Below are 288,358 nucleotides of genomic sequence, written 5' to 3'. Positions count from 1 at the left end.
GACTTTTAAAAATCACAGGAATTTTTAAAAAAGAAAAAAACTGAGATTAGAGATACAACAGCTAAATTCCAGGTTAAAAGAATTCATCTAGGTTTGGACATTGACATTTGTGAGGAAGACGATTGTCCTTCGATTAATTGTATTTTTTTTAAACCAATGACTTCTTTGCCTACTTTAAATTTTACTGGCAAACCTTTCCTTTTGTTGGCCCTCTCTGATATGTGCCATTGCGCTGGGCCTTGTGGTGTCTTAGGAGCCTTCCATATGACTAATACTTTAATACTAAAAACAAAAAACAGAAATAAGCTAACGTGTAGTGAGAGCTCATGGTCCGCCAGGCCCTGTGCTATGTTGGGCTCAAGTGGCAACTTTCTATCACTCTTTAGGTGGATTTAAAAAATCCTCACCCTGGGGCACCTGGGTGGCTCAGTGGGTTAAAGCCTCTGCCTTCGGTTCAGGTCATGATCCCAGGGTCCTGGGACGGAGCCAGGGAGCCTGCTTCCTCCTCTCTCTCTGCCTGCTTCTCTATGATCTCCGTCTGTGAAATAAATAAATAAAATCTTTAAAGAAAAAAAAAAAAACCTCACCCTTTGTTGACCCAGGGACACAAAATGGCCACGTTGGACACCAAAATAAGACCTTCCATATCTAGCCATATGAGGGATGGCCAAACTTTCCCTAAAAGCAAATGGCAAGTCCTTTGCTAGTAAAGTAATGGCAGTTAGTAACACTGAGCTGGAGCACGAGGAACAGTCTCTGCATACATCTGAGTTCTTTGAGAGCAGGAATGTTATATATTTTCATATCCCTTGCACCTCACTGGGAGTCTGGCATATTTTTTTTTTTTAAAGATTTTATTTATTTATTTGACAGAGAGAGATCACAAGTAGACAGAGAGGCAGGCAGAGAGAGAGAGAGAGGGAAGCAGGCTCCCTGCCGAGCAGAGAGCCCGATGCGGGACTCGATCCCAGGACCCTGAGATCATGACCTGAGCCGAAGGCAGCGGCCTAACCCACTGAGCCACCCAGGCGCCCCAAGTCTGGCATATTTTAAGGCCTCGATCAGTATCCACTGTGTGGAAACTATGAAGACATATCTCATTGAACAATGGTACTTGAATCTAAGCCATGTTTCCAGCAGAAGAAAAGAATGGGAGAGCAGATCATGGGAGCCATCATTCAGCAGACTTATAAGAATGGGCCCAGCACCAAATGAGTTAGATAGCATCATCTAGAACTAGTGACACCCTTGATTATCTTCCCCATCTTAGGAACTCCTATCCTCCCCCGTTACACTTACTCATCTCATACAGCTTTTACACCTTTAGTGCATATTAAATGCAACTTTCCTGAGCTCACAGAGCCCATCTGAGTCCTTCTCATCCCTACGGGAAAAGTTCTATACCATGGTTAATCTCCCTAACTACAATACTAGGAATATTGTATCCTAAAAACAATAATCTTAAGTATTGATGGTCCTTAGCATGAGGCTTAATTCCCATTCCCTTTTAATTCTCTGTGCTTTCCTGAAGCGATCTCATCTCCACCCGTCATTTCTATACCAGTAACTCCGGGTCTTTAGCTATAATTTAGATTTGCCTCCTGAATTCCAAGTCCATGCATACAACCATTTGCTTATTATACAGCTCTACCTAGATGTTCTATAGCTACTAAACATATCCTATCATAGGTCAAATTCAGAAGCTTCGGGTTGAAATGGCAGATGGAACATATCCACTTACCTTTTTCCTAAAAACCACACTAAAACCATAGTAAAGAAGTAGAAAGGTGTGGACATTCCCCAACTCAGCCCAACAGAGTGAGTAAGACGGAAGCCATGAGAGGAAAAGAGATTCCAATGAAGTTCTGCAAGTAAGGAGGTGGGGGAAGAGAGGTGACTGGTGATCAGAGCAAAATAACGTCCAGCCTAGAACACCCGAGGTTGAGACTATGGCCAATGAAGGAGTCACCCTGTCTGGAATAAAGCCAGAAATGAGTCAAGACTCCAGAGACTCACCAAGTAGAGACTCCAGAGTCTGCAGAAGGCAAGAGTGAGAAATGAGCAGAAGACAAAAGTACTTCAGTACCTTCAGAAATACAGAGCATGACATTGCATCCATAAAACAAAAGTGGGATGAAAGACATGGGTGCTCAAACTTCATGTTTTACCACCAACGTGCTTCTGTTTCAGTACCTCTTATCTCGGGAAACACCGCCATTATCCACCCAGTTTCCCAAGTCGGAAAGTTGGAAGTGATCCTTTACTCTTCCCTCTCCTTATGTCTCATTCAGTAGACTAAGGGTTGATTCTCTCTCCTAAATCTCTGTTTCCCCCAAGCCACTGTCTTTCATAGACTTTTACTGTGCCCGTCCTGGATTCTCTCACAGCTTGATTTCTGTTCTTTCTGACTTTAGCTTGAAGCCTTCCTAAACCATTCTCCAAGATCCTGTAATTCCTACTGAGGCCAGCATCTAGCACAGAGTAATCCCCCCTTCCCTGGGGCTTCCCTTTCTGCATTTCAGTTATCCATGGAGGGTCATCTGTGGTACAGAAGCAGAGGATCCCCCTACAGATGAAATTCCTCAGGAGGTCAATAGCAGCCTAACGCTACATATCATTGCCTACGTCATTCACCTCACTTCATCTCATCACGTAGGCATTTTATCATCTGACATCATCACAAGAAGTAGGATGAGTACAGTATGATAAGCTTTGACAGACAGAGACCATATTCACGTAACCTTTATTACAGTGTATTGTTTAATTATTTTATTCTTGGTTATTATTAAACTCTTACTATGCCTCATTTACAAGTTACACTTTATCATAGGTATATATATAGGTTTAGGCAAAAACGTAGCATATGCTATAGTTTCCGGCATCCACAGGGGTTTTAGGATATAACCCCTGTGGGTAAGGGGTGGGGACACTGGGTGCCCTTCAACCAGGGAGGGCTCAGTAACTGCTTTGGTTAGTGGTGTGTCTGTGTGTGCAGTCCCGGATTTTCACTAGCTTCATGCTTTGTTCTTTATATCCCAGTAATATGAATTTAATTTCTGTTCTTCCTCAAATGCATCTCCTTTTAAAACCATGTGCTTTGACACCTGGGTGGCTCAGATGGTTAAGCTTATGGACTCTTGGTTTCAGCTCAGGTCATGATCTCAGGGTCATGGGATCAAGTCCCACAATGGGCTCTGAGCTTAGCACCAGGTCTGCTTGAGATTCTCTCCTCCCCACTCCTCCCCCTGCCTGGGCTTGCTCTCCACCCCTTCAAATATATACATAAAAGCATTCAAAAACTAAACCAAACCAAAAAACCCATGTCCTCTTATCTCTGCCTGGAATCCCTCTTCTCTTTGTTGGCATGGAAACCCCTTTTAGGCTCAACTCAAGCGTTACTTCCTCTAAGGAAGTCCCCTAACTTCCCTGGACTGACGTGGGATCTTAGTCCTCATAGCCCTCTGTATATCTCATCTGCATCCCATGATAGCACTTTTGTGTCAAATTGTAATTGTATGATCCCTGTTTCCCCAAACCAGACAGTAGGCTTTTTGAAGACAGGAAAACTAAAATCCTTTTAGCCTTGTATCCCTTGTACACATGTCCCATGAACGAGAGATCATACCATAGCAGAAGGAAACTCAAGAAATCATCCACAGATCCCTGTCCTTGGGCCAATGAAGTATTATCATTCCCGTTGTTTTTTTGTTTTTTTGTTTTTTGTTTTTTTTTTAGTTGAGACAACTGAAACACAGAGATTAAGTGATTTTTTTCTAAGGATGCGGAGCTGGAACATACAAGTTTGTATGCACAGCGGGGCAGAGGCCAGGACAGGAGAAAGTGGTGTTCATAACTCATATCTTGGTTTCCTACCTTCTTATAGAGTGACACTTTCACTACATGATGACCTCTTACTGATTTGCTCTCATTCCCTAGAGAAACTCAGTTGGAAAAAAGAAAGTGTAAACAAAATAAATTATGACCCAAACTGACAAGAGGATTGTTTTCTTTAAATAGCATCAGTGATTACATGATATTTTTCAGCCTAGCCCTGTTCTGAGCCAGGAGGGCGATCATTCTTTGAAATCACTCGTTTATTCATTAGGCAGTATGTCCCTTATGTAATTTTCAGTTAAAATGAGCTGACAAGCAAATGCTTTCATGGGTTATCACATTCAGTTCTTCCCCTCATTCTCTCATGGAGACTTCTGGTGCATACGCCAAAGGTGGCAAATGGGCCAGATATTATCAGTGTGCTGGCCAGCCGTAGCCATTTTTGTCCCTACCTCATTTTCACATTCTCAAATAGTCTATTGTTATTTTACCACATTCCCAAGAGTTTGCAACTTTTCTTTATTTCAGGGAAGGATCTGTATCTTCTTTTTTTTTTTTTTAAGATTTTATTTATTTGCTTGAGAGAGAGAGCATAAGAGGAGAGAGGGTCAGAGGGAGAAGCAGACTCCCTACTAAGAAGGGAGCCTGATGTGGAACTTGATCCCAGGACTCCAGGATCGTGACCTGAGCTGAAGGCAGTTGCTTAACCAACTGAGCCAACCAGGCACCCAAGATCCGAATCTCCTGTTTCTTTCTTTCTTTCTCTCTTTCTTTTTTTTTTTTTAAGATTTTATTTATTTATTTGAGAGACAGGGTGAGCAAGAGAGAGAGAGAGAGGGAGAAGGAGCAAGAGGAGAGGCAGAGGGAGACACAGACTCCCCACGGAGAAGGGAGCCCGACCAACATAGGACTTGATCCTGGGACTCCAGGATCGTGACCTGAGCTGAAAGCAGATGCCTAATGGACTGAGCCACCCAGGCGCCCTATGCCTTCTGTCTCTTTTCTATCTCACTTTGTGCCCTGACAAAGAGCACTAACCATAATAGGAATTCCAGAGATAACTTGTCCACTTCATAAAGAAGATAAAATGGAACCTGCAAATAACTCTGGGTTTTTTTTTAATACTTTCTTACCTATTTCCCTCCCTTGAAGAGTTATTTGATATCTCATTCCCAGTCTGCTTTGCCATGTTTTTTTTTTTTTAAGATTTACTTATTTATTTTAGAGAGAGACAGAAAGAGAGTGCATGAGTGGGAAGAGGGGCAGAAGGAGAGGGAGAGAATCCTCAAGGAGACTCCACACTGAACATGGAACCTGATGAGGGGCTTGATGCCAGGGCCCTGACATCATGAACTGAGCTGAAACCAAGAGTTGGATGCTTAACCAACTGAGCCACACAGGTGCTCCTCTACTTTGTCATTTTATCCCCTTAGGTCCACAATTAAAACGATGTAAATTTCCCAGATTCTGCCCTCCAACCTCCTCTCTGAGTACTTTCTCTGAACAATCTTATCCCTTTAACTTCATTGTAACCTATGTGCTAATGACTTCCAATTTCTCCTAAAAACTAAGTATCACAATTTCTTTTTTAAAAAGATTTTATTATTTATTTGGCAGTAAAAGAGAAAGAGAGAGAGAGAGCACAAGTTGGGAGAATAGCAGGCAGAGAGAGAGAAAGAAGCAGACTCCCCACAGAGCAGGGAGTCCGATGCGGAGCTCTCAATCCCAGGACCCCAGGATCATGACCTGAGCTAAGGCAGATGCTTAACCGACTGAGCCACCCAGGCACCCCTAAATAACCCAATTTCTAAGGGCCTCCCACACAATGCCACATGGATGGCCTGATATACTTTAAAAATAAGATACTTTTTTTAAAAATGGGCTACTTTACTCAACCCCATTTCTTTATCTCTTGCAGATATCATCTTCTCAAACATGATCCCAGAACCCCTGTCACAATTTGTATCCCTCTGTCCTAATTTGTATCCCTCTGTCCTTTGTGCTATGTCCCCACTGAGGTAGCTGAGATGTCTCCACACTCAAAAAATTCCCCTCTGTTATGCCTCCAGTAGCTTCTCATAGCCCCAGCTGTGATTTTCTAGTGGGGGCTGCCAAAACCAGCACCTTGGATGTCCGATCCAGTGACTGGTCCAAGAGATGGATACATGACCCAAGCCCTTCTATCAGTGTCCATCCTTAGAAAAGCCCAAACTGGCCCAGGAGAAGATGCCGTCTTTTTACAGGTGCTCGGCTGGAAGAACCAGCTGTGGTGGTGATCCACAGGCATGGAGAGAGCTTCTCTGTAGTAGAGAAGAATAAAGGCTACATTCAAAGAGAGGATATGGAGGAAGAATGATCTGAGACCTTGACTCAATTGTCTGTGCCTGACTCTATTTCTGTCCTTCCCGTTAAATTAACAAAAATCCAACTGAGTAAATTTAAAGATATAATTGGTTTTATTCAGTTATTCAGGGGTTGGGCAGCATCCCATCTAGCAATAGAAAAGAACCTCCTCTCCCCCAAACTGTAGAAAAGGGAAGGTTTTTAAAGGAGGAAAGGGGGCAAAAAGGGATATTATGAGCAAAGAATACATTGTTTCAGGCAAGGTTGCCTTTATTTATTTATTTATTTATTTATTTATTTATTTATTTATTTATTTATTTATTTATTTATTTATTTATTTATTTATTTATTTGACAGATAGAGATCACAAGTAGGCAGAGAGACAGGCAGAGAGAGAGGAAGGGAAGCAGGCTTCCGGCTGAGCAGAGAGCCCAACTCAGGGCTCTATCCCAGGACCCCGCGATCATGACCTGAGCCGAAGGCAGAGGCTTTAATCCACTGAGCCACCCAGGCGCCCCGCAAGGTTGCCTTCTTAAGACAAATGGTATTAAGTCAAGGTTCGTTGATATAGGCTTTAGCACAAGTGATTCCATTTGGGATCTGCTGTCTCCTTTTTAACATTCCCAAAGTTAGGTTACTAACCTAATTTTGCAAATAAATTCTCCTTTTTAACTTCTTGGGTGAATCAAGTTGGGCTTCTGTCATTTATAAAATCCTAACTTAAGACTTTTCCTCTTACCACATGTTTCCCTTTCTCCTAAGCATGTAGTTAAGCATTTAAGCAGTTGCCAAATCATGTGGATTCAACCTCCAAACATACTTCATATATATCTCATTTTCTTCACCTTGTCCAGGTCCTAGGTTATATAATGGTTTCCTTACTATATTCCCAGACTCCAGTTTCACCTCCTCTGATCATTCTCCACCTGATATCAAAGAATTTTCTAGAACTTACTCTCACTATGTTAACCTTCTTTTCAATAACATTCAGAGGTTCCTTAGGACTTACAGAATAAAAATGAAACACCTCAAACTGCCTCAAATACCCTATGACTTGGTACTTGCTTTCTCCTCCAATTCATTTCTCCTAACATACCCTTCAACCAAACATGACTATTCACCTATCGCAAAACACTTCTTGAAATTTCCTGTCCCTGTGGTTGCCATTTTTCTCCCCACTTCTCAGAGATGAAAATTCTACCTGCTCTTAAGGTGTCACCTTCTTTACAAAACCTAAAATCTCTTAAATAACAGCAAATTCTACATTTCTTTTTTAGCATCTACAGCACTTTTTACATCTATCAAAGCACTTTTGCTTTGTGCTATAGTTATTTTCATACATCTTATTTTCCTTTTAGGCTATGAAGTTCCTTGAGGACAGGAACTCTTCTGTGTTAACCATTAATACTGCCATGTACCAGAATACACTATGCCAGAATATGCCTATTTGGCACCTAGATAATTATGATCTAAAGGCAGTTGAGAACCAGCAGATGCAGAAAATCTACTCCGAAAGACAACTCTTATCACCTGAGATACTCTTATCTGCATAAGAAGATAAACCTGTTTACCATGTATTTCCTCCCCTCAACAGCCCACAACTTTCTTCCTCCTCCCAGAAGTTCAAAATTCCTTTTCCTCTTTTTCACCTAAGATGATGTATAAACATTAATCATCTGACCACCTCCTTGCACTTTCATTTCTTTGTGAACTCCCATATACATACGTCTGTGTGTTTTCCTATTGTTAATCTTTTTCTTGTCAGTTAGGTTTGGGAGGGTGGGCAGCCAGAAGATTAGAATAGAAGAGTAGAGGAAGAGTAGAGGACTCTTCTACCTAGAAGAGTAGAGGAAAAAAATTTTTTTCTTCTCTACAGTACTCAACATATTTTGTACCTAGTAACTTCTTACAAACACTAGATCTAGATATGACACGCAGATTTGAGCAGAGGGACTTTTTTCTCCTCTAATCACTTCAAATTTTAATTCAGTATTGGAATTCATGGTTCCTATAAAACCTGAGAGACATTTATTATGAGAGTCTAAGTAATTACACCATTTTCCCCTACCATTTTCATAGATGTCCTCTATAAAACAAAGTTCCAGATTAAAATAAATTCTCTAAGGAAATAATATGAGTCTATTCCATTAAGAAAAAAAATTAATCTTCCTATCTTCTTCCTTTCTTATCTTCCTTCCTTCCTTCCTTCATTCTTTCCTTCTTTCCTTCCTTTCTCTCTCTTTCTTTCTTCTTTCTTTCTTTCGAGACAATCAAAATGCAAGCTATGGCTTGGGTGTAATTATAGGTGCCAAACCGAAGTCAGCTTTTATTTACAACCCCTTTGCCAACTCAGCAGTCCTTCTCCTCCTCTCTGATGTGTGCAGACTGCACCCAAACCGGTTTGAGTCATGTTTCTCATATGCCATTAAAATGGGGCATTTGATAGCATCTACTCCCTTGCTCTGGTTCAAATCATGAATGGGGTTCCTCTCCCTTCCCTTAGTCACCAGCTTTTGAATATTTACAATCTGTGATAGTATAAAGGAATGGATTTTGAACTCTAAGCAGTCTGTAGTTGAAGTGAGAGAAGCCAAAAGGGAAGAAAAAAACGAAGTGAGCCCTTAATAATTATGAATTTTCTGTGAATGGGAGTGGGCTATGGAAGATGGGGGAGAAAAAGAAAGAGGATAGATAGATGAGTGAGGGAAATGAATGTTTACAAAGAAAGCTAAATACTTGTTTATGGATGAACAGGAAAACAAGAGATAGCATTGTGCCTTTTAAATAGTAGGTCCTCAACAGCCATTTATACAAAGATTTGGACACTGCTTAAAACACAGGACTTTCTCAGAATTGAGAAGAAATGAGAAAAACTATTCCTTGAAGGGAACATGGTAACTTAAAGGCCACGGGAGGATATATTTAAACAATTTGACCAGAACATGGTTAAGTCCCTATCTTCATACAATTCTAGATAAACTGAGATTTATAGTTTTTGGTTCCAGGTTTTTACAGCCTGAATCTTTATCGATATTTTTGCAGATGGGCCGTATTGGAAACGTGTTTTCTGACTACCTAATCCTGGTTTTTCAACAAGGCAGAGCCATTCAACCAGCCCCGCTTTTGCTAGGTTAGCAAGGTTATTAAGAACTGAAGCAAACCTGATCAACTGGATTTTGAGTCCTGAGCCTAGTTGGCCAGAGAGAGCAGAGAGATGTTCCTGATAGAGTGGAAGAATATGTAGGCAAGTGATCCCATACAGATTCAAAGTGTTGGGATATTGGAATGTAAATTGCCTCAGATTTGTGGTCAGGATAACACAAGTTGAATCTTGGTTCTCTTGCGTGGACCTGGAGCAAATCTCTCAATTTCCTTACAACAGCTTTTCCTGTGACTTCTGAATAAAACACCTTATTTCTCTCAGATTAGGCTTCCTGTGAAAAACTGGAATATAAAGTTATTGTGAAAATTAAATGAAACAATGTGTGTGAAGGTATTTTATAATCAGCCGAAGTGTTAGGTATGAATTTTAGGTTATGGTCTTGTTGACATTATGATTAAGAAATGGTTTCTATTAGTTTCTGAAAACAGAGGGGTCATGTATAGTATATGTCAGGAGCATGAGCTGTTCCCTCACTCAACACTAATTCACATGCTTATTGATGGCCTACTATGTGCCAGGTGTGTTTTAAGTGCTGGAGATAAAAATTCCTGTCTTTATGGACAGGATACAGACAGCAAGCAAACTGTAAAACCAAAGGAGCGCTGTAAAGACTCACTGGTGTATAACTTGGGGTCATGTTATCGTGAAGTTAATGTAGAATGATTTTTTTTTAAGATTTCATTTATTTATTTGACAGAGAGAGACAGTGAGAGAGGGGACACAAGCAGGGGGAGTGGGAGAGGGAGAAGCAGGCCTCCAGAGGAGCAGGGAGCCCTATGCGGGGCTCGATCCCAGGACTCCAGAATCATGATCTGAGCCGAAGGCAGATGCTTAACAACTGAGCCACCCAGGTGCTCCGATATTTTTTAGTTGATAGAATGTAGGTAATAAAACTATACATGCGATTGATAGAAACTGAACTGAGGGGCGCCTGGGTGGCTCAGTGGGTTAAGCCGCTGCCTTCGGCTCAGGTCATGATCCTAGGGTCCTGGGATCGAGTCCCACAGCGGGCTCTCTGCTCAGCAAGAAGCCTGCTTCCCTCTCTCTCTCTCTCTGCCTTCCTCTCCATCTACTTGTGATCTCTCTCTGTCAAATAAATAAATTAAAAAAAAAAATCTTTAAAAAAAAAAAAAGAAACTGAACTGAGAAAACCCCAAATTATCTCAAAATATCAGGAGGGAGTCACTTGGAAAATCCCTGCTACCTCCACTCTGCTCCTGCTCACAGGAAATTTAGCTGGTTGGTAAGTTAAGAACAGAGGACGGGCAGAGGATGGGAGCTGGGTGCCTTTCATCTGGGGTTAATATACATAATACGGTAGGATGGTCCTGGAGAAAAGTAACATAGGGAAGGAAAGAGGGTGGGTCATTGTTGGTGAGGATGGAGGATGGTCAGGAAGACCTCACTGAGCAGGTAGAGTCTGAGCAAAGGCAGGAGGGAGGTGAAAGAATCATCCACCGAGGGATCTAGGGTGATCACCCGTCCATCCAAAGGAAGAGTGAGTGAAAGGTCCTAGGTTGGGGACATTCCTGGTGTCTACCACAGCAAGGGTGGTAATGAGGCTGCAGTGGATGAATGGGGTCTAGTCGAAGGTAGGATCAGAGGAAATTGGGCCAGATGTTAGGAGGGGTTAAAGACACTTGATTTTACTTTGGGTGAGATGGGTAAACCACTGAAAGGTGTTAATCAGAAGAATAACATGATCTGAATGTTCTGACAGGATCCCCCAGGCCACTGCCTTTGTCCACAGATTTCAGGGAGCAAGGGCAGAAGCAGAGAGACCAGTGAAAAACTATTGAAATTATCCAGAGGAAGGATACAGTGACTTGGATCAGGCTGGGAGCTGCGGTAGTGAGAAGTGGTTGAACTTGGGATATAATTTGAAGGTACAAGTCAAGATTTACGGAGAAATTGAATGTGGGCTGTAAGAGAAAGGAAAGTATGTAGAAACACTCCAAGGTTTTTAGCCTGAACAACCAGAAGGATCCATTGACTTTTTTTTTTTTTAAAGATTTTATTTATTTATTTGACAGAGAGATCACAAGTAGACAGAGAGGCAGGCAGAGAGAGAGAGAGGGAAGCAGGATCTCTGCCGAGCAGAGAACCTGATGCGGGACTCGATCCCAGGACCCTGAGATCATGACCTGAGCCGAAGGCAGCGGCTTAACCCACTGAGCCACCCAGGCGCCCGGATCCATTGACTTTTACTGAAACGAGGGTGAGTAGGGATAAACAGGATTGTCTTGAGAAGTCAAGGGGTTTTTTTCTGTTGCTGAGGGCGTTCAGTGAGGGAGTTAAGACTGAATGAAGAAAGGTGGAGAAAGAATACAGCCAACTGGAATGAAAATGGCGTCTTAGGGCTCCTGGGTGGCTCAGTGGGTTAAAGCCTCTGCCTTCAGCTCAGGTCATGATCCCAGGGTTCTGGGATTGAGCCCCACATCAGCAGGAAGCCTGCTTCCCTCTCTCTCTCTCTCTGCCTGCCTCTCTGCCTACTTGTGATCTTTGCCTGTCAAATAAATAAATAAAATCTTAAAAAAAAAAGAAAGAAAGAAAATGGCGTCTTAGGAGTAGGTGAGGCTGTGGGTGTCTGAGTTGAGGTGAATGAGTTGAAGACTTGGGAAGAGAGGTCAGGAATTCCAGAGAGCACAACATGAAGACTCTCTACCGTAAGACTCCATCTCAGGGGCCACAGGGGTCACAAGTAAAAATCAGCAGTAGACAATACTGTTTTGGTGGCAGTCATTGGAGGAGTGAGTGAAGAACAGGCAAGATTTTCAGCAAAGACAATCCCAGGGAAAAAAGAACATTAAATCCTTCATATAAGGATGGAGGGGAATTGACTTCATATCTTGAGAGAAAGGGCCGGCTTCACACCATATCCTCCATGTGGCAGGAAGAGCCATATATTTTTTAGGTTGTTCTTCTTTTTGCTCACTTTTGCATCTGGTCTATTTTTAGAGTTCTGCAGGTTCTACTTCTGACATATTTCTTGGATCGGTCCACTTCTATTGCTACCACTCAATTCTACATGATTAAAATCTAAAATATCTCTTCTCCTTACTATTGCAATGGCCTCACAGGTATCTCTCCACATGTTTTCTTGTCTCCCTCTAATCTATTTCCCACATGGGCACAAGGGAGAACTTATTAAAATGTCAATCAGGTCACAATAGTCTCCTTAGAATTCTTCAGTGGCTCAGCAGTGCACTGGGAATAAATCATAATAAAATTAGCACATGTGTGACACATCCTGGGTATCAGGCACTTTACTAAGAGCATTACATAGATTGATTTGCTTACTGTTCAGCCCCATAAGGGGCTTTTGTTTTAACTTACATTTATCGAATGATAAACTGAGGCACTGAGAGGTCATTTGTTCAAGAGGCCTGTCTTAACTTGGCTTTCCCTGAAGCAGAGCCTGCAGGAAAACCATATGCCTCCCTATAGAATGAGTCAGTACAATCTCAGGACAGCATGAGGGAGTCAGTTAAGGAGGGACAGCCAATACAAAGTGACATATTCTCCCAGTGCCAGCCGCTGCATGGTATCAAGTACAACTGATTGCTTGATCTCGCCTGACCATCTCTGAGAAGCTGTATGTATAAATGTATCTCGGGACACTGTGTCTGGATAGAAGGAGGGAAGAGTTTTTTCAAGGACAGCTCTATCTCTTTGGTCAGAGGTTTACCCTACAGGGCATTAGCTACCTTGTGTCTGTGCACACAAGCAAGTCTTTTTTTTTTTTTTTTTTTTATTTGAGAGAGAGAGAGTACGTGCAAGCATTGGGGGCAGGGACAGAGGGAAAGGGTAAGAAGGGTTCAAGCAGACTCCCTGCTGAGTGCAGAGCCCAGTGTGGGGCTTGATCTCATGATCCTAATATCAGGACCTGAGCCGAAACCAAAAGTCAGAGACTTAACTCATTGAGCAATCCAAGCACCCCAACACACAAGGAAGTCTTTTTTTTTTTTTCCTAATGGAATCGGATTTCAAAGGAAGGATGAAAGCTATCTTTGTTTGTTTGTTTGCTTGTTTATTAGACAGGGAGGAGGGGAGAGCAGAGGAAGAAAGAGAATCTTAAACAGGCTCCATGCCCGGTGCAGAGCCCTACCCCCACCTGGGGCTTGATCTCACAACCCTGAGATCAAGACCTGAGCTGAAATCCAGAGTCGATGCTTAACAGACTGAGCCACCCAGGTGCCCCAACACACAAGCAAGTCTTACGACCCATGAGAATACCCCCAGCCACAATTGGCAGGTACACAGTGTGAACACAAGGCAAGATACTGCTGGGTTGGTCCACATGAAGTCTATCAGAACCTAGCAGAGCTGCCTGTCACATTGGTGGCTAGAGCAGAATAAGAAGCTGGGGGGTACCAGAATATGTTCCCCCAACCTACACTTCTTTGGCACATGGATTATTTTGAGCTAAAGGCATTGATAAGTGGCAGAGGCAGGAAAAGTTTCATACTTCCCCTAACTGCCTAACTTATAAAGGAAATTTACATTTATAAAGGAAATGTATTGTTTTTAAAGATTTATTTATTTATTTGAGAAGAGAGAGAGAAAATAGGGAGGAGCAGAGGGAAATGGAGAGAGAAATTTAGCAGACTCCTTGCTGAGCTTGGAGCCTGATGTGGGACTCAATTTCACAACCCTGAGTCCATAACCCTGAGATCATGACCTGAGCTGAAAGCACTTAGCTGACCGCACCACCCAGGGGCTCCTATAAAGGAAATTTCTATTTGTAAAAGTGTCACATTCTAGGGACAGAGATATTTACAGAGAAAATTCTTACCCACATAACAAGACAACCCTCATTTAGGAGACATCTGTTCCCCTCACCTTCCTGTAAATTGTCCTTCCTGGCCAGCAGGCCAAAACCCCTTTTCTTTGGCTTAGCCTAGGAGGGTATATAAGTTTCAATTATAGGCTGTCTCCTTGAGTTTTCATTTCTTAAAGAACAATTGCACATACTTACATATTTAAATTATTTTTCCTCTTGCAAATCCGTTTCTTATCAGTTTGATTTGGGGATCCAGCCAGTGAACCTAGAAGGAGAAAAGGGAAAAAAATTTTCCTCTTCTAAGATTTTGGCAACCATGGAGGGGATGCCTGGGAAACCCTAGTGCTCCAGAGGCTGCAGACGGGATCCACCTCTGACAGAGTTAGCAAAAGGTAAAAATCAGAGTTCGTTCTTTGGATTATGACTCTTGTCAGTTTAATTTTGAGTGCCCTTTGCTTATTAATACTTAGCCTCCTCTGTCTTTGTCGGAAGAGGAAAATTATAAGAGGGTCTTCTTCCATTTTGTTCTGTGTCTTGAGAGCTTGAGGTACTCACCTTGGTCTCTGACAGCTTGTGGGGTGGGGGTGTTGTGCTGGTTGTCAGATCTGCAGCTGGTAACTAGGAAACCCAGTATATAAAGTGAACAGGTAACATTGCCTGTCCAACCATTCCAGCTTTCCAGGGAGTTTGTCTTTTTTTTTTTTTTTTTTTTAAGATTTTATTTATTTATTTGACAAGAGAGATAGAGAGCACAAATAGTCAGAGAGGCAGGCAGAGAGAGCGGGGGAAGCAGGCTCCCCACTGAGCAGAGAGCCCGATGTGGGGCTCAATCCCAGGACCCTGAGATCATGACCTGAGCCGAAGGCAGAAGCTTAACCAGGCTTAACTCACTGAGCCACCTAGGCGCCCCACAGGGGAATTTGTCTTAACAAGAGGTCCCAGTCCATGTGAGGACTCTGTCATTTTTCCTTTCATTTGCTTGTTTGTTCAGGAAAAAAATCCCACCCCATAACCTATTTAGTGTGACAGACTAGCAGGCCTGTGATTAAAAGCATCTCAACTTTATTGGGGCACCGGGGTGGCTCCATTGGTTCATTATCGACTCTTGGTTTCGGTCAGGTCGTGATCTCAGGGTTGTGAGATTGAGGCCCTCAGCGGTCTCTGTGCTGAACGTGGAACTTGCTTAGGATTTTCCCTCTCCTTCTCCTTCTGCCTTTTCCCCTCCTGCTTGCACGTGCTCTCTCTCTAATAAAAAAATTTAAAAAAATAAATAAATAAAGGCATCTCAACTTTGTGGAAGACCAGAGTTTCCTTACTACTTGTGATAATGAAGGTCTTTGATTCAAAAGTTACCTTTGGGGGTCTCCTGGCTGGCTCAGTCATTTAAACATTGGACTCTTGATTTTGGCTGAGGTCATCATCTCAGGGTTGTGAGATCGAGCCTCCCCCATGGCTCCTTTCTGGGCATGAAGCCTGCTTAAGATTCTCTCTCTTACTCTGCCCCTCCCCTGCTAAAAAATTTTTTTAAAAAGCCAAAAAACAAAAAATAAACAAAAAGACAAACAAACAAAACCAAAAGCTATGTTTGGGAATAACTCTGGGTCCTGGAGGTGGCGGGGGGGTGCTCAGGGTAATGGGAGGTATGTTCCATCTTTTGCACTCTTTGGGGACGCCTTTTGTGTCCATGATTAAAGACATAAAAGACTTACTAGTTTAGGGTCACATTGCAATAGGTATACCTTGGCCATTTGGACTTTGTATCTAAAAGAATTTTTTTGGCATTTAATTTTCTAATTGAGATCTAATTGACATATGACATATTAGTTTTAGATATACAACATAATGATTTGGTATATGTATATATTGTGAAGTAATTACCACAATGAGCTTAGTTAACATCCATTGCCAAACATAGTTACAAATTGCTTTTTCTTATGAAAAGAAATTTCAAGACTTATTCTATTAGTATGTTTCAAATATACAATATAGTATTGTTAACTATAGTTGCCATGCTTTACACTACATCTCCAGAACTTATTTATCTTATAACTGGAAATTTATATCTTTTGACCACTTTCATTCATTTTGTCTACCTACCCCCACCCCTGGCAACCACCGGTCTATCATTTTCTGTTGTTGTTGTTTTAAATTCTACATTTAAGTAGGATCATGAATTGTCTTTTCTTTGTTCAACTTATTTGACTTAGCATAATGTCCTGATGTCCCATCCATGTTGTTGCAAATAGAATTTCCTTCTTTTTAATGGTGAAATAACATTCCATTGCATATACATATATATATATATATACACATACACACACACACACACACACACACATATATATATATATAATTACATGTTATCTTTGTCTCTTCATCCATTGTTGGACACTTAAGCTGTTTCCATGTCTTGGCTATCTTAAATAACACTGCAGTGAGCATAGGGATGAGTATATCTCTTCAAGACAGTGATTTTGTTTCCTTTGGATAAATACCCAGGAACGGGATTGCTGGATCATATGGTAGTTTTATTTTCAAGTTTTTGAGGAATCTACATTTTTTTCTCTTACCCTCACCAACACTTATTTTTTTGATAATAGCCATTCTAACAGATGTGAGGTGATACCTCAATGAAGTTTGATTTGCATTTATGTGATAATTAGTGATGTTGAGAGCCTTTTCATGAACCTGTTGGCCATTTATATATCTTTGGAAAATGTGTCAGCTCTTCTGCCATTTTTAATTAGATTGTTTTTCTTGCTATTGAGTTGTATGAATTCCTTTATAATTTGGATATTAACCCCTTAACGGATTTATCCTTTGCAAATATTTTCTCCCATTCAGTGGGTTGCCTTTTCATTTTATTCATGGTTTCCTTTGCTTTGCAGAAGCTTTTTAGCTTGGTAGAGTCCCATTTGTTTATTTTTGCTCTTGTTGTTTTTGCTTTTTGCATCAATCCAAATAATTATTGCCAAAGGCAAGGTCAAGGAGTTTACCACCTCTGTTTTTTTCTAGGAGTTTTATAGTTTTATGGCTTACATTCAAGTCTGTAATCCATCTTGAGCTAATTTTTATGCATGGTGTAAGACAGTGGTCCAGTTTCATTCTTTTGCAAGTCGCTGTCCAATTTTCCCCGTAGCATTCATTGAAGAGACTGTTTTCCCCCCATTGTATATTCTTGGCTTCTTTGTCGTAAATGAGTTGACCATATATGCATGAGTTCAGTTCTGGGCTCTTTATTCTGTTCCAGTGATCTATGTGTCTGTTTTTATACCAATACCATACTGTTTTGACTGCTATAGCTTTGTAATATAGTTTGAAATCAGAAGTTATATGTCTCTGGCTTTGTTCTTCTTCCTCAAGATTGCATTGGTTATTCAGAGGTTTTTATGGTTCTGTATTTTAGCACTGTTTATTCTATCCCTATTAAAAATGTCATTGGAATTTTGATAGAGATTACATTGAATCTGCATTTTGTTTTGAGTGGTACGGACATTTTAACAATATTGATTCTTCTAATCCATGAGCACAGAATATCTTTTCAGTTATTTGTGTCTTCAATTTCAACAATGTCTTAATACTTTTCAGTTAACAAGTCTTTCACCTCTTTTTTAAAAAAGATTTTATTAATTTATTTGACAAAGAGAGAGATCACAAGTAGGCAGAGAGGCAGTTGGTGGGGAGGGGGGTGAAGCAGGCTCTCTGCTGAGCAGAGATCCTCATGTGAGGCTTGATCCCAGGACCTTGAGATCATGACCTGAACTTAAGGCAGACACTTAACGGACTGAGCCACCCAGGCGTCCAGTCTTTCATCTCTTTGGTTAAGGTAGTCCTAGGATTTTATTCTTTTTTTTTTTTCTTGTTTCATTCCTTTTGATGCAGTTGTAATTGGGTTTTTTTTTTTTAATTTTTCTTTCTGATAGTTTATTATTAGTGTAATGAAACCCAATTGATTTTGGTTTGCTGATTTTGTATCCTGCAATGTTAGTGAATTTAAGTATTAGCTCTAACAGTTTTTTGCTGCACTCTTTAGGATTTTCTATGTATAATACCACGTCATCCACAAAGAGAGGCATTGTTACTTCTTTTCCAATCTCTATGCTTTTTATTTCTTTTTCTTGCTTAATTGCATTTTTGGGGACTTCCAGTACTATGCTGAATGGAAGTTGCCAGAGTAAGCAACTCTACTTGTTGAATTCCTGATCCTTGTTGAGTCCTACTTGCTGAGTAAGCAATTCTACTTTATCTTGTTCCTGATCCTAGAGGAAAACCTTTTAGTTTTTCATCATTTAGTACAGTGTTAGCTATGGGTTTGTCACATATGGCCTTTAGGATTTTTTTTCTTAAGATTTTATTTATTTGCTTGGGAGAGAGAGAGAGAGAGAGAGAGAGAGAGAGAGAGAGCACAAAGACCAGGAGGAGCAAAGGGGGAGGGAGAGAGAGAGAATCTGTCAGGAGACTCGAACTCAGTGCAGAGCCTGATACAGACTCCATGCAGGGCTCAGTCTTGTTCCCTGAAGTCGCAACCCTGAGATCATGACCTGAAATGATGACCTCAGCCGAAACCAAGAATCAAACACTCCACTGACTGGGCCCCCCAGGTTCCCCTGCCTTTAGGACTTTCTTTTTTTTTTTTAATTTTTTATTTTATTTATTTATTTTTTTTAAAGATTTTATTTATCAGAGAAAGAGAGAGAGAGAGCACGCGCACAGGAGAACACAAGCAGGCAGAGGCAGAGAGAGAAGCAGGCTCCCCACTGAGCAAGGAGCCCGATGCGGGACTCGATCCCAGGACCCTGGGATCATGACCCGAGCTGAAGGCAGCGGCTTAACCCACTGAGCCACCCAGGCGTCCCCCTTTAGGACTTTCTTAAAGAGAGTTTTCTCACCCTGAAACAAATACCCAATTTGTATCTTTGGAAAGAACAGATTAAAAGGAAAAAGTGTCCCTTAGTTGGCCTATAGAAAAATAAACAAACTCCCTTTACAAGATTAGAAGATGGAGATTAGACTTAAAACATAAATTAAGAACTGCAAAATATACTTTTTGTGAGGCCTGTGTAAATACTGATAGTTGAGAAATAGCTTGAACAAAAGCCCCAAGAACACACAGCAAGGCCATTTTACTGTTCCTTTCTCTGCAATCAGATGACATCAGCTCCAGGCCTTCCCATTCAATGCCCTACATGAGTGTATTTTAGACTTCCACCACAAATAATTCATCGGACTGTCCTATACTTAAAATAAAATTTTAAAACTTAAATAGTAAATGCCCTGGATTTCAGCAAATATGCCATTAAAATCCTTCTGAGAGAAAACTTATATCCTTTCTCTGTCCCTTAGAGATGGAAATCTTATAATGTACTTAAAATGTAAATATCCAAGAAGGTAACTTTCAGCTAAAGCAACCACCTACAACTGCCTAGACTTGAAAAATAAAATAAAACAAAGAAGAGGCCTTTTCTAGACAAGCTGCTACTTGATCTTTATAAAGGGTCCCTTTCCCATAATTTAGTATGCAACTTTTGTAAAATTATTTATTAAGGGCAAATGAAAATTTCGAAAGTCTTCTTCACAATTATTGGTAAAAAGTTTTAGCCATGACTGAGCAGGTGACTGAAACTTGACCCAACTACCAGAAACATAATTTGGAGCCAACTCTTATATAAATTAGTGAGTTTTATATTAGTTTTGTGACTCATGGGTAAAATTTTTAAATGAATGCTCTAAGATCCTTATTTGTGCCTGTCTGAATGTTTATGTATGTCTACTTGTGTATGTTTTGTGTATGTGGTATTTTTCTACCTCTGGATTGTATTAACCAGAACTCATAAAAGAGCTCTGCTTTAAGTGATTTAGAAAGAAATAAGCACTTACATAAATTAAGTATTCCCAAAACTGCCAGAAAAATAGGAACTAACCCAAATATGTGGTTATTTTTTCTTGGGAATTTCTTTGATAAAGTAGGCTACTTTAATATCATTGATAAAATAAAAATTGTTATGTCGTAAGAGTTGTCACTGTTAAATACAATGTAGACATACAATTTTATTCTACCTCGAGATTAAATATCTTTACTTGTTGTTTAAGATTATAAAATTATAAATCCATTCTAAGGCATATGCTTAACTCTTAGTTTCTTTACTTCTTTGAGTTTTAATATTTGCCTAACATCCATATGTTACAAAATTTCTTAACAAAAAATAACTTTAGATGATGGCTGACTTGTTTAACATCTCATGAAACTTTCATGAACAGTCCAAGCATAATTGTTAAGAACACGTGAGTTAAACTGGAGTGGAATAAAATTTATAAATGAACCCTTCTGCTTAAAAATAGTTTTCCATATCTTGTTAGTAATTTAAACCTTCAATGTAATACTAACTTAAATTAAATGATGTATATTCATTGACTATCTAGATCATTTTGAAATAAGATAAAATACTGGAACATTAATTCCTAAATATCAGTTTATCTATTTTTGGCCTCTTATTACAGACAGACTACAGATATTTGGGTTTGTTAGTAAACATGTTCTTTTATCACTTTGAAAAATTGTACTACGAGGAAACATAGCTTCTAAAAAGTATACTATTTGTGTATTCATAAGTTTGCTAATTTACTACAGAATGCTGATGTATATGTAACACACAATTCATAATTGCTTCCTTGTTTTCACTGGAAATTAAGGTTACCAAGGATTAAGAATTCTAATCAATATATGTAAATAAACTAGTAGGAATAATAAGGATGGAGGAAAAAATTCTGCATGCAAATTGTGCAAAGAAAATAAGGTGTTTTTGGTTAGGCAAGGGATGAAAGATGAAAGATGCCTTTTTGTAAGAAAAAGGAGAGTAATTTCATCCTAACGTAGTTTAAGGTTATTTAAAGTTTGCTTCAGATGAAGCAGAGGGAAATAAAGGACAAAAACCTATAAAGGAAGTTATAAAAGGAAAGAGAAAAATCTTGTCTCATGTGTTTAAGCTATCTAAAATTAAATGTATTTATCATAAGGTTTTAAAATGAATTTTAATATCCATAGTGTGCTGATACAAAACTTACAAAACTGGAGTTCACTTTACTGGTTTGTTCTTTTTTTTTTCTTTTAAGATTTTATTTAATTATTTAACAGATAGAGAGATCACAAGTAGGCAGAGAGGCAGACAGAAGGCGAGGGAGAAGCAGGCTCGCTGCTGAGCAGAGAGCCCAATGCGGGGCTCAATCCCAGGATCCTGAGAGCATGACCTGAGCCGAAGGCAGAGGCTTAACCCACTGAGCCACCTAGACACCCCTGGTTTGTTCTTAATAAAATACTGTAAAAGGTTTTTCTTTACTGTTGAGTAATCTGCCTAAAGAACAGCTTCTGCATCTTATCATAATAATTTCCTGTGCTTTGTGTTGTCTTTGTCATGTCTTTGATAACTTGGGAAAACTGAGACTTAATATTGAAAGCACTAAGATTTTTTTACAGGGTGTGACGTTCCATATTTGCTTTGAAATCTCTTATTGGCACTTTGTTTAAATAGATAACTAAGCAATGTTTCATAGTGACCTGTGATTGTGTTTAATCAGGTGTTCAAATCTTTTGACATTTTTGACAAAATTTCCCCAAATTCTAAATGGAGTGTGGTTTGTTGTTGTTGTTGTTTAAACTGAAGATAATTTTGAGACTCCCCAGAGGGCTTTTGGAAAATCTTAAAGGACTTGTTCTCTTACTTGTAAAAGAAAGATGTTAAACCAATTGGGTTTTTTGTTTTTGTTTTTGTTTTAAATTTTATTTATTTGAGAGAGAGTGCACACAAGAGAACACAAATGGTGGAGACGGGGAAGCAGGCTGCCCATCAACCAGGGAGTCCAGTGCAGGTCTCGATTTCAGGACCTTGGGATCATGACCTAAGCCAAAGGCAGCTGCTTAACTGACTGAGATACACAGGTGCCCCTAAACCAATTAGGTTTATTTGGTATGTTAAATTACATAAGAAACATTGTCAAATAAGAAGTGATTCTTGAGGTGCCTGGGCGACTCGGTTGGGTGTCTGCCTTTAGCTCAAGTCATGATCTCAGGGTCCTGTGATGGAGCCTCTCAGCAGGCTCTCTGCTCAGTGGGGAGTCTGCTTCTCCTTCTCCCTCTGCCTCTCCCCTTCCATCTACCCGCCCCCCCCGCCCCCGCATTCATATTGCTGTGTACTCTCTCTCTCAAATAAATAAAATCTTTTAAAAAAGGAAGTGATTCTTACCCTTCTTTAGTTATATTTGTGTGGATATATACTATTAATATAAATTGTTCAGAAATGGTATGAAGTTTCTAGAAATTTTTCAGTATCTTTACTATCCATGATATGTCCTTGTATAATGATATCAGTCATAATTCCAGTTATTATAGAATGTATGCCACAGAAATAACCAAATTTACTTGTCACTTGCGCCATAATGAACTTCCGTCGGATCTTTAACCACGGCCATTTTACGTTCTTTTGTCATTCACATACAATTAATGTTGTACTCTTCGTCTTTCTGAAAGCATGTGCAATCAAATAAAAGTGAAAATGCTCCTCTTCAAGGAGATTCATGGGAAAAACTCTGGCAAGTAGTCTGAAGTACAAGATTCTGATAATTTTAATAACATGCCACTGGACTGGGTAAGGATTCACAAAACTCCAATGGAGAAAGTGATGAATTCATAAAATTGCTAATCCCAAATCAAACAAAACAAGAATGACTTTCATGGAACTGAATGAACTGATAAGCATGATTATAATTTTTATGGCCTTTTTGTTTGAAATATCTCTGGTTCTTTAATGTTTCATTTTCCAGATTTAAAGAATCCCTCTTCTCTTAAGCTACCAATAACTTACAGCAACATGTTAAAGTATACCTTTGTGAAATATTTACTTTTTTCTTCCTACTGGATTCCTCCAGAATTTGGAAACTCTCTTCGAATAGCCTTATTTTCATGGTAACATAATTATTGGCATAAGTTTAATAAGAATCTGTTCTCCTTGTAAACATGACACAATTTGAAACTTGGGTTACTATTACCAAGGCTTTGACTGGAATGTCATGTTTGAGAATGGTGCACATAAAATCAGATATGACCAGACAGTTTTAAGGAACTAAGTTTGACTATAGGGAGCCAATGCTTATGAGGTCCTCTTGGAATATCCACCTGGCTTTTGGGTTTCTGGCCTTGTAATTAAGGAAGAAGATAGCTTCGAACAGGCCCAGGAAACTTCATATATATTGGAAACCTCAAGAAAGAAGGAACTGACCCAAACCTATAGAGATTGCAGATGAAGACTGATGACAAGATCTTGACTTGGCTTCTTACCCTCAAGAGGCTTTTAAAAGTCTAATCTACATTCACTTATTTAAAGTTCCAGCAAAGCAGACTTAAAAAAGCATAAATGATCAATTACTATTTTTGCTGTGCTTATGCAAATAATTAGGCCAAGTTTAATGAGACTAGATTTATTTTGCAAATTAGTCTTACTTTGATTATCTTTGATAGAAATTAGAGCGATTGTAGAGAGAAATTCTATGTTCCAATAAAAAAAATATAGCACATCCTTGTGGGTTGTTGAATTCTATCTATATTTGCTCCCATTGAGCTTTTTCACCTCCTTGTAAATTGGCTCCTGCTGTTTTGTACATTTTGTCAGTAATTAACATTTCCAATTTTTCTCTCACCCTTCTGACTTGGCGCCACTGAGAACTAAAATCCGACTTCCCAGATCCTTATGAAGAACATCTAAAAGGGCTCCACAAGCAAATGATAGATGTTTCCATGCTCTTCCCTGAAATATAACCATGTCTTTGACACTAATGTACATGTCACTGCTAAAGACGTTCACACTACAAACCGCAAACCAGAAAAAATGGAAGCTGGAACATCACAGCCATCCTTACCCTACCATCTAAAGATACTCTGAGCTCAACCTCTAGAAATCTTTTTGACCGACTTCACCTGGTCCCCAAAATTGGGTTTATAATGTTCTTCATTTATTTACATTTGTTTTCCTTTTTGTTTCCACAGAAATGTCCCTTCCCGGAAAAAAAAAAAAAAAAAGTTTCAATGGGCAGAAGGAAAGGTATCAGAATATCCCACCCCCAAATTATGCCTCTTTGTCACATGGATTATTTTGAGTTAAAGGCAATTGTGAGGAAAGCTATATGAGGAAAGCTCTTTACCTCCTCCTAACTACCTAAAAATAGAGTACAAATTTTCCCTTTTGTAAAGGAAATTTACATTTAAAAAGGAAATTTCCATTTGTAAAGCTGTCTCTTACCAGGGACAGAGCTATACCCAGAGACAACTCTCCTGAGAGACATAACAAGACAACCCTTACTTACTATATATTTTCTTCCTTCTCTTTTCTATAACTTGCCTCCCCTACCCAGAAGTTCAAACCTCTTTTCATTTGTTTAGGCTAAGATAGTATATAAAGCCTCAATCATCTAGCTACCTCCTTGAGTTTTCATTTTGTTGTGAGTCTCCATGCATATGTACGCAACCAGATCTCTTTTCCTCTGTGTCTTGCTATTGTTTCTTACCAGTTTAAGTGAAGGGCTTGGTCAGTGAACCTACAAAGGTAGAGGGGAAACGGTTTTCCTTCTCTTCACAAAGACCCTGGAGATGAGTGAAGCTAGGGAATCTGAAGGAGCACACAAGTGGTGGCTGATGTGTACAAACAGTAATAAAGTGAGACTCAAGCTCTGACAACCTCGCCTCAAAGTCCACACATTTCATTGAATTGGAGGTGATTTTATCAACGTCTTTGATAACATTTTTCTTTCTTTCTTTCTTTCTTTTTTTGTCAATCTCTCCAGTAGAATGTAAGCCTCTTGAGAAAATGGCATTTGTTCATCTTATTTGTCATTATATCTTCAACATGGAACCCAGTGACTGACTCAAGAAGTTGCTCATACTGGGGCTCCTGGGTGGCTCAGTTTGCTTAAGCAACTACCTTAGGCTCAGGTCACGATCCTGGAGTGCCGGGATGGAATCCCACATCGGGCTCCCTGCTTGGCAGGGAGTCTGTTTCTTCTGACCTGCCCCTTCTCATGCTCTCTCTCTCTTTCTCTCTCCCTCTCTCACTCAAATAAATAAATCTTCTAAAAAAAAAAAAAAAAGAAGATACTCAATACACATTTGTAGAATGAATGAATAAAGTGTTCCTAGATGGGAAGTGGATTTTAAGGGGGTATTGTTCCTGTCACTGTTCAAAAAATCACTATTGAGTTACTACATGGACAAATGAGATGGGCTGATGAGTGAAGACAATAGATTGAGAGAAAATGAGACAGATGGTCTAGCTTGCTCACATGTCCAGTCAGCCTTAGCAGTCCTAGAACTCTGAAGGATATCCTTAAGGAAACAGGAAGGAAGCAAAATCAGAAATTCCTTAGGAAGTTCAAAAAAGGAAATATAGAGAATTGTATGACATATAGGAAGTTATTTAAAGCAGGTTTTTGAAACTGTAAATCTATAAGTGGGTTATAAAAATCCAGGAACTTCATATAACTTAACACAAAAATATGTCTCTTTATCTTCATGTGCAAATTTCTAGGGCAATAGTTTCTCTCATATTTGGAAATAAATCTATAACTTCCACACGATTAGGAAATACTAAGTGATTACAGCAACTCATGGATAATCTAGACTCACTTTCGAATGAAGAAACCAAGGCCCAAAGATGTTATGGGACCTGCTAAAATTCAAACAATAAATTGGATGACAAGAAGGAGCAGGACCCAGGTCTCTTGATTCCTAATTCAGCGTTCTTTACTGTGCCTCTATACCTCCCTGAAACTAAGTCACAGAATACTGTGTGAAGAAAAAAGAAGACTTTAATTTCTTAGAAAAAAAGAGGAGAAAATCTAGACAAATTCATTAGAAAGTTTAAAGCCGTAGAATCCTAAGGCTAGAAGAACCTGATGTTTCCCTGAATTAAGGTAAAAAATGCCTCTAAACCTTCTGAAATGTTTATTTTTCAAGGTGGTTATGGAATATGGGAGAGAAGACCTAAATAATTATTCAGCCATTCAGCTGAGAAACAATAAGAGCTAGATTATCTTTATTTGATATATACATATGAATATATATCAAAATCATCCACAAAAAAAGAATTTTAAAAAAGGATAATGAAGGCATCAAACCTATCAAAGTCTAGTGCTCATCTAGAATACAAAGTGAAAAAAACTCCCCAAAATCAAAAATTTAAAAAAAAAAAAAAACAAACCCATGGTGTTTCCTCATAAATACTAAGATAACAACACATTGTGAATTTTTAATTTTCTTTCACAATGTGGTCTCAAGGGTAAATTAAGTAAGTGAAATCCTCAATGTCCTGTCCTCATGTGAGGCGGTTCATCAACTTTTGTTCAGAGAACAGCAGACTGTCTGGGAGACCTAAGTTCAAATCTTGCAGTAGCCACTAAATCATGGACATGAACGAGTCAGCTTCTCTGTTTCTCAATTTTTCAATCTTCAGAGTGGGGGGAAAATTGATCTCAGTCTTTTTCTAACTTTTTTTTAACTGTTTTTTATTTTTAAAATTTTAATTTTTATTACGACCCACAGTAAGACACATATTTTATATTATCTGCATGAATAAACATTATGTTTATGACAAATAAAAGTTTCATGTAACAATATCGACCCTTAGTATATTCAGGGCACTCTGATATTTTCTATTCTATCAGGTTATGTCCTGTTTCTTTCTTTTTTTAAAATGCATGTTATGACCCATTAAACTGATTTCATGACCTACCTATGGGTCATAACCTAAGTTTGAAAGACATTATGAAAAACATTAAGGCCACTTGTAGCTTTTATATTCTACTGATAAACTCACTACAAGGACCACAAGTCAATAGTAAAATCAATTTACTTGAATTTCTGTTCCCCCCCGCATTTTGGTGGTAATAATGGACAGTGATAAAGAATTTCAGGTGGCAGAAGGGAAAGCAGGAGCTTTAAGCATCCATGAAAGGTAATTCAGCCAATAAGTAATTTAACATTAACCATAAAGGGAAAAAGACAAGGCATTCACAACTAAATTAGGAAGTTTTTACTGACATTTTAAAAAGACTGTGAACCTGTTTAAGTTTTAAGAGCTTAAGAGAATGTTAAAGACAGGGAGGAGACTGTGGGGATAGGAAGAAGAGAAGAGAAGGAGAAAAAGAGGAAAACGTTCAAGTGTTGGTGGGTGGTGCTGGTCCCTCTGACCTTCCCTGGTGGTAGGCTTAGCTCCCGTGAGAAACGTCCTCTCTCCCTGTGAAAACTGACCCCATGAGCCCTGCTGGCATGCCCCACTGTGAGAGCACTCCTTCAGATCCCAAATCTGATCGTTAACATGTCTGCTTAAAATTCCTCAGGAATTCTCGGCAACTCCAGGACAATGTGCAAACCCTTCAGCATGGCACACATACCATTTCTCATTGGATTGCATGTTCTCCCATATCCCCCGAACCCCTCACACCCCAGGGGTGCAGACGCCATCACCAGATAATCAAATTTGGGGACATCCCCTAAACATCCCTTGTCATGCCTCTGTAACCTTTTTTCAGTTCTTTTCTCTGTCTAAAATACCCTCCTCCCTACTTACATTTTCTCTTCCTTCAAGTCTTAGCACACATGTCCTTTCTCTGTCATTCCCCACCTCCTCTAACACTGTGCTTGCCCTTGTCACTTATGCTAACACCATACGTTGCAACACATCTGTTCTTCTTTCCCAGGAGCCCATGAGTTCCTTGAGAGCAGGCGTCATGTCCATCCTCTTCATAGGTGAACAGTACCCAGCACATAAAGTTCCATAAATATCTGTTCACAGAATGAATCCTGAAGGACTTTCTTATATTCCACTTGTTCCCACTGCTGAGAAGAGCTGAAAGTTCTGAAATTCAGTTAGGATGATTTCCAGTCAAGTGTAATCAGATTAAGTAGGTAATCCTTCAGTCTCCCAGAAAAACTTTAGCTAAATGTTCGCATAACAAGTAAATTGTGAGTTCTGGTTTAAAAAGATGATAATGATTAAGCAGACTGGGAACACCAGGGCCTGGCAACCAATTAAGAGAATGTTGTCTTCCTAAAAGGACCCCCTCCAAAAAAGTTTGGAATTAAGAGTGGAAAGAACTCAGAAAAACCACAATGGAGAATCAACTAGATTTTAGAAAATTTAGCATTTCGACTGTATCCCCTTTATCCAAGGAAAACAGAGAGAAGTAAGGCTAATGGTAAAAATTATATGTGTGAAAGAAAGCAAAGCACTCATAGCTTATAGCTCTATTCCTACTTTGATTATTTAAAAGAGTAGAGTTTCACTAAAAAAATAAATCCTTGGTGTGAATAGCAGGTAACAAGGGATCAGGATAATTCATTTTAAAAATATGACAAATAAAATGAGTCAATTAAATCCAACAAGGGAAAATGATCAGAGGAACAAAGGTAATAAACGTTAGACCCAAGGGAAAATAGAATGAATTATCTGATCTTGGAAAATGAACAGAAGTAAGAGAAAGGAGAGCCCAAAACAAGGAGGGGATGAAAAAGATCTTGATTCTAGAGTGACCAAGAAGATGCTTTTGGAATTGAAGTCATTTTAGATTTCGTGTCTTAACAGAAAACACAAGAGGACAACTAGGAAGAAAAAATTTGCTTCTAGGGACACCTAGGTAGCTCAGTCAGTTAAGCATCTGCCTTTGGCTCAAGTCATGATTCTGGGGTCCTGGGACCCAGCCCCACATCAGGCTCCCTGCTCAGTGGGGAGCCTGCTTCTGCCCTCTCCCTCTGTGTGCTCTCTTTCTCTCACAAATACATAAATAAATAAATCTAAAAAAAATAATTAAAAAATTTTTGCTTCCATTAAATTGATGTTAAGAAACAGGTGAGAGAACACAAAGAATTAAGGACATGGTTAAAATCGCCTGTCTCTATGACATGCAAAGTATCTTTATTATATAACGATTTCTTTTCATTTCCTAAAGAACAAAGGAACTGAATAAAGCAAGTACATTTATTGGTTATTAGAAAGAATAGGGAAATCTGATTTCAAAAGTATTTCCCACTGAATCAAATTCTAGTCCTCAGTGAACTCTAGGGGAAAATATCTATGAGTACAGACATATATGAATATACAGGAATAGAACCAGTAAAATTGCAGGAATTTTTGAGGACAATTCAAGATACCAATGTAATCATATTTTCATCATCGTTGGAATTTTGTCCTAAAAATTAATGATGGTTGTTTGTTAGTGGGAAAACTGATTTTATTTTTTAGACTTTTTTCTTTTCTTTAGATATATTATCAAAGGCTTGACAATGAGTATACATTTATGTTAATATGTTATATTGTTGTTATGTTTATAATTTATATTGTTAATAATGTAAATTATAATATATTATATTATGTTAATATTATGTTAATAATTTATGTTAATATTACTATTATCCTGAAGAAAAATTCCCTTTCAACCCCTTTTCCCTACCCCAAAAATTCTGAATAGGATAATATTTAAAAATTTGATTTATTGGGGCGCCTGGGTGGCTCAGTGGGTTAAAGCCTCTGCCTTCAGCTCAGGTCATGATCCCGGGGTCCTGGGATCGAGCCCCACATCGGGCTCTCTGCTCTGCAGGGAGCCTGCTTCCTCCTCTCTCTCTCTCTGCCTGCCTCTCTGCCTGCTTGTGATCTCTGTCTGTCAAATAAATAAATAAAATCTTTAAAAAAAAATTTTTGATTTATTTGATCTCTTGTGGTAGAAAAATGAAAAATTCGACCCTATCAGTTCCAATCACTCCTAAGATCATTGTAGAAAATTAGACTATTCAAAAGAGCATCACATCCAGTCTCTTAAAACTGGAACTTAGAAGACAGCAGCCGCAGCTACTTCTGTAACTCCTTCCCTCTGGGCAGAGGTGAACCTTTATTGGGTTACTTGACAATAAGTAAACAAACATGGTTAAGAGATTTCCTCGATGGAAGGGTCAGAAACTAACTCAGCTAGCTCAGATTTTTAAAAGGCAGTTCTATCTTTAAGGACAGAGAGCCCTTCGAAAACACTGTTGAATCCAGCTTTCTAGGAGCAAAGGCCAGGAACAGGGGTGGAGCTGGGGGGAGCTGTCAGGCCAGGGGTAGAGCTCCTTGTGTGCTGGAGCCACACGGCCTCTGTTCTTTGGTATTTTCGGAATATCTGCTCCATTCTTATCTCTACAGACCAGATCCTTTCACGTCTTCAAAATATCTGTTCTCTGATCTTGGCCTGCGCATAGCTTTTCCCAGGCCATAAAGCTGCCTCCAGGCACGATGCTATGGAGGAATCAGCTTCTGGCAGCTAACACAAACTCCCAGAGAGCCGATTTCACGTCGGTTCTAAGAGAAGCTGCAGGTGGGCTCAGCGCGGCTGAGGTGGACAGGTCTGTTGCGGTCAGCCACAGTAGAGGAGCTGGAAGCCCTCATCATCGTGGCCATCTAGGCTCGCCTCTTCCACAGAGCCTTTTCTGGGGTCCTTTGCAGAGAAGGGACGTGGTGCTAATGACTATCCAAAATATATTCATTACATTTTTCTAAGCAACTTTGGATGAATCATTGCATTTGGTAATGAGATGAAATGTTACTGTGTAGTTCATCCTTGCCTCTTCCGCACCGCTCACCAGTATCCCGTTGTTCCATTTTTATGGCTGCTAAGGGCCCCAATCCCAGGCCTTCCTTTCCAAGGAATAACCCAGCTCCAAAAGCATCTATACCCTTTCTCCCCCTCCAGTCTCTTTCCTATAGCAGCTGGCTTTTTTCCTGGGTAAAATAGATCCACTAACCCATACTAAAGTACTTACGACTGGCAAAGTGATTTCATGGCAAGCCATTTGGCCTCTCAAGGACTTAGTTTACTTATCTCTAAAGTGACAAAACCTGGACTGATTGACCCTCACGATATTTTCTAGTATGATGTTCTAAGTTCCGAAGACAAAAGTTGAGGATCACCAGCCCAAGGCTACTTTTAAAGACCATTTAACAGACGAATGGATAAAGAAGATGTGGTCCATAGACACAATGAAATATTACTCAGCCATCAGAAACAATGAATACCCAACTTTTGCATCATCATGGATGGGACTGGAGGAGATTATGTTGAGTGAAATAAGTCAAGCAGAGAAAGTCAATTATTATATGGTTTCACTTTCTTGTGGAGCATAAAGAATAACATGGAGGACATTAGAAGCAAGAAGGGAAAAATGAAGGGGAGGGAATCAAGGGGAGAGGAACCATGAGAAGCTATGGACTCCAGGGTTTTACAAGGGGAGGGAAATGGGGGGATGGGTGAGCCTGGTGGTGGGTATTAAGGAGGACACAGATTGCATGCAGCACTGGGTGTTATATGCAAACAATGAATCACAGAACGATACATCAAAACTAACGATGAGAAAAAACTAATGATGTACTATATGTGACTAACATAACACAATATAAATTAATAAATAAATAAAATAGTTTAAAGGGGAAAAAAGGCCATTCTAAATCATAAGAAGAGCTAACATACACTTCATGCTTATTATATTGGATCTCCTCTAAGAGTTTTACATATAATACTTCCTTTGATCCTTAGAAACAACCCAGATAAGAGTGTGTGTTAATTAGGATCGTATTCATTGTGGTAACAAATACATGCTGGCAATATGTACCATAAATAAAATCAAAGTTTATTTCTTGTTGACATCACAGGCTAGGATGGGTGTTCCTGCTCCTTGGAGGCTTTCTTTCCATTTGGTGATTGAGAAAGCAGGCCTGTGTGTGTGTGTGTGTGTGTGTGTGTGTGTATACCTCTGCCACCTCCTAGATCTCTCTGTCCTCTGCTCTAGCTACAGAAGGAAAAAGAGGGTACAGAGAAGATCATGAACTTGCCAGGAACTGAAGGGGTCCATGTCATACGAACGTCACAAACTGGCAACCTGGGCCAAATCGGGCTCAAAGACAAGATGGGTTTTGTTTGGTTCATTATGTGAATCAGTGGTCCACACTAAAAAAAGGAGAGCTCACAGTTTTTAAAAAATCTAGTCATTCTTGAAACATGAGAAGACCTGGCAACTCTGCCTGGCCAGCATTTCACCCCCCCCTCCCCATACCCCCCTGCCCCGACAGCAGGAATGCCGTTTGGCCATTGCACGGATCTCCCAGCTCCCCCAACCCTGCTTCAGTCTGTTTACACAATTTCAATTCATTGGCAGCACAGGAATTGGCAACCTGGCTCGATGGACCTGTCTGGGTGTCACAGCTAGGGAAGCGAGACATGGAGAAGCCAAGTGACTCACCCGTCCACACCAAGTTTTCTGACATAACAGGGCTAATAGAGCTGATCTGAGGGTGTTCTGTCCATCCATATCTTCCTTTTTCCTGCTCATACTTTCTCCCAAAGAGATTTGGAAAGGAAGCACACAATCTGCGAAAATTAGGTTTCAAGCAGGAAGAGAGACAAGGATGATGTCAACCAGCGGATAAGCTAGAGAAGCCCAGTGACTGAAAGTCAAGAGACGTGGGTAAGAAATTATTAAAAGGAGGAAGTGGAAGGAAGAGAGAGATTCCATGCATAATAAGGGCACAGGAGAGAGGCTCCCATGGAGAGCTAGAGTGAGGCGAGGAGACAGAGCAAGGAAGGCACCCAGGGGCTTTGCTTCTCTAGAGATGAGAGCCTGACAGGAAAGCAGCAGCGAACAGAATAAAGGAGGCCACCAAATAGAGACTAAAATCAAAACTGATCAGAAAAAATACTTACACATTGTAAGAGATTTCTTCTTCAGCTTTATTTCTTTTGAACAACAGCAACAGAAGCTGTGTGAAGGAAGGCCGAGATTTCTCAAGGTTGCCTGAGAACTTATTAACAGGAGATTGAAGCAATTATCTGAAACAATTAGATTCAGCGAGAAGAAAGAAAGAAAGGAAGAAGGAAAGAAAGAAAGAAAGAAAGAAAGAAAGAAGAAAGAAGAAAGAAAGAAAGAAAGAAAGAAAGACAAGACAGAAAAGAAAAGAAAAGAAAAGAAAAGAAAAGAAAAGAAAGAAAAGAAAAGAAAAGAAAAGAAAAAGGAAAAGGAGGGAGGAAGGGAGAGAGGGAGAGAGAAAAGAATCTTCCCGAAATCAAAATGCAACCTGGGGAATTTTAACAAGAATTTGCTGTTTAAGCATTCAGCAGAAGTTTTTCTCCAAAGGAAAATGAACCAAGACTGACACATGGGACTTTCTCTTGGCGGGAGGTGGGGGTGACACGACTGGTTCTGGGCAAGTCCATAGAATTCACTCAGAATGCTGTTGTGTGCCTTCACTATAAAGATTAGTAGAGAGAAGTGGCAAAATGATCTTTGAGATCCTGACTGGTGCCAAAACAGTAAGGAAGGAGTAATGTAGTCAGTTGATAACATTAAAAAAAATATATGTGTAATTAGCACATGAAAGTCAGAAGGCCAGGATGCTGCCACTAATAGGCTGGTTCGCTGTGAGCCAATTGCTTCAATTCTCTAAGACTCAGTTTCCTCAGCATGAAGTGAGGTGTTTGGGGTGATTTTCAAGGCGTTATTCCCAGATCAGCAGCAGCAGCTCAGGAGAACTTGTTAGAAATGCAAATACTCAGGTCTCATCCCAGACCTAACTGATGCCCTGGACTCTGTTGTACCCAGTCCTCTGAGTGAGAACCTAGGAAGTGTGAGAACCCCAGAACAAAGGATGTTCTCCATCTATTGCCATAATTACGCAAATTCCAATGAGAGAGGAAAGAGAGCTACGTTCCTAGCAGCTGGCATTAAAGAGTTTGTAAAAGATATTCAGTGTGACAAGGCATGATTATTTGTTTCAAATGATGAAAGTGTTCAGTTACCTTCTCCCTCTGCTGTTCTCTGTCAAATAAATAAAATCTTTAAAATAATAAAATAAAATAATAATAATTAAATAAATAAATATAATTCTAAGAAAGAACATTTAAAAAAAGGGAGAAAGTGTTCAGTTAACCATTTGATTTTATGAAATGTAAGAACAGTCGTGAAATGGCTTCCACTGTTCCAACAGTGAGTGAAACGAAGTGCACTGAAGCTAAGTTAAAAACCACAGATGACAGGATGGGGACAAGCACTTAGGCATCGGCAGTGATCTCCCTGTGAGGGTACGTACAAATTGGGAGAGGTTCAGTGTGCTGAGAGTAAAGAGAAGAAGGATCCATCCCTTTCAGTGTCTAAGTTCTGTAGTTTAAAAGCATAGACTGATGCTCACTAAATGAACTGCCTTATAATTAGCTACCTTATTTTAATAATACTTGTGTTTATAAAAAAAAATCTTCAAGGCTCATTGGAAGTTTTCGTGGAGTCATAGAACTCAAAGGTTGAGTTCTAATACCAATGGCAAGAAAGAACACAAGCCAAGAAGCAAAATAAATGAGACAAATCAATTTTATAATCAACTTCTCTCTGTTCGTCTCCATTGAAGATAAATATGACTGCAAAACTGAGGGATTTTAGTTTGCTTTCCATAGTACCCGCTTCTTGGTCTTCCCACTCTGCTTTAAGAGACCTGCTTTTTTATTTCTTTTCCATGTCAGTCATTTATGCTTGTTAATTCATTGACTCTTAACACTTGAGTATGAATAAACTTTACAATGTGCTATGTCAACCATGCCTTTTCATGTTGTTTTTCATAATGAATTCTAGAATGAAAGGTCCTATCATCTGTGAAAGGAGCTCCAGATATCATCTAATAGGTAGAGAAATTTTTGAATGGAGCAGAAAAGCCTCCAAGGTCAGTAAGGAGAATTCTGAAAGTCCATTGACTTAGTGATCTTCTTAGCAACCTTCTTAGGGCAATTGGGAGCAGTGGTGGTAGAAGAAGTAGAATAGCAGGGCAAGTATAGTAGCAGTGGAGGTGGAGTAGCAGGGAGGTGGAGTAGCAGGGGAGGTGGAGTAGCAGGGGTGGTGGAGTAGCAGGGCTGGTGGAGTAGCAGGTGGGTGGAGCTGGGAGCAATCCTGAAACCCACGGTAAAATGAGTAGAGACTATACTTGCCTTTCTGCTAAAAGAATTTTCTCCCACAAGTAAAACAATCTGCAGGTTGGCTAGGCAAGACAGTCTTATTAGTTGTCACAAAAACTCTCCTAGGACTGAAGTCTTCCTACCTTCTAGGTCAGCTCTCTCCCATCCTTCCTACTTCTCTGCCCCATCTTTTTCATGCATGCGTACAGATCAGTCCATCTCCCTTTCCCCAGCTGTAATGCATCTTCTGTCCCAGGAGCCAGGGCTGTTGGTTATGTAGGTCGTACCCTACACAAAAGGCTCACCCAAGTGTCACCATGCAGAGGGGGTGAATGGAGGCTGAGATTTAGCCTATACTTCCCTCATTAAACCCTGCGTTGGGGGAGTGCCTTTTTCTAACTCACGCAAAGGTACCGTAGAGCTAGCCACGATCATGCCAGTAACCCCTGCATTGTATTTTTGGGCACATTTGACATTACAGTAGCTTTCTTAAAGAAACACCTCTTTACATGCTCTCTAGACTAGCCCATGCTTCTCATTCCTTCCATAAAACATGTGGACACGTTTAGTGCCCAGAGCACACCACATGCCCATAGCACAGCCATACCAGCCATTGGCAGACACTCTCTAGTGTGCTCTGGGCACGTCTTCTCCCTCCAGTTAGGTTCTATGTATATCAAGCACTCCTATTTGTTCCCTGACTGGTTTCTACCCATTGTACTTATTGTTTTAATGATCTAAATTAATTAAATATTGAACAAAATGATGACACTGTGTAAAAAGAGAAAGAGTTGTGGTTTCTGTGAATACTAAGTTTGGGATATGCAAAGCCTAGAAAGGGGTTGAGTACTTGAAATAGCTGTTGATTTGGTTGTGGGGAGGCAAATATAAAAGGTTGAAAAAGAAAAATGCAAAGTCTAGGATTCTGCACTGAATTACTTTGTATGTGATCTGAAGTCTTTGATTCACTTTAAAGAAACTCAAGCAAGAAATCATAGACCAGGAATTATGGGTGTAGTTTACGAAAGAAAGATGTACCAGTGTAATCCACAGGCCCATGTTTAAAAACAAAAGATAATGAAAGTTTTCAAAATTTAAAACTTTGGCCCTATAGCAAAACACAGGTACAGTATTTACATCTTCTAAGGTAAAATACAGGCTTCTGAAATGTGTGTACTATTTTGAGCAGTTTTTGCAATTAATCAATTGTCAACCAATACCCAATCCAGATCAGGTCATATAACAAGGCTTCTTTAGAATTTTATTTGGTGTTTAGTGAGATTTGTATATAGAAGCTCTTGCCCTTTGTGATATATTCTGTGCAACTTTAAGTATCTTACAGTATATCTGCCTTTTCTAGCAGGATTTTTGTTTTTAAAGCTTTTTTTTTTTTAAGATTTTATTTATTTATTTGAAAGATAGAGATCACAGGTAGACAGAGAGGCAGGCAGAGAGAGAGGAGGAAGCAGGCTCCCTGCTGAGCAGAGAGCCCGACGCGGGGCTCGATCCCAGGACCCTGGGATCATGACCTGAACCGAAGGCAGAGGCTTTAACCCACTGAGCCACCCAGGCGCCCCAAAGCTTTTTTATTTTTAAATTGCCAACAGTATTTTTGACAACAAAGCAATAATGTATCACATGAGAAAAGAGTCAACCTCAATAAAGCCACGCTGTCATGTCTATACCAACTCAAAATAAAAAAAAAAATGTTCTTTGGAATCCAATTTGGCTTTATGAAACATACTTCACTACAGATTAGAACAGGACACACATTCTATCTGGCAACCACAAATCAATATTTGGCATCTCCACTGGAAATTCTGTAAAAATTGCCTTTTAAGAAGTTCACACTGACTAAAAGACAGCTGGGTATAACAAACTCAGAACTTTTCTTAGGAAGGATGATTTAATGTGAGGTTAATGATTCATTAGGGGAGGAAGAGAGAACTGGAAAAGAAGTTTTGTTTCATCATTTCCCAACCTTTTAGAATCAAAGATTGAAGCAGTTTTGGAAGTGGGAACAATCTCGGAGGTCAGCATGCCTCTCTCACAGCAGAAAGTTCTTCAGGTCACATGGTCTGCTACTCTGCTAAATGTCTGCTAAAATGAGTTGTTGTCCACACTGGAAAGGAGTATGCTTCATTACTGAAAAACTTAAGTCAGAAAATTCTCTCTTTCTTTCTTTTTTTTTTTTTAAGATCTTATTTATTTGAGAATGAGAGCATGAGTATTGGGGGAGAGAGGCAGAGGGAGAAGGAGAAGCAGACACCCCTCCCCCACCCCGCCACCTGCGTTGAGCGCCCTCTTGATGCAGGACGGGATCTCAGGACCTGGGATCAGGACCCAAGCTGAAAGCAGATGCTTAAACGACTGAGCCACTCAGGCGCCCCTCAGAAAATTCTTTCTTACTGTGAGTTTTACACTATCATTTTGTCCCCTCCATTTCTGGATTTCAGTTGTGAAACTTGCAATTTGAACATTTCTGTTCTTTCAAGGTTTGAGGGAACTGGGTATAGTTATCCTGGAGAAAACAAAGTGTGTTTGTGTGTGTGTGTGTGTGTGTGTGTGTGTGTCCTGGATGGGTTGTGGGTAAGAGGAAGAAACTTCTCAGTATAAGGGAAAGCTACCTATTAGTTTAGCAATTAAATAATGTGGAGGCATGCCTTAAAAAGTAGAAGACAGAAGTTGTTCCAGAAGACAGCGGTGGTTAACTACTGGGGTGACTTCAGGACGGGATTCTTTATTGGGCAGAATGTCAGGATAAGAGGCTTCTAGTTCTGTTGAATATTCTAAAAGTTCTTAATATACCTGATAGTCTCCATGATTTTCTACCCCGTAATGTACTTAGTTTCTTCAAGTATTCTTCATACACTGTGGCTTCCAGATCTTTTCACTATATCCTCTGGTCTGGTATGAAAGCATGATGATATAATAAATACCCTTAAAATTTTGTATCTAAAATTTAAATTTAAAATCAGTAAAAATTATGCTGAAATGGGGTCACCAGGAAATGGCTTCCATGTGGTGATTTCGATATTGCTAGTAAAAGACAATAAAATGGGGAGCCTGGGTGGTACAGTCAGTTAAGGGTCCAACTCTTGATTTTGGCTCAGGTCGTGATCTCAGTGTCATGAGATCAAGCCCGGTGTCAAGCTCTGTGCTCATTGTGGAGTCTGCTTAGGTTTCCCTCTCCCTCTCCCTCTCTCTGCCCCTCCCCACCCTCTAAAATAAATAAATAAATCTTAAAAAAAAAAAAAGACAATATGAAATGCACTGTGGCTCATGAGCCTTGAAAAACACTAATGTCAAGAAAGGGGCCAGAATGGATTCTCAGAACTAGAATATCACCAATAAACCAGTAAGTTAGTTAATTACTTCGTAGCTTATTTAAAGAGACACAGGTCAAGATTCCCTTATTCATAATCCAGAAAACTTGGAAAACAAATTTTTACGTAACCCATTTGGTGGCAGAAACTGATGTGCAGCACTGGAGGCTGTTCGATTATCTGTAGTTACCCGATTCTCAGAATACTCATATGTTTGGCAGCTGATTTATTTAAATATTTAATTCAGAGGTGCACTCTATTACTTTTCTAGATCCAAAGTATTTGAATTCAGAAACACATCTGGCCAACAACAGCAGTTTTGCTAAACCCGGTGTGTGTTCCTGGAGACGGGTGCTGGGCACCTGTGTTTTTGCAAGAAAAAGGAGAAGTGATTCTCCTTGCAGCAGCATGAGCTCTAGACACTCTGAAGGATCTGGCTGTACAAATAAAACAACAGGACCGGAAGAAAACATACTTTCAGCGCTATGCTAGGCTCCCAAACAGTAATGGAAATCTACGCATACAACACTCCCCACCCAATACATACACACTAAACACAAAATAAATAAAAACAGACCAAATACAAACCAAGGGGAGAGGGGAATGAAAAAGGAAAAAAAAAAAAATGACTCAATCATTCCAACGATTTTAAGATAACATATTGGTTACAATGGGCTATTTTATGCTATGATGATCAATAAACTTCACCATCTCACAGACGTTAACACAAACCAAGCTTCCCTCTCACTCTCGCTGCACACCAATGCAGACAGCTGGGGGAATCTGCTCTGCACAGTCACTGAAGAAGTTGACTGACACTGACAAAGGTTTTGCCCTCCAGCATGTCGTAAGCTGTTGCAACTGGATAAAAGAACATGTGGAGAACCCAAACCCACCCTTCCCAGCTTCGGACCAGAAATGGCATATGCCCCTTTTGTTTCTATGGCCCTGGATTGTTCATGTTGCCTCCCCTAAACGCAAGTGTTTAGATAGGACAGTATATGGAATATTTACTGATCGTTACTGTGTCTGCTGTAAAAAGAAAAAAAAAAGAAACAGAAAAAGTGGGACAGGTAGACATTTAAATGACATGGTATAAACAAATTCAGATAAATCTGTAATCCCAATGTACAAATCAAGTATGCTTCTAAGTAAAAAAAAGTAGGTAATGCCAGAAAGAATTTTTTTAACCTAATTATTCAATGTTTAAGAGAATCACCAAAAATATGAAAACAAGTAAAGCTTGAAAATAAAAAGACAAAGAAGGATGTAACAGGCAACCATGAACCAAAAGAAAGCTGATGTGGCTCTATTTTTATCAGAAGTAATAGGTGTTAAGACTAAAAATTATTAACTATAAAGGGAGAGATTCATAATAGTTTTTTAAAAGCTCAATTCAAGAAGAAAATATAAAAATTCTAAACTTATGTGTAGCTAATAAAATAGCAAATTATATAAAGTAAAAATTGAAAAGGTTGAGAAAAAATACAGCTCACAAAGTTTAAGATATCTACAATCTGGCCTTTTATAGAATAAGTTTGTAGATCTCTATACATGGACGCAAAGACATCTCAAGAAATTTCAAAATATTGGTTTCAAATGACAGTAATCTTTGAAGCACGATGCAACTAAGTAAGCTGTCAATTAGAAATAAGTTAAAATTAGTAAAAAATTGGGGCGCCTGGGTGGCTCAGTGGGTTAAGGCCTCTGCCTTCGGCTCAGGTCATGATCCCAGGGTTCTGGGATCGAGCCCTGCATCAGGCTCTCTGCTCGGCAAGGATTCTGCTTCCCTTCCTCTCTCTGCCTACCTCTCTGTCTACTTGTGATCTCTCTGTGTCAAATAAATAAATTTAAAAAAAATTAGTAAAAAATTTTGCATTCTTGAATATTTAAAAAGAAATCATACATTTATATATTTATCTATCTACCTATTTTTTTTATTTAAAATATGGAATGCTTCATGAATTTGCATGTCACCCTTGCACAAGGGCCATGCTAATCTTCCCTGTATCGTTCCAATTTTTGTATATGTGCTGCTGAAGCAAGCACGGAAACCATACTTTTAAATAATGCATAGGTCAAAGGAGAAATAGTATCGGGAGTTTTAGAATACTTTGTAGTAAATGATAAAATATGATATATCAGAACTCGATAGATGGCCGAAGATGGACAATTTGAACATCACTAAGTTCACTGATTGCAATGCATAAAAACAGACCAAATATGTTCAAATCCATGAATTTAGATACTTGGGGGAAAAGCTAAGAGGTCACTTTGGGAAGATAACAGAGAATCATTCATTGGTAAATAAAAAGAAAAAAAATCACACATTTATCATGTCCTTCCTGCATGGACCATACCGTCAATAGTCAATGTACTATAAACAATGGCGTAGGTGGACAAGTTGAAACTTTTGGGGAAACCTAAGAGGCCAATCCTGTTCAGATGCCCAAGTGAGGCCACTCAAAGGGAACTCTTCAAGAGGTCTATGGAAAGTTGTGGTCTCTGTGCACTGATCATGGAATTTCAGGACAGTGAGGACAAGCTTGGATCCAGTACGGAATTACGCATCTATCCATCACCATATCTGACTGCAACAAACTTCTGAAAGCAGTGTTTACTACTTCACTTCTACCGCCCAGGTTTCATGTAGCCAACGCTAACTCAGAGCCATGACAGAAAGAGAATTCTGGAAAACAGTGCAATTTAGAATAGCTATACATCTTCTTTTAACTGCTTCCAAATGAAGAAATTAGCAAAATCATGCTTCCACTTAAAGAAGATATAACTACCCCTCACAGAGCTGACAAGGCACTGATCTTTCCCAAAGAATACACAAAAATGAGACCCATCTTTGGATGATGTCCATTTGTCTTATAGCTGGATTGCACTCCTTCTTTGGTATCTTGTGACTTACATAGTAATGTACAAAGTCAATATGTTGTGTTATATAGTAGAAGAATGGGAGAGAAGAAAAAAGTGGTGTGTATGCATACCTACAGACATGTGTGACTATATTCATATCGATGAAAAAATATACCCATAATACTGCAATCCTCATATCTGCAGTTGCTCACATGGTCATGGCTGCTATTTTCAACCTCCTTTGTACCCAGTTAGTATTTTCTGCTCTCAGCGAGCAGTCAGCTTTCTTTGAGGGTGACCCAAACCTTCACTCCCGAAGGATGTGTATCATTTGCAGTCCTGCTGTATTGGGCTGTTGTGGCTTTCTGTCGACTCTTTTCATAGCACACAGGAGTATGAAGAGGAGTCCCTGGAGTTGTCCCCTTCTGCCCCCATCATGTAGTAGCAATACAATTTCCCCCTGAGGAGCAGGATCAACCAAGTAACTAATATAGTAAGCCACTTTTTTTTTCAATGGTTGGTTCAGTGGCATGAGAAGGCCCGAATGGCCACATTACAGTTTCAGTTTCGAGTTTGCTGGAATCATTTTTGTATCCCTCCTGAAAGCACCCTTCCTTTGGGACTAAAACCTCTAAACCAACAGTGCACAAAGTTGAAGGAATGAGAAGCACAATTTTTGTTAGTGGACCATTAGAGTTATTAATAAGAAGAACAATCCCATTTCCATCCCTTAATTCTTGGAACTGTGATAAAAAGCACCATATGGTGGTTACTTACTCAGTGCGTATATTGCATCCTGTAAAACATTATTCTTGCCCTGAAAAGTGTTGTCATCCATCTGGCACCACAACTGAGTCTTCAAAAGGCCATTCCCCAAACCTATCAGGCCAACTGCTTCAAAATGATGGAGAACATGATAAGCCCAGTGAATTCTATGAGCTTGAGCCCATTGCTATCATTCATCTGGTATAAAATCACTTTTCTGTTCAGAAAGGAATGCCATGAGGATGAATGAGACATTTTGTGGTTCACAGAAGATGATTTTGCCAGAAGCATTGCAGGCAGAAAAGACAAATCTATACCCACTTCAGACACCAGGGAGGATTTTCCATAACCAAGGTCATTAGGACCTCTCTTGATCCGGTGGTGGTGCAACAGGTGTCCACTTTTGGGTGTTGCTAGTGTATCCTGAAAACCCATCTGTAACCAGGCCTGAATTTTGTCTTCCTCAGGATAGTGGGACCCAGAGAAATTCCCAGGAGGCCAGAGGTGTGGATGGAGACAGAGGAGACAGTTAATAGGGACAAGAACCACGGGAATCTGAGCCGGTTACTCATGCAACTTACCTGTACCTTCAGGACCTGCTTGAGCCTGGTCTTACATACATTACTTCCACTCATGCCACAGTGCTGCTGCACGTGCCCAGTGTAATGGTTTAGTGGGTCAAACAATGCCTCTTTCAAAATGAGCCGTCGGGGTTCCATGACGACTTGATAGTCCAAAGTCAAGTATTCAGTCTCTCCCAGGGTCCAGTAGCAAACCAGAAGCTGTTTCTTTAAAGGACAACAGTCATCTTCAGAAGATGGCATAGTGTTGCTTCAAATCCTACAGGTCTGTGCTGTAATTCACCAACAATCCTGCCAGGGCCCCATACAATACCTCTGTCACAGACGTTTCAAATATCAGTGGTCTTCTGGATCGGAGGGCTCAAGTGCCAGAGGGGTTGGTGCACAGCTTGGACCTCTCACAGAGCCTTCTCTCACTGGGCACTATCGAAACCTGGAAACCCACTAAATGTCTTTTTGTCTTTGGAGTAGGAAGGGCTAAGTATGGCAATTTATTCTTTACCTTGGAAGAGATATCCGGACCATGCCCCAGAACAGAGGAGGCAATCACTAAGGTGGAAGGTCCCCAGACTTCCATGAAATTTATTTCTTACTCATCAGATACTGGCTACTTCCTGCTCGTCAGGTCCAATCAATGTGCTATCATTGGTATAAGGGACCAAGATGATATTTTATGGAATGGAGAGCCAATAAAGGTATTTTCAGCCTGGGTGATGATAAAGGGCTGTAGAGTTGATGAAAGCCTGAGATAGGACAGTGAAGTGCATTGCTAGCCCCACCAGTGGAAGCAAACTGCTTTTTGTAGTCTTTATTAGGAGAGATAAGAGAAAAAGTATAGTCAGATCAAGAGTGGTATACTAAGTACCAAGAATTGTATTGGTTTGCTCCAATATGGAAAATCCATTTGGAAAAGCAGATGTGATTGGAATTATGACCTGATTAAGTGTACTGTAATCTCTCATCATTCCCCTAAATCTAGCTTTTCTTCATAGGCCAAACAGATGAAATAAATGGGAATGTAGAAGAAACCACCACAAGTCCATTCTTGAAAGCCTTTGTGGTGGCACGGTTCTGAGAATGCTGTATTGCCTTTGGTTTACTATTTGGGCAAGTAAAAGTAGTTTTAGGGACTTCCTCCTGGCCTTTTCTATCAGAAAGCCCTCAGTCCATAATTTAGGGTTCGAACAATGTGGGGATTCTGTCATTTGCCGAATCTGTTAAATTGCAACTCTGGGGGCGCCTGGGTGGCTCAGTGGGTTAGGCCGCTGCCTTCGGCTCAGGTCATGATCTCAGGGTCCTGGGATCGAGCCCCGCATCGGGCTCTCTGCTCAGCGGGGAGCCTGCTTCCTCCTCTCTCTCTACCTGCCTCTCTGCCTGCTTGTGATCTCTCTCTGTTAAATGAATAAATAAAATCTTTAAAAAAAAAAATTGCAACTCTGTATTTCAGAACTGGGAAAATACTCATGGTTTGGGGGTGGGTTTTACCAGGTCCTCTAGGAGTTGGGCTTAAGCCCAAATTCCACTTACTCCCTGACTTCTTAGGCCCTTCACGGACTCTCACACCACAGTGATATTTTGGGTTCCAGGAATCAGAGATAATTCAGAGCCAGTAAGCAGTAATACCCCAAATTCTAGTTATTTACTCTCCCCTCACATACGATAATACTAGTAAGTTGCCACAAGTGTCTTTGGGGAAAGGTGGGTGGGAGGTTTACAGTGTAACAGGATTCCTCCTCAAGGAGACTCGCCTCATCTTAATTTAAGGGGCTCTGCATCTACTTGATCCAGACTGAATCAAGCCTGGGAATCAGATCCAGGGCTATCTGTTCAGGGATTCAAACCAGATTTCTTTCCCCCAGACTTGAGTTTTTTGGTATATACAAATCAAGTAAGACACTATAGGGTGTTTATATATTCGAATCCTAGGAAGATCACAACAAATTAGCCAACGCCAAAGATCAAACTATTCTGATGACCCCTTTAGCTCTGTCCATTATTGCAACCATGCTTCCCTTATCTCTGGTAATTAAGATCGTTAGGTCATGGCACTTGGCACCCGTCACTCCAGTATCCCACCACCCCCAGTGAATTCAGGGAGCCTGGTTTAATGATAGCATTAATGGCTTGTAGAGAATGGCAATACAAAACTGTACAAGGATGACGGTGTTTGCTTCATCAATGCATTTCTTAAAGCTTGATGAAGGGAGTGTCTTCTGAACCCTCCTGGGTCATAATTAGGGGATGGCTGAATAGTTCTCATGTAATACATGCACTCCAGCATTCCAACTCCTTACCTTTCAGATACCTTTTGCTTATATAGTGTGACATTGATTTATGAAAGAAGTGAATTTCAGGTACTACTTGACAGAAAACAAATAGTTTCACAGTTTACATGTGTGGATAGAAATGTGAGTAATACAGGACAAGACATAAAGATAGAAATGGGAATACAGTAGCCCCCCCCGCCATCCATGGTTTTGCTTTTAACGGTTGTAGTCACCCTCTGTCAACTGCGGTCCGGAAGCAGATGATCCGCTTTCTGACATTTCATCAGAAGGTCAGTGGTAGCCTCATGCTAATTCACAATGCCTATGTCACTCACTTCATCTCATCTCATCATGTTGGCATTTTATCATCTCACATCATGACAAGAAGAAGAAGGATGAGGATAGGACAGTAAGATATTTTGAGAAAGACTGTGTTTACTTAACTTTTATTACAGTATGTTACTATAATTGTTCTAGTTTATTATTAGTTATTGTTGTTAACCTCTTACTGTGCCTAGTGTATACATTAAACTTCATCATAGGTATGTATGTATATATAAGAAAAAAAACATAGCATAGTAGGGGTCAATGCTATCTGCGGTTTTACGCATCCACTGGGTATCTTGGAATGTATCCCCTGCAGATAAGGGGAAACAACTGTAATGGAGGAAGAGATTTGAGCAGACATAAAAAAATTCAGGGGATTATTGATGAACCGTAGAAGTTTGATGGTGGGAAAAGAGAAGTGGCAATAATCCAAACTGAAGAGTCGCTTCTTCTGGGAAGAGGACTGGAAAGATAGAGGAGACTCTGTAATGAAACAGAGAGACTTGGCAATATGCAATTACATGACATAAAAGAGAGCAACACGTCGAAAATTATTTTGAGGTTCGTTAAGTTAGAGCTTGATAATATTATGGTATTAATAGGAAAGATCAGAAAACCACAGAGGGAAGGCATACGGAAGAGAATAGTTTGAAGGTGAAATGGGAAAAGATGTGACAGCGTACTGAAAAATTCCAGAATATAACTGTCAGAGGGGGCTCCCGGAAAGCTGTTATAGGCAGTGACACTGTAACATGAGCACTTGGCTAGGTTTATCTACATCCCCAGAATTCACTTCTCTGTCTGTTTTCATTAGGGTGGTCTGCGAGAGAGTGTGACTTGGAGGGTGCAAATGAAGCAGGAGACATTTTGAGGCTCCCACATGTTTTCATTTATCTGTTGCCTCACCTCATTGGTGGGGGGCAGCAACTGAGCCTGTGACTGATCAACCTTTGCCAAGGTCCTCCTTAATTTTTGGCAACTCCTAGGCCAGGTGTGCATGTGTGTGTGTGTGTGTGCATGTGTGTGTGTGTGTGTTTAGTTCCATGACAAAGGACCCCAGCTCGTTTGGACACCCAGGCCATCAAGGTCAGAGGCAATGACATGGGTATCAGTCCATCCTCCATGGGATCATGTTTTTGAATTCTAGCTTGTTCTTAATTTCACCCACTTTACATCCATCTGCTCTTCCCAACTGCCTGCCATATATATATTTCCTTTACTATATTAGTCAGCATGTAAGGAGCAGGATCACTATATATATATATATATATATATATATATATATATATATATATATAAAATACAGTGCACACACACACATATCCACATGATTCTGCTTCTCTGATTGCACCCTGACTGATATAATAAAGGAAATAGTAGTTCAGGGAAGTGATTCTCAAGATTTCAAAATCTATGTCTTATTTGCATAAGTATAAACATTTCTCTTCTTCTTTCCCACCCCACCAGTTGTAACAAATGCCTCTTAAAGAAGTATGTCCATTAGGTCAAGGAATTCTAGTTTTTAGAGACAGATGGATGATATTTCTTATTGTAGTTTGTATTCTTTAAAATGTCATTTTTGGGGGGCCTGGGTGGCTCAGTGGGTTAAGCCTCTGCCTTTGGCTCAGGTCATGATCTCAGGGTCCTGGGATCGAGCCCCACATTGGGCTCTCTGTGCAGCGGGGAGCCTGCTTCCTTCTCTCTCTCTCTCTCTCTCTCTCACTCTCTGCCTACTTGTGATCTCTCTCTGTCAAATAAATAAATAAAATCCTTAAAAAAATAAATGTCATTTTCAGTTTTGTTTAAAAAATCATATTAGGATAATGGCTTTGTTTTCTAAATTAAACACATCCACTTCCATATATTCTTAATGTTCTTCCCTGGTCTTGACCCTCCCCATCATTCTTCTGGAGAATAAAGATTAGACATTTGGGCTTCTCTTCAAGTTTGTACATAGAAAGTCACAAGAGACCATAATTTACTCCCTATACCCAATACAGACCAAATAATCTACATAATTCTAGTTTTTTTTTTTAAATTGGAGAAATGAGAGGATAAATAAACCTAAGTGAACTCAATTTTAGAAGATGACAATCCATCAGATGAGAGAAAAGAGATGCAGTGTTCTCACCCCTGACTGAAGTGGAGAGAAGAGTAACTCACTGTCTATGACGGTAAGGAGAAATCAGCCTAACTTTTAGCAAATTTTGATGGCAGTGCATGGACAGTGCATAGGTTAGAACCCAGAGGAGCCATAGGCACAGAAGAAACTATACTACCTCACAGTTCTTTCTGTGATAGTCACAAACAGGTGGGACCATAACAAACAAGGGCCATGCAGAAACCTGGGAGAAATTATCAGAGATACACTGGGTTTTCAACTAAGAAAGTCTTATAGAGGGGTGAAAGGGCTGAGAGAAGACCCCTGGCCCTCCAGGCAATCAGCTAAGAAAGACTGAGAGTGGGGACAGGGGAGAACTGAGATCGCCCTTCAAGGCTTAAAGCTAAGGAAGACATCAAGCAGAGCAGAAAAGCTGAGAATAAGAGCTCTAAAACAATATTTGCACATAATAATATCAAGGCACATAAAAAACCAGAAAATGTAACCCATGGTCAAGAAAGGAAAACATCAGGGTGACTTGAAGGCTCAGTCAACTGTGATCCAGGGTCCTGGGATGGAGCCCCACATAGGGCTCCCTGCTTAGTGGGGAGTCTTCTCTCTCTCCCTCTGTGCTCCACCCACCACCCACCGCTTGAGCTCTCTCTCTCAAATAAATAAATAAAAATCTTAAAATAAAAGAAAGGAAAACATCAATAGAAGTTAACCAAGAAATAGTCCAGATTTTAGAATTATCACAGTATGACAAAAATGCTACAGGACCTAAAGGAAGAAGCCATGTATGAAGATATGGGCAACTTCAGAAAAGTAATGGAGAGTATAAAAAATGGAAATCCTAAAAATAAAAAATGCAATATCACAAAGAACTAGTTAGATGGGCTGGCTTAAGAGGTAGACAATACAGAGGAAAGAAATTTAAAAAGAGATAAATAGAAGGAAGGTATCCAAATTGAAAGATAAAGAGGAAAAAAGTAAAACAAAACAGAGTATTTTAGATCTATGGAGCAACGTCATGTGGTCTAATATTTGTACCACTGGAGTAATAAAAGGAGAGGAGAGAGAAAACGGGCAGAAACAATATTCAGAGAGGTAACAGAAGAGACTTTTCCCAAGCTAGAATTGCAACCAACAGCAAGAAGAATAAATGCAAAGGAAACCACACTTAGGCACATCACAGTTAGAATCTTGAAAGCCAAATTTAGAGAGACCTTAAAAGCAGCTGGAGAAAAAAAGATACTGTATACAGGGAGTTAAAATATGAACTACAAATGACTTTTAATAAAAAAATAATGGAGACAGAGATAGAATCATGTATTTAAAGTGCCAAACGAAAAAAGAATCTGTCAAACTAAAATTTTATATACACTGAAAATTATCCTTCAAAAGTGAATGTGAAATAAAGACATCCTCACATAGACAAAAGCTGAGAGACTGCATCACCAACAGACAGTATTGCAGGAAATAACGAAAGTTCTCGAGGCCAGAGAAAAATGAAGCCATAGCTGCAGGAAGAAATAAAAAGTATCAGAAAGGACAAATATCTGGACAAATAAAAGACATATTTTAGTACCTTCATTATATTCATATATACATGATTTTTAAAATATCAACCCCCCTACCAACAATGTATGGTGGGTTTAATAAAACACAGAAGTAAAATATATGCCAATATCATAAATATGGGAGAGGGATAAATGGAATTAAGCTGTTGTAAGTTTATTATATATTCTTGAACTAGAATAGTATTATTTAAAGATAGGTTGTTATAACTAAAGAGGCAAACTGTAATTTCTAGAGGACCGCTATATGTAACATACAGGAGAAAAGCTACAAAGACAATGTAGGAATTTTAATGGAATATGAAAAAAATATCCAATTTACCAAAGGTTCAGGAAAAGGAATAGAAAAACAATTGACAAGTGGGAATGAATAAGTGAAAACTTTCCCCAACCATGATTACTGAACACTGAATGTCTTTGGAAATTAGCTTTGGCTACAGACTCGATGTTTTTCATTAATTCAACCTAAAACCACAAGGTAAAACAGAGCTATGTGTAAAGTATATACTGCAGTTAGATCATTTGGACATGACTAACACTGTTGCAATCACAAATAATCTCGAGCTGCTTTGTAAACTTCCCATGCCATCAAAAGTTAAAACAAGAAGCAAGATCTCTATTCCAACACAAATTTTCAGCAGTTACATTTTCCCGAAGTAGTGGTTTGTGGATTATGATGCAAGTGAAAAGGAAATTTCCATACTTAAAATCCACTTAATTGTGCAACTGAGGCATTTCCACTTAATTTTCCATTGAAAGTGATTAACCTGCAATGTAATTGCATGTGAAGGGGAAATATCAAGAGAACTTAATAGAATTTTAATAGAATTGTATAAATGCCTTCTATGCAACGAATACACTTAAGTAAAACCATATGTTCATGGGATATTTGTCAGCACCTATGGGGTGAAAAAATATTTTCAAAAATGAAATATGCAAAATTTCATTACAGATCAGCATTAACAGAAAAATGGATAAAGATATAAACAATTAGTTTTGATGATAGAGAACCCTTACTCTGAACTGGTTTCAACTAAGTAAAATATTATTCCCCATCCCAAAGGAATTCCATTTCTTTCATTATTAGAATTGGTTACCATTATTACTATACCTTTTGTCAATAATGAGGATATTTAATTTCTGTCTTGTTATAGAAGTATCTGCATAATGTCTTCAGTTTTGCCTCTTTGCACACAAACTTTAAAATATTTTGTATCTGGCCCTTTACAGAAAGAGATTGCCAGCCTCTGGTCTAAATGCACAGTTTTCCACAACTGTTGTTTTGCTTTGGAATCACATACTTTCTAATTCAAATTACTACTTCTATGAGTCACTTGGAGAAGGTAAAGAGGAGATAGAAATAGAAGCTGAGAGTTAACTTAGTCTTGAGGTTAAGTAATTGTAGCTAACATTGAGCACGTATTATATGTAGCAAGTACTCAGGTAAATAAGCACTTTGTATATATTTGCTCATTTAATACAAGAATCTTATGAGATAGGTACCATTCCCCACCTTTTACAGAAGCTGAGCTGCCGAGGATCTTATTGATAAGTAAGGGATACAGAGGTTTATAGGATTTAATCCAGCAATAGGACATCAGAATCAATGTCTGCAACGTTAGTAGAGGGATCAAAGGCAGATAGATAATTGCTGGGGGGGGTGTGGGGGGTGAAGGATAGAAGTGGGTGGCAGGTGGTCGAAGGCAGAGGAGTCCGTGTAGACATGCAGTCTCTTGGGGAAGATAGGACTACGGGTGACAAAAACTGTTAAGATCCCTGGAAGCTCACAAAACCCCGTAATTCCCATCTTTCCAGCAATAGGACTCTTTTTCACTCTAACCCCTTTTAATCAGTTCTGGTTCAGAATTTCCTGATGAGTGCGTGAAGAGATCTGAACACATTCTATAATGTGGAGAGTTGAAGATAAATGAGTAGGAAAAAATCTGTAGGGTGGGGATCTGGGAAATCCGTCCTGTTTTCCATGTAGATATACACACATTAGGTACATCTTTGTACCTATGTATTTGTATATTTGTGATATAACACACATCCACACACTAAACCCCTCTGTGTGTATCAGAAGGGTTTAGAATTTAAAAAATAATTATGTTCTCAGTATTTCGCAGCGGCCACTTCAGAGCATTTTAAGAGACTGTGAATGACAATAAAAATAACAGTGATCAGACCACATGTGCTCAAGGCTAGAACCCTCAGCCCCGCCGGCCTTTACTTCCCTTCGGTTGTTTTTCCAGCCAAATATTCCCCCCCTGGCAGCATCCCAGGGTCATCCAACCGGCCAATGACGGTTTCAGAGACGCGGTCCCTGGGAGGGGGTATTATGTTCAGGAACACGTCCTGTCAACTTTGCAATTGAGTCACCTTTTTCGGTTGGTGGCGGCCGCTATTTCTTTAAATGGACAGCGGATTTCGAAACGGCAGGAAGGGGGGGGGTTGTCAGGAAAAGGAACTCAACCGCCTTTGCTAGAACTGCCCCGCAGCCTTCCCTTCCCCAGCACGCGTGCTCGGCTGGGGCAGCGCCCGCGGCGGCCGTATCCCCCCGCGGGCACGCGCGGCGCCTGCTCTTCCCGGGGCGCCCACCGGCGCGGGGAATCCCCCCACGCCGGCCGTCCCCCGCGTCTGCGGCGCGGCCGCCCGGCTTTGTCTCCGGCGGCGTCGCGCTCGGGCGCTCGCTCTCTCCCACATTTCCCCGTGTGCAGCCTGTAACCCGATCTCCCATTTCCTGGTGGATTCTCTTAAAGAGGCAGCGGTCGAGAAGCAGAACAAAGGCTATTGTTTTATTTCCTCCTCGGGGTTCCGCGTCCTAACCGGAATGCCCCTTCCTAGATGCTGATTCTCCTCGCCTCTGCGCTCCGGCAGGGGGGCGGGGGGGAGAGCCCTGGTGCATTTCGGTGTCTCTAAGAGACGGAGCCGGGGAAGGTGGGAGGTGTTTCACGAAAACCTGTCTGGTGGTTTCTGGGGCCCCAGCGTAACGTTTTTTTCCAACGTGTCTCCCTAGAGCGGGCGATCGCTCGGCGGCGCCCGGGCAGCCCGACTCCCCGGCCGGCGGAGGGGCTCGCGGCGGGCGCGCGTGGGCCGCGCCGCTGGTGGCGGGGCGGTGGGGGGGGAAGGCTGCGCCGCGCGTTCCGCCGGCGGCCGCGGCCTCGCGCGGCCCCGCTCCCCCGGCTTCCCTCCGCCGCCGCCGCCCCTCCCCCCCGCCCGGCTTTTATTTCCCCGATGCCGGGCTGTAACCCGAGCTTTTATTTCCTGGTGGCTCCTTTAAGAGGCAGAGCTCAGTGCTGGGAATTCACGTCAGTTTCTGCACTGAAACTCTCAAGATCAATGAGCAAAGAGCTTTCTCAGTTCTGCCTTTCAGTTTCTCTCTTCCAGGAAGGAAAACATTCGAGAGAGCGAGGGAGAGCGGCGGGAGGGCGGGGGGCGGGGGCGCCGGCCGCGGGTGGGAGGAGAGAGCGGGAGGCCGGCCGGGCTGCGCCCCGGGTCGCCGCGCCGCGCCGCGACCTGCAGACCCCGCCGCCGCGCTCCGGGCCCGGCTCCCACGCCCCCGCCGCCCCGCGCACCCAACTCCGCCGGCCGCCCCGCCCCGCCCCGCGCGCTCGCAGACCCCCGGGGCGGCTGCCGGGAGAGATGCTGCAAGAAACTTCTTAAATGACCGCGTCCGGCTGGCCGTGGAGCGCTTCTGGGTTGGGGAGAGGAAAGGAAAGTGGAAAAAAACTGAGAACTTCCTGATCTCTCTCGCTGTGAGACATGTCTGAGACTCCTGCTCAGTGTAGCATTAAGGTAAAGATCTTCTCCCCCTCCCTCTCTGTGCTCGAAAACCTTGAGCTGCACCGGCCTGGGCACTCGGGTTGGGCTCCTCCGAGGGGGCTGTGGCAGTTGCTCCGGTCGCGGGGAATTATTTGGGGGGCGCCGGGGAAGGAGATGCAGCTTGCGGCGGCGGCTGTACCCTTTGGTGTAACCTTGCTGCTCCCCCCGCCGAGCCCCCTCTCGGCTCCTCGCCCCCCTCCCCACCCCCTTTTTTTTTGACAAGTGCCCGTCACAATTGGCCAGGAGGAACTCGAGTGGTCTTTGGAACTGTAAAACACCCCCATAATTAGTGCGCTTTTGTAAAAAAAAAAAAAAAAAAAAAAAAAAGAAAGAAAGAAAAGAAAAGAAAGAAAGAAAGAAAACCCTGCTCCTACTCCTACTCCCGACATGTGACTGAAATGTAACTTTTGTTCCCGAGGGGTGGTCTCCTTAGGAAAAAAAAAAAGTTCTTCAATCCCTGTTGGGGATGCAATCCACCCCCCCCCCCCCAAAGGACTGCCTGGGTCAGATCAGACTGGATTTTTTTCCCCTCCTCTGATTGTACTTGCAACCACTGTCGGAGAGACAGTCCTGGTGTCAGCTTTTCCTGGGCATTTGCACAATGAATTTCTCTCTTTCTTTTTTAAACCGAGGTAAATAAGTTGTCGAATGGTTATTTTACTCCCATCCGTGTGAAAGTTGAATAATCCCAAAGTAGAAAACTCCTGTGATGCAGAGAGGGAGAGAGAGAATTATCTAAGTGACCAGACAAAGTGACCTTCCCTGTTTGACAGTGCAGAGGATATCGAAGAGTAGAAACCTCCCGGCTTTCTGGCAGTGTTTTGCAGTATTGTAAATGCAGGATGGTGGATGTTTGCAAACACCATACTTGGCTTCCAAGTAGTCGTGTGTATATGTCTATATGTCTGTGTCTATAGAGCTGGTGGTGCTGTGGTTTGTTGCTTCTAAAAAGTTGTAAAGTTTGCCACCGTGAGGAGGCAGGGTGATTTGTCCACTTCCCCCAATTATTTTTCCCATGGCTGCATTTATTGTGCACTTTGTTCATTTCACTGTTCCATCAGTCCCCAGGTGGAAAAGCCTTCTGCTTCTGTGAGAGGCTGAAGCCGCTGAAGTTTGTTTGTTTTCGGCTTGGCCCATTTAATATGTGCTCATTGCATGGACGCTGCAGAAACAATGAACAAATAACCTATTTTCCTCATCTCAGGGGAATTAGAGGAACCTTTCCTGTTTCAACACTGCTTTTCCAATAGGATCTGTTGAAGGGAAATAGTATTTCATTAGATTTGCTTACTCATTTTCATAATTAGCCTCAGGTTTTGGTGTTTCTCATCAGGTGAGATTTTTGTGGATTTTCATGTAAAGATAATGTGAACTAAGAAAGTGAGTTGGGTTTCTTTGTTTTTGCCTCACAAAAATGCCCAGTGGCACTTTCCGGCTTCTGTGTTTGTAGATACCCGGGAGGCAGCAGAATGTCTGTGGCTGTGGTGGGGGTGGAGGGTCACAGTAGATAATTTAAGGTAGTTGGATACTTCAAAACTAGTTTCTTTTGCTGTATAAATTAGATTCTACAATGAGCACGGTAAGGATAATCTAATTTGACACTTCATAACACAAACAGAGGTAACTAAATAATAGGGTATTAAATCAGTAAATTGTATTTGGTTTGATAGCAATAAATTCCTCATCAGGAAGACGTGGACCAACTACGGGGCCGTAATTTTTGGCTGAAAACAAACAAAAAAGCAGTTCTCTCTGACTTTTCTCGATACTTCTCTTAAAGAGAAGGCAGGTCCCCACTGTTCTGATGGGCTTATTTCTGTCTGCTGGCAGAAGTGCTACTAAGTGGCTCATTTCATCCTACTCTAGTGGGAAGAGTTCAGCAGCCCCTTTTCTTACACAGACATATGAAACCACTCTCCAAACCCAGACAGAACACTGTCCTAAATGTGACATAAAAATTGCAGCCACAGTTTGCTTATCATTTTTTGCCTTATTGCTTATCCTTTCAGTTTTTTTTTTTTTTTTAGGTGCCTCTTTTCATGACTGTGTATTTCTATGTAATTAAAATAGATTGAATACTCTTCACGAGTAACAAAAGTATCACTTTTATTTGAATGGCTCTTCGTGGAGCCAGTATGTGACGGTTGGCTTAGACTGTGTGTATGTTCAGGGGCACACATGTGACGTGTGTTTTTTCCAAAGAGTTTGTTGAATTCACGGTGTTCCGATAATAAGTGCTGCAGATCAAGGACCTGGGATTATTCCGGGTCATCTGAAAATGTTCTGGTGATGTGTGCAGTGTTTCATTTAGTCCTTGGGATGTGGTACAGTGACTGCATAATAAAAAATGTTTGCTGGTAACCCACAAGCAAGAACGGGGATTGCTTCTAGAGTCCAGTAAACAATAACTTTTCTGTGGAGCAGAGAAGGAATGTCAGAAGTTTTCAAGGATGAGCTGATGAGTCTGATGTATCGAAGACATGTGATACGGAAGGCTCCCCCTGTGTGGAGAGATTTCCCTCACTCCTGTGCTCCACTCCTGAAACCGTCCCCACTTGCTCCCATTCCTTACAAGCAGCTGGTGTGATGGAGCACGGAGGAGCCTGACCAGAGGCAGCCACAGAGGGAAGCAGTTGGTTGCCTTCTGAGCAGTGTCCATTCTTCTAGAAAAGCCTAGTGTACAATTTAGGTGCAGCTTCCAAGGTGAAAGTTTTTGAATCAGTCAATCTATGGCGCCTTTGTGTGTATCGCTCCCCTGGTGATGGTTGACATCGAATGCCTGATAAGCACTTTTCATATTTCTTTTGCGCTTCGTAGGCATCTTTTCATCACCCAAGAGAAGCGAATATCAGACACACATTGTACACAGAAGACAGGTTGACTAGCCCAAGGTTACCCAAACTGGCAGGGAGCCCCACTGTTTCTGTACTGGGCTGCCCTGTATGTGTACCGACATCTCTCATCCGAGAGTTTAAATGCTTCCTTTTGCTGACCAGTGAGGTGGGTCAAATGTAAGGACAGGGACAACCGATTGTATAAAAAAAAAAAAAAAAACTAAATAATTTTTTTCAGAGGACTGAGAGGCTGACTGTGCTGGTCATGGGAGAAAGGAAGAGGCTGTCCTTTCCATTATCGGCCTTCACCTTCAAGTCACCTGTTTGGTTTTAAGTTTAGCCGACTTGCTGCGGAAAGTGGTGATGGCCCAGCCAAAACAGTCCTTCACTTCTTGGTGTGGTGCTTTAGTAAGGGTCGTCCAGGTTACCAGACCTGGTGGCCTACCTGTCCCTTCCCCCTTTCCCTGCCCTCCCTGTTTGCCTTTACTCTCCAGGATGGTTGGCTTTCTCAGCAGAAAGAAATCTCTTTTTATTTTGCTACTAACTGGGACACTCCAGGTCTTCCCTACTGGACTCTGAGCTCCTTGGGTTTAGCGATGGTTATCTGTGTGTCCCAGTACCTAGCTTGGCACCTGGCACAGAACTGTTTCTCAGTAATGTTTGCTGATTTGAAGCAAGGCATGGGAGGAGATCAGCACCCTTTCCTCTGTCTGTCCCTGTGTACCAGAAGGTGACTTAACACTTTTCATCTGTTAACTTACGTGAAGTCTTGAGTAGGGCCATGCTGCTGTCTCAGGGAGGCCTAGATCACTCTCTGGATGTCTGTCCAAAAATGGTTATAAGTAGGATTTTGGTATGATGATACTATTTTTATTATTTTGATAAAACTTTTTTAAAAAAGCTTGTATATCGAAATAGATAAGGCAATTGAGTAAAAGATGACAAAGGGCCTTAAGAATCACTTGGGAAGACTCAGATTAGCGGGCTTGCTGGTTTTCCCCAGTTTCTTGGACAACTAAACTGGGGAACTTTTAGGCTTTCAGAACAGAAGACCTCAGAGATCACCTGGGCCAGCTTGCATTTTTATAGAGAGAAGGTCCAGAGAACGGAATGGCTTGCTTCAGCTCACTGGTGACCCAGCCAGCTTTAGAGCAACACAGGCCTCGTTCTCAGCCCCCTGCACTGCCTTTCCTGGGTCCCTGGTGCATCCCTATAAAAGGCCAAGGAAATTCGATACAATAGGCTGCACTCTCTCTGGCACTTCCTAGCTTGGTCCATTTTAATCCCAAGCCAGCTGGTATGAGGGCACGGAGGTATGTGCCAAGGAAGATGTGTGTGGGGGGAACACTGGACCCAGTGGGTTTATTGTTGGATGTGAGAAGAGGAAGTAGTAGGAGTAGGGGATCAGGGAAGAAGGGTTTGACGGACTTGGATTTGTACCACTCTTTGCAACAATACTCTTTTTTATTGTAAAAAACACACAACATGAAATTTGCTATCCTAACCGTTTTGAAGCCTGCAGTTCTGTGGTGATAAGTATATTCACACTGTTGTGCAACAGATCTCTAGAACTTTTTCATCCTGCAGCTTGGAAACTCTGTACCCACTGCACACTAACTTCCCCTCTCCCCTCCTGCCGGCCTCGGTAGCCCCCTCTCTATTTTCTGTTTCTATGGTTTTGACTACTTAGGATACTTTATGTAAGTGGAATCCTATATTCTTGTTCCTTTGGTAATTGTAACATCCTGGAGGTTCCTCCGTGTCGTGGAATGGGATAGGATTTCTGTCTTGCTTTAAGGCTTCATAATACTCTGTTTTACATGTATGCCACATTTTTTTTTAATCCATTCATCTGTTGGAGATTTCATTGCTTCCATCTCATGGCTGTTGTGAATAAAGCTGTGGTGGGCGTAGATGTGCAATGATCTCTTCAAGATCCTGCTGTGAGCCCTTTGTACGGCCAAAGACAGGGTGGGTGGGATGCAGCAACTCTTTTTTATAGTCTGTGAGCAGTCTAGTACCTCTGCTTTGAGCCGAGGGTACTGGGCCTGTTATCGGGGTCCTTTTCCGAGGAAATCTTGAGTGGGCCGTAGGCTCTTTTCTCCAGGGGCGGCCGAACGTATACCCTAATTTGTGTGTAGTAAGCTTCCTGTCCCAAACAGCATCAGCTAAAAACGTGACATCTGCTCCTAGAGAAGTAGCTGATTTCCTTCACATGGGTCAGCCAAGGGAAGAAGTAGCCCAAGTGTGGGTACCAGAGGAAGGCAGAGGTGAAAGTAAGTCTGTACATCTCAGTTAAGCTGTGTTTGCCCACACTGGGGAAGGTAAAGGGCGACGAGGCACAGGGTTGTTGGGAGTAACTGGGTGGAATAGCAGTTTCGTTTTATTACCCATTTTTAAAAAGTTGCCCTTTGTGTGGTTCTCCCAGCTGAGTGGCTCAGTATTAAATGAAGCCCCCTAGGGTTCGAGGTATACAAACGGCATATTTTCCCTGTGAATGCTACTTTAGAGAAAACACGAGTTTGTTTTCAGGCAGAGTCCGGCACTGCTGTATTTGTTGTTAGACGTGTGTAAGACACCAATCTCTGTGTGTATTTGTTGAATAGAATGAGTGTGAGTGTACTCAGGGGTCCCACACCAGGAGAGGCCCCACTTAAAGACCATTCCCTGCCAAACCTAGTATTTGGGGGCAAGAAAGACTAGACAGGGCGAGAAGTTAGAATTATAGCCTATTAAACAACCAACACATTTTGATTTATTTCTGAACATACAGGAACCAGACTGATTAAGTGTGGCTTGCCGGGGCATCTCAGGATGAGCCCCAATGAAGAGGCAGAAATGACTTGTGTCCCACATCATCTGCCGGTTAGAAATGAGTGCTACCACTTGCCCAAAAAACTGTTCCCTCAGTGTCAAAATATTACCACAAATATATTATTTGCTGTGTTAATTTGCTTGATAAAACTTTCTTCTCAGATAGTGAAAATGTGCAGTTCAGTGTGGTCTTTGTCTAAATGATCTGGAATTTTCAGACTGTGGGGAAACGGTGGGAGGGGCTGAATAAGGAAGGAATTAGCCCAAGTTTGTGACGTGAGGACTCCCAGAGGAGCAGAGCTGCCTCTCAGTCCTGTGGACTATGTTTTTGGAAAACTGTGTAACACTTGCATTTAGAGCTTTCCTGATTCTGGGTAACTAAAGGGGTTCGTCAGCTGTTCTAGTGGTCATTGCTCCTACATTTTCTCCCCTTCTTCTGCTTCCTTCTCCTCTCCCACCTCCTCCATCATACCACCACCACCACCACCATCACATGTGGAATACGACTGGCTGCTGGTGTGTGTGTGGTGTTTGATCTACGTTATCTTCCTTACTCTTCACAGCTTTCTCAGAGATGCTGTTTTTCTCCCTATTTTACAAATGAGGATTCTGAAGCCCAGAGTGTTTGAGTGACATTGGCCTAAGATCTCAGATGCCATACGTGGCAAAGCTAAGGCCTACCATTCCAGAGCGTTCTCCATGACAATTTTCTTTGGTACGGCCATCTTTGTGAAGAAAATTAGGAAACTGATGTGACGTGAGATGGTAGAGCCTCCCATGAGCCAGGGTGAGAGGCACAAATAGGGCAGCAGAAACATTTCCTTCCTGTTCTGGGTCCCCCTGAAGGTGGATTGTTCCTTGTTGTTCCTCTCACGGAGTGAGATGGCCACACCACACAACCCAGTGTCCAGATCTTCCATTTTTCTTCCAATCTCTGGTATTCTCTAGTGATCTTCTATCTTTTGATAGGTCTCATTCAAAAGGCCCTCCATGTTCTCGGAAACCTTTCCTTTCCCTCTCTGCCTTTTTCTTCTTTCCCTGGCACATAATTATGCCTTCATTCCATGGGTGACAGGTTGCACTGTGTCCTCTCATCCTGCCCAGTCTCAGCCTCTGGGTTAGTCACCTCTGTCTGCATCACTCCCTGCTCAGTCTCTTTTTTGTCCACAGCTTCCCCCCCACCCAAAACTTTTTACACAAACCATCAACATCAAGTTTTTCTTTCTTTCTTTTTTTTTTTCAAAGATTTTATTTATTTATCTGACAGAGAGAGAGAGATCACAAGTAGGCAGAGAGGCAGGCAGAGAAGGGATGGAAGCAGGCTCCCTGCTGAGCAGAGAGCCTGACACGGGGCTCGATCCCAGGACCCTGAGATCATGACCTGAGCTGAAGGCAGAGGCTTAACCCACTGAGCCACCCAGGTGCCCCAACATCAAGTTTTTCTTAAACCATCTCTCATGTACATCTCAATCCTGTATGATTTCTATTCCCTGATTGTCCCACACCACCAGAGGAAGAATCTTTTCTTTCCCCTCTTTCCTGGTAGCCTGACCACAGTGGCCTTGTTCTATCTTACTTGAGCGAAGAGAGAATTCTGAGTTCATGAAATCTGGCTTTTGAACAACCTTAATGAAGCCTTTCTTCAGAGCAGATATGGAGAAGGAAGCAGAGAGGGAGATGTGAGGAGGTAATAAGAGGGAATCTGAGAGAGCACAACCCAAATTTCTCATGAAACAGATGAGGAGACAAGGTCCTTTGGCGTTTAAATAGCACGCCAGAGATCACATTGTGATAGCCAAGCCAGAGTCAGAATCCGATATTCTGCCCTAGGAACCTCTAACATTGTGGTGGGTGTGGGGGAGATGCGGAGAGTGGTAAAAAGCAGACAGGATTTCGCAACGCGTGGCTCCTTTGCAAGGACTCCTATAGAGTTAAACCCATTTGTATGGCACCACACAATGACTGATGCTATTAATGATCATAATTATGACTTCCAAGTTAAAGACAAGCTTTAAGTTATGAGATTTAGGAAGTGAGAAAATGTAATGCATTTTGGAAAGCTCTCCAACAAAAATGTTTGGCATAAAAATAATGTGAAGTTTTAAGAGGCTACGCTTCAGTTATCTGGATGAATGACTTATGAAAAATATGTTACTCCCCAGTGAAGACAGGAAGGAGCTATCCAATAAATCTGTACGCTCACCAGACCTGTGTACTCCTTGTGGGTATTTTCCCTTTGTGTGTGGGAGTCAGACATACGGAAAACGATCTCATTTCCTGAACGACCTGAAAAGAACGCATTGCCCTGCTGTCCCGAGCAGGGTGGGTGAGTGCATTCAGTGATGTCAGTGTCGCCACAACACAGTTCCAATCCCCTTTGCTTCGCATTTTACTCTGTCTGATGTTCTTTGGTTCTTACCTGTCAAGGCGATTTCCCTCAAGATGATTGTAAGTTCTGGGAAGAGGGGACCAGTCATTGCCATACTGTAGAGCCCTTCTGGGGGAAGAACATAGACACTGGAGGGACAGGCCTGAGTGTGGGTCCTGGTTCTTGAACTTGAATTTATCTATCCTCATCTACAACCTGGTAACTCATCTAAAGTGGTAATAAAAATACCTCTCTTTCATAACACGGTGACTTTCTTTGTTAAAAAAACAGCTAACTCTTCTCCCCCTTTATGTATCCTCCCTAATAATCTAGATCTAAGGGAGCTAGAGGTTTGCTGGTCCCGGGCCTATATGACCCAGTTGGTATGGCGACCAGAGATGTGGATGGTTTCCTCCAACTCCTGTGGCTGGTCAGTAGCGCCTCCTGAAACCCCAGTCTGGGCTTCCTAAGTGGGCTGACTCCCAGCGAACGTGCTTGCTGCTCTCCCACTGGGTGTCTCGCAGGGTTGGGGTCGCTCAGTGGTGTTGAGCACAGCTCTCGGTTTCACTTGAACTGAATGCCAGCCTCAGCCATAGAAGTGATGAGCCAGCTGCAGTTACAGGGTAATAACAAGGCCTTTTGCATCTCACAGTGACGTTTTGAAGGAATAGCTGGGATGGTTCTAATAAGTTTCAAAGGTAAAAGAAAAGGAAAAACAAAACAAAACAAAAACAAACCTAAGCCTGGAAGTACTGTCCAGTGACTCTAACTAGCATTATTACTCAGCCCTCAAGTATTCAGACCTATTCAGGGATCCGCTCGTTCACACAGTTGCTTATTATCTGCGGCTGGGGCGCGACTCGAGCGAGGGCATCGTTTCTTAAGTCTGCTTTTGTTGAACAGGCATTTCCACGTCTGTCTGACCACAGAGCAGACACTGTTTGCCGTTGGGGGGCAGGGGGTGGACTTTCCAGTTTCAAGAGCGGGAGTCGATTGCTCTCGGTGGAAGTTTATACAGAAGGGTTGGAGAAAGCCAAATGTGTGACTTTGGGGGCATGAGGGAACCTTTGTTTTTAGATATTGAGGGACTGAAGTGTCTGTTTTCAGCAGCTCTGTTCTCTTAGCCGTGGACTTGAAATGCATTCCCAAGTTTTCCTTCGTGTATCCGTGTTAGATGAGAAGATGACACAGAGGCTGGAAAATGACCCTTTGTGAGGCCAAATGGAGGGAACATTGGCTGCCTCTTCTGCTGACCCCCTGGCAGCAGTTCTGGGCACTTTGGGTCTGTTAGAGAAAGAACATAGGTGTGGGGAGAAGCCATTCCTCTGCCCTCCTTCTTGGAAAGCACAAGTGAAAGTTTGTGATTTTCTACGCAGCTGCTGTGTCCCCTCCCCCGTGGCTTTCAAGGGGCCACATAACTGTATCTTTCTGAAGACTTATCTCTGTAACAGGCATTAACCCCTCCTCACTCACATCCCCTATATGTGAGGAAATAGTAACCAAAGATGAGATGCTGACTCTGAACTATTTCCTGAAAGAAATGAGCTGCAGGTAGAAATCAGCCTGATCATTAAAAAATAAAAATAAATAAAAAAATCCAGCCCCACAGAACAGTCTGCTTGTCTCTGAGGTTCCCCGTTTCCCTAACACTTCCCCTGTTCCCTAGTGAAAGTGTGGGTCTGGGTGTGGCACTGGTGGCAGAGCTAGGTAACTGGGAGACTGGGAGATGGGAAAGCAAGGGGAGGGCTCCACTCTGCCGGTCTGGCTGCGGGTGTGGCCCGAGCAGCTCTGGGCTCCCTGATGAAGAATCCAGGTCAGGAAACAGTTTCAAGCTTGTATGGTCCAGAGACTACTAATTCATACTCAGATCAATACAGCTGCACTGGTGTGGGCAAGGGGAACTAGAACAGAGGCTTGACAGGGGAGCAGGAGTTTGCTAAGCTTTCTTCTGGACTGTTCTGAAGGGCTCAGCCAACGGAAGGAGACTTTTCTCCACCTTAGTTCCTTTATTATTCATTGTTGCTTCTAGACTGGTTGCCTTTCCCACACTGCCCTGGACCGTCAAATCAGAGTCCTGCTGGAGGAGACCACATAACCTCCTGACTCACCGTAAGGTCCGACTGCGACTTTGCATGGACAGATGCGTGATCCTGGGCGGGGCCTCTGGAGGGACAGAAAGGAGTTCTCTTTTCTCCGGGCCTGTTAAGTGCTTGTGCCGAGCTTCCTGCCACAGAGTTGGCCCACCTGGTTTTGGGACAAGAGAAATCTGAGGGATTGGATCCTTGGTGCATTTTGCAGTCGCTGTGTCCTTTTGACCTGACATCTGGGAGATTTTAAAAATCCATGTCATGAGGTCACTGGACAGGAGCTTTGCACAGCCGAGACCTATGGGTCTCCTCACTCCCGGGTCCTGACAGTCATGGCCAGCGATGGGGTGGGGCTAGCAGGTCTTACTTGGTGCCTTTTGAGGTGGTCTGTATTTGAAGTGAGGTCAACTGGGTGGGAGAGCTTCGTTTGGGACTGAAATAGGAGTAATGGAGATCTTCGGTCTGGGAGTGTCCTCTTCCCTGTGACTGGGAGGCGTGAGTGACCCCAGGTGGCTGACTGCACCCCAGATTCCCTGGAAGGTGGCCAGCTCCTTATTTGACTTTGTGCCATTTAGCCTTTCCGTTTAGCCTGCTGACTTGAATACTTTAGGATGGGGTGGAAGGAGGAACCATAGGAGTTGGAAAGGTAAGCGTCTTTACCCCCAGAAAGCTAGGGAAACAGAGATTGGCTTTCTGAATTTTGCATTACACCTTTTTTGTGTCTCCGCAGCTCTGTGCTTTTGGCTGTGGGTTGGGAATTGAGGGTCCGCTTCTCTGCAGGCAGAAGTCACCTGTAGGTCAGAGGCAGCTTTTTTTTTTTTTTTTTAACATTTATTTGTTTTGGTGGGGGAGCAGAGGGAGAGGGAGAAGCAGACTCCCCGCTGAGGAAGAAGTCTGATGCGGGGCTCGATTCCAGGACCCCGAGATCATGACCTGAGCCGAAATCAAGAGTCAGGTGCTTCACTGACTGAGCCACCGAGGCGCCCTTCCGAGGCAGCTTTGGAACATGGTGGAATCCAGGGGGGGCTGTTGAAACAGGAAGGCCAGAGTGGTGACCCTGTAATCCTTTTCAGCATGCTAGAAGGGGATCTTTAACCTTCACCCACATAGGTAGGGAGATGGGCAAAAGGACCTCAGCATTCGGTTGCATCTTAAGTAGGGCACCTATTAGAATATGTCTTACTTATTCCCACCCTTCCTGGCACTTTGGTTTTTCTGTGCTCATTACCTTAGAGAATGAACCAGGAGGCCCTGGTATCAATGGCAGGATATTTATTGCTCATCTCTTGGAAGCACAGTGAACTAGGTGGATAGGTCCTCAGAAGGAGAAGACCCTTGAAAATGCATGAAGGCAACAAGGCAGGGAGCCATGCAGACCCCTGAAAGGCCCTGTAGTTCCTGCAGAGAGGAAAGAGATGGGCCCAAGGGCGTAAGTCAGTGTTAACGTTAGCTGGCTCTTCTGAGAATTTATCTTGTCCTGCACGCTTCAGTAAAATGGCCAAGTGGAGCTTCTCTAAACTAGGAGGAGGAAGGCCTGTGTGTGCTTTTGTGGTTAGCTCTCGTGTTGAGCAGTCTGATTTAAGGGAAAGATGGTTCTGTATACATTTCCATTTCGGTTGTGGTATTTTAAGGTTTACCATGGAGGAGGTGTGCAGGAATGAGAAGATGGTCCTGTTGCCTCTCGAGTCAGTCAGATCTAGGTTACAGGTCAAAGTAAGTTTGCAATACATCCATTTTCTTATGTGGGTCCATTTTAGGACAGCCTGCAGAGCCTAGGGCACATCTAGTTAATTCTACCTTGGTGGACATGCTTGTGGCCTTCCAGGCTACATGCCAAGGGGGTTATCAGAAAGAATTCACCTCACAGATATGCCCCCACATTGGTGTGTGTGATTCTTCTTGGGGTCCTGTACTGGGGTTCTCTTAATCCCTTTGGGACTCCCAAGTGGGGCCCATGCTGACAAGATTATGCTTCTTTGGGGAAGTTTTGGCTGCACACTTCCCCCAAGCAGGGTGAACCAAGTGTCAGTCCAGCTGGCTGCCTTTTGGGCAGTTGGCCATGCTTGGCACTTCTGAGTTTCTGGTATACCAGTTGCCAGAAAGGCAGTCTTTCAGCTGGTCCTAGTGTCCCCAGGGCACAGATGTTAGGCTTTGGAGGAAAATTTGCGATTTTATATTCACTCTTTATTTTCATTTATGTGCATTTATGACTGTATAGTTGAAATTTGTTGAAAGAATGCTCCGTACACCAAAGTCCTAGAAAGTAGCTTCTGTGGGTGAGGGAGAGGTTCCTACGGAAAGTTATTGAAGGCCCGTGCTTAGGGACACGCCCTGGAGATTAGAATGAGCACTATCTCGGGAGAACAGAGAGAACGTGGCTGACACTATGCATTTAGATGCTGTTTTTAGTTCTGGTCAGGACCATACAGTATGGCTTGCGCTTCCTTGGGCATCTTTCTACTTTTATTCCGAGGGTTTGTTTTTGTGACCCTGTGTATAGGCATGTGTGGGCATGCTCACATGATCGTAAGTCACAGAAAGGATGGGATAATCTGTTTTCTAGCTTATGGAGTAAAAGATTACACAAAACCCAGCCTTGTGGCAAGAAAACCTTACATCTAGATGTAAAATATATCTCCTTGGAGGGTTGGCTTTCTGATAGGCTATAAACGGATTGTTAAACAGCAATGTGAGGGGCTGTTAACAAGCTGTTCCTAGGAGCATCTCCCTGGTCTGGTCTGAAAAGGTAATGTATACGTATTAGAGCTACAAAGCAGTTTGCTTGTGGTGTTTATATGTTGGTAGATTTTGTGTGTGTGTGTGTGTGTGTGTGTGTGTGTATCTTCAGTGGTGAATGAAGTGAACAGATAATTTTACATGTTGTTTATTTCCTCCTATGTTAGTGTCTATATTCTACGGTGAGCTGTGTTCTGATTTGTCTTTGACACTGGCTGAAATGAAGAGGTGTTTGGTCAGGCAAACTTCTAAAAGCTTCAGTGTGTTTATGAAAAGATCCTATGTATGTTCATAGCTGCTTTATACCTCGAGAACCCTTTGATGGGTGGGTGCGTCACCTCCCCAGAAGGGAAGTAGCTTTCGGGTCTCCAAGTTCAGCAAGGCAGGGCTCCTATTAGGTATCTGATCTTACTTGAACTTCTTTTCCTATTCAGGTGTTAAAGCCGAACACTGGTCCATGCCAGTTTCTGCTGCTCTTGGATTTTCATGAGAACCCTTTCTTGTTACTAGCATGCCATGCTTCTGCTGTGTTCACAGCTGCTGTGTTAAAAACAGGTGTCTCTTATAATCCTCTGACTGGATCAGTTTGTGAGCCTGGCAAAGCCTTATTATTATTGTTTTTATTTATTTATCTGTGTCCTGCATAGGTCAGAGACTGCCAGGAGCAGTTGATGAGCAGGATTAATGTGAGAGAAGATAGTAGCTTCTCTTAGTAGAGGTTTCTGTGAAAGAATCCATCCGAGATCTTGTACCATAAAGACAGAACTAACTAGAACTGTTCAGGATATGGATCACAGGGGACAACAGCCAAAAGAGAAATAGAAAATGAGTAGTTTTGCCAAGTCACCTCTCTGTCATTCATCAAAGGCCATCTTAAAGCCAGTGCTGCCACAAACGCCAACCAGGACTAAGTGGTGTGAGTGAGGGCCCTTCTCTGGTCCGGGGCCCATGAATTGATTCATCCACTGTTGCTTCTCAAGGCTGCTGGATCCCAGGCTTCCGGAAGGCAGATGTTCTATCTTCTGCGGGCTTCAAGGCAAGCTGATGTCCCACTGCACACCTCGTCCCTCTCACGCTGTTCCTTCTCCGTCCTCACTGGCACTGTCTTCCTTCTGGCCCCAGACTTCTCACTTGTCTGCCATCTCAACTTCCTATTGCCACTCCCTGCACTTTCCAGTCCAACCCAGAATGATTCTTTGTGGGTCAGAATTCAATCATATCAGTCCCTTTTTGACCCTGCAGTTCAGGATGGAGCCTAATCCTTCATCAAGGAAGGCCCGGGGCAGTCTGCCTTTCTAGAATCATTCTCCAACCTCCCCTTCCATGTTATCTTCCAACAGAGACCTGCTCTTCTCCCAAAACACATAATGCACCTAATGCCTCGAATCTTCTCCTCATTCCTTTCCTGCCTGGTAGCCAGTGTGTCATCTGAAGCCCATTTCTGAAGGCTTCCCTGTTGCTGACAGGCACCACGTCCTACAAGCCATTGAACATGCTGGCTGTTGGCTGTGACCCTGTTGGTGTTTGCTTGTCATCCTCTAACTACAGGGAAAGCCCATGGGGGAGCAGGAGTCCGATGGATTTTTTTTTTTTTTTTTAGTATCTCTGAGTGTCTGGCTAAGTGCTTGGTGTGCGGAAGGTCTGTTGTATGTTAGCTGAACAGATTTTTAAAAATTAGCAGGTATTTACTAAGCTGCTGTTATGGGCTCAGTGGACACTAGGATCTGTATATATATGTATACATACATGTATATACATATACATATACATACATATATGTAAGTGTGAGATGAACACCTTGCCTGGTCGAAATCCTGAGCAAATAGCCCTTGAAGGTAGAGGAAGGAAGGACGGGACCTCACCTTGGTTGCAGGGATAGGACGACTCGGCTGGGCTAACCACAGTACCACTCCCCATACCTAAGGTGCTCCCGAGAGATGCACTAACTGGGCAGACACACATGCAGGACCCACTCACTCTTTCCCTCTTGCCTGCCCACCTTCCAGAGAGGAACACAGAGAAGAGGCTGGAGAACCTGTAGGCCTGATGCGAAGGGAGACGCAGGGACAGCCCCAGACAAGTAAACTTGCTCACCCGTGGGCCCTTTTTCTTCGCTTGCTCAGGGCGCTCCTGGGCCCAGGAGAGAGGTGATGGCCGTGCGTTGCAGCCATGTGCAGTCTTGACATTGTTGGCTGTGGTTCTCTGGGAACCAGGGGCAGATCACTGCTGCGTGGGGCTGCCCATTGGCCCCTCACTTCATTCCTCTGCTAGCTGGTTGGCAGAGATAGCCAGAAAGCACAGCTCGGCTTTGTGAGCCTTCTATGAAGTCTGTGACTGCCTTGCCAAGGACAGGAGGAATCTGACCCTCTACTTGGGTCAGCTCTTTTAAGCCTTCTCCTCCTGATCCTGTGTTCTCTTCTCAACTTATCTGAGAAGCTCATCTTCTTGGAGCTCTTAGTTTATTCCTTCCATGTTGCCTGGGGGACCTAAACCGAGAGAACAACTGAGTGTACCATGGGACTAGAAAAACAACTCGGAGCTATTTCTTACAGAGGGTGGGATAGCCTCACCATTTCTGTTGACAGTGGACAACTCTGTGCTCCTTACTTGAAAAGGAAGCTCTTAGGAGATCAGTGTTAGGGTTATGAACAATCTGGTACTCTGGTATGTGTGAAATGGACCAATCGGGAGAAGTCAGGTATTTTCAGATACAAGCAGACACACCTAGACCTTCCCCACAAGCCCAGATGGCTCATTTCCACTTTCTTCCTGTTGCCATTAATATGCAGCTGGCATTGGGGGCATCAGGATATGTGAAAAGTCTCCACATTCTGAACCCACCCAGAGCCAAGCTAGGGTTCTTTCATGGCTCCCCAAACTGACACCTGCCTGGTTTTCCTGGCTGCCTGCCAGGGGCGCTCTTTTCCGGATCCACACTGCAGCTGCTGGCCAGACCTCCTGGCCTTGATCTCATCTCTGCTGCAGGGGATGTCTCCATGCTGCTCTCCTTCTAGGCCTTTCTGTCCCCACTGGCAGCCTGAGGATTCTCTTGCCTCTCCCAGATTGGGCTCCAAGGGGGCTTGTGTACAAGGTGGAAATTGTTACAGCCACAATGAGTCCCAGCAAGGGTCCCAGTGCAAACATATTTATGAAGCTGCTGGGGTGGGGGTGGCCACCAAGGGTTTACCCTCAGGAGCACCCTGCTCATGCCCCTTGTGCTGTCTAGGCTGGAGAGGTGCTGTCAGGTTCTTCCCACCACTGCTGTCCTCACCCAGTGTCTCCACGGCCAAGGCTGTCGATTTGGAGGCCGTTTCCTTCCTGTCCATTTCCTCTCCTTTGCTTCCAGCCTCACCAGACCCAGTGCCAGGCTTACTGTTCAGGGCGCACAGGAACTCGGGGCTTGGTGCACATGAGCCCCGCAGTTCCTGATAATGAATGCGCTGTAGTCTAATCTAGGGCCTGTCCCCCATGTAGGTCTATGAGGAATTACAGCCCTTGTTCTAGCAACCTGCTCAAGAACAAAGTTTTGAACCCCCACATCTGTATTAGGGCCATCAGTCTTTGTTTTCACTTGAAGTTGCTTGAACATTGACCTGCCTGCCTCAGGGCACTTTTCTGAATGAGCTGTTGAAATAGAACAGGAAAGCAATTAGAAGTGCCCATGCAATTGTGGTGGGGGGGCCCAGTGTGGGAGGGGCTCCCCTCTCCCCCCACCCAAGAAGTTACAATATTTTCCAAACCCTACATGGTGAGATGTGATCTGATAAGGGACTTCTCACTATTTCTCATTTACGTGGCAAGCTTTACAAAAAGGTACGCCGTTCTATTCTAACAGATCACTTTTACTGAAAATAAAATCATGTGCGTTCAGGGGTGTTGAGAAACAGCCTGCCTGGCAAAGTTGACCCTTCCGGTGACCAGAGACCCCACACCCTAGGGGTCTTCTGAATTTGCTCCATTTCAACAACCCCTGGCTGGGATTGGGAAGGACTAGTCAGTCTGTCTTTCTTTCTTCTGGATAAAAGTTGCGAGGACACTTAAGCTTTATGCTTCAGGGCAGAATCTGATCACAGCAGAGATGTGGAAGAAATTTTCCCCTGGGATCAGATTGCACAATCGCCCAGGCAGGTGTGCTCCCTCTGTTAAACAAACACCTCGCCAGTGCACGCCTCCTCCCCGGCCATCTTCAGGCCTGCCTGCTGGACCTCGTGGACCAGCGGTGTCATTCCTTCCGCAGGTGCTGTGCTCGAAGATGGATGGCAGCCGCCCCATGTGCTCCTGCACTCGGCCTGCCTCTGGCTTCCTAGACTGGCCTCGGGGCTGTGTCTTTGGGCCCTGAGAACCCTCTGCAACTTTGTGGGAAGTTGGAAGTTGGGTCTTGGTGTCTACACATCCATGCCTGCGCACGCTTACCCTTAAAGAGTTACCGGTAAACTTGCTGCCCCTTTCCTGGGTGTGACTTTAGTGCCTGCCCCTTGTCTAATCCACATGCATTCCCAGAACATCCGAATACCGTTCACAAAGTAGAATTCTTTAACATCAGGCCCACAGTTGACCATCTCAGGCCTGCATTGTGGGTAGGTTTGAAGTCTGATCCCAAAGAAGTGTGTGTGAGTATTGTTGGCGGGAGGTGTGCAGGGGTGGGGAGATGGACTTTTCCTTTTCTTCCTCTTTCCTTTTTAAGGCCTCGTCTGTGCTGCCTCTTGTGCAGTCGGGTAATTACCAGTGATTCCCAGGCTCGCCCGCCCGCTCTCCTTCCTCTGCATCTCTATCTCCTGCCGTGCACTACTTCCTTCTGTCTCTATTATTAGCCTGCTTAGCTTTACCATTCACTTCCCCACCTCTCCCTGGTTCCCTCCTCATCTTCCTCTGTCTTTGTTTTCACCTCAGCAAAGACATTTTGGGGAGCACTTTCCTTGTTCTATTCCGATGTGAATCCTCTCTTTCTTTGTTACCATCAGATTAACTTGTTTCTCCTTGGTTTCATCAAGCATTCCTTCATATTCCCCAAAATATGTGGGAAGCGTCACCCTCCCACATATAATGTCTGGCTTGTGAACCTTTAAAACAGGAGGTGCTGAGGTGTTGTGACCTCCCCCCAAAACTGGTTTGCTCATCCACCCGCCCCCAGGACTGTGGGCTCTGAGGTTCCGATGGCCACTCCCTCTTGTGCTCTCCTTTCTGCTTTTTCATGATTCAAACCCAATCACATTCCTTGCCCAAATTTCCTGTTTTAGTACTTAATGGTTCACCTTGGTTTGCTCATTTTGTAGTTTGTTTCCTTTTTCCCTGTAATTTTTTCTTGTTCTTTGGGGAACACTGATGTTCCTGTTAATTAGAAATTATACCAGTTTTCGTCTGTGAAATTTGCTAAATGAACATAACAGTGAGCCTTTGAAACTTATATTTCAAGCATGCCCTTTGGAACTGGGGAAGAAAAGTAGATTTGGGGCAGCTCTTGGTATAACAATAATTCCAGCTTTATGGAGAGAAGTAGTTCATGAGGTTCTAATGGAGTAAAAGCTTAAAAGTTATTCTCTTCTTGGTAACTTATGTAGGTCTCCCTTAGGTTGAGAAACAGTTTAAATTTAAAAGTTTTTTAAATAGTGGATTTAGAAATTATTATAATTTTTGCTTTAATTTCAACAACTAATTAATTTCTGTATGTTACGAGTTTTAGTGCTGGTGATCTATTACTTTGCAGTTTTAGCCTATTGGGAATTATAATTTTCTGGTTTTATGGCACAGTTTATAATGCGTGCCATGCTGTATTTAAGTAGCGAACTGCATTTCTTTAAATAGGCTTTCCTATTCAGACTTTTACTGAGGTAGCCATATCCTCTGACGCTTTATCACTACCCATTTGTAAGATTTCTTGCTATAAGGATAGTTTCATCCTGTTTGCAACATACCCTGTTCTGGGAATAGATGGAAGGAATTGAGGGAATTCTGTTTGAGTCATCCTCCATCAAAGAGCAACATCATTTTAGGAATGAAAGCAGAGAAGTTCTCACTTTTCTAAAAATAATGGGGAGAAGATTTAGGGAGGTGGCTTATAGGATCAGTTTTAAGACCAGGTTAGACATCCATGCTAATTCCCTCTTTGTAAGTGAGAAGTGGCCTCTAATAGCTTTATTATGGTTAGGTGAGTAGGTGAAATTTTATTCCACCTAAAGCATGATGCTTCCATAAGTCTTGCGCTTTGAAACTTGCCTTGTTGGGTTTTAAAAATCTTCTCTTCATGGGATGCCCGCTAGCTCAGTCTGTAGAGTGTGTGACTCTCGATCTCAGGGTTGTGAGTTCGAGTCCCATATTGGGTGTAGAGATTACTTAAAAATAACATCTTTAGGGGCACCTGGGAGGCTCAGTTGTTAAGTGTCTGCCTTTGGCTCAGGTCGTGATCCCAGGGTCCTGGGATCGAGCCCCACATCGGGCTCCCTGCTCAGTGGGAGGCCTGCTTCTCCCTCTCCCACTCTCCCTACTTGTAGTCCCTCTCTTGCTGTCTCTCTGTCTTTCTCTGTGTCAAATAAATAAATAAAATCTTTGAAAAAATGCTTGTTTAAATTTAAAAAAAAATCTTTAAACAAAAAAACCAAAATGTCCTCTTCGGGATTTTAATCATGTATAATAAAAGAAAGAGCCACTTGCATTTTCTTAAAATCATGCTTTTTAAAGAGGGTAGGTGAGGGAGCAGAGATTGTGGGTTTTTCCTGCTCTTCCTGCTGGGCTTTGCTTCTAAGACGTGATGGGAATAACCCAAATCGTAAAGGTTATTGTGGATTTCTGCTTCCCAGGACAGGAACCATACCCTCTTTACCTCTTTACCATACCCAGCGCTCCCTTGCCGCTTGTATTGCCGTGGTCCTGAAAAGGAGGAGAAAGCTGTTGATTTTTTTTGGAACTCAGTTTTAGACCCTGCAGCAATTCCAAAACTATGAGGACTTACCAGCTCAGACTTGGGAGCCAGTGGGGGTTAGTGGTGGGGGTAGGAATTGGGGATTCTTGCTCTAGGCTGCTGCTATAGTCAGAGTTGTTTAAGAAGGCTCCAGTTGTTGGGACGCCTGGGTGGCTCAGTTGGTTGGACGACTGCCTTCGGCTCAGTCTCGGGATCCTGGAGTCTCGGGATCGAGTCCCGCATCGGGCTCCCAGCTCCGCGGGGAGTCTGCTTTTCTCTCTGACCTTCTCCTAGCTCATGCTCTCTCTCACTGTCTCTCTCTCAAATAAATAATAAATAAAATCTTTAAAAAAAAAAAAAAAAAAAAAGAAGGCTCCAGTTGGAAGCCTTGTTTCTTTGACTCTTTCATTCAACCTAGATTTGCTGTGCGGTGCTTTGGGTCCGCTGTCACAATTAAAGGATGGGAACAAGCAGCATCGTGATGTCTATCCAACCGTTCTGACTGCGGAGCACTTGTAATTCAGAGGAGAGTCGTTAGAATAACAGAATGTAGACATTTAGAGCTATAGTTTTTAGGAATTTAGGCTCCAACTGGAACCCTGGTCTTCTGACTCCCAGCCAGCTTACTGATTTTTAATTCAGTCGTTGGTTTTATTTTAGACTTTATTTTCAAAATAACAGATTCAAGTCACATCACTGTAATTAGTGGGAAGTTTTTCTGTTTTGCTTTTGTTTTTGTATCAACCAGGTGAACTAAGTGAGCATATCTACTTTACATTTGCGTGTTTTTGGTCAGAAAAAGAAAATCACAAACTCAGAAGCTCTTGAATGCTTCATGTTTGGATTTTTTTTTTTTTTTAAATCCAGAGTGAATTATGGACAGCGGAGCAGGAAATAGACTGTATACGTGATACATCATCCACTCCTCTGTTTCACCACCTACACTCCCATTGGGTGTTTCGGGGCTCATCTTAAGGTGAGAGGTTCATGAGCGCCCCTTGACCACCCTGTTTCCTTTTGCCAAAAAATATGATCACAGGGTTTTTATTTCATAGCGCACTTTGACTATGGGAAGAACCGACTCCCACCCCAAACCGAATTGCCTTCAACATCCTATTAAACAGCGAATCCCCTGAACACCAGTATATGAAAATGCTTTTCTAGGATGAGCTCAAAGCATTTCATCCTCCAAATAAAATCTATCTGCTCGCACTTAGATTGTTCAAAGGCAGATGGTAGGCAATTGAAACAGAGAGGCAAGCTGGCAAAAGAAAAAATAAAACCACAAATATCTGAACATGAAGGTGATCTACACTCTTGCCAAACCCCCTCCTAACTTCGTTAACACAGCAGTGTAGCAATTAAGTAACATGGGAACTCAGGCTCATATGGCTAATACAATTGTCCTCCGTTAATGGGGTGAAACAAAGCTTGCATGTAATATACAGTATTGTTCACCAAAATGCAGAGCTAAAGGAGAGTTTAAGAGGGAATCAGCAGCAGAGCCCAGCTCATAAACCATGCTACCCGTAGCAAACAACTACCTTATTGAAATCTCACTGTCTCTTACCATATACTCACGGTGTGGTCACTGGTAGGAAAGGTTCGCTATTACAGAGTTACCGTGTCTTAAGGAAAGGGGCCACTCAGCAGTATTGAGCTTGAGAGTGGCAGTAAGATGTCCTTGAGGTGAGGGAAGAACGGGATGAGTGGCGTGGCTCAGAACACTGGGAGAGCCCACACTAGGTGTGTGGTGGGGAAGTCTGACTTAGCCAGGGACAGACGTTCCTGGCATCCTGTTGCTGTGGGATAAGACAGCCCTCTTGGTTCCCTTAGCCTCATAATGACCAGAGGACTTTGCAGATGCCCAAATCTGGCACTTCTCACTAACCTTGAACCTGAACAGTCAGCAGTAGAAGGGGACGGGAATGTGTTTCAGCTGCTGAGGCCGGGTGTCCACATGGCTGCCGTCTCGGCAGGCCGTGTGTGACTGCCGGCCCTCCGGGATGTGTGTGTTAGGGGGTGCTGGTCCCCACTGCGGAAGGGACAGCCTTCCGAGCAGGTGGGGTGGGCGCGTGCGAGGGGATAGGGGGGCAGGGTGTGAGAGGAGTACACTCTGCCGAGCGAGAGTGTGGGGACACGTGTGAGGAAAGCAGCTACTGACAGTGGGCTGGTGTGGGAGACAAGGCTCCGATCGCTGCCCAGAATAAAAGGAAGGATGCCTTGGTATCAAAAGGAAGCTGCTGCTTGCACAGTAAACCTCGTGCTGCCTCAGGAATGGAGGGGAGACTTGGAAGAGTCAGCGCTATGTGTGAAAAGGCAGTAAGATCAGCTCTTGAACTTTGTAGCCATACAAAGTTCAAATAGCGAGGTGTGTGACGGGCAGTGATGAGCAGCACGTTATGGCGTATCAAAGAGTGAACGCGTTCCTTCACAGATCAGCGCTTCTCCTCCCAGCCCTCCACACGGTGTAGTTGTATTGCCCCAGATACATGGGTTTGTCTCTTACATAAGAGAGCTTGTTGCATTTCATTGCTGTATTCCATTTTCCATTGTTTTCTTCCTTAATGGTCCTGGGTCTGATCCTGGCCAGTTGTTGCCGGTGACTATTGTTAGAATGATCCTTTTTTCTTTCCCTGCCTGGTCAGACGATGGCCCATGGTCTCTAAACTGGGATTTGGCAGTGATTTCACAACTATTGTGAGTACAGTTCAGGAAGAAAATTCAGGAATGGAACAGCCATATTATGGAATTTGGTTGAAGCAGGTGCTGTTTTTCTGCTTCTGCCAATGCAAATCCATCCCAGACAATTTGTCTTTACTTACAAAAAATGGCCTCTGTACCACCTTGCTCTAAAAGGTACAAGGTCACAGTGATGCACATTTGATGTGTTCGTGGGCTTGCACCACGGGGGCTGGCAGACCACCCCAGCAAGTACAATGCATGGAATCCAGTAACCAGTAAAGACCATTTGCTCCCGTGGCCAAACCGTCAGCTCCCTTCCTGTCTTGCCTTGTGTTTTGGGAACTCCTTGCTTGCTAGTTCCATAGGCCATGGGACATAGCTATACAGAATGCTATAGGCGGCTCAAAGGGGTGTGTGGAGGAAGAGGGAAAGCAGGAATTCTGGGCCAGAGAGCAGATGGCCAGCTGGTGACCTAGGAAGGGAAGCTCAGGTTTCTAAAGTGAAAAAATAGTGTGGTGTTTTTGGTTTTTTTTTTTTTTTTTTTTTTTTTTTTTGCTTGTTTGTTTTTAATAAAGGATTTTTGTCAAGTAATGTCATATCTCCAAGTTGAAGAATTACAAAGTGGTCTTCTGGAGTGCCTGCCTCGAGGGTTTACAATACAGGGAGGAGACAGTCTTTTTCATGTAATGAAGGTAGGCAGAAGGAAGCCAGAGAAAACGGAAACACCCTTTGTCCAGCACCTTCTTTGGCCCTGCTAAACTGTGCACCGTGGCTCTGAGCCTGGGGGATTTTTTTAGGTTTGTTTTTGGTGTTTTCCCCATGATGACCCGGTTGTGCAACCCTGCGTTTGGAACCAGCTGCTTCCTGCTGCTCTTTTCCAGGAGCGCATGAATGTCCATCTCGCAGAGTGATGATGGAGCTCGGGATGGTGGGAGGGACACAGCTCAGCCTCCCCTCTCTCCCTTCTCCCATGTTCTCCAGCAGCCAGGAGCTGGTCAGGGGGCCTGGGAATGTGTCCCTGCCAGGCTCCGAGTGGTAAGGAACCTGGTGGTAATCTGATGAGGGTCATAGCCCTCCTAATGTCGGAGGGAGGCTGTGCCTTTTCCCGAAGGCCTCAGATGTAGGATGGGCTGTGTAGGTACAGCTCGGCCTCCGTCAGCTCCCTGGCAGGACTTGCCTCTCTGCACGCACACATTTATTTATAGTTAAGAGACCTAGCAGTAGCCACAGCGGTAAGCCTAGTCTTCTAACCTGTAGAAGTTTATTAGCACAGGAAGCAAGAACAGTGGGATCTTTTCCTAAGGTATTCGGGTGCCCCAAAGTACCTGCAGCTCCCAGGTGTTTTTACGTTGATCCCAGAACCACCCAGAAGGCATTCAGAGAGGACCTTGTAGAAGACCGCTCTCTGTACTTGTGCTACAAAGGGCAAAAATAAAGCAAGCAAACAAATGAAACAAAAAGCCCTTGGAAGTCCTTTAGTTGTAGTGATAAAGATTTGAAAAGTATTATGTATCACTGAGCAGGGACATCTGTACGTTTCAGTCCTTTGAAAAACACTCTTCCAAACATCACGCAGCCCTCTAAAGTTAGTTAGCACACATTGTACATTCAAGGGAAATGTTAATTTGAAGCTTAGACATGGGGCTTTTTTTTTTTTTTTCCTAGAAAAATGTTAAGGAGCTAGGTGTACCTAGAAACGGTTAAATGAAATAAGGCTGTTAAGAAAAGGTTCTCAAAGGCAAGCATTAGGTTCCTGCCTCACTCCTTGTGCTGCTGTGTTTCTCACCACAGTGTCTGGCTGGTTGGTGCTTGTTCGTGTCACTTTTCTTGTTAGTTTGGAGTGGGCCTGGCTGGGCGATGGCTTGGAGGGGACCGTGGGCTGTCACTAGTTCGGGCGATGTGAGCAGCATACAGATGCCATGCTCTTCTCCGTTATTCTCAGCCTGGCATGCAGGAGCTGTGGAGACATTGCTCAGTCTGCTGTCCCTGCCCTCGGTCCCCAGTCATCATGCTTTCCCAGATGGCTCCTGTAGCTTCTTGTTCCCCTCAGGTGAAAGCCCAGTTAACCCCAATGAGGACTGTTGCCGTGTGTGATCAGTCCCTCATCTTGTTCCCTGGGACTCTCTTTACCCACCTCCAGGAATTTACCGTCCTCTCCTCTCCCGGTCTTTGCTCAGGCCACTTCCTCCCCCTGAGAAACTTCTCTGCCTTTCTTCTCCCAACTGACTGTTCATCCTCAGGTCTCACTCCGCAGCAGTCTTTTCCTGGACTCCCTGGGTCTGGATGAGCTGCCCCTCTCCTGTACGCTCAGAACACCTCTTTTGAAACTTTCATCCCATTATCTTGTGATTGCCTCTTGGTATCTAGCACTTGACAATAAGCCCATTAACTCAGGGCCTCATCTTGATGTTGCCTGTGACCACAGGGCTGGGTATAGAGTTGGTGTTCCATAATAAATCATTGTTGAATGAGGGAACGTATGAGAAACAGAATATGGTCTTTGACTAATTCCATGTTTGGCTCTGTGTCTGATGCTTCCCAGATCCCTCTCATCAGTTCCTAAGACTCTGCAGGACTCTGAGGGTGATGGGTCTCTGCGGTATTGTCAGATGTAGTCCGGTCGTTAGAAGTGTGCTTATGCCTGGAACAACATGGAGTTTTTTATTTTTAGTTGTGAATTCAGAATCTTAAGTTATACATGAGTTGTAGTGGTTTGGTTTTTAAATTGAGTTTTTGCTTAAACTGAAATCCAAAACAAAATGAACTAAAAGGAGGTCTCCCTTATCATATGCTCCTCCCTACAAAGACTCTGTGGCTCTCTGGATGTTTCCAAGACAGGAAAAGCTATCGCAGGTCAATTCCAGTTGCTGCCTTTGAAAGAAGATAGATGAGTCTGGCTTTGTGAGGAACCTTCCCTTTCCTTCCTCCCCTCTCCTCTCTCTCTCTCTGCCAGTAATTGCGAAGCGAAGCTGAACCACTACTGAACATCTAAGTTCTCTCCTGGCTCTGAGTAAGGTAGCATACACATCCCTACTCTCTGGAAACATACATACTTACATACGTGAACACACACGTATCTTCCGCTTTTGGCCTGAAATGATGGCCCTACATGAAGACCTGTTTCTTGTTTCTTAAGCAGGTGGACAGCTAGTCTATGTTTATCTGAATCTTTCTTGGCTAATTTGTTGGGATGTAGCGAAAATAACATGGAATCTGGAGTCCGGTGACTCAGATTAATTGAACAAATACTTACTGAGCACCTATGGTATTCTAGATCTGTTGGAATTACCATGGTGAAGAAGACAAGGCCTCTGATTCAAGAGGCTTGCTGTGTTCCCAGGGTCAGCCTAGTGCCGTTTAGTTTGTAACGTCACGGGGCAAATCATTTAACCTCTTTTAACTTCCTATTTCTTTACTGTAAAACAAGGATAGTAAGCGCCTACCCAGAGTTGCCGTGAGGATAGCAACGCCTGCCTTATAGAGCTGTGGGTGTTGGTAGGTGTTAACGTCTGTCCGATTCCACCCGACAAACACCTGTTCTTCCTTCGTGTTTCACAGCATGGTCACCCCGGACCTTTCTGACCTCCTCCAGCAGGGTTGCCATGCCTCAGCACCCCACAGTCCCTCGGGCAGTCTGCTGTGGCATCCTACTCCTCACCGTAAGCATCATTGCTTTGGTGCCTGCACTCGTGCGGGACTCTGAGCGCATCTCTGGAACCCCAGTGCCTGGCATGGTGTCTTGCATACAGGGCTTGATGTGTGCTTCTGCTAAATAAATTAAAGGACAAGGTTCATGAATGACCAGATACTGCACATGTTATTATTGTGGGAACTTTGGGCAAGAAAAGAGAACAAAAAGACAGAGTGCTTTGAGGCTCTGGAGGTTGAAGGAGAACCTGGCATGTCCGACTCTTAAGGTTATGAATGTGTGCCACTCTACCATGATTGTGATAAACACCCAAGTCTGTTCTATCAGACATCAACCCAAAGCAACCTCTTATGGTCAGGGAGGAAGTCCACCATATGTTTGCTCTAGATGGGTTCATTACATGGATTCATTAGCAAAGAAAACTAGTAGGTCTCGGTGGTTGACAATGAGAGGCTCCCTTTGGCTGTTTCTGCTGTGTTCACTGCAACGAACATGGCAGCACCTGCTTCTCACCCATTTTGTCTCCTCTTGCTGAAAGGAGTGTGTTTCTCCTCATCTTGAAATGGCCTCTTTTCCTACTCTGACTGTATCTTTTTTTGTTGTCATTGTCCATACAGACCAGAGTATTAATATGAGTTAGTGATAACATTTGAGTTGAAAAGAGAACGTTCTTGTCCATTGTGACCTGTGTGTGTGTGTGTGTGTGTGTGTGTGTGTGTAATCTTCAACACAGTCTCAATGTGTGGGAGATAAGGGCTGAGCACTTTTGGGAAAGTGCCTCGAAGGATTAGTTTTTTCCCTTTACTCACCTCTTTGGCTATCAGCATCGAAATAAAAGGTCACATGGTTGCTTGAGAAGAAACAGCACTCTCAGTAATTGTGTGGTGTTCTAGGTAGGGTTAGTTCTTAGTCCTGGATGGATAGATGGATGGATGCAGGCATTTTTGAGAAAGGACAAAACAAAACAACATTCCTTCCCGAGTAAAGCTTGGTACTCCTTTGTGCTGTGTCTCCTTTCATCGCTTCCCTGTTTTCTGTAGACTGAGGCCTCCCCTCCTTGTGGTCTTACCACAGAATTTACCTGGAGCATGTTAAATTGTCTTGATGTCTTCTAGTCTATAAATCTATATTTAAGTGGGGCTGTCATGGGATTTGGCTGACTTTATTTTGTCACTCTCTCATTTTTCTTCCGGGGAAATGGCGTATTTATGAAGAATTTCCCTCATTGGTAACATTTGATAACTTGTGTGTCTTTCAGAGACCATGTCTCTCTCCTGGTGTCAGAATTAGGGAAATGGACAGTTCCTTACTTTGAAACATGCTTGTTCTAGGGTCTGTGAATGGTCTAAGACATTGGCCACCCTCCCATGGGCATCGATCACTTTGACGTTGCCTGTGTTTTACACATCTCTTTTCATTGATTTCATTTGAGTTTGGCATCATGATGTAGTGGGACTAGCACTCAGCTTGGAATTAGGACTAGCTGTGCCCTTGGATAAGATACTCAGCCTTCCTGGTTTGTATTTTTGCCTCTGTAAAAGTTGAGACATCAATGGGGCGCCTGGGTGGCTCAGTGGGTTAAAGCCTCTGCCTTCGGCTCAGGTCATGGTCCCAGGGTCCTGGGATCGAGCCCCGCATCGGGCTCTCTGCTCGGTAGGGAGCCTGCTTCTACCTCTCTCTCTATCTGCCTGCCTCTCTGCCTACTTGTGATCTCTGCCTGTCAGATAAATGAATAAAATCTTAAAAAAAAAAAAAAAAAGTTGAGACATCCAATTTGATATTTCTCTGGCTCTAAGGGCATTTTGACCTCTGAATGCCAAAAGGATGCAGGTGGGATTTCAATCTTTCCCATAGCTTATGCTTTCTGGGAGCATTTTGGTCAGCTGAATGATGATTCAAAAAAAATCCCCTGTTCTTATGAGAAGCAAATGGAAATACGCTGGTCCCGCAGATGGTAGCTGCTAGAGAAATAACTCTATAGTTGTTGGGGGCAGTCGATTTATTTCAGGTCCATCGATAAGCTAGAAACCAAATTTCAGAGTTGCCCTATGCATCGTATCGTTAAGGTATACATTTTTCTTATCTCAAAACTACTTTTAACGGTAGAATATTTGACTTCCTTTGTTTTTGACTGTGAACCCCTTTGCCTGTTAGTGATGGTGTTCTAGCTGACCTTATCCAAAAAGATGCATATTCCATGTCCGGCTAGGATAGGGACTCTGTATCACGGTGAGCATCTCTCATATAATTTGACTCAGGCTGAACACATTGATTTTTTTGCAACTAGGGATTAACTCCCTCCATAGAAGACTCATGCGAGGGGAAGAACAGGTAGCAAAGTGTTTGCTAAGGTGATAGACTTTGCTGTCCTTCTGGCAGCAAAGTGATCTGCTTGGAAAGTAATTAGAGCCTTTCCCCAACAGTGTTGGTGATCTTCTCCTCCTCCTGGCTATAATTTGAACACTCCTGTGGTCTCCTAGATGGTTGTGCCATGTGTCAGGACCTCAACGAAAGGTAGCCGCCCCCATCTCCATCTTTCTAGCCTGTGTCCCTCACCTGCAAGGATGTGGAGAGTGGCTCATTCCTACAAGTGAGTTCGGACCTTTTATTTCAGGACTGTTATTTGTAAAGCTGATGCTCTTCCATGCTACTGTTCTTGCTGTTCTGCTTTACAAAGTCTTGAAAACTCTTCCTAGGTAATTAGGAGACTCAAGGGTCCTCCAGGTCTGGTCCATGCTTTTTGGTGGCACAGGGATGAAGCTGACTTCTTCTCTGGAAGCTTGCATGCCAGCCTCTCTTCTCTGCGTTCCACTTAGTCTAGTAGACTTAACTTCTTTCCGGTATGGCAGTGTCCTTGCCCCATGGCTGGAGGATAAGGATGATCCTCGTCAGGCCTTGGCAGCTGTAAGCCGTGTGGATCTGCTTTCGACAGTGGCTGGAGTACCATCAAGTCCTCTGGGTTCCGTTGTTTTTCATGATAATTTTTGTTCAGCTCGTATACTGAGTGGCAGACACAGCCCCGCCTTTTGTTTTCTATATAGTGTGCTAAAAATTTGGTTTCTGTGGCCTTAGTCATTTACATAGCTAAAGTTAGCTATTCATACTTCTTAGGAGATTTAATGCCCCTTTCTGGTGGGCTTTGCCTATTTTTTATTTTTATATATCATAAACTACAAAGTCCCGTGATGTAGAAAACCACGAGGTAAGACTGAAGTTAGGAATGAAAGGTCCTGCCTGGGATATCATGCTCATTCCCACCCCTGGCTAAAGGCTTCAGACCATCAATTGGTGAGTAAATCTATATGGTATATTTTGTTTACACCTTGATCGTCAAGGCTTATTGTTTTAATTTTAGAATTATGCCTCAATTAGATTCAGTAATGCCTTGTAGACAAAAGTTCATGAAATTTGTTTGAATTTCTACCAGACTGTTTTAATTTCACGGATAACACCGACTTAGCCACACTTTTCATACTGATGCCTCCCTTATAGATAAGATATTTAAATCACAATGCAACTAAGGTAAAATAAAACTGTAAAAAGAACTCTTAAGAAATGAATCTTTTCTGGGGCACCTGGGTGGCTCAGTGGGTTAAGCCACTGCCTTCGGCTCAGGTCATGATCTCAGGGTCCTGGGATCGAGCCCCACATCGGGCTCTCTGCTCAGCGGGGAGCCTGTTTCCCTCTCTCTCTCTCTCTGCCTGCCTCTCCATCTACTTGTGATCTCTCTTTGTCAAATAAATAAATAAAATCTTTAAAAAAAAAATGAATCTACTCATTTCTTCTCGAGAAATGTATTTATTCGTTTATTGCTCCATTTTTGGCCATAATTTATATACCAGTAGACTCTGTTACTCTAGTACTCTAATTTATATATAGGTTCAGAAAAGTAGGACTGGGAAGAGGAAAGGGGGCATCAGCTTTCCTTTAAAACCACTTTTTAAGTCTATTAGTTTCTGTAACTCTCATGTCTGAAGAAACTGAGGGCAAACTGTGAGCCTGCATTTCAAGCTGGTTTTTCTAGAAGTGTCACCAGGATGGAAACTCAGAAGCAGACCGCCCAAAGAAAATTCCCTAAAGAACTGTTGTTCCTTTTTTTTTTTTATTGTGTTACAGATGTTCTTGCGGGAATCCGTAGAATAGTATATATTTTGTAGAGTTACCTCCCAGACTTCCTTGCTGAGCTCAGCTTATGGAAGAGGCTTCTCTTTAATTACTCTGTGAACGTGTGTGTAAAGATGAAAGCCTGACCTTCCCAAACACTGTGTTCTAAAATTAATTGATAATTAATTCCACAGGTGCATACTGATACATGGGTAGAAGACAAAGGTGGTCGTTTGTCACAGACTTTGAATCAGAGTGACTTAAGGGAATTGGGCCTGCAGGTACAGAGTTCTAGGAGCACCGTGACCAAATAATTTTACTTACTTTCCTTTTAATATTCGCACAAGAGGAATGTGAGCATCATGCATACACCCAAAAGTTCTTGTAATAAGTACAAATTAATTACAGATGATAAAACTTCTTTTCCTTTATGGCAGATAGGCCAGTACGTCAGATGGATTTTCATCCGTGGCTTGCTTTGAATCATGGCTAACTTAAAAAACTAAACTAAATGAACATCTCATTTTATTCTGCTTTAAAAATAATTCTTTGTGGGTTTTTTCCCCTTTGAGATTTTACTTAGAAAGGCTTTCTCTATCTTAAGATCAAATAAATATTCAACTGAATATATGAACTATTAACCTGTTCCATTTTTCCATTTAGGTTTAAGATTTTATTAGACATCTCCACACATATTCCAAATTAGAAAACAGTATTATGAGCTACATATTCTTACCACTCAATTTCAACAGTTCTTAATACATGACTAACCTTGCTCTATCTATATCCTCTCGCACTCCTCACTCCTTTTCCATCCTGGTATTTTGAAGTATAAATTCCTCACATAATATCATCTATAAATACTTAAGTATGTGTCTTTAACAGACAAAAAAAAAAAAAAAAGAAATAGAATGTCACTATTATATCTAACAAAGCTAACAGTAATTCCTTCATGTCATTTCATTAATATATAGCATTCAAATATGATACCTAGTGTTTTAGGCCTTGAGACCTGTAAGGTTTTAATACCAGGGGGCCAAAATTCTAGTGTGAGGAGACAGAGAAAAGTAAGTAAGATAAAAAGAAGGTCATTATGTTGAGCGCTCTGAAGCAAACACAGTGGGCAATCAGGAAGAATTACCCAGGCCCAAGGGTGGGTGGGGCTGTTCCAGGCAGGGTGGGGCTGTTCCAGGCAGGGTGATGAGGGCCCTTCGAGGTGGGGTCAGCGGAGTTGAGAGACCCGATGAAGAGAAGGACCTGGGACCAGCCTCCTGAGGGGGTGGGAGGAAGGAGATTTGTGGGATTTTGGTGGGCTTTCGGGGTGTGCCATCTCTCCAAGCAAACTCTTTTCATTGTTAAGGCTGGCTTGAGTTGCAGTGGTTTGTAACGTTTAACGTTTTGGTGTCCAACTTTTCAGCAGGGTAAATAGAACCATCCAAAATACATTGATAGTGAACTTGGTGATAATTTTTGGCTGATTTGTTTATCAGTTATGCTTAATTGCCCCTTGAACGTGCCCGAAAAAAATAAAACTGAAAATTTAGGCTGCTTAAAAGACCCCTTGAAGTATATAAACCCCTAAGGGCTCAGACCCTTATCTTTCTGTAATAATAACTCTAATTTCTGCAGGGTAGGTTCCCTCTCGAGATCTTGGACACTTCCTGATTCTTTCTGGGTAAAATAAAAGTGGCAACTTCTTTTTTTTTTTTTTTTCCTTGTGACTTTTTAATACTTCTTCTTCTCTGGGTTAAACCCAGGAAGTAGAAAATCAATGTATAGAAACCAGCAGTGCACACACACACATGTATTTTCATGTACGTATGAATATATATACGGGAAATAGGAGGGAAAGAATGCGTAGGGAAGATGGTCTCTATTAAATTTGATTTAAAGGTAATAGCTAACTAGAGTACATTCTTGTCTTAATCTTTTCCGTAACAAGATGAAGTGAGGTTTTATGTTTGGATGATGGAACAAAAGTAGGTGATTCCAGCATTTTTCTTCTCAGCCGTTAAAAGCAGGCTTTGAAAGAAACAGTCTTTCTGTATACATACGAAGTGTTTGTCAGTCTTCCTTCAGACACCGCCAGCCACAGTCAGACTAAACATCGGTAGACATTTCACTGAGTCCGCAGGGGTGATATCTGTTGATTCACATATTTCCTTTCTACCAGAAAGTCCTCAAGCATTTACTGTGTTCCTGCATTTAAGACACCTCCTGGCACCACAGGGAAAGAAGGGCCTGCAGGGACTGTAGGCTTTACCTTTAAGGAACTTGTGGCCTCATTGAGATAAGACCGGCATAGTAGAAGATAAGAAATATCTGAACACAGTACTAATCAGTGCCAAATGCAGAGGTGTGCTCAGGGTTTAGAAGAGGGAGAAAGTTCATTGTAAGCTTGAATAAAGATCCTTATGGCAGCAGCTGACATGGAGACCGTGTACTGTGGACTGGGTACCGTTGGAGTATTTTACAGGTATTTGGTCAATTAATCTTCATACCCGTCATGTGACCTAGGCTCCCAGGGTCACATGACAAGGAAATGGTAGGGACCCCCTTAGATTCTGGGCTGTGAGACTCCAGGGCCACAGTCTTAACCATATCAGGGTGGGCTAGGGAAGCCTGCATCAAGGGGGGACGCTTTGGGCAAAGAAAGCAACCCACCTCACAGAAGCTGCTGGTATATATAGGGAAAGAGTGACAGGTAAGGTTCCAGGGACAATTGCTGAAAAGCCCTTCAGTGTAGGTTAAAGGCCTTTGAACTTGCTGAGGAAAGCAGTTGGAGAACCAATACATGAACTTACCAAGAAAATAACGTGATCACTCCACACCCTGGGAGGATGGGTCTCCCAGGGGAATGATGGCCACGTTGCTGGGCAACCATGAAGATTCAAGTTTGGGCTCCCTGATCATTCCTGCTAAAGTCTTATGGCTGTCCAGTGACTTGTTTGGTTTTCTGTTAGCCCTTTCTCTCTTGGCCTTGAGGGATCCATTTTTACAGAGTCTCAGTCACCGGGCAGGATGAGTGCCCCGTCTCGCTAGTCTTCCCAGCAGCTCCCACAAGGCCCATGTGCCTTCTTAGACAGCAGAAGGTAAAACCAGGTGGCATCACCCCTTTTACTCCTATCTGGATCTGGGGCCAAAGAATGCAAAACATTTCAGGGCAACTTGGAACTTGAGGAGGGAGTGGTGGCACGCAGAGGCCCTTCCAGAATAACTACAGCCCCAGTTGCCCCCTTCCCCCCTGGCCTGCCTCTGTATCCCTAGGGGCTAATTAGAAGAATCCTTTGTGATCACCAGGTCAAGACTGCGTATATTTAAACAGCAAGGTCAGGGGGCATAACCACAATTTTCTACTCCATGCTCATTGATCTAGGGTTTAAATATAGGCTGCAAAATAAAGCGTAAGTGGTGGTAGCTCAAAGAAGCAAACCAAGCTTCACATTAAATGACCTGGGGCTCCTGAAAGTGTGGGAAGGCCTGGGAACAAAGGTTACTTACCACATCTATAACTCTTTTTAGACAAAGAAAATATGTGATTAAGAAATGTTTTCTGGCAAGATCTCACCAAGATTATTTACTGGGAAGGAGACTCGGGACTCAGCCAGGCAGGAAAATGTGGGGTGTTTGCTGGAGTTGTGGAAGGACATTCTAAAGTATGGAAGTAGGAACGCCTGTGTTTCGAGGGGGAGGGAGGACCATAATACGGGTTTCTGCCATTCAAGGATCTCTGCAAAAGCCAAAATAAGTAGAGGAAGCCCCTCCTTCCCTTGAAATTTAGGGACCCCGTTGTGCGGGGTGGGGAAGGGGGGGACTCAGAGCATTTACTCTGCTCATTAGGCGGGTTTTGAATATTTAAAGACCCGGTGCAGTACTTTTAACTTTGTTTTACTTTAAACCATGGCTAGCTCTTCTTTAGTCTTCTCTAGTCTTCTCCAAGAAGAAGACTTGATTGTTTGCAGTCATCCTGGCATAGAAATGCCCACAGTTATGCTAACAGCCGGGCTTAGGTAAGCAAAGAAAATTTGCCCTTCTGATTCCAACGTTTCACTGCCTAGCTTTTTATAAAACAAAAAAATAAACTGCCATCAACTGAAGTTTCAGGTTAGGGGCTTGGTCTGAGGGTGTTTGGAGATTTGGGCATCCTTTGCCATATTTTTTGTAGACATTGGATGTGTTTCAGTGTCCTGGCTGACCACGTTTCCCTCCAGGGGCGCATTTCTCTCCGGAGTCATTTGTCTCCCACTGGGAGACTTTTCCCTCTCCGCCCTTTGTCTATTTCTCAGACATCTGCTACACGCTTTCTCCGGGGCTTGCAGCCCAAACCATTCGGAGAGAGCTTTGTCTGCTTAGTATAACTCGTGGAGGAAGATAGACCTGATTGATTTTCACGTGCAAATATAGCAATGTTCTCGCCAGAAGCTCCATGTACTCAGTGTCACACGCGTGAATTTATGATGCACTTGGGAGAGGGTCAGAATATTCAAAGATGAAATTAATGCCAGTCCACCCGTGCTCTGTAGTGCTGAGGTAAATGAAGGGTGTCTGGTGTCCCCTGGAGCACGAGTTTCTCCAGCAAATGCCAAGAGGAAAAAGAGGGCTCTGCAAATTGACGCTGGAATGTGTGGATGCTTATGTCTTGCCTCCTTTCAATTGGTAACCTAGACACAGGGCGGCTGGGGGAAATCAGTTAGTGGGGAGGTGTGGCAGAAGCCGTCCTCTCTCTGCCCTCCTCACTCCTTTATGGGACACATGTACATTCTGCATACATTCAGGCACCATCTTCTAATATTTCTGTACTTTTGTTCTTTTGTTTTGATATTGGTCTTCATATGCAAGGAGCTAGGTTAATCACAATCCTTACTTTGTGACACGTCATCTTCATATTTTGATCTGTTTCAAGTGATCTAATGAGCAGCTCATCCCCATCCCCTGAAACCAAAGGTAGGACCTTGAAAATACCCTCCATTGGACCCCATGATGGTCCTCCTCAGGTCCAATCCTCCCTCCTTCCTCCTTCTTCCTCGCATCTGATCTTCCCCAAGGTAACCATCAGCTGAACCCTGTGTGCACCTTTCCTTCCCTGCTGTCCTTTCTGTATGCCTGCTTTCACCTGTGTGTGCTCCTAAAATGGACCACGTTAAGGCATAAACTGTATATATGTGAAAAGAGCATCAGACTGTGTGTAATCTTTTTTACTTAATATTGTCACTGCTATCATCCGTCTATATTCCTGCATGCCACAGTAGTTCATTTGCCTTGTCTGCTATATAATGTTCCACGGGGATTTTGCTCCGTTGACTCATTCACTCTCCCATTGATGGGCCTTCAGATTGGTGCTAGAATCTCGGCTACGGTGAACGTGTCTGCTATAAATATTCTTGCACGTATCATCAGTTGTCCACATACGAGAGATGACTCTATGTATATGACTTCATTTTTTAGAAACTAGCAGGAGTATTATGAACTGAAGGAACATTTGTGGGAAGCACAATAAAGATAACCCTCAGTGCTTTTTATTTTAGTTGGTGTGAAGACGTAGCAGGTCAGCTTTATATGAACAAAGACGCCATCATATCTTTACTTTGTTTCTTCCACCATCATACCCGTCCCACCCAGGACTTGAAACAATTCTGGGCACACAGTGAGTACTTTCTTTATACGTAGGCTTGGTGCAGTTGGTGCTTGTTGATTTTATCTGATATTAAACTCTTTGAAGGTAAAGCTATGTTCTCATGAGCCCAGTCTTCTTTGTGTCTGATTGGGTCAGTTTTTTGCCCCTAAAGAACTTCCCATCTGGTGGGGAGAATTAAAATGCATCGTGATATGTGGTATATAACACTTAGGTCATAGGGAAAGGGTGTTTACCATTCCCTGGGAGAGAAGACTTCTGGGAATGATGGGGGGAATGTGTTGGATCTGATCATCAGAACATGAGTAAGAAGAGTTCACAAGGTAGATTAGGAAGGTGGATAGTGTGAACTATTTCAGGGAACTTAGAAGCATGGGAAAAGATGGCACACTCAGGCCCTGGAAAGTGGTTGGTTTTTGATGAGAACATGCATTGTATGCAGTTTAAGTGTAGGCAGATGGAAAGTCAGATGTGCTTGTGTTTTTGTGAGTCTCTTCATCTTTGAGGACTGTAGATAGACCAAAATCATTTTTAACTTAGTCCCACTACTAGGCATCTGGGTCTCTGGTACTTAGTGATGTCCCTAACCATTCCTCTTCATGGCACATCCATTTGGCTAAGAGGGACCCAGAGGTGAGAAGACACTACTTACCTCTGGTCCTTGTTAGCCTGGTGTTTGGATGGTAGAGTTCACCTAAGTTAGGCTTCAGGAATAGTCTGTGGTCATGGAATCCTGCTTATCCCTCCAGGGACTAGACTTAGATAACTCCCTCCTAGGGGTGGCAAAAGTACACACTGGGGAAAGCTTGCCTTCTCCTTCTGGTGGCTGTTAGTCCCAGTGCTCTTCCTCTGTCTTATCTCTTTCCCTAGTTGCTTTCCTCTATTTGCTTTCTAGCGATGGAGCTCGGGGGAAGCCACAGGGATGACGGCCTCACTTGCACCCATCCCTGACCATCTGTTCTCAGAGACTCGGCGGCTAGCAGAGGGAGTGAGGATTTCAGGGAAGAGGACCAGAGGGGGCTGGTGGACAGCAGGCGTCTCTCTCCTCAGAGAAAACAGCTAGTCCTCTGTGACCACTTCTCCTTCTAACAAGAGGGATCGTGCAGCCACTGCCCACACCAGCATATGCCCTTGGGAAGACCAGATGGATTTGTACCAAATAAAATCTTCATTGGAGTGGATGGTGGTAGAAGAACGCATTTTATTGTGCCACGGGATAATACAGAACACTATTTCGGATGACTTTTGGGAAGTCTTTATTTTAGGTTCATCTCTGGAGATGTGATTTCTTTGTATTCTTTTACCTACCTAGCAGGATGGTTAAGAACTCAGTAGCCTTTAAAGTGGGCTAGATCTGCCCGTGTTCGAGCTCAGCTTCTGTCCCTTTTTTGCTGTCTGACTTTGGGCATGTTATTTAACCTTGGAGGCTCAGTTTCCTCAGCTGAGAAATGGGCCACTGATTGTTGGCTCTCACACTGGGTTTTCATGAGGGTTATGTACGCAGTAATGCATTTAAACTAGCTTTCAATGGAGTTATTTGAATGATGGGCTCGTGTTGCTTTTATAAAAAGGATTCGGTTCATCCTTTAAACTGTGTCAGTCATTGTGAAACCAAAAGGGCTGTCTTCTGTGAGGCTTAATAGATTTTTAATATCATTCAGTGCAGAGGTTAAATAGGAGGATGATCACGTTCATAGTGGGGCACCTCTGCTTAAATGTGGCTCTCTCTTACTTTCAAATCAGGGCTTTAAAAACCTCCTTCTCTAGAAACATTCCCAGTGAAACCTGCGCCCCCCATTGTTGTCTTGTTGTCTCTGTTTGCTACAGCCTTCTCTCTGCTTTCATGTTTTAGCTCTGCAAAGTCATAATCATTTATCCACATGGACTTTTATGTGTGTTCGTCCCGTCTCCCCCCTTAGACGATGTATCCCTGCAGGTACCTGGAATGAGATGTCCTTTCCTTCCCCGTGGAAATACCGTGTTCCCTTTCCTTAAGGAGCTGAGAGAGAATTCAGCTCGATGTTCATTATGGCTCCATGTATCACTGTGCTTCTCTTCCCTTCGTTCACCATGTGGTTAAAAAACAAAATGGGGAAATGGTCATGCAGAGATGGTGGATGTCCCTTAGTGTATGTCATCTATAACTTCTGTGTACTGAATTTCGCTGAAATCTGTCAAAAGATACTGAAGACAGGCCTCTGTGAAACACTGAATTTTCTGGCATTTTCAAACTTGAATTGCATATATTAGACTGATTGTCGTGAACTGGAAGTACATCGTCCTTCCTTTTCATGATGATCAAATTGAGCTCGGGTTCAGAGGACTCTTAGAAAAATTAGTGTGCTAGGAGGTGTGCCTGGGTGGCTTGGTTGGTTGAATGTTGGACTTTTGGTTTTGGCTCAGGTTATGATCTCAGGGTCATGGGATCCAGCCCCATGTAGGGCTGGGCTCAGCAGGGAGTCTGCTTGAGAATTCTCTCCCTCCCTCTTCCTCTGCCCCCTGCACACGCTCTCACTCTCTCTCTCACTAAAATAGATAAATCTTCAAAAAATTATTGTGGTATGAGCAGATTCTAGTGGATTGAATTAGAGATTTCTCCAGCCTATGTTAATTAGCACTCTGAGAGTTAAATAGTGAAGTGGCGGATACGGCCAGGGATCAAACAGTATGGAGAAAGTTGGGGAGAGGAGTGACAAGAAGATGAATGGGAACCATCCCCACAAAGGCCATTGCTCTGAAGCAGTTGGAATTCTTTCATTTGACTTTGGGACCCTTCCTGCGAGGCAGGGAGTTTGTCCTGGGCGCTCTCTGCTTTCCCTGGATTCAGGGTTCCCCAGCGGAAGGGAGCTCTATTATGGTCCTGTCCAGTTTTGCTCTTCCAGGGCACGAGGTGGAGAGAATGCTGACGGTATGAGCTAGGAGGAGAAGGGCTTGTGTTGTCAGCAACACTCGTCCTTTCTCAATATAACTAGGTTTCATCTGACAGTTCCCCTGAGATGTGGAATCAGAGCCCCAGGAGTTTCCCAGGGCACACACTTGTAACTGTCCTCATCTGGTAGCCAGGTAGAGTGCCTTGAGGTCCTAGCGGCCCCCTCCTACCCTTCATTCTCCCTCCTGTGCTGGCTGACCCGGGGGCATCCCTCAGGGCTGCAGGAACCTCAGCCACTCCTCTTGCCCCCTTACCTGGCTGTGGGTTCAGCTCTGGGGACTCGTGTGTTTGGCAGCCCTTAGTGTGCTAAGTTGGCTTTCCCCACGTTCCCGGTGACTTCTGTTCTTAATCATCCACTTGTGGAATGTTCACAAGGGTCTTGCGGTCCTGTTGCCTAATTGACCTCCTTCATTTTAGAGGTAAGGACCCTGAGGCCTGGGGAGGGGACATAATAGGCCTGCAAAGGTAGGTTTTGGTTAAAGGCAAAGCCAGGACCAGAACCTGAATTTCTGGAATCCTTGTCCAGGGCCTTTTCCATTTCTCTCTTCCACTTGGTGTTGTCAGACTTCCAGAACCCCTCTGTTTTTGGCCAATGAACCTCCAGCATCTGGGAGAATAGAAGTTTCTATGAAAACCCAATTTTAAACCTATTTTTTTCCCAGTGAGAATACATTACTTTGATACTCAAAAGAGAAAATAAAGCTTAGTTAAGGAGGTTGCTAGAAGCAAAGGCAAGGCTGCAGCCTCTTTTGCATGGCGTATGGAGGAGAGACGTTGGTGGAGGAGAGGCTGGAGGAGAGGCGGTGAGCAAAGCAGTTAGGCCCTGGGCTCTGCCTCCAGCCGCCTGCCTGAAGGGCCTCCCTCTAGTGCTTGCACACACCTCCCATCCCTGCTCAGAGAGGCCTTCCAAGGCCACCCTTTTGAAACAGCAATGACCCAACTACCTCTAAACAATCCTTTCTGTCCCCTTCACCACTCTGTTTTTCTGTAGGGCCCTTGTCACTCTCTGACATCGATTCTAGTTGGTTTTTACTTCAAATATCTCCCCTTCCACTCGTATGGAAGCCCCACGGGAATGAGGACTTTGGTCCCCTTTGTTCACTGCTGTATCACCAGCGCCCAGAGCAGTGCCTGGAACACAGTAAGCAAATATTTCTTGAAATGGTGAATGGAACTTTGGGCAAGGAACCCAATCTTTCTGTGCCTTACTTTTCTTGAGAGTAAAAATAGGGATTAAAAATAGAGCCTCGCTAGAGGCTTCCAGCTATGGAGTGGGTAAGTCATGGGGATGAAAGGGAACACAGTCGGTGGTATTGTCATAGTGCTCTATGGTGACAGATGGCGGCTACATTTACGATGAGCAGAGCATAAGGTGTAGAGACGTTGAATCACTCTGTTGCACACCCAAAACTCATGTAACTTCGAGTGTCAGCTGTATTTCAATATCAAAAAAATTGAGCCTACCTCACAGAGTTGCAGTGACAACTAGAGGAGTTAGTTGTCTTGTCCAAAGCCCTGGGAACCAGCCTGGCACTTAGTAGATGCTCAGTAAAAGGTTCTCTGTTATTATAATCATCGTTAAATATTTGACTTCCTTACTAAACTGTAAATTCCCTGAGGATAGAGGCTGTTTCTCTTACATCATCTTTTTATTCCCAATAGCGAAGTGATTAACACGGGTGATATTTAGTATTTGTTAAGTCGATAAACAAATTACGGAGAAATTGTAGGTGATACCTCTGTAAATATTTTTTAAATTTAAGTACATCATTCTCCTTCTTGTCTTTTTCTTCAAGCTGCAGTTGGTGAATCTTCTTGAATAACATGAGTATATCGTGCCTTAGCTCATCCCTGAAGCAGTGGGGCCAATCATTTTGTTGTTGTTGTTGTTGCCATGACTCAGCTGAATTTGTTGGGGATTGATAGTGGCAGAAGCTTTGTGAATGATGGAGGTCATGTCAGCCTCTAAGACACAGGGTGGTTACTTGGGGTCTCGTCCATTCATAGTTGGTACTTCACTGAAATGCTTTCCTGGGAAAGGGGGTACTTACCAAGGCTGCAGGCGTTAGAGCAGACAGATGCAGGAAAAGATGAAAGAGCAGGTTTTGAGGGAAATGTACTCCTCCTCTCTGTTCACAAGAAATAGTTTAAAGGTTGTAAAAAGATTCTGCTTCTAAACTAGAACCAGTCATTTGAATTCTGTGGGCCTCACAGTTTTTCTGGTAAAATGAGAGAATGGGACTAGGAAATCTCAAAGGAACCTTTTTACTTTTGAAATTCCCTGATTCTCTGGAAAATGTTGAAGAAGGCCCTAGACCAATGAAGAATTTAAGGGCAAAGTTTTGAGTGGAGACCCTGATAAAATGGAAGAGGGGTGTTGTCGCAGGAGGGAGCATTGGACGGGGGGCTAAGTGGCGTAGAGTGTGCATCTGTGAGAGGGACTGGAAAATTAGAGCGTTTAAATAGAAAATGAACTCAGAACCCACATCTTAACAAAAGGCTTTTCTGATCTCCTGGCCTGGGTCAGTTTATTTAATGTGAACTAAGTTGCATGTTAGCTGTCCAATCTGGGTGTCTCATTTGTGAAACTTTCCCATAACTAAGTCCCGGGAGGTTTCCAATCATGTCCATAAGGTAATGCAATTTGGCAAGAGGATTTGGACCTTGACAAAAATCTCTTGCCCAATTTGGTTTCCAGAAAGGCTGACTTACCTAATTTGAAAATAAATTGAAAACAAAACCTTTGGTTGTTACTTGTTTGATGAAATGCCACAGAAAGCTATGTTGCTTTTTTTCTCATACCCCATTACTGTGGAGAAGATTGTTACAGTATCTGTCCTTAGTTTTTTTTTTTTTTAAAGATTTTATTTATTTATTTGACAGACAGAAATCACAAGTAGGCAGAGAGGCATGCAGAGAGAGAGAGGGAGAAGCAGGCTTCCCGCTGAGCAGAGAGCCTGATGCGGGGCTCGATCCCAGGACGCTGGGATCATGACCTGAGCCGAAGGCAGAGGCTTTAATCCACTGAGCCACCCAGGCGCCCCTCTGTCCTTAGTTTTACTATTCTTTCCTGCCATAGTGCTCCCATAAGCCTAAATCACTACAGCAATGATGTTTAATCCTAGGAATCCTTGTGTGTGTGTGTGTGTGTATGTGTGTGTGTGTGTGTGTGTGTGTGTATTTTGTACCATGTGTATCTCCCTGCATTCCCTATCTCCATATTAATATTGGCGTTCTATGTCTATGTAACAAATCACCACAGACTTAGTGGTTTAAAATGACACATGTTTACTTTCGTATAGTTTCTGGGGGTCAGGACACAGTTTATTTGGGTCATTCACTTCGGGTATCACAAGGCTGCAGTTAATGTATTAGTCACGACTGTGGTCTCATCTGAGGCTTGACTGGGGCAGAATCTACTTTTATTGGCAAATTATTAAAAGTGCTAAAGTACTTAGCACTTGTGGATAGAGGATTTCAGTTACTTGTTAGCTCTTGGCCAGAAGTGGCCATCAGCTCTTTACCGTGTGCCTCCCAACCTGGGCATCTCACACAAGGCAGCTTACTCCTTCCAAACTACCAAGGGAGTTGAATGTTTTCCTGTAGCTCAACTTTCATTATAGGTCTTATCCCAGTTTTTCCCTATTATCCTTATAAGGTAAGATAGAAGTAGGGAGAACCAAGAGGCTTCAAATAAACTAAATGAAAAATTAAAAATAGAAATACCCTATGATCCAGTAATTCCACTACTGGATATTTACCCAAAGAAAGCAACACCCCCCCCCCCCACTAAGTGAAAAAGGTACATGCACCCCTGCGTTCATGCAGCATTATTTAGAATAGCCAAGATATGAAAGCAGTATAAGTGTCCATGGATAGATGAATGGATAAAAAAGATGTCATGTATGTAGGCAATTAAATATTTCTCAGCCATAAAAAAGAATGAGATCTTGTCATTTGTGACAATGTGGATGGACCTAGAGGGTACTATGCTAAGTGCAGTAAGTCAGACAGAGAAAGACAAATGCCATGTGACTTCACCTATATGTAGAATCTAAAACAAAACAAAACAAAACCCCAAATAAACAATACAAACAAACTAAAAAAAATACAGAGAACAAACTCTAGTGGGTTGCCAGAGGGGAGGGAGGGAGGGGGATGGGCGAAATAGCTGCAGGTTATAAACTTCCGGTTATAATATAAATAAGTTACCGGGATGAAAAAGTATAAATGCCCCCTCCCATCTCCAAAGGCTAAGTGAAGTATCTAAGGTTGCAAGTGGCCAGTGGTTGCATTGGAATTAGAATACAAGTTGGGGTGCCTGGGTGGCTCAGTGGGTTAAAGCCTCTGCCTTCGGCTCAGGTCATGATCCCAGGCTTCTGGGATCGAGCCCCGCATCGGGCTCTCTGCTCAGTGGGGAGCCTGCTTCCCGTCCCCTCTCTCTGCCTGCTTCTCTGCCTACTTGTGATCTGTCAAATAAATAAAATCTTAAAAAAAAAAAAGAATACAAGTTGATTAATAAAAGAAAAATTGGCATTTTCTAAATATTTACTACATTCCAGATCCTGCGCAAAGAGCTTTATGTTGCTACGTGCTCATTCAGCTCTCTATGCAATGCTCTGAGCTAGGTATCGGTATTGCTGAAATACTTAATGGGTGGGGAAATCGAGGGCTGGAGAGGTTATATAACCTGCCTAAGGTTTGCAGACAGAAAATGCCCAGGTTTGGAACACCCTCAGGCAGATTCCAGAAGCCACTACCATCCTGCTCTGAAAATCTTTCCATTTGCACATAATGCTAACCCGTATTGAGAATTCTTCCTTTCTTTTGTCAGGTGCTTAATCCGCTGCGGTATTGCAAAGAGATGGTTGTAATAGATTGCTCCTTTGAAAGTGTATCAATAAAATGGAGGGACATTGTTCTTTCTTTTCTGCTTGAGCCAGGCTTTCTCATTTTTTTCTCAAGACATATGGGACAAATTGAAGGAAACCAGGATTTGGTGGGATTTGCATGTATTAATAACACTTTCGCTGCATACACACCCAAAAAATGAAACTTACAGAGTCCTCAGAGTTGATAAAATACAGCTTGTTCATTTTAATTCATTTAAAATGTTGATTTTCAGTTAAGCACTATGCATTGCGTTATTTCATAAACACCAATGACCTGGAAAGACAGAAAAGGTCTATTTTCCATTCTCTAAAACTATTTATGTGGATGAATCTTGTTGAGACATGTGTAAAATTTGATTTGAGCATTAGAAACATATTTTAGAGTAAAATAACCTAGTTGTGTGTGTTTCTTCTATATTTCTGGAAACCTAGAGAGTTATCCTGCAAGATAAGTTAAAATGTATAAGTATAGAGAAAAAAAATAAAATACAGAGGTTTGTTGATTATTGAACTTTTTCTTGAGTAGCAACAGATGGTGGTCAAGAGAATGGAAAAATATTGTACTGGGTGAGATCCAGTCAAACACCCAAATGTGTTGTGGCTGTCCTCCATGTTATATAACATGTAGAATGGCAGAGTCCTCCAGCTGGGAGGACGTTAGACCATACTGAGGATCCCACATCATTGGCTGGAACGGGTGCAAAGGTGAAAGTAGGTCAAGGTCATGTATCCAACTTCTTTCATTAAATGCTTATGAATTTGCCTTCCCTGAACTCATGTTGGAAACCTTTCTTGAACTTATTGTCCTTTCTCCTATACTACATTTGAATTTCTTTTTATAAACCTCAATTCAAATCAGCATAGCGCATAGTTATTTGAATGTATGTCTCATTCTCCGTAGGCTTCCTTAGACTATTTATAATTAACTTTAATCTCCTTCCAGTACCTAGCATGAGGCGGGGGACATTGGAGGTTCTCAGTTTGTACTGTGGACAGCAGGGCTTACCACCGTTAGTGCTAAAACTTCCATGTTAAGTTTTTGAGGGGGATCCCCTCATTCTAGGAATCTGAGAGTTGGTAAACAAAATCAAGTCCACGGTACCCCTGTCTTTTTTTTTGTTGTTGTTCTGTTTGTCCCTATTTTTTTTCCTCAGCCCCTGTCTTTTCCACTTAAAAATTATAGCAAAATAACATAAAATTTACTATTTTAACCATTTTTATGTGTACAATTTAGCATCACTAAGTACAGTCACACTGCTGCATGACTGTCTTCCACCATCCACATTTAGAACTTTTTCATCTTCCCTAGCTAAAACTCCATACCCATTAAACAATAACCCCACTCCCCCCTGCCTCCCCCCACCGCCCAGTCTTGTAGCCCCCATTCTCCTTTCAACTTTGACTCTCCTAGGTGCCTCTCATAAATGGAGTTCTACAGTATTTGCCTGGGGTGGCTGGCCTCACTCACTTGGCCTGTGTTTTGTGGTTCGTCCATGTTGTAGCCTATGTCAGAATTTCCTTCTTTTTGGTGCCCTCCATTGTCTGTGAAGACTCAAGAGTCTCAGTGCTTTTAGTTTCTGTAGCCAGAGGTCCATTTTTCTTCCAGGCCTCTCCTTGGCCTCTTGGTGAGAGGACATTTCCAAAGGCATGTCCTGACTCCCTGAGTGGTGTTCTTTGGCGGAGCTGAGCAGTGAAGTTTAGGCAGTTCATGTCGGTGTAACATGGCAGCACCTGGTGCATGTCAGGGGCTCTGCCTATAGTCTCTTGGTAGCAGCAGAACTCAAACAAGACTTTCATAAACAGTATAAACTTATATTTTGAAGAACAAAGCTGAGTTGGCCTTAGAAACTGTCCTCGGCATGACCATCAGAGCCTATGTAAATGGTCCATAAAGAACTTGTTTCTTCATGAAGCTCACCAGGAAAAAGACACAGTCTCTGCCTGTATGCAGTTTAGATTCTAAGGTGTAAAATGTCAGAAATGACTCTGGAGAATTTGAAAAAATGAATTTAGTTAGTAGTCTTAAAAAGTGATCATGTAAGGAGGGCCCTGAACTTTCAGAGACAGAAAGGGAAAACATTACTTGGTACAAGTATTGAAAGAAAATACCCAGGAGTCCTTAGTTGACTAAAAGCTGATTGGGAAAAAGTGCTGAAATATACTAAAAATAATACAAGTTTCAAGGAAAATAACCCTTTTGCTAACCTTTGCATTAGTCAGTTCCTTATTATTTTTTCCTGTTTTAGTCACTCTTTAGAAGAGTGTGTATAAATATAGAAGTTGAAGAGAAGTGTGATAAAAATAATTGAAGATGTAGAACATGGGTTTTAAAAGAAAAGGTTAGAGAAATTTGGGGAATAGAATGGCTGACTTTGTTATCTTAATATAAAAAAAAATCATAAGACTATTTATGGGTGAGCCAATGTGAATGAGACCAAGAAGTTTAAAACACACTCTCTCCCTCTGTGGGACTTAATCTACTGTCCAGGTTTTCGTTGAGTAGGTCAGGTTTTTTTTCTTTCCTTCCCCCCCACCTCCCAATTTCCCAAGAATACTGAGTTGAAGGAAATGCTTGTGAAGTTGTGGGAGATATTTCAAACGATCCACAGAGCCTAGCGGAGTGCCTTGTAACTACCCATTGGGAGATGAGTTTCCTTCCTGGCAGGCAAGAGGGCTGAGCAGGAGATCTTCCTGAAGGAATCTGGACTGAATGATGTCAGTTATGTAATTCCTTTATATTTTAAGATTAAAAGGAAACTTTAGAAAGGGCTAGTTAATTGCCCTGTGAGTCTAAGAGTCCACACTTAAAATATGTGTATTTCTAAGGTTTTGAAAATAAAGAAGAAAGGCCCTCTTGGTCACTCCAGAGTATTTTTGGGTCCTCCTCCTGTTGTTTTTAATCTGACTCTTGTTTGTCCCTTCCTTAGCAGTTATTACAACTTGCAGATATTTTGTTTGTCTGTTTATTCTTTGTTTTGTCTGTCTCACCATCACAAGGTAGGCATCTGAGAACAGGGACTGGGGACTGTTTAGTCCTGGGGACTCTTTATTGTATTTCTTGCGTCAAGCAGAGCATTGACACACAGTAGGTGCTCAAGACAAACTGATTTCACGAAGGAACCGTTTAAGAGTGGGGAAGAGGGAGGAAGGGACAAGCGCTAGGAAATCAGTTAGTAGACTTTAAAGGCCTTGAAGGGACAGTAGCCTGGGGGTTAAATAGGGAAGGAAGAGAGGCAGGGAGCAAGAGAAGGGGAAGGGGAGTGAATCACAGGCCATTTTTCCTGTTGTTGTGGATATGTTAGCTAAGAATGTGCTAAAAATGGTAGCCATAGAGTGTGATATAAAACATGGGACACAGCATGGGCTGGAGCCCAGACACACCAGCTCCGGGAAACAGTTCATGAGGATTCACCACTGAGTGAAGTTGGTTCATGTTTTCTAAAACAGCCAAAGACTCTCTGAAAAGCAAGTTTTCCTGGTGTGTAAATCAGTTGGAGATTTTAGTGGTGGCGGTGGTGGTATGTGTGCGTGTGTGTGTTTCAAGCATCTGACTCCTTTATTTATATTTTCTGCCCTGGCCTTCAGATATTTTTTGAGTGGTTTTAGATTAGATAATCTACATTGGGATAATGGAGCAATTTTGCAATGAACTGGCTCCTGGCTTCGTGCTTTGGACTAGTAGATTCTTCTTGGCCTGACTAGCCCCCCCCCCCCCCCCCCCGCCAAATCTTGATTTAGTCTGGTCTGGTCTATTGTAGTGTGATTTAAGGACATGAAGTCCCAGACCTTAGAATGATTAACCTAAAACACAAGCCTATTAACGAAAGGGTAAAACAAAGTTTCAAAAGAAAATCACCTCTTCCCAAACAAGCAGTCCTCTCCAAATCCAAATAATTTCACCTTCCAAACTGTTCCATGGGGATGGAACTTGTGAGGGAAATTTGTTTGAACCATAGGGTTCCCTCATACCTTGAATATTCTCAGGGGAAGCCTGGAGTGTAGCAAAGACCAACCTTTGTCAGCCCACCAAGCTCTCTTGCCACCTCCGTACGTCTCACCAAGAGAAGGCAGGCTGGGAGTCCGTCCAGCTGCTACTGCTGAAGTCCTTTTAATAGGGGTAAATGAAAGTGAGAGCCTTGAACCTGTCGTCTTTTCCAGAATAGTTTTTAGGGATGTACTGTCGCGGTGGGAGTCCCACCCCCTCTGCTTCCATGGTTTTATAATCTTTGGAGGACCTCTTTGGGACAGGGATGATAAGAAGCAAATGTTCCTTCTGCCCATGTCCCTTTGTCTGAGCTCTTGATGTCCTCAGACGCCACGTTCACGTTGGTGAAAGGAATGAAAATAACAGGGCCTTTCATTTATAAAGCAGCTTTTAAAATATTTGCTTTTGTTATCTTGTTCCATCCTGATAATAGCCGTGTGAGAAAAGCAGGGTGCGTTCTTACTGTCCTTGTGTACATGCAGAAAAACTGATGCACAAAGTATTTAGTGAAAGGGCAGAGCAGGGACCGAACGCTGCGCTGCGTCTTTTTGCTGCGAAAGCAAGTACAAGTGCATAATCGTCTCTCTGCAAAGAGTCCTGAAGAAAAATATCAAAGAGGAGGGAGTCCAATGGGGTGTATTTCAGCTTTTTAAATTTTTTTCTTTGGTGAAAGAGTGAATCAACATCCTCAGAGCCTCTGGAGTGGAGAACCCTCCTTACCCTTGAGGCCTCATTGAGAGTCACTGAGTGTCCTGGGGCCCCAAGTTCAAGTGCTAAAGAGATAGTAGGGCCCACCAGACTTTGGAGAGCAGGACAGATCCGAGACCAAGTCTTTTTTTCTTTTTTCTTTTTAAGATTTTATTTATTTATTTGACAGAGATCACAAGTCGGCAGAGGGGGCAGGCAGGTTGTGGGGGAAGCAGGCCCCCCGCCAAGCAAGGAGCCCGATGCAGGACTTGATCCCAGGATCTTGGGATCATGACCTGAGCCGAAGGCAGAGGCTTTAACCCAGGCATCCCCCGAGACCAAGTCTTAAGTATTAATTGAGCACTAAGGAATTCTGAAATGGGCAGGTGGAGAGAATCCCCATACAGCTTGCTTCTCTGGTAGGCAGTTGCTTCTTCCAGGCCCAGTTCCAGAACGATGGCTTCCATAGGTGTATCTGTATGCTTTCTGATGGGACATACAGTTTACCTTTCGAGTTCTATAAATGGAATTAGGGGTGAAGCCTTGACTTTGTTGGACAGAGGACCTGCAAGTTGGTTTCTCAAGTTGGTTTTTCTCCTCCACAGTGAACACTTTGTACAGTCAGGTAGACCTTTCCGCCAGAGGACCAACTCTTGGGTGTTTGGAAAGGAAGACAAACCTGTATTTTGTAGAAAGGGCCTATTGTTCCTGGGGAGTGGCTGTAGCCAACTTCTTGGGCTCCTTGGCTGACTGTGAAGAAGGAATTGAAGTCAGAATGCTAATCACTGACTTGCACAGACATCAACAATCAGACCTCAGGGAACTCATACGGAAGTAAACAGAAGTGCTACATTTCAGATTCTAGAAGAGGAGCAGTCGTGTCAAAGAGGCTCAAGACGAAAAAAATGTGTTGATGAGGAGACAAAAAAATCTCATTCCCCGCTTCTCAAACGGGTAGTCTTAAAACTAAAATCCTGAGGTGTGGGCTCACTTGCCATTCCCAGGATTGATGTGGCCGGCAGGCTTCTTCTTGGAGAGGAGATCTCCTGAGCCCAGAGCCAGTGCAGACTGGTGAGGACCTCACCCTGACTGGATTGCAGGGTTTCTCTGTGTGAGCTGGACACAGACTTTCGCATTCTCGTCGTGCACTGCATTTCCATTGATCCATTTCCTATTCTCGTTTGTTCCCTCTCATGCCAAACAACAGGCTGCTGTTGAGAATTCTGTTCTCAGAATTCTGATACGTGAGGAATTTTGGAATTGTTGGAACCAGCGTGTCGCTGTGAGTGGTGGGTCCACGGAAGTGTTCTCAGTTTGGTTTAGCCCCTGATGATTTTTCCTTCTCTTGATGTAAGGAGATGATCATTCTCTCCACCCCCCCACCCACTCCCAAACTACTGCTCTCCAACATCCTTCATGTAGATTTATGTATTCTAATCTGGGCCTGTCTTTGATTTAGTGCCAACTTATACAAATTCCAAGTCACGGATGTGGCAGGTGGGTAAAATGATCTCTCCTAGAATGCATGGTGGAAACAGCAGTGGCCATGGCACGGGGAGACCTGGTTCTACTTCTGCCAGTGACCTGCCTGTGACCTGAAGTGTCACTGAGCTGGTCGTGTCACCTTACACGGCCATATTCACCTGTTATTGACAAGGCTGGGCTAGAACATGGTTACAGTAATTCTCATCTCAGTCTTCCCTCCTTCTAGATTAGACCTTAGAATGTGACTCTAACAGGAGCCGTTTATAAGCCATTTGAAGTCTATCCAGTAGTTGTGTTTATGATTCTCCCAGCCTTATTCTGTGAACTTTGGCAAGTAGAGAAGTTATCCCATCTGTTACTTTCTCATCCTCCGCTCTGTGCTGTGGGTACATCAAAAGCTGTAACTTGCTCTCCAGGTTAACCTTTGTTTCCAGTGAGAGGACGCTCTCACACGCAGCCTTGACCTCACATCACCGAAATTAGAAGAGGTCAGAGCTGGGGTGCCTGGGACAAATAGGAGCATCTCAAGTTTAGGGTTGAGGAGTCCTGATGAGAAAAATTAACAGTGTGGATAAGGGATTCAAAGACCCATAAAGCACTCCTCACTGTTGGCCATTTTGGGGAGTCCCATTGTCTTCCGAGCTATTGTCTTAACCAGCCAGGAAGCTTGCTGAAAGGTGGGCAGTTTGCTGGAAGTGCCACACGCCATACTGTGTTCTCTTAAGGAGCCGTGGGGCTATAGTACCATGTCCCTAGGAGGGGCTTCCCACCAGCTGCTCGAAGTCTGCACGTCACAGATGATTGAGATTTTCACCGGTCTGCTGGGCACCCATCTGCGAGCCTTGCTGTGTCATCCTTGTTAGCCTGGGGCCTGTTTATAGCATCACGCCAAGTGGGGTAGGTGTTGTCTCACTGCAGGCTTGTGAAAATCGGATGTGTGACCCTGCCTGGTTTCTCACCCCTCAGGCCAACTTTTGGAGTCCTTCAGACCTTCCGCGGCGCTGGAACCCTGGGGCTGCTCAGCCAACTCTGCTTTCTTGCTGACATCTTTTGGTTACTTTGCCCTCGCCCCCACTCCTACCCCCCAAACCTTGTTTTTAAGCCATCAGGGAGTTTATTTTTATTTTACTTGGAGACGGGAGGCCCAAGTATGTGAAAAGTTACCTTAGTGGTATTAGCTCACGGATGAAGTAGACAGTTATGATCGGAGAAGGAGAGATTTCTATTCAGGAGTGATTGGGGAAGGCTCTGTTAAGGTGGTGGTCTCGCTCCATGGCCTGAAAGCTCAATTTTCTCCTCTTTATATGTAACATCTGAGGTTTTCTCTCTATATTCTCTCTATATATCTGAGGTTATATCTCTATATTTCTCTCTATATCTATTATCCCTACGGCTCTGAGTGGTGGGTCCAGTATACAATAAGATACAATAAGAAGCTCTGTGAGTTACAAAATATAACAATAAAATGAAAACCTCTGAACCTACCACCTAATTTAGGAACTAGAACATTCCCAGTACTACTGCCCTACCTTTGTGCATCCCTCTCATTCCAGCCCTGCCTTCCCACCCAGTCTTGAAATTAAAGCCATGGTCTTAAATTTCATGAAGTTTATTCCCTTGCTTTCATTTTTTTCTTTTTTGAAAGTCCATGTAGACATCCTGTGTTTTCTTTGGAGAGCTAGCTCATAATCTTCTGTGATACGGGATCTCTGAAAGCAGAACACCTGGGGCATACAGGACGGTCAATTTTACATATGGGTTCCCCTACTATCCAAAAGTAGAGCGTTCCTACAAAAACCTTCTTAAGCTGAAATGATGTAATGCGAAGGGGTAGTTACCATTAATTTTACGGAAAAAGTTTTGAGTATTCCCAAACCCAAAATATAATGTCCCTCAGGCTTTTCTGATGTTTTAGGATACAGGTATATCTTGCTAACTGACCCCAGAAAGAAACTGAGATCAAGTACAGATGCTCACAGACACAGTTCAAAGCTGTGGCCACTTGATGCTGAGATGCTGAGTGTGGCTGCTGGGGAACAAGCTGGTGGGGTCCCTCTCGTTGCTTGGGATGTTCTGCTTCTGTAACGGCTCGCTGCAAAGCAAACACTGAATGCTATTTCCATTTTTCTCCTTTTCTCGTAAAAGGGAAAATCCTCTTCAGATTTCATTTGGTTAGTGGAGACAGGTCCTAACAGAGGTCTTTTGTAAAAATGAGGTGGTGCAGCGCGAAGTTTTGGAAAGTGGGGGATAGCTGTATTTACTTGGCTGGGCTGCGGTGCTCAGCTGTGTAGTCAGACACTATTTTGGATGTTTCGGTGAAGGTGTTTGTGGATGAGATTAACATTATAATTGGTAGACTTTGAATAAAGCAGGTTGCTCTTCATGATGTGGGTGGGTCTCATCCAATCAGTTGAAGGCCTGAAAAGACCAAGCACCACCGCCAACACACCCCCCCCCCCCCCGCCCCCGCCAACCTGTTGCCCTGAGCAAGAGGGAGTGTGGCAGCCCCTGCCTTCAGACTTGAACTATAGCATTGCCTCCTGCCTGGGTTCCCAGCCTGCCAGCCCACCCTGCAAATTTTGTACTTGCCAGCTTCTGCAAGTGTTATGAGCCAATTCTTTAAAATAAATTTCTTCACACACACACACACACACACACACACACACACACACACACACACACATCCTATTGGTTTTCTCTGACTAATACAGCCAAGCACAGCTCTCTGCATGCGTGTGGGTAGCATTACAGACTTGGTTTGCAGAGTATTCTTTTGTCAGGAGATCAGCAGTCTATTAGTCACGCACTAGGAATGCATTTGGCTGATCCTGGCCTAGGCCATGGAAGGGAAATCTTGATTTTTCTGTAGAAGCAAAGCCCACTCTGTCATTTTTGGGAGTGCTCTTTTCTCCTGGGTAGTACTCTATCCCCTTCCAAAGCCCTGTAGCTTTTCCTGGGTCACTCAGATACCCACTCCCACCAACCATCCACCTCAGTTCACCCATCCCCTCTCAACAGCGTGTGCACAAGCAGATCTGTGCATGTGTATTTCTGTGCCTTCTACTGGAACCTAGCTCTCCTTGTTACCAGGAAAGACCTTTCGCCTCTCTGAGCCCCCATCCCTGAATCTGTCGCAGGGTTGGGGGAGCCATCAATCTGCGTCTCTTGCATGTCCCTATATTCCAGGTACTGATCGAGATGCCTTACCTGTTATGGCACATCCATCCTTTAGCAAGCCCGGGTGGTAGCTACTCTCCTCATGATGACTTTGCAGTGAGAAACCAGCAAGAAAGTTACAGAAATGGGATTTGAATCCAGGCAGGGTGCCCCCCCCCGCACCGAGGCCCTTGCTCCTAACAATTTTTTTAAACATACTATAGGCTGAAAAGTACTCTGTAAATATAAGATACAGTTATTATTAAAATATACCCTTGCCTTGGGGCCCTGTGCTCTGCTAGTTGATAGCTAGGGCATTTGAGGAGCTGATCCAAGCTAATGAGGTCAAAGGTAGGAATGTATAGCCCTTCCTGGAAAGCTCTGGTTCTGTGACAGAAGGCTGGCAGTCACAGTTCCTGAGCACCAAGGAGAAGTTCTAGAGGGGCCCCTTAGGACGTGACAGTTAGTGGCATCCCCTTAGGTCACACCCAAAAAACCACCACCTCCTTGGCATTTAACTAGGTCCTGGAGACTATAGAGTAGCCCACTGAGACAGAGCGACTCCACAGGCTTGGAGGGTCAGCGGCCTCAGCCAGGTGTGACACACCTTTGGGACTCCTTTGCCAATCCAGGACCACAGCAAACATCGTTAAGTAATCATAGCACCGTGCAGAGTAACCACTACTAACCCATGGCGTTGTGTACATTGCATGGAAGGACCTTGGCGGTTCTTGTGGAGATCTGGCTTTCCCCTGAGAACCCAGCCTGGCTTTGCTCTGCACTCTCCTGTGTCTCTCCTGTTTTCCCCACCCACACTTCTCCAGGATTTCAGCACTGACTCTGCCTACTAGTCTTGTTTTCCTCAGTGTTTTTAACTCCTTTTCCTGTCTGGTTATGTAGTGAACCGGTACCACACATCTCAGTTTCCAGAGCTGATTCTCAAGGAGTGAGAGTCATTCCCTCTTTTCATGGAGACAGTTCAGTTTTTTGGGTAAGGACAGTGCGGGGAGAGGGTCACACCACACACCAACACTCCTGGGAGGGTCTCCACCTGTGAGATTCATTTCTCGCCACCATGGAGGGAACAGAAGTTCTTCCATTTAAGTGCAGAAACTTGCTTTTTTATTTTCTTTTTTAAAAAACCTTGCTTCCTTTTTCTTCATAGATCCTGCTTCCCCCTGTCCTGTACTCTCACAGAGACGCTGGTGGGTAGAGATTGTTTCTGGTCCCAAGTTCCTTTTTGAGGGAACGAGACTGTTCCTATATGTCGCTGCTTTCTGAGGGGAGATCCACGCTCTTCCCTCTGCTTTCCAAACACTTCACCCAAAAGCGTTTTCAAGATGTCAGTCATGCAAGGGAACAATGGCTTCTGGGTCGTTTCGGGGGCACCTTCTTAATGACTGAGAAATGGATAAAATGTAGAGGACTACTCTTCTCAAGTTGTGATTTATACGTTATTTCCTTGCTTTCTTCAACAGCCTTATTTTTGAACCAGTCCGTATTTTGATCAGCATTTTTTGGGGGAAGAATTGTGTGGTATTTCCCAATGTTCCCCTGTGGGTGGACCGGCATCACTGAATTACTTTTCTGTATTTTTTTTCTGCTTTCTGTCTCCCGTTTTGTCAAGGCTCCAGCAAGCTCCAGCCTTTTCTCGGTGTTTCTGAGTCCTGGAATTTCAGCGTGGCATCTGTGGTTGTGTTAATTTCCCATCATTATTTTCGAGCCCATCAAGGAAGCCTCATAAAAACAAAGTATTTTGTTTGATCCTCAGGTGGGGAGGTTTGAACTCTGGCACACGTGAGCCCTTCTGCGCGGTCCCAGAAGTCGGAGGGGCAGTAGTTTAATCAGCTGTTGGCAGAGGGCAACACATTCCTGTTGTCTGCCTTTGTGCCCTTTCCTCTTTCATCCATTCAGTCTGTGCTAAGGGAGAGAAGGGCTGTTCAAAACATTCCTTGGGTGGTCAGATTTTTAGCATCGTCACCTTGTCTGAGACTTAGGGTGACATGCCAGTCCTGAGAGAGGCCCTGCATGGAGAGAAGGAACCAGAAGCCAGTCTAATCCCATCCCTTTCTAGAAACGTGACCCCCCTGAGCTGCATGAATCACTTCAGCGTGCCTGGGGGTGATGGTACTGGGGGGTGGCTGTCCGTGCCATCAGGGTTCCCCAGAGAAACAGAACCAGTCACATGTGTGTATGTGTGCGTGTGTGCGTGCGTGCGCGCGTGCCTAGAGGCTTATTTTAAGGAATTGGCTCATGCCATTGTGGAGGCTGGCAAGTCCAAAATCTGGAGGGCAGGCCGGTAGGCCGGAAACCCAGAGAAGAGCTGATGTTGCAGTGCGAGGCCACAGGCAGGCTGGAAGAGAAGTCCCTCCTCTCCGGGGGACCTCAGTCTGTTTTCTCTTCGGGCCTTCAACTGACTGATTGCACGAGGTCCACCCCCATTACGGAGGGCAGTCTGCTTTACTCAAAGCCCACAGATTGAAAAGTTCATCTCATCTAAAGATGACCTTCACAGCAACATCTAGACTGGCATATGACCGGATGTCTGGGTTCCACGGCCCAGCCGTGTTGACATGTGAAACGAGCCCTCCCACCATCTCGCAGGGCTTTTGTGGGGCTTGGCTGTGAAGAGTCAGGAGCTGAAGACACGTGTGGCGGAGTCACTGTCCTTGAGCACTGCTCTTGTCTTTTCCCTCTCCCTGTCTCTTTTACTTCCTGAATTTTCTTTTTCTTCCCTCCCATCTTCACCCTTTGCCTCCTTCTTCTGACACGTGCCCTCCCTCTCCCACCTACTCCACCTGTGACAGGGACCATGTGCAAAGTGAGAATAGGGGGAACAACCTGATGGGTGATTAATGTGTATAGCGGAAAGAGAACAGATCTTGATGTTATTCCGACTGGAGTTAATCTCGCCCTTTTAAGGTCATGGGCAAGTGGATATACCTCTCTGAGCCTTTGGTCACTGATTTCTAACCTGAGGATAATGAGATTTATCTGGTACAGTTCTTATGATGATTAAATGATTTAACATAGTCATGTGCATTTCCCTTGCCTCCAGATGTTTCCTTGAATCAGTGTTTTTTAAGTTTAAAATGTTACTTATTTTGTACTCCTTCAGGCTTTGGGTACCTAGACTTCCCATTAAGAACAGATTAACTATTTTGGTACATTTGTGAACCATCGTTTCAATAAATTCTCCTGAACATTCTTATATCTTAGTTTCTCTATTTCTCAGACACTCCAAGCACACTCCTACCTCAGGGCCTTTGCATGTGCTGTTTTGTCTATATAGAGCTTCCCCCCCCCCCCCCCGATAACTGTATGGGTTATTCCTGCATATCTTTCAGGTATCTGCTCAAAGATCACCTCCTCAGAGGGGTCTTCCCTGATTAACTTACATAAAAGAATATACTCTCTCACTCTCTGTTGCACTTACTTGCTTTATTTTCTTCATAGTGTTCATCTGAAATATATATTTATTTTCTGTCCACATCTCCCACTAGAATAGTGGTTCTCAACCTTGGATGTTCATTATAATCACTATGGGAGCTTTTAAAAATCCTAATGCCATTCCTGAACAATTAAATCAAACTCTGGGGCGGAGACCCAGGCATCAGCATTTTATAAAACTTTCCAGGTGATTCCTGTGTGGAGCCAGGCTTGAGAACCAGTGCTCTAGTCTAGAACCCCCCACGAGAATGTGGTCAGGTGCAGGTTGCACGAGTATCATCCGGGAGCTCAGGAGAAATACAGGTGCTTGGACCCATCCCCAGATGAGTCGGATGACCCCGAAGTTGGAGATGCCCTGCACTAGAATGTAAACTCGTGGCATCATTTCGCTTTGTTCTTAATGCTGGAAGGGTGCCTGGTACACAGTAGGTACTCACTAAATATTTACTGAATGAATGATGAATTTGTGTTGGAGCTAAGAGAAAGGAGGTGATAAGGGAAAGAGCAGAGAAATATGGAGAAGGGACGGCAAGAGGAAACCAGCTTTGCCCTGCTCAGGCTCCCTGGGTACAGGCATATGCAGGGCTGCTGCTGTTCCCTGGGAAAACGGGACCAGCTTCAAGCCCGACACCTTGCGGGGCTCGCCTCGAGTGATTATGCCTTCCAAGGTGATTGCTGACTAATCAAAGATATTGTGATAATGAATTGGCTAACTACCCGGGCTGACTTCTTCCCTCCGAGCATCGATTTTATTAGGGGCCTGTTGAAACCAATTAGCCAATTAAGTAATAATTTAGTAAGACTTTATGGGCTACCTACGACATGCATGGCTTCACATGGCTCAAGAGGTGAGGAGCCCAAGGTGGAAAAAATACAACTTACAATCCAGAGGTAGAGACCATCATGGAGGTGGGTGGTTTATAACTCGTGGTAAAAAGGGATCGGGGCTGGGAGACACGCAGGCAGGGTGCTGTGGAAGGTCAGGAGTAAGTGCTGATTCCAGGCATGGGGGTCAGTGTAGACTTCCTGGGTGGGGGAAGGTGGGGGCCTTTGAATTGGGCTGGAACACAGGGCAGGTGCTGTGTACTTGGAGTGGAGGGAAGGCTGGTAGGAGGCAGTGAGGGCGGTGGGGCACAGAGAATGACTGACAGCTCTGGAAGGGGGATTGTAGAAGGGAAAAACAAGAAGCAATTTGCAGGTGAGTACAGATACAATCCTAGTGAGTTCACAAGGCCCTGTTCTTGGGCAGTGTGGCAGGAGGGTGTGAGATGTGGGATTACGGTTTTGAGGGGTTTCTCGAATGTGGAAGATTCTGTTTCCTTTCATCCTTAGAACAATGCTAAGAAGTAGGTGATGGGATTTCTATTTTCTTTAATTTTTATATTTTTAAAAACTGGAATAGAATTGACATGTGACATTGTGTTAGTTTTAGGTATACAGCGTAATGGTATGCTCTAGGTATGCATTGGGAGATGGTCATTCACAGTAAATTAACATCCATCACCGCACATAGTCAGGAACTTTTTTCTTCTTGTGATGAGAACTTTTTAAGATGTCATCTCACCAACATTCAAATACACAGTAAGGCACGGTAAATACTGTGCTGTACATTATATCCCTAGGACCCATTTATTTTTTTATTTTTTATTTTTTAAAAGATTTTATTTATTTATTTGACAGAGAGAGATCACAAGTAGGCAGAGAGGCAGGCAGAGAGAGAGGAAGGGAAGCAGGCTCTCTGCTGAGCAGAGAGCCCGATGCAGGACTCGATCCCAGGACCCTGAGATCATGACCTGAGCTGAAGGCAGAGGCTTTAACCCACTGAGCCACCCAGGCGCCCGAACCCATTTATTTTATAACCAGACATTTTACCTCTTGACAGCCCCCCCGCCCCGCCCCACCACCGCCTCACCCCTGCCTGTGGCAACCACGAGTCTGTTCTCTTTGAGTTCATTTTTTTTTTTTTTTAAGATTGACTCGTATGTGTGATCCTACACTATTGTCTTTCTCTGACTTGTTTCACGTAGTTATTTTCATTTTAAGAATGAGAAAACCAAGACTCACAGGATAAGCACCTCACCCAAGGTCCCACAGCTAATATTAAGTGCCCTATGTGGGCCGTGAACACAGGTCCGTCCCATGTAAGCTGTGGTCCTCACTGCTGTGCCTGGCTCTCTCCCGAATCAGCACTTTCTCTCGCTGCTGGCAATGAGCAGACCTTATAAAGGAAGGTCAGGCTATCGCTTGCCTTGTTTTTGAGCAGTTTTCTTTTCTATCATTATCATAAATTGGGGATTTGTGGCAGCTGATTTCTCTCTGTGACTTTGGTCACGATGACACAATATGGCCTTTAGGAGTAAAGGTTTTGAGTTCCCTAAAAAAGAAAAAAAACACCTAGTTTATAAGAGGGGATTGAAGAAAAGTAACCCAAATCAAAGAACTTCTATCAGATCTCTTTCTTAGGTTTCTTATAATAATCAATAAATATTCAGCAATGCCTTCTTCATGTAGCTAGAAGAGCCAGAGAAGAATGGTGACCTTTGACCAAGCTGCATCGAGTCCGTGATCTTGGTAAAAAGGAGTTTGCTGAGCACTCTGGGTCTGATACTGAAAAGTTGAAGGAAGCAGCATCTTGCATATTACCCTTGCATTGAAGACCATTTGGACCCACTTAAGTAGAGAATCAGGGCTGGGATCTGGTGAACTGGGACTGACTTATGCCACCCCATTGACTTAAATGAGTGGGATTCATTCAGACTGCTTCAGCTTCTAGACTGGTGTTCATATTAGCATTTGGTGAAGTTGGTTGAACTTTGGCTGACGTTGGGGGATGTGGGCAGAGCGGAACTGGTTTCTCTCTTTCATCCGTTGCTCTAGGAATGCTCTGAGGTACATCAGGAAGACTGATGACTCAGACTAGCAGTTAACCACCTTGGACATCTCCATTCCTCTATCTGAAGTAAGGGGCCCAGTTAGGAAGACCGTCGATCACTCTCCCAGCTCTAAAGTTCCATACTTTTCTTTTACACAGTGACTGAAATAGCCATTAAGTGGCTGTGTTAGGTGTTGCTTACTTTTTTCCCCCAGATCTGTGTATTCAACTACATGTTTGCATCATCCAGTTTTAAGAACACCTTAGTGGCCTCCAGACAGTTGTCCACAGCCCATCACCTGCTCAGCCCCTTATCCCCAGCTATGAGTAGGTGCAGATTCCACATCTCTCTGATCTAATTAGGTGGATTTTGTTCCTGTAAGTGAAAGAGCCAGCGTGGTGAGCAGCACACACTCATCTGAGCACGTCCTTCTGGCCTCCCGTGCACACAAGTGGATGGCTTCCCCTGAGCCTCAGGGAAAACCTTTATTTTGCCTGTCATTGCCCTTCCTGCACCATGGACATTAATGTCATTCTTCCACTGCAAATACAGCAGCATCTGCCCTGCTCCATTTTCTTCCTTTTGCTGAGAAACAGCCAACCAGCTCTGCCTTCCCAAGAGAGAACAGACCTGGAACCATGGGTGCCACGTTTTCAGCTTCAGTGGCAATTGCTTTGGTTCCCTTCTTTCATCACCGATTAGGATGCGCGGGCAGTGCTGTGTGACGCAGAGCCCGTAAAGCATATCTGCCTCCTGCTGACTTCATGGTTCTTTCTGGAGGGGAGGGTGTGCCTGGGGATTAAGAGAGACTGGAGGATCAAGCAGGGTGCTGTGGACTATTTACTTATACTCAAGAGCCTAACTGTCCTTTTGAAGGGAACACAGCTGCCTTTCCCTGCAGTATAGCTGTGTACTGCTGTGTGTGCGAGTGCGCATGTGCACGAGGGTGTGTGCGCATGCGTGTGTATGTGGATATGCGCATGCGTGAGCGCTGGAGAGTAAGGAGTGTCCATCCATCTCTGTCACGTCTGAGAATGTTAATGAAAGGCTCAGCCTCCCATGCCTGGCAGTGATCACAGGACAGCTCTTTAGATAGGTCTCTGTCTCCCAGCTCCATCTGAATCACTAGGGCCCTTCTGTAGTTTGCTGTTGTTGAGAATCACAGGGAAGTTTACCCAGACAGACTCCAGACTGTGAGTGGCCCAGCTGTTCCCCGCTCCGGGATGACGGCCGCAAGCAGCCCGTTCTAGCCGACTGAGCCTGGACTTGCGGCAGAGAGTGAACAGCCTGGAAATGCAGTTTTCTCAATCTCAGCAATGTTCATCTCATGCAAATTTCTCTCAAGCTGAAAAGAAAAGAACAAACAAATAGAATGCCAACTTTTAAAACAAGCTTGGGAAACATTGGGAAAAAGTCAGACTATGTATAAATCAGAGCGAGAAAATGAGGCCCATGATCAAAGATTTGAGATAGATTTGGGGAGTTTCCCAAAAATCGGGCTCCCAAGTGAGCAATACTTGGTGTGTGTGTGTTTAAGAAGCTGTTTCTGATGCTGCCATCCCATTGGCAGTGTCACCCCATTCTGGGCACCCTGTGCTCTCTGTCGTCTGCCCAGAGCCCTCCTCTCTAGGGAGCAGTCATCCTTTTACGCCTGACCCCTGCCACCCCAGAGCCTCACACCCTGCTTGACCACACCCTGCATCTATTGGCCCAACTCCCCAGACTTACTGGAGTGACTCTCTGATGGGATTTAAAGGGCTCTGGGGGACCTCCTACATTATTGTGGGGCCCCAGTGCAAGAGAAGAACGCAAGGCCCCTTGTTCAGAAATTATGAAGAATTTGGGGATGGCCACAGGAGAGCATTGAAACAAGCACAGGCAAGCTCACACAAGCATGGAACCCTGGGCGACTGCACGGTGACACACACGAAGCCAGCCTGACATTAGTACTATATTTCAGAATAAGCAGGAGTTGGTTTTAGGGTTCCCTGACCCTCAAGCCCAGTCTCCACAAGGGCCTGTGGTGGATCCCTGACGCATGGTTCACAATAGTCATCAGATAGGAGCTGCCCGGGATCTGGGTTCTCTCTCTTTCCTGAAGCTGTCAAGGCTGTGCAGAATGTGTTTAGTGTTTCATCCAGTCAGTTAGGGTAATCACGGGGGCAGTCAGTTTTTCTGACACCTCCAAAAGTAGAAACAGACCAGATTTGATGAAGGTTATGGAAGCTACCCAAGGACCAACCAGGCTGCCGCCCTGTGAGCAAGGGAGGGCAGACAGAAGCCTGGGCCATAGGGAGCCATGTTCCTGAGCCTGGGACCCATTGGCACCAGGCAGGAGGCCTGCATCTCAAGGTAGGAGGCACTGCCTTTCTGTCCAGAGTCCTATTGTTCTTTGGCGAAGAAATAATGGTCTTTTCCCCAAATTATTTTATAATCTCTCCAGGCAACGTAACTCATATTAAAAATGCCAGCAAACCTGAGACCCGTAAAATATACTGATCTCTGTGGTCTACAGTGTGACAGAGACAGGTGCCGTGATCAGGTAGTGAAGTGACTTTTCTTCCCCAAAGGACAAGCTTCTGTAGTGTTTCCTACACTGAGAGTAGGTAACGCCAGCCTGTCTTTCTCTCACCAGGGATGGCCAGGCAGGACTGGCTGACAAAAGAAAGCAAGCCTGTCTGTAATTTCACAGGCCACTGAAGAACAATGGCCTTCTCTCTCATCAGCACGGAGAAGGCCTTGGTGTTTCTTGCCGTGGGAGACTCCAGGTGCAGTGGCTTCTTTGGGGTCCTGGGGCAGAGTCTCAGGGAGCTGTCTCACCAGTGAGGCTGGGGGAGGAGAAAAGCAAGTTCAGACTCTAACATCCTGGGAGTGTGGGGCTGGAGAAAGGGACAGTGGCAGGAACAGGAATGGATTATTAACAGACCCGCGTCCACCTTTCTTCCTTCTGCCTTGGCATTGGACCGTGGGGCTCCTTTCTCCCCAAAGTAGGAAGCAGTCGTGCGGTGGTCTCCCAGGGCCTGGGCTGATGCCGATCGAGCAGCCTGGCATGCTGGCTGGCCCAGACTCATCTGGGAAGTGAAGGCGTCTTTTACAAGCTCCTCGCCCCCCAAGGCCTCCGGCTTCTGCCAGACAGGAAATGTCTGGTCTCCCACTAATCAGAAGCTATGAACAACTAGTGGCCATTTGTGTGGATTTGGCAAAGGGGTGGGAGTGGGTGGTTATTTGTATTATTTGTATTAGGGCTGATAGGGGAAAGAGTACACATGTGAAAATACTGTGAGGGGCTCTAAGCAGGCTCAGGCTTTGAAGGCTTTACTCCTTCAAAGTCAGAAGGAGCAGGGGTGTCTGGGTGGCTAAGTCCGTGAAGCATCTGCCTGAGGCTCAGGTCATGATACCAGGGTCCCGGGATCGAGCCCCATGTTGGGCTCCCTGCTCAACAGCAAATCTGCTTTTCCCTCTGCCTTTGCCCCTCCCCTGTGCTCAGGCTCATTCTTTCTCTCTCAAATAAATAAAAAATCTTAAAAAAAAAATCAGAACAGTTCGCACAGCCATCCAGCAAATGAGCCTTGAGAACATTGTCACAAAGAGAGTTCTAGGTGGAAGTAAGAAATCTTACTGAGTGGTGGGATACCATGAGCATAGGTTCTGTAGTGGTGGGGGGAGTGGGGGAAGACAGCTCTATGTCTGTATCTTAGCTCTGGTACTTAAGAACTCTGGGACTGAAATTCTCTAAACCCATTTATCTATAAAATCAGGATAAAAATTTCTTGCCAAGTTGTTTTAGAAGTAAGCAAGATAATGGTTCGATGTCCAGCATAATGGTCTGGCACCCTAGTCTAGGAGCTGCCTATTTCTTGTTAGAGTTTTGTCTCTCTTGTTTGAGTAAAGATGTTATGGGAAGTGGCAGTGGTGGGGAAATCCATTATTAAAATTAAGATGGGGTCCAATGTGATGGATATAAGCCTTTTTACCTGTGATCAAAGTTGCCCATGACTGTGGCATTTTTAAGAGGTTTAATTTAAGGTAAGAAGATACCTTAGGTCACTGCTATAGAAATTCTAGAATTTGAATGTAGTGTTCCTGTTCACTTGTAGACTGGGCTAACGCTGTCAATTTGGGCTGGACTGACTGTATCTGATAATTAGGGGCAGGGAGAATATTGAAAATTGGAGCCCGTAGATAATCCCAGCATCTCGTTTTAGCCAATAACAATTTTTTGCCCACCAAGTCTTTACCAGAACTGCTAACAAGGAGAAAAATTGATGGGTTTGAGTGTCCTCACCTTTTATTCTCCCCTGCTTATCCTCCGTAGAGGTGCTAATGAACAGTGAAATGGCCAAGAGCTGAGCTGCTCCAGGGAGAAGCACTCGGGCTTCGAGAAGCCACCAACTGGGTAACCGGTTTGAATGATTGAGCTGACTTAGCCCAAAGAACAGACGCATCCACCTGCTATGTATTGTCAGAGCCAAATTAATGCTTAGAGCAGAGCTTTTGTTTTCAGCTTTCTTTTTTGTCTAAGGATAGGTATTTGGGGACACTGTAGCTAGCTAGGGACACCCCCAGCTAGCTAGGGATATCCCTAGCTAGCTGATGTGGGGATGTTATGAAGGAATTCAACCACTGTAAGAGCATGCAAGGATTCTTATCCGCCCCTAGCCTTCTTCCATCCAAGTGTAGATACAGTCCGAGAAGCAAGATCGACTTCTCTGAAAGGAAAGGAATTTGAGTTTGCTCTCCCAAGCCCCCGGCCTAGGCCACTCCCTAAACAGAGAATGGATGATCCAGGTATTTTAACCTTTGCCGATGGCCAGGTAGGGCCACTCCACTGCCCGAGAGGGAGAGGTATTTTATCATCTGTCTTAATTGAGCTACTATTTGGCGAAGCGCTATACTGTAATTAATTCTGTAGTGCTCAGTTCATCAGAATTACCTAGAGGCCTTTTAAACACAATTTGCTGGGCCCTTCCCCTGGAGTCTTTGATTTAGTATGACTGGGTAGAGAGCAAGAATTTGCCCATCTGAAAGTTCCCAGGTTCTAAGGACCCTACCTCGGGAGCCACACACGTAAGGGGTAAGAAGGTGAGCTCTGAAATCAGACTACCTGGGTCTGAATCCCAGAACTCACACCTGACAGTTGTGTGACTGACTAGTAAAGGCTGACCTTATCTCTTGGTACCCCAGTGTTCTCACTTGTAAAATGGAAATACTAATACCTCTTATTAGGTTGTAAGCATTAAATTGATTAATACATGAGAAGCCTAGAATATTATCTGCTGTATCACAAGTGTTCAGTCAAGACTAGGGTGGTGTAGTGATAGTTACCTCCCTCCCCATAACAATGAATAGAATGAGCCCTTTACGAGGATCATCACTTTGAATACCCACAACCCTCTTCTCCCTCTTTCTTGCTTCCTGCCTTACTTCTCGATTCCATTTTCTTCTATCCTTCCCTTCCGACATCCTTCTCATTCTGTCTTGCTCTTCATAAATAATATAACAAAATTAGTAAAATTCTAGATAAAAAAGAAAATACACATGTGTCGGTTGTCATAAAGTGTGACCTTCTGGAGTGTGAAGTCTTCTTTGCCTCAGTGTCCCAGTATTGTACCAGCCATACAGTGGGAGTCAGGTGGACATTTATTGCATGGAACCAGTCATCCTTTCAAGTCAAACCAGATTTATCCGTCAGGATTCCCTTCTGGTTCTTTATCCTGTCCTGGTTTCTCCTTGACTAACTCATTCGTGAGGTTCCCCTCTGCTCTTTCTTCCTCCAGCTGCAGCACACACGCACCAAAGGGGAGTCGCCATGGGTCTACAGAGCTTTTGCTTCTCTGGCTGCTGCCTGGAGTGCCTGTCACCATTTAAGAACAGGAGCCTCAGTAGTGCCTGGGTGGCTCAGTTGGTTGAGCAACTGACTCTTGGTTACAGATCAGGTCATGATCTCAGGGTCCTGGGATCGAGCCCTATGATGGGCCCTGCGCTCAGCAGGGTGTCTGCTTGGGATTTTCTCCCTCTCCTTCTGCCCCTCCCCCTGCTTGCTCTCTCTCCTTTATCTCTCAAATGAATAAACAAATCTTTAAAACAAAAACAAAAAACAGGAGCCCTAGGAAGCTCTGCATCAGAAGCCCCTAGGAAATGCCTAACCCTGGTTGGGCTCCTTAGAGGGAGACCAGGCCATCTGAAGCTGCACCGTGTCCCTGACCCAGGATATTGTCACTGCCTTCAACATCTCCCTCCCAACCCAGCCTGCAGCCTAAGGGATGCCAGGGTCAACCTGCCAGCCTCTCAGTCTCATAGGGAAGCTGGTTGTCACGTATTGCCCAGTTATAGTTGGTTTACACTCGCAACTAACCAGTAATACTGCATCCAGATCGCAAGCAGGTCAGTGGCCCGTCTCTGGTGACTCCCGCAGCTCGGGTTTCCTTCCCGCAGGTCTTGATAGGGGCTAGTTTGGCACCGTCGATGTGGCCAGGTCTTAGCGCCAGGTTTAAGATTTCTGCGTACAGCCGTCCTAGTAGGCAGTGCCAAGAGAGGGGGTGTGTTCTGAGGGCTTGGAAGGAAGTTTCTTCCCATGCAAAGCATGTTCCTTGATCACTTGGAGCTGGTCATGTGGAGTGGATCTGTGCCAGTCAGCACCAGGAGAATGCCTATGAAGGGGAGAGCCTGTAGACCCTGTGATAGTTCAAGGGTCTGTGTTTTCATTGTTTCTCTTTGCTTCCTCATGGCTGGGTATTACCTAAACACTGGCCGAGGACCTACTCTGTGCCGGCTACTCTCCTAGTGCTGCTGGTACTCTGTGCCTGCTACTCCCAATGCTGGCGAGTAGGATACAAAGATGGAACCTTTATTTCCGCTCTCTGTATCGGTGGAAAGTTGAGTTGGTGACAAGAATGGAGAGTTAGGGGAGGGGGAACTGGAAGTAGGGACACAAGTGTTAACTTGGAAAAATTTTTAGACAGTTTATTAAAGTATTTGTAGTAGATATATATCTAGATATGGGGCTTGTCTGGCTGCGTGGTCCATGCAGGAGACCTTTGCAGGCTTCCCAAATGGCTTTTGTCTGGACCCTCAGCATTATCATTGAACCTGTGTAGGATAGACTTCTCTTACTGTATTACACCAAGGTTTCTGGTAGAGCTACTCCCTCAGCCACACAGATAATTCTTATCCCCTTGCCCCTGAGTCCTCCAACTTCCCATTTGGGAAGAGTAGAGTTTTATGAGCCTGTATTTCTTCTATCATGAACTGGCTACTAACCCCATCTCTGCCCATTTCCCCTGTCAAGTTCACCTTGGGGCACATCTTTCCTCCAGGATCTGTTCCCTGCCAGGAACCAACAGGGAGCTTTAAAAGCTTACATTTCTTATTCTTCTTTTTTTTGCTTTTCCCCATTCAACACCTAGTCTGGTGCTGAATACTTACATCCTATGCTGTGAATATGTGTGTGAATGGATTGGTCAGAATTCCAAATTTGAGTTGCAGGAAAATTCTTTTGTTGTAAATCGTACGTGGCTTACCAGGAGGAAAGGTACTGACAAGGACTTGGCAATCCTGAGATTGTCTTTGGAATGACATCTGCCTTACCAAGTGTTGACTTGTTCTGTTACAGACCAGGATGATGGGGTTTCCCTTTTGCCTACTATTTCAACAAAGTTCACTGCATTGAAGGCCCATCTCAAGGCAATATATATTTTTAAAATTTCAGAGTAATGTTGCTAGGCTGAATTATCACTTCCTCTAATCTTAGCCTCTGGTACACCCTATTATTTTCAGTGTTTGTTATGTTCCCATCCGACTCCTTCCAGTTGCCTCAAGGATGGGCAAGAATCACGTCTTAACATTTCTGTGTCTAAGTATGGATTCACAGTGCCTGTCACTGGCACATAGTTAGTATGTACTCGGGAGATGTTTATGTACTCAAGAAGTGTTCTCAAGAGAAATGTACTCAAGAAGTGATCAGATGAATAGATAACTTGAGTTATGAAAGTTCTTAAGGGCATTCCAGATGGCAGAGGGATATGCCTGGCAGAGGGAGCGTGAGGGAGAATGAGGAGTCCAAGGGACAGAAGGGAGATTGGCTGTATCCAGAAGTCACAGTAGTTTCCTCAGGAAACACTACCAGATATTATTGGATGTGGGGGAAATAGCCTAGGCTACAGTTGGCACACTGGGTGCTCACTGTGTGCACGGCTAATACAGTGGATAGGAAAAATTAAAATGACATGATTCTTCATAGTCTAGGTGGAGAGATAATATATAAGCACAAAATAACTAAAAAATACAAATCAGCTCAGGATTAAGTATAGGAGTCTTTAGGTTGGGGAGAGGAAGAACAAAACCTCCTGTGCACCCAATCCTGTATAATACAGAGGTAGGAGCCATAGGCACACACACAAACATGACTTCTTCAGTCTGCACATCCTTTCAAGACAGGTGTCTTCATCTCCAGTTTACAGGCGAGGAAACTGGGATCTAGGGGCAAGGTCACTTATGCAAAATCACACAGCTAGTCAATGTCATGCCGAGATTTGCATTTGTGGTCAGGGAAGAGACCTAATCTGTATTACGGAGGTTAAATAAACTATGGGTGGGCAGAGGGAGGAGGATACCAGTTTGCAGAGGCCCTGCCCTGTAGCTCTGAGGGGGTTGTCCATCACACACACACACACACACAAACACACACCCCACATCCTGGATGACATGCTGTTGAATGCGGAGTTTACCTGACTACCAACAGAGAGAGGCATGGAAGAAACCTTCTACAACACAGTCATACCCACATCCCATGGACTACAGAGGCTGTTTGTCCTCATGCACCAGCCAGCTGTCCATCTCACAGAACTAACTTTTGCGACACTGGTCGCACAGAGAAAACCATCTTTGAAGGCACTCTCCCTCACAGGGGCAGTACCTGGGAGCCTCCTATAACTTGTGACTGTATTCCCTTCAGGCATTTTCCAGTGCTTTGTTCCTCCTCTCCCTCATCCTTGTCATTTATGAAGTCCTTTAAAGGGATAATTGTGCCAAAGAAAGACTCAGAGAATGAGAAATAAGAAAAAGCTAAGAAAATACAGCCTCAAGCCTACTTGGAGCTGGTTTTCCAGTGTGGAGGCTTGATTAATAGTGTGGGGACTGAACCTGGCTTTTACATCTTTATGAAGAGTGAAGAAAGCATTATGGCAGGTGTTCCTCATAGGCTGTGTCACATGTGTGGGGAAGAGACCGAGGGCTTGCCAGCCCACTGGTGCTTACGGGGTGCTCCCACCAAGTACCCCTCAGTGGCTGCCCAGGAGCAAACCCTGGCAGTGGAAAGCCCTATCTCCAGTGGTAAGACTTGGTGATCTTTGCTTCGGTGAAGGAGGCTTATATAAAAGCTTCCATTGGCCTACCCATTCCTCTTCCCGGCTGGATATCCGTTCAGCATGGTGGAGTAAGTTATGGGTGTATTATACACGAGTAAGCACTAGTATGCCTCACAAGAGAGGACTCTACACCTTAAAAATTAGACTACTCTACAGCTATAGAAGCGATAGGGCTGGCCTTGAGGCTCCTTGGAGATCCCCTTCAGAGTTAAGATTTACTACGGTCAGATTGGGTCATAGACTTCTACAATTACAGGAAATTATGTAAACTTATTTATTGTTTATTAAATGTGTAAACCACTTAAAAGATTTATAAAATTGAGCCTCTTTGCATGGTAACTAACAACCTGTACCTGACTTCTTTAAGTCTTAAGCTGTTGTGTTCCCTTCACTATTGGACTGTTGTCATCGACGTTTCATTATAATTTCATAGTCTACTTTTAGCATTATTTAGCATTGAAATAATAATATGTAATATTGTATGTTGGGCTTTATAGTTTACAAAACACTTCGACAGACTTTCTCTCTGCTATTTTTGATGGCTCTGTGACCTTCCTTGGAACCCATCTCTAACAGTTGAAAGTTCTGTTTCTTTTTATTTTGTATTTTACTTATTTTTATTTTTTTTATTTTTGTTTTGTTTTAAGATTCTGTTTCTCAGCTGAGTTCTGCTCAAGTGTGAGAAACCATAGCAGTGAACGTGAACTAGTTTTAGGCTTATCACCATTTCCTGTTTAGGCAGGTAAGATCTGCTAAAGGAAAGAACAGCTGCCAGACGGCCAGGTGTGCTAGTTCATGGCCTAGAAGGGGCAGCTGTTGGTTGGACTTTGCCCATGTGTTCAGGATTTTATTTGATCTTCTGGGTGTACTCATGAGTGCACTGCTGTGGGTGGAAGCATTAGGATCAGAGACGGCTTGAAAGTTGTTGTACTGAAGAATCTTTCCAAAGGTCCTTGCAGCTGTTAGGCAGCTCTCTGGAAACAGGTGGGGTCAGTTTGTGAAGCAGTAGCTGTGAGTTCGTGCCTAATAAATGGACTGTCCCGGGATCTGAGAGGGTGGCTCCCTGGGTCACCTCTTGTACTATGAATGGAAAAGGAGATATGACAGAAAGAGCCCTTTCTAGTCCTATCTGGGGTGACTGCTGGCGATTTGGATTTCCTCCTTGATCTTGAGGCCCTCTCAATATGAATGACTTGTATGATGGGGAAGATAGTGGTCTTTGAACTCTTGGTTGATACACTCTTGACCTTGGTTAGATACCATCTTGACTTCTGGAAAGAACTGTCCTAGACTACTATTCTATTGATTCTCCTCTCCACACACAAAAAGTGTCTTTAAGATCTTTTTTACTTTACATGCTTGAATTTGAAGGTCATCTCCTTTGTTGTGAAAAAATCACCATTTTCCCAGTGGTGTGTGCCAGATGTGTGGGTTAAAGCAGGAAGACTAGCCGTTCTGGGTTCTAGCCCTAGGTTTTTTGCTGATTCACGGAGGCCTTTAATTTCTCTTTACCACTTTTTCTAGTGCTGCAAAATAAGAGAGGGGAGTTCATGAACATTTATGTGCTACTGGGGGATTTTTCCGTGCAAGTGAAAATTATTATTGATGCAACCACAGGACTTGCTGCCAGCTTCAAGGGGTGCATTTTACTTTCTCTGGAAAGAGGCCAGCAGTAATGATAGAAACACAGCGCATTTGACTTTGACCTTACTTTTGACAGCCGTTCCCTTGCAATCCTTAAAAACACATTCCACCATTTAAGAGAACAGCAGCAAGCCTTCAGCAAAGCCTCTGGTCTATGCATGCCTTTGTAGATCTTTGGGATCGTGGTGAGAAAACCCTATTCCTCAGTGGCTTCCTGGTAGCTTGGCATTTTAGAGGTATCTGGAAAGAAAGGTGGCAGAAAAGCAGCATAACCCGCTAGACAAGTCTTGTATAAACAGAGGAAGTCCAGTAAGGCTCCTGGTCTGGGATTGCCACGCTCAAAGAAACCAATTGTAGTGTGCACAAAGGCACAAGTCACTAAGGCCCAGAGAACTCCCAGGAGGCCTGCACGTAGGCAGGACCGGAAGTTCTCACCAAAGACCGAAGGTCTATCGCAGTCCCAGGCTCTAAGCTGCGTTCAGTGACTGTGGACTCTTCAGTGAGGTAGCTGTTGTTGCCTGAACTGGTCATGTGGTTGAGTGGACAGTTGCTCCAGCCTTGCTCTCCCGTCACCCCGTTTTCTCAATCCTTTAGAATCATCCTCCAGGTGTAGACAGTGGCAGTGGCTGCTGTCTTCACTGAGGAATGTGAGTGAAGTGAGCTCAATTTGATTTCCCCCTTTTGCTTGGATGGTACAACCATCAGCCCATTAAAGTGGAAGTGGAAGGAGAGAAAGCCCTTCCCCTGGGCCCCTGGACCCTCAGAGGGCTGCTGTTTCCCCTTCCCTAGAACATTACTTTATCTTGTGCACATCATGCTTCTAGGACATCGCAGAAGGTAGGAGAATGTGCCTTTCCCAAATACGTGTCCAGGCAGGGAAACCTGTCGACATGCTCCCAGGGGTAACCCCCTCCTTGGCTCACATCCTTTCTGCCCTCTGTAGGCTGAGCACCTCCAGTGTGACCCAGAAACGGTGACAGTGAGACAGCCTTCTGTGGCACTACTCTTAGGGAATGGGAAGTGCTGCCCGGGAGAAATATTTGGGTGTGAAGTTTTATGTTAGGGTGCCTCTCCTCCACTGTGCTGAGGACAGTCAGAAATAAGTCCAAAAAGGCAATTTTTGATCTTTTGGATGCTGTGCTAGATAAAATAAAAATATATTCTCCCCATTCGGCAACTAGCACAGTGTTTAACAGCAACACATTGTTTTTTTTTAAGATTTTATTTATTTATACGAGAGAGAGAGAGAGAGAGAGCAGAAGCGAGGGGAGGGGCAGAGGGAGAGGGAGACTCAGACTCCCTGCTGAGCAGGGAGCCCAGTGCAGGACTCCATCCCAGGACACCCAGGATCATGACCTGAGCTGAAGGCAGACGTTTAACCAACGGAGCCACCCAGGCGCCGCACAACAACACATTTTTGATTGAAAACATCACTAGATGGTTGAATGAATGGGTGCTACTTAAGTGTGAGAACTGATCTTTTCTGATCAGATGGTTTTCTGCTTACCTCAGATTACATGTCACAAGAATTTAGGATGCTTACAGGGGAAAATGAGTGCTGTTTGCTTCTCCAGAATATTTCTCTATGAAAGCAAGCACTTGCTGAACTTTAGAAGCCTTTGGAGGTTTTTGAAATTCCCCACTGTTATTCTGAAGAAGAGAAGAGAGAACAACTTTTTTTTTTCCTACCCTCTTGGCTGATAAGGAAAAGCGAATTTCAGAAAAACATGGGACGGAACAGGAAGTGTTCAGAGGTTTAGTCATACTTGTTAGGTATGAAAAAGCCCCACTGCATTCTCATATTGTTTCTTTTATGGACTTAACACTTCCTACTTTGAGAATACCTTCCTCCCCAAGGGCTCAAAGCCCTTTATAGTCATTAATCTTCATCCTGCTTCTTTTCTTAAAAACTGGAAATGTTAGCAACCGTTTTGCGAGTGTCGTATGAGCTACAACTTCCAGCTAAGTGCGTTTTCTCTGTCCAGTCCGATAGTTCTGTTGAGAATGTGGCCTACAGCAGGCAGTCAGGGGACCCGTTTGTCCTGGTTTCCATGGGACTTTCCTCATTTCGGTGGCCAAATCCCACATCCCAGCAGCCCCCTCAGCCCCAAGGAAACCAGGATAGTTGGTCATCCAAGAAGGTGACCCGTGCAGGTAGCCCTGAATGAAAAGAAATCCTTCCACCACCCTTACCTTCAGCCTTGGTCAGCTGCCTGAGAAATGACCCAGACAAGAGTCTATGAGTGACACAGAGCAGACCTTTCAGGCCCCTTGATGGAAGAGGATTTAAGGCACACAGTCATGGAACTAGGGAAATTCGAGATGAGTAGGGACAGCTTTGTGTCTACGAAGTAAAACTTCTGGTTTCTTGGGGTTTTTTTTTTGGCTTTGTTTTTTTTCTCTTATTGGTCTACCCTTTCGCTCCTTCTGACAGTACGTGGTGAAAAGCGAAAACAAGAACTGATAACTACCTAATTTCTGAAACAAGAAGTGTGATTTCAAATACTTCTGTTGGTCTCAGATTTTTTCATCTGAAAAATGAGGATGCTGGTCTTGATGGCTGGGGCCCCTCTCTGCTCAAACTCACCATGAGGAAAGAAGTAGGAAGTAGGGGAGGGCAGCGAGAAAATGGACTCCCTCCCCTTGAATCAGCTCTGCTCCCATTTTCGTTTAAGTATGAACCTTTTGACACATTTAGGGTGTTTCCACCCGTCATTTCCCACCTCGGCTTTTCCTACCATCTTAGGCTGTGTTGCTTGTATGCGCTGCTTTGTCTGAGCCAGGGATGGCGTGGGCGGGCGGCTGCCATGGTTCTCCAGGCGCACCTGATACACAGACAGCCTTTCCTCTTTCTGCCCCTGAAGGACCTAGAACAAGCCTTGCTCTTTGACACCCTGCCAGCGGGCCTTAGCCCCTTCCCCCGGCTCTCAGGATGTGCTCTCTTCTATTTAAATTGTCCAACTCCAGGTGTACAATCTTCACGTGAAACACTAGAACTTGCAAACACTTTCCAGTGTATTTTTTACTGCCTTTCATGAGCCCGCCATGCCACTTTCCTTCACTCCTCATCTCGGGGAGGAGATGTAAAGGGATGACAGCTTTCGAATCTAGCATACGTTGGTTTGAATTCTAGCACCATTGGTTGCATGTCATTGGCAAGCTCAGTCTTTAAGCTTGGTGCGACTGGATTTCTTCATTTATAAAACCAGGAGGTTTTATAATATATCAGTGTTGTCACATAGAAGGCACCGAATATATATATATATATATATATATATATATATATATATTTTTTTTTTTTTTTTTTTTAATTAGAGAGAAAGCACACAAGCAAGCGGAGAGGCAGGCAGAGGCAGAGAGAGAGGTAGGCTCCCTGCGGAGCAGGGAGCCCGATGTGGGACTAGATCCCAGGACTCTGGGATCATGACCTGAGCCGAAGGCAGCGGCTTAACCAACTGAGCCACCCAGGTGTCCCAGGCACCGAATATATTTTAATGACCTCTTAGCCCTCTACTTTCTCTTCACCCTCTCCTGTGTACCATGCTCCCTGTCATGTCACCTTGTTTTCATTCTTTGCCCTCTGTTAATTTCAGAGATTACAGGAAAGGTGTTCCAGGTAAAGGAGAGTAAGTACGCTAACTAAATAATTATACCAGGCTGTTCCTCCTGACAACTCGTACTAGGCCACGCTGCCCCTGAATGCTGATGGAAGCAGCTGGGGAAAAGGTGTCATTTGCGAAGGACCAGTCACCTCAGCATAAGAAATGGAATGTGTGCATTATTGGGCCCCCTGCGTACCACCACTCGCATGCTCGATGACACTGAGAAGTTGATCTGTAAATGTAGGTAAAGCTGACTGTCCTGTGGCAGACAGCTGAAAACCTCCCTTGAGCAGATCCCTGGATGTTTTAGCTGTTGTCGCTAACATGTTCATCAGAAGAATCAAATGCATCAGGGCCCCTGGGTGCCTCAGTTGGTTAAGTGTCTGCCTTCGGCTCAGGTCATGGTCCCGGGGTCCCAGGATCAAGCCCCGAATTGGGCTCCTCGCTCAGTGGGAAGCTTGCTTCTCCCTCTCCTTCTATCTCCTAGCCCTGGTGGTGTGTGCGTGCTCTCTCTCTCAAATAAATAAATGAAATCTTTTTTTAAAAAAAAAAAAGAGTCAAGGAGCACCTGGGTGGCTTGGTCGTTAAGCGTCTGCCTTCAGCTCAGGTCATGATCCCAGGGTCCTGGGATCAAGCGCCACATTGGGCTCTCTGCTCAGCAGGAAGCCTACTTCTCCGTTTCCCACTTCCCCTACTTATATTCCCTCTCTTTTGCTGTCTGTCTCTCTGTCAGATAAACTAAATAAAATCATTAAAAAAACAAATCAAATGCATATTTTCCCTTTGAGTAGAGCATAGAAAATCTTGTTACAGAAATTACCCGAAATCTCTCTCTGGGACTGTCTCCCGAATCCAGGACGATGGATGACCCGATCCCTCTAGGACATGCAGACCTGGTGGTGGACACTTCTGTTGCAGCATCTTTATAGCAACTGACTCTTTTGATTTCCATTTTCCTGTCATTTTTTTCCCCCGTTTTTTTTTTTTTCCCTTGCTTAAAAACAGATGATTTGCAAAGGCACATGAAAGTGACTTAATTCCTTTAATAGATAATCGTTTTCCAGGAGCATTGTATCTTTTATCATACAGTCCTTGATGTAATTATGTGATAATTAAGTGTAATCATGTGATATCATGAGCCTACCACAGATGGAGCTGCCAAGCCATCTCAGAAATGACCATGTCCGTATGTCTGTATGTCTCTAAGATCTACCACAATTTCGGTATGTGTACGCTTGTCATTGATATTTATTATGCTTTTCATGTGCTGGGTCCTGTGCTAGGTTCTGGTGTCTTGTGTCCTTCAGTCCTCACAGCTTTTTGAGGTAGAGCCAGTGTTATTACCCCATTTTGTAGGTGAAGCAACTGAGGCTTGTGGAGTTTAAGTAACTTGCATAATGTTGTACAAAGGACTTACCTCTTAGTGAAATCAGAATTTTTAACATTATGCAAGTATGGGACATTGTTGAATCCCAGTTTTTTAGTCTTTAAAATGGGGGTTAAAATGTCACATTTAATTTGATTGCTGGGAAATTTAAGTGAAATAGTAAATGTGCCTGCTAGGTAAGAGTTGACAAATATTTTTCCTTTGTCCTTAAGTTTTATTTTTTTCCTCCTCTAGACTTTAAGATCTTTAAAAAGAATATTAATTGGTTTTTTTTTTTTTTTTTTTTTTTTTACTCATCTCCGTGTTCTCAACACCTAGCAGTATCAGGCAGGTATTCACTGAATCAAAAATCGTTGAGGCAAGTCTTCAGATCATTCACTCATTCCTTCATTAGTTGCATATGTACAGGATGTCAGGCTCTGGGTTTGGGATCGTAGAGTCAACAGCACAAACAGAGTCTGCCGCCACTTTTTTAAGTCTTTGTGAGAGAGGAACATCATGTAGATAATAGAGTAATGGACAACCTTGGTCTTTGAGGTGAGATTTAAATTTTGGAAATAGCCAAAATTACTTTGCTTCAAGTCCAATGAGTACGTGAAACTGTTTTTGGTTGGATACAAAGAATAGCAATATATCATTATAACTTGGTTCTGGAAGTCCTAAAGGAGGTATTTCTAAAGTATTTGGGGGGAAGGATGGCATCACTGATGTAAGTATAACCACATTAAAAAGGTCTGTCTCATGAGGCAGCAGAGTTGATGTGATGGGACCATAGTATGGGTAAGGTGTTCCAGGAGCTTGGAACCACCTGGAATAAGGCCTAAAAACAAGTCAGATAGCTGGATGATTGGGCAGTGAGTATGCCTCCTGGAGAGAAGTAAGAGGAGATGAGGGAGTGTTGACAGCCCGTAGCAAGATTCTTAGGTAGATAGTTGGACTTAAAAGTTTATCAGTAAGTCACTAGGTGGCCCTATGGGAGAACACAAGACAAAAGATGAGTTTGTTTTGGCACCAAGAAGTGCTCTTGGTGAGATTATCTAATGAGGCTCACTTAATTCATCTATCCATCCATCCATCCATCCATCCATCCATCCAACAGTGAGAACCTATTGCCAGCCCACAGGTAGTGTTCTAGGTGCAAGGGAACAGACCAGGCAAGTCCCTGCTCCCGTGGAGTTTTCTGCTAATGACAACCTTCCCTCCTGGGTGAGTGGGAGGGGAGGGTCTGGGGCTCTAATGTGCTGTTGGGGGTCTAAGAAGCAGGTGAAGGTGAGGTAGGCCTCCAATATGGATATAGACACAGGAAAATGGAAGTCCAAGCTCCCACAAACCATCATCCTGGAAACAAGAAACTGTGAAGTCCATACCCAGATCCAGACTCAAGGGCAGATCTGCTGTGGAGGGCAAGTATGCACAGATTGGGGGGCTTGGCCTGAGACAGGAGGAGAGGTAGGACAGGAAGCCCTGAATGGGCAGTTGAGCCCATGGAGGGGAGGGAACTGGTTTAAGCTCTGAGTTGCGATGATCGAGCTGAAAACCTACACTCAACTATAAGAAGTTGTCTTAGCATCTTTATTGAGCTGGAAGGTGATCGACAGCTGTGTTTTTATTTAGGTGTGAAGACACTCCAGGTCACATGCAGCTTTTCACCTTACCCCGTGTGTCCCACAGTTCAGGTGTAACACACCCAAGGCAAGCCTCTGAAAATGAGGCTGATTTCTTTTTCTGGTCTCAACAAGGAAAACGCTGCCTGTTCTTCTCTTCCTAGTGATCTGTTGTGCACACATGAAATGCTACAAGACATGTGAGTTTTTTGTTGGCTCTTGTTGACCAGGGAGGCAACATTAGTCTTTGAACCTAGCTCTGAAAGTAGTGGAAACCGCTCCACGAGGAGAACATGACATGGTCTGCGTGGCCTTTTTCGTGTATTTTAACTCAGTTGATCTACTCAAAACCTCATCAGTCAGTCAGCACAATTGTCTCCATTTTGTAGCTGAGGACACTGAGATGCACATCTGCCCTCCCTTCTTTTTTGCAGTTTTGGTCGTTCTGGTGGGAAGAAACAGCGTGCGGGGAATATCGAGTGTTTGTTCAGGCGGATGCTCGTGTTGTTCTTCAGTCTTGTGAGGAAAGGAAGGCACGTACAGACGGCTGGAGTCAGTAGAAGTGTAAATGTAAGTTGCGTTAGAACCGTAAGGTTAGACTTAGGTAAGAGATGGGGTGTGTGCGGTAGGGATGCAAGGATGTCCTTCTGGCAGAGCATCAGTCCCAGGCCAGGGCACCCGTGTTTCTTTTCAGTTGCTGCTTTCCCTGCTGCAGGATGTCAGCCAGGTAGGTTCATGTGGGTTTGACCCCAGCTTGTTCTCCAGGAACTTAGAATCCTATCGTTTACTCTGTATAGGGCTTTACTTCCACCTTAGTTCTGTTTTCTCTTGACTAGATGCATCGTTTCTCTGATGAGTGCAAAGTGTCTTCTGAGCAGTTAAAACCTCTATTTTATGGTTCAGAACTGTAGATGGGAGAAGTAATTAGTATTAAACAGAGTACCCAAATTGCAGGGGGGTTATATTTCTAGGCATCGCCTAGAAAGATTGTGGCCAAGTTCAAGGATGTCCAAATGAGGGAATGCTGCAGTGCACGGTGATCATTTGTACTGGGGAGGAGAGCTGAAGCTGCAAAGTGGTGTTGTGAATGAACTTGTTTTTCAGCTCCCAGTGAAGTTTGTTAGGTAGTTACAGAGAATGAGCAAGAGAGAGCGAGAGAGGGAGATTGATATTGATAAGAAGAAGAAAGTAAAAGACTTCTCTTGATGGAGTCCGAACTCCTCTGTGTTCTTTCTGCTGAGTGGGCTCATCATCATTGAGTATTGGTGCAGGAGATACCTCTGTCCCCTTTGTCCTTCTCTGTAAATGTTTTCCAGTTTAGAGGACTCTAATGACTGACCATTGCAATTGGAGAAATGCAAGAAGAGGAGCATAGGCCATCTGTAGTCATTGTCTACTGAGATTCATGATGTTTCAGAAAGGATGTGGGATAACATCACACCTAGTGACCTCCGCTCATTCCTGTGGGGTGCTCACTGTCCCAGTACCTAACCCACAATACGCAGTAGCTATATATGGAAATGGCTAGTGCAACAGAGAAGCTGAATTCTTATTTCATTTTAATTAATTTTAATTTAAAAATGTACTTGATTTTTCTTAAAAAATCTTTTAAAGTGTGTTTGGAACAGCTTGGGTATGTGAATTTACCTTTTCAACTGTAAATTTTGTGAACTCTGAATACAGATCGAGTATTTCCAGTGAAAATTTGGTATCTGATTTGAGCTGTCAACTAGACACTAGATTCCAAAGACCTACTATGGGAAAAAAGAATGTATCTCAATAAATGTATTGATTTGCATTTCAAAAGACTATTTTGGATACATTGGATTAAATGTAACACGTTACTTAATTTTATCTGTCCCTTTTTGTTAACGTGACTAGTACAAATTGTTAAAATTACACGTGTAGCTTGTACTTTATTTCCGCTGGGCAGCCTTGGTCTAGATAATGTCCTAATGGGACCCTTTGGAAGTATTATCAGGCCTTCTTTAGGGAAAGTTGCTAGACTTCCAAAGTTATAGACATATTTTCTCCATTGTGTTGCTATGCTTTTTTTATATGGATGGGCTTATGACAACTGACAGTTGGAAAACGGGTCTTAGTAAGTTAATTGAGAGGATAGCTTTGCTTAATCAGAATGATTTTCAAATGCATTTTCACTGCATTCAGAAAACATTGATCCTCATGCCAACAAAGAACCCCATTAGTGCTTTGTCATTCGCGTCTGTCTCAGCCCCTGCTCCTTTTCTTCCTGGTTAGAACCCCGTGCACCCGCAGTGCAGAAACCTTGGTGATGATCAGCATAGATTTGATTTGCTTGTGGCAAGGAACAGAAATGCAACTAAAGGGGAATTTCATAGAAGTAAAGGAAATAGTAGCCTTTTGCTAGCTCGTGTTTAAACCCTCCCAACGCCAAGTGGTTTTCAGAGTTCCTTCTTTCAACTTTTTGGTTAAACTTTCCAGATCTTCCTATTTCCAGATTTGGGCTGTTGGCAGCTCCGTGTTGGAGTTGTTGTTGACGCGTGAGGCTTGACGGGCGGTGGTACTGCAGTGTGCTTTCTCACAGCTTGGGTTGCAAGTTGCTTTCTAAAGATGCAAAGGGAATTACCATCCGCTGTAGTAGTTTCAACACCTGACTGGATTTCAGATGCTAAAGTCACATTCTTGTCATGATTCTCTCGCTGTCGCAGAATTGTATTTTGCTTAAGGGAAGAGGAGATAAAACAATAATAACATCAAGATTGCTTGGAAACTTGAAAATTTTGTTTTAGAGGAAGACCTTAAGTTTTCCGTGGTGTTTTTCAAGAGTGTTGTATTTGGTTTTGTTCTTAAATCAAGGAATGAATAAATAACTCAGTGAGGTTCTTGAGTAAGCCTCCCTTTCCCTTGCAGGCCACTTTGCACCCAGATTTTATCATGATGACCAAGAGTTTAAAAGGCATTCTAGGGGCGCCTGGGTGGCTCAGTGGGTTAAAGCCTCTGCCTTCAGCTCAGGTCATGATCCCAGGGTCCTGGGATCGAGCCCCGCATCGGGCTCTCTGCTCAGCAGGGAGCCTGCTTCCCTCTCTCTCTGTCTCTGCCTACCTCTCTGCCTACTTGTGGCCTCTGTCTGTCAAATAAATAAATTTAAAAAAAAAATCTTTAAAAAAAAAAAATAAAAGGCATTCTAGGCAGAAGGTAACTCTGTAGAAAGATGACATCTTTGAGTTTAGGACTGCTAACTTCTTCCAGAGCAGTTATGTGATTCATTCGAGAATCTTGTTAACCCTTCCACCTCAATCCCTACATCTGTCAACTAGGGTTTGTACTAGCTGCGGTGACGTGACTCTTAGGGGTGTTAGGAGGATATAACAGCCTGTAATTGAAGGGCTTTTGGTAATTGAAGAGTATCTTCGTAAAGAGCTTTAGCAGGCTCAAGATTTCTACTAATTTAGGGTTCTAAGATTTTATTTATTTTTTTTTTTAATTTTTTTTTTTTTCAGCATAACAGTATTCATTATTTTTGCACCACACCCAGTGCTCCATACAATCCGTGCCCTCTACAATACCCACCACCTGGTGCCCCCAACCTCCCACCCCTTCAAAATTCTCAGATCGTTTTTCAGAGTCCATAGTCTCTCATGGTTCACCTCCCCTTCCAATTTCCCTCAACTCCCTTCTCCTCTCCATCTCCCCTTGTCCTCCATGCTATTAAGAAGTCGGCTGCTCAAGCGATTTCTTCAAATTATAATTGGTGATAGTTTGTGTACAAAAATAAAGACCTAACCACTATTGTGTACAAAAATAAAGACCTAACCACTAGTAGCAAGGTTACTTTGGGGGGAAGATGGGGTCCACTCACCCCTTTAGAGTGGCACAAATGCAGCCCTGACTGCCATCATGGAGACCATGCCCCTCACTTGGGGAAAAGAGGCTCCCCATTCTCCAAGCTATTTGATGCACATTCATTCTTGAGCAAGAAGTGGGTCTGGGGTCTGGGCACGTAAAGACAGACTTTACTCTGCAGGCCAGAAGTGGAATGGGTTTTCATTCCTTCTTGCTTTTCCTTCATTAACCTTGTCTTGCTCCTCCTGCATACTTTAAGTGTCGTTGGTGCTGAGAACACAGGCTCTTTGTGGAGCTCCAGAAAATGAAGCCAAACAGCCTTCCTGATGGTGGGTTTAGAGGGAAACTCCAGAGGCAGTTGGGAGAGAAGAGGAACCAGCGTGGGCACACCTGTCTGGGGCCCTGGTTCCCATGTAGGTTGGGTAGTCATCAGTCAGGAACTTCCTGAATTGTACTGATAATCTCCATTTTATAGTTAAAGGCAGAACAGTAGAAACTTACTCAGGAGGGAAGGACAATTAGCAGATTGGTTAATAAGATTTCTCTTTTTTAAAAGATTTTATTTATTTATTTGAGAGAGACAGCTAGAATGAGCAGGTGAGAGGGACAGAGGCAGAGGGAGAAGCAGGCTCCCTGTAGAGTAGAGAGCCTGTTGCAGGACCAATCCCAGGACTCTGGGACCATGACCTGAGCTGAAGGCAGATGCTTAACTAACTGAGCCACTCAGGTGCCCCAGAATTTTTTTTTTCCTTCTTAAAGCTTCTCCATATAATTCTCCTATGCAGCCAAGGTTTAGAATGCCTGATGTAGAACGTGTGTTTCCTCAATTGTTAACTGATCCTGAGTCCCTGAAGCATATGGAAATTCAGACATATTTTTCATATACTGTGGAGCCCTAATAGCTTTAATGAAGGCATGGATCTTATTAAAATAAATTGTTAGTCTGAACAACTGGGCTACAAGAGTGTAGCACAGGACTTTCCTTATTTCAAGCTGTTTAATATTCTGATAATCACTGCTGTCATCTCTGACACACAGAAATCCGTTGTCAGAAACAAAACTCCTTGGTCTTTCTAACCATGACCACGGCGAAGCAGAAGATGCCTTTTCTGAGTTCCTGTCAGAAATCTCATGTCTAAGAACCAGGGAATTTTTAAGGTTTTTTGATAAGCATGGGTAGCAGAGGTAGAAGATACTTGCCATGAGGGTTATTACTTCTGGAAAAGTGTTTCTGAAAGAGGAAACACAGGTGTGTGACACACCGTAATCAGTATTCAGGGTTGTTTATATGTTACTTTTTAAAGGTGTAGAGGCAGGAGGGGGATGGGAGATCAATTCAGTCCTAATTCCTCAGTCAGTTCTAGAGTGAGGTCATGTCAATCTTGTTGTCTTGGTTTTAATTAAGTTCTTGTGTTACCATTTAAGGCAGGTTTAATTCTTAAAGCATACACAAAAAGTAGTGCTTTATTTGGGACTTCTCAAATTCCCTGTCATAATAAAGCCTTGCATTTATAGAGAGCCTTTGTTTTAAGAAACTCATAATATTTTACAAGCTTCATCTCATTTATCCTTGAAATAATGTTCTGTGACAGTAAAGGTTGGGTATGGGTATGCCAGTCTCTCAGACAGCAACGCTGAGGAGAGGTTGACTTCTTTCTTTTATGCTGCTTTTTAAGTATGGTGCTCTTATGTCATTCTGTTGAGATTATTTTGGAGGTAAACATTTTCCAGAGATATAAATCTTTTCCAGATCTAATTTGCGCTTGTTACTCTAGGTATAGTTGACAGGGCCTTTTCTATTTATATTTATGTCTCCGCCTGAGGCAGCCCGGGAATTATCTGATCTGTGGAGAGCAAGGGAATTTGTTCAGTCTGACCATGGTAGGGGCTGGGACCCCAGCCTCCTGCCTTACAGACTGAGCCGTGGTGGGGTGTGGGTGCCTCCTGGTTTGCTGGAAAGGGACCAGATCCAACAAGGAAGTTGTTGGACTTCATTTATTCAACGTTTCTCTGGATTACTGTCATCTCAGTGAGAATGTAAATCTTGCTCTTGTATCCAGTCTTTAAAACCTAATGTTTCTGAGGGTAAAAAAAGGCTTTTTCATTTTTAAGAAGGTCTGAGTTGCCCCCCACCCCCACCCTTCAGCAGACAGCTGGGGTTGTGGGTTCAGGCCATAGCTTCTCTCTCTCTCTCTTTCTCTCTCTTCCTTTTACGAGATTTCCAAGATCCAGCCGTTCAAGAAAGAAGTGGAGATGAGCAAAGCCCAGAGTGGTGCTCCGACACAGAGAAGAAAGCTGCCTAGGGGAACAGTGAAGGGTTTATGAGGCACAAGGCAGCAGGTGGGAGGGGAGGAGGGACAAACGGTTAACACGCAAGTTTGAAGCCACAACCTGTGCATTAACCGCGTATTCTGCCTCTGGGCTCTGCACAAGTCTGACCTGCCATCTTTCTTGGCCCAGGTCTTCAGGTCCCATGACCAGAGGGGACTGGGCTCCCATCCCAGGGGCACCATGAGGGCTCTGAGAGAGCGGTCACATGGCAAGTGGAACATGGCTGGAAGGTATCTCTCCTTTGGGGGGAGGAATTGCGAAGCCCTACCTAATGGCGCCCTTGATACAACTAAATAGCAGCTCTCTCAGTTCATTACCCATTAGCCCCAGGCAGGGACATTGCATCTTGGCTAATTGTAATAGCCAAATCATTAAGGGGAAATGGCATTAATGGAGGAGAAAGCAGCTAATCAGGAGCCGAACTTGGCCACTTCGTTGTGCCCAGGATATAAGCTGCTGTGAATTTAAGTACCTGTTTCTTTCGCTGTTAGAATTAGTTAGGAAGAAAGGATTTAGTGATCCTCTTTTCAAAAGGTGAATCCAAAACTGGGCATTTCCCGGTAAATCCAGCAGCAAGACTTGATTTTTCGCAGAGATCACACCTGCTGGTTGTGTAGAAATGAAGTCACACTACTTTTCTTACATTGGATCAACCCAGTGTCAGTAGGACCTGCCCCTTTGTGGGGTTTCCAGGAGTGATGATGTACATTGGTGAGCTCACCTAATTTCCGCACAGAGCGAAAGCCGTCACCTCCATCATGGCAAGGACTGGGGGCGGGGGGCAGTCGGGGGGCCACGGAGTGCACGCGTTTAATTTTCCCATCCAGGTCAAAAGCCTGCCACCTCACCTGCATCAGCTCTGGGTTCCAGCCAAGTGAGCCGAGCATCCTTTAAGCGTAGACCTCCCTGGAAACCACAACCTGGCATGCGTAGGAATCACAGCTTGAGCTACTGCTTATGATTCATGTCAGAAATACTTAAGAAATTCAGGGGAAAAAAAGGGAAAGAAATTCATACCATCTCAGGGTTGGAAAGGATCTTAATTAAAATGTTTTAAATTGGAACAATAAAGAAATCTATGTGAGGTTTTTTTTTGTTGTTGTTTTTTGTTTTTGCTTTGGTGCTTGTCTTAAAGGGGTGGCTCCTAGTTCTAGACACTAGTGCTGTTTCTAATAATATTTGGCAGAACCCTTGAATCCTGTGAGGGGACTTGGGGAGTTCTGATGGAGAGAGGAGGGGACTGTGGTGGTCAGGCTTTGTCTAGGTCTGTTCTGCCCACACTGTAATTAATAAGCTCTGACTCACCAGGGCACATAAGATCATAGAGGACAGCATCTTGGAGTCCTAAGGCATCTTCCAGTTCTCCTTGAGTTCCTTCTCAGTGCAGGAACCCTTTGTGCAGTCACCTTCAAGCCTTGGCTCCACCTGGCTTGAGGGGGAACAATACGCCCTGTACATATGTCTAGCACACAGGTGTATGTGGCTGGCCCTTCCCTCGGAGATGCTGCGGGGAAGCCCTATCTCTGCCTCGTGCTAGTCCTTCCCATAGTTGAAGACCTCTAGAAGGACCCTTTAAATCCTTTCTTCCCTACAGGCCACATGGATCCCTAGCGCCTTTATCCGTTCCTCATGTGAGAGAATGGAGTCTGTCTCTTCAGACTGTTGGAGAAGCATCATGGGACTGTGGCCACTCCGGTTTCTGGAGATAGACTCAGCTCCTTCTTGGTATTCTCACCCTAGGATGAATAAATGTTGACAGGGCCTTTCCTCCTCACCACTCCTGTGCGTCCCACCTGTTCCTTTAGATTTGCTGCTTACTAGATAAGTGGAAAGCAGTTGAGTAAGGGAAATGTGTTTTGTTGTTGCTAAAGAAAATCTTAGAGATAGAAGTAACATCCTTTTACTCAAAAATGACCTCAGGTGAGATTTCAAAGCCATCATATGCACAAGTAATCTGCAAAAGCCCTGGTGGCCCTGTAGATTGTGTCCCACAGGTAATACCCGGATGAATCCTAATGGCTCCCTCTGCTCAGAGGCCTGAGAACTTCTCTCTTCTCTCTCTCTCTCTTCTTCTTTCGTCCCTCCCTCAGCTAAATGCATTTACTCCCTCCATCTGTGCTCCCACTAGGATAAGTAACAGGCTTCAGAAAGCCAGCACCCTGGCTTAGGTGGCTCTGTGGCGTGACCCTCGGGAGCCCCACATGATCCTGTGAGGAGTAAGGGCACAAAGCGATGGAATCTTCCAGAGCTGCAATGACTCCTATGACCTTGGACTTCTCTCTGCAATGACTCATGACTTTGGACTTCTGTCTGCGATGACTCTTACGACCTTGGATTTCTGTCTGCAATGACTCTTACGACCTCGGGATTCTCTCTGGGGGTTCCAGAAGGTCTTACAACCTTCTCTCTGGGGATTCCCCGTAAGTTGTAGAGCTACCACAGATGGGCTGGTGCTACTTAAATGTCGTATCTTATTTCTTCTCTTTATACCAGCCGTACTCTCTCATGAGCTGGAGACTTCAACAGGATCACTGAACCGCTGCGATCTCCAGGACAGGTTCCTTGTGTGGAATGGAGATGATCGTGCCTTCCTGGCAGGGTTATTATGAGTCTAAAATAGAGGCTTCATGGCAAGCACATTCCAAGTTTTTTCCTGAGTGTTAGCTCCCCTTCCTGATGGTTCCAGTGACTGTATCTTCCAACTAAGATTGGTACATATGTTCTGAGGGGTGTAAGTATTTATTATGAGGGCCCAAGTATATGTATGGGTAAAGTGGTACAGACTTTTAAATATTGGGACTGTTTTGGAAATTTGAGGACTTGACAGTGGCAGAATTTATGATGCCTAGTACTACAGGTGTTGGCTGCTAGCGGATGCCTGATGAATGCCGAAGTATTCATAACAACCACGGAGGAATAAAACACCCTCGTGATCTTCTACAGCAGTGTTTGACTATGGGGCCCATTGCTCACGCCTCTTTTTATTCACTTTGCTGTGCACAGAGAACAGAGTTCTGGGCAAAGGGAAGACTTAAGATGCTGTGACTAGGGGCACCTGAGTGGCTCAGTGAGTTAAGCCTCTGCCTTCGGCTCAGGTCATGGTCTCAGGGTCCTGGGATCAAGCTCTGTATCGGGCGCTCTGCTCAGCAGGGAGCCGGCTTCCCCCCTCTCTCTGCCTGCCTCTCTCCCTACTTGTGATCTCTGTCTGTCAAATAAATAAATAAAATCTTAAAAAAAGAGAGATGCTGTAACTAATTGTGTCTGATTGACAGACATGATATGCTGTCTTCTGATTTTAGGCCGGGAAGGTGAGGAAGGGGGCTATTTCCATTGTAAATATACAGGAATCTGCATATTTCAGGTCCTGAACCCATCTGCTCAGATGTCCAAAGCAAGAGCCTTTCGTAGACCCATGAAGCTGGGCTCCTAGGAAGATCTCTCCATCAGTGTGTATGTGGTTTGTTGGAGACACCACACCCCGTTCCAAGGGCTGAATGGGTATCTGGGCAACAAGAACAGAGCCACAGGGACTAGGAGTGCAGCTCCACGTATCCTTATTTGCAAGGGTATCCCTACTGTTTTCCCCCACGGAATGACTGCAAGCATGTTAAAAGCCAAAGACCCATTGGGCTGTACAAATCCAGCGACCCAGCGCCCAGAGAGATGTTTCTCTCAGGAAAGGAGCTAGACACTAGGAGGAGGGCTTGCTCGGGTCACTGGGATAGATGTCTCTCAGAGCCTCCAAGAGACTCTCCTTCAGAGCTCTGAAGTGGATCCCCAAGTAGATCCTAGACCCTAAGGCATACTGCTTCCTTCTGGAGAAAGGCCAAAGCCGCCGTGGCCTGTGCTGTGGGTACAGTGTGTATATAGCAAAGCAGACTGGTGTTTGCATCTTTCCCCAAGTTCTCCAACCTGATCTTGCTACCTTTGGGGGTGAACAAAATATTCAACAGTTTTTCAAGTGCAAGAAATTGGCGCTCGAGAGTGTGTTAGTTCAGGTTCTTGTGCACGTCTGTTTGCATCCACTGAATCAAAAACCTCGAAAACTGTGCCGCTCCAGTTTCTGTCTTGCTCAGTTTTGGGGTGACATATGGATTTCGCTGGTTAATGAAAACTTGTTTAATAAAAGCTCTAGCTACCCCCTTGCATCATTTTGCAGCCAGAAGAGTGGACTTAAATAATTGTGCATTCCAACTTCAGTTTATCAAAGCTCAGTAAGTCACTTCCTACAGGAGACATGTCTTCTCTTCTGTCTGTAGAAGACAAACTGTGGTGTCAAGCATCATCTTTCCCCGGCAGCTCTCCTGAAAACCTGCAGGGTGAAAAAGAGCTCTTTCTCTCCAAAGCTTGAGTGTTACCAGCGTGCCCACTGCACCTCGGGCCCTGCTGTTTGCCATCTTGGCGGAGGTGTCAGTTTCAGTGCAGCAAAGAGGCACCACTAAGTGTAGCAGGATTCAAGGGCACCTGTAGAGTTTTTACCCTAATTCCCTGAGAGATGGTCTCCCTGTCTGTTTTCGTGGCACTCTTCCTTCTCAGGACTGTACATGGGCCTCAGAAACCATCCTTGGGGTCATCTGGCATTCCGAGTCGGGCTGGGGGCTATTTTGGGAAAAACAGTGCCTAAATCCAGGACACCTGCGCTTTAGAGGAATGTTTAAAATGACCTGTAAACCATCTTTTTGTAAGTACAACCAGACTTTGCTTCTGTGTCTCTCAGTTCCAGAAATGCTTTATCTTTATTTCCAGGAAGTTAATATTTAATTAGCGACAGGCTCTAAGTGTCTCAACCCTTCAGCCTCTTTAAAGAACTAATGGTGTAAAAACAAATGTGTAAATGTACCAGGGGGATCCCGGTGATTTATAGAGGCTCTGTATTGAATAATTTTGAAAAGGGAAGATGTTTTTGGTAATAAGAATATTCATTTTTTGACTCTTCTATTCTGTGATATGTAACCATGGGGTGGGGAGGAGGGGAGAGGAAAATACCATTTTTCTACGGAGCATAAAATCTTTAAGCTCATTTTATGTGCTAGTCACAGGCTCCTAAGCACTTGATTTAAAAATGAGCAGAATCCAATGGGTACCCTTCACTGGCCCTTCATGGTTTGGGGGAGGAAGGAGGACAGGGAATAAACCTCATTTTGGTTCAGGTAATTCAATGCTTGCAGCCACTCTACTTTGTCTTCCATTTAAAGTAAAAAAAAAAAAAAGAAAAAGAAAAAAAAAAGAAAGAAAAGCAAAGCAAAGCTTTCTATAATGGTTAGTGAAATTTACATTTCATCCCTTGCCTAAAACTATTTTTAGCCTTATTTTCTCTTTTCAGAGCTTTGTGCTGCTCCCTGCCCCCACCACCTTAGATATTACAATTGGTCTCAGAAATGGCAATGCTTCGCTTTTGTTCTGTAGGTTGGTTTGATAGGTTGTGTCTGCAAATTTGAGAGAAGCACATTTTATTTTATTATTTTATTTTACTTTTTTAGCATCTAAACAATAACGTAACCACATCACGGCCTTTTCAGTCACACCGTTGACCTCTGCCGGCAGTTTATTCCCCTACAACACTTGAATGCATTAATATCGCTGTCTGTAGCATTTTAATTTAATTAGAGCAGTGGTTATAATACTCTTGGGAAAGTCGTTATTCCCTTTGTATTGTTAAAATAAAACACCTCTGGTTTTCATCTGACTGACAATTTGCTTTTGAGGTGAATGAGCTGTAAGCGGGTGCTCCCACTTCCCTTTGCTGGGGATTGGACCCCAGAAGCAGTTGTGAGGATAAAGAGGTTCCCTTCATTTGAGAAATTGGATGTTGCCCTCCTTGAGCCTCTCTGTCTAGATGTTTCCATCTGTTATAGTGTTTGTTTCCTATTTCTAATTGCTGATAGTCTGTTAAGTGCCTGGTTATAGGAATAGATGAAACAATGTGAACTGTGTGAGTCTCCGTAGAAATTAACAAAAAAGAGACAAAGGGAGATAAGGCTGCGGTGTGGGATTCCCGGGCGTGTGTTTTGTTCCGTTTAGGAAAGGAGCCCATGTCCTGCATGGTGTCCTTTCTGTGATCCCCCGAATGCTCACCTGGCTGCTGAACCGGGGTCAGGATAGGTGTGTAATGGCTGCTAGCATATTGCTCAAGGTCCTAGAAGTGCATTTAGCTTTTCCCACTCTTAGACAAGGCACCCCCCCTCTTCTGCTGCTACTGACAAATCTCTTCATGGAACCTTTAAAAAAGAGCTTCCCATCCCAAGCTTATGGTGTTGCATGGAATGTTGCTGAGTAGAAACTGTCTTCCAGAACAAGAATCTAGAATCTGTCTCAATCTAGAATTGTTTGGACATGAGGGTGAAATGGAGAGGGGGGATCCTCCTGAGAAAGGACAGTGAAATGAAGGGACAGTGGTGATAATTTAGCAAGTCAGAATATATACGTTTTAAAGGTGATACCTAGCTTGACTCTTACCAGTAGGCTAGAGGTAGATTTTCCAGGAAACAAAGTAAAATCCGTTTGGGGGGCTGGGTTTCTTCCATTTTTGTCCTCGATGGACTTGGTGAGGGGCGAGGGAGCTGGGATGACGAGGCCTGTCCCAGGGACTAGTTGCAGGATCTGGTGAGTCTCTCCTTGCTTTAAGAGACAGTCATCATATTATGAAATGCCACATCTTTTTTTCTCGCACTTGTGCCATGCCATTTGAAAACTCTTTGGCTGCACTATGTTTTCTTCATCAACAGTTTCACTTCTGCAAAAACCCTAACAAAACAAAGCTATTTCTGGGAATAAAGTTAACGGCAGATAAGATATCTAGACATATATTGGGACTGGTTTTTTTTTTTTTTTCCCCTCTCTTTTCGAGAGTTGAAGTGTGTGGAGAATTTGTTAAACTAGAAAAACAGACTGTGTTTAGAATGCTTAAAAAGCCCATTTCACTTTGAAAAACCCCTAAACAGATTTTGTATGTTTCCCATAGGTGTGTTGATGTCTTTGCCTTTTTCACCCCAAAAACCTCAAGCCAAACACCAAAAAGTATAACTCCTCCTTAAGCCAGAGGTGCTCAAAATATGTGTGATTGATAAAATTCCAGAAAAATGAAGTTGAAGTTTTGCCCCTGGGCGACCTTTCACTGGCCATCTTGATTGATACAGCAATGAAATCTAGGATGTGTGCGTCTGCCTTTAATTAAGAAATTCATGAGGAGAGTTTAGGATGTATGTTTAAACGGAAATATTCCAAATGCCCTAGCTGCTGGCAGAGGATGCCTCAGGGAAGGTCTAGCAATTCCATTCGGAAATTACAGAAATATGTATATATTCATTTAAAATCGAAACTTCCTACCACAACCACCAAACTTTCCAGGCTCTGAGCAGAAGAGAAGCTTTAATTTGGTTATAGAGCCACGGGGACTCCCCTGCTTCCCTTTGCACATTTGATGAAATATAAAATGTTAGAGAACCATCTTTCCAAAACATAAACACCCCCTTTGCTTTATTTTAATCATCTGCGATTTTTCTTTTGCTCTTGCTTCTTGTATTCATAATGGCATCTTACTGGTCTTTTTCCCCCAATTAATTTTTGGCCCTTGTATGTCCCACTTTACTTTGCCCAGCTGAACCACAGAAAGAATGGAAGTTCCGTTTATTTATGTATAGACTTTAAGTCAAAGTAATTGATCTAAGATGCAAATTGCACTGCTCTTCTCGCTAAACATAATAGTTGGTTCCTTGCCATTATTTGCTGTGTTTTAACTTAAAGCCTGGTAATAATCCTTCCCATCCCTTCCAGTTGTTTTAATTGCTCCAACAAACACTATCTGTTTGAATTTAAACAGTGTATCTGCAGAAGTAAGTCCCCCTCCCCCCTCTCCTTGTCAGTTGAGTCAGGATCTTCAGTGAAGCAGTACTTGCCTTTAAATGCAGAGTGTTCTTGAAGGAGCTCTGAAAAGAAGGAAGGGAAGTATCAATTCTGAGTTGGAGAATGAAGGGACAAGAGATGCCATTACTGTTGCAGATAATTCCCTGCTATGAAGGAAGAAATTAAACTGGGTTTTTTTGGTTTATAATGAGGTAGGTGGACCAGAGAAGAATCTTGCTTGTAGATTTATGAACTAAATGTAGAACTTACAAGCCGTCACTTTGAGCTCACCTCTCATCGGGTCTGCGTACAGCATCATATTTGTATTAGAAGCTGGGGATGTTGCCAGAGAAGAGGAAACGTGGTTTTAATGTAGGGTGACATTAACTATGGGACTTGGACAAGTAATTTTTGAGAGCATAGTCTTTAAAGCCGTTCTCTTGGATATGCTGTTTCATTTCCTCCACCTCGTTTCTCCTCTGCACTTGAACAAATCACTAGTGTGGAGAGGGGGAAATGGACACCTCTTGACCCCAGTCTGAAGGAGAAGCCCTGTGTTCAGCCTTTCCAGAGCCTTGTTAGAAATCCCAAATGCTGGAGCTCTGAAAGACAACTAAGTATATGGAGTGGCTGGAGAAGGGCGAGAGGGATTGCTGTGGAGCCTGGGCCACCCCCTCCTCAAATGCCCCCTTTGCTCCCCTCCCCTCCTTGTTTTCACACCCAAGTCAGTTCCAAGCCTTCATTGTCTTCTTCCCCCTCCTCTCTTCCTGCCCTTCTTTTTAACAGCAGGAACGAATTTCATATACACCTCCCGAGAGCCCGGTGCCGAGTTACACTTCCTCGACTCCGCTTCATGTTCCAGTGCCCCGAGCGCTCAGGATGGAGGACGACTCGATCCGCCTGCCTGCGCACCTGCGTGAGTGTCTGTCGGCGCGTGCGCGGGGGTGGGAGGACGGATGCCCAATGCCACCGCCAGAAGGATGGACTGACTGACAGGGGAAGGACTGACTGTGCGACTGTGGGGGGGCGGGGGCGTGGGGCTTGGGGCTGGAGAGGGGCAAGCTCTGAGACTGTCACTTGGGGTCCACTTTGCGAAGCTGCTTTGCAGCCCATCAAAAAGCTTGAAACTCCTGTCCCCTGTTGCCGCATTACCCCCAACATCTGGAAATGTGTACTGTACGGCAGAATCCACTACATCTCCTAAGAGGCAAAGGGAACTTTTGGGGGGAAGTTTTTCCGTCTCCCTAGGTTCACACTTAACTCCTCTTTTTAATATTTTCATGGGCCTGAAATTTTGGGCAGTTCCTGAGTCAGACTCCCTCCCTGCTTTGCTTTTAGGCTGTGTTCTTCCTTTCTTTACAGAGCCTGCCCCTCTCCTCCATGCATACTGGCTGCTTTTCTTCCCTTCATTTTACTGCCTGGATATGGCCTTCCTGTTCTGTCCTTTCTTCTCCTCCCCTCTCCTGTTCTCTTGCGCCGGCCTTGGCCCTGTGGCTCTGGTCAGTTTGCGCTCTTTCCACCTTTCTCTCTTAGATCTCCTCTGTCCCTTGCCTCTCCCAACTCCCTGTCCCAGTCCTCAACTGCAGCTTGGCTGAGCACCAGGGCCAACCCACTTGTGATCTCGGGGCCAGCCTCCAAAGCAGCCAACACCTGTCATTTCCTTTTTGTCTTTCTTTCCTGTGCTGCCACCCAGCCTAGATGGTACAGCGTGATGGGGCAGCTGGGGAGGATGAGTCACCTGATTCCCACCCGGATCTCAGTGGCCAAGAAAATGCCAGGTTTTCTGACTTGAATGTTGTCCCGAGGGCACAGGTCCAGGTTGTAGAAGACACAGGGGGTCACCTTGGCCGTTCCCTGGCTGATTCCTCATACTTTAGCAGTGACACGGTTGTGCTTGCTCTGTCTTTCTGGCATGGGGACACTCCCCAGGATATTTGCTGCCTCTTATTCCATCCCTTCTCAGAAGCCAGAAGGTAGCTTGCTGAAAGTGGAGAATAAAAGAGACAGGATGTAGGCTCCTCTTCATTCACCGTGTGAGAATTCAGGGAATCAGGTGACTGTGTTGCTGGGAAGTCCTAGGGGAATATTGCTGGTTATCCCTTCTCCTCCAGTGAGGAGGGTAGCTGGGCTTACCCGGAGGAGCTGAGTGCTACGAGAACCCTTCCGTCCCCTCTTTCAGCTTCAGTCAGTATTTACAAAGCTACTACAAGTGACAGTCCGCACATTCCACCTTCACTTGTGCAAGGAGGTAAAGGGCAGAGCACCACTCTCCCACCTTCTCCACAATGAACTTTTGAAGGGTGAGATTGGGACTGTAGCCGTGCCATGCCAGGATCATGACGGCGGGCACTGTTGTCCTTGGTAAACCAGAGCATTGGGGAGCCAGAGGAGTAGACGGGACTGGAAAAGAAACCAGAGTCAGGTAATAGCATCCTTTCCCCCAGAGGCTGTTCTGTGACCAGTACATTCACTCCAGGAATAATCACTTCCAAATCAAACACGCTCAGGCTGTGCAGGCAGAAGAACCCTGCCATCTAGTCTCCTTCATTTATTTACTCCATGAATAGTTATTGATTGTCTGTGCTGCATTGGACACTCTTGTGGGTGCTGGGAATACCAAAGCGAACAAAGCAGACCAAACTCCTTGTCCTTACAGAGTTTAAAGTCAAGTAAAGGGGAGAAAATGTGTGAACACTTGTCCTAAACAGAGATTTCTCTCATAGCTTTTTAATCCCTTTATTTTGAGACATTCCCCCACCCCCAAGGAGGCCCTGACTCTTGATTTGCCTCTGGATGCCTTTATTTTTGGAAGCCCTTTTACTACAGGACTGCCTCCCCATAGGTAGTCACTGTGGCAGAAGAAACGGAGAAACACACCAAACTAATTAGTCTGAAGATCTTCATTCCTAATTAGTTCTGCTCTTAAACTAGCTGGTTGACTGTGAGTCAGTCATCATACTACCCAGTTTCCCTACCATACAGTGTTGTGCTGCGACAAGAGAACATTTAACGGCCCTCTTCACTTTAAACTGTCATGAGCTCACTTAGGGAGTCCTTCTCCATACTTGGAACTTTCATGCCAGCACTGTTTCTGAAGTAGACGGTTTCCTCATGGGCCTCAGCTGGTCTGCCTACCCCTGCTTTGCAGGCCCTGGTCCAGGCACTGTGTGGAGTCCTTTATGTAAATTATTTTGTTTCATTCTCCCAGCAGTACGTGTAAGGTAGATATTCTTTTAATATTTGGGCCACATATAAGGAATTTAGGGCTTAGAGAATTTAAAGAACTTGCCAAGGTCACACAGTTAATAAAGGGTACAGTCAGGATTCAAACTCCGTTCTGACTCCAGAGCCTACGCTCTTGTCTATTATGCCACTATGTAAGTGTGTTTAATAAATACTTTTTGGATAGATGGATGAATTCATGGTTGACACTTTGGTGGTATTCACTGATGTGGCTGTAGTGGCGGAAATGGTTTATGGCTGGAATCTTCTAACTGGTCAGTGGGTTGTGGAATAGTTTGCTTATGTCCCTCAGATGGTTGGATGGATGGATGGATGGATGGATGGGTGGGTTCCCACATATATAATGATCAAATACAGGACTGCAGCAAATCCCTGCCGCCCTTAGAATATAATCAGGTGTTAGAGTATGGATTCAGGTCAGGGTGATGCCTTCTCTTCAGCAGCCTGACTTTGAGCCCCGTTGGTTCCGACATCTGGACTGAATCCGCTGAAAATGGAGGCTCCCAGGCTCTTGCTGTCTGTCCTCAGCTGGGGCTTTCCACATGCGGCCAAGCTGCCCTCCTCCTCCTTGGATTCCAGGATTCAGCTGCCCATCAAGCTGTTTGAGAAACATCTCACGCAGCCCCCCAGGATGGTTGAGGCTGCACCATATACTTGGAAGATGCATCCCAGCTGGGTTTCCAAACCAAAAAGAAAATAAATATTCTAACAAGGGAATTGGGTTATTGCTGTTTTAATCTGGGATTCCAGACAATTCCCAATGGAATGCTCATGGAAAGTACGGGGAAGAATCTGGAAGCCAAGACAGCAGCAGGACATTTATGGTATTGCTAGGTCGAAAGCATTTTTAGCTGCTTGTTTTAAAGAGATACTCTCCAGACTGGTGTGCCTCAAAGTCGCGTCTTTCCAAACCATTTGTCCTCCTTGATCTCCGGATAAACCTTTTCCCTTAACTCTTTTTCTCTTTTCGTTCTTAAGTCAAAATATATCCTTTCCTGGTTGGAGGGAAGGCAGGGCCTATAATAGTGAAGATTCTCATACTGAGGGTTTCTCACCTTTTTATTCTGAAGACAGAGTGTGACAAATTAGCAAGCTATCGAGAAGTAGAAACTAATGCCTCTCCTTCTTTGTGCCTGTGATGAAAACAAAGTGGTAAATGGAGCAAAGTGTTAAGTGGTGATTATAGAGGACTTACTAGGACCGGGTAGGGTAGTCCAGGCCTGGGAAAGGAGGAGAGCCAAGGGGAGAAGGGCCAGCCCCACGCCATTCTGGCCCGGCCTCTTCGCTGCCCACACGTGCAAGCCGGGCCCCGTCAGCGGTCTTGCAGTGGGTTTCTGGAACCTGCCTGTTTCACTAGGAGAGCAGACACCATATGCTTATGGAGAAGATAGAAAGGGCTTCTTCTTTATATCCTTTTCTCCTTCTGCAAAGGGTACTGACTTCTTTTTAAGCTTGAGGGTAGAAGAACTAAAGTATAATAATTACAGCAGGTAGTGGGAGACACAAAATTCTAGTCCTTAATGGGAACAAAGCCTCTCACTGTACCTTGAAAACACTTAAAGGACCAAAGACCCCCGATCGTGCCAAGAGGAGCTCCCTCTTGATTCTCCAGCCAGTGAAGGCTTTTGCCTCATTCTCACGAGGGTCCTCATGATGTGACGGGGAGATCCTTCCATCCTGCCTTCCTTCCTTCCATCCTTCCTTTTTAAAGATTTTTCATTTATTTATTCGAGAGAGAGAAGAGCATGAGCAGAGAGAGGGGCAGAGGGAGAAGCAGACCTCTAGCTGAGCAGGGAACCCGACACAGGACTCAATACCAGGACCCTGAGATCTTGACCTGAGCTGAAGGCAGCTGCTTAACCGACGGAGCCACCCGGGCGCCCCTGGCCCAAAGACTTTTCTAATTTGTCTGCCCAAAGACCACCTTCTTGTAAATTCCTGGGGGAGGTGTGTGTGGCAAGAGGGCCGCCGTGGGTGCCTCACGAGGTGGTTATCAACCCTGCGAAACACTCAGCCTCTGACAGAGATGCTCAGGGTTGCCCATCTGATCATAGTGTGTTTCAGACTTATTTAGGCAGAATTTAAATCACTAAGTGTCTTTTCTTTATTTTAAATTCCTTCTCACATTATCACTTCGGATGCAGCTGATAGAGTCACCTCTAATTACAGGTTGACGGTGTCACTTTGTCGAGAAACTCGGCATTCTGTGGTGCCGCTTTGGCCTTATAACCCCCCCGTGAATTGATATTTAAAAATCATATCCTAGGACTCATTCATCATTTCTAATAGGGTTACGGTTTATGATGTTGCGGGTTAATAAATTGCCATAATAGCCGCTCAGTTTTCTAGAATCAGAACACCAGAAATAGTCCCTTGGCTCTACTTCCTTTCCTTGTGAATCTTTCAAAATTCTTACGTTACTACTCCTACTTGTGTGTGTTTAATAATTTAATTTAATGCCTTCCTTTGGAAACGTTACCTCGCGGCTCACCCACTTGGTGATTTTGCCTTCTCAGCAGAGTAACTGAGTTGAAGACAGTCACGTGGCAAGCCAGGCTATATTAGAACTAGGGTAGTGAAAAGAGATGCAGTGCCTCACTTTCCTAATTAGCTAGAGCAACCCACCATTTTATATACTTGCAAGTTAATTTTGTTCCCTAAGAAGAGGCAAAAATGGGAATTAAACATAATCGTATTTCGTATTTTATATTGTTACAAGCTTCAGCATGTGCTCCTGTATATTATCTCATTTAGTCATGCTACAGTCCTTGAAGCTGGTGTTACGAAGTCTGTTTTATTGATGAGATGACTGTGGTTCCAATAGGCCCCCCAAATTGTCCAGATTGACCCAAGCCTGTGAAGAGCCGAATGCGGTATCGACTTTGGAAGTCACCACTGACATTTCTTGGGAGAACGCATAATGACAGAGTCTTATGGTCTTGGAAGTAGCTGCCGCCCTGACTTTGGAGTCGCCCCAGCCGTGGGTGCAGAGACCTGGAGTGCTTTGGCTCTGGTCGTGCACTTGGCCATTCATTTGAGCTGAACCTCAACAGGTCAGCTTCCACCAGGAACCAGAGGTGGTCACTATGAATAAGTCACTCTGGTCTTGCCCATGCGTCTCTACTGTTCCTCTCTCTTCACTCTCATGAGCTCAGGTTGATGTTTAGTTTCTGTCTGCAACCAGAGGGATAGAGCTGGCCGTGAAGGCCTCAGAGGGCCAGCTCCAGGAGTGGGGCTCAGCCATGTCCCTACATCCCCTGGCATTTCACCAGGAATGACCTGGGAACAGGTCCTCCTGCTTTTTTTGCCTTTCCAAATGAAAAGGCCTTGTAGTAGGAAGGACTGGGGTTCATACAGACCTTCCTGAGTGGGTTTGCATTCCAGGGCTTCCTCTTTCATTTACAAAGATGATTTAACTTCTCTAAAACTCACATGGTCTAATACACTTACTCGTAAGGGTTTGCACTAAGGATCAGGGTAGCACCTCGCACAGTGCCTAGCAAACAGTGGCCAGCAACTCACTAGAGCTCTTTCAGTTTCCAAAGCTGATAAATAGCCTGGGTAGGGGGTGGCTTCCTCATTTTCAAGGGCCAAGGGAAGCATGTATGTCCTTGTTTGTTTCACTAATGAAAGGGCTAGACTTTTGTCTACATGGCACTGAGGCTGATTTCCCTAAGTCACCGTGGAAATGAATTGTTAGATAAATCCTCTAACAACACCATGATTTCTGGGAGCTCAGTTCTCCTCTCAGGCACTTTCCTACCCGCTGCTCTTTGTACCTCTGTCTGGCATGGTTTTCTTCATTGGTCTTGCCGGAGTCTGTAAGTCTCCTTCCTGAGCCTTCCCTACTCTTCTTCTCAAACCTAGCAAGTCCTCCCCTGTCCTCTGTCGTTATCAGTATTCCAAAAATGGCCTCCCCTTGCACAGCTGCCTGTGACGTGTCATGACGTCACCAGCAGAGTTGAGGCAAGGACATGGGGAAGATTTAATTCTCAGTCAGCATCTGACAGAGTAGTAAGGACTTCTAACAAAGATGGCCAGCCACCCGCGTTTTAGATCTTGTTTCCCTTAAGCCTTCCTTTGGGTGCCTCCACTTTTCCACACGCAAATGCCTGAAGGCTTTCTACTTTTCCAGCAGCACAGAGCCCTGCTTAGCTGCTTCAAACAGCTTGAGGAGAAAAAACAGCCCGCCACAGAGCAGCCAGGATGCTTTGGAAGGGAAATTTCCTTTTGGGCTTGCAGTCTGAAAGAATTTCCGATGCAGGCAGACGTTAATTCCTAGCTCCATGCTTCCTGATAAGGAAGCAGCTTCAATAAATGCAGCTATTTATAGAGGCCCCCTTTTTTTTTTTTAATATATAACCAGAGGTCTATTGACCTTTTCTTTCACTTTGCATTTCATGCCGTGTGCTCCGTGTACATTTAAGGCAGTTCCTCCGGCAGAAGCTCTGACAAAGCGCCTTGATCCTGGGGGCGTGGGGAAGGGAGGGCTCTCCGTGTCCTTGGAATTCGGAAGTTGATGTTTGGAAGCTTTTGGCATTTGGTGGTCCCTCCCTGGTGCCGTGGATTATTGAGGTGACCCCAGAGACACCCCACGCTATTCTAGACCCAATATGGAGAAATGATGATGGACTAAGCCAGGCAGCCATCTAGAAGTAAGAGCCCATGAGAACCAGTCAGTCTTCTGAGTGGAGACTTGAACAACAGGAAATAAATGATACTCCCATTTCTTCTGTCTCCGCTCAACTGTCTCCCCTCGGACTTCCCAACCATCAGGAGCTCCGTGGTCTTTCTTTTGGCATGTTAGGGCCCCTGTCCATAAGTTCCATGGCCAACTTGATGTATGGCTACACAACCCTTACAGACAGACATGAGGAAGATTCAGTGTGATGTTGGCTTGAAATGGCTTTCCTAGGTTACTTCTCTTATCCTCTTCATTATCACAAAACGTTTTTTGGGCTGAGTCTATACAAATAGGATAAAATTTCCATTCTCAGGTAACAGGTATTTTCTCTCATTTTGCTTCATGCCCAAGTTAGATCTTATCTGCAGCCCAGGCTCTTGGAATTTCTGACAGGATTGACTTTGACCACCTCATCTTCATGTTTTTCTGGAGGTGAAAGTTGCCACAGACATGTGGGTGTTACTGAGTTCACTGTTGTCATAGGGGGATCCTGGGTCAGTTGCCTGAACCGTACACGTGTGTTCTGGCGCTTCTTCCTTCTGGTCCCTTCCAAAGCAAGGTAGAGCAGTGTTTCAGAGATGGAAACTGTCCCTGGCTCTGGCCACGTGCTGCCTGTAAATTCCCAAGAATAATTAGTTACCCTGCCCTGATACTTCCTGCTTCCATCTCGGGTAGGTGGATTAAACTCCATTCCTTTGAAATTAGACTCTATTTCTGTTTCCTCTAGATCATGGATAGAAATAGCCTCAAATGGAGCTCCAGGATTTCAGTAATAGAAATGCAGATTGCAGATCTAGGTCCTGGATAAAGAGCTGGAGATGTGTGGTGGCTGCAGATGAGACGCCTGGAAGCAAAAGACTAACCCAGGTGGGGCTATGCAGGAAACGCTTGATTTCAGCAATTCGAGGGGGCTGGATTCTCTGCTCTGGGGTGGGAGCATGAGCTGACGTGGTTCACTGAGAAAGGTGAAGGTTTCTAACAATCAGTAAGGAAAAAAAAAGAGGCACCCAGGTGAGTCTTGAAGGTCGTGGTATAGTGATATCTTAAGAAGAATTACAGGAGTAGCAGGCGATCTATGTAGTGCTCCCCCTAAGAAGTCACAATATTAAGATTTAATCACCCATTTGTTTTCCAGAAGTGGCTTATCTTTGCCAATGAGTTTCTCTTTTTGTGGTCATACCCCATTTGCCAGTTTGCTTCTCCTTAGGAGCCGTTTTGAGGCCAACTGTGGATAAGATGCCACTCTAAAAGAATTTCTGGGGCAGTAATGTACGGGAAAAGAAATCACTGTCACTGCTGTTCATTGAGCACTTTCTAGGCGCCAGGACCATTCCGTATGTTACTCTGAATGATCTCTGACGGTGCAAGGTAGATTATGTCTGTATCTGTAGCTGAGGCTCAGGGTGGTAAATCATTTGCTGAAGGTCACACAGAGAGAAGGTGAAGAGGCCATGATTTGAATCCAGACCGAAGCCCAAACCTTAAGCTTTTTGTCACTTCACTTGGTTGCTTCTTCATTAGGAGCTGATAGAAGTTATGGTTAGAACCTGTTGGTTAGGGCACCTGGGAGGCTCAGTTGGTTAAGCAACTGCCTTTGGCTCAGGTCATGATGTCAGAGTCTCTGGATCAAGTCCCACATCGGGCTCCCAGCTCCATGGGGAGTCTGTCTCCCTCTGACCTTCTCCCCTCTCATGCTCTCTCTCACTGTCTCTCTTTCTCTCTCAAATAAATAAATAAAATCTTTAAATAAATCTTTTAAAAAATAAATAAATCTTTAGATAAATATTTTTAAAATCTTTAAATAAAACCTTTAAATGAATAAGTAAAATCTTAAAAAAAAGAGCTGTTGGTTAGAAGGAGAAAAAAACAAGCTAACAGCTTGATTTTTTTTTTTTAATTCAAAGGAAATTTTTATAAATTACAGACAAGGAGGGCCAAAGGGATAGAATGAGGGACATAAACTAAATTATGTTGTGAAGTAGCGGAAGAAAAATTTTCAGAGTCAGTCCTCTATGCAGATGGTTATTTGTAGTATATTTTCAGGTATCTCTATAAGTTCTGGAATGTTAGACACAAAACTAAGTGAAAAAGAGATGATCCACCTCCCAGATGATTAAAACAGCAGGAAAGGTGATGTGCTCAGAGATTATATGAATGAGTTCACGAAATAAAGTTTTTCACTTCCTAATACTTTCTGTTAGTCTGACATGCTTCAGAAAAATTGTATGATATCTCTGTGCCTCAGTTTACCAACATGGCGTATGTTCCAGGAAAGTCTACCACAGGGTAATAGAGTGGGGAGTGCGCTTGTCCAGGGTCGGTCCTTTGAGCATTGGCCCACCGTGCTCCCTGCACGGGGCGGGGTCATTCCAAACAATCTGTTCTTTCTCTCAGGATTATAGTTTCTTTGTACATAAAGCAAAGTAGCCTGAGTATATGATTCCCCTGGTCCTTCACAGCCCAAACATTTTATTTGTTCTCTGATTACAGAAGAGAAATACAAGGGAGATTAGCAGTGGAGCATTATCTATAAACGCCAAGTATTGTGATAATTCACTTGACTTTGAGAATTCAACATCAAATTTTATTTCAATGGTGGTATTTCAGTGACACAGGAAACTGTTCCCTGCTTTAGCTGTGACTGACTTGTGAAGATGCCCTCTTGCAAGGAAATACGGAAATTCTCAACACCTGGTACTATGGGACACTTACCCCCCATTGCCCATGGTCGAGATCAGGTATGGAGGCAGTTCCCCAGCAGATTTTCTGAAGGCTGTTGCGGCCACTCGCCCCTTACATGGGGGTCCCAGGAACCTTCTCTCTGATCTCAGACCTGCTCCCTATTTCTCATAGCCCTGAGAACTGTGAGTTGGCTCTTTGCCCAGTGTATTATGCACAGGTGTAGCTTCTGGTAACTACCTACTTGACCCCAACTGCACCATTTGTGGGAATCCCCTCTGCAACTTGAGGCACGTTTGCCTTTCCTGTAACCTGTAAAAATGGCAATCTGCATTTTGCGCCCTCTGTAGATGCCCACTGGGTTTCAGCTTGACAAAGCCGGCTGATCTGCATGGACAGGGCCACGCTGTCCTCCTCCTTCGGCCAGCCTCCTAGCACATGCACAATTAATAATGCATTAATTAATTATGGGGGGAAAAAAGCACAGTTGGCAAGGGAATGAAGGCTTTCAGCTTCTAAAGTGAAGGCTTTGATGCTGAGCTTTAAAGTACATTTCCAACCGCCCCAGCCAGCAAAGAGAATCAGTGACACTTACACCATCCCATGGGCATGAAGACTCACACCCAAGAAACTGTTTCTGAATAGGGGCCCTGACCTCCTTACTCAGAGCATCTACTTAACTGCCCCAGGCTCTGAAGAAGGGGTATAGGATCTAGGAGAAAAGAATTGCCCAAGGCATCAGTGATTCCCGAGCAAAGCTGATGAGTGGTTTTATTTTACCTCCGTAAGGAGCTCTCAGGTCACCAACATTAGGAACTCATTGTCAAGAAATAAATACGAGCGGATGACGTGGTGCCAGCCCTCTTGAGGAAATAAAATGACTCTTTCTTCTTCCTCCTCCTATGCCTTACTTGAGGAAGTCACCCAAAGGCGGTGCGAGTTCACAGACCTGTTTTTCTGATGGAGCGGAAGGTTCCTCTGTCCTGGGCAGATTTTCCTACTACAAGTGAACAAAGTGGGGGAGAAGAAAAAAATGGTTTCTTTTCTTTCTCATTCGGATTTCTTTCACACCGGCGTTCTCATAGTTCTGACTCCCACACTTACCCTTTTCACTTCTTGCGCGAGCTGGTGGTGAAGCCCTCTCACAAAATCCCCACCCTAGACCAATAGTTCTCGTTCCCCTATTTACAGCTCTGTGTCAGGCATTTTGTGTGGTGCTCTGGCTGCCTTTAAAATTTGGCCATGAATCAAATATTCACCCATATATTTGGGATTTTATTTAAAGGTCTTTTAGAAACACAAAAGCAGAAATTCCCTGAGAGAGAGAGATTCCTTGCTCCAGAGCCACGGGTTATAAATGTCCTTTTAAACTCCACTTTAGTTCTCTGATCATGCTGAGAGGAACTTCAGAGGCCCACAGAAATCTAAACAGATGTAAAATTTGTTTGGACCTTGTAAAAGGGAAAATTTTTTTCTTTCGATTCTTAAGCAAAGAAAAATTTTACCTCAGAGGAATTCAAATGAGCATGTGTGTATATGTATATTTGGTTCATATTGTTTCATAACTATTATTCCAGAGATCTGCCTCACAGAGCTTCTGGGGTGATTCCTATTACTCAAAGTAATCCAGGGAAAGAATGTGAAGAAATATGACTGGGTTTCGTAGCACTGACATTGTATATCTAGCTGTGTAGCAGTCTCCTCCTGTCTCCTACTTTTTCGCTTGCTAAAGGAGTATTGTGAGTCAGAGAGTGGCTGGCCTTCTAAACTCTTAATGGTCCCAATGATGCTACTGTGGCTCTAAGACAGAGGGTTTATAGTTGTGAACTGGGCCAGTGTTATGCTTCGATAGAGGATATGGGGTCACCCAGGCACAGTGATTTAAGAGGGCAGTGAGCTACCATGATGTCTGAAGTTCCACTGTTAAGATACATTCCTTTTGGATTGGGCATTATTTCCACCAAGCTCTACTTTTTTGTTTAAGTTGGTAGGAGAACAGTTAGTACCTTGGAGAGTGATAATTAACTCCTTAAGTCCCTAATATCTTAACAAAAATTAGTTTACCAGGTCTCTTGAGTCTTTTGAAATAGAAGAGCCACAGCTGGCATGGAGGTCAAGGGAGGGTGTAGAGTTAGGAAAAACTCCATCATATTTTTGCTTGGGGCTGGCCTTCTCCATGGAGAAGACTGATGTAAAATTGGGTGGAAAATCCAGGCCCCTGGATTTAGACAAAACATTGTGAACCTGGACCTCTGAGACCAAGATGAGTAATCTGATATTTACCATGTCTGGCTGTTGGTCTCAAGACATTGACACCGTCAGTATTGACCAAACCAAGTTGGACCTCCTTTGGCACATGGTCACCTTGAGAACATGCAAGTTGTCTTCATTGCCTTGAGAGGACGAGAGAATTTCTAATCTGAATCCTGAAGACTTTCAGCCATTCTTAACCAAAATGTCTTTGCCTCTGAAGTGACTGTTTGATTGTAACACCAACACCATGATTCTATTATAAAGGGCCTGTTAATCCAAGTCTCAAGTTGAAGTGGTCAAGAAAATCTTGACTTGCGGAGAGTTTAAAGGAGCTAGCCAGAGGTGTGTAGCTTATTTAAGGAGTGGGCGTGTGGAATTTGGGAGGAAGATCCTTCGTAGCTCTGTGTATGGAGTGATAACTACCATTTATTGAGTGCTTATGGATGGCACTTCTCACATGTATTTTATCATTTAATCCTCATGACAGCTCCAGAGGCGAGTTTTATTATTCCCACTTCACTGATGAAAAGTCAGGTTGAAGGAGGTTAAGGAACTTGGCCTGAGTCACAGAGCTGGTAGTTGGCAGAGCAGGTTCCTCAGACTCCGCTCCACACTCTCCCTCCCAAATATAGGCCTATTCCCTAGACCATTCTCTTTAAGAACATGAAAAATAACATTGGGTCCCCCTATGACATTCAACTGTGGTTAAAACCTCATGAATTTTAGAAAAACAGAATAACTCACTAACATAAAATTAAAAATCCACTCCACGGAAAATATCTACCACAACCCCAGTACCTCAGGATTAGTATATTCAGATTTCAGTGAACTATACGATTCTCACTAGTCCCTTAAATATCGCTCTGTTTCCTGGTAAACAATATCCTTTACAGAGTCCTGGCACAGGAATAGCGTAATAAGATCAGATTCTGTCTCTCTGCCATTCTAGTGCAGTCGAATCCTCAGGACCCGGGGCTGTCTCAGTCCCTCATCTGTCCGTGTCTCTCTTTGTCCCTGCTCTACGGGTTCAAAGTTTAATGCCACTCCCTCTTTTTGTGCTTTAGGTCTCTGTGTTGTTTCCTTTACACACACAAACGGTTTTTTTTTCTTTTAATCAAGTGATTTGAAATGGAAAATTAAAAACTTAACTAAGCGTCTGGCAGTTTCCTGCTAATATGCCTCTCTGTTAAGAAGCTTCAGAAAATACTATATATTATTATTCACTTCACAGCTGCTCCGGGCACTCACCCACTTAGTCATTCACAATATGTCTGAGAGATTAGTTTTACAAGGCTGTGGTTTGAGATATTTTTCCCATCCATGTTTTCCTTAAAATACTCACTGGGGGAAGTTTGGGCAGAAAAAAAAAAATCTACCACCCTTGATAAAAGGGAATTGGGTAACATACGTGTTTTAGAAGCTCTAACAGACTCTTTTATTTTCTTGCACCCTCTTCCTTTGAAATACTGCAGTCTTTTCAGTGACAGGTCTCAAGTCAGTGTGTGGGACCATGAGAAAACAAGAGTAAGTGTTTTGCTCCAGTGTGGTTGTAAACCTCCTGTTTTGGTGTGAGAGAATCACTATTCTGATTTCAGGCAAAGGTAGTAAATTATGCCATGATAATACCACTTTATCTCAAAGGCCCGATCTGATTTTTTTTTTTTAACTATTTAAACCCTGGAAGACAGGAATTTTTGCCCATTTTGTATATTGTTTTCTCCCAGGCACCTAGAGCAGTACCTGGCACATAGTAGGCCCACAAGGGAAAATAAGCTGTGCCTTCGTTTAGTAAGTACGGCTATGGAAATGCAGTTCAGGGGGCCCTCCTTGTGTAAGTGTTCATGATAGCAAATGCGATTTATGAAAAAACTGGGAAGATGTGGGAAACATAAAAATAAAATGTTTAGAGTGAGACCAGAATCCCTTGCTCCGATATCGCCCCACCCCTACACACAGACCAAGTTGTCCCGATTTTCCAAGTCTGTTAAAACTAAGAACATTTTAACTGAAGAAAAAAAAGAGAGAGAGACGGGGAGAGGTGCTTTTGTGTTGCAGCACCCCTGGATGACTGTTTGGGGGGGCCTGTTTGTGAGCGTGTTTATGTGTGCTTGGTACGGGGGGTGGTCTACAGATGGGCCCATTTCTCAGTGAAGAGAAGGCATTGAATCTCTCTTGGAGAGTTAGAGCCTCTCACTGTTACACAGGATGGGGGGGCAGAGGACACGGGAGAATGAAGAAGAGGGAGGAAGGGGTGGGCCAGGGCCAGTTTCAGTGGGGTCCCCACCCCCCGGGGTGAGAGCCGAACTGTTTATCCCGACATCCCAGCAGCAGCAGAAAGCCAGGGGTGTTTTCAGGACTCGGCTGCCAAAGTTTCTTGAAACAGCTCTGCTCAAAGGCATATGCTGGGCTCACTTCTGAGGGAAATTTCCTTTTTGGGGAAGTTGAAGCAAAGGAATTTCCTGTGTGGGCAGACAGAGCTTCCTGACTTGAAGGCTTCTTGGAAGGGAAACCGTTTCATAATGAAATGACAAATTAAAGACATACCAGCCGGGTTCACTTCAAAACAGCTAGTGAGAGTACAGGCAAAGCCCTATTATACTCCCTCACAGAACAAAAATAAATCCTATCCTGACAGGTTTCTGTATGCTGGATTATATCCGTCCCCCCGCACCTTCCTTCACAGCCTTCTTCCTCTCCCTTCCTCCCACCCCCGCCATTAGCTGCCACCATCTCTATCTTTAACCGCTCCTGGGAGCAGCCGGCAAGGAGGTTTGGAACATGTCTTGCTGCCTTGCTTTGTGGCTTCGCCCATCCCTGACCTACATGGAGGCCTTACAGGTTATGTCACAGCCCCATGCTGCTAAGACTCACAGAAATGACCTCTTTCTTTACCCCACTGACACAAACAGTGATTGAAGATGTCTTTAGCAATGGGGTAAAAAAAAAAAAAAATGCAGCCATTTCCTTGGGCTGGCCTTTCAAATCTTGTATGTGGTACATGCAAGTGCTGTTCTGGTCTGGGGAGCTGGGTCTGAAGTCTTTGCTTTGTGGGAGGAAATGAAGGTCCGCACTGACGCAGAGGATGTCCTTATACCTGAACGCATTGTCTTCTGTGGTTCAGTCAGCCTGCGTCTTTTATATTGACATGAAGAAGCCTTGTGAAGTAACTTTCTTTTTTCAGTGGAACAGACTAGGAGAAACAATGATGGCTGTATCATTTGTGGATCAGTATTAACTAGTCTTAGCCTAAGGAAGGGAAATGGCACAGTTTTAGAACAAGTTGTCCGAGTTCAAGTGCCAGCTCTAGCAGTAGACGATGAGCAGTGTGACCTTGGACAAGTCACTTAACTTCTGGCCTCAGTTTCCTTATCCCTAAAATGGGTACAGCAAAACCCTTTACATACCATTTGAGGAAATTACATTATAATTTCAAAAACACTCTGTAAACTCTTCCAAAGGCTTTGCCAAATGGCACTCCTTATTTAGGCATGATTGAGATCTTTGGGGATTGAAATAAAATATTGAGTTTGAAAGAGCAAAATTGGAGACTTTGTCAATCAATTTGGCAAGTATTTATTACAGATTTTCTATGAGTACACATGCTTGGGCTCTATGGGGAGAGATATCCAAAAGATGAAGTTTTTGGCCAAGGAAGAATCTTGAACTTGGGGCCAGGAGGCCAGGGTTCAATCCTGCTGTCACTCAGTAGCTCTGTGGCTTGGAGGGAACCATTTAAACATGATGAGCCTCAGTTTCTTATTTGTAAAATTGGGGGAAATTGGACTCTATGACTTTAATAAGTTGTGTCCAATTCTGACATTGTAGAAGCAATTTTAAGAGGTCTTGGCCTCTGGCGGTTGTGTATAGGATTTATTCTAAAGAGCAAGGAAGGACAAGTCACCATATTAACAGCCTGAAGAAATATGCATCAAAAATCTAGGTATTTTTTATTAGCCTACCTGATAAAAACAGGAAAAAAATGAGTACATGGTATGTCTGCGACAACAGTTTGGTTTTGGGTGTAGCAGAGTGAATGCTGACTTAAAAACAACTAGGATCCTGGGTTGAATATGGCGGTTTCCTCAAGAGAACTTGTCTCAGGATTTTGATTTACCTTCTCTCAGCTGCTCCAGGGGGTGCTCAGCAGGTTTCCAAATGGTTGTTCCTTGAAGCCATTCCCATCGTGGGTATGCTTGTCCAAATAGGCTTCTAGGAGCGAGGCCACAATGTTGGCTGGTTGCCGGTCAGGTTTTAGTATGTGCTGGTCTGTAATTTAAGGACTTATTCTTCTTCCAGTTTCCGTTGGTATGAGGGAAGGACTCTTAGTGACTTTGCCTTGAAGCATGTTTTCTCAGCATTTTGATTTGAGAAAACGGAGGTATTAGAAAAATTCGATATTGTGTATAAAATCACAGTTGCAAAATGGTGACAAGACAAGCATTGTGTAAACAGCTGTTATTTATTGGGTGTGTGCCATGGGTTCCTAGTGTTCTCATAAATTGTCTCATTAACTTTATTCTCCCAACGAGTCTGAGAGGTAGGTGATACTATCTTCACTTTACAGATACAGAAACTGGGGCTTTGAAATGTTAAGTAATTTGCTCTAGACCACAGAACTGGTTGGTGGTTGAGCCAGAATTTGAACCCAAGTTGATCTGCTCCAGAATCTGTCCTTTTTATTCCATCTTGGCAGCCCAGCTGTGTTGTCAACCATTTTAAGTTGACCTCAGTGCTTAGAAATAAAGTCCAACCTGTCCCAGGCCCCCAAAAAGAAACAGTACTAACCTTGTAGTCTTGCAATGGCAGATTCTTGTATTCACGGAAAACCCTGTGGACAATAATAAACGTGGGCAATAAACTGAGCAAACATGACTGTGCCCTTCACCTCTGGAAGAGAGCCCGTTCTGGTTCATGCAAGGGCCAAGTTGGCCTGGGACCTCACTGGCCAGCTCTGACCACACCTTATCAGTTAGGACAGGAATGGCCATGCTGGCCATGTTTCAGATAGCTAAGGAAAATGACTGGTGCCAGGTTGCATTCTTTTCCTTGTGAAATTCCTTGGAAATATTGTGTGTGGCTGCCGGGGGTTGTTCTGAAGTCAATTCAAATCTTGTTCTACTCAACAAGCATTGATTGAAGACTGTCCTCAGTGCTGGGGATACAAGGACTCAATCTTAGAAAGCAGAAACTTGGATAATCATTCAACAAAACCCGTGTTTCTTGAGACTCCTGTGTCTAGTAGAATAATAATCACAAGAGATAAATATCTCAGAAATTTGTAAGAATATGTTTTAAATCTCCACAGAAGATAATGGTGTTTTTTTTTCTTGATTTCTGTTTGATTTTATTAACTTTCCTCTGTACAAGTAAGCTTATAGTATGTGTCCTCTTGTTTAAGTAAGTATAAATAGCTCCAGAATTTCTCCTCCTTGTTCCCATTGTTAATCTCATTTTTCTTCCCCAAAGAATATAGATTTTTTTTAAAAAAGAGATCTATTTATTTATTAGAGAGAGAGCACACCAGTGGGGAAAGGGACAGAGGGAGAAAATATTCAAGCAGACTCCCACTGAGCATGGAGCCTGTCACGGGGCTCGATACCATGAGCCACAAGATGAAGACCTGAGCCAAAACCAAGAGTTGGACACTCAACCAACTGAGCCACCCAGGTGCCCCAGGAATATAGATTTTTAAAATTATTTTTCAATAAAAGCCAAAATATTTTTAAAGTTCACTTATATTTAAAAGGTAATACCCAAAAGAAAATCTGAGGGGGAAAACGGGATTTTGATAGCACTTAATAATAAAAGATTCAAAGTACTAAGTTATTCTTTGGCATATATAGCAAAAACACTACGTAGGTGGTGTTTCGAGCTCAGAGTAAGAGGAGAAATGGGGTCATCCCTCCTGTAGAGAAATGAAATCTCTGATTTCAGTTTTTCATTGGCCTCCAGCAGCCAGTGGGGGTCTTTTGAAAAAGTTCTTTTTCTTCATTATTCAATATATTCCTCATTTAGACTTAAACTGTGAAAAAAAAAAAAAAGAAAGTACTATTGAAACATTATGACCAAATCTATACTTTAACATGCTCCTTCACTCCTCTGGTGAGGAAGTGGGGGTGACGTGGAAGAAACTGACTTACTATTGATTTTGTTTGGAAATGAGAAGTGGGAGGAGGGTTGGAAGAAGAGCGGGCCTGCGCTCTCTTAGCATCCCCAGTCCCGAGAGTCCCTGACCATTTCTCTAACTTGGCACAGTCAGGCTGCACTGTAAGGGGCGGGGGGAGTATGTGAGGAGAAAGATCATATTAGCAGAGGAGTTGTAGGAGCTGAAGAGGTGCCAAAGGGAGCAGGGTGACTGACGGGTAGATGAAATTCAATATCCTTTCCACTCACATTTTTCAAAAGAGAAATTGCTAATTAGTAAGTTTGAGTTGGATCTTCTTTTTTAATATTCCTTGCTCCTTAGACTATATGTAAGCGAGCCGATGTGGGGAAATGGAACAAAGCCCACTGAGCCTTGAGAACCCTCAGACCCCCAGGCCATGGATGTTGGGGGTTGACTGTGTCTTCCCATGTGCTGTACCATCAAGACCCCAGGGGACTGAGGCAGTGGCCCAGCTTCAATTCCGGGCATGCAGAGAAAGGAAACTCTACCTTCTTTGTTCACCTCGTACTTTTTGGAAGCTGGAGTTGCCTCTGCCCATCTTATGGGAAACCAGAGGACTCTAAGGCTCTGTGTAATCCTGGCTCAGCCCAAAGCCTGAGGCTTCTGAACATAAACATGGTAGTTCCAGCCTTTGTCCCATGACTCCTGGGAATTCCCAGTGGGGAAAGCGATACCTAGCCATCATCAACCTAATGGTAAACCAGAGTCCCTCCTCCTTCCACCTGCCCTGTCACAATCTTAAGATCTAGGGGAAATTAAAATAGACTTTCTTCTAGACAGATATAGAGGTTTCACTTACAAATGTTGCTTTGATGCTGAAGAAAGCCTTTTTGACTTCCATGAATAAGGAATAAGTCACGGCTATGTTGTATCTCCTGGATGGTCCAGTGGATTTGCATGAGACCCAAAGTGACACTGACATGCTTTAACTAATGCTCAACATCAAGTCCATTTGTCTCTCCCATTAGAGACTGATTGTGGCAGCATTGCCATCGGCCAGAAACATATAGGAACTCCAGTGTCTGAAAATGTAGCCAGGCTTTGTAGGGATTAACACCAGGTAATGCTTTAACATCTCACAGCTTATAGCAGTGAGCGGGCTACTGTGTAAACAGTGCATTGCAGATGATCAATGAGTGTTAAATAGTAGCTCCAGTGGTACCCCCCCTCCACACTTTACTTTCGGTTCTTTGTCAAATAATATAATAATTGAGTCCATAAATCAAACGTAGGGAGAAGTTGCTACATGCTAACTTGCTTGCTTTAAAATCTTCAGCTACCTCTTCCCTTATGTCCTTCCTTGTCAATGAGCATTTATATTTTTAATGACATTTAAAAAGTCAATCTCCAAACCCTTTAGAGCTAAATCCTAGTAGATGCAAACTTGAAGCTAGGAGGGTATAGAGCAATCCTTCTGGGAGTCAGAACGAGATACTTGTGTGTCTGGACTGGTGGCAGGTTTGTATGTTACCAGAGGGATATCCATGGTAACAGATCAACATGGTGCCTGGGACAGCCCTATGCGCCAGGCTCTAGATTCCCATGAGAAAGTGGATGCTTACAGCAAATAGAGAGGAAGAAATAAAGGAATATGGATGTATGTTCCCCTTCCTGGTGGAGTTCTGTTCATGAAGTTTCCACACATACAACTGGTGACATGCCCCATTTAGCCACTTGACTTCCTCTGTAAATCAAGACTCTTCAGAGTACGCACGATGTTCTCTTGAATTCCAGCTCAACTCATACAGCTTTCAACAGGCTTTTATGGCAGAGAACTGTAGGACAGTGGAGCAAGAGTGTGACTTAGAGTCAGGAAACCTGGTCTTCAGACCCAGCTCTTACACTGCCTTGGAAGTCCTTATTTTCCAGATTGTTTGATTCTCACCAGTTCTGATAGTCAGTCATCCAATGATACAGAAAGGCCCGAGTATGACACACTGGCAGTAAAAATGGTAGCCAGTTGAATAGAGTATAGTTTGCCAACCCTGTCACCATCCAAGGTGTGATAATGCTGTAATCGTGTGCATGTAGGCTTTCAAACACTTAAAAAGTAGGAGGTAGGAGTCATCTCTATTAAAGATTAATCTGTGCATGTAACAACCAAAATCTGGAGGCCAGGCAGCCAGCAGAAGAGTTCATTTTTTCTGGAGCATTGGTTACAAAAGGTTATTAATTTGGAGAATCAGCACTCGTTTATCTTAAACCACAGGAGAACATTTGTGAATTCAGAAGAACAATTATGTAATTTGGTAAATTTCATGAGCCTCTTCCCTGGGGAATCTTATGACTCAACCGTCAAAGGTGTCAGAGTAGAGAACACGGCTTTCCGCGGTCAGGTCTATGCCGGTGTCTGAGCTTAGGTGCCCTTGGGAATGAGATTCTTCGTAACCAAGCCCTCAGAATGATTGGTGCTGAGTGATTTGGGTAATGGTTTCTGTTGTATACATTTAAAGGGGACCAATCTCCCCCCCCCCCCCCCCCGCAAAGGGAAGTTTCTTTTCTAGGGAATTTATTCCTAGGGTTGTGGGGGTGTTAAACCCACTGTGCATCAAGGAAGTAACTGATTGCACATTTCCTATAAAAGGCAACTATGAACTTGATATTGACTAATGCAAACCAGCAGCTTCTTTCTACCACTTCGTTAGAATATTTCTTTACCAAACTTCGCAAGAACAAAAAGAACACCTAATAACGATAGCGCTCAGTTTAAGCTTCAAGTCTCGCAGTTCTCTGTGGTCTATCTTTATCTAACAAAAGTGTAAAGATTTTTATTTTAGGATCACAATGTTGGAAGATCTTTAGGTGGCCCACATCATAATGCTGCTTCTAAGACTGGTTTTGGGAAGATCCCTGATCAAGGTTTAAGTACGAGAAATCTTGATCTTATTTCCTTTGTCATTTCTTTGTCTTAAGTTCACTTTGTTGACATAGAATTTTTGTTTAGCTCAGCAAGCGTCAAAAGGGCAATATATATTTATATATATTTAATTTTTTTAATAAAGATCTTTTTGCCTGAGAATCAACAGCGTTGGGACTGTTCCAGTGGAAAATGGGAACATTCTGGAAGTGATAGCAGAATGAACAGGACAGAGAGTTCGAATTTTAGAACTTGGTTTCCTTATTGTGCAGTTTCAGTTCTAGAACGTTAGCGTTGTCTGTGTTCAAATGTAAGTATACATGGTCTTGTTGCTATCTGCTAGTTTTGATGTGGCTTGTAACAAAGAGATAATTGACAGCAGTGAGCGCTTTTAAAGGAGACTATGGTGAGGCTCAGTATACAGGCCGAGTCCTGCTAAGCTGATATTCAGAGCACTTTTCTTATGCTCTGGCTTGTAGGGCTTTCAGAAAGGTTTTAGTGGGAAAAGGAGGGCATTTGAGGAAAATAGCATATTTATAAGGAGAGCATGCTTCATTCCCTTCAAAGCACAAACAAATAAACTGAAAAGACCCACAAACAAACCAACCAACCTATCTGAATCCTGGGAGTGGGAAGGAAAGCCATCTGTGGGAGGCTTCTCTGGAACAACCACCCTATGGCCTGCGTGGCAAACACCACCATTGCTGGGGAAGGTCGGGGAGAGGGAAGGTGGCCCGCTGCTGTGATTGTGGGTGACCTGTTGCAGCTGCTGGTGCTGCCCTAGAGAAACGGGAGATAGCGTGAAGAGAACAGGGACCCACAGATGTGTCACGGGAATGAAGACAGAGCTGGAGCCCAGAGAGCCGAGGGGAAGGACCGATGGAGCAGAACCCAGGCCTAAGGCCGATGGAAGAAGAAGAGGGCCTTATCTCAGAAGGGAGAGGTGTTTTGTGTGTTTGGCTTTGCTTTAAATGAAATGGGAAGGGTTGAATGAGGAAGGAGGGTGGGAAGTCTTTGAGCAGTTTCATGCCCAGGGTTGGGAGATGTTCTTCCTAGCAGCAAAATGCCTGGGTTTCATTTTGGCCTGAAGTGTGGCCCACCACCTGGGGAACTCCGTTAGATCCTGTGTTTTAACCGCCCCATGTCCCCCCCCCCCCCCCCCCCACCAAGAGAGGTTTACAAATGGGACATGGGTCTTGTGTGGGCAGACCTCTAAGAGTCAAAGGCAGGGTTTGGGGCCAGCTGATGGACTCTGCTTCTTCATAACACTGTGGTATCCCATATACCTGCTCGCCCCAGGCTCTGCAGGGGTGTGAAATTATAGGGTCAGTCTGCATCCTAGAATGTGCATCCCCAAATGATGTTAGTACCCAGAGCATGTTTTTCCCCTTACAATAAGTAAATGTAAACAAATGGGGTTCACATGTCTGCTTAGCTCACATAGCCCCTAGGGAACTCCTAATCTATCTGACATATAGTACTTGCTGATGGAGCTGTTTCAACTAACCATCGTTTCCAGCATAAAAATATATCTGAGAAAATACACGGAGATTCCAAGTGTAGTTCTCCAAGGAGGGCCACACAGTAACCATGGCCCTGCCCCTGGAAGGAACTTGGGGGGAAATGAACAGCTAGTCACTTGTTAGCGAACCTCTGAGTGAGGGAGGGTGCTGGTTTGGACAGCCCCTAGGAATTGTGAATGATCCAGGAGAGGACTGTGGCTCCGTGGGGGCAGGCTGGGGAATCAGGCATCCATCTTCCTACCAGTGGGCCGTTAATGAGTGTCTGATCAGAAACTTTGCATATGAAGACATGATTTCTGCAGATTTGGGCAGGGCTAGATGCCTTTAGTGTATGCTGTATCTTTAATTGCTATCCACGTGCAGTCTCGACCTTGTATGACACCGTGTACCAGAGGGCTATTTGTTTTCTCTCGTCAAAGCTATGGTTTGAGAATTTGGCTGTTAATGATTGAGAGTACAGGAAAACGCGGGGGTCCAGAAGGGTAAGGCTGATGTTCCCAGGACCATGAACTTGGGACTGTAAGCTGTGGGTGGCAGAGGCAGGGAGGCTGACGGTGGGTGGCAGTCTCTTTCCCTCGGCTCCTAATCCTGGTAATTTAATTGTAGGGAGAAGACTTAGCCATTCGCAACAAACACTTACCAGACTTATTTTGTGGCAGTCCCCGTGATGAGTGCTGGGGTTATACGCTGAATGAAATGCAGACACTTCTCTTTATTACTTATTAAAATGGCTTTATGTAAGTTTGTGTTCCCTTCTTCAGGAAATATTAACTGAACGCCCATCCTGTGCCAGGCGGATGGTGGGTGCTGTGGAAATCGTGATGAACAGGGGCAGACATTTGCCCTTTTGGTTTGTAGAATTTACAGTCTAGAGAGGGACTTTATCCACCGCCCCCCATCACCCATGTACAGAAGGTACCATCACTGCCCTAGTTCGGAGTCTTTGCTCAGATCACTCCCTGAGTCGAGTCTTTCCACGTTTATCAATATCCCTGTTGCGGGAGCCGCTGAAAGGACAGAAGAACCTGATAAACCAGTCAGGCCTAGCACCCAAAAGACGGTCTGTGAACAGTTAGTGGGGCACTAGGAATCCCTGCACTGGGCACGAGTGAATGAGTACCTCAGTGTGTTATGGAATGCTTCATTGCACCAGTCTGGTTTCCTTGCCTGTAGTCCTCCAGATCTGTCTAAGCTAGGATGATCTGTCTTCTGCCGATGTTTCTGGAGTTCTAGGGAACGGTTTAATCCACTTTCTGCCACAGCACCAGGCATCACGCCTACTAACCATGCTTGATGGTGGTGCCCAAAGGCAATGATCTTACCAGCCCTGGGTTTGTAAACCAGTCCACCCATGATTCAGCCGTCCGGGCTCAGCAGGGGAGCTTGGCATGTGGAAGGAGGAGCTCAGGACCATGTCCAGGAAGTTACGGGGTGATGGAAATTGATTGCATATATTCCATGAATCTGCAGTGAGGTGAAGACAAGCCCGTCAGGACAAAACCCTTAGGGCATAGCAGCACTAAGAAGTCCCAGTGTGGGGGTCTGACTTTTCCTTTAGATGGAGCATTAAAATTAACATGCCAGAGAATAAACAACAGTATTCCCTAGAAGTAATAATGTACCAAATTTTGTTTTTCTTAACTGGCAGGTTATTTTGAACATTAAGTCTCAATGCAGATCGAGTTTGTGGGGGGTTGGAAGGATGGGCACACGTATGTAAGTGTGCAGCAGCTCATACAAGAGGCACACTTGTGTAAGTGAGATAAAGGCCAGCAGTAGGGCGCCTGGATGGTTGAGTCATTAAGCGTCTGCCTTCAGCTCAGGTCATGACCCCAGGGTCCTGGGTTCGATCCCCTCATTGGGCTTCCTGCTCAGCGGGAGCCTGCTTCTCCCTCTCCCACTTGCCCTGCTTGTGTTCCCTCTCTTGCCTTGTCTCTCTCTGTTAAATAAACAAATAAAATCTTAAAAAAAAAAGTTCAACAGTGACCTGAGAACGAAAAGACAATTTGCTGAGCATCCCCTTTGTAGAAATACTTTGGCAGGTGTGGGTCAAGAACCTTAAAACAGCTGAACACATTGGCTCAGTAATCTCATCTCTAAAAATCTGTCACTAGGAAACATCGCAGATGCTCGCAAAAGATTCGTATACACACGTGTACAGATCAGGAGAAGCCACCACAAGGACTCAGTTGAATGAATTGGGGCAGACAGGTCATTATGCTGGAATATTATGCAGCCATTAAAAATCATGTTATTGAAATGTTCGTCAAATAGAATTGAAGAGGAAGGATACCAGTATGTCCCTTCAAAATAATCCCATTTTTAAAAAATCCATTAAAATAGACCAGAAGGAAATGCAGGAAAATAGTTCTGGTGGTTATCTCTAGGTGAAAGGGTTAGGGGTAGAGTTTTTTTTTCCTCTTTCTCTGCTGTAATTTTTTTCTAGTCTTGTGTAGGGTTATTTTTATCTTAGGAAATTGTAATCACATCTGTCCCTAGCTGGCCACTTGGCACCTGGGTTTATTGTGTTGAAATGTAAATGTGGGCCTGTGTTTTCCAATGTCCCCTCCCCCCTCCCCTTGAAATCCCTCAGGACCTTCCCATCCTACGGCCTGCTCCCCGTCCCACTCACCTCTGCAGCTTTATTTTGTACACTCAGTTCTCTGTTCTCTGTTTTCCAGGCGTCCTGGGCCTTCTTTGGTTGTCCTGTATAGATTGCACTCTTTCTCCTCCTCCTTCTGGCTGCAATACCTTCTCTACGCTGAGCCCTTCCCCACCCCATTCCACCACCTACCCCTGGTGTAGCCCGATATAGTCAGTGTAAACCAGGTCCTTTAGACCTCAGCCAAAGTCACGTATGCCTGAGAACTCCCCAGTGCCTCCGATGCGCTTTCAACACGCTCTCAACCTCCCTTCTTACCACATGGACTCCCAGTCTGTCCTCAGGACTGAACCACAAGTTCTAGAAGGGCTGGGACTGTGCCTTGTTGATCACCACTGCGTTCCCCAGGATGGAGCACCAGGTTGAGCTCACCGTAGAGCTCTTAGGTACCGATGAATGAGAGTCTCATTTAACTGCACCGAAACATCTGTTCTCAGGGCAGGCTGTGTCCAGCAGGAGAAAATGCACAGGCTTGGTGATTCATCAGTCTTATATAATCCCTGTGCTCTATCTCTGAAATTAATAATACACTAGATGTTCATTAGTTGAACTTAAATTTTAAAATGTTTTTAAAATAAATAAATAAATAACTTTTAAAAATAAAGGAAAATCTAACTGTTGAGTTAAAAAAAGGAGAATTCACAGGCTTTGGAGCCCTGCACACCTGAATGTCACAGTGTCTCCTCATTTTCCTGAATGTCCCCTTATTCTCATTTCCCAAAAGAGGATCACCATACCTATTGGATACCCTAGTTGGGGGTTACGTGGCTTATTGCTTAGGAAGTGCATCGTAGAGTGTCTGGGACGTGGCAAGTACTATAAAGGATGCCGTCTTCCTGAGCAGCCCTCAGCGCCTGTCTACACAGCCAGGCCTGACATATGCCTGTCTCTAATATGACCTTGTCTTCTGCTGTAAGTCACTTGAGGTGAGGTTTGCCCTCGCCCCAGAAGAAACTTTCCGCTCCCCCGGAAAATGAGGTCTGGTTAGTACTCATCCTAAACTCTAAGGCAGTGTTAGATTTCTGGGGCCCAGCACAGTGCCCAGCACTCGATGTGTTGTGTACGTGTGCTGAATTCAATTGCCCAGACCCAGGCTGAGCCACTGAGTAAAAGCTAGGTGCCACTTTCTCCTTGTGGAAGCAGATCATTCTGAACGCCGCCTGACATTGTTTGACACCTGCTTGGAAAAAGAGGAAGATAAGTTCCCTGATGGGTCAAAGAGTTCTTATTTTTCCTTTCTAAAAACCCCTCTTCTTTCCAATACCACTGAACTTCAAGCCGAGTTAGGCACACTGGGCTTGACCCGTGTGGTCGTTAAAGCCCAGTTCTCTTTTTGAGGTTGGAGCCATACATGTGGGTGAGATCAGGTGAAGGGTCTCAGAGATTCAGACATGCCATTCTTTTATAGAACATCAGTCAGGGGCTCCAGCCATGGGATTATCCCCTTATTGTAGCTTCTCGAACATTGTCACATTTGTCAGACTTGGGCTGGTGGTTATTTTATCTCCCAAACAGCCAAAACTGGATTTATTTTGGAAGCAGATGTGAGCGTGGCTGGTGTTCTTCCTATATCTGGGCCCTGAAGAGGTCAAAACTAGATTCAGTACTTTGCTGGGTATTTTCATAGGTTCGGGCTTTAAGCAAACACGAAAGTTGGCCCCAGCGACTTCCGCGGGCAAGTATACACACACGCATCTCAGTGTTTATGTGTGTGTGCTTTCCGGAATAAGACCTCCTTTAAAACTGAACCTTTCATCATCCCAGAACTGATTTGCAGTTTTATCGCTTGTACTTTTTATGGTTCTTGGAGAATCGCTGCAGCAAATATTTTTGGCAGGAAGTTAGCACACAAGCCCTTCCCCAGAACTTGGTACCAAATTTGCTGAGTGCCCATCTTAAAAATTTGAAATTCCTCTAACTTTTTCCTGTGATGTGCTCATTTTTTATCTAAAACTGTAGTTGAAAGCTGGTCTTGGTAATCATTCACATCAAGAAAGGAATGAATTTCTCAAAAAAGAAGGCAGGTGCTAAAAATAACCTCCCCACTCAGACCCACTTACTTTTCTACCTAGGGAATCAAGATAGAAATATTTCTAGGAGAGGTATGGCAGTAGTTGAAGTGATGCAACCATTTAGCTGCCTGCTATTTTTTTTTTTTCTTTTCTGCCAGAAGGAAAATATACAATATAATGTAGAAAAATTTCCCTGGAGTTGTTAAAATAATCCGTGCAGTAACCTTTGATGCTTGGTACTACCTTGAAGACACGGATCTTTAGAACACTTCATTTCTAAGGTTTTCCAGGTGGCCAGGTTCTTACTCAAAAATTGGTTGGTACAGCAGTTCCTGCTGTTACAATTGAGGACTTCGTGAGAATCCTTCGTGGAGGTAAAAAGTGTAAAGAGAACTGCTGGGAAGTGTCCAGTGACTCCCATCTGTGCTTGCTAGTGGGCTGTGTAATTAAACGCGTGGGTAAGGTCTGTAGGAAGTCAAGTATTATGCAACATCAAATAAACAATATGACTTTTAACAGGTTTTGTATGTATTTATTTTTTCTATGCCTATAACGTTACAAATGTCCTACCTTCAGCCTTCCCTGCTTTTCTTTACATGGATGCCAGAAAAACAAAAGGGTTAATTAGGAGTCATTCCTTTTTTTCTCTTCCTGGCACAGAGGAGGCTTTCAATAATATGTGCTGAATGAATGAACCAGTCTGTGAATCATAATTTATCACACAGTTGATTAATAGAAGTATAATTGTTATCTCCTCTAGTTTAATAGATGTAGCAGATTTTTTTAAAGTTGAGATTATCTCTATTGCTGGGATGCCAGCTTTTTTTTTTTTTTTAAGATTTTATTTGTATACTTTAGAGAGAGAGCACATGAGAGTGGCGGGGGGACAGAAGGAGAGGAACAAGCAGGCTGCCTGCTTAGCACAGAGCCTGACACGAGGCCTGATCCCATGACCCTGAGATCATGACCTGAGCTAAAATCAAGAGCTGGGTGCCCAACCAACTGAGCCACCTGGGCACCCCTGGGTTGCAAGCTTTTTACAAGAGCAAACATCTTGGGTGCGTATTAGAAGAAGGCTTTAGGTTTAGTAGCTTGTATCCTTTTTTACTACACTGGGAGAAGAGCAGATATTCAACCCAACTCATTCTGTGATGTAATGCTGTTAGAAGTGTGCTAGTTCTTGCTTGCAAAACACAACAGCAAAAGTTATGGATAACTTAGAAAAAAGGTCTCATTGGAAAGATATTAGGTAATTCATTGGCTTAATTTTAAAAAAAGAAAAAAAAAAGCAGATGCCAAGCATGTTCAGCAGCCAGAGCTCAGCCAAGATCATGTCACAGGGACCGTGCTCTTAGAATGCCACCACAGCGTGGCTGCCACTGGATACACAGCTGATTGGGCCGACACCACTGCTGTGAATAATACCCCACTGTCCCTGGGGATGTGTCACTCCCTTAAGATTCAAAAACTGGGGCAGGTGCATCTGATTGGCCCTGGTTCTGAACTAGGGAACAGGTGCGAAAACCCTGCCAATCTTGGGACGACTTCCCCGCCACTCCGCCTCCCCCACCCAAAGGGCTGTGTGGATGCTGAGCAGACAAAAATTGGGAAGTCTAGCATAAGATTGTAAATAATCGCACACCACAGTGTTTCATTTGGGTTTTATGTCCCAGGGAATCTGTCTTCGTGGCAAAGTTAAGCGGTTCCATATTGGCACTCCTCAGGTCAGCACACAGAATGTCAGTAGACTGTTTCCCTTTGCCCCACTTCCACAGAGGAGGCTTTAGCAACTTGTGCACAATGAGTTTTGTTTCCAAATCCTGTTAGCTTGCTAAGAAGCCACCTATGCCCTGAAACAGTGGCCATGCCCAACTCCAAGAAAATGCTGGGCCTGGCTTTTTAACATGGGCAGTATCTAACTCTTTGGAAATATTAATTTACTTTTTTAAAAAACGGCTCTTAATAATATCTGTTACATATCAGTAAGTCTAAGAGCTGTAAAGGATCTCAGAGATGATATTTTTCGACTTGTCACCTGAGTCACAAATGTCTCAACAGGTGCAGCAGGACATTGAACTTGGATATGGTCACTGAAGGGCACATCACTGTCCCTTTTCCACCCCATTCTTAGATGTCTCCGGACGTGATAAGACTTCTCTGAAATTCAGTTCGTTGTCACTTTGCTCTTTGGTTCGCATGTGTCACGCGAGACCAGATAGAACATGTTCCTTCTGCATTAATTCTAGAGACAAACAAAACTTAGGAATCAGGTATGGATTTGACTCCCACCATTGCCGTTTACCAGCTGGTTGAATTTTAGAATCATTGTATGATCTTTTTTGAACTACTTTTCCTCATTGGTAAAATAAGAAATAATAGCAACTTGATAGGATTAAGATATAATGGAGAGTACATTATACTGTGCCTGACCAATAGTATAGATCCCTAAGAAATGCTGACCATCCTCCTCATTATTATACATTCATAGATGACTATCTTGTCCTTTCAGTCTTCTCACTTGAGAAAAACCCTCCTGGGAAATTTACCATTCTGGGCTTCCTCCTGAGCCCGCTCTGTCCCTGTTCTTCTGGTTTTATTAATGTTGGTGTGAAAATGTGGTCTGCACACTGATGGGGCTGAGGGGAATGGGACTGTGACTTCCAGTAGATGCAAAACTAATTGCCAAATGAATAAATAGGCGATTATTTCATCAGTGTGACGTAAGGCTATGTTAGCATTTCAGTATTGATGTTATACTCACATTGATCATTTTTACTTGGACTGTTGCCAAAGTCAGAATTCCCTTCCCTTATACTTCCGTGGGTTTTTTTTTTTTTTAAGTCAGATAGATACCTTTACATTTAGTCCTATTAAATTTCATTTAAGTTGGCTGAGGCAGTTTGATCTTATTTCATCCCTCTTGAGAATCACTTCTACTTTATGTCACTTTAGATGAGTAGTCCCTATAGGGCTTTATGTTAATTATTTGGAAGGAAAAGATTGAATGGGACAGGATCAGTGAAAGAGCCCTGTGGCATACTACTAGAAACTGTCTTCCAGGTAGGAAGATTTTATAAGTATGTTGTGGTTATGTAGTGTTTTATGACATATAAATCTCTTTTTGTATGCTGTATATTATGTATGCCATAAATGACATATCATCATTTTTGCAAATGTGTGCAGTGGTACTGTATTTCAATTTAACCCATAAGAAAATGTCAAGATACACTGTCAGATTATTTGCTGAAATCAAGATGCGCTCCTTGGCTCTCCTGAAAAAATCTTTACCAGCTACCCTCTTTCACTTTGCTTAGGTGCTCATGATGAACCTAAAACCCAATAGGCTTTTTGGAAAAAGTCTTCTTGGACCAGGAGTGGTAAACAGACGGTTAATCAATTAATATACTCTCAGAGCTTTCAAAAGAGAGAAAGGAGAATGGTAGTTTTGCCTGAGAGGAGTTTTTAACCTGGAAAAACATCTAAAATACGTCTGAAATCTACTGAGTGAGAGAGAGAATCCTTTATTCTTTGACCATAACAGTATATATGTGTGTGTGTGTGTGTGTGTGTATTTGTGTGTTTTCTCCTAAGGAACACTTATGATAATGGCTTTTATATTTTATTTTCATTTTAAAATGGACTCTGTACAGTGTTCACTAATGTAATAGAAAGAGGGATTTGGGGATCGCTGGGAAATGCTTGGACTCAATCCATTATAGAATGCTCACGGTAACAAGTTCAGAAGGGGATAACTTTTCTTGCCTACGTGCTCTTTCTCTCCAAATACCTTTTCAGAGAATTCTCAAAAAATAACTTACAGCCATAACATCAAAAGAACATGCCACCTTGGTTTGTATGTGTATAAAATTACATATAAGTTAGCCTCAAGTGTGTTGACCCAAGAAAGGCAATTAAATTATTTCTGTGTCTGAGAAAAATATGGCAGGTCTACATCACTGTAGAACAATAACTACAGATCTGTGACTGGGTGAAGAAAGAAGTAGGAGCTAGTTTTTGAGGGGCTTAGGGCATGTCGTACTAAGGAGTTTAGATTTTACCCCTGAAAATTGTACAGCGACTCAAGGGGATTTCAATAGGAAAGAGAAGCGATCAGATTTATGTTTAAAAGCTTTCATGGATAGCAACATAGAGGATGGGATGACGTAAAAAGCTGTTGCATTGATCCAGGGGAGAAAAAATCCTACAAGCCCCAAACCAGGGCAGCAGCAGTGTGGCTGGAGCGCATGGGAAATATCCAAGTGGTATTAAGTCGATTCGGTGGGCAAGGCTGAGTGACAGCTCAGCTGAGGAGGGTGAGGGAAAGCAGCAGGAAAGATGGCTGTGTGGAGCGCCATCATCTAAGGTGGCAAGATGAAAGGAAGAGCCTCTAACGAAGCACCCTGGGAAGGAGGACGGAAATCTTGGAGAGACAGGAGAAAGTGAGTTTTAGGAAGGAGAGAGTGATCCTGAACAGCCAAGTGCTGCGAGAAGTCTGGTAAGATGAGGACAGAGAATGTCCCTGGCTTTTACAAGGGGAAAGTCATTAGTGGCTTGGAACAGTTTCTGAGGTGGGGAGAGGCTGGTGGAAACTTGACTTCCATGAGCATGAAGGGGGAGAAAGTGACGGTAGGTGTCTCTTCGGTTGGCTGCAAAATGGAATAGATCAGAGAGGAGCTGGGGGCAACTGTGGTGAAGGGAGGGTTTTGTGTGTTCCATGGTGGGCGTTCGGCTGTGAAGAATTGTCGGTAAGAGTTGAGAGCTGGACATAGAGGAGAAGTAAGGGGTGACCGATGGAACTGGGTCTTGCAGAAATAGGAGAAAATGAGATACAAAATAAGAATGGGGGTGTTCTTTTGTGTTCAGTCAGAGGAGGATGGGTTCATTGCATTGAAACGAGAAGAAAGGCGTGTATAAATATAGCTGTAGGAGGGCAGGCTGAAACGTGACGGGCATTCTCCACAGAATTCCATCTTTCCCTCAGAGAGGCCCCACATGGAAGGGGTGGCAGGAAAGGAAACGGGAGAGTGGTTGATGAAACCAGAGACGGGTTGCTTGGCAAGTTGGGGGCCTGGCATTGCCTCCTAGCAGGAGACGGGGCATCTATGTCAGCCCAAGTCTGTCTGTCTGTGCTCTTCCCCCTTGTGTTGGCCAACACCGTGGTGTAGTTGGGGAGAAAGGAGATGGCCAGCCTCTTTATTTCGGTAAATATTGAGTACCTGCTATATGCCAGGTTCGTTCCATACCATTGAAAAGCAGCGGCTAACAAAGTAGAGAAGTGAGTTAGTGAGCTGTGTGGCTCTCTGGGTTAAATGTATTCCAAGCGCGGAGAGCAACGAAGGCCTGGAGGAGGGAATATGTGTGATGTATTACAAAGGCACAGCGAGGAAGCAAGTGTGTCGAAGTGATGTCTGGCAGTTGAGGGACACTTGGGTTTGGAAGGAGGGGTGGGAGCAGGAGGATTTGGGAGGACCTTGAAGGCTGCTGTAAAGAGTTTGGTTTTTAGTTTGCCGGTGAAAATTTTAAGCAGAGGACCAACAGAGTCCAACTTTGATTTTTTAAAGGATCACTCTGCCTGCTGGAGGGATAAGAGGAGGGAGAGTGTGAGAAGGGGCAGGGAAGAGCCTGAAAGCAGAGAGGCCTGCTAGGAGCCAGTAAACAGAAAGTCTGGCAAGACATGATGGAAGGTTAGACCCCACACATTCCTACCTCAGGGCCTTTGCACATCCCATTCTGTCTGGGATGCTCTTCTTCCAGATATTCTCATGGTCCACACCCTCACCAACATCTTTAGATGTTGGCTCAAATGTGAGGCCTGAGTAGCAACCCTTAGCCCTTCACCAGCATACTCTTTCCATGACATTTTTTTCCCTCCATAAAATTTGCCACCATTTGACATAGTATATGTTCTACTTGTTTATTTATTCATTGTCTGCCTTTCCTGACCAGAATACAAGCTTTTTAAGAACAGAGGTTTCACTCTGTTTATTCACGACTGCATGCCTGCTAGCTAGAACAATGCCTTCCCTGAAGAGGTGCTCAATAAACATTTGTTGACTCGATTAAGGAATGCATTTCTTCTCTCTCCATCATCACCAATGCCACCTCTGCCATTACTGTTAGTGAATAATGGCAGTGCTAATATTATGTTTCCTTACTGTATCTCCCTTTTTTGTAAAGATGAGATACATCAGGCTTCATCTGTCTTCTTCCTCAGAGTCAAAGTATGTCACTAAGCCATGGAGTCAATTTCTTGGCTCCCAGTGTAGCAAGCAGCCTTGCATTTGGTTTGTGTCAGTCTTTGCATCTGTGTTTAGTCACGTCGCTCACGCGTTTCAGAATCCTCTAGCTTAAACTCTTGAGTAATTCTGGACAGTGGAGTTAGCTGGGAACTTGAGAACCAGATGAAGGATTCTGCCAATAGCATGCCTTATGTGCTTGGCATCTAATTTTGGGCGTTTGTTTTAGCAGGTTTGATTGCATAATTCAACCATTGGCTACAAAAAGTGACCATATATCCAGCAAGGGGAGGAGGATTTGGAGGCACAAGGTGGAAGCTGTTCTAGGAATTCAGAGGATGGGCTAGGGTTCTTGTTTTTAAAAATATACCTGCATTTCCAAGGCTCGTGGGATTACTCCAGGCCTTATGCACCACGCATCATGGTGTATTACTTCCTTGGGGTAGTACAGGGTGATTCTCTCGTTTGTGGTCCTTTCATAGCAGGTCTTTGTTTTATTATATTTTTTATGCCTGAATCCTATGTTTTGTAATATTTTCTGTCCTATGAAATCTGTATCAATTAAGTACAACTTAATTTCTTTTCCCACCTTTCCCTAGTTAAAGACATAAATCTGTAGACTGCTCTCAGAACTTCCAAGTATGAAATAACTGCAAATAGCATCTGAATTGACAGGATTCCAAAATAAAAGCAAAGAATTTGTAGATTTCCTTGCCATACCCTCACTGTGGGTCATCAGTAGGATTCCCGATATATCTGAAAGGACAAATTTGATGCCTTTTGAGAACCTTCGGTTTGTCTCTAGAGGAGAGACTTCAGGGTGCTTTGTCCTGTTTCCTTCGTGCGGAATTTTCAGTTGTAAGTGAAAGAGCAACTCTGTGTCAAGAGTCAGGACAGTAGATCTGTCCCTCAGCAGGCAGGTGATCATGGGCAAGTCTCTTGGAGAAGAGAGACGTTTGAGAGTTTTGAACCAGGTCACTTTCCAAAGGCTCTTCCACTATGAGAAAGTACAGGTCCGTGCCTGTTGTCTCTTTCTGCAGCCTTCAGGGTTAATCAGAGCTCTTGGGAACACTGTGACCTTAGAGGGAACTCATTGACGTCAGCAGAGCAGATGCTGGCCCCCTCTAGTACTCTCCTGGGCACATGACCCACGTCCTATTTGAAACCCTGAATCTTTCCATCGCTGGCAAATGCCAGTATAATTGATAACCAATGTTACCGACTGATAGAGCTGAGAGAGACCCTAAGGTATTATCTAGCCCAGTGATGGCCCCAGACACCTATGTGTCTGAAAAGAGAAATGGGGAGGTGGTTTTGTGGGGCGGGGTCCATGAGCCAGCTTTAGTATTCCAAATGCCCCATGGTAATTTTATATTTGAGGATAATATTGCAAGTTTAATCAATGTAGGGAAGCACGAATTTCTTCTGCTTTGGGCAGGAGTTATCAATATGCAAATAAATCAGTTAGTCCTAGAAACTGCTCTTGGGGAAGCAGAAGCTTTCAAAAACCAATTGCCTGTAGCTGTGATGTCCAGCATGATTAGCCACTGGCCATATACTGAGCACTTGAAACATAGCTGATCCCTCCTGAGCTATGCTGTCAGCGTAAAATGCACACCAGACTTCAGAAACTTTGTAGAAAAAATGTGAGATGTCTTATTAATTTTTATGTTGGTTACATGTTTGAATGATGATATTTTAGATGCATTAGATTAAATAAAATATATAATTAAAAGTAACTAAACCCTTTCCTTTTACTTCTTTTTACTATGGGGACTAAAACATTTTAAATCACATCGTGGGGCTCACATTATACAGAAACACTGGTCTCTTGTGAGAGATTTCTGGGTGATAAAAAGGCTGGGACTCGTTCTTTATTTTGGAGACCTGCAAAGTGAGATCAGAGGGGTTAGGCCACTTGCTTGAGATCACACAGCGAGTTGCTAGCGGAACTAGGATTAGGCCAGTGTGCTTTCCATTACTGAAAACAGCCCCAGGATTACAGTGATCTGTTTTACTAGGGCTCTATAAAATTGCTTCTTTGAATAAATGCCAAGGTTCTTGTATAGATCATTAGCAGTTGTGTCCCTCCAGTGTCAAATCCAACCAAAAACAAAGAGAAAAGAAGAAGGAAGCAAAGGAAAGAGAAAAGGCCTTCTCTTACAGGACCCAGTGAGAAATCCCACTTTTCATTCTTGAGCTGGTTTCCTTTACCCCAGCACCCTGGAACATTAATCGCCAAAGAAAACCACAGTAAGAAAACACTGACAAGGAGTCCAGCCCTCATTCATCATGCTTTTCCCTTTCAACACAGCAAGAATCCCTCATTAAGAGATTAAGGCTGACCAAAAATAAATTGTTTCTTGGTCCCCAGGCAGTTCATTTGACATCACTTCCACGGGATTAGGGACCCCAATGGTATGTGCTTAGCATGGGGCTATGTTAATACTACATAATATTATTCTCAGAAGCTTTAAAATAGAAATTTTTTTTAGTATTGAACATCTAAGACTTTAGCGTGACTAATAACCATAATATTTTGCCCGCAAATAGGGACTTCTCTCCCCCTCCACTGTGTATGACCAATACTTCTACCTTAGAAAAATTATAAAAAGCAGATCGTGAAGTGTGATCACATGAGGAATCGTATAATCGTACGGAATGGAAATTTAGCCTCTAGTGCATGTGGTCCTTGGCCCCTTCTGATAAACTTTATGTGATTTTTATGGTTGTCGTATTGTTACTTATGGAGTTTAAAGTAGCTAAAATTTTTATAAGGTACGTTACAGAATCTTTTGTGGCCCCCCACTCTCTGTCCCCACTCTTGATTTCCTGCTCACCCGAGGCAGCCACTTTCATATCTTGTAACTGATTCTTTTGTCATTTACCTCCAGTTCTTAAATCACACATTCATGTTATTATTCTTTGTTTTTCAGTTCTAGACATTATCTGTCCTTATTCCACTGTGGCACGTGACAGTCTGTCCCTTTGCCCCCTTCCCCCAGCCCTGCCATGGAAGCATCCCAGTAGCCATAATTTTGGACAGGTCAGTATTTATACGTGTTTACATACTATGATTATATAAATGCTATTACATCTGACTCATGTACTCTATTAAGATTGCTTTTCCTTTCCAGTAAGTTCTGGTTTTCCCTGGAGTTAATAAGGGTGGTATTTTTACCATGTACTTACAGTTTTAATGTACTTTCTACTTAGTTTTATATGTACTCTCTGCCAGTTCACCTTTCTCGGATACAGTAGGTGTTACAAATCCTGGAGCAGAGCCTCTCAGAGCCCTCCACCTCCTCCGGTCTTGGCTTTGGGTTGGTGCTCAGCTGCCATCTGGACCTTTCTTCGCTTTGCCTCCTCTTTGAGTTTGACTCCAGTTCCCGAGTTCTAGTTTTAGTTTATTGTCTGCCTTTAATGGAGGACAACTTCTAGTAGCTCCCCAGGAATGGGGGTGGGGCAGCGTTAGAGGGAAAGTAAAATTTGTGAAGCTTGCATGTCTGAAAATATCTTTATTCTCTCCCCATACTTGATAATTGACTTAATAAGTTGCCTAAGTATATAATTCTAGGCAGGAAATAATTTTCCCCCAGAATTTTAAAGGCAGTGCTCCATTGTATTGTCTTTTAGTGCTGCTGTGGCAAAGACCATGCCTTTCTGATTCTTCATCCTTTGTGTGTAACTTTTTTAGTTTGCTTGTTTGTCCTGGGAATATTTTTATCCTCTGGGTTCTCAATTCACTGTCACATGCCTTGGTGTGGGTCTGTGTTCATCCATTCAGGCCACTTCAGTCTGGACATTCATTTTCTTTAGTTCTGGGAAATTTTCTCCCATTTTCTCGGTTCTTTCCCTGAAACTCCCATAATTTATTATGAGGATGTTGGTCCTATGATTTTCTTATCTTTTCTAGTTATTTTCCTGCTGCTTATACTTTGAGCTCCTCTCTGGGAGATTCCTTAACTTTATTTTTTGCTCTTTCTGGTGAGTTTATATTCCTGAGATCATACCTTTTTTTTTTTTTTTTTGAGAGTGAGAGGGAGTGTGGATGGGACAAAGGGAAAGAATCTTAAGCAGGCTTCAGGCCCAGCGCAGAGCTGGACGCTGGGATCGATCTCAGGACCCTGATATCATGACCTGAGCAAAACCAAGGGTCAGATGCTTAGCCGGATGAGCCATCCAGGCACCCCGAGATCTTACCTTTAATATGCAAGTGTTGTTTTTTGTTATTGTTCTGGACACGTTCCTCATTTTAGCATCTTGTTCTTATTTCATAGTTACAACATCTTCTTTTATGTCTGAAAGGATAATAATAATTATTACTTATTGTCTGTTTTCTTTGTGATGCATTTTTCTGGGTTTTTTTGTTTTGTTTTGTTTTTTGGGGGGTTTTTTTGGTTTGGTTTTGTGTGTTTGTTTTTGACTGGATGGTTTTGCTTTCTGCCCTTTCGTTTATATCCAAACATGTAGTGACCTCTGCTTGTTTGTTCATAGGAGAGGGGATGGAACACAGGTGAGAAGTTCTATGTGCATGAGTGGGCTTGCCCACAAAGGTGACAAGTCTGGGTATTTCTTTTAGATACCTTTGTCATGAATAGCTCCATGTCTTTTGTCCTTGGCTACTCCCTCCCATTCCCCAGAGACAGATGCTGTCCAGGAAGCTGCCAACCTCCAAGGAGAGCAGTAGGAGGAGATGGTCTGGAGGGGAATCTTAGCAGTTGTCACATACACATCCTTTTACTCCTCCATCTATAAATTTTCAGTTAATTCCACCTTGCCATTTTGGTTTCAGTTCTTTCTCAAGTCACTAACTTTTATTGTCTCAAGCACGTAAACTTCTAATCTTCTGCCATGGGAGGGGAGGAGCAGGGACTCAACTGTCCAGATTTTCAGATGTAACGAGTGCCCACCAGTTTCCAAGCCTTTGAGGGTTCCTGTCTTGTGAATCTGGATATGTCACAGCTTTCCTTACTATGAGCTTAGGATTCCACTTCTTGGGTCTGCTACATAAATTACCATCGGTTCATCTGCTTTCAAGTTTCTGGTTTCTTTTTCTTTTCTTCTTCCCCTCATGTTCCTCTCCTTACCCCCCTTCTCCTTCTTGCTCTTACCTCCTCTCCTGGTGTTTTAGTCCTTGCGCTTTCTTAAAAATCTTTTTTGCTGTTATTTCAGAGAAGTTTAGGGAGAGAGAGCAGAGCTAAAATTAACTTCCTCAAAGACTGATGAATTCTGACAGTCTGTCTGCCATGGGGAGATTGTCTAAAGTAGATATGTTCTGTGTGTATCAGACTAGAGCTTCCCAGGAAGGTGTTTTTGTTAATTGAAATTATTATTACTAATGATCACTGCTTTACCCTTAGACAGGTGCAGCTTGTGTCAAAAGTGTTTCCTGCATACAAGTCTTGTAAGGCACTACTTAAAGGACAGGTAGTTTCATTTTTGGATTCCTGTGCCCTCTTGAAGGAAACAAATCAGTGGACGAATCTGGGTAACACCCAGTTAGGTTTTTGTTTTGTCTTTACACCAACAAAATCAACACGTGAAGCAATAATAAACTGGTTAACGTAAGTGAAGCTCTTAGAATCGTGGCTGGCCCAGCACACAGCACTATGCATATGTCAGTTGTTGCTATTATTATCACATGCTGTGGTCTTGATAGAGCTTCCAGACCTTCCAGGAGTTCTAGCCAGTGGTTCTCAAACCCAGCTGCACAAAACAGATTCACCTGATGATCTTTTAAAAAAGATTACATTTCTCACCCCAGATCGACTGAATCAGACTCTTCAAGGGTGGGTTCCAAGTACATGATGCAGCTCCAGTTCTCTGGGGGAAAAGATAAGTGAGACGTTTCAAGAACCATTTTGGGGGTAGGGAGGTGTTGTCGCATCACTGATGGAAATTACGTAGATGATGGTTTAGGAAGATGGCAAAGGAGCCAGCTCTGGGAGCTGAAATGATAAGCGAAGTATATACATGCAACAAAGAAACAAGTATGCATGTGTGTATACACACATACATGCATATAAATGATATGTATACATACAATAAACAAAGTGTATATACATAGCAAAGAAGTAAGTACAACCACATACATATACACATAGCTAGAAACCAAGGCATTGTTCCTGGCCCTCCTTCTGTACAGAACATTTAGGCAGTATGTTACTCTGTTTCTTTATGCTGTTTTGCTCTCTTCTTTAGATCAGATTTTACCTGGCTAGAAGAATTATCAAAAGAGGTTCTTGTGGATGGATGTGCATCTATTTCTGACCTCCCAACGGCAGACATTTGTGAAGTGTTGGCCAGAATCAGCTAAGCATTTACTTTAGACAAGACCCACACTCCTAAATGGGACTCATACAGTCCTGGGAGGGATGACATTTACATTAATCCTTATTCAGACTCAGGTTATCTGCTAATAGGGTTCAGTATTCATTCATCTACTGTAAAACCAGACAACCCTTATTTGTGGCTAAGGGAGAGGAAATTTAAAAAAAGCATTACATTTTATTTTCATGTAAGTGACTTGAAAGGCTCCAAATGATTATTTTATTTGAGAATTAATAGCAACCCTTTGTTTAACTGAAACAGTGGTATTAGAAGAATAATTTATAGACTAATAGGATTCTAGAAGTCTACATTATATAATAATTAATAGAAATCACAGTTAGAGGGGTTGGAGGGTGATGGAAAATGAAAAAATTGCAGAATGAGCAGATTCATACCCACGAATATTTTGCCTTATCCAAATTTTAACACTTGATTTCCAGGACTATTCCTTTATAATTCATAAAACATTTATCTTCAGATTCTGTCTATACTCAGTGTTGGAACAGTGGAGAATAATCAGAGCTTTGTAACAACAGTAGCCCTTACTCCATGCAGACTTGGTGCCAGGCACTGTCCTAAGCACTTCCTCATCGGGGCTGTGGAGAAGGTTCTGTTAAGACGAAGAAAGTGAAAGCAGAGGAGACTAGCTTGCTGGGAAGTGGTGGCGCTCCCCTGTTCGCTTAACCACTTGTCTGCATGGCTTTGGGCTGTTCACCACAGGTGCCTGGCCCAGAGGACGTTGTGTCCTGGACCGGGCTGGCGGGTACTGCAGAAGGTGTTTCAGACATAAGCCAAAGGAAGCTAGCACATGCCTCTCCTTCCTTCCATGTGCCGCCTCAATTCAAAACCAACAGTAACTCTCTTAAGGGACTATTAGGTGAGATGAGGCTCTGAGAACTCAGATAAATTACTCAAGATCACACTCATGGATGGTGGTAGCCTGAATCCAATCCAAGTCAGATTCCACAGGAACTGGAATGCCTCCCTTCTTCTTTTACTGTTACCTTTTGCTCTGTTTTGACTCAGGCAGGGGTGGTCGGGTAGAAAGCCGGGGAATGAATACGTACTTCTCCTCACAATGACCTTGTATAGTGCTGTGTGACTGGGAAGTCAGATTCCCAGGCATAAACCTGGCTGAATGGCAAATAAAGCCCAGGGAGGAAGGCAGCCTTTCCCCTTTTATGCCTGGAAGAAATAACAGTCTTCTGCATTGGCACCGGAGAGCTGTGCCAACCAACTCTGGGTTTTTTCTTCTCCTTCCCCCCACCCCCCTTCATCAAAAAGATACGAATGCTGAGATCATCCCAGAGAAATCTAGAATAAATACCATGAGAAAATGGTCCCTCTGGAAGGCATCTTGTTCTCCTGCTGTTTGTAATTGTGAAAAGCTCAGCAACTGGGCAGCTGGATGGGTATAAATATAGCCCAGAGCACTGACGCCCGCTGAATCCTGCTTTCTTAGAAGCACAATGGGAACCCACGGAAATCAGGGAAGGAGCAGTAAAGCCCAGTCAATCAATCAGCCTCCCCCACCATCCTCCCTCCCTCTCCATCCTAGACCTCAGTGTGGGTGTGAGGATAGAAGCAGCTTTAAGAGTGCACTTAAAATAGCTCTTGGAACTGGACACTGGCTAAGCTCAAAGTCCGGGAAGATGCTACCTGCAAATCCAGCCCCTGTCTGACCTGTCAGCCCAGGACTATTTTGACCTTTCTGGTGGGGAAATCTCAGGAGCACATTCAATCTCAGCCCAGCTGCTTGGGCACAAGCAACTTTTCTAGTGCAAGCTCCGGGCGTTTGGTGCCTCATTGCTGCCTCCATACTCAGATATCTTATTCTAACCAGACTCAGCCTCCTAAAGACTGGGGATTAAAAATAGCCTCCCGGTGCTAGCTGTGGAATTGAAGGAGAGATACTCGGTGAGCAAAGAGGGCAGCTCTACTCCAGGCACCTGATTCTCATACCTGTGGGTTTCATTGCCTCGAAGTATTTAATCCCTTTAGGTTATTTTAATTTTTTGCTATACCATCGCCCATTTCACATGGCTATATAAGATAAAACAGTCCTCCTAGATTTGCGGGCATTGGTATCATTAGAAGCCTGGATTTTGGCAGGAGAAAGCCATTATTTTGCTTGGTGGTTCCCAGAAACAAATTGTGTCTAGTTATCTTTCCATGCAGACATCAGTGGTATTTGCTATTTATGCATACATTTATTGTTTTTTTTTCTCTCCCATTTGGCAGTAAATGCTTCAAAGAAAAGGATCGTGTCCTCTACTTTCATTGTAGCCATCCACAAAGCTTAATAAATGGCCTTACACAACTTACCGTGTTTTGTGACTGTTGAACTGACCCAAACAACTTTTCTTTAATGTCCATAGTGCTCTTGTAGAAGATGGCAGAAATACTGTGTCATCTGCATAGCATCCCAGTGTTTAAGGCTCCTTGGTTGCCGGTGGTCTAAGAGCAATCAGTGTGTATGTGTGTTTTTAATTGTTTTGTTGGATATGAGCTGCATCTATGATTTTTTTTTTAATTTCTAAGATTGCTTCTTCCAAATTGAACCTCAGAGTATAATATTTGTAAAAATAAGGCAGGAGCAGTTAAAGCAGAGTATATTTAAAATGTAAATTTCAACATGGATAAATTGGAGAAGGCCCAAAGTCAAAGAGTAGGAGCTCTGTCCGCTCACTGGTGGCCGGCGCACCCCAGCACAGGGCCTGCCTCCCAAAACATCCTGCTTCAATTGTCTGTCCTTGGAACCAGGGCTGTGTTCGCAAAGGAACCCCAGCTGTTCTGGCCTTGGTAGTGACTCTAAGGAAATCAGGCCACCACATGGAGACTTTATAGAGCCAAAGTGAACATCTTGAGCTGCAATCGGGAGCCTTTGCAGGTTATACAGAGCTTTAATGACTGCTAGTCTAAAAACCATCTTAGCATGGCGCCTGGCACCCAGTGAGGACTCACTACATGTGAGCTAATAGACAAAGAGGCTTCCACCCTTATCTGCTAGCTCAGCTTCAAAAGGCCTAGAAAAATAACATGGTGAATTTGGCCCACGAGGCCACAGCAAGTACGGTCCCTCAACTGATGATGATCAAATGGCCTTGGCCACATTCTTTAGATTTTACCCTTTGCCTCCAAATAAAGACTCCACTTCACACAGATGAAGTGAAGACGCCTCCGTCTCCAGTCCAGGTACTGTCCCATAAAAAAGGAAAGTCCATTGTGTATGAAACTCATATGAAAAAGACCAGACTAGTTAGGCTACATTCAAGACAAATGGACAGATTGAGTTGTAGGCTATTACACACCTACCAGAAGGAAAAAGAGAAAAGCACATTGTACTGGATCATCTTCTGGTGCTTGGCCAAGATTTGTGCTCACCTGTTAGGTGCCATAATCATCTTTGCCCCACTGTGTACCAGCCCTGTGATGATGATCATCGCCTCTAGCCCTCCTGACACCCGCAGGCTGGGGGTGTTATCCCCAGTCCACAGGGAAGGAAACTGAGACTCCAGAGTGAAGGGACTTGTCCAGGGGCATCAAGCAAGTCAATAGCAGGGGAAGGGTTCGATCCCAGACCTTCTGATTCCCAGCCCAGTGACGTGGGACTAAAACAGTGGAAACAGCTGTCCAGTCCTTCCAGAGTATTCTCGGGCATTAAAAACACTGACCATCTCAGAGGTGGCGCTAATTCTTCTCCATCACCTACCACTGAAACCAGAGTTCTCCTGTGTTGTGTCCATGCTGGAACCCTCAAGGCACTGAGCCTGTGTCCTGATGGGTCTCCTCACTAAAACTTCCTTTCTCTTTCCTTTGTTTTAAGAAAGCAAATAGCGCTGAGGGATAATTTCTTGAAATAGGGCTTTATCTCTCAAGAAGACTTGAGAGGAATTTAGATGTCCCTGCTTTGATGAAAGCTGCTTTCTCTCCTGTAAGAACCTAGAAATCATTTGTTGGTCCTCTGCTGTGATGCTCCTAACAAGTCCAAGTCATGCCATAAATAAAACTCCATTTTGGAGAGGCCATTCATTCTTTCCAGCACAGGTATTTTTATTCATATGGTGTGCTTTAGCACTAGTCCAGGTAGTAGAGAAATGAAAGGATCTTCTCTTTAAGAAATGCACAGGTGCCCACAGAGTGGGGGCAATTAGGGACATTTCAGCAGCAGATAATGGGAGGAAAGCCAGGACCACCCATTTCTGGGGTATGTGGTAGGGAGAGGCAAGGTGCTGGTAGGTGGTAGGGAGGTGTCTCACATGAACTCTAGAAATGGGAGCTTAAAAGCAGAGGGCAGAAACCCGGCCACAGAAACTGGGATTCACTTGTAGGACTTGTGTTATGGAGAAGGACTGGAAGATAGAGCTGGGTGGGAAACCCCGATAAGGAACCCCATGACAGCAAAGACTTTCTTCCGGGTGACCAAGCAAGGCCTAGTAAAGCCAGCAGTCGTGACTCATTACTGATTCCCCGAACAACTGGTCTGAAGCTTCCTCTTGATAAAGAAGAGGATTGGGCCTGGAGTCTGGGTGGAGCTGGACTTACAGAAAGGGGCTTAAGCAAATCCAGCTGGAAAGGTTATAGGGCGTAGGGGCACCCAGCCAAGTATCTTCACTACTGCTAAAACCCATGTTAAATCAGTAGGACTAATGTGATGCACAGATCTCTCATACAGGAGAGAGTGGAAATTCCAAGTTGACATAAATTTAAGGGAAAGGATTTCAGCTCTGTGAGTCTTTAGGACTACATTATGAAGTTGGTAGACTGTTCCTGATACAAGATAGTTTTGTGTGATCTGTTTAGGGTAGAAACAAAAGAACATTCCCATCATTTTTACCATACAGAGGTTTCAGAAGATTCACCTTTTAACAAATACCGATCAACTATCTACTGTGATTCCAAAGACAAATAAGATAGTACAATAGTTCTTGCCCTCAAGGAACTTGTCCCCTCTTGGAGAAGACAGATAACTAACCAGCAAATTAAGAATATAGGGTGATTGGGTTTACACGTCATGTCACTGGCCACAGAGGAGAAGCAAATGACTTAGGAAAGGAGAAAATGTTTAAGCTGAGTTGCGAGGGACTCTCTTTCTCAAATAAATAAAATCTTCAGAAAGTGGGGAGGGCACCTGGTTGGCTCAGTTGGTTAAGTGTCTGCCTTCAGCTCAGGTCATGATCTCTGGGTCCTGGGATCAAGCCCTGTGTAGTAGGGTTCCCTGCTCAGCGGAGGGCCTGCTTCTCCCTCTCCCTCTGACCCAACCCTGCTGTGCTCTCTCTCTTTCTCAAATAAATGAATAAAATCTTTTAAAAAAAAAAAAAAAAACTATGTCACGAAGGAAAGTAAAAGTAAAGAAGAGTCTGAGGAAGGCAGAGAAATATGAAGATGCATGGTTTGTTCTAGAAACAACCAGCAGCTGGTGGCTGGAGTCAAAGGGAGTTGATAGAAAATAAAACTGGAAAGATGGTCCTCCTGTGCTAAGCTGAAGAATTCAGTTTCACCCTCGAATCTGTAGGAAGCCACTGAAGGGCTTTAGGCAGGGAAAGGATGTATTCCTCTTTGTGTTAGAAAGAATACTTTGGGAACTGTGTGAAGGGGGGATTATAAGATAGGAGTCAGAAAGGCCAGTTAGGGAGGAAAACGCCTGAGTATTTGCATTTTTCTCCTATCACCTACGGTAGCCTCCAAAAGTACAGACTCTGCTCCAGAGAAGCCACACAAATGTGGAATATCGGCCTGTGAGCCACTCAGGAAAGGGTATGCTGGTGTCAGACGTTGAAAGGATTGTGCAGTGAGGAAATAAGTTACAGTAGGGCACATGTCTCAGGAAACGGCAGGAAAGCTTAAAATCTAAATTGCATTGTGGCCATGATGCCGATAAGAACCAAAATTTCACTGAGTAAAATTGACAGAATGCTTTGAAGTTGTACCCCTCCCCCCCATAAAAATAAAAAAAATTAAAAAGCCTGCATAGCTTCACTTTTGAGTTGCAGTTAAAATCAAAATGTTGCATAGCTGTATGTGTGAGTGGTATTTACATTCTCACACATTTCGGATCTCTCGAGTCCATTCTGGTAGTATTTGTTTTCCTTTGAGATGGGAGTTAATTCAGTCACACTTTCTTCTCCTGACAATAACTGCATTTTTTTTTCCTGAGGTAGCTTTCCCTCCAACCGTTTCTTGTTGTTCTTACCCAAGACCTAGTATCTGCCAAAACAAATGTATGTGAGTGATAAACGCTGCGAGGAATGTCTGTTGGACCACAGGAAATTTCCTGTTCAGGAAGAGATCTTGGGAACTTCCTGTGGAGCAGTGCATTGTGGGACTTTTGGCTGCAGGCCCTTGACCACAGCTGCAATTAACTAAAGGCATGGGGGGAGGGGAGAGGAAGAAGAGGAGACAGCTACCCACAGACATTTTTATCCATGTAGCCTGAGGGGAGAATGGGCTAATACAGGTTACAGTTTTCCAAGGAACTAAATGTCTGATGCACAACAAGGTCACTGGTGCCTGGTCTCCTTGATGGCCACCCATCCTTCATGGCAGCCATAGAAGCTTCCTTAGGGTTCCTAAAAACAAGCGCTGTCACATATGTGTCCTCTCGTGCCTCTGTCCCTCCCTGCTAAGCCTGCGTGAATTGCCCACCTCTTCTTGAGCCATACCGACTGGTTGCAGTGCCCTCAGGACCACTCATTTCTGCTGGTGTCCAGGCTTTGGAGCTGGTGACTTTTTTCCATCCCGACTGAGGTATGGAAGCACTGTGGTAAGCAGGTGAGACGTCAGTATTCAGATCTTCAAGGCAGTTTCTAGCTGTGTAATCCTTAGCTGCATAGAGGGTAAGTTATTTTCTCTCTCTGCATTTCAGCTGCTTTGTCTAACCTGGGGAGTAAAAAAAAAAAAGTCCTCTGTCTCCTGACTGGTGTGAAGATGAAATCAAATAATATATAGAAAAGTGCCTAACCCAAAGCAGAGGCTGAGAGTGTTACGTACATTTTCCTTTGAGTCTGTCACCGTTACAAACTGGAGATTACTTAGGTGTGGTTCTGGCTAGAGTCAGAGGAAAGGCTCTGAGGGGCCTTTCACCCTCTACTTCTGCAATTTGCATTTAAGGAAGGTTTTCTAGAGCTTTTGCTTTGCATCCAAGTGCACGTTACACGGAGTCCTCTCTGGAGAGCGGGGCTTATGTTTGACTTCCAGAATCAGTCAGTCACAGCTTGGTGGCAGCTTGTGCCTGGCTGATGATGAGTTCTTGGGGATCTCCAGCAGGGGTGACCCACGCCATTCTCTGGGTCATGAGGACTTCGCCTGTCTTCTCTGCACTGACTGTATCACTGTCTGTCCCTCTTGCTCTGCCCTGACAGGTACAGCCCCTATCATACGCAGGGCTGATTGCTAAACATGCATTTATTACTGTATCATACTTATTTGTGTGTATGCGTCACCCACTAGAGGGTGACTCCTTGAGGACAGTGGCCTTGGCTGGGGCATGGTATGTGCTTAACAGAGGCTTGGGGAGTTGAATCCACTTGATTTTAGGGGATGGGTTCCAGGGAGGCCTTTAACGTGGGACTTAAAAGACATTCATGATATTATATTGTAAAATACCATACCAACCAGCTTGAATGGTCTGTTATTAAAAATATGTGTCTGTGTGTGCTACCGACTGTATGTGTGTGGTGTGGTCCTGTCACTTGGCCTACATGCTGCATTGTCACATTTTTTGTTTCCATCTTGGGGGCTCCCATTTCTTCAGAAATTGTGGGGGGTTTATTTTTTGGTTTGCCTCTTTTCTATTTTGGAACCCTGTAAGTACAGTCCTGTTTTCACAATAGGCCCCGAATCAAAAGGCAGTGGTATTGATCTTTCATAACTTGAGCCCCCAGAATCATCTTGAAATCATCTTGAAAATGGGGTTCAAATTTTAAAATATTCTTTAAGAGTAGGTGATCCTGTGCTTGCCAGAAAGAGTTAAAAGGCAGAAGTATTTTGTGGCAGACATCGTCAGAATGTATAGTCTACACACTTAAGCAGTACAATTATGTCATGGTTTTAAAGATAAAAGCAAAAATGTGGGTGAAATTAAAGTGAGCTGCATTCATTGAAAAGTTGTCCTCACTCATCCCATTCGATTTTGTTTTATATTATTCTGAGGAGACTCCTCACATTAGAATGGCAAATATGTGAGCAGAGAAACATAAATTAACCAGAAGAGAACAAAATAGACCTCTTAACTGACCTTTCTTTTTAAAACTCTGACCTTGGTCTTTAGAAGAAAAAGGCAAAAAAAAAATTTTTTTAAAGAGATCTGATTTAGTTCAAGAGGCAACTCTATGATTATGGCTTAATTAAGCCAGCTTCCTACATTTTGAAAATGTTTCTAGGTAGGAAAAATAAAAGCTTGTTTAATGAATCTTGATATAGCCAAAAAATCCAGGTAATCAGAATGCTCCGTTTCCACAGCTGGTGCTCTCTTTAATTCAGATTGTGTTGACAAAGACTGGGAAATTGAATGGTCCTCCCAGGGAGAGACCTCACTGTTCTGTAGATAACCTACTACCGGCCAGGCATTTGCTATGTGAAAATATTGCTATGGTTAAACTAGTTAGTACTACCTTCTATTTGTATGAAATCTCACAGTTTACTAGTGTTTGTGTCTATGTTAATCTATCGTGTTTAATCATTACAAAGCCCCATGTTTTACAGAACCGGGAAATAGATTCAGAGAGGCTAGGGGCAGAGGTCGACCAGTAGAACCTGCACTCACATTATGTCTTCTCTCTCTCCAAGTTCAGTTTGGCCTGGGGTAAAGCTGCTGCCCAAGAGGTGAATGCCAACACGTGCCAATTAGTAAGCAGTTTTCTGACAAATCCAAGGCCAAGGGAAGTGAAATAACTTCTTTGTTCCCCTCCATCTCTTCCTGCTTTCCGCCCCTCAACCCCCTGCTGCCTTCCACCACTATTCACACCCACCCTTTCTGCCCACACCGTCCAGCCGCCTCTGCAGCTTCTGTGGGGAGCTAAGGAACTCTTTGTTTGTGCAGTCAGGGCTTCCTCACAGGAAATTTCCTGTGATGGAAACTCTGGGGAAACTTCCTGTTGGTTAGGACAGTGCAAGGGGCTGATAACATGAGCCACTGAAACCTCCAAACCTCAGCCGCTGGGAAGGATGGGATGGCCCTTGCCTACTTCCTCAGAGTCTAGGAGAGTAAGAGACTGCAAGTGTACAGCAGCCTCAAGAGTCTCGCTTGGGCAGCATATTCCAGAAGGTAAAAGCTACATCTGTGATCAGCAAGTTCTTCTACAAAGTCAGACCTCATGGTTCAGTGGACTGTTTAGGTTTCTAATGAGGCTGGTACCTATAGGGACATTCTGTCTGGAAGCATTAAGAGGAATCTGGAAGGTATCTAAAGGTTCTGGATTTGATTCTTTAGATATGACTTTAAAACATAGCTGTGTTACTCTTCAATGTTACAGGTCTGTGAGTACAACACACGTCTATCTTCAGCTATCACTTAGGGACTGAGAATTTTAATTAATCCTTGTCCTCGGTAGACACAGTTGACTATGTTTTGTGATGTGGTTTACTTACACCAAGGGAAAATCATCTGGAGTATATACCATATATAGCACAAAATTCTCCAGTAAGCTTTATGTTCATTTGACCTACTCTGGACCTCTAGTGGATTGTTTTGTTGTTTGCTTGCACTGGAACAAAGGTAATCATTCCTCAATCATCTCTTGGGGTTAACTTAGTTTTGAATATCTCCAATGTTGGGAATTCTGTAGGTTTTCTTCACAGCTCTTATAGCCCAAACTCAAGTTTGGTCTTCTAATTAGCCTGAATTTTCCCTGGTGACCTGTAGACCCATTCTTTCTCATTGTGGCCTTGTGGTACAATGAAAATAACTGACCCCTGTCTTCTTTTTGTTTTCCTATCAGTAGACAGTTACTTGAAAGATGTCTCTTAATTATTGGATTTGCCCCAGCTCAAGTCCATGTCTCTACGAGTTTCCTAATAGGAAACTCCTCTTTACGAGTGTTCCTGGTTTAGCTGGTAAAGTGGCCTTCACTTCTTTTTTTTTTTTTTTAAGATTTTATTTATTTGACAGACAGAGATCACAAGTAGGCAGAGAGGCAGGCAGAGAGAGGAGGAAGCAGGCTCCCTGCTGAGCAGAGAGCCTGACGTGGGGCTCGATCCCAGGACCCCAGGATCATGACCCGAGCCAAAGGCAGAGGCTTTAACCCACTGAGCCACCCAGGCACCCCTGTAGCCTTCACTTCTAAAGTACACTAGATTCAGCTAGAGTTTCTGTCAGTCTCCCCTTCCCAAACTTCTGCCACAAGCTGGTGTTCTTTCCTGCTTTCTTTGTAGGAAATGATCATTCCAACATCAGAGTAAACCAGTGAACTGAGCGAATTTCCAGGTTGGGTATTATGGTTGTATTCTTGGTCCACATTGCAAATTAGGGAAGCATGAAAGAAATTACAGTTAGCGAGGAAGAACTTTGTTGGCTAAGAAGCCTGCTTCCTAGACTCCTGGAAGACACAGACCATTGTTCATCTTTGTATACACAATATTTTGTAATTTTTCAGCATGTAGTCTCAATATGTTTGTTGACTGAATGACTCTTACTAGTCAAAAGGCAGCAGGTTTTTAGATTTATTTTGTTTCTAGAATGTGTGAAGTTTGCAGATTTTTGCAATTTATTTGTAAGGATAAGCTGTCCTCATGAATTAGGTATTGATCTTCGAAATGATGAATTACCAATAATGAATGATGCTGCCTGTAGTATACGTACAAGAGCTAGGGAAGATATCTTTGTAAAAATGCCTTGGAAAAAGCTTTAAATAGGGAAATGCAACTTAGTTTGCGACACTCAGAAGAATAGGGGCTAAGTGTTTTGCGGTATGACTTACTTGGGATTTTATATTTGATTTTATATTTTAGAATGGGATTAACTGGAATGTGTTATAAACAGAGAGAAAACTGTCATTATAAATGCTGATTAGCACCATTTTCAGTCCATTCTTGCTTTAAAATATATCACAGTGATGTTGTAATACCTACAGACTGAACCAAGATGATATGATCAGTAGTAGTAGAAGAACATCACGCTCTTCTTCAGAATTGTACGAAATTATTGCAGGACTCTCTGCTAGGTCCTTATCTTTTTTGGATGTCTGGTTAGTATACTAGAAGGACCAGGGCCTTTGGAATCTTATAACTAGTATCTAGTCCTAGTTTTGCTATTCTGTTCATTCTTTCAACAGATAATGTATTGCATGACGGCGATATTCTGTGAAACACTAAGTATCTCTCAGGGACCGAGGAGCATATGCCCCTGCCTTTACATTGCTTACACCGTACTAGGGGAGACTGAGGCCTACCAGGATTGAACACCAGCCGTCCAGTCCATTTCCTGCACAGCAAGGAGAGTAGTCTGCTGTGAAACAGAAATCACTGTGTCATTTCACTGCTGTAAAACCTTCAGTGGTTTCTAGTCGCATTTAGAGATATTCTGAGTTCTCAGTATGACCCACCAGGCCCTGTATGATCCAGACTCTGGAAACCTCTCTAACCTCATTTTGTATCACCTTTTGTTCTGTTCATTCCTCTTTAGCCACACCCATCATCTGGCTATTCTTAGAACTCTCTTAACTGTGCTTCTGCCTCAGTCCTCTGGACTTGCTTTCTGCCTATAAGGTTGTTCCCCCCAGATAGTCCCACAGCACAGTTTCTCACCTCATCCTGGCACCCAGCCTCATTCCCCTGTACCTGGCGCTGTTTTCCTTCGTAGCACTTTTCACCATTCAATTTGTGATTTTTAAAAATTTGGACGGCAGCTCTTGGGTGTTTATTCAAAAAGGCAGTTGGCAGTGCACAGAGGACTTGCTGCCTGGTGAGTCCAAATGTGGTGGTCCAGCTGGTTGGTAATTTGGCTGTCTCGTGGGAGTCTCCAGAAGTCTTTTGGGCAAGTGAGTTTGCCCCAGAAGAAATCCTGTGGTCTCCTGCTTGTAAGGAGCCAAGCTGCGAAGGGGCTTGAGCTTGCGTTCTTTTCATTATACGGATTTCCACCAAATTCCCCTGTGTTCTCCTACTCCTTGATTTCTGGTGGGCCTGGTGCTCTCTGACTCGGCCTGATTCAAGCAAGTTCTGTTGTCTACTAGGAGTCGCTGCCACTCAGCTGAGGGAGAGTGAAATACGGTCATGCCACAGATCCTTTTATTGGTAACCTCTCCTGCCCGCCTCCTGCCTTCCGAACTTGGAGCCTCTCATTTCCCAGGTGTTTTGCGATTCTGTCAGGAAAACCGGCTTTCTCATTGGTGTCTCCCCCTGCAGGCAGGTAGGGTTCAGCCATTCCACTCTGCCAAATCAGAGACCAGCTGCCCATCTGCTTTCCTTCCTCCAACATTCCGTGTACCTTTCTCAGTGGCCATTGTTTCTTCTCCCATGCTGTCTCCTTATGGGTTTGTACCTTTTTCACTCCTCTGCTGTGGTTTGGTGGCACCTGGGATAGGAGCCAGGTTAGACACAGACCTGACTTATGTATATGGTTACATTCAAGGGTGAGTGTGTTGATACGGACTGGCAGGCTGTGTTGAAAGCATAAAGCACACAAACTTGGTCTAGTCTATGGTATACATTTAAGAGGAAACTTAAAAGCTTAGTGGGAGTTAACTGGGGAAAGAAGAGGCAGGATATCTCTGGGAAGGGGAAAACACGTAAAAGCCCTGAGATGAGACGATTTGGTCTTCAAAGAATGGAAAGGCCAGCCAACTGACATTTGGTGAATTGGCTGTGGAAAACCAGAGTGGCACATTCCAGAATTGTAAGGGGTAAAGATGGCAAGGTAGAGGGAGGCCTTTATCCTAAGAGCAGTGAGCAGCCATGACTGTTACCTGTGGCACCTTGGACCTCCTGGGATCTTGGTTCTTCTTCTGTAAACAAGACATATCATCTCGACCTCACTGAGCAGTAAGCATTAAATGGCACCATGAATTAAAATCTTTATACTTGTTCACTGAATTTGATCTTTCGGGACATGACAAATCACAGTAGCCCCTCAGTAGAACAGTGTAATCAAAAGGTCAAGTTGAGGAATAATCTTTGAAATCAAGTAAGTGAAAGATATAGAGTAAGAACCAATCGAGTGGCATTGTTCTGGGTATCCAAACAGGGGAGTTTCAATTATCTATACTCCAGACTAAGGTAGACTTTCAAGATGGCCAAAGGTTAAAAGTAAGAACTTCATAGTACTGATGAAGATTGTTGAAGAAGCCCATCCTATTGGTAGTTGGAGACTGTAGAGGAAGCTAAGCAGCAGAGAAAGATGGTGGATAGCCCCACACACCTTTGTCCCGTGCCACGTAAGTTGACAATAAAGCAGTTATCTTAGGTTTTCATGTAAAAAAATTTCCTATGCTTGGCAATGTGCTAAACACTATAGATAATAGACAATAAAACATGAAAGAGGAGGCTTTTGTCCTCAAGAAAAATTTAAGCTTTAATACATTTTCACTTAAGTTGTAATACCTTTGTTATTTTGGAAAATTGGCCAGAGAGTTGCACCTCCAATGCAGGGATGAATTAACAAGGTTCAAGACTCTAACTTAACACACATACATGGTGTTCATCCTGCCTGTGGCCAGCCAGCTACGAGAGAAGCTGAGGAGCTCACCCTTTGAGCCTGAGAATCCACCTTAAGTTGTGACCTGACATTGCTGAACGCGCTGAACATTTCTTAGAGGAAAGCAGTGAGGTATAATAATCACTTGACGGCATCCCGCCAGTCAAGTCAATGAGCAGAATTGTCCCACTGGCAAGTGATCTCAAGTGTTTCGAAGTCATTCTGGGTTTTAATGACGGAGGCAGATTCTGAAGCCCACCAATTTCGGATTGCCAGGTAAATTTAGGCTCTAACAATCTACAACTAGGCGGTGTGGTTCCCACGCGACTGATGTAGTTGATGTCATTGTATTGCCTTTTACAGCTCAATAGAAATGACTTAGAATTAGAAATTGTAGTAGAAGCAGGCATCTACTTAGCTTCGATCTGAAAGGATTTCAAAGAAAATAAATACAGACAAGAGAGCAGGTGGATTTTGAGAGCTTATTTCAACTGTCACCTTTTAGGAAGCACACGCAGAAATGTGCAGTAGTGGAGAAGATGGGTAGAGTGAAGGAAAGTATAGACAGATTCTCATGGGCTTTCAATGACCATGTGCATGGTTGGGCTTCTGGTTAGGAAACCGTGGCTCAGGGTGCGGCCTCTGCATTTCAGGGCTCGCTAGGAGGGGTAGGAGAAGCTGCGGGCGAGGGTCTTGACGGCTATACCTTGAAACCTCAGACACGAAAACCCTTTCCTTGGAAGGTTGGATGAGAAGGGAAAGGACAGTCACATAATAAAATAATATGTAAAGACTAACCAAATCAGCCACATCAGGTTTTACTCACTGGCAGGCAGGAACATAGCATATTTAAAAATGGGGTATCTTTACCTAAGTGTACCTATGGAAACTACCTACCTTCCAAGTGAAACAGGATGCACCTGTCTAGAGGGGATCTTTGTCACTAGGGCAATGGCTATTTTATTGGACTGACAGATTTTGTTTCCTTTTTAGAAAAAATAAGGGGAGGTGGTAGCAAATCACCTTTTCTCTTGCCCCAAGAAGTTTTGCAAATATAGGAATTACTTCTTGGACTTGAGAAACCAGTTGTTTGACCTACATTTTTTTTGGTACCTTAGCACGTTCTTCTAAAGTGTTAAGAGCATATATTTTTCCCTTTAATACCCTGCAGCCCCGTTGCCCAATTATCATCAGTGATATACCCACCCATAAATCAAGGAGAGGATCAGGAAAGAGAAACATAAAATGCGCTTGAAAAAGAATACCTATAAGGCATTCCGAGAATTTTCAGTATAAATCACTTTTTGGAAGCAAGCTTAATTGTTCTCAAACATTTGATAACAAGGATGGCGTACATAGCACAGTCCAAAAATCTTGTCTATGTGACAGGTGCAGGGGGAACAGAATTAGGCCCCACAGACCATTGTTGCCATATGAATAGCTGCCGCTTTAACACGAATTTTATACTTTTCTCCACAGTTGCCATCATACCCCCTCCTCCCTCCACCACCCATTCCACACCCCCCCCCCAATAGGATACCATTAGAAGAAAAAAGGACCTGATGAAGTACTAGAAAGCTACACTGAAGAGGATAATAGCAGGCAGGAAGGTACTAAGAGAAAATCACAGAAGAGAGTAGGTGTGATGTTGTGATTTATAATAAGAAATATATATTTGGTCTTTGTCCCCATTTCTGGCATAGAACTGAAACCCTTGGAATTTCGTCAATGATGAGAGCAATGATGGGTCCTTTTGTTAAGGGAATGAGGTGACTTTGGGAAGCACAGAAGGATGGGAGCTGGTTGACAGTGGAGCCAGCCATGTGATTAGAGGGTTGGAACTTTTAGTTCTTCCCCGAGCCTGGTGAGATCAATTACCGGTGGCCAATGATTTAATCAACCATGCCTGTGTAATAAAGCCTCCATAAAAACCTAGAAGAAAAGGGTTCAGAGAGCTTCCAGGTTGGTGAACACAGGAAGTGCTGGGAGAGGAGTGCTCCTGGAGAGGCCACGGGAGCACTGCACCCCTTCCCCACACTGTGTCCTGTGCATCTCTTCCAACTGGCTCTTCCTGAGTTAGGTCCTTTTATAATAAACCAGTGATCTAGTAAGTCAAATATTTTCTGGAGTCCTGAGACCTGCTCTAGCAAATTAATCGAACCAAGAAAGGAGAGGGTTATGGGAACCTGTGATTTGTAGCCAGCTGGTCAGAAGCACAGGGAACAACGGAAGCTGGTGACTCACATCTGGAAGTGAGGTTAGAGGGCAGTCTTGTAGGACTGAGCCCTCAACCTGTGGAGTCTGGTGCTGTCTGGATAAACAGTGCCCGGATTGAGTTGAATTCTCGGACACCTGGCTGGGCGTCTGGAGAATTGCTTGGTGTTGTGTAGGAAGCGACTCTCCCATCCCCCACCCCACCAACACACAGGTTGGAGTGGGGTCAGGGAACCCAAAGGAGCAGAGTACCCACAGAAAATTAAGGAGAGCTTGGTAGAGGAAGGATGAATAGAGAAATGTGTCTTCTGGGGATCACTGATAGTTAGATGACCTATTTTAAAATGACAGGAAGTGGGTGAAAGAAAGACTGTAGATAAAGGGATGACAAAATGTGTAACGGTCAGCAAGGAGGAAGGAGAAGATCCGAAGGAAGAAAACAGTACAGTAGAATGAGAAGGAAAGACACAAAACGAATACAGGAGAACTACTGAAGAGATGTGAAGGAAAAGGAGAGATGAAGATGTAAAAGAGGAGGAATGAAAATAAATAACATAGGAATTAACTTGTCTCAAGTGGAAAACCCTTACCCATAAACCCATGAAGAAAACTGTGCTTTAGTTAAGAAAACACACAGAAGAGCAGTAATACAATGTGCTGCTGAAGACCTCGAAGGAGCTGGGGGTACTTGGGAATGAAGGCTACATGTATAAGGATCCACATCTTTATTGGGACTGTATGGCTCAGAACCGAGCCTCACTGTGCCACAACCTGAGGCTTCTGAAAGTCACAGAAGGAAAGTGTAAGTATGAATTGGTATGAGACAAGCCACACAAAAACAGAAATACCTGCTGTGTCTTGAGATTCTAGTTGGCAGGATCCAACCTAAAACTTATATGACCACCATTAGAAAGATCTACACATCGGATGGTCCTTTCTCTTTCTGATTATGGTTCATTCACCTGGAAAGCTGGAAATCCATTTTTAGTAATAACCTAGACCTTCTAGAAGATTAAAAGTTATTATTTTCTCTTTCCTTTGACGCTCCTTTCATAGAGGGATAGTGATACTCCTGCAGTTAGATGGACATTCCAGGTCATCTAGTCTACCCCTGCCAGTGTGGACGTTCTACCTGGGGCATCACTGAGTGACAGCCATACCCCTCTGCCCCAGACACTTCTGCGGATGTGACCTCCCTGTCTCTCAGGTCATCTTGCCACCTTTCGACAACACCAATTGTCAGAAAGTTCTTTAAACTCTTAGTTGCATGACATTTATTAAAACATCCATTGCTGCGAGACAAATAATTGGAACCCTGTATTTTTCTTCTCCAGCTCTGATCATTGCCCAGGCATTGTTTATAAGATAAGCACAACCTCAGCCAGTCTTTTTGCTTTACCCTCATGCTCCTCGAGGCTGTATCTAGATTATGGGACTCATTTAGAATCCAACTAAAAGTGAGAAATCCTCTGTTTCAACAAGCATGAAGTGTGCAATCAGTAGGAAAAGGAAGGGTGGTTTAGCAGAGGCTGGTGATCATTCCAAGCAGCAGTGTCTTTTGGAACATTCCATGGTGACCTCACCACTAGAGTTATCTGCTTATCTGTGTGGCTTCAGAGTTTTCAGAGAAGACTTGCTGCCTTCAGAATACTTCCAGTCCCTTCCTTTGGTGCTTGGATTTCTACCCTTAGCAGCTTATTCCTTCAGCATGGATTTTGGTAAAAATAAAATTAAATTAAATTAAAAAATGAAAATAGTGCCCATTGTCCAGGGAGATGGCTCATTAAGCTCTGAGTGGTCTTTGCACTTAAGCATTAGTCATTTTTATATCTCTTCCAAATGTGTGATTTAATGGCACCACAGGGGGAGGGGTACCAAGAGGAAATGGGGATGTGTAGATCACTAGGCACAGGTTTCTTGGTGGAAAAAAGAAAAGAAAGGTAACGTCTTGGAATGCTTGCTGAAGACCCAGCACTTTCACATGTGTAATTTTCACAATCCCTGCGAGTTGAGATCTGCCTTTCACAGAGGAGGAAGTGAAGACAGGAGACGAAGTGTCCCACCCAGATCATATGCTCCTATGGGATTTACACCAGAGCCACCTGATCCAAAGCCTCTGCTCTCTCATGTTTCTGTGACACCTGTGCCATCATCAAAGGGAAGCACACAAAGAGTGGGATGCTGGGATGAAATTTGCCTACTTGAGAATCTTGCACAAGGCTAACCCTGTCTAAAAGCATTGCTTTGAAATCACACGCGTGCGGCAGGAAGGTATCCTACTGCTAATGGGTATTAAGCCTTGGAGTTACTCGACTTAAAATTTACACAAAACCTGTGAAGTAAAATATTTTGTAATGAGGTATTTGTTTATAAGGAAACTTTCTCCACTTTTTCAGAATATTTTTATTATTTCCTATTCACTATCTTAGATTCTCCCCTTTTTGTAGGAGTGGGCTGTGTGAACCTGACACCAGCCTCATGTAATCACCAGTAAGCTGGTGAAGATCAGCTCGGAGGTCCATCCCTTCCACCTCTCATTCCTTGCTGTATTTTGGCCTCATGCTGTTACACTAGATCACAGGTCCCCTTAGGGAAGGACAACGGGTATAATTCTCAGCTATCCTCCCCCCAATCTGGTCACAGCAGCCAATGCAGCAAAGCCCCTGGAACCCTCCTCCTCTCATTGTTAACTCACTCACTCAGATACATGTAATGATTGTCCGGGACTATTTCCTGCCTCTCATTCTGGCCCTTTTGGGAGAAATTTGGGGATACACAGTCTTTGGGTGAATTTCCCCCTCATCAGGAGAGAATCTTCTGGGAGGCAGGTCTGTTCTCCCCCCCCTCAGTATTCTCTCACAGCTACTGCAAAACCACACTTTCTCTATTAAGTACACATTCCTGGGACTATAACAAAAGGCTTCTGTGAGCTTGAAAGCAGCAGGGGAGGGTACAACATGAAGGACTGAAGATTTAAAGGGTTTCATTTCTTCCTTGCTGGAGACTGTATTGTGTTTTGAATGCAGTTTGGAATCTGCTTCTCTCCCACAAGGGGAAGAGAAATCTGCCCTAAAGCGGCACAGGGACCCCAACTGGTCTTTATCCTCATAGCTGAGTGATTTCCTGCCACCCGGACGAGCGAGAGAGCAAGCAAGCACTGGGGCTCCCTGACATTCAGGGGGCCCCAGGAAGCCCGCCTGGGAGCCCTTGGGGACTGAGCTCTGAGCCCACCTCTCAGTTCATTGCTGTGAACGTTTTCCCTTTGCCCTTTCCCTTCCCTTCCTTGTGAACGACCACTCAGCCAGGCAGTGCTTTCCAGCTGGACCCCACAGCCACAGCCAACCTGCTCTCCAGGGGTGGTGGGATTCATTGTTTCAGGAGTGGCTCAAGGAATCAGAATTTTCCATTCTTCCCAACTGAGGAGAATTGAGTTCTACAATAAAAGTCACAAGCATTGAAAAGAAAGTCCCCTTCCCTCCCTTCCTCTTTGAGCGCACCCCCAAGGACACCCAGTCCTGCTCTCCTGCACTAGAGGGAAACCTGCTTCCCTGCTGGATTGCGCCAGGCACTGTGAACAGTGGGCTTGGCTGTGCTGCCAAAGCTCTTGCTTTCTCCGTAGCAGAGTTAATGTGGCCATGACTCAGAATTATGGGACCCCGGATGCTAAGGAAGTGAACTAACTTCTTTTCAGCTCACAGTGGACTCATAGTCAACAGAATAGGTTTCATGTTCTAATGAAACAGCACAGAAACTCTGTCCTTGGTGGCTAAGTGGTGTGTGGTGTGACTCTGACTCCCTCCCTCTCCCTCCCTCTCTCATTCATTGACCCCTCTTTTTTTCATTCTTCAAATCAGAGCTGAGAGCTCTAATTCCAGCCCAAATTCCTTTAATCAAAGGTCCTCCTGAACATGACCTTGAAAAGATTTCATCTTGTAACATGCCCATCCAGAGTTGCATGTTGTTCCTTGGATTTAGGAAAGGCTGGAGAAATCTTCCACTCCATTTAAGGAGAGCCTGTATGGTTAGTGGATAGGGCCTCAGGCACAGGATTGCAACAACAGCAATAATGCAAAGAAATACACCTGCGAAATAAAAAAAACTTAATGATGAAAACAACTAATGAGTCTATAGCACCTGTTAAAAAATTCATCTGAGTAAATTTAAAGATTAAATTGGCTTTATTTAGTAATTCATAAGTTGGACAGCATCCCATCTAACAGATAGAAGGGAGCTCCAAGGAGCTGTATCAAATGGAAGTCGTTTATAGCCAGAAGGGGGCAGAAAAAGGAAGTTTCTAACAGAGTGGGCTCTTTCAGCAAGGTTACCCTCCTCTGGGAGAAGGCTGGGAGTCTATCAACCAGATGACCTCATTGGTGCTGACCAGGTAGTTCCAGGTGGACTGGTTAAAAATCACAGTCCTGGGAGAGACTGAAACTTCATTTAAGTCCTAGTTTGCAGTCAAGAGGGCAAATGACTCCACTGGGGCCCTATTGTTCCTTTTCTTTAAAAAACGTTTATCCCCTTTTGATCAGACTCTCAGCCTAAGCGATGTCATCAAAATTTAGGGCATCAGCACCCCTCTAGCTACCTCTCTGTAGTTCCTGCAGCTTTTACTGATCCCCTGTGTGATCTTCCCAGTCAGGATGGTTTTTTTGTTGTTGTTGAATCTCTGTGATATTCACAGGTCACAGGTTCAGGTTCAGATTCTTTTCGTTGGTCATTCTCTTCATTGCTCTGACATTCCACTCAGATGGAGATCATTTGCTTGGTGGGTTAGCGGCTGCAAACATGCATTTAAAGCTTTGGAGAGAATACAGACCACAGTGATTGTTGTAAGCTGGATACTTCACAGTGTTTGGAGCACAATTCCGAGCCACTGAGACCCCAAACCGATCAAAGTCAAGTAAGTCAAAGAAAGACCCTGTCGAAGCCATTACCTCTTACAGCCGTGTGGCTTGCTCATTGAGCTTATGTAATGGAGTTTCAACTTCCCCAGAAGTATTAATTTAGGTATAGCAGGTGGCAGTCGCCACAGCACAGACACCTCCTTGCTCTTCTAAAAAATAATCAAGGGCTACCTTATTATCGAGAACAACTTTGGCCAGAGAATCTAGGGATTTGGGAGGGCAGGGCAGCTATTGTCTTAGAAATTGACTCTGAAATATTTTCAGGAGTTAAGGAAAGGTTCCTGATCATCATCTCGTTTACATTTACTCCTAACTAGGGAAGTAGGGGACTGCCAAAGGAAGCAAACTCTGAATCTTGAAAGCCTTAAAAGGGTCCTTTCTAATTAGATGATGTAAATTCAGGGGAGTTGACCAATGAGATATTTTAGTTCATTTGTGAACAGTTAGATAACCCCAAGAGGCGTTGCCCACTTATGCGCCATCTAGGTATCCATAGGCTCAAGGGGAATGATAGCCACCACAGACAGGGTGAAGCCCTATTGGGGCCGAAACTCTTCCCGTTAAGGTGGTACTGTATATGGATTTGCTCATAGAGATTGTTGTTATTTGCCCGTTCAAGCTAGGGGTCGGTTGGGTTTTCCGTACATTCAGGAAATAAATCTCCTAGCCTGAAATAAAGAGTTGTTCTCAATGTCTTACAAAGATGGATGCTGCTGATGAGATCTTTTCGTGATCGGGGGCAGGTCTGATTTAGATAATCATGAGAATGTGGGGATACAAATGTGAGATTTATGTAGATGCTTGTGTCAAGTTGGGTCAATACAGTTTAACTGGAGAAAGGTAAAAAATAGGCACTGAATTTCTGGCCTTAAAAATTGAATTCAGTAAGAGACTATTGGGAGGGGGTCGGTTATAGCTGGTGGTGACATTGGGAATACAAGTTCACAGGGAAGACAAGCAGGTCTCTAGTATTATAGATAGGTTGGAATCTTTGAGACAAATCCAGAAGCCTGAAAAGTTGCTCCCCTTATCTATGTCCTGGGAAATACAGATGATGGCCTTATCTTTCCAAGTCAAGGCCAGAATGAAGGAAAGAAAGAGAAGAAGGAGTTTCATGTTTAAAGTATGAAGTTTTGATCGGTGTCAGGTGGAAGCAGTCTATCTTGATGTGAGCTACTTTGGAGGGTTCCAGGGTCATTGTGGGACCAGAAGTCAGGTGGAACCTTCATTAGCTGTGAGATGTAGACCCTAGACTCAGTGCCTTCTCGTGTCATGGTAGTTTCGGTGGTCAGGAGTACTTGGTAAGTTTCCTTCAAATGTGGGTCAAGAACTCTCTTCTGCTGATGATATTTCCAGAATATCAAGTCGCCAGGCTCCAACCAGACTGTGACCATCAGGATCCTTTGAACTGGGATCCAGGAAAGCTTCTTTAACCTGTTGAAAACAAGCTTTAGCATGAGACATACAAGACACAGTAACTAGTTATACTAGTATGAGATAAAAAGGGACAAGAAGCCCCCCCCGCGTGTGTGCACCTAATCTCAGCTGGTCCGCCCGAGACCCCCTGAGCGCCAACCCTAGTCCCCCGTGCGGTCCCATTTCCGCTCCAACAAGATGAAAGAAACTATCACGAACCAGGAGAAACTCGCCAAACTGCAAGCACAAGTGCGCATTGGTGGGAAAGGAACTGCTCGCCGAAAGAAGAAGGTGGTTCATAGAACAGCTACAGCAGATGATAAAAAACTTCAGTTCTCCTTAAAGAAGTTAGGGGTAAACAATATCTCTGGTATTGAAGAAGTGAATATGTTCACAAACCAAGGAACAGTGATCCACTTTAACAACCCCAAAGTTCAGGCATCGCTGGCAGCGAACACTTTCACCATTACAGGCCATGCTGAGACAAAGCAGCTGACAGAAATGCTACCCAGTATCTTAAACCAACTTGGTGCAGACAGTCTGACTAGTTTAAGAAGACTGGCTGAAGCTCTGCCCAAACAATCTGTGGATGGAAAAGCACCACTTGCTACCGGAGAGGATGATGATGAAGTTCCAGATCTTGTGGAGAATTTTGATGAAGCTTCCAAGAATGAAGCAAACTGAATTGAGTCAACTTCTGGAGAAGATAAAACTTGAGGAAGTTACTGGGAGCTGCTATTTTATATTATGACTGCTTTTTAAAATTTTGTTCATGGATCTGATAAAATCTAGATCTCTAATATTTTTAAGCCCAAGCCCCTTGGACACTGCAGCTCTTTTCAGTTTTTGCTTATACACAATTCATTCTTTGCAGCTAATTAAGCTGAAGAAGCCTGGGAATAAAGTTTGAAACAAGATTAATAAAGTTCTTTGCCTAGGAAAAAAAAAAAAAAGGGACAAGAAGCAGAAGGTTATATACCAATAAACATTGAAATACCTGGGACTGTTTTCTGTGGGGTGAGTTTCTTCCCCAAGTGGTTATGCGGATAGTCAGGAAAGCCAGAGGCAATTCCTGTGGCCAGGGGAGGCCAATGGTTTTAGCAAATTTAGAGATTTTAAAGTTTGAGGACACCATTAGTTCTCTTGACCTTGTCTGATAATTGAGGGTGATAGGGACTTTGATAATTCCAAGAAGTTTGTAAGGTTTTTGCGAGTGATTTCACCCAGTGAAGCAGGGTCCTGGCTCCCTGGAGACTGTGGAAGGTTTACTCCCAAGTGGGAAACACATTTTCTAACAATTTCCTTGCCATTCTGAGGGTGTCACCCTTGCAGCAGGATAAGGCTCAGCCCACCTGGGAAACACATGTACAATAACAAGGACACGTTGATACCCCATAGTCAGTGGTAGCAGATATTCAAAGGATCCAGAAGGAGGAGGTTTGGAACCTAGGAATAAAAATAGTTTTCCCCGGATTATGGACCTGACAGGTCTGGCACTGGTGATAAGCTGTCTTCACATTTTTAGAAGTCTCCCCATGAATGTTTATTTGTAATTTGAGTCATCTTAAATCATTCCATGGTGGGTGAGAGAATGAAAAAAAAAAAAAGAAGAAGAAGAAGAAGAAGAAAAAGAAAAATGAGGTTTGCCAGGGAGCTAGGAAGAACCAAGTGGCCATCTCAGGTTTTCCATAGCCCCAACTATTCATTCAATCTACAACCACTGTTCATCCACTGTGATTTCTCTGATTCAGGAACAGATTTGCCAGTTGCAAGGACATCAGGGTGGCAAGAGTCTGGCAAGCAAGGGTCATTCTTTGCAGCAACAGAATAGACTTCACCCACATGTGCCACAATCTTTCCAGATTCTGTTGCTGCTGCCTTTGCCTACAAGTCAGCGAGAGCATTTTTCTGATACTCAGGTTCAGTTTTTTTTTTAGTATGAGCCTTAGTTTTGAGGACATCAGTTTCAGAGGATAAGAGAATAGCAATAAGAAGGTCGTTTACTGGGGCACCTGGGTGGCTCAGTGGGTTAAAGCCTCTGCCTTCGGCTCAGGTCATGGTCCCAGTGTCCTGGGATCGAGCCCCGCATCGGGCTCTGTGCTCTGCAGGGAGCCTGCTTCCCCCTCTCTATCTGTCTGCCTCTCTGCCTACTTGTGATCTCTGTCTGTCAAGTAAATAAAAATCTTTAAAAAAAAAAAAAAGAAGGTCGTTTACTGGGGCGCCTGGGTGGCTCAGTGGTTAAAGCCTCTGCCTTCGGCTCAGGTCATGATCTCAGGGTCCTGGGATCGAGTCCCACATCGGGCTCTCTGCTCAGCAGGGAACCTGCCTCCTCCTCCTGTCTCTCTCTCTGCCTGCCTCTCTGCCTACTTGTGATCTGTCTGTCAAATAAAAAAAAAAAAAAAAAAAAAGGTCGTTTACTTACTGTCCACTTTTTATTGGAGCCCCACTGGATGTAAGGACAACCCCTTTGTTTCCATAACATCCCCAAATCATGGATGAACGCAAAGGCATACAGCTCTCAGTGTGAATGTTGACAGTCAGTCCTTCTGGTAACTGACGTGCTCTGGTAAGGGCAAGGAGTTCTGCTTTTGGAGTGACAAGACTTATGGGAGCTTACCCTTTTCACGCTGGGTAGTAATAATATAACCAGCCTGGGAAATCCCTTTCTCACTTTTACAGTATGACCCATCAAGAAGCAAAATTAGATCAGGATTGGTCAAAGGGATGTCTCATAAATCAGGACATGGTGTCCCCAAATGGGACATTATTACCTCAAAATCATTGGGCTCACCTTTGTCCAATAGAGGAAGTAACATAGAAAGATGAAGAAGGTTGCAGCATTTAAGATGGAGATTAAGTGGAGAAAGCAGAAGAATCCTAGGAGGTTAGTCTGCAATAGAGAAATGTTGAATCAATTCAGAGGTCAGAAGACTTTGGACAGGGAGTGGGGTTTGCAAATAAATGTCATTTCCTCTGGTTAAAGGTGCTGGGGGCTTCTAACTTTGCAGCAGCAGCTGTAGCCTAAGGCAGCTGGGATAGGTGAGCAACTGAGTCAAGCTGAATGCTCTAATGGGCATTCGGCGTGTGCTTACTGCTGGGTTCCTTGTGTGAGCATTCCCAGGGCTCTGTATCTAGGAGATGCATGAGTAAGGGGAAAGTCTTTGAATAGGAAGGTAGCTCTGGAATGGGTGGTTCATGCACACTTGTTTTAGTCTTAGAAAGGCCTGCTCTGGTTTATCCTCCCAAGGAAACTGCTCAAGGACTGAAGTTGTAGTAAGTTCTTGAGTGGGGACGCTCATAGAGAAAAGCAAGGAACCCACAGTCTCTAATAACCCGCAAGGCTTAGAAATCCATGAAGCTTTTGCTCGGTTGTGGGCCTACAGAATTCTTGAATTAGCTACATTCTTTTTGGAAATAGCTCAATTTCTTTAGTGCTTCGATCATGACCTAGGTAATGAACAGAGATCGTTGTGATTTTTCCGTAGAGACTTCATGGCCCCTTTCAGCTAACTGCTGTAGCAAATAAATGGAACTTGTCCTGGATGCTTTTTTGGTAACAGCATAGCAAGAGATGGTCTACGTATCGTGAAAGGGTCAATTTCCCAGGGAATTGGACGGTTCTTAGGTCTCAGTGATGTTCTGGGGAGAAGTAAGAAGGGGCCCCAGTGAACCCTTGAGACAAGACAGTTCAAGCATACTGTTAATTGTTCCAAGTAAAAGCAAATATTGACTGTTGGGATCTACAGGGATGCCAAAAAAGGCTGAACTAAGGTCTGCTGGCCCTTGTGACAAAAGGGCATTGGGGTTGGGAGCAGCTGGGAAACCGGGAATAACTATCTTGTTAATAGCTTTCAAGCCCTGTACAAATCACCATCTGCGTCCATTAGGTTTCTGTACAGGCAAGAGTCGCGTGCTCAGAGGCTGGTACCAGGAATGATTACCCCCAGGCCAGTGAGGTCTTCTGCTCTTGCTGTGAGGCCTCGGATGCCCTCAAACTTTAATGGTTATTGAGGCAATTTGGGAAGAGGTTTAGTTATATGCTCTGCACTTTTTATTCTCCTAATGTCAGTATTAGAAGTAGCCCACAGATTCCCAGGCACCTTGATTAAATCGGGGACTTCTGTTGAAATTCTTCCTCTTCTATGTCAAGGACACACCGTGAGGAACATAAAAGATCAGGTTCAGGCTGGCCAGGGAACTCTAAGGTGAAGTCTCCACAGGAAGCAAAACATACCAGCCCTTTTAACTTAGAAAGGAAATCTCTACCTAATGGATTAACTGGAGCTGGAGAGCATAGCAAAAAAGGGATGCTTTTTGGGGAAGGTCCCAGAGTCATTTGTACCAGTTGAGATAGAAATTCTCTCTGAATTTGCTTAGGTACCCCTGCTATGGAAACTTCTTTTTCACTTTGAGGGAAGTGTTGTCCTAGGACAGTGGGGTTTAAAGTAGAAAGCATAGCCTTGGTGTCTGCCAGAATTTGGGAAGGTTTCCCATTATTTTTTTTCTTTTTAATTGAATATAGTTGATACACAATGGTACATTAGTTTCAAGTGTGCAAGTTAGTGATTTGACAGGTTTATACATTATGCTGTGTTTACCACAAATATAGCTACCATCTGTCCCATTACATCACTATTACCATATCTTTGACTATATTCTTTGTGCTCTGCTTTTTATTCCTGCGACTTACTCATTCCGTAACTGGAGGCCTGTATCTCCCACTCCCCTTCACCCATTTTGTCCAGCCCTCCCACCCCTCCCTTCAGGTTGCTCTCTGTGTTTATAGTTCTGATTCTGCTTTTTTGCTTATTCATTTTTTTAGATTCCATTTATGAGAGAAATCATATAGTATTTGTCTTTCTCTGACTTATTTCACTTAGCATAATACCCTCCAGGTCCATCCATGTTATTTCAAATAGCAGGATTTCATCCTCCTTTATGGCTGTGTAATGTTCCAGTCTGTATATAGTCTGTACATCTATTCCTTTATCCATTATCTCTTGATGGATACTTAGGTTGTTTCCATGGTTTGTCTATTGTAAATAATGCTGAAGTAAACCTAGGGGTGCATATATTTTTTCATATTAGCATTTTCGTTTTCCCTGGATCAATACCCAGTAGTGGAACTATTGGGTCATATGGTATTTTCATTTTTATTTTCTTGAGGAATCTCCATATGGTTTTCCATAGCAGCCATACCAACTTACATTCCCACAAATAGTGCTTGAGGGTTCCTTTTTCTCCACCCCCTCGCCAACACTTACATTTCTTTTCTTCTTGATTTTAGCCATTGCTACAGGTGTGAGGTGATAGATATCTCATTGTGACTTTGATGTGTATTTCCCTGACAATGAGTGACATTGAGCATCTTTTCATGTGTCTGTTGGCCATCTGGATGTCTTCTCTGGGAAAATGTCTATTTGGGTCTTAATTTTAGCTTCCCCTAGGCTCTTTAAGGGGATTCTTGGTGTAATAAGTAGGGATTACCCTTGGAGTCCTATCAACTCTAGTAGGGACCCATCTGGGGGCCTCCTTCAGAGGCTAATATGGAGGTATTTGAGTTGATGTGGGAGAATTTGCAGAAGACTTTTGAGAACAACCTCTTTTTCCAATATCCCAGTTGATTAGAATTGAGACATCGATTTCCGGGTCTGTTTTGTTAACGGACCCCTAGAAGACTGCGGTAGGTGGTGCGCTCAGGATGGAGTCTGCTTGAGATTCTCTCTCCCTTGCCCTCTGCCCCTCCTGCTCATGCTGTCTCTGTCTCTCTCCAAAATAAATAAATAAATCTTTAAAAGATTTTTTAAAAATAGAAGATCTGTTGCTATATTGTGAAGTTCTTCTAGTCCAGGAGGGGACCACATTGAAGATGGAGGATCTCGAATGTCATCCTTGGTGTTTTGGCTTTTTGCTTCCTACATCCGTTTGGGGGCTTCACCAGGTCCTACCAGCATGTGCACAAGCTGATCAAGATCTGCAGCCCGAGGTCTTAGGCCCCGATAATGAAGCTCAATTCTTACAAAAAACTTAGGACACTCCTCTCTAGGAACACTTCGTTCAGCCTTTGACCAGCCAGTGAGAAATGTCCAATGAGGATGGCCTGCAACCTCAGGTGGTTTTTATCTTAAAAGGTGACCGTCTCATAGTCTTCAGAGTGGAAGGGCAGTTCAGATAGAGAATTACTAGACCATGAGAACTCAGGGAAATGAGGGGGAAAGGGATCAGTAAGAGTCATGTCAGTCTTACTGTCTTCTGGGTTAGGGACCTCTTGTGTCTTTAATTTTTCATTAGCCTTTTGCAGCACATTTTTTAAAGAAGCAATTTTGGAATTTTGAAGGCTTTTTGATGCTTCCGCATACCAATTAAAATAGGTATACCGTTCTATTTGTTTAATTCAAGAACCCTTTTTTCCAACTGCGCTCCTTAAATGAACAATCTTGTCTAATGGGAACATTTGCCACTGTCATTCTAGGTTGTTTTTAGTGTGATTTTGCCATTTCTGTAGATATCTATGGCTTATAGTTTCTGGACATAAAATAAGCAGGTATGCCAGACGGTGGCATTCCCATCTCCTTAGAATTTAAAGATCCCTTTCCTTCCTCTTTTGGCGGGGGGGGGCTAAGCCTTTGGCTCTCTCAGAGCCAAGCTAATACGTAAAAGGTATGTGCCTCTGGGTTGGAGACTGGTGTTTTGCAGCATCTCGCACTGCACAGACATTTTCTTGAGCTTGGCGGATGACCTACTGTCAATCTAACACTTCCCATGACTAACTTATCCTAATATGGAAGTCTCTGGGTTAGGTGGCAAGCACTCTAACAGTTTTTAAGCACTAGACCCCTGCTGACCAATTTTTGGCCTTTTGGCTTCCAAGATTCCCCATTGACAATAGCCTTTATCTACACAAAACAAGACAAACAAACCTGTGCACCTTAACACACCAGCAGTGACCACGAGATGTTACCGTGGCCTGGGCCACAGAAGGCCCTGCATGCGCTACCAGCAATTCCCAACCTGGAGCTACCAGCAATTCCCAACCTGGAACTGGGGCAAGTGGGGGAAAAGACTGAACCAGCAATCCCCAAAAGTGAAGACTGTGGACTGGACTGGGTTTGCAAAAAGGGGAATTGCAGACTAGAAAGCCAATTAGATTAGGAGCTCGATTCAAGGTGAGGGGAGCTCAGAATGGAGAGGAACTTATCTATGGCCCTTGGAAATGGTGAGAAAGACAGGACCCAGGGTTTGTGGGTACCACAGCTGCATTCCTTACTGTCCTCAAAGCTGTCAGAAGTCTCCTGAAGTCCCACCACTGCCATCAAATATTTTAAAAGGCAAAAATTCAAGTGAGTAAATGTAAAGATCAAACTGGCTATTGATCGGTTCATGAGCTGGACAGCATCCCATCTAGTGGGTAGAAAGGAGCTCCAAGGAGCTGTACTAAATGAAAGGCTTTCATAGCCAGAAGGGGACAGAAAAAGGAAGTTTCTAACAAAGAGTGGGGTTGTTCAGCAAGGTTACCCTCCTCTGGGGGAAGGCTGGGATCCTATCAAGCAGATGACCTCACTGGTGCTGACCAGCTAGTTCTAGAAAGGCCAGTTAAAAGTCACAATCATGGGAGAAGCTAAAACTGCAATTAAGTCCTGGTTTGCTATTGAGGGGGCAAGTGACTCCACTGGGGCCCTGGTGTCCCTTTTTTTTTTTTTCTTTTAAACACACTTTCTTCTAGGGAGTACTAAGTACTTCCTCGTAAATTCTGTTCTGTTCTCACAGAACATGAGTTATTTCCTAGAAATGACTTGGGCTCCTTTGGAAAAATGCATCGATTCTTTTAACCATCATGATCCTGTTACAGTAAAATGTCTATTATCTGATTTTCTGTGAATCTGTAAAGCTGTTATTAACTGGCACATTACATGTCACCCTGTACTATGACAACTGATGTTTATAATGGGAACTCCAAACTTCTGTCATCTCAGCCTGAATGACCCACACAAGAACCAAAGAAAAATTAACTTGTATTTAAAAGAGATTTTTATGTTGTGTCTATTTGATTATCTTCAAATCCGTTTTAGGGGAGCCCAAGTATATGTCCACCGTGATTTTCCAGGATAGTACCAGTTTAAATATATTATCCTTTCTTGGCATTGTTAACCAAACCTTGTAAAAATAAAGTAACCTCAGTATTTGGAGTCTAAACTATAGGTGATTAAATCTGTGCTTACGCCTGTAAGGGGACCAACATGTCTTTTTCAGAGCCAGTGTGGCAAATACGAAATAACGTAAATACGGTCCTCCAAGTGTAGGACAGATCCAGCCAGACTCCCTGCTGTGTCCAACTTCTTGGGTGTCCTGAGTTGTGCCGGGGGTTGACCCTGTCACCCAGAGGAGACTGATAGGGGTTTGGCACCCACGTGATAATGGCTCAGGTCAACAGCCCTCTTTCTTGAGCTGTGCAGGTCTCGCTCAGGTTTTATGAGATGTGGTTTCTGTCATTTTCCTTGAAGGAAACCTGATGTAGAAAAATAAATGTCATAAACAATGTGGAGACTTTAACCAAGAATTCAGTTCTGTGAGCTTGGAGGGAAGGGATGACTAAGGACAGAATACATCACAGGGGAAGAGTTGGGGCAGAACACCCCCTCCACCTGCTACCCCTGCCCTGTGTCCAGCAGGAGGACTGCCATCCATCCAAGGTAGCCCTGGAAGGGGGCAGGGTCCTCGGCACTGCTTCTCCAGGTTCAGCTCAGAAAGTAGAGAGCTAGAGCCCAGTGAGAGCTAAAGGAGAAGGAAGCAGAGAACCAAAACCAGCAGAAGAAAATGCAGTCCCGCTCTCTTGCGGTCTGTCAGGTCACATGCTTGGTCACCAGTAGGATACCTACTTACTGTTTAACGGTAATGCCTAAGAAGCTTCCTGTCCCTCGCCTCATTTGAGCTCATGACAACCCTGCGAGGCGGGCCTGATAGAAACGGTGATTCCCATGTTACAGATGCGAACACAGGCTCAAAGCCAGGACGAAAGCACAAGGTCTTTAATTCCTCATCCACGCTTCCCGGATGCCCATAATTTCCCGATGGAGTTCGGTCACCCTTTGAGGTGAATGCTCCCGCAGTGCCTGGTTGTAAACAGGCAGATGAGCATGGACAGTACCTTTGAGGACACTGACCCATGGTTCCCCCTTGACTTTCAGAGCTTGGTGTATTTGACAAATGCTGGACCGAGAGCCGGGAGACCTCGGTTCTAATCCTAGTCGGGCAACTTTGAGCAAGCCAGTTAGCCTCCTTCCCTTCTGGTTTCTAAGCTGGAAATATGAACAGTAACATGTGCACCACTGACCTGCCTGGTTATTAGGAGAGCCAAATGAGATAAAGTGGAAAGCCCTTTGTTACCAGGTGTGAGGTTATATATCCACATCCCATGATTCAGCTCAGAGGAGAAGGACATCCAGACGCGAAGGGTTTGGTAGGAGGTGACTTACCTTGCGTTTATTTGTGGACCAGATACAACAAATAAATTCCTGTCACTGTCACTGAGTTTGAAACTCAAAAATGATGGAACGGGCAGTTTCATTAGCATTTCTGCCCCCTCCCCACCCCTGCCTACGCTTCACCTTTTCTGAAAATGACATGTCCAGGCCTTCCTGGGGTGATAGAGCATTTTAAAAGGTGACCCCAAGAAATCTTAGTATATTTTGAAGTGTACACGTTTCACCAGGCAGAAAACAAAAGCGGCCCAAGCCCAGCAGAGGGGGTGGTCTGTGCAAAGGCCAGAGAACACGGTGCCCCTGGGAATTGCAAGCATAACCATGTGGCAGGAGCTGGGTCAGCCAGAGGGCGGCATGACAAGTTAAGCAGGAGCTTAGAATGGCCCTGGGAAGCTTCTGGAAATGTTTAAGCAAAGCATTAATACAGTCAGCTTTCTGTTTTAGAAAGATCTCTGTGTCAGACCTGGTCCTCAGCCACCTGACCCTTTCACTTTTTATTGGATAAATGAGAGATCTCAAGATATGCAGAGACTACTGAGCAGGGGGAAGAAGCTTTCTTGGCTTCCCTGTCCCCCACTCTCTGTGTGCCTGCAGTCAGCTCTTTCTCTGTCTAAACCAAAGGATGGTGGGGCACCACACAGCGGGGGTCTGAGTTAGAAAGGGTAGGGGGTGTTGACAAAAGGGTCCATGTTGCACTTGACAATTTGAAAGCATTAAGTCACTCAAATTGAGCTGTGTCTTCTTTTCCTTTGATATTTCTCTGTAGCCAATGGAAGCTTTAACCAAATGCCACCTTCTTTTCATCCTTCCATTGACCACATTCCATTGACCACAGCCCACTTAAAACCAAGATGTTCAAAGTTCCAGTCAGAGATAGTGTGTACCATGACCATCCTCAGGGGGGAGAGGGTTGTGCTCTGCAGCCTTTAGGACCATCTGGCACTGGGAAGCTGTAGGACCCGAGCTCTGGAGTCAAACGAGCTGGGTGGTAAGTCTCGCTTCCGCCATGCACTGGACTCAGGATCTTCATAAATCATTTAGTGTCCTCTGTCCAGGCCTGCATTTTCTCATCTGTAAAAGGACAGACAGCAGTAATGTCCACCTTCCAGAGCTGGTATGTGGATCAAACAGATAGTGTCTCCAAAGCACCAGGTATATGGTAAAATCCCAATTTATGTGTTTCCCTTAAATGCCAGAAGCAAATACCCTTTCAGTAATTATTCTCTTAAAAGCAAACAAAAGAGGTCCTGCGTGTGTGATGCTCCTGTGTCTGCTGTATGGTAGGACAAAGTTAAAGAAATAGGAGGTAATGACGAAGTGTATCAGAAAAAGAAAAAATGTCCCTAAGATCCCAAACAAGGAAAACTGAGGAAGGAGGGGGAGCTAATAAATCAGGTGATTAGGCATTAAAATGTGCTCTACTGACCTAATATTAGAATTCCAAGGACTAATTTCCACTGATGAGCTCAATGCCTATTCAACCAATAATATGCTTTTCTAGCCAGAAAGACACACTTACAGGATCTATTCAGGTTTAAGACACAAATCATGAGTACTTGTCGAGAAGTCTTCCTACTCTTTCCATGGCTGCAAATGGCACATGTAGGCCCACCCCCATGCCAACTCAAGTCCATGAACACCTACCAGGTGGGTTCTCTGAGGGGCACCAAGTCAAACACAAATAGGCTTGCCTTCAGAGCTTGCTGCCTAGTAAGGAAAAAGACATAAGCACAGATAAATCCAATTTCACACAGCTTCTGGAAATTCTATATACAGCTTCAGAGTACTCTGGAAGCAAAAAGACAGGAGGAAAGACATTTTTGGAAGAAGGCTTCATGGAAAGAGTGACTTTCCTTCCAGGCATTAAAGGAGGGGCAAGTTTCAGCAGGCCAGGGTGGGGGGAATCTGGACTCCAGAAGAAGCAAGCCTGTGCGCTAAGGCATCCTGGGGAGAGCCTGGACCAGGCCAGGTGTAAGAGGGTGTCAGGCAAAGGGTCTTGGGAGGGGAGTGGGAGCAGGTTAAGGTGTTGAATGCATCTTTAAAGAGAGTTTTTATTTTTTTCTGTATGCCTCGGGGGAGAGTCTTGAAGGTTTTTCATCAAAGAAGCAATGGGAATGGGTTTTTAAGGAAGATTTCTCTGAGAACACCATATATTCTCTCTGAATAATTTTGTGGTTTGGGTTTCACAACAGTTACAATGTGGAGGTTGGCATCTCCAAGCCTACAGCCTGCATTTCCAGAAGAGAAGGGGTGGGCTTCCCTTTGTTCACAGTTCATCCCTCACGTCCCTCACGTGGACACTGCTCTTCAGGCCTTCGAGTGCCCCTCATCAGTGCTCTCGTGTTCCCTGAGGCTGGTGTCATGGTTGAGAGTCATGTTTGCTAAACTACAATCCCACCCGTCTCCCACCAGTCAGCGGTCCTCAGCGCTCCCCTCCACCCTTAGCTTATCTGCCTTCAGGCCCAAGCTTACAGTTGCTCCCGTCAAGGCACCAGGCCCTTCCTAATGTCTTCCTGCTCCTTTCCCCTGAGTGCAGCCTCCTCTGCCTCAGTTACCCTCTGCCTCCTACATACTCTTTCTCCGTTGGATTGAGTTCCTTCCATCTTCAGGGAAACCTGCCTGAATTCTATATCCCCTCCACTACCACTCTGTCTCTTTTTTCCTTCACAGCCGAGATTTTGAAAGAGTTATATACCCCTGCCCCTCATTTCCTCACCTCCCATGAACTCCTCAGCCCATGCTGACCTCTGCTCTGGCCAGAGTCACCAGAAGCTCAGTCCACTGGACATGCCTTGCTATTCCCCATCTCGACTCTGTCTCGGCTTGTGACTGTCTGACTGCTTCTCGAGACTCCGTCTTAGGTGGCAAGATGCACCCTCCCCTACTTTGTCTATTGCTGCCTCGTCCTTCAGGGGTACACCTGTTTTAAATGGTTTGCTACTTAAATGTTTTCCTTCCATCTCATCTACTCCAGTGGCTTCAGTAATCACTGGTATGATCTCTCTTAAACCTCTTTTCGATTTAGCCTGGATCTTTCCCTTAAGTACAAGACACATGTGTGGGACTGCTCGCTGGGCTTCTCACCCTGCTGCCCCGTGGCTCACAGTCCACAAAAATGAATACATTTTCTCCCCCTCGGTCCTCCATGGGCAGTCGTGAACGGGCACCACTCTCCAGCTGGGGGAATCAGAAGCCTGGATTTTGTCATGGGCTTCTTCCTCCACACAGTTAACGTCCAAATTCTGTTGACCTCCCTAATATCTTGAGCCCACCCTTTCTCTATTCCTTCTGCTTCAGTTCAGGCTAACAATATCTGCCACCTCCATCCCTATGACAGCCTCTGACTGATCTCCTCGTACCAGTCTTGCTCTGTCCTAATTCATCTTCCACTTTGCAGCTGGAGTGATCCTTCGAAAACAATATCTGATTATGTTACTCCCTTGTTTAAAATCCTTCAATGACTTGAAGTAGCCTGAGGATAAGTCTAAAGTCCTTAGTCCAGCAGACAAGGCCCTTGCTCATCATGGCTAACATTTATCAGGCACTCGGTCTGTGGTGGGCACTATTCTGACTGTAACAGACTTGCTGCTCCCAGCTCTCTGAGGTAGGTCCTGTTTCTATCCCACTTTTAAAATTGAGGAAACCAAGGCACAGAAGGGTAAGTTCCTGGCCCAAGATCACACGGCTAGTAAGTCAGGGAGCCAAGATTCCAACCCAGGAAGCCTGGCTCTCTAGGGCCCCACTCCTACACAGTGGGTTACACCATCTCTCCTTCTCAGGGCATCACTTCTCGTTCATTCAAAAATATTTATTGAATACCTGCCGTGTGCCAGAAACTGCTTGAAGTATTAGAGAAAGAGCAGTCATCAGAACAGTTCCTTCCCTGCTGTCGTGGATTTTTGTAACTAATTACAATAAAGATCAAAATATATGTAATCAGGAGTCTACCCGTGGAGTCATAACAAAGGCTTTTGGAAAGCATATTTAGAGACTGGATGTCAAGATAAAATAACTTTAATGATGGTAATATTTGCTTCATTTAAATAGTTTTCCAGAGAATAGGATTGCATTTGAAATTTTTTATAGGCCTATCCTTTGATCTGGTGAACACCAAAAATAAATAAATAACAAGCAGGTGAGGGGGGGATTTGTTTATACTCTAGGGAAGAAAATGAAAAATAAAGAAGACTATATAGATCAGATAGTGATATATGCCAAAGAAAAAAAATAAAGAAAGGAAGAAAATCAAGAGGAGCCTGAGAACAGAGATGTATAGTTTTATGTGAAATGTCTAGGGAAGACTTGAAGGAAGTGAAGTTAACTGGGAGACTATTCCAGCTAAAGGAACAGCAAGTACAAAAGCCCTGAGGTAGGAATGTACCTGGTATGTTTAAAGAAGAGCAAACAGGTCAGTATGGCTGGAAGAGAATGAGGGAGGGAAAGGAGGAAGGAGATAGGTTCAGACAGAGGTCAGATCTCATAGGCCCTAAAAGTCATTTTAAGGACTTGGACTAATTATTAACTCTGAGTGAGATGGGATACCACTGGAGGATTTTCAGTGGAGGAATGACATCATGTAAATTCTAAGCAGAGCAGTGACATGTTTTAAACGGGTCCCTCTGACCTGTATGTTGAGAATAAACTCTAGGGGAAATAGACTCTAGGGGGATGCTGGGAGACTGGGGAGGGAGCTGTGCCAGAAGCACAGGTGGGAGCTGAGGGTGGCTGGGAGTAAGGTGGCAGCAGCAGATGTGGCCAAAGTGGTCAGATTCTGGATCCATCTTGAAGGCAGAGCCCACAGCATTTGCCAGTGGATTGGACAGTGGGGGGAAGGACTTGGTGTTCCCTGCCTTGGGAAAGACCTGGAACAGCAGTTGGACCGGTGATAACGCGAGTGCAGTTGGGGACAAATCAAGTCTGCCATGCCTATAAAGCGTTTCCCCTCCCCTCCTGTAAATGCACGTTCCCCTGCATTTCTGAGTTCTGTCTTACTGAAACCACTCGGTTTCCCACACTGGTTTTGCTCTCTCGTGTGTGCAGGGCTTTGTATCTTCCGATCTCTCTGCCAACAAAGCTGTAACCCCATCTTTGAGTTCAGAAAGTCTTCCCTGGCCCTGCTCTAAGCACTGGGCCTGTCAGGGTCTCTTGATGGTTCTTGCTTCCCCAACAGACTTGAAAACCCACTGTCCCTCACCTTGATAGGCCCTACACCTTTCACAAGATGCAATCCATAATGGGTGCCTAATGGGTCAGATGGATGGGTGAGTGGGTGGATGGTTGGAGAGATGGACAGATGAGCCCTCAGCACAATGAGACCAAGCTGTGTTTTGATGGCAGTGATGGGAATTCCCCTGGAACTTGGCCAGGTGAGATGATCACCCCAGACCGAAATGAAAGAAACGGCAGATGTCAGGAAGTTTTTGTGTTAATCCTGGCGTGTGCGTTAGAACACGCCCAGCATCCCCATACCCCCAGCTTCCTGCACACTCTCCTCTCCTTCCTACCCCAGTTCTGGCTCTTGGGCCTGTTAATCGCTAGCATCAGTGAACATACACCCTCTACTCCACACATCCAGGTCTGTAAGGGAAGTTTTGGTTCTAAAACCGGAAGAGTGTTTAACCCAATGACGTGCTGCGAGCTTGCCTTCTGCGGGCCTCCAGGTCTGCCAAAACGATCAGGCCTCATTATGTAGGAAGCTGCCTCAGCCAGGCATTACTAATTTGGGCATTACTAATTCGGATGCCTATTCAGGCAAATGAGCAATGAATGTAAAGTGCTTTTGTCAGTGAATTGCAAGCGAAGACCAGGGCGGGCAGGCGGGGAGGGGAGGGAGGGGTGAAGTAAAGGGAAGGTGATAGAATGTTTTGAGTTTTCGCTCCAATTCCAGAAAGGACAGTCATTGCTTCCTGGAAGCTGCACTTGGCAACTGACACAGAGAATGGGAAAGATTTATTTCCTTTTGCCAGAGCTCAATAATTCAGCCTGAGCATTTCAAATCAATACATTTCTTGCAAAGTTTCCAAGGGCTGCATTTAAAAAGCCACTTTGAAAAATGATCATCACGTGGCAGCATCCTTTGATGAGACGGGTGTGTCCGGGAGGAGCCGGCTCTTCCAAACAGAGCTCTTCGCAGAAAGGAGGCTTTTAAAAGCAGGGAAGCCAGGTTCGAGCTGATGGCAAGGCCTGTGGCACCTGGGACCAGGCGTGCTTGCTCTCTGGGGCTCGTTCTGAGAGGAGCAGCCGACCAGCTCCTCCTGGGGCTTGTGTGGGCGGTCTGTGCCTGACAGCAACTCCTTGTTTCTCTGAGCTGCAGTTTGTCACTGATCACGGGGGCGGGAGGGCTCACCTGGGGAGAGCTTCACCAGGATCTAGGAGTACTGAGATTTTAGCCTCCAGGCAGAGTCAGTCAAATTTATGTGAAAAAAAAATTTTTTTTTAATTCTTGTAGTTCTAACATCGGTCAGTCTTGACTTCTTGTGGTGGGAGGTGTGGAAAGACGGTTGTGAAAGGTTGGGTGTCTTTCTGCTGTCATCACCGCTGTTGTTGCTACTGTTCTCCACTAGACGTTTTTTCCATTTGGAAGTTTTATGTCCACTGGAATAGTTCTTCAGGGCTTTCAGTGGAAGAAGTGGGTCATGATCTCGAGGTCATGAGATCTAGCCCAGCATCGGGCTCCATGGTCAGTGGGGAGTCTGCTCAGGATTCTCTCTCTCCCTCTGTCCCCTCCCCCAAATAAATTACTAGGAAGGAAGGAAGGAAGGAGCGATGTAGTACCTGCATTGACATCCATTGCACGTGGAAGCTATAGTCTCATTTGATCGTGTCTTCCCTCTGAATCCTGTCTCTGTGCTTCCTGCACTTCGGGCTGTGCAGATGTGGCCAGAGACCCCTCAGAGCAATGACCACACTTCTCTCACTTACTGCCATGAAACCCAGCAAGAGTTCCTCCAGAGTCATAAGAGGATGGGTGCTCTCTTTTACGAGATACCAGAGGGATGCTGTCCTTGAAAACCTGAAGCATTCTGGGACAAAAGTCAAGAAGATGGCATGGGAGCCGTGAACTCCCGGAAGCCACAGGCCAGAGTAGAGTAGCTCCATAGCACAGCGAGAGCCCACGGACCAGCGTGGAACTGCTGACAAGCCAGCCCCATGATCCAGCGCGGCTTTTGACAGGAAAAGCCCGGAGCAGCCAACAGGTGCTCACTGGGAATTGTGAGAGTCAGTGTGAGCGGAACAGCTGAAAGTAAGGATCCTTTCACTGATGCCGAGAGCAGTGTGTGCACACGGCCAGGGGCGAGGCCCAAAGGGTCTAGAGCGCTCTCCTCTCCCGACTCAGGAATGCACCAGCCAGGTCCTCCTTCCAGGACCACCCCACACTGAGAGGCTGCGGCAGTGAGAGCAAGCTAAATAGGAGATAGACAACAGAGACTGAGGGAAAAAGGTCCCCGAAAGGAAAGAGAAGGAGGAAATTTCCAAGAGCAGGTTTCCATGTATTAGAGCACTGCAGCAACACCGTAGAAGAGAGAGCTTTGTCAAGTTGGAGCACACCTTGTTCTAAAAGTTCAGGAAAACCAATCTCACATGAAAGCAAGCAACAGAGAAATAGTGAGGTCAAATCCCACACAAGGTTTTTATGAGATAAAAGAAAGTAAGAAGAATAGCACTCCTAAAGGAAACATGCCAAAGAGACACGGCTTCGAAGCCACTCAGCACTGTAATGTGCCATCCAAAAGAGCTAAAATCCGATAAGAAAATGGCATAAAATATGGGGGGCGGGGATGATGACAATATGAATCAGAATTAGGAAAACTTAGAAAGGAGATGTCAGAACTCAGGAAACCAAATGAAAAAAATTAAAATAAAAAAATTAAAAATGAAAGAATAATCCCTTCAGAAGTGAAGAACCAGGGTAGTAGGAAAACAAGATGTATACACACAAGAGGTGGTGTTTCAGAGAGACAGAAGGTGGAAAACTGGAAAGCTTTTCAAGAGCCAAGAGAAGTAAGAAAGCGATTTTTGAGAACTCAGGAGAAAGTGACAAATACTGAAGAGAGGCTCAACATGTGGCTATGAGGAACCTGTGAGGAAGGAAACTGAGCATGCCCCTGTCTGCGTCACTCCCGTCTCCGCCTCTTTGTTCACGCAGCCTTGTCTTCTGGGCCCACCCCCCACCCCATGTTCTCTCAGAATGACACTTGTCATTAGACTTAGGTCCCACCTGATTCATCCAGGATGATCTCATCTCCAGCTCCGTAACTCAGTTACATCTGCAAAGATCTTTTTAAAAATAAGGTCATGTTGGCAGGTCCCAGGGATTATGACACGGACCTATCTTACAGTTGCTGTGCTGGTAGGCGACAGACACAGGATTTGAATTCTATTTTCTAATAAAGGCCGATTTTCTTGTTTCCAGCAAGTTAATGGTTCTTGCCAAGAAACAGAAGTAGACAGCATGTTTTCTAAAGAGCAGGACCGGAGGAGGTCAGCCTGCCCCCCACCCGGAGGACTCGCCTGGCTCACGCTCCGCCACCTTAGGGAAGCGTCCACACGCTGTGAGCGAACGTTACTCGGGCCGTCAGGGATGCACCGCTCATTCTGTTCAGCTGCTTTTCAGATGCTCGAGTCCAAGTTACAAAACAGACAGGGCCCCGTCACCAGAACCCAGGACGCTCTCATCTGTCTGTATTGTAAGCGCCCACCCCTCTCCCGGTGCAGAAGCAGAAGCAGAAGCTCCTTTAAAAGAGTCATACATCTGGGGCACCTGGGTGGCTCAGTCGGTTAAGGGTCTGTCTTTGGCTCAGGTCATGATCCCAGGGTCTTGGGATCGAGCCCCACATCGGGCTCCCTGCTCAGTGGGAAGCCTGCTTCTCCCTCTGCCTGTTCTCCCTGCTGCTCTCGGAGTGTGCGCACATTCTCTGTCAAATAAATAAAGAAGATCTTTAAAAAAGAGTCATACATCATAAACATCTGTAGATGAAAGTGGACAAAATCTCCTTCCCTTTGGAGCCTCTACTGTTCTGCCTCCTGGCTGCTTCAGCCATCCCCCGCCCCGCTGTCCTTAAAACACGAGGGTCCTTGCTAACGGCTCTGACACGTTCATCTGACTGCCTAGCCTACCTAAGGTGTAAACGGATTCTACTGACCCTGTTGACTTAGGGCATTCCCTCCACCAGCCTCCCCTTCCCAGAACCTTCATGCCTTTGTCCAGAGGAGGGAATAACCTAAGCTGTGGATAAAACAGACGACAGAGCCACAGAGAAGCATATTTGGCAGCAAGAGAGAGTCTCCCTTTGACTGCAGAGTGTGCTTGCTGTGCTGGAAGGTGGCATGGGGTTGCTTCTGCTGTGTTTTTACATTTTCCCGACTCCCCAGTGACCGCCTTAAGCCCTGAAAACCAGAAGATTAGTAACCGTCACACCTCGGATACCAGGGAATTGAATGGGTGAGAAGAAAGATGACAACTTTTTTAATGGATAAACGTACAACAGCCATTCCCCGTGAAGATCCTTAGCACAGAAGCGACAAAGGGAGAAGTGGAGAGGGATCTGTGACACACACGGACACGGGCACACACACACACGCTACACCGTTCTCTTTAAATAGAAGCTGCTTTCCCGAGTTTGATTTTTGTCGTCTCCCTGAGCTGTCCACAAGGCGGTTGAAACAATTCCATCCTCCTCTGTTGTGCCCTCTCGGTGCCCCTCCTCGTGCCCATTCCTCTGTGGCTCAGCGGCCGGGAGAAGGAGAGCTGATGGGGCCCCGAAAGGCAGCTGATGGGACCTTGGAAACACTTGGAATCACTCTCCCAAGTGTCAGGGAGGAAGTGACGGAAGAAGAGGGGGAGGAGGAGGAGGCGAGTTCCCCTTAAAAGAGGACATTTTCCAGAAAAGCAGTGTCTTTCAAGTACCTTAGCTTGCCCGAACCCTGGTCACCTCTGCCTTTGGGGCCGAGGATGTGTTTTCCGAGGCCTGTGGAGTGAACCTTGAAAAAATTCAAGGCTTCTTTCAGGCTCCCTGTTCCTGGCTCCTCTCCCTCCCCTCCCTCCCAGCCTCCTGGTCACCCCACAGGACTCTGTGATAATAGGGACTGTCTCCATCCTGAGAAAAGGCAGCCTGCTTGTTTAAGTTTCCTTGGAATAAAGAGAACTTGGGAGGGAAGGGACCAGGCACAGCTGAACTGCACAAAAGAAAGCCTCTCCCATGCCAGTGACGGGGCCCATCAGGCCCCGTCCAGAATGAGAATGAGTTCTGCTCTTGTTACACTTTGCAAAGGACTGTTCTGTGGACTGTGGCCTGCACAAGACATTTTCCTGTGTGGTTTAAAAGAGCAAGAGGGGCAAAGAAAGGACATGCATTCTTCTTTATTCAGACACCCGTGGTAGATCATCTGTGTTGTGTGGGTCATGCAAATCCAACGAGATCCTTCTGTTCTCCACACGCCTCCGTTGCCACTGCCGATTAGAAAACCTTCTTGCACCCGCTTTTCCCAGCGGTTTCAGTTTGCCCCCTAAATCTATTGAAGGAGCCTTTCAACTCTTAGTATCTCTTTCCTACATTTTTTCCTCTCTTAAAAATGGACCCTCTTGAAAAGTGTGCATAAAAATCAGCAATATCTTTCTGTCCTGCAGTGTCAGAAATGCTGCCCTTAATTGCCTCTTTCCTGTAGAAATCCGTCCTTCAGTCCCATCTCTCCCTCAGTGAAGTCTCTCCTATCCCAGGTGCCTCACTGTTCATAAATTAAAATAATTTACGTGATTACTCTTCACTAGTAGGAATAAAAACTTGTGATATGTTAGCCACGATTTCTAAAATACCTGAGGAAGGGGCATTCCATATCTAGGGGCAGCTGTGTGCGTTTCTTAAAGAAGTGGCCCCCCCAAGAGTTGCCTTTCCCATTCCATTGCCCCATGCACACTTTGGAGTGAGACGAGGACATCCTTCCTGCCTCTCTTCTCTACCCCGCACCAAGATATCAGGAGAGATGTATGTGTGTTTCTCTTCTCACACCGAAATTGGTTTTTACCTGAATTGCCAGTACCTATTGTCAGGCGTGTTTGTATTTGCGAGGCTGAAGAAAACTAACCCTATTCTCCAGGAGTCCCTACATAAACTTGAGGTAGTCTGCCAACTTTGAAACTGCGGGAAAATATTTGTGTGCTTGTGCCTGTGCATTTCAAAAGAGGGTCCATGGGCACCTGGGTGGCTCAGTGGGTTAAAGCCTTTGCCTTCGGCTCAGGTCATGTTCTCGGGGTCCTGGGATCGAGTTCCGCATCGGGCTCTCTGCTCAGCAGGGAGCCTGTTTCCTTCTCTCTCTCTCTGTCTTTCTGCCTGCCTCTCTGCCTACTTGTGATCTCTCTCTGTGTCAAATAAATAAATAAAATCTTAAAAAAAAAAAGAGGGTCCGTAGCTCTCACTGAATTCTCAAAGGGGTCTGTTATCTCTGAAACATAAGAAGTACGGCTCTAATCTGTGCCCCTCTCTATTGACACTACATGCTCAATCATCTGTTTTCAATAGAACTTTAGTTAAAATGTCGATATTTTGTTCATTGTGATTTTTTTGCATTCGTTCTGATTTTTTCAATAATGCATTAAAATACTTATTATTTTCCCCAAAATATATGTTATTATTTTTTTTGCTTACTAAGTTTGGGGCACTACCTTAAATTGTGCACCCAAAATGAGTGCTTCACTTGCCTCACCATAGTCCAGGACCTAAATGGGCTTTCTTCCTCCAGTCTCTCATCTGTTCCAGCCCCTTCTCTCATCTCCTCCTGAACCATCCTCCCAACCCACGATGCACACTGATGATGCCAGTGCCCCCTCCTCAAAGCCCTGTCCTGACCCCATACCTCCTGCCAGAGCCTTCACACAGCCTTCGAGAACCCTTGCTCCAGTTTCTGAAGCCCCAGTGGGCTGCAGAAAACACTTTGGTCTCCTGGACAGGTGTGGCAAAGTACAGCTAACCTGCTATCCAGTATCTGTCCTACTCAACCTCTCTAAATGCGCTTGGAGTGTAACAGACCAGTCTTTATACGGGTTCTCTCATTTCTTTCTTAAACTTGCCAAAGGAGATAAGTACTGTTCTTGGTCTCATTGTACATCTGGGGAAACAGGTTCAGAGGTATAACTTACCTCAAACCACTGAGCTAGTAGGTGGCAGGACCAGTATTTGAACTCAGGACTCAGTCCAAAACCCAAGTTTTTATCTAAAATATTACATGCCTCTCACCATGTTGGGCTTGCTGCCCAACAGCTGAAATGGGAAGGACTCCTAAGTCATGTTTGTGAGGATGAGTGGCAGGCTCTGGGCCAGTTTTGCTGTCAACAGGTCTGCTGATAAAACCCTTTTGTGGATAAAACTGAGTGAAAGAAAAAAAAAATCCACAAATGAAGTCTATAAGAAAAGTATTTTCAAGGGAATTGACTATGACTTTGGGTCTAAACGTGAACCTATAGTATTCTTGCTTTTGGGATTTGGGCCAAAAGACGTAAGTAGAACCTTCTAACCTCTATTTAAATACTCAGTGCTGAGAAACAGGGTAACCTTGAGGACAAAAATAGGAAATGTTTTGGAACTTCTAACTCCCTAGTGACAGAATTTGTGTGCTGAAAGCAGTTTTGATCAAATAGCAACTCCAAGGTTAAAGGCAGACCCAGAGAATTGAGAATGCTGGGCTTTTCTGAGTTACCTCCAAGATGAAGACCAGTGTAGAAGCCTGGAGGACTGGCCATCGGGGAGAGAAGGGAGTCAGAAGAGGCTCCTGGAAAGTGCTCTGAGAAGCAGCTCGAAGGGCTCTGATGATTCTTGGTTTTACTTTGGAGGGTTTATCCTAAGGTAAACCCTACCTGCCACAACTCCCTTTGCAGAGGGTAGAAGGGGCCCTCTGGGCACTGCTCAAAGTTCTGGATCTATGGCTAAATCAAACCTGCCACGAGAAGTTGAGTTTATGACTGATTATCCCTACTACCCTTGCACTGTTACTGTGCGTTGCAGACTGATTTTTTTTTTTTTTTTGCAAGGGATTTTTATATCCATTATCACATCCTTCAACCCGGACAAAGCTCACTGGATTAATACGGAAGACCTGGGGCTGGAGTTCTGGTCCTATACCCATTGTGACCTTGAGAAAGTCCTTCTATCTCTCTGAGCTTCGATTCCATCAGCAAGTACAGCTGTGGCAGCCTTAACTCCCTCACAGAATAGATGTGGGATGCCACGGATGTGGCCACGGATGGTGATAGCAAAGAGTTTCTCAGAGCTAGAGTAGCCCGCCTGATGAGAATGGTGTCAGGTGGGGGAGGGGTAGCAGTCACAGGCTGCGCAACTGGCCCAGAGGTGGGTTGGGGATCTCTGTACGATCTGCCATCACTGGGGGACCACTGCATGCCAGGTGTGATGTGAGAAGCACGAAGCCGTCCCCATCAGCTCCATGCGTGAACATTTTAACTCTTAACAGGTGCATCCAACAATCGGCAGTTCTATCTCCAGAAGGTAGAAGAAATGATGAGGAACACTTGGAATTTGGCCTCAGGTCTGGCAAATAAGGAAGAATCAGTTGGCAGAGTAGAAATGATGAGAACTTCTGCTGAGAAGGAAAACATCATCTTAGAATTAGAAAAGAGAAATGTAAGACATGATCTTTCAGACACGTGCCTTCAGACATTTAGAGGAGAGGTAGCTGTGGTGTCCCGATCGACAGTGCTCACACACAAGTTGGAGAGTCAGGGTGCCTTTGAGAGTGAACTTCTGGAGCACCTGGGTGGCTCAGTCGGTTAAGCACCCGAATCTTGATTTCGGCTCAGGTCGTGATCTCCAGGTTGGGAAATCAAGTCCCACACTGGGCTCCATGCTCAGCAGGGAGTCTGCTTGAGATTCTCTCTCTCTCAAGTAAGGAAATAAATCTTTAAAAAAAAAAAAAAGAAAAGAAAAGAAAAAATGAACTTCTGACATGAGCTACACTTACTGGGACAAGAGAGGAGGAAGGCAGTTGAAGGAGCTGATGAGACTGTATTGGGGACATTCTCTGGGAAGCTCAAATTTTAAATGGGTTTTTTAAAAAAGTAATGCAGGCTTAATATAAAGAATTGGGAAATAAAATATGAAAAGGAGATAGTAAGCATAGCCTGTGATTCTATGGCGTAACTGTTGGCCATTAATATTTTGATGTTTCCTGGTGATATTTTTCTGTGCCTCGTTTGAGATTATCGTACAAATACACACGTACTATCTGGTATTCTTCCGTATGAACAGATACTCTTTAAAAATATTCAGTGATTGGCCGCCTAATTTTCTATCAGAGTCGTTGTCCGTGGTTTGCTTAACTAGTCCTTACTGATGTACCCAGTTTCTTATTAGTAAAAAGAACACTTCAGTGAACAGCTTTTTGCATGAACAATTTCTCTGTATTCTAAATTTTTAAGGTAGATTCTCAGAGGTTAACACTTATACGGCTCTTACATTACAACCAAATTGTTTGTCAGAAAGATGAAGCCAGTTTGTCTTCCCGCTCTTTTGTGTGTACCAGCCTGCTAAGCTCAAATTTTAAAAGGATGTATATACTAGATGGAAGAAAAACTCACTGAAAAGGAAAACATACAAGAGCCATTTAGACTTAAAAGGCTAAAACTAAGTGAGCTGAAAATTCACCATGGAAGCTCCTTGAGGAAACAAGGAATGTCATGGGTGGTTTAAGAATAAGGATGGCATCGGGGTGGCCGGGTGGCTCAGTCGGTTAAGCATCTGACTCTTGGCTTCAGCTCAGGTTGTGATCTCGGGGTCATGGGACTGAGCCCCGCAGCAGGCACTGTGCTCAGCGGGGAGCCTGCTTGAGATTCTCTCTCTCTCCCTCTGTCCTTCCCCTCTATTCTTTCTCCCTTGCTTTCTCTCAAATAAATAAATAAATAAATCTTTAAAAAAAAAAAAAAACAATAAGCACAGCATCAGCATGCTGATTGGGGCGGATAGAGTGACATTGACAAGAGGCAAAGAGAAAACCAAACTGTTCGACTTCTCTTTCTTCTTTCTCTCCCATCAAGGAGGATGATTGTCAGACTGAAACAAGAATGGCAAACACTGACATAAGGGAATTAAAGCCCAAGATGGGAGAATTGATGTAAAAGTGAATCTAAGTTGTTCTAAATAAATTCAAGATCTTGGCCCGGACAAATGACATAGGGGAATGCAGGGCAGGGGAATGCAGGGCTTACAAGGCTGAGCTCACTGCAGGCCACTACGGTGACCCCTGAGGGTTGTAGGAAACCGAAGAGGTACCGAAAGAAAGAATCTGAGCCACTGTTCACCTGATCATTCAGAATCGAAACGGAAAAGAGGGTGTAGGCGCCTACTAAAAACAGCTAGCAGGGTCTGACTTCCAGATGAAATTCAGGACAGATTTTGAAACCTACATGTTGTGAGCACTTAGGAAAAAGTTGTCCATTCAGAGCCAAGCACCCGCGCCTTCTCTTCCCCCGCTAGCCTCTCCAGTGAGGCTGCAGTTACATATTTATGGACACGAAGAAAGCATTTCATTGAATTTTAGATGGTGTCTATTCGGCGGAGCTGGCAGAATGTAATCCAGCTACCAGAGCATGTACATGGGTTGATCATTGAACACTTGTGCCAATAACTTGGATGCCAATAACTTGATGAGTGTCTGTTTGCAAGGAGGTGGCTGGTAGGTCCCCGGAGTGCTCCCATCCCAGCCCATACCTCCTCGGCATTTTGTCAGGAAACTGTTGAGGTGAGACACATATCAAAGCTGCAGATGACGTGAAGCTGTGAAGTGTGGTTGTTACTAGAAATAGAACCAAGTCTGGAGAGACTACAGCATGCTGGAATGATGGTACAAGTAATAAGATGAAATCTACTATTGATGGACGTGCATTCGTACAGTTGGATTCCAAACACCAGCTATGTATGTGCCGGGAAGGGCGAGCAAAAATGAGAACAGTAGTTCAGAGAGGCTAGTATGTATTAGATGCTTGCCGTATTCCACATAGCATCCTATGTGTTTCGTATTATCATTTGTATAATCTTATTCTCTACTAAGTTTGTGGCCTCTTCACATTTGATAAGCACATTGTCTATGATTCAGTGGTACCTACTCAAGGGTTGGAATTTGTCCCCATTTTTCAGTTGAGGCAAGTGAGAGACAGAGAGGTTGAGTAACTTGTCTGAGCTCACACAGCTGGGAACTAGTGCTCTGGTTCTCAGTGCCTGCCTGCATATCCGCCGTGGAAATTCACGCAACCACTGAAACTGTTCTCTGGCTCTTTTTAAAGTCAGGACTTTAATTTGATGTCCTGCCAAAATACCAGATAAGCTTAGACAGTGAGGTAGGTGGTTAATAATATACGGACAGCTGGCTTGTCCGTTTCCTGGCTGTGTGACTTTGGCCAAGTCAGTTCAGTTCCCTGAGCCCCAGTTTTCTCCTTTGTAGATGGGGATAGTGATTGTTTCTATTATACATTATTGCTGTTGGGATTCAGTGAGTTCTGTACAGAGAGCACTGGGACCAGTGCCTGGACATAGTAAGCTCTTATAAGGATTAGTTATGAGGTCCTTGAGAAGTGGTATGGCAGGGTTTGAAGAGCTGGGACCATGAAGCCAGACCATGTGGGTTTGGATCCTAGTGCCACCATGCCCGGTGATGTGTGCCGCATTTTTTGCTCATTTATAATGTGAGAATAAGAATCTTTGTAGAAAATATTCAGACTAAGTACCCAACAACTGGTAGTACTGTTATCAATAGAAGCATATCGCCTGGGGGAAGAGGGTTCTGGTCCAGCTCCCGGTACTATGTTTAAGGGAGGGAGCTAAATCTGCTGTGTGGTAGAGGTGGGCGGGCCAGAGAGGGTCTAAAAACTACAGCAGAGAGGTTATGTTTAGACCAGTTTAGGACATTTAATCTGAAGGCGAGATGACTAAGCAAGGAAGTGATAACTTTTCCTCATTCATGTCAAGGGTTACAGAAATTGTTCTGTGTCACTGAATCAAGTTATGACACAGCATGGAGAAGCTAGAAACAGAACCTGGGCCAGCTTCATCGTGGTTCAGCCTCTTAATTTTTCCTGGCTTCATAAAGATGGGTGGCAGTTGAGCTAGATCCTCCCCCAGGGTTCTCTCCTCTTTTACGGTTCTGTCCTATCAGCCACAGAATCAGCATCAAAATCCTGTTTACACAGAGAGTATGGGACAAAGGGTGTTTTTGATGAATGCATTCTATAGCAGAAGAGCTTGAACTGAATTTCATTCAAACCGGTGCCATCGCCTTGTGACTCCAAGCCCCGTTTCCTCCTCTGTTAAACTGAAATGAGAACATGATAGATTTCACGGAGCTTTTGTGAGAATCACGTGAAGTCATACATGTAAAAGCACCTAGTCAAAATGTCATGTTTATTATTGCCTGAGCCGGTTTAGAACTTTTCCAAGAACCGTAATAGAAGAAAACACTCTTAAGCACCACACTCTACTTAAAATAACTTAATCTGTTTTCCGAGACTCAGAAGATCATTCAGGAATTTTCAAAATCTCAGGGTCGTCATCGTGAGGAGGGAGTAGTTCGGTAGAAAAAAGGTCCTAGCTGTGTTTGTATTCTTTGGTTTTTCGGAGTCAGATGCCATGGGAGGGTGTTGACTATGTTAACCCAGAAAGCAACAGAGATCATGTACTCTGAGCCCCTCATTTTACAGATGAAGCCGCTGAGCCAGAGAGAAACTGCCCCAAATCAGCTGTTAGTTAACTAATGGAAGCTGTGGGGGTTAAATCCAACTTCCAGACTCCCCATGCATTTTCCATCATTAGTCTAAATGTAACTCGGAGAGCTTGAAATCAGGCTAACAATGTGCTGATGAAAGTGGCTGCTCCTCTGACCATGGAATCGAAGAACTATTAGAAGGAAATTTAGAGCCTGGGTGTCACTAAAGAGTGTGACACCATGAACTTCACTTGACCTACTTAGAAAAAAAAAAAATGCAGTAGAATTCTTAGGAATTTTCTTAATCACAGCAGTTCATTTCTTCTCTACAAAGTTCTTCTCAAATATGCTCTGAAATGAACTAACATTAAAAATGCAGGTCTTGGGGCACCTGGGTGGCTCAGTGGGTTAAAGCCTCTGCCTTTGGCTCAGGTCATGATCCCAGGGTCCTGGGATTGAGCCCCCGCATTGGGCTCTCTGCTCACCAGGGATCCTGCTTCCCCCTCTCTCTCTCTGCCTGCCTTTCTGCCTACTTGTGATCTCTCTCTGTCAAATAAATAAATAAAATCTAAAAAAAAAAAAATGCAGGTCTTAGTATGGCTCTCATGGGCTTATAATGTGCACAGGGAGTAGTGTGACAGAGGCACAGGAAAAGGATCTCTCTCTTCCTTTTACTAATGATAAGTAACATCAGTATGATTCAGCTTTGTTGAGTTAACGCCGCAAGAGAAAACCGTAAGGGCAGTTCTGTGTGAGAGTTCTCCTTCACCTTGCCTGTGCGGCTTCTGGTAGGTTAGCCGCAGTGAGCCACGTCAAGTCTCAAGACCAGTGCCAGTGAGCCTCGAGTAGCCAGTGAGGGCAGCGCGTTATTCCTGGATGTATGTGTTCAAAGCAGAGGGCCACCTACACCTCCCTCCTCTTCCCATTTATAAATCTACTTCTCCAGAGACATACAATTTTTTTTTTTTTTGCTCTATTTTTAGTCTGTTGGTAACTGGAGAAGGCCTCCCAGGATCAAAGTCTGGGATGAGGAGGTTTCAGTTGACTCAGTCTTCTCTGAATCCCTAATAGATACTGAAAATCAATCTGAATTCTGACTCCGGGTGGGAAATGCGTGCGCAAGCAAAACGTGAGGGATAAGAGCACAGACTCTGAAACCAGACTGCCTGGGTTCGAATCTCAGCCCCTCTTGTTACCCTGACCCTATGACCTTGGGCAAATCCCTTCAGTACTCTGAGCCAGAGTTCCCTGATCCAAACCCCTATCTCATGGGATTGCTGTGAGCAATGCAGTTAAATGAACTTATATTTATAAAGTGCTTACAAGAGTGCTAGATGATAGATGTGCTTAATAAATGACTATTAAGCAAATTAAATGGTCCTAATTAGACAGCGTTGCCTCTGGGTCCAAGGCTCTGTTCCATTTAGATGCTATAACTCCCAGGCCTTAAGAGTTATTAGGTTTGAGGAAAAGGGGCTTCTTTTTCCTTAGTCGTTCTAGTGAATTAAAAAGGAAACAGCCATAGAACTTGACTTTGAACACCGTAGTTTATCAAGCCTCTTTCCAGAAGCTTGGCGAATGTGTCTACCTTCTCTTTATGCTAAAGGAAGAGTAGTGACTCTGGTCGGTGTCCTGGCAGGCCTTGAGCAGGTAGCTAGGTTTGTTGGGGTCACTTTTGTAAACCTGCTAGGATTGCCTTGGTATTTCCCAGACTGACAGTGACTCGATGGGTCCCTTTTGCACACGGCCCAGAGCAGCACTCCAGTTGGTCCCCTGGGAGGGGGTTTCCGCAGCGTTGGCTTCAGGGACTGGCCTGTGGGAGACATTAATGGGAAGTGAAAAGAGAAACTGTCGCCCTTCACTAGCAGGGGTGTTTGGAGTGTGTGACTCTTCTTGTATTTAGGGAAAAGATTAGTCATGAGTATTTTCTTCCATAGAATATAAAGAACCTCAAATTACTACTTGTGTCCCCCACCCCCTTCTCACCCGCCTCCCTCTGGTTCAGTGAATCTCTACAGACACTTCAGCATTTTACTCTCATTTCCCCTCCTGAGTGGGATTCGGTTCTGTATTTGCTCTGGCGTTCACACTTCCAATAAGCTACCCCATCGTTTTTCCTGTTTCTGACTGAGCGTCTTCTGCTCTGTGGCCCACCTACGACCAGGCTCCTTCCTAGGCCAAGCTTCACTGGAACCTCACACTTGGCTCCCAGTATCTGGTTGTACCCATGGTGTTTGTGTGAAGGAGGGGAAGGGGAAAGTTCTGGTAACAAGTCACTAATCACTGTGCTGTTCCTGTTCAAAGGTGACACCACTGATGATAGGAAGTAAACATTAAGGATTTTTACCGGTTCAGAAGCTGAGATCTTGCGGAACCATCCTCAGGCCCACTCCCATTTCACTGCAATTCCAGATATGTTTTCAAGGTCATTGGAAAGAGTGGGGACACCTTTTATATCCAAGGACCATTTGAATAGGCATTACTTCTTGGCACAGTTAAGAGGCAGAAACAAAACCTTGAACTCGTTAGTGGCTGTCTTTTAGTCTCAAGATCATAGAGCAGGAGCATGCTACATGTTCTTATTTTATGATGCCACATTTTTTTTCTCATGTAAAACTATTAAATGTGCAAAACAAGAAGAACTCTTAAATACCCTTCTCTAATGAGCCCAGCGCCCATAGTTCTTTCCTGGTGCCCTACACGATAGCCTGCTTTAGAAAGGACTTCCCCAGAGCTCAAGGAAGCCAGCTGCCATTCTTCAAAACTAGACTTTGCAGGGGAGCAGCCACCCGGAAGACGGAGCCAATAGTCATGCCCAGAGGCCCTGGACCTTCTCCAAGAGATCTGAACTGTTCGTTCCCTTGTCCACCAGGGAGGAAAAGCAGCCCATCCAAGTAGACCAGACAGTTCTTTGTGATGCTTAAGGATGAAAAGGTGACTCTTTCCAGGATCCAGCTGAAGGGCTCTTTGACAGCACACTTGAGTCTCCTTAGCAAGTTTAAGTAACTTACTGGGGAGTCCAAATCTCCTCTTAGCAAACCCTGACTCCATTGTACTTGAACTATTAATTCATGCAATATAGTTTTAAAGAATGAAGCTCTGTTGAGCTTCTAGCTTCTTCCAACACGTCTGTTATCATTTGGTCTCAGGACTGCTTTCAGTTCTTAAGAATTATTGAAGACCCCAAAGAGCTTCACTCATATGGATTTTATCTATCTATATTTACCATATTGGAAATTAAAACTGAGAATTTAAAAAGTACTTACCGAAAATAGTAAGTTAAGCTTATATTAGCATTAAGTATATATTTATGAATATATCTTCCAGAACAAAAAAAAATTAGTGAGAAAAGTGGCATTGTGTTACATTTTTGCAAGTCTCTTTAATGTCTGGCATCATAGAAAATGGCTGGATTCTCATGTCCGCTGCAATATCACATGTCATGTAGCTTCTAGAAAATTCCACTATATACTCATGAATGAATGAGAGTGGGAAAAAGTCAGTAACCTCTTAATATTGTTATGAAAAGAGTTTTGACTTCATAGACACCCTGAAAAGGTCTTAGGAACCCTGAGGGGTCCCCAGATCACACTTTGAGAACCGCTGTTCTAAAACACTTGAATGATATATCAAAGATTTCTCATAACAGCAAAATGAAATAAAAATATAGACTCAGAGGCATCCAGAAAGATCCAGCCTGAGCTACCCTCTTAACCCAAGCTGCAGCCCTCCCTTTGGCCCACTTCTGGTCCTACTCAGAGTCCAAGTACCACCCCCGCCAGGAAGTTCTAACATCAAAAAAGTAGAATGAAAAGGCAGAAGACCTTTTATCCTCACTTTGCCCTCTCATTCCCAGAGGCTAGCCTGATAGTTTCCCAGAGGCTAAGTGAATTGTTCTTCTTGGAAGAAGCTTCAGGGAACACTTCATTATTTGGCAGCTCTCGAAGGTCAAGCCCAGCTCTGGAACATTCTCACTTCAAAAGGACAGTGGGTGACAGTCAGCTCAACTGTGATGCTAAGGTCCCCTCCAAAGCACATTGACATCTGTCATGACTCCAAGTCCCGTGCGTGTTTCAGGCCACCGAAGAGCCTCAGCTTTAGGGCATCCCTGGGATCAAGACAGCCTCAGGGGCTGGACAAGGAAGGACCCGGCACCAAGACCTAGGGTCCATTGAAGACATAAAAAAGGATTTGTCTTATTTTGCCTCTAAATAAATAGTTAATTGGATACCACACTTTGGTACTTATACATCTTGAGCTTTAACTTGGGATTCAGAGTTGAACATAAAGGCTCTTCAGACATGGACCCTCAATTTTATTAACCATTCAGAAAGCTTTTCCCTTTATTCCAACTGTCTAACTGACAAGACCTTCTCTCTCTCTCTTTCTCTCTCCCTCCCTCTCTCTGCCTTGCTCTCTCTCCAACAGGCTTGCAGCCAGTTTACTGGAGCAGGGATGACGTAGCCCAGTGGCTCAAGTGGGCTGAAAATGAGTTTTCTTTAAGACCAATTGACAGCAACACGTTTGAAATGAATGGCAAAGCTCTCCTGCTGCTGACCAAAGAGGACTTTCGCTATCGATCTCCTCATTCAGGTGAGAGTCTGGACCCCTGACACGTGCTCAGCAGGGACAATCTGTTAGCCGTTGGTTGGTCTTTGCTACCACTCACCATGCCCAAGAAATCCCCACAGTAGGCCACCAGGAACACAAAGACGATGACCTCAGCTTAATAGAGGAAAGAGCCTGCTGATATGTCAGTCTGAGGGGAAAAGAGGAAGAACTTCCAAATCAAGGGGAAAATTTGAAGGTTGGGAGAAGAAATCTACTTAGGACCTACAGACACTGGGACTTAAGGGATCTAGTTGTGGCCACCAAATCAAGAAGAGAATGCATTCCAGCCCTTTCACTCTGCGTTGCTTCTGATTCTGAAACGTTTGAAAGAGGTGCTTAGGAGTGAGTTTGGGTGGTGAGCTGCTCAGTGAAAACCAAAGACAGAAGAGGAAGGGGCTTGAGCCCTGCTAAGGTAGATGGAGTGGGAAGAAGAGACATGAGGGAACAGGAAGTAAGGATGGGGAAAGAGGTGGAGATCCTAGGAGCTATGGCAAGCTTAGAAATAAACTCAAAGTGCTTCAGGTGACACCCTTTGAAGTACTGGATTGTGTGAAGTGTTGCATCTTGTAGCTTATAGAAATCCTGCAAAGTGCATGTGGAAGACTTCTCAGGCTCATCTAACTAGGCAGTTTTGTCAAAATAAGGGCCTCTAAGACTCCATGGGAAGATTCGATTCAGTGAAGAGCTTTTGTACCTGCAAAGTGTATTGCTGACCTAGGTAAGATTTCAAATATACTTTCTAATTTCATTTCTTAAACATTAGGATATTTAGAAGATAGTTATTTGGGAACTCCATATGTGAAAGTGGACCTTTGGTCTGGGATTTACGCCCCTCGAGGGGCTAGTTCTTCAAGTACCAACAGACCCTCCTTCTCTCGAGTCTCATTGTGGCCCATTTTGATGTAACTTGTCCGGCAGAGACTCTCTTTGTCTTGACAAAGGGCAAAGATCGTGCATGAGTTCCTGGCATAGATCCAACGACGTTCAACCCTTATTTACTCCTGGAGGCCTGCCAGAGGTTAATAAACTAACCGTCACGAGGAAACATCGCCATCACAGGGGGTGAGATAAGGATACAGAACAGTATCTCCCCCGCTTTTCCCAATTGCAGCAAACCGTTGATATGAGGAAATGATAAAGGGAAGTTTCCCCCAGAAGTAGAGATGTTATTGAAACTTCAAAGTTTATTATCTCTGAAAAACAGATCATTTTTGAGGTTCTGCCAGGGAATGGTGGAAGACATACCTGAAACATTTTGTCTCAAATCATTGATTCTTTCTGTCGTCTCAGAATAAGAAAACTAGAACGACCATAGACATAAATAAAACTAACCTCAAAGGAAACGAAATAGTTCCTTTTAATTTAAAGCAAAAATAACTTACTTTGTCTGTTCTCATGAAAACACAAAGGTATACTTAAAGGGGCAAAGTCACCTCTCTGGAGGAAAGAATCTCTTAACTCTTTAGTGTGTTCCAGAAAAACCATTCATGTAAGGCAAACAAGGGAAGACACAGTGATGCATTTTGATAGGATTTGACTTAGCCCTTCGCCTGGCTTTCCTCTATGAGTCTATAAGTCTCCCCGCCTCCCCCAACATATCTCAGGTACTCCTTTTTGTTGCTGATTTATTTTTTTTTCCCTAGTAACCTCTGTCTACTTTAGAAACCAGATTCTCTCCACTCAAAGCTGGAATCAAAGATGGGCAATAGCCTCCCAGTCATCTCTTGCCATTTTGTCAGGTCTCTGCCAGAGTGGGCCATGTGGAAGGTAGATGGACAGGATCCCGCGGTCCAATTAGAGAGAGAGGATTACGTTGAACCTAAAGGTAAAAGGAAGCTGTAGAGGGAAGAGAGGTCAGGTTACGATGGGGCTTATGAAAGAAGGAATGAGTTGATGTGGTGTAGGAAAGATGGGTAGAACTGAGGAGGTCAGGGGAAGAACATTCCAGGTTCCTGGAGCAGCATCAGCTTAGTGTATTTGGATGATGTTGAGGTAGTCCATCTGATGAAGGGAAGAGGCAGGAGGCGGGAGGCCAGATGAAGTCCGTGCGCTAGGCTGGTCATGGGGTGCTTAGACCCCAGTGAAGAGGCAGCAGAAATTCACCTGGTGAGTATGCACTGAGCAGCTCCATGCTCCAGGTATGGAAGTATGGGCTAAGGAGGTTTAGGGATAGCAGAGGTGATATCTGGCTGGCTTGTCAAACAAAATCTCCAGGGGGTGGTGGTGGAGCCAGACTTTGAAAGCCTGGAAAGGCAACTGAAGGCAGAGGTAAGTAAAGGTGTTAAAGAAGAACTGTATCAATTAGTGTAGAGATGGAGTTCAGAGAGAAGGCCATGCAAACTCGATCCTCTGTTTAAAACACTGTACATCATCACTCATCACCCCTGCCCAGCTTTTCTGATTGCCGTTTCATATGTGACGTTCTGCTGACCTTTTCCAGGAAAGCTTTCCCTGATTCGATCCCTGCTTCCCTGACTGCCCCCTGCCTTCCTCTCCTCCACCTCTTTCCACCCCAGCCTGGGATAGGTGCTGTTCCTCTTTTATCACAGAGCATACCCTAATTCTGGCATGGCTCCTGACACACACACACACACACACACACACACACACACACACACACACTCACACACCATGTTATATGTGATTGCTTTCTGTTCTGCGTCCCTCTCCTAGAGTAGGAAGTTATTTGGGCAAGGGCTATGTCTTGTTAAGCTGACTTGCCTCCAACATTTAGCACAGTGCATGGCATCCAGTTGGTGCTCAACAAATATTGATTGAATGATGACCCAACACATGACTCCATTGAAGCCCAAGTCAAGAAGTTTGAATTTTATTTTGCAGGTAGTAGGAAACCACTAGAAGGTTTTGATCAGGGGAATAATAGAATTGGAGCTCTCCCTTTGGAGCAAACCTTGGCCATCGGTGCATGGGGTGGACATAGGGTCCCTAAAAACAGGAGACCTAGTTAGAATGTTCTTGCAACAGTCCTAATTTGGAGACACTGAAATCCAGAACAAGATCAATGAGAGTAAAATAATAGGACTTCAGGGCCAGAATGCTGAGCTAAGATGAGGAGCTCATGTGGAGGAAGGGCTAAGACTCATTTTGGCCAAGGGATGCTACGGCATCCAAAAAGACATGTTCTGTTCTGCAGTTGGAATTCTGAGACCAGAGCCAGGCCAGAGCGGAGAAGAGTAGATAGGAGCATTATTCCCATTACATTGAGCTGGGAGTAAGAGAAATGTATTCTGTAGGTGATTTAATTAAGGCATCTACCAGAAAGCCATGGACAGAATTTTAAGGTGTTACCTGCCAGTGGTGACTGCAAGAAAACTTACCATAGAACAGGGGGATGCTGTCAGAGGGTTTGGAAACAGAGCCAAGAAAGAGTTAAGAAGACTGTCTCGTGATGTGGCCACATAGCAGGGTAACGAAGGCATGATCTACCTGCCGGCATTCTCCTTGGGTAGAGACAAGGTATAGATAGAAAATCTTTTTTAGCTCTCAGATGCATATTTGCCACTATTTTTCCTGATATGGGCTTTCTGGTTGAGCATTTGATGTCATAGATGTCCTGAGGCCCAGGTTCTCTACATGGCTCCTCCACAGGTCACAATACTTCATTGGCCCATATTTTCCTCTTCCATAAAATGGAATTTCTACCATACGGATCCTGCGTTTCCTTCTACTCTTAACAGTTCAGCCCAGCTTCAAGCATGAAACACTGTTCAGCTTCTGTTCAACAGCACAACCTCTTAACCCATAGGTAATGAGTACTTTGATCTCCTTCAACCTGTATGCCCTGTAAAACTTATCCTTCACCAAGTTCTTTCTGTCTTTCTTTGAATCTTTTTTACTGCCCAAGATGAATCAGCAGCAGCTTCGTACTAGTCATGGAGCTGCTGAAATAAAACAAAAGTATCTGGTTGCCCCGTCACCGTGAATGGATGTTTATAGCTTCCTCCCAGCCTTGTTTCCTGCCTGGCCTCACCCAGAATTATGCTCTCTGTATATGGAAATAACATTCTCCTCAACACAACTCATTTCAAATGTAGAGCGGAAGGAATGGGACCCAGTGAATTATGATTACCTGAAATGTTAATATGTCTTAGGTCCAAATATGGTAGCCTCTGTGAACTCCACATTCTTTGGCCAGTTTGACAAACTGCACTTATCTCATCCATTTCCAGGACATAAGTTCTCCATTTTCAACTCTATAATAAAGCAGGGAACATGCAGAATGTGCTTTAAGTAATTATATTATCTCCAAACTGAAGATCTTAAGGCTGAAGATAAATGGGATATTGTCTTTGGAATATCCTCCCTGTTAAAAGATGTAAGATGGTGAATTCATAACATTTGCAAAGCTAAAGGATATGTAAAGTACCTGTAACTTTATAAAATTTTACATGTACAGGATAATTTTACCTACTCTTTGAGCTACTAAGCAGTTAGTACCTTAAATGGCCTGGGATGATTTCAATTCAAAGGGGTATTTGATTATTTGACTACTTTGAAACTTGAGGAAACACATGAATTAAGAAGGAACAGACAAATTAGTGTTGATATTAACTCTTACTTAGAGTTATCCATTATAAGACATCAAGGTGGAATGGATTTATGTGCACATGTTTTATGAGAACAACAGCAACAAAACCCACAAGTTATCTTAATTTAATTCATATTAGACTATCTGTTGTTGCCAAAACATGGGAAATAAGCCTATTTTCAAAGTTCCTTCAGTTCAATTCAACAAAAAAATATATGATGGGTTTATTAAGTAAATCAGTCATTTAACATGCCAGAATGTAATTCTGCGAATTATTTCTTCCCTCTCCAACACATCAAAATCTTCGTTTTTGGAAATATGCTTTGCTTGTGACCTTCAAATATACTGAAATTTTCTTTCAAGGTTGAGTGAAAAATACTGATCTTTATCTTCTTAAAGTTCCTCCTTGGACCAACTTGCTTTTTCTTTTCTATTAAGCAATGGTAGGTGCACTTGCCGGGTTGAATGGCTGGGCCAACAGACTATTTAAGAATCAAGGTGCAGAATCTAAGGGGATGGGTCACAGAGGAGTGTGGGAGTTGCAGCAGGCATGACCCTTGGTTGAAGTACCCAGCATTGGCTTTTTCTTCTACATCTGTCTGTGAATGGAGCAAAAAAAAAAAAAAAAAGGAAAGGAAGAAAAAAATGTACACACATCAGAGAAATGCTTAGATAGGTCAGTTACAGAAAGTAATTTAATTTCTTAGCACTTCGCTTTTCCCATTTGTGAAACGGTGGTGATGACCAACCCCTCTGCTGTACAGCGTGATATTATAACGTGTGAAACATAACAACACTTCCTTTAATATGGCGCATGCTTATTTTACAATATTCCTATTTCCTCACAGACTTATTGTTTTGTTTCTCTATAGTGTCTCTTTATGTTCCGCATCCAGCTAAAGGCAGTTGTCCTACGGTATCTCTTTCCTAACTGGTTTATTCTTGTCTTAAAGACAATATTCAGATTTTCCCACAACCAGCTCCCTTTTTCTCAGGATTTCTGTGTCTCAGACACAGATATCAAGCTAAATCCCAGATACTTATTCCTAAGTAAAAGACTAGCTTATGTTTGTGGTTACAGAGGCACTCTGTATTTAACAAAAAGGCCTGTCATTTCATCAGCCTGCAAAAATGAATTGAATGGAATTTTCAGAAAATAAGGTTGAACAGAGATGGAAAACCAAGCATTTGCCCAGTGGGAGGAGCTTGTCATGGCCACCAGCAGGACCTCCCTGGGCCAGTGCCTGCCTTGACATTCTCACTGCTGAATTTATCGGAAGGACCTGAGGCCTTAGACTTCATCCTGAACATCTACCATGGGCAGAAAGGACCCAGCAGAGAGAATATGATGACAAATCTGAAACGTATCTCTCCCACGCTCGCACTGTTTTTTTTTTTTTTTAAACGATTTGGTCAAAAGGAAAATAAAATCTGAATAAAAACAGAAGAGAGAGAGAGAAGAATGTGCAAATTTAAGAATGTGTTACTTCAGATCATCTTCACATGAGGTTATGTGCACAGTAAGTCATCACCTGAGAAATGTAAATATTAAGAATGTTAAAATTCTGCTTTCATCCTACTGAACTTGAGAAGTTAAACATTGTGAAACCCTAGGGGAGGCACCCCGGGTAGCCCTGTAGGTGATGCTGTACATAGGTCCAGCCTTCGACAGAACAGGGAATGCATAAGAACTTTAAAAGTTATCAGACTCTTTCACTGATAATACCATTTGAAGAAAGTATCCCAAGGACACTGTCTAATGGTGGGGGTGGGGTGGGGAGAGATGCCCTGAGCAATCCTATTTGTAATTGTAAAAACTGGAAATGCCCAAGCCACCCATAGTATGGGACTTGCTAAAGAATCTTGGAGAATATGCTGTGGCTTAATGACTACTCATCAATAGTTATTGGTTATACAGGGCTGTGCAGATCATGTTCGGGACCTAAAGGTTATTGTATAGACAGGTAGAAGTGTTTTAAGCAGAGATTGGCACAACAAAGGGCAAAGGTGAAGAGTGGTTGTGGGCAATTGACTTGGCTGGCGTTTAAGAGCAATGATGGTGACCTGAAGTAAGATGAGATCAGCAGGGAGAAAGGGATGATGCCAGGAGCATATAGAAGGCAGAGTCTGAGAGTCTTGGTGACTGATTAGATGTTAGATGAGAGAAATAGAGGAGTTAAGTAAACATGACTTCTGGGTTTCTGGTCTGAACAACTGGGCATTCACTGTACTAGGAAACACCATGTGGGTTGTAAAGACTTTCACATTCGACACATTAACCATGTGGTATCTGTAGGTCATGCAAGAGGGAAGTATCTAGGAGATAACTGAAGGTTCTAGAGTTGAGAAGAAATGCCTGGCTTGAGTAGATTTAGCATGGATGGTCTGACAGAGGCCACGGGAGTAGATGATATTACCTGAGAGAAAGACTAGTGGGAGACCAGGAGCCTTACTGTTACAGGGTTGGAGGAGGTTGAAAGAAAACCAGGAGGGGTAGGAATGTCCCAAGCCATGGAGTGTTCTAGAAGGAGGCTGATAGTGAACATTATTGATGAACGTTGCTGAAAAGCAGAGTCCCCAAGTACTGACCATTGCCTTCTGGTTTGACCACGAGGAGGTCAGCAGTAGAAGCAGAGGGAAGTGGCAAGAATAGAGTTGGACGGCTCCTTGGCCAAGCTTGGCTGTGCTGGGACCAGAGAACCAGGAGCAGTACCTGGAGGGAAAGATGGGGACAAGAGATGTGTGTGTTTGTGTGTGTGTGTGTGTGTGTGTGTGTGCAGAAAACAGGAAAAACTGGACATTGTTTAAGTGCCAGAGGGAAGAATCCCATAGAAAGAGGTTGAAGATACAATTATGAACTAGGAGAGAGAGAGAGAGAGACTGAGCTAGAAATGTCTATGTGAAATGATGTCAACCGGGAAAACACTTTTTCAATACATATGAATGTGACTTCATGAAACTTGTATAGGCACTTTAAATACAAAAGTGTTGAAGCAAAGCAAATGGTTTCCAGATTTTTTGAGACACGTCTGTGAATAATTACCAGATCACAAGGGGTGCCATCTATTGAGCCCACATTATCGCAGACGTGGGTCTGGTGCTTGTTCATATCATCTCACTTGATCTTCATATCAGCCCTGCCAAGTCTATGGTATTATTCTCAGTTGAGACAAAAGAATGTTTTAGTAAGCCTGGAGTTAAGCCTCACAGAGAAAGAGTTTTTGCCTGAGGGCTTGCAGCTGACAACCAGAGGACCCAGGGGGACCTGGGACCTCTTGCCCCAGAGCCCGGGCTCTTTCCTCAGAAGGAAAGAAACCTTAACCCCACCACCCCCTCCAAACAGCATCTGTCTGTTCTCAGTCTTCAGAGACACCAAGAACATTGATAAGACAACTTGTGGCAGGTTTGTTCAGTCTTGCAACTATCCGACGGAAATAGATCACAAATACAATAATAGAATTTCTTATTTCCCATAGTGGATTCCTGGCTTTTCACATCGGGATCACCACTACAGAATTACACTTGTGTTTAGTCTGTGGGTTTCTGTGTTGTAGACGTGTGTGTTCATCCGTGTGCGTGTGTGTGTGTGTGCACACATCCGGGGGGATAGCTAGTTTTATGGGGCCTGAAGCTTATAATTTGGGGGACACAGATGGTCTTAGGGCTCTTCCCAGGAGCCTATGAGGGTGAAAGCCCTGCAACTCACTAGCTTCCTGGGAGCCCCCGCTCCGTACATGCATGTGTCAACGTGAACCATGCATGTGTGCATGAAGATACAGAGAGAAACCAACAATAGGTCTTGTCCCTTAAACAGAAGCCTTGGTTCCCTTGCAACTTTTGCAGTTAGCAGTAGGTATTGCTTTTCTGGGAAGACAGAGAAGATTTACCACGAATCAAATGGGCCAAGAATTTTTTGACAAGTGCCTTTTGAATTCAAGCCAGTGGTCATCAGCTAAGTTAGATATACAGTGCTAGGGCTCATGTTCTTTATTTTCAGCGAGCAAATAAATGTAACTTATTTTTTAATCTCTTTTTTTTATTCCAGAGATCTTTTTGTTAATACTACTTTTTAGATGCACTCTTCCGTGTAGGTACGAACATTTTTCAAGTGTACCCAGAGAACAGGCTGGGGGCTGGAGGGAATAGGAGGCAGTAGAGATGGGAGAGGATGGGGGAGGGGGCACGTCTTTATTTATTTAGAAAACTGTTGTAGACAAGACACATGCTCTGTGTTGTTCCAGAGCCAAGACTAGGAACTGAGGTACATGAGTTTGCAGGGGAGGCCAAGTTCCAACTCAACAGAAGAACTTTCTATCAACTAGAGCTGTCCAAAAATGGTTTGCTTGTGTTTGTGGCCGGCCGCCCATCCCTGGAAGTACTCAGCCAAAGCTACTTCTTGGCAAGGGAAGGGGAGGCAGGGGACTTCTACTGAACACAAGTTCGAGTCGCTCTAAGTAACCTCTAGAATCCTTTCTAAGATTCCAAGCTATTATCAGGCACACACTATTACTGCCAACCACACGTACCAGGCTGTGCACCGTAAGTTGGTTTCTCCCCCATAGTACTGATGCCTTTGTAAGCCAGCCACATTCCCCAACTGAGCCCCTGGTTGCTGAGGAAACCTATGTCTGTGAATGGACTGATCCATCTATGGCCATCATTTACAGTTTTCAGATTCAATTTTTTCCTGGCTTGGAACGTGGGACCTTTTGCCCATGCTCATACCTATTAGCCAGCCATCCCAGGTGACACTTAGGAATGTTATCTCACTAGTTCTCATCCCAGGCTTATGGTTCAGGTAAGGAACTGGCAGAATTCCATTTGATTCACCCCTCCCCTGCTTTCTCTTGCACACTGAGACATGAACCTTGTCTGCCTGGCTCCCTTTGCCAGCTTTGGGATGAGAGGCAGAAGAGAGCCAGCACTGGGAGAGTCTGGAGTGGGGCGCCTACCAGCCCCTCTGTGGGCTTGCCTACCAGGCCCAGAGGAAGAGTTCAGCGGGAGAGGTGCAGAGAAGCCACGATGGGTAGATGGCCTCAATTAACCTTTGACCTTTCTACAGGGGGAACAGAACAATGACCATGACCCAGACACTCCTTCTTTGTTCTCCCTAAGAGACTGCCTTAAGGGTCTACAGGTCTGTCCTACATGCTGTCATAATATCAATAAGAACAGTGATGGTGGCGGGGAGAGCGGAGGTCACAAAAACAGTTCCTGTTTGCTGAGTTCTTGCTGATTGCTAAGCCCCGTGATGAGCTCATCCCTTCCTCACACGAATTCTATAACGTAGATGCTGTTAACATGGCCGTTTTGTAGACCAAAGAACTGAGGCCTCCAGAGGGCAAAGGACATGCCTAAGACCCTAGTCTGACTCTAGACTCTTCCCCATTCCTGCTTTGTGGCCTCGCTTTCTGGATGTGCTTAGAGAAATGGAAACACAAAACAGAAGTGACCTGCCTGGACTTGACTCAGCAAACAGCGGAGCTTCCAGAGCCCCAGGAGCGACCCCTGAGGAGAGGGTGGCGTGTAACACGTGCAGCAAGCACGCCTGCTCTAGGGGCTTTGCCACACTCCCTCGTTGAACCCACACAGCAGACTTGGAAGGTAGATGGCCTTTGCATTTCACAGGGAGGTTAGGGACATGTTCAAGGTCACCAGGCCCAGAGGGGCAGGGCGGCCTACATCTGCAAGTCTGTGCCTTCCCCACATCAGCCTGCCTCTCTGAGTGAGCAAAGTTGAACACCCTCACAGACACTAAATTTATATTTCCTGGCCTCCTCTTCCAAAATGGATGCACTAATTACTGGCCATTTTTTTTAGTAATACTAATCATCAGGAACACATTTTTCAGTGTTGCGTTTTCTCTTTCCGCGTACTACCGAAATAAAGCATTGCTCAAACCCACAGGATAAAACCCAGCGGGTATGAGGCCATGTAAATTAAGGAAAGTTCAGGAAGACATTACACTACACCAAAAGAAACAAAGTGTTGATTAGGGACTTATTTTTGTAAGCGATTAAAATATGAATCATTAAAATAGGACTGTATTTCAGGCTCTGTATCCTCCTCTCATCAGAGACGACATTACCATGACTACTAGGTTCAGATTAGAAGTGCTCCAAGCTTTCCCAGCTTAAAAAAACGCACTCGTGTGTGCCACAGTTCTACCTTCCCTAGAACATTCTTCCAAGTCTGGAGTGGAACCCCTCTGCATCCTCACACCCATGTCATCATCAGGAAATGCCCAAATGACATGCTTGCCTTCAGCTCTTTAAAGTCTTTTGCTTTATTGAATCCTAATAGTAAATAGTGTCACTAAGTCATACTTAATACCACCCAAACTTGAAGGTGGAGGAAGGAACAAAGTCAAAACAAAGATACCAAGGCACCTCAGGAATCACTTAGAACAGAACATCCTTGAACTTTATTTGGTACAAGTGGTCTGCAGAAAAAAAGAAATTAATATGGAGCGTTTCTCAGGTTCAGACAGAATTTAAAAGAAAAAAATAATTTAGCAATAGCCCAAAATATGCAGTTAAATTAAGTTGTTAATTAAAGTATCTGTTAAAGATGGCTAAAATTAGAGACAAAAGCCCATTATTTGGTACAATTGCTGATTGCATATCTGTATGTGGAAGGGCGTAGGGGGACAGTCAGGAAAGCCTGTGGTATTTTAAAGATTAATCATCCACCTGCATTTTTGAACTTGGATCTAAGCCAGAGGGGTGGGACAAGACCATGGCAGGTTTTTGAGGACTTTTTTGTGGTTTGGGCTTTTTTTTTTTCCTAATTAACTACTCAGTGGACACTTTAAATACCAAATATATCAGAACAGAGGGCCCTAGCTCAGACCAGCCTCTACCAATCTCCTCAAGGGGCTGACATCTAGAGATGATTTTCTGGAGACGGTAGAGCTTTGGAACAATGGCTGTGTGTATTTTTAAAGGAGGTAAGCATCCCAGAATGTGCCAGTTCTTGAGAGGGTATCTTCAATAGTTAGCTCCTCTGACCGGACTTGTGTATTTTTTTCATCCTCATTCTCTTCCTGCTTGGGATTAGGGTGGGTTCGAAAGGCAATTTTTTTTTTTTTTTCCTGTTGGAAGAGCTCTCTGAAGAACATATGAATTGCCATTGAAACATTAAAAATTTTCATACTAGTGACTGCATAATCCTTCTTTAGTTAATCTGAAATGCAAGCAAAGATTGAAAAGAATATTTTTTCACAAGAATAATAGCAATAAATTGGAATCATTGAAATGTCCAGTAAAGTCTGGTGCATCCCCGTGATGGGCCCTCATTTTGCAGCCAGTGGAGCAGTTCAGTAATGTGGAGGGAAAAAGAGAGATACAAAACTAGGACAAGCCTGATTCTAACTCTAAAACCATAGATGGATGGTGGGAATAGGACTTTTTTCTCTCAGTGATAGGATTATAGGTGATTTTTGTTTTCTTTCTGGTTTTCGGCACTTTTAAAACTTTTTTCATATATTACTTGCACAGTTTCAAAAGTCCAGTGAAAAAAACAATCACATGGCTCCAATCCTCTGAGTGTCCCCTGTGTGCTCAGGGGGGTGGGTAGCACGCGGACCTGGCTCGCTGTACATCTTCAGTCCAGCACCACCCAGAGAGTCGAAGCTCAGTCTGTTCACTGAAATATTCCCATTGCTCTAATTCTCTTTCCTTTTTCTTTCCAGGTGATGTGCTCTATGAACTCCTTCAGCATATTCTGAAGCAGAGAAAACCTCGCATTCTTTTCTCACCGTTCTTCCATCCTGGAAACTCTATACACACACAGCCAGAAGTCATCCTGCATCAAAACCATGAAGAAGGTACCAGAGGAGGCTTTCCTTTCCTTGCGCGAGGTTTAGACAATCCAAGGGATGCTGTTGCTTTATTTGATAAGTTGTTCTTATCCACGTGATTCATTTGTCCTTGAACCCACATGTGTTGAGTGCTCGCTGTATAGAAGACACCGAGGGAAACGCTGGCATGGAAGAGAGGGACTCTTGGTTCTCTGCTTGTCCTAAAGAAATGAGCTACAAGGATGAGTATCAGAGCATAGCTGTAAGAGTCAGTGGGAGGGAAAATTAGATCCTGGCCCAGGCATCAGGGTCAGCCTCACGAAGCAGGCGGTTCTGGAGGCTTCCTTGCTGGCCCAGCAGAGTTCTGGTAAGCAAGGATGAAGTGGGGAGCCCTCCAAGCAGAGAGAACAGGTAGGATGGAGTGAGTCCCTGAAGTAAGGGAGGCCACAGATGAATTGGGTTATAAGGCTTATCCCCACCCCCCACCCCCGCAACATTTGTTCTGGAAACTGTCAAACAAGAGAGATTTCTCCCAAATAGATAGAATGAAATAAATAAACCCCTGTGAGCCATTACCCCATTTCAACAGTGATCAACATTTTGCTTTTGCACAGCTAGTCCAAGCCAGTTATATTGGACCCAGAATGGAGAGGGCTTTGATGAAGGACAGTAATGGTGGAGGGGGGGGGGGGTCTTTGAAAATCTGTGAGTAGAGTGTAATAAAAGCTGGGGGAGCAAGACAGACTCAAAGCCCGTGAACAACCAGGGGTTCCTGCTTCATGCACTGAAGGCGGTTTCTTACAATGTGCTCAGCCTAGGTGCCTACTTCACATGTGCCTGGTAAGTCCCGGCAGTCCTAAAGGCACCGGTAGGAAACAGAAAGAAAAGACCAGACTTGAACAGTGCCTCTGGACATCATTCCAAAGCATGTGTTTGGGTGCAGATCTAGGTTCTTAAAATATTACTTGGTTCAGCGATGCCTCGTGCCTCCGAGAAGCGTGATGATCACTTGCGTGCTGGTGGGTTAGACAACAGACCTGGGGACGCAGAGTAACACTTTTCAATGTGTCCTTTGTCTTAGGACTGGATTTCTCGGGGCCTCCAATCCTGGTTCCTTGGGGTGTTTCCTTAGATTGATTGCGCCTCCTCAAGAGCAGGGCCCATATTTTTGTTTTGTTTTGTGGTTGGCAAATTAAAAAATGAGAAGTTATTTGTTTTCTTAATTAACACTTCACAAAAGAGAGCCTGACTCCAGGCGACCGACTGCCATCCCTTCGTTGTGCCAAGTGGCTCACAGCAGGCCTCCTTGCTTTCGTGAGGGAGAATAAACGAGTAGCTCTTGCCTGCTCCCTGCCTGTTTCTCTCATCCTTTCTTCCCCCGGCTTTACCCTTGCTTAATTTAGCAGCTGCCTCCCCTTCCCACCACCCTGCAATTCGGTTTCTCTGTTCTTTTACTCTTCCTGCCATGTACATTTCCGGCTTGCATAATAGCCAACATCTATGCCAGAAAAGAGGAGGTGAGTTTACTGAAGCTTGACATTAAGGCAAGAATCATATTATGTAGCTTGCCTCCTTGGATACAAAAGGTGTGTGATGGGCTTTTTTTTTTTTTTTTTCTTGTCCTCCCGTCTCTCTCTCCTGTACTCATTATTTAAAAAAAAAAAAAAAAAAAAAAAAAAAAATCCCATTTGGAATTCCTATTCCCCTTTTTATTCCCAAATGCATTTGGAAGCTTACAGTCTCTCACCACACATGCTTCCGCCTTGAATTGACTCAGAAGTAGGTGTTTGTTGGTGTTCTCGTTTGTAGGAGCTAATCAATAGAGAAAGCCGGGCTGACTCTCAGAGCTACCCTCAGACCAAGTAAATACAGATGTGCTGCTTCGTGTGCCATAACGAGCTATGTATGCTCTCAAGCATTAGGATGTCAGTGGCGGTGACTCCGTAGGTAAAAGGATGACGCTAATGAGGCCAAGGTCAAGGGCTTCATCACCCTGGGGACCAGTGAGCTTGGCCTCAGAGCCGGCTCTTAAAAGTAGCGTGTTCTCAGAGACCATTCCTTAAAGCCATCAGCCAGGACTCAAGACCGGAGGGTCCATGCCTGTTTAGACACGGCGCATTCTCTCAGGTGAGCAGGTGGACATGTGAGAAAGGAAGTTTAGGTCTTTGTCGGAAGCTATCAGCTGAGAAGAGCTGTGCGGGGCACGGAGGTGATATGCACAGGCCACCTGTCACCCGACTACCGGGGATGACAAGGGGACCCTTCAGAAAGGAGAATCAGCCAGTACGAGGTCCCTACCTCCAAAAACCTCCCACCTCATTCCTTTTTCTCCACCAAAAAAAAAAAACAAACTATCCAGCTCAACATGACCGGTCTGTAGAATTAATGCCACCACACTTCCTTGTGAATGGTAGAACACTAATATGGACATTTGTGAACATACAGAAAGATCCTGGAAAAAAAAAAATCTGTAAAGTGAGATTATACATATTGAATATTCTGTCCCTTGGGGTCTGTTCCACATCACTGGGGGCACAGTCCTTTGAAAAAGTGTGTTGCCATTGACCTGACACAGAGCTAATATGACAGGAAGGAGAGCAGGAACATTCCAGAGGAGAGCAGACATGGCCCCTCAGCGGCCTGGCACAGTGAGGCATGCAGAAGGACGTGCAAAGACAAAGCCTCATTTACCCCCTCCCCGCGACTGCCCCTCATCACGGCCGCCAACTTAACCGGTTCAGACATTCATCATTTCACAACGGTAATTGAGATCACAGTCCAAACATATCTTGTTGAATCTAGCAGCAGTTCCCCACACAGCCCCTGTGAGTGCCTGACATTGAAATCTCGCCGTCCTCCCAGGCAGCCTTGTGGCAGTGCCCGGAGCCAGGAAGTGGCTTCAAGGCTCCCCTCCAGACTCTGAAGGGTGAAGTAGGCTATCCCATGAAAGCCACTTACCCTTTATTTTGTAAACAATTGTTAATCTCTGTGTTGTACACGATTCTGAAACCGTGTGGTGCCTGGGGTGAAGCAGTCCTCCACTGACCGCCCAGGTTTAAGAGAACCAGCATGGGCACCCTCTTCCCTAACTGACTTTTGAGAATAGAGTGTAGTATTCTACAAGGAAGGCAGCCTTGTAATCTCTCACCCATACCGAGCCACTGTGACAGGGAGACAGGATTCCTCCAGCAGGTACGCCGGGCAATAGTCACAAAGCAGGACCACCCCGGACCACCTGGCAGGCACGGTCAGCTTCGATCATATTTTTTAAAGGATAGGGTTTGGAAGTCAGGAAACCAGGCTCGAATCCTCTATTCTGCCAGAACAAAGCGTAAGGGCAGACTTTCTCTTCTCTGGCCCTCAGTTTCCCCAGTTGTGAGACGGGTTAGACCGAATGTTCTCAGATCTCCTACACTCCCAAATCCTACATTCCCTCCAAAGTCTGGGTCTCTCTGGGTGATAGGAAGATGAATGGACCCATTCTCTACCTACCATCAGGGCTTTGGGCAATTAAAATCCAGAAAATCTAAAGTGTGTTTCGCTTGGTGTTGCTCAGAATCAGTTAAACATCTCTTCCGTCCTCCCTTGTCTCACCTTACTGGGACCTACTGGTAATATTACCCCTTTTAGTGGTCAAACCAAGACTGGCACCATCCCTTTATCTCATGACCGAAATTCAAGTGGATTCCTTTTCTTTTATTGTTATGACTCATTTTATCTGCATAATATGAATGAGTTAAATGTTAGGTAGATAGTTTTATAGGAAGGAAACAAAACCAAGAAATGATACTGTTTCTTTCACCAAAATGAGGAGGTAAAACATCTTTACAAATTACAGATCAGCAAATGATGATAAAATAAATATATTCTGTCACCCACAGTCATAATATCAAGTACTTTTGACACCTTAGATTCTAAAACCAGTTACTTCTAGTTCCTGTGGAATAATTACAAGAAAGGTTTGGTCCCTAAGTATATATTCGATCTCTAGTAGCCCTCCTGGTGTTAAAACTACTTGCATAGTGATTCCCTAAAAGCTCATTGAGCAGTACAAAATATGCTTCCAGTTGAGCTAGTCTCCAAATGGGGCCAGCTCCACAGAGTTATCCTGTCGGACTGGACAGGCTCCATTCCGTAGAGCGAAGGAACAAGAGTTGCATTGATCCTATGCTCTCATCCCAGGACCCCTGTGGGGGACCCCCTTATAATATACATCAGCTCTCTAGACCCACCCTCTCATGTGTCCTATCTAAGAGAGTGGGAGGTGATTTTTAATCACTTTCATTTGAAAATATTCACACATGCAGTGTTGTGATTGTTTCTGTAACAGTGGACACCCTTTGAAGACATATGTGTTGCTCGGGGGGAGCTCTGTCACTTGGTGGGCATGGAAATCCTAAGTGATAGTGAGAACCTTCAAGCGCCAAAACAACAGACCTCAGTTCTCTATCCAGCCATATGTGGTAATGGCCCAGAGAATAGAGAGGAGTCATTGCTTTGTGGAGAGCAAGGAGGGTGCCATGCATTCTGCAATAGCCCAGGGATTTTCATCTTTGGGGTTGCTTTATTGAGGGAAATGTTTCCCCTCCACCTCCAATCCCCTCTACTGCCAAATCCAAGTGTCCAAAGACTACTTTGGAGGAGGGAAATCTTACACAATTTTAATGAGATAATTAAAGAAGATGAGGTGTGTGGATTTGCTTTGTAGGAACAAAGTAATAGCTAACATTTATGGTGTGCCAGGCCCTGTTCTAAGCTCTTAGGTGTCCAGATCACTTCATCTTCATAACTACCCTATAAAGAAGGTACTGTTGAAGTAAGTCAATCGGAGAAAGACAACTATCATATGATCTCCCTGATATGAGGGAGAGGAGATGCAACATGGGGGGTTAAGGGGGTAGGAGAAGAGTAAATGAAACAAGATGGGATCGGGAGGGAGACAAACCATAAGTGACTCTTAATCTCACAAAACAAACTGAGGGTTGCTGGGGGGAGGGGTGTTGGGAGAAGGCGGGTAGGGTTATGGACATTGGGGAGGGTATGTGCTATGATGAGTGCTGTGAAGTGTATAAACCTGGCAATTCACAGACCTGTACCCCTGGGGATAAAAATATATGTTTATAAAAAATTAAAAAAAAGAAAGTACTGTTATCCCCATTTTACAGATGAGGAGACAAAAGCTAAGAGCCTCCAGATCACATAGCTACTGGTAGCAAAACTGAGACTTAGCCCTGGGTCCACTTAGCTCTCATGCCCGTGTTCATTCCATTGCAGCAGGAATGAACCAACCAAAATAACATTTTTGTTCATGTGTTTTGTGCAAACACCCTGAAAACAGGACAAAATACGGAGCAGTGAGTGGAATTGGGGAGATTAGGAGGCCAAGCCAGGTCCCCTGACCAGGGTGTGGTGTGGCAGATGCCAGCAAACCTGCTTATAATTTTTCTGCCTCCTGGTACTGGAACCTAGGAAATCTAAACAGACGAGCAAAAAGGTCAAAGATAACTTTTTTTTAAATTTTACTTATTTCAGGACGCCTGGGTGGCTCAGTTGGCTAAGCCACTGCCTTTGGCTCAGGTCATGGTCCCAGAGTCCTGGGATCAAGTCCCATATCAGGCTTCCCCTGCTCTGCAAGGAGCCTGCTTCTCCCTCTCCCTCTGCCTGCCACTCCCCCTGCTTGTGCTCTCTCCATCTCTCTCTCTCTCTCTCTCTGTCAAATAAATAAATAAAATTTTAAAATATACTTTATTTATTTGAGAGAGCGAGCTCGAGCAGGGGAAGAGCAGAGGGAGAGGGAGAGAGTCTCGAGCACAACTCTGTACTGAGCCTGGAGCCCAACACAGGGCTCGATCTCTCAACCCCAAGATCATGACCTGAGCCAAAACAAGAGTCGGAAGCGTAAGCAACCCAGCCACCCACGTGCCCCATCATAGATGACTTTGGAGACACCAGTGTACGTCTGCCATTCATGGTGTCAAAAGCTCACGCTGATTCGGAGTGAATTAACCCACTGTGGATCTTTGACTGCCTCTGAATGAATGGACTTAGCATGAAGAAAATCCCCCAGCCCGTGAGAAATGTGAGTTCAGAGTCTGGCACTGGCTTCTTAGAACAGAGGCTGTCCTCCCCTTAGGAACTGGCTGGGTGCTGGTCACTCCTTGGGAACTGGTCCTTCAGTATAGCTGCTAAAGAGGCACCAGAGTAGATAAAGTTTGGAGCTGATCCAGCCAACCTGTTACAGGTGGTTGTAAAAACTTCCCTGAATCTCCAGTCTTGCTGGGATCATATTGACAAAGTGTCAAGGAGGGGCACCTGGGTGGCTCAGTCAGTTAAGCGTCTGCTCTCGGCTCAGGTCATGATCCCAGGGTCCAGGGATCAAGTTCCGCATCAGGCTCCCTGCCCATTGGGAGCATGCTTCTCCCTCTTCCTCTGCTTGCCACTCTGTCTGCTTGTGCTCTGTCTGTCAAATAAATAAATAAATAAAATCTTTAAAAAAAAAAAAAAAAGTCAAGGAGGCCATTGGCTGGGCTTTGACATTGATGTTAGTCTTATAATGCATGATGGAACCAGAGAGAATCAGGGAGGGGAGGTGTACACACGCACGCACTCTTTGGGTTCTAATCCCCGCTCCCCCATTTACTGGCTGTATGACTTTAGGCAAGTTACTTAACTTCCCTGTGTCTCAGTTTCCACCCAGAAAAGAAGGATAATGTCAGTACCTATTGAATGTGATTGATACAAGAATCACGTTAATATGGAAAATGCCCTCAGAGCAATAGCTGTCACAGAGCAAGTGCTCACTAAATGTTATTCATTACCATTATTTGGTATCTCTCACCATTGTTGGGTTGAGATTTTTTCCCTTCGTCTTGTCTTTTAAACCTAAAACAATATTGAATGGTGATTAAAGACACAAAACATTTCCCACCTTAGCCACTTTCAAGCTTACGTGCAGTTCAGGAGTGTTAAGTATATTCATGTTGTTGTGCAGTGGTTGGTTTTATTTCCTACCTCCAATCCCAGTTTTCCGAACTATTCCCATTCTCGTGACCAAGTGCACTTTGTGCAAACACCGCATGTGTGCGTCCCGGACGTCGGATGGGCCTGCTGCCTACGCACACCGTGATACCAGGACTCCTTCATGGACGAACCAGGCCCCTCTTTTCCATTCTGTGGGAAAACACATCAAAAGTGCCCATCTCGGGGCCCAGCCTGTTTTGAAAAGGAGCAGTGTTTGTGCTTTGGTACCCCGCGGTACCTGGCGCATGGTAGGCCCTCCATGACCCCTTTGGGAGACGTGTGTCTCCTCTCACATGCCAGAACCCTAAGATTAACCTTTTGTGCCCACTTTCAATTCGGGCATTCTTGGATCTGGCTGGAGATAATGAGGTTCCAGCAGACTAAGACCAGGCCCCAGTCTTGACTTCCTGTTTCCCCAGGGCACCAGGTACTACCGCTTCCCCTCGCTCCCCCACTTCTACTCCCCTCTAACTCCTCCACGCCTCTCTAGGGCCTCTTCTTCCTGCTTCACTTCCTGTATTTCAGAGTCTGGGGCTGCATGACCTTTTACCCTCTGACCCTTGTCCCCGGATGCGGCATTTCATTGTGATGGGAAAGTGTGGAGGCCCTGGGGTGATGGCCAGAGCCTCTTCATCCATTAGAAGGGGGCCTCAGTGTGCTTCAGGGAGGACCCGCTCACTTTCCAGCCTCCTCTGGCTTCCTCCAGTCCCACAGAGGCTGCTTTTAGCCCAGGGGCTAGCTGGCTCCTTGAAGCCAGAAGTTTCAGCGCCAGAGATCCCTAATATGCATGACTAACTCTCCCCAGGTAGCCAGGAAGTTTTCAAGAAACTTCCTGGTTCCCCTGGGGAAGTGCTGTCTGAGCCCTTTGAGATAAGGGGCCTGGGGCAGTTTGGGTTCACCTCCAGAACAGGAAGCCCTCTGTGATCTCCCTCTTTCCCCTCTACAGGGCTCCCACTGATCTCTGCCACCCTGAGCCCCTCCTTATAAATGATTCACAAGGTTTACCCCACAGGTCTAACTGGCTCATTTGAAATTGGGCCCACTGATTTCTTCATTCAGTTCTCTTGCGTGGCCCCTGTTGAGACCGAGGCTGGGCAGACTTGCTCCTGGGCTCTCTGGCACTGAGCTGTTGGCCAAGGCTAGAACACCAGGAGGCTGACTCCCCCGCCCAGGAATACAGATTACGCCTCAGAGTCCTGCAAGTCACCCACTTTGTTGCCTTCAGCCGCTTTTTCAGCAAGTGCTTCTAAAACCAGGAGCTCACACATCTGTGAATTGTAGACTGCAGACCCCGGCGTGGTTCTTCTTGGGCCCTCCAGGGAATTCAGGGACCATGGCAACTTGCTGAAGTGTATGGGCTGAATGGGCAGGCGGAGGGTCACTGGAGAGTCTCAGTGGAACCTCATGGAAATGGAACAGGGGGCAGAGCTGGGGGGTGTATCAATGTGCTTTGGTGGCCGTAAGGGGGTGGGGCTTAAACAGAAATGTATTGTCTCACAGTTCTAGAGGTTGGAAGTCCAAGATCAAGGTAAGGGTGGGGTCAGTTCCTTCTGAGGGCTGGGAGGCAGAATCCGTTCTGGGCCCTTCTCCTAACTTCTGGTGGTTTGCTAGGCATCTTTGGTGTTCCTTGACTGGTAGATCTCTGCCTTCACCTTCACATGGCATAATCCCTGTGATGGACTCTTAATCCTTGATATCATATTACAAAATATGTAATATTTTGTAATCCTTGTGTGGCAAAACATTCCCTTTCCAACCATGCAGTCTATGCCTGTCTACATGTCCAAATTCTTCTTTAAGTAAGGACACCAGTTATATTGGATGAGGGGCCCACCTGATTCTAATATGACCTTGGCTTAAGTAATGATATCTGCAATGACCCTATTTTAAATAAGGTCACATTCTGAGGTACAAGGGGGTTGGGACTTCAGCATATGGATTGAGGGGTGCGGGGTGAGGCCGGTAGCACAGTTCACCCCATAACAAGTGGGGGACAACCTAAGTGTGTGTAGGAAGTCTGTTCCGAACTGTGGCTGAAGGCCTGGAGCATTTAGTCTCCATAGTTCTTTATATTGTTTGTGGTTCCCACTAATCTTTTACAAATTCATGCTGGGAAGTGGTTCCTTCCAGAAGAATGTGGAACACAGTGGACTGAGGCCGATGAGTAAATTACCTGCTGGCTTGATTTGCATCTCCCCCGACTAACTTCTCTTCTCACCATCCATGGCCTTAGGGAAAGCGAGGTGGTGGAAATGTGATCCTGGGAAATGTGATCCTTCTTTGTGAGTTAGAAGCTTGAGCCTTTGCTCTACCCTGGAAATTTCCTACTTAAAGCCCACGACTTTAACCAAAGGCAGTTTTTGTTGGTTTGTTTTTAGTTTACTAGTTATTCATTCTTTACGACCTGATTAAATTGGGTCAAATTTTGATGACTTTAAAATAGACAAACTTTCCTAATAAGCAAAAGGAAAGAAGACAAGAAAAGGCATCCTTTTTTGTAATCCTCACACTGAAAGCCCTAATTTATTTGGGGCTATTTGGTGGCAAGAAAGGATTTTTTTTCGTATCTAAAAGAGGCCCACAAAGAGAAGGGCTTGGGGGTTAGAAAACACTTTCAACCAGAACGGGTTCCCTAGTAGTCCAAGGTCCTTCTCCCCACTTCTCTCCATGCCCACACTGACTACTTCACGTGTGGCTTTACCCTCCCTCTTTCTTGCGCATTTCCCTCCCATATCAAGACCTTCAGACTGAGGGCAATGTGGATAATTTCCCAGCTCTCCAGCTGGGCAATTCACCAAGAACAAACCCAGACATCAAGGCCAGACCAAAAAAATCTTCTTGTTTTAGACAGAAGACTCCTACATCTGGGGGATTTAATGCACCCACTGTCCGCTCAGTGCATTTCCTGTGTCCGGAGCTTCTCTGCCTGCCGGCTCTGGTCTCATAAGTTTCCACATGCTGTTGCCAACTTCTAATAACAGGGGCAGCAGGGTAGGAACGTCAGCGCCTACTCCATACGTGGGTGCATGCTTTGCAAACTGAAACAAAGCCGGGAAGCTCTCATTGCAGGCCTTTCAGCCTTGACAGTGGTTGTGCCCAGACCACCAGGAGCCTGGAATTAAATACCCTTGGATCCAGTTCTCTACCATTAATGTTATCAACTTCATCAAGTACTTCCTCTTTGAGTGGTGTCTGCAGAGAAGTAAATAAATCAAGCTTCTCCAAGTCCTGTTCCTGCCTGGACCCTGAGTCAAAAGTAAAATCTGAGTTGGATTATCCAGAGCACTGTCTCCCTCCTTCATTGTTCCCAAAGATCTGGGCAGGAACAGAGAGTGAAATCTCTCCAGGACGTTACATCAGTTCCTCTTTTACCCTTGGCATGAAGATCCTTCCTCTCAGAGTCCACCCCGACTTCCTAAGGCTTGCCCCGAGTGCACACCCATACCCTGAGCCTTGAAGCCCGACACATCAAAGAGAGCCTTCACGTGACCAGACTCCTGGCCAACGCCTGTGTCTGTTTTGAAATTTGTAAGACAGGAAATGGATTCAGGAAATAGGGTTTTTCAGTACATGGTCTTCATCAACCTTAAGCATTTCTAAACCTTAATAAGCTTTTAAGTGAAGGGAGGTAGTCTGTAAATGGCATTTAGAAGAAAATGCACAAAACTTGAAAACACAGCTGTCTTAGGTAGTTGCTTATCATGATCATGTTCTGTGACGGAGAAGAGATAAATTCGTTTTGGGGGACAGCAGAGTTAAGGTCCGTCATAGCCATGGGGAGAAAACTTGTCCTCATCCCCAAAAGATGGTAGATCATTTCTGTCATGCTCATGATCTCAGGCATTAAAATGAACTACATGGGCCTAATCAGTGACGTATCCTGTAAGCATTTATTTGCATTTGGGTTTAAGTGAAGAATTTAGTACTTGTTATCCTAATCTTTATCCTTGCAAGGTTGACTGAGTTCTTTAAAAAAAAAAAAAAAAAAAAAAAGGAAGAAAATAAAGGAAAAACACTTTTTATGCTGGAAAATATCAAACTTAGGCAAAACTCGAGGGAATTATTTAATGAGCCACCACGTAGCCATCACCAGCTTCAGTGATCAACTCATGACCAATCTTGTTTCCTCTGTGCCCATACTCTCTGCTTCACCATCACGAATTAATTTAAAGCAAATTCCAGATATATAGTTTCATCTGTAAATATATCAGTACAGGTCTGAAAAGAGAAGGACCCTTTATAAAATCATAATCACAAAGCCATCACATCACCTGAAAACTAACAGTTCTTCAGTATCATCAAATGTCTTATTAATGTTTACATTTTTTTCCAACTACCTCACATGTGCTTTTACAGTTTCCTTGAATCAAACAAGGGTCTATACATTGCAGATGATTGATGTGTCTCTTAATTCCCTTTCAGTCTGTGGGTCTCCATCCATATCCTTCTTGTGTACATGCTTGCGTGCACTCTCACTTTCTCTCTAGCTGTTTAAAAAAGAAGTTAGCCACAATTAGTATAGCTTTTCCTGTGTACATAGTGTATCTTTTTTCCCCCTCTGATTGCTTTCAGGATTTTCTTTTTTTTTTTTTTTAAGATATATTTATTTATTTATTTGACAGAGCAAGAGAGATCACTAGTAGGCAGAGAGGCAGGCAGAGAGAGAGGGGGAAGCAGGCTCCCTGCTGAGCAGATAGCCCGATGTGGGGCTCAATCCCAGAACCCTGAGATCATGACCTGAACTGAAGGCAGAGGCTTAACCCACTGAGCCACCCAGGTGCCCCCAGGATTTTCTCTTTATCTTTGGTTTTCAGCAGTTTGACTGTGAAGGCCTGGATGTAGCTTTTGTATTTATCCTACTTAGTATTTGCTGAGCATCTTAGATCTTTAAGTTTCCTGTTGTTGTTGTTGTTGTTGTTGCTACCAAATTTGGAGAGCATTTGGTCATTATTCAGATTTGGGGTTTTTTTTGTGGGGGGTTGGTGGGGAGGGGTTGGTCCCATTCTTTCTGTTCTGTCCTTCTTGGGTTCCAATTACATGTCCATTAAACCATTTAATATGTTATATAATGTTCCACAGGTCACCGAGGATCTAACTATTCATTTATTTGTTTCTAGTTTTTATTGATGGGTCTTCAGATTTACTAACCCCTCCTTTTGTCATCTCCAATCTGCTGTTGAGTACATCCAGTCCAGCCTTTCAGATGTTGTGTTTTTCAGTATTAGAATCTTCTTCTTAAGTTTCTGTTTCTCTTCTGACAGTCTCCATCTGTTATACCTCATTATGACCATCATTTCCTTCCAGTGATTACACTTATTTCTAATAGCTAATACCAATACCTAGGTGATCTTAGAGTCTGTTTCTGTTGACTGCATTTCCTCTTGATTATGGGTCACATTTTTCTGTTTTTTGCACATGTCCTGAGAATCCTTATTGAATACTGAACGTTATAGATGATACGTTGTAGAGACTTAGATTATGTTATATTCCTCTGAAGAATGTTGGGTTTTGCTCTAGCAGGTAAAAAACTAGTAAGTCACCTTGAGTTTGTAGAGGCTTGGTCTTACATTTGGTTAGGGCAGATCTATTTCAGTTTTGCCTGTAGTCCTCAGGCAAATCCCTTCAACCTGGATGTAGTCTTTACTCCTAAGGTGTGGCTGTTCTGGGATGATAGGCAGCCTGAGGTGTTTAGAGAGGCTCTCTTGCTAGGACTCAAATTCTCAATTCTGTCTCCAGTACAGTGGCCAGTAGCTGACGTTCCTGCTCTTATCTTTCAGCCATACAGTTGTTGCTTTCTACTGAGCTCTTTAGAGGTCCCCTTGCATGTATGCTATACAGGAACACATGTCAGGGATTTGAGGGAAATTTCTGTATTCTCCCTGAGACTCTCCCCTTTATATAGGATTTGCTTTCTTGATTTTTTGCCATTCTGGCAGCCCATATTCTATTCCCTGACAGATTATACAACTTCTGGTTCATTTTCCAACTGCCCCCTGCTACAGGGACTGGGGAAAACCCCCAGGGCTATATAAATTTGGATCTCTCTTGTGCAGTTCTCTTCTTTCAAGAATAAAATGCCCTTCAGTTTTCTCCAGCACCTTCAAATAACTTTTGTAAATGTATTGTATCCGGATTCCATCATTTCTGTATGTCGGAAGGTTAGTTTGATACAAGCCACTGTGTCATTCTGGAAACTGGAATTCCCTTCTCCTTTATCATAGAAAGGTGGTATCGTACCAAAATACTTCAGCTGGCTTTGCATACCTAATCATAGAACCTGGAGACCAGTCCTTGGCAGAATATTAAGACACTCCTCCTTCCATTTAATACCTGCCTGATCCTCCATTGTTTAGAGATACAGTATCATTGATTAAGCCAGGTTCCCACCGATAGCTATTCCAACAGGTAAGCAATTCTAAATTCTCGGCAACAGGTTACACAGTAGTTACAAAATAAACCCTTGCCTTCAAGCAGATGCTCTTTTAGTCATCGTGAACGACATATTCACTGTTTCACATAACCAAGATCCAGAGGAGTTCTCATTTTTCTGTTAATCATGTGTAAAACTTTAAGACACTACCAGCTCAGTCTCTGTTTACTAACCCTGTAGAGTCCTAGATTCCCTTTATGTGTTTGTCATATAGATATTGTCATAAGGGACAAAGAGAGGTATCTTTGACTTGCTTTACTCAGAGTCATGGACCAGAACAAGGACCTGAAAGCATGTGCATCCTTTAGTGAGAGCTCTGGGAACAGATGTGGCCAGAGAAACCTCATTAAGATGAGGGGAGGCACTGAAGAAAACTCCCATTTTTGTAGGCAGATTTTCATCCTTCCTCCCCCTAAGCAGGGACTCCTAAAGCCACGTGTGTGCCAGCCCCGCCCCCCCAACCCACCCACAACCCAGCCCACAGGACTGCTTCTGTTCCCGATGCTGTCCCTGCTCAGCTGTCACCAGCTTGAAAGTTCAAGTGGCATGCAATGGAGGCAGGGTTGGAGGTGTCCTTCCCTCCTTCTCCTTACTTACCTCTGCCTGTCTCTGAGCATTTGTAGGGTCTGTGAACTCAGAAACCAAGTGATCCTAAAGCTTCTTTCAAGTACAAGATTGCCAGTCTGTAAATGAGACCCACTGTCCGTCCTTAAAGCAGGTCTTCCCATCGCTTTTCCCCTTGGCTTCTACATATAGCAAAGTGGCAGATACTGTAACGGGTACCTAGATTCTAGAATCTTACTGGAGTCTGGGTCTCGTTCCCTCACTGGCTGTGTGTCTTTGAGTAAGTTGCTTAATTTCTTTATGCCTCCCATTTTATCACCTGTGAACTAGTACTGGTATTAGGATCTCCCTACTGAGGAGTATGATACATTCTGAACAATATAATCCAGTACCAAGGATATAGTAGCTACTTTAGTAGTAGAAATAATGGTATCATTAACCAATAACAACGTCCCAGAGGTATATACATTTAGTTATGGAAATGTAAGTCAGTGAAAGCATCTAGAAAGAAACCCTTAAGGACCCCAGAAGCCACATTGAAGAGTCAAGTAACCAAAGCCAAAGATAAAGAACACAGGTTTGGCTTCCCTGTGCTCACAAGCCACTAGTAAGTGCTTAATGGAATGCTTGTGGACATTCTTGGCCTGTCTACTGTAGGAAAAGAATTTCAAGTATGCGCACTTCAGTTGTTTTTTTAAGCAGTGGAAAAGACACTCTGTCTCAAGGGACAAACGGTCTGTCCGGCACACGCCCAGGCTCCACTCACTGTTCACTCCCTTTCGAACCGCGGCGAGGTCCCTCTCCTGACAGTTCACTGGGGTCAGTGATTGTCTCTCCCTCTGCTCCGCAGATAATTGTGTCCAGAGGACCCCACGGCCCCCAGTGGAGAACGTGCACCACAACCCCCCCACCATTGAACTGTTGCACCGGTCTAGATCGCCCGTCACAGCCAATCACCGGCCCTCTCCCGATCCTGAGCAGCGCCCCCTCCGGTCCCCCCTGGACAACATGATCCGCCGCCTCTCCCCGGCCGAGAGGGCCCAGGGGCCGAGGCTCCACCAGGAGAACAACCACCAGGAGTCCTACCCCCTGTCAGTGTCTCCCATGGAGAATAACCACTGCCCGCCGTCCTCCGAGCCCCACCAGAAGCCGTCGAGCCCCCGGCAGGAGAGCACCCGCGTGATCCAGCTGATGCCCAGTCCCATCATGCACCCCTTGATCCTGAACCCCCGGCACTCCGTGGATTTCAAACAGTCCAGGCTCTCCGAGGACGGGCTGCATAGGGAAGGGAAGCCCATCAACCTCTCGCATCGGGAAGACCTGGCCTACATGAACCACATCATGGTGTCCGTCTCCCCGCCCGAGGAGCACGCCATGCCCATTGGGAGAATAGCAGGTAGGTGAGCGCATCCCTCTGCCGCCCATCCAGCGTCCGGGGGGACCTGACAAAGCCCCCCTCTCTCCCCGGCCTTGCGGCAGGCCTCACACCGTTCCCAATTAGGCGCCCTCAAAGGCTCTGTGAGGGCAAGTGGAGGCTTCTGCCTGAATGAAGTGAAATCCCTAATGGGCTAGTTAATGAGCCCCTGGGATGGAGTAGTTAATGAGCCTCAGAAATGTTAAGAAACAAATGTCCTACGTCCAGCTTACAAGGAGAGTCACATCAGAATCATGGCTAAGCGAAAACATTTAAAATAAAAGGTTTATGAGCATGCTAATGGCCCTGTCTTGAAGTTTCCAGCAGCTAATTAATGACCAGGCACAGCATAAAGAACCTTTGTCTCCGATTCAGACCTGTAATTCCATCCTATGGGCAGTTACTCAATGGAGCCTTCACCTTGGGAGAAGGTGGGAGAGAAAAACACGATTATGGTGTCGGAGGCAGGTGATGCTGGGTCATTTGGACGAAGGAAACCACTCCCAAATTCTTTTACTTTTATGATGACAAGCCCACATTTGCTTCCCTAAGACAAGAAACCAGTGGAAACCAGAGAAAAAATCTACACGTTGTATTTGTGCTATTCTGCCCATAATTTACATGAAGTCATTCTCCAGACACTTAACCCTCTAGCCACATGGCCAGGGTAGCTCTCTTCCTGGAGCATCTCTCCATTCATGAGACATTTGTCAAACACCCACTATGCACAGGTAAATGCTTGAGGAAGTAGGGGGACAGAGTAGTGCTTTAACACAATTATTTCCTTGAGGAATTTAAAATTTCGTGGGAGAGACCGATGTGAAAACCACCCAAAAAACCACCCACCTTAAGCTATAAGGCAGGATGAAGTCAGTCCTGTGTCCCATTCATCCAGTGCATGCACACTTATTGAGCACTGACTGTGTGTTAGGATAACTCAGTGCTGTGGGAGCAAAGCAGAGAGAAGGAAATTTGGACCAGAGGAATGGAGGGAGGCTTTACAGGGAGGTGGCTCAGTGCTGAAGGTGGTTATGTGTTCAGTAGTGGAAGGGAGGCACGGAGACAGGAAAAGTCAGACCTGGTCAGGGCAAGGCAAGAAATGCCCCCTTCCTCCATGAGTGAGCACCCGAGGACAGAGCTCCGGCTGGCCCCAGGAAGGAGTGGTGCTCCTAACAACATGACAGCACAGAGTCCTACAGGCAACATTAACTGCCTCTGTCTTGACTCATTGTCCCTTTTTTGTTTAAATTCTTTGTTTCTAAATGTTTCTCTGGCTCCTAGTGTACCTCCAATGTTGCCTCAGTTTTAGTGTTACAAATCACTTGCATCAGGGGTGTTGAATCAAGAAAATGAAATTCCAAAGAAGTAGGACTTCTATGTTTGTGAAACATGAAATGATCTGTGTCCGAGATTTGATTCAGAATGATCCCCACAGTATTGGGGGTGAGTTTTGGAGGGGGGGTGTACATAAAATAAGACTAGCTGTGATGGCTACACTGGGATTCTCTGCCTTTATATATGTGTATATGTATGTATATATGGTTTTGTTTTGTTTTTTTCAATCTAAAAAAAGAAACCATGAAAAGAAAAGAAGAAAAATCAGGGGATTTATAAAGAGACAGACACCTTAGGCAAAACATGTGAATTTCCCCAGATTGTTAGAAAAGGAGGATGGGGTCAGGATATTACTGTGAAGAATATAAAAGACCTATCTTGTGTTTCCCAGGCCAGACCTTTCCTGTCTATACATGCCTTTCTTGTGTTGTTTCTTGCATGTTCTATACAGCAGGACTAGACATTTTGCAAATACTGTCTACTTATTTATAATTCTCAGGACAGCTCTTAGAGGCAGCTTACTATTGCGATATGCATCTTATGTGGAAGCTTCATTTGAACTGGGGAAGTCACGGAGGAGACAGAGCCCCAGAGAGCAACGGTCAAATAGGGGTTGGGTGATGACTCAATGGGACGGTCACGGCTATGCCATTGGCCACTGCTGGTAGGGCTGCCCTCGTGGGACATGGCTTCCCGAGCACTCTCTGTCCCGTCCACCTCCTCTGTCATGCCGTCTTACCGCAGACTTCCTAGGAATCTAAGATCAGCCCATATATCAGAAAAGTTATGTTATTTAGACATACAGAGTTATTTCTCCCTTGTTTTGTGGATTTATAAATATTAGAATATTAGTTTCTTAAAAATTGTGCAACTTTTTTTTTATATTATTCCTGAATATCAAAATTGTTCGGTGATGGATGTAGCCTCATCAAAGACACTCTGTCAACTATCATACCAGCCCAGTGATGGACCTTGGTACCCACGGATGCCCGGGCTCTCTCAAGAACACACAAAAGAGGGGAATCTAGGCTTTTCTTTGGGAAGTGCATTAACTTCTCCAGGATGAGAGAATCCCCACAAATTATTCATCTTTAATCCTCTAATGATACACTCAAAGGTTGAAAAATCTCCAGATATAAGTATTAACTAATTTAACCAAATCCAGCATCGGATTTAACCAAATCCATCATCTTGAGGGGGAAATGAGAGAGGTAAAAAGTCTAGAATCCAACACTTAGTCTTGATTCAAACCCTCCTTACTACAACTCCAGGCTCCTTTGTTTCCCTTGGGATATCCCTGTCCCCTCACTCCTACCCTTTTAGTTGTCATTTTGGACAGCTCAGATTCTTATAAAATTCTATTTAGTAGGGGTCGAGCTCATTGGGTAATTCCTATGTACAATTTAAAATTCTGGCAATCCTGAACAGGTAGAAATATAAATCTTGGGAATCCAAGTCCTTTAAAAATCTCTCCCTATTTCTTCCATTCTTTTTTTTTCCTCACTTTTTAATTTCTCAGAATTGAGATGTAGCATACAATTTAAAGGTGCAAAGCTATAATAGTTTTTTTTTTCTTTTTTTTTAAAGGTTTTTATTTATTTATTTGACAAACAGAGATCACAAGTAGGCAGAGAGGCAGGCAGAGAGAGGAGGAAGCAGGCTCCCCAATGAGCCGAGAGCTCAACACAGGGCTCTATCCCAGGACCCTGGGATCATGACCTGAGCTGAGGGCAGAGGCCTTAATCCACTGAGCCACCCAGGCGCCCCCAAAGCTACAATAGTTTACTTAGGTATTGGCCTTATAGGAAATTAAAATCATCAATAAAAGAAGTTTAGGAGGTAATGGCTTAAATACAAACCACAGATTAGATCTATTTAAATATAACATGTAACTTATTTCTAAAGGTATCCCCTTATTTTTCAATGGATAAGAAGAACTGTTGTTGAAGTTAATAAGTTAGAATAGCCACAGTTTATGGGAGAAAGTTTAACATGGAACACAGTGAAACAAGACCCCTATGTTCAAACTTTATTGGGAAGCCAATGGTGTGCGTAAGAGTGAACAAACTGCTTCTTTCTGGGCTTGTTTTTTGTTTGTTATGTTCATGAGGCTATTGGTTGCGGGGGGGGCGGTGGTAGGAGGTAGGGGGTCAGGATAGCATCTGTGAACCTTCTAGCCCTTTTCTCAGCCCACAAAAGTCTTACTGGCCTCTGCCTTGACCATGTGTTTCACATCCAAAGAGTCTGTTAGCAGCGCACACCATAAGGTGATGGGGTGATGCCCTGAGTCATGTTTTCAGTATATACTGACATTCATTCTTAGAAGTCAGTTATTTCAAAGCCAGAAGCGGCTTGTACGGATGAAGGCAAGGAGATGCAGGCACGATGCAGGCACATCCGGTGTCCAGCCTGGAGCCTCGTCCAGTGTTCTTTCCAAGACACGTGTTTCCTTCTGACCTGGGAGTCCAGAGCAGGGATTGGAAACTCAGGCCCATGGGCCAAATCAGCCACCACCTATTTTTGTAAATCAAGTTTTATTGGCACACAGCCACACCCGATCACTTGTGTCTGTGGCTGCTGTTGCATGCCAACAGGAGAGATGGTACAGCCAGCAGAGCCGAAATATTTGCAGACAACATGGCAGGAAGCATTCACTGCCCCCTGTTCTGTGACACTGTGGACTCATGGGTACCGTATGCTGGCAATCATAGGCAAATTGGAGGATGTGGAAGTCAAAAACGCTGTCCCGGCTCTCAAGGAATTCCTTGCCCTTTAGAGGATGAGACGAGCCTCAAACACGTAGAAGGAACAATAACAAGTGATCTAAGAGAGGAGACTGTAAGCTGTTCGCAGACCAGTCCTGAGTAGTTCCAGTAACATCATGAACAAAAGTAGAATACAGCTAAGTGAAAGAAACTGTTTCTTTGCATACTTGGATGGTGGAGTTAAATCATTCATTTGTTCCAGAATCATCATGTATCTCTCTTTGTGCTGGGCATTTTCCTAGGTGATAGGTATAGTGTCTCTAAATGCCACATTTTGTGTCTTTGCTAACCTAAGGCAATAGCCCCCTGACTTTATGCTGTCAAACCAAATAAGCTCCTACTTTGGTTTTCACAATAGACAGCTAAGTCTTAAAAAAAATTTTAAGTTGTTTTGGCTTTCTCTTAAAATTCTTCCATTCCGTTAAAACCTGAGTTACCAAACTTCCTGTCTGCTCATCCCCTCGTTGGTCTTAATCCAAAAATCTGCTAAGGAAGCAAACTGGTTTATAATCCATTCCTACTCCTTCATTTGCTGCACGCTTGGGGACTTCAGAGGTCTGTACGGATTTGCTGGTCCCAGGTCCGTGACCCATCCAAACAGAGACTATTTCTTTTCTGGTGCTTATCGCACAACTTTTGCTTAGTCCCCTGATACTCTTTGCAAACACGAGCTTCTTTGTGGTTTGTGAGGACATCACTGTTTGGTTGCTCCTGCAGCAGATAAGACCTAAAATTCCCCCCAGCACGTGCTCCCTCCACTCCCAACCCTCCTACCACACACGTCATAGCAGTCTTTCAGATCTTTAAAAAGACTTTCAAAAATACGTTTATTAACTCGCAAGGTCACGTTTTCAGCAGAAACAAAAGGATCCTAATCAAGGAAACATGGAGCCTCCTGTCCAGTTTCTTTGTCACCTGACTAAAACAATGTACTTTCCTGATTTGGTTGGACTGACTGGATGAGTTCTGTAGGCACAGAAATTCAATCCTGGAAGCCTCTAATCTTAAATCAGATGAGGAAAAATAAGCCTGAGACTCCAGGGTAAGCCACTGAAGGTGGGTCCTCAGGAACTCGAGGACCAGGGGAAGTAATTCCATCCTCTTCCTCTTGTTTCCATTCCTGCTTCCTCCCTAGCGGTATTTAGTGCTGGTGACATGGTTTCAAACGAAGCTCGTGGACTTTTTTTTTTTTTTTTTAATGAGCCTCGGGAGCAGCCTTGAGGGGAAAAAGACATTATAAAAGAGAAGCCTAAAGGGTTTAGTGTGACAGTGATGAGGGACAGCTTCCTCCCTGGGCCTTGGTGGTAAGGCAGACATTCATAAGTGCACCTTCGCCCGGAGGCATGTCCATGTCTGTTTTGAGGAAGGAAAGGACAGTACTGTGGGATGTCTCCTTCAACCAAAGGGGCCCAGGGTTTCAGTACCAGCTAGAAGAACTACATTATCCCACATCCTACATCAACCCCAGAGGGCTCCCAACTCAGGGTCCCAACCAACAACTGGCCTGGAGTGTTCCCCAGGAAGCAGTGTGGGCCCTTGGGAAAGCATGGACTGGGGAATAAGCAGGATTAGAATCCAGTCCTTGTGTCCTAGCAAAAGTGCTGACTGTCCCTGAGGTCTGCTTTTCTTCTCCATCATAATGAGAATACTAATACCCATTTTCCAGGTGCTTCGGAGTACTAATTTACAATATGTAAATACACAGCATCAGTCAGCTAATTACCAAACACTAAGGTCCCTTCTCTGTCCTGTTTCTCTTTGCTCTGCTACAGGGCTGCAGAAATGAGGGGAGAGCAGCAGGTACAGCAGCCCCACCACCAACCCGGAGCTGGCCGGGGCATTGACCCCGCAGGCCTGTGGCCTGCAAAGGGCACCCCTTCGAGGCGCTCTAGTTTCCTTATCTCCTTGGAGATTCACTTCTGCGCTCCCTCTCCCCTCGGAGGCTTTGCTCAGGAATGTCCCACATGGCTCCAGCTTCTCACACTGGCTGAGTCACTGCCGTTTATTTTCACTGTGAACTACTGAGAAATCAAAGAGCCCTAAGAGAGAAGGAAGTCTCAGGACAGCATTTTTAAACGATAAAACGGTAACAGCCACAGTGGCGGGGCGGAAAATAATAGAAGGAGCTTGAGGAGACTAGAAATTCCTGTTTGTGTAAAGGACACACATTTCTGTAATACAGCGTGACTGCCAGGAGGAAGGGGTGCCATTTCCCAGGCTGCCCCCACCTGAGCCTAGCAGGTCCCAGGCCCTGCAAGGTTCCAGCTGGGGGCTGAAGCTTTAAGCGTTTGCTTCCCTCCGGGGCAAGATCGCCCCTCGTGTAGAGCCACCGCTCTCATGCAGAGTGGCAACTTTTTATCTGGATGTTACTTACCTGTTTTGTTACTCCACACCTCATGCAACCAGACGTGCAAAGGGCCAGCCTCCCTGGCAGCTACAGTCCCTGTGCCCCCCCCCCCACCCTGCCCTCCCCCCCATGGAGTCAGGAAGCTGAGATCTACATTCCCCACCTTAGCCTCTCCCCGTACATCTTGCTGCCCCGTACATATGGTTTCTGTTTTCCTAAGCCTCAGCAGAGCACAGGCAACTGCCCACACTGTAAACACACCTCTGAGTATCGACACAGGGTTGGCTGCACTGGATTTCTCAACTTTCTGCTTCCAGGTAATGGCTGATCTAGAGTTGAGGACACGACGGGGTTGTGGGGGTTGGGGGGGGTGGAACTGAGCTATGCATGTTGTAAAGCCCGTGTTTCTATAAGCCGAGTTTCGCAAGCTTAGCACTCTTGATAATCAGGTCAGATGATTCTCTGAGGTTAAGGAGGAGGCTGACTTGTGCACTGTTAAGATATTCAGCAGCATCCCTGGCCTCTACCCACTAGAGGCCAGTAGCATCCTCTAGCCCAGTGGCAACAACCCAGATTACCTCCAAACATTGCGAAATACCTTCCTTCCCTACCAAACCACGTTGCCCCTTGTTTAGAGCCACTGCTATAAAGCAGAGTAGCAGCTTTCTGTTTTGTATTTTACTTACCTGTTTTGTTGCTGAACTTGACATAAATTTATTAATCTTTTCAGTAAATTGAAAAAAATGAAACAGGGACACTCATTGTCTGATGAGTTGGTGATCATACCCACAGAACTCAGCTGACAGACTTTCATTTAAAATTCCATTTGGGCACTTGAAACAACATAAAATTACTTTCTCAGAAGCTTTCCCAAAATTTTGATTAACCACCATCATTAAACATTTCCTTTGTCAATAACCTGATTTGCCCACTCAGATTTTTAAACATCAGTTTTGTCTGGCATGGTTTTTTCACTAGAAACCATGTTGGTTATGTGTGAATTGCCCATCTTTTTACAATCTCTGCTCCGGTAGCATGTACAATGAGTCTCTGGTAGGAGACAGACGTGGGAGGGAAAATATTTCTCCTTAACCACAGGAAGGGATTTTTTACAATGCCTTTTAGCTGTGGATACCCAAGGCACCTCACCCAGCAGGAAAGAGAGAGAATGTTCTCTCTCCAGCTGAAAAATGGCACTTCACTGGAGCTAAACCCTTTTCTAAACTTCCTCTCATGGAAGAAACAATCCAGATAATGGAAGTTTGTTTAAAATACCCACGTGCCTTAATACAGAAGACCCTTTAGTTTAAGAGAAATGCACTTAAAATTAATGAATACCTTGTAACATGAATTTTTTCACATGCATGGTCAGGCGTTTTATAATAGGATACTCTTGTATCTATAGAGTTTGGTGGGTTTTATCATATAGTAATATATGTGTATATATATAGTATATATATGATCAGAGAACGTTGTATCTGCAAATGTAGATTTCAACAGAACTGAAAAATTGCAGGAAATAACCTCCAAAGGATTTAGGGGACTAAAAAGGATCTGCCTCTTATTTCCTTAAAGTCTTAAAAAACAAAATAACTCCAATGGCTTGGACTTCAATTGTTTAAAAAAGAGAGAGAGAGAGAAAAGAAAAAGAAAAAAGAAATCTGTGGTCAGTTCTTTATAGTTATCATCTGGAATAATTTCTAACTAAAGAAACAAAACAATCAATAGTGTCATAAAAGTCACTTATATACTCTGAGTTTGAAACACCTGCTTTATGCCACAGAATTCCTGTTGCTACCTCCGTTAGTGACTGAGTAATTCAATATGTCTTGAATGTCAACATATTTTTATTACTCAGCTAAAGTTGGCTTTGCTGGTTTAAATGTCATTTAGAGTGATCAATTGGCAGCTTGTTTGGGGTTATTTTCACATTTATGAAAGGGAAAACTTTGCAAGAATCAAGTGTTCTTGAAACATATAGGTAGAGTCTGTTCTCTGGTAAGCCCTCCCCTTCATTCACCAGCCAAAGAGCAGATAACTTTCGAGATCTCTTTTATTAAATGGTTTACATAAAGTTCCGAGTTTGAGGCCTCTGAAAAGCCAGCATGGTAGCCCAGGGCGGGTTAAGCCCTTCCTTGGAGAAATGGTCTGATTCCCATGTGTGGGAAATGCAGTGAACCACCAGAGCAAGACAGAAGCCGCAGAAACAAGGAAAGTAAAAGTGCACATGAACGTGGGGATGGAAGGACCATCCACCTCGTGCTTTTAGCCCCAGTGGGCCGAGAGGTGAGGGGAGTAGCCATATGTTCCTCACGTTCCTGTGGGCACAGTTTCTTTATATCAAACTGCTAAAGACAGTCTTTTTATTGTTAGTCAAATGAATACTCCAGAGACTCAGGGACTCCCATTCCCAATCCAGATGAATCCAAAGGTGCCATCAGGCCTCTCTGTGACAGACATGGTCTCCCTGTGGAGAAGCAGTAGAGGAGCTGTACACACAAACCCCCTTCGTACTTCCTTCTAATTTGCTGGCATTTTATGTAAGGATGTTTGGTTTTGTCAGACGTTTTCCAGTTGGAAGTGATTGCGGGGAAATTAAAACGTCTGCCATATGACGATAGGACAGGCACTGAGTCCACAGCTCCGTCCTGTGTTCCATCTGCAGTAAAAATGTCGTGAGACCAGGAGGGGGCAGGAGGGTTAAGACACGCCGATCTCACTGCTTTGCCTAGCAACTAGAGTCATCCTGCGACGAGTGCCTTCATAATGAGCTAGATTCTTCTCAGCCTGCACTAGTGTGACGCTGACTTCTCCAGGTGCTTTATGGCCCCCCTGCTCTCTCCTCCCCGGCTGGCAGGGGGTAAGAGGAATGGCCGACCACCTCTGTCACCAGAATGTGGTTCAGCTCCCCGAGTATGCAGTGTCTTTGCTTCAAGAAGAGAACAGTTTGTCCTGTTCTAAAATACAGTAACTCGTGTATCCCATTAATCTTTGGACCCAGATAATTGGGGGCGAGGGGGAAGGCTATGGTCATTTTAAGTTTCACGTTAGTTTCTTGAAAGATGAAGCCTCTTCGAAAATGCCACATTTCCTTCTGCCATTCAGAGAAAAGGCTGGGTTGCAGCAAGGTTGCGCTGAACAGAGCGCAACTCAGCTCTGGAAAGTCCGAAAATTTTACAGTATTTATCTGTTAACCGTTAGGAAGAGTGGTGCAGAGCCTGGACCCCCACAGGTGTCACTCACTCACTGTGGCCTTGGAGAGAATTACCAAGCCCTTTAAGCCCCAGCTTCCTCATCCATAAAATACGAATAGCAACGGCACCTGCCTCCCAAGAGGTCACCAGGGCCAAGTGCAGCCAGGCTTGTGGAGGATGAGCACAGTGCCTGCTCATGGCACCCAGTACATGGCGTTATTGTTATGTTCATGACTTTCCCCTTCACTTGCACCATCGCTCATACAGTAATCCCATAAAAGACATGTTATTCCTGTTTTGTATATGAGGAAACAACCTCAGGGAGATTTAAGAAACTCGCCCAAGGTGACCTGACTCAATGCCCTTGTAAAAAGGCTCCTGAGAAGGGTGTGTTTCATTCCCTGGGAGGTGACCGTGTTGGCTCTGAATTAGTCCAAGTCTCAATTAGACACTGCCCTCCAGGTGTGCCAGGCCTCACCCAACAGAAGGAAGTCAGCACGGTGTCATTCGAGAGACCCGGAATTTGAATCCCAGCCACCTGAGGCCTCCAAGGATTAGAAAGGATGCGAGGAAGATGCTGAGCTCACATACAGAATTCCTTCATTGATCCTTCACTACCCGTCCTTCCGGCTGGGGCCTGCCGAGGCACCCAGGATCAGCAGTGAACCCCTGGAAATCAGAGCCTCTTATTCTCTTCTGGGGGCTGGTCCAGAAAGCACACCTAGATAGAACATGTCTACCTTCATCCACCTTTCCAGGGCTGCCAGAGGGCAAACCACATACCATTTCGGCACATCCAGAAAACACTAGAACAAGTGAAAAGGGTACAGTCTGTGTCTTCTCTTTTAATATGCCAACCCACACCCAAAAGCCGAGGCCCAGCACAGTGCCTGGCCTGTATTAACTCACTTAATAAATACTTGTGGCCTGACCAAGTGATGGATGGAATGTCAGTCCTCCAAATGGGGAAAGTGATTTTCTTTTTTACTTTGGTTCCTTTCTACCCTGATTTCATTATGAGAAAACAGTTTTAAAGAATTCCCAAATAGGCCGTAATGAGAAAATATCTGTCCTCTTTTGAAAACCATGCTAGCCACAGCGCCCAGTCATAGCAAACTGTAGAGTTTTCCTCCCCACAGCCTTTCACGCATCACACTTCTTTTTCTGCTGCTTGGTAGCCTGCCACAATCTTCTTGTCTTTGTCCATACAGCCTCCAACCCCAGAGTAATCATGCAGCTCCAGCAACCAGACCATGCTGCGTGCCTGGAACCCTGGGGCTCTCTTCCTGCCCTTTGACCACGCCCACCCAGAGTTACCCCCTTTTTTGGCTTGCTCTCTGTCTTTCATGGGAGCTCTGCTCAAGTTCAAGTCGTTGGTCATGACCTTGGACAAGGTGCTTCCTCTTCCAGGTCACGGCGTCCCCATCTGTGGAGGGAGGCAGATGGTGGGGATGGTCTCTTAGGCCTCTACAGGTCAAGGGTTGCCTTTCTCCAGCACCATCCGCCAGGTCTCTCTGGGCCCTGGTCTCCTCACTGTGAAATAAGAAAGACCATCAATCCACAGAAGGCAGAAGGGATTCCTTGATTATTTTCTGATTCTTGCTCTTAGTGCCTTACCAGGAAACCTATTCAAAAGTGGTTTTTTGCCCTTTTCCTCTGTAGACTGTAGACTGCTTTGGGATTACGTCTATCAGTTGCTTTCTGACAGCCGGTACGAAAACTTCATCCGATGGGAGGACAAAGAATCCAAAATATTCCGGATAGTGGATCCCAATGGACTGGCTCGACTATGGGGAAACCATAAGGTAAAAGGGTACCAGCTATGTATTCTGCCAACTAGTGCCAAAAAAAAAAAAAGAAAAAGAAAAAAGACTTTATCTTCTGGATAGGAGGATAATTGCCTGGCTCCTCCCTCCTCGGTGTGCCCTTCATTATTTAGTTTATTTCTCACAGGGCAAACAATTAGTTGCAAAGGGAAGGAAATAATTAAAGATACCACTTTCCATTTGGTTACTTAGGCCAGGGGCCAGTTAACTTCACACCCCCTGAGTCTGATAGGGCCACCCTGGGAGCAGCCCTCCATCACATCCCCTCCAGCTGGCACTGCCACTCCTATGTCTTCAGGAGCTGGGGGACAGGGGAGCTCCACAGAGCTGTGGGACTCACAAGACAGTGGGGAAGGGTCACTTCTATCCTGCCTGGTTAGAAATTACCATGTCTGCAAAAGCCCCCTTCTCTGTGGAAATGCTTACCCTCCGACTCTGCAGAATCCCCTTAAAAAGCAAACAGGCCAGAACTGTTTGCCCCCCTACTTTTCCATGCTGGGAGGAGGGACTGGAATTTAAAAGATGCAGTCTTTCATAGTTAGGAAAGCTGTCAAAGTGCATAGATGTAAAACACCCTAAGTGTCCACTGTGAATGACTAGATAAAAGAACGATGGTGTATACATAGCATGGAATATCACTAAGCCCTAAAAAGGAAAGAAATCCTGTGACAGGCAACAACACGGAGCAATCTTGAGATTATACTGAGGGAAATAAGCCAGTCACAGAAAGACAAGCATCGCATGTGTCCCTTCGTAGGAACTATTGAAAATGGGCAAATTCATCGAACCAAAGAGCAGAATGGTGTTGCCAAAGGTTGGGGGGAAAGGGAGGAGTATTCATCAATGGGCGTAAAATTTCCATGAAGCAGGATGGGTAGGTTCTAGAGATCTGCTATATTACCTTGTACCTTGTACATAGAGTTACCACAACTGTAGGACACACTTAACAAATCTGTCAAGGGGCTGGGTGTCATGTTAAGTGTTCTTACCACAGGAAAAGAAAACAGGGACACAGAGCAAAGAGTCTCTCCCCTCAAAAAAATACTTAAATAAATACATCTGTATCCTACTCAAAACAAATGAGTCACCAAGGTCCAGGCTGACCACAGGCCGGTAGATGTGGGTAGGACAAAGCAGGCAAGACACCTGGGAGACACACCCCGAGGTGAGCTGAGTGAGAGGGGGCAGAGGGGGGAACAGCCCAGCCCTACCGGAGGTTGGCAGCCTCAGCTCCCTCCGTGGAGGAAGACCTGAAATAGGCCATAACCAAATACGGCAAGGCCCCACTCACAGACTCCTCAGTGTGTGAGTCACTGAGAAAAATCCCGCCACGGCTCCTGACTGTGCCCGGGCCCTCCAGGGCTCGGAACCTCTGTATTCTTCCTTCCAGAACAGGAATTTAAACAACAATAACAACAACAACAACAAATCTCTTCCTTAAAATGATAAACCAGAAACAAGTTGGAGAAAGGTCACTGCAACAAAAAAAAAAAAAAAAAAAAAAAAGAAAGAAAGAAAGAAGGAAGGAAGGAAAGAGAAAGAAAAAGAAAGAAAAAGAAAAAAGAAAAAAGGAATTCTCTGTGGGTCAGAGGCAAAGGATGGCCCACAGATGGGGGGACCCTGCAGGAAATTCACTGAGCAGAGTAGAGCTTGGGCTTGGGAAAGGAAACAAGGGAGGTTGCCTTGGGATATGCTTCCTTAGCTTCGGGGCCAAGACTTCTGACAAAAGGTGATTCACCTTCGGACGTGGACACGTCTTGGCTCCAAGATTTGGCGGGGTGTGTGAAAGCAGAGGGGATGGGCACAGGGTGGGGGGTAGGGGATGGCCCGGGAGGCAGCAGAGGGAGGAGCGGGAGCTTTCCCCACCGGGCAGGGGCACAGCAGCAGCTGAAGAGCTTTTATTTTAATAGCTCCCCAGCGTCTTCTCTGAGGTTGATTTCACTGTGTCTTTGTGCTTTTTTTCTCCCTTCCTCCTTTGAACAAACAGAACAGAACAAACATGACCTATGAGAAAATGTCCCGAGCCCTGCGCCACTACTACAAACTAAACATTATCAGGAAGGAGCCAGGACAAAGGCTTTTGTTCAGGTAGAACTTCCTTTTTCTCCTTTCCTTCTTTCGGGAGGATACTATTTTCTTTAAATAAGAGGGAGGAGGGAGATTGTTAAGATCTCTACCTGCCTGTGTAACACTCAAAGCCCTCCGTGCTACAAATTGGATACCAGATGCTGGGTTGTTAGAATTTTAGGGGGAATTTTTTTTAAACTTATGTCTGTATATTAAAGCCAAAACGAAGTAAACACAATCTGACTCACCTTTAAAATAATGCAGTGATCAAATAGTATCATCTGGCATTAACATCCAGCGTAGTTAAAAGGAACAAACAAAGTAACATTGTCCAGGTATTAAATCTAGGCTTCCAGGTTCCCAGCCCCATAAGCTGGGTTCTGAACCAGTGTGTGTCAAAGGGCAGGTTGTGACCATTCGTGAATCAAGAAATAGATTTAATGAGTCAGTCACAACTGTTTTTTTTAATGAAATAGAACCAAATTGGGTAGAATAGAGTTGAAAATATCAGATGGTATCACATGAAATAAGAGTGACTAATAATTCATGAAAATTTGGGGGTATGTGTGTATATGTGTATACGTGCTGAGTCATGATGTAAAATGTTTTCTTACGATGTATTATAATCAGAAAAGTCTGAGAGCTGCTGCACTAGACATTCCTCTTTCCAGACTTCCTCACAGCTAATGAGTTCCAACCATTTAACCTACCACATAGACTGTAATTCCAAGTTCTGTGTAAGAGAGGAGAAAGAATTAGAAGAGGAAGAAGAAGGGCTCTAAAGGAGCAGTCAGGAGAGGTAGAAGTGGTGGTAATTGACACTGGTGGTAATGGCCATGGGGAGACCCAGGAAAGGCTGGGAGAAGGTGGGATCAACACACATGATGTAGGTTATGGGTTTAGCAGGTGGGACAAAAAAGAGTTTCAGATGGGACTAGCAAGATGGATTTGGAATTCTCTACGCACAGGTAGAAAGTGACACTCAGTATGAGTAGACAAGCCTGCTGGGATAGATTGGAAAGAGCAAAAAATTTAGACTTCAGCAGTGGGAGCTATGGTAACTTAGGAAAAGGGAAAACAGTTGAGATCTTGAAAAACAACAGAAGAGGCTGTTCAAGAGTTGGGAACAGAATGGAATGAAGTAAAAAAGAACCCTCCTTTCTCTGGCTCTCCTGATGCTTTCCTGTCATCCTTCACCCTAAACTTGGGCCTCGGCTCCTATTCTTCCTGGATGAAATGATCCCATTACACAGTTTCACTTATCCCTTAATAGTTAGACTCTGTATCCAACTCTAAAATCCTCGTGAAATTCCAGATCTCAATTTCCAAGAACTTCTCATAGCACATGTGCACGAAATACCACAACACGAAATAGTCAAGACAAACGTTCTTCGCCTACTAGAAACCCCCCTTCCCGCATCCAGAATTCTCCTTACTCATCAGTGGCGTCACCATTATTCTAAGTGACCAGCCTTGACATTGGAGTTATCAGTGACTCTTCCCATATCCAGGTTAGTCATTGCACTGGATTGTCCTTGGCTCTTCCATTCCATTTCCACTGCATTCTATTTAGTCGGGACTAGAAACCACATTTCCCAAGATTTCTTACCAGCAGGCTCCAGGTCGGAGTCTACCAATGACAAGCACTTGCATGAGAATTTGGGAGGTATAAGAATGGCAAAAGCATTATCATTGCTTCCCTGTCTAGACTTTTATGTTTTATGCCTAGATTAATTCATAACCCTTTCTACCTCTGGTCCACTCTTCCTGCCTTCCAAATTCATCACGCACCCTACCAGCTGCCCTACAACACTAGTATGATTCCCTGTGTCCGAGACCTATATCCCTTTCACTTTTGCTTTTTTAAAAATATGTGTCCCCTCTAGATCCATCTCAAGTGTCCTGCCCTTCACGAGGCCTTCTTCAGCTACTCAAACACACAGAGATATCTTCTTCCATCATTTCTTGGATTCCCTTGGCCCTAAACCACACTGCATTTGCAAAAATTGTACATGGGAAGTTCTTCTCCCCACAACTAGGTCATAAGATCCTAGAGAGGAGAGGATTGCATTCTATATAATTGTGTTTTATACCTTATGGGGGTTTTCAGTAAATGTATCTTGACAAGCCCAATATGGCCTATCAGAAGCTTATTATGGAAAAGTAGTCAAGAGAAGAAAGGGGTAGTTTGCAAGGCCAAATATAGCCCATGTGTGGATTTGGCCTCAGGAGCTTGTTAGTGACTTTGGATGGTGGGGAGAAGTTTTCGTGAGGACATGAAAGGATAGGATGGACCGCAGACTTGACAAATCCTACTGCTTGAGAAGTTCAGCGATAAAGAAAAAGAGAAGCAGTAGTGTGAAAGTTCATAGGCTTCCAAGAGTGATTTTCGACAATTAGAAAAGGACAGAATAGTGCTATTAGTGAGAAGAGTTGGTCATTTTTGAGGAAATGAGTGTTGGAAGCCAGACTTGCCACAAATTCAAGGCCTCTTGGTATGAAACCCAATGTGTAGTCAAGTGTTCAGTTGTTGGTGCTCTTCACAGGATGAGTAGGCATTTTGAGAAGGAAAATTTCAGTAGGGACCTGAGCCATTACAGGGCTCTTTGATGAGGAGGCAGGGCTCAGAGAAAGGAGCCAAGAGGGAAGGCCAGGTAAGGTTTGGAGGAAGGCATGAGCCATGATTTGTGGCCAGGTTAGAGTAAAGGGTTCCTGGTCATAAACAAGTGGGAGCCCAGAGTTTCCTGGGTAGAGATGACAGAGAGCCCAGGTGGGCAGGCTGAAGAGTGTGTCCTTGGCTTTATCTGAGAAGTGCTCATCATAGGCTTTCGAACATGGAGTGACAAGAGGAAAAGTATATTTTCAGGCAGTTTGTCTGGTGCAGAGCAGAGTGTCTGGGGAGGGAAAGTGTGTAGGCCCCGAGTGGAGCTGTGGGAGGGGTGCTCCCATTCATGAGGCTACACCGTCTACACCCAGGCTGCCTTCCTGAACCAGGGAAAATCATGGTCGAAAGGAGTTGCTGATGTTATTTCCAACAAGAAGATAAAGCTTGACGTTTGCACCCGGCTACAGAGGAAGATAGACTAATGGGGATTTTTTGCTAGCGTGTTGGGTGGATCAGTGATAATATTGAAAAGGATTCTTTCTTTTTGCCTTTCTAATTTCCAAGAGCACCACTAACTTGTCCTCTTATGAAAATTTTCCATTCGACATTTAATTGTATCCTTTGAGTTAAATTCAAGTTTTGCATACCATTCCCCGGGCTCATAGTCTGGGATGGAAATGGATCTACAGCTCTCAGAGGTCATTGGAAAATCTTAACTCTCTAAAAATAAGAATCAATGGGCTTGTACCACAAGGCACTACACAGCCTCAATGGGTGCTGTCTCCTAGACTTGTTTTATAGTTCTTTGGCCATTTTCAGGCTGTCAGAGAAAGGGGCACCTCTTCCCAGTAAGTTAGCGTTACTGGTGGGGTTCAGTAGCTCTCCAGCTGTTTGAGGTGAGAGTTGAGAGTTCAAGGGGAAGACCAATTTGAGGACATTGTAATCTCTGGACCCCTCCATTTCCTCTTCCAAAGGTTTATGAAAACCCCTGATGAAATCATGAGTGGCCGAACGGACCGTCTGGAGCACCTTGAGTCCCAGGAGCTGGATGAACAAATATACCAAGAAGATGAGTGTTGAGGGAACCAAGCCACGGCCTCAGCGGGGGGCCGGCAGCCGGGGGTCCCCTGCCCATGAGGCCCTGGAGGCGTGGCAGGGAGGCGGGCTGAGAGCTGAACCGGAAGAGACCCAGGAGTGGGAATGACACTTGTCTCGCATAGCGGGAGGGTCCCCAGAGCACCTTAGACAAACCACCCAGAGAAAGCAGGGCTGGCATTCTGGCCGAGGGCACGAGCCTGGGACTCCTGGTTCTGTTTTCTCCTCATGTAGAACCTCTCCATCTGTAATTCCTCACCCTCACCCGTCCACCTATTGTTAATTTCATGGTGTTTTCCGTTTTTTTGTTTTGTTGTGGTTTTTTTTTTGTTTGTTTTTTTTTGTTTTTGTTTTTTTTTTGAAGACCATGCAGTTTGACTTTTCATCATTCATACAGGGGAAGACATCCGAGGTTGTTTTCCTATGGAAATATATATCTATTATATATATCTATTTTTTGCAAATCTCACAAAGTGCGGCTAGCCCAGCTGGTCAGGAAAGAGAACACTTGCAAAGGGTTTCAGGTTCCTCTTCAGCCTGCCACGTGGATCAGATTTGTGCCTGTTAATTGGGTCTTGGCTGGAAAAAAAAAAAAGAAAGAAAGAAAAAAAAAGATGCTTTTAAAAACGATAAAGTGAAAAGGAGAGCTTTTTCTCCCTCTCGCTCTTTCCTTCACGGCCTCCCGTCTGTCCTCCCTCCCCGCCTCCTGTCGAGGTTCAGATGCCTTTTAGCAGAATTGAGCCTCTCCTGGAGTCCTGAGCATTACAGATGCCCAGAGGCTATCTGTGGTCTGGGTCCTTTGCAGCCGGCGCGGCGTTGCCAAATCCAACCCACATCCCAGCATCTGGCTACCCACGGGAGGGAGGGCCCGGACCTCGCAGGTGCTGCGGTCCTCCAGAAAGAGACATGCCAGCCCAGCGGGCTGCCCCCGACCCCTACTCCCACCCCGACATGGCTGCGAGAACCCCAGGACTTGGTGGTTCCTCGGGACGGAAGATTCAGGACAGAAGGCGGCTGCGTCCTTCAGAAGGCCCCAGCATCGTGGAATTAGCTTGCAAGTTCTGCAAGGCAGAAAATATAAAAGACCCCACAGGGCCTGATAGTCAGAAACTAGGTGGAAATTGTGCTGCAGGGGGTTCTGTGCTTCCAGGGCAGGTGACTGAGGCTAGCGAGAGAGAAGGTCTCTGCTCCATCCGGAGGCCATTTGTCGTCAGTTTTATGCCCTCGCCTGCTTTGTTTTGTCTTTTTTCCCAATTCCTAGCCTTTTTTTTTTTTTTAATTTTTTTTTTTTAACTTTTCCTGGTCCCCACAAGATCCAGGGCATTTGAGAGGGGAGGGCCCTAGTGTACACAGCCACTTGCTCCCGGTGTTCGCCAGGCCAGGGCAGACAAGAAACTCCTCAGACTCATTACCTATTTCTTTTCTTCTTCTTTCATAGCTGTGTTTCAGAATGGACCCATTTGTGGCTCTTTTTCTCCTCCAAATCAGGTCCACGGTATCTTGTAAAATGAGGGAAGTGCCACCTCATAGTACTTTTGATGATATCAGATATTTTTAAAAAGCTGTTTTAGGTTGGTTTTTTTTTCCTTGTCTTGCCACCTGAATTGACTCTCCGATTTCCAGGTTCAGAATCCAATATTAGGAAGACAGTCTTTTTTAATCCTAAAGATTAGACCTGCCTTACAAAGCACCCCCTCCCCGCCCCATTCCTCTGTTTCCTCTACTCACTCGGGTGAGCACCCACACTCCCAGCATCACTACTGGCAGCACTAGGGGGAGGCTGCCAGAGCCCTGGGTGTCTCCCCAAGCCACTGCTGACCACATCAGGCAGGTGGAGGTTGGAGGAACACAGGCAGGAGAAATTCAACCCCACCCGTACTGACAAGAACCCCAGCCTGGGAAGAAGGAAGGACAGACTAACTGTGGGTCGGAGGCACCGGAATCAGGGAGCCCTTCAAGCTTTTCATCTGTGCTCCGTTCCTGCCTCTTATCGAACCGCAGATAGAAACGTGGCTGTAGCCAGCCTCCTCTGCTGTCACAGGCTCCCCCCAACTCGACCTTCCAGAAGGTTGGGCTTGCGGTCAAGTCAGGGACCTGCTGTGTGAGGCTAGAAGGTCCACTGATGAAGGAAGGGTTTGGTCTCATCTGCTTGAACGGTGGTGAGATTCAGCTGGCCCCAGCATGCTACAGATACCTTTCACGAGTGGTCACTCCAGTCTCTAAGATGACCGATGTTGGCTCACACCTGGAGATCTTAAGCCAAGTACCTGGTGTGTTGTGAAGGCTGTTGAGTGTAAGCGCTGGAGAGAGAAGGTGCATTTTGACTGAGGCCCTTTGTGTGACGATGTAACCAGAGACAGGACATGGTGGGGCTCTTCCCTAAGGTTAGAACATCTCATTCTGATAGAAGGACCTGGGCTTTTACTGTTCGAAGAATATTACAGTTGAATTAGGGAGGGAAATTCCCATTGGCCCCGAGGATTTCTGTATTTAAAGCAATACCCTGTAAGAATACGTAGGACAGGATGACACCTTCAGTCGCTTGAAAGGATAGAAGGTGCTAATTCCAATATGATCTTTATTTCCCACCCAGATATTCCCAGTAAGAGTTTTCTGTTGACTCCCTTAAATTAGTCAAACGTCCTTCTCATTGCTTCGAGCTAACACGCGGGCAGTGCTGACATCAGAGACACGGCGCTTACACGCTGCTGACCCCAGGGATGCCTTAGGACATGCTGACCCTGCTTCGGACTTGGCGAAGCACCTGATAGACCCTGGAAGGGATTCAGAGGAATCGGGCACAGCCCCGGCCCCCCGAGAGCGTCCACTCAACCTGTAGACTCTATCCAAGCTGAAATTCCTTACCAAGTGCTGGGGCCAATGGCACGTTCACCTGGGACCATGTGAAAAGTATGTCTGTGACCTAGTTGGCCTTTCCCTGCTGCTGTCCCGGGACTGCTTGGCTTAGATCAGAAATCGAGAAAGGGCTCTGCAGAAGAGCACCGCAGAGCAGGGAGAGCTTGCTTCACCTGTATCTGGGGGGTCGATCTCACTTGTATCTCCAGCTAGAAATTCTCTAGCACCTTCTCTTGCCTGCATCTTGGGTTTGCCATGTTGCCTCCTCTCCATCAGAGGAGGGCAGTGGCTATTGGCTGGACTGGCCATGTGGCAGAACAGTCTCTCTTTCTGTCCCAAGGCAACTTGGTCTCTTGCCTGACGCAGGGTCACCAATGTCCTGAGTCCTTTCTTTCTTCCTTTCTCTTTCTTTCTTTCTTTCGTTCTTTCTTTTTCTTTCTTTTTTCCAGGGGGACATCCCCACAGAAAAAAGGGGATAACAGACTGATGGATTTTCTCCTCTCAACAGTGTGTTTGGAACCCTCTTACCCAGGGTCTTTTTACGCTGGTGTCTAGCCCAAATAAGAATGTAGCTTTAGCTAAAACTTCGATGGCTATGACAGGATCCACCTAAATGACTAAGTAACTACTGTTTCCACCTTTCACTGTCTAGGCTCCAAGTCAGTACATTTTTGAAACATTCACTCCCTTCTCCAGAAGGGAGACCTGAGTGTCCAGGAGGCAAGATGGTGCCCTGGGAGCAGACAGCATGCCAGGGACAGAATGAGGAGTGGAATCCAGCCTGGCTAGACCCCCATTGGACCCATTCCCACCCAGGAAGTTGAAGATAAAAGATTTGGGGAAATCCCCAAAGAACAAAGGGCAGGTTTTTTTGCCCTGACGTTCGGTGCTAGTAAGTTTTCATCCCCTCAGCCTGCTCCTCTTCTCTGCAGAAGTCTGGAAGGAAGGCAGCGATCTAAGGAAGCCGTGGTGGGGGAGGAGGGTGACAATAATTCCTGCCTGTCTAAAAACCACAGAAGACTAACCTGATCCTCTTTGGGCCCCATCTGCATCAACACTAAACAACTACAAACTCCCCGAGTCTTTCACACACGCCAAGTGAACATTCTCGACGATTTCTCTTTGGGACTACAACCACCTGCAAACCAGAACGAATCTAGAATTTCTTCTTTTTTTTCTTTTTGTTTAATTTCTGATCTCTTGTTGTTTATGAGGTGTGGGGTTTATAAGGGACTGAATCAAATGAATGTAACAAAAAAGAAAAAAAAACAAAAACAAATGCCTTTTCTCAGGGCCAGTGAGTTGCAAATAATTTTTAAAGAAAAGCCTATAATTGCATCATCTCAATAAATTTTTTATAAAAAAAAAAAAAAGGACCAAGTCTCTGTTTTTAATAATGTGAAATGGAGTCATACAGGCAAGGTACGCCAATGAGGTAAATCCTGTCTCCACTCAATTACGGTATAAAGTGCAGTCCTGGTTTTTCACTGGCAGGCAGCCTCTGTCACAGAGCCGTCTGCAAGGCAGTCTTGAGACAAACGGCACCAGAAGGGTCAGAAAGTTCAAGTCTGATCTGAGCATCTGTCCCAGGTGAGGAAACATGCCAGAAGGAACCCTGACCAGAGATGCCTGGGTCCTGTGCTTGGCCAAAGATTTATCAGCTCACTGAGGACTGCCGTGATTCCAAGGTCCTCCCACAATCGAATGGTTCCTTCATCCCACCGAAATCATGGATGTGAGTCTGCAGGTGAGGTAGGGCCCAGGACTCCGCTAAGGACCACAGTGACCTTCAAGGTCATCACGCAGCTCAGAGCCCACCCCCATGCTCCGAATGTCTCCTCGACACTGGCCAGTGGGGCCCCCTGCCAACCAGTAGGTGCTTATGATTTCAATATCAAACATCCTGTGATCATCCAGAACTATCTGTCCTCAGAGGTGGGTAGAATCGAAAAGAATAGAAAATGAAGCAAATGAAATCGCTGGTTAGCAACTCAGATGTAAGTTTGGGAAGTAGACGTTTGAAAGCCATCAGATCATATCTGTATTTAAGTTGTCCCGGATACTCTGTCTTCCGTGACCATGGGTTGGTGATACTTGGCCCTATATTCCATATGAAGGGAGCACAGTGTCAAAGAGTAAGTGTCCGTATATTTCTTGAGGTGCTAGTAATGCATCTGAGGCTACTGTTTTGATAACTCAGCATCACCTGGGAATTGCTAGAAATGCAGATTATCAGTTCCTATCCCATAAACTAAATCAAAAACTTTGGTGAGGGAGGGGGA

General features: G+C 44.2%; 2 protein-coding genes and 1 non-coding gene across 5 annotated transcripts; 2 read left to right on the top strand and 1 right to left on the bottom strand.

Annotated features, from left to right (window-relative positions):
• Positions 1–40,385: 40,385 nt before the first annotated feature.
• Positions 40,386–40,492, bottom strand: LOC125108062 (U6 spliceosomal RNA). Its single transcript, XR_007129752.1, has one exon. It is a non-coding gene; the product is annotated as a U6 spliceosomal RNA (small nuclear RNA).
• Positions 40,493–52,103: 11,611 nt separating this feature from the next.
• Positions 52,104–287,449, top strand: ETV6 (ETS variant transcription factor 6). Of its 3 annotated transcripts, XM_047743284.1 has the most exons (9): positions 52,104–52,721; positions 130,046–130,181; positions 144,396–144,525; positions 238,026–238,190; positions 250,451–250,585; positions 265,423–265,968; positions 277,290–277,432; positions 279,441–279,541; positions 283,100–287,449. In XM_047743284.1, exons 2-9 carry the CDS (start codon positions 130,107–130,109, stop codon positions 283,203–283,205), a joined length of 1,401 nt encoding a protein of 466 aa, XP_047599240.1. In that variant the 5' UTR covers positions 52,104–52,721; positions 130,046–130,106; the 3' UTR covers positions 283,206–287,449. The 3 variants fall into 3 exon arrangements, with proteins under 3 accessions (XP_047599240.1, XP_047599242.1, XP_047599241.1); XM_047743286.1 differs by lacking the exon at positions 130,046–130,181 and having other exon boundaries at positions 52,108–52,721; positions 144,399–144,525; XM_047743285.1 differs by lacking the exon at positions 130,046–130,181 and having other exon boundaries at positions 52,113–52,721.
• LOC125107838 (transcription factor BTF3-like) lies at positions 206,605–207,191 on the top strand. Its single transcript, XM_047743288.1, has one exon. It carries the CDS (start codon positions 206,620–206,622, stop codon positions 207,103–207,105), a length of 486 nt encoding a protein of 161 aa, XP_047599244.1. The 5' UTR covers positions 206,605–206,619; the 3' UTR covers positions 207,106–207,191.
• Positions 287,450–288,358: the final 909 nt, after the last annotated feature.

This window comes from Lutra lutra, chromosome 8, assembly GCF_902655055.1.
Source record: "Lutra lutra chromosome 8, mLutLut1.2, whole genome shotgun sequence".
NCBI lineage: Eukaryota > Metazoa > Chordata > Mammalia > Carnivora > Mustelidae > Lutra > Lutra lutra.
Note: the sequence above shows the minus strand (reverse complement) of the source record. Positions and strands in the feature narration are given on the sequence as shown.

Coding starts and splice junctions, on each gene's coding strand:
- ETV6 (XM_047743284.1), top strand. CDS start 130,107: ATGCTCGTGTTGTTCTTCAGTCTTGTGAGGAAAGGAAGGCACGTACAG. Junction 144,526..238,025: donor CCGCCTGCCTGCGCACCTGC/GTGAGTGTCTGT, acceptor TCTCTCCAACAG/GCTTGCAGCCAGTTTACTGG. Junction 250,586..265,422: donor GCATCAAAACCATGAAGAAG/GTACCAGAGGAG, acceptor TCTGCTCCGCAG/ATAATTGTGTCCAGAGGACC.
- LOC125107838 (XM_047743288.1), top strand. CDS start 206,620: ATGAAAGAAACTATCACGAACCAGGAGAAACTCGCCAAACTGCAAGCA.